At 37.0% G+C, this 241,577-nt stretch overlaps 6 protein-coding genes and 2 long non-coding RNA genes across 20 annotated transcripts; 4 read left to right on the plus strand and 4 right to left on the minus strand.

Annotated features, from left to right (window-relative positions):
* Window positions 1–9,719: 9,719 nt before the first annotated feature.
* chaf1b (chromatin assembly factor 1, subunit B) lies at window positions 9,720–18,946 on the minus strand. The gene is made up of 14 exons (XM_048193804.1): window positions 18,797–18,946; window positions 18,055–18,188; window positions 17,820–17,952; window positions 17,612–17,732; window positions 17,199–17,302; window positions 16,739–16,835; window positions 16,501–16,585; window positions 13,631–13,724; window positions 13,316–13,385; window positions 12,755–12,846; window positions 12,516–12,675; window positions 11,367–11,906; window positions 10,600–10,679; window positions 9,720–10,295 (listed from the first exon to the last, which is right to left on the minus strand). The coding sequence occupies exons 2-14, from the start codon at window positions 18,178–18,180 to the stop codon at window positions 10,156–10,158; spliced, it is 1,842 nt and encodes a 613-aa protein (XP_048049761.1). The 5' UTR covers window positions 18,181–18,188; window positions 18,797–18,946; the 3' UTR covers window positions 9,720–10,155.
* Window positions 18,947–20,347: 1,401 nt separating this feature from the next.
* morc3a (MORC family CW-type zinc finger 3a) lies at window positions 20,348–37,454 on the minus strand. Of its 2 annotated transcripts, XM_048193809.1 has the most exons (20): window positions 37,342–37,454; window positions 35,654–35,726; window positions 35,130–35,262; window positions 34,165–34,388; window positions 33,753–33,909; window positions 33,405–33,552; window positions 31,390–31,521; window positions 31,171–31,290; window positions 30,919–31,016; window positions 30,665–30,685; window positions 30,397–30,495; window positions 30,174–30,302; window positions 24,834–24,908; window positions 24,621–24,663; window positions 24,459–24,527; window positions 24,286–24,364; window positions 24,158–24,212; window positions 22,852–24,049; window positions 21,106–21,350; window positions 20,348–20,981 (listed from the first exon to the last, which is right to left on the minus strand). In XM_048193809.1, exons 1-20 carry the CDS (start codon window positions 37,378–37,380, stop codon window positions 20,843–20,845), a joined length of 3,276 nt encoding a protein of 1,091 aa, XP_048049766.1. In that variant the 5' UTR covers window positions 37,381–37,454; the 3' UTR covers window positions 20,348–20,842. The 2 variants fall into 2 exon arrangements, with proteins under 2 accessions (XP_048049766.1, XP_048049767.1); XM_048193810.1 differs by lacking the exon at window positions 30,665–30,685.
* Window positions 37,455–37,854: 400 nt separating this feature from the next.
* On the plus strand, window positions 37,855–41,209 carry commd6 (COMM domain containing 6). Its single transcript, XM_048193811.1, has 7 exons — window positions 37,855–38,040; window positions 39,662–39,720; window positions 39,886–39,951; window positions 40,043–40,119; window positions 40,289–40,457; window positions 40,548–40,700; window positions 40,798–41,209. Exons 1-7 carry the CDS (start codon window positions 38,016–38,018, stop codon window positions 40,846–40,848), a joined length of 600 nt encoding a protein of 199 aa, XP_048049768.1. The 5' UTR covers window positions 37,855–38,015; the 3' UTR covers window positions 40,849–41,209.
* A 3,563-nt stretch (window positions 41,210–44,772) lies between these two features.
* Window positions 44,773–85,057, plus strand: tbc1d4 (TBC1 domain family, member 4). 4 transcript variants are annotated; one of them, XM_048193805.1, is made up of 21 exons: window positions 44,773–45,285; window positions 53,231–53,836; window positions 54,638–54,727; window positions 57,140–57,244; window positions 58,146–58,278; window positions 58,366–58,457; window positions 58,552–58,662; window positions 60,589–60,708; window positions 61,201–61,251; window positions 64,589–64,794; window positions 66,067–66,219; window positions 73,912–74,063; window positions 74,327–74,536; window positions 75,991–75,993; window positions 76,987–77,148; window positions 77,768–77,926; window positions 78,219–78,463; window positions 79,163–79,322; window positions 79,520–79,689; window positions 81,158–81,334; window positions 82,869–85,057. In XM_048193805.1, the coding sequence occupies exons 1-21, from the start codon at window positions 44,875–44,877 to the stop codon at window positions 83,097–83,099; spliced, it is 3,747 nt and encodes a 1,248-aa protein (XP_048049762.1). In that variant the 5' UTR covers window positions 44,773–44,874; the 3' UTR covers window positions 83,100–85,057. The 4 variants fall into 4 exon arrangements, with proteins under 4 accessions (XP_048049762.1, XP_048049763.1, XP_048049764.1 ...); XM_048193806.1 differs by lacking the exon at window positions 75,991–75,993; XM_048193807.1 differs by lacking the exon at window positions 66,067–66,219.
* Window positions 85,058–100,666: 15,609 nt separating this feature from the next.
* LOC125270341 lies at window positions 100,667–112,744 on the minus strand. 2 transcript variants are annotated; one of them, XR_007185327.1, is made up of 7 exons: window positions 112,507–112,744; window positions 112,068–112,149; window positions 108,163–108,274; window positions 106,697–106,828; window positions 101,662–101,803; window positions 100,997–101,387; window positions 100,667–100,801 (listed from the first exon to the last, which is right to left on the minus strand). It is a non-coding gene; the product is annotated as an uncharacterized LOC125270341 (long non-coding RNA). The 2 variants fall into 2 exon arrangements; XR_007185326.1 differs by lacking the exon at window positions 100,997–101,387 and having other exon boundaries at window positions 100,671–100,801.
* A 1,064-nt stretch (window positions 112,745–113,808) lies between these two features.
* On the plus strand, window positions 113,809–180,411 carry klf12b (Kruppel-like factor 12b). Of its 4 annotated transcripts, none has more exons than XM_048193814.1 (7): window positions 113,809–113,973; window positions 117,114–117,332; window positions 154,352–154,434; window positions 162,056–162,557; window positions 170,206–170,341; window positions 178,421–178,578; window positions 178,745–180,411. In XM_048193814.1, the coding sequence occupies exons 3-7, from the start codon at window positions 154,369–154,371 to the stop codon at window positions 178,924–178,926; spliced, it is 1,044 nt and encodes a 347-aa protein (XP_048049771.1). In that variant the 5' UTR covers window positions 113,809–113,973; window positions 117,114–117,332; window positions 154,352–154,368; the 3' UTR covers window positions 178,927–180,411. The 4 variants fall into 4 exon arrangements, with proteins under 4 accessions (XP_048049771.1, XP_048049772.1, XP_048049770.1 ...); XM_048193813.1 differs by lacking the exons at window positions 113,809–113,973; window positions 117,114–117,332 and adding exons at window positions 129,335–129,500; window positions 140,115–140,288; XM_048193815.1 differs by lacking the exons at window positions 113,809–113,973; window positions 117,114–117,332 and adding an exon at window positions 129,149–129,312.
* An 8,169-nt stretch (window positions 180,412–188,580) lies between these two features.
* klf5b (Kruppel-like factor 5b) lies at window positions 188,581–194,403 on the minus strand. 3 transcript variants are annotated; one of them, XM_048193817.1, is made up of 5 exons: window positions 194,130–194,403; window positions 193,345–193,619; window positions 192,253–193,060; window positions 191,595–191,654; window positions 188,581–190,906 (listed from the first exon to the last, which is right to left on the minus strand). In XM_048193817.1, exons 2-5 carry the CDS (start codon window positions 193,345–193,347, stop codon window positions 190,728–190,730), a joined length of 1,050 nt encoding a protein of 349 aa, XP_048049774.1. In that variant the 5' UTR covers window positions 193,348–193,619; window positions 194,130–194,403; the 3' UTR covers window positions 188,581–190,727. The 3 variants fall into 3 exon arrangements, with proteins under 3 accessions (XP_048049774.1, XP_048049775.1, XP_048049773.1); XM_048193818.1 differs by lacking the exon at window positions 193,345–193,619 and having other exon boundaries at window positions 194,130–194,402; XM_048193816.1 differs by lacking the exon at window positions 194,130–194,403 and having other exon boundaries at window positions 193,345–194,120.
* A 7,714-nt stretch (window positions 194,404–202,117) lies between these two features.
* Window positions 202,118–241,346, plus strand: LOC125270347. 3 transcript variants are annotated; one of them, XR_007185331.1, is made up of 6 exons: window positions 202,118–202,438; window positions 203,636–203,727; window positions 231,198–231,305; window positions 231,713–231,855; window positions 232,089–232,194; window positions 241,230–241,346. It is a non-coding gene; the product is annotated as an uncharacterized LOC125270347 (long non-coding RNA). The 3 variants fall into 3 exon arrangements; XR_007185330.1 differs by lacking the exon at window positions 241,230–241,346 and having other exon boundaries at window positions 232,089–232,388; XR_007185332.1 differs by lacking the exons at window positions 202,118–202,438; window positions 241,230–241,346 and adding an exon at window positions 203,043–203,120 and having other exon boundaries at window positions 232,089–232,388.
* Window positions 241,347–241,577: the final 231 nt, after the last annotated feature.

Below are 241,577 nucleotides of genomic sequence, written 5' to 3' on the forward strand. Positions count from 1 at the left end.
CACAATGCTGGATTGGGCTACCAGACCAGCAAGAAGCTTGAGAAGGAGACAACTGTTGGTGTGATTATTTGGAAATGGAAGAAATACAAAATAACCATCATTTGCCCTCTGTCTGGTGCTCCATGCAAGATCTCACCTCATGAGGAAAGGATGATCATGAGAAAGGTGAGGGATCAGCCCAGAACTTCACAAGAGGAGCTTGTTAATGATTTCAAGGCAGCTGAGACCACAGTCACCAAGAAAACCATTGGTAACACACTACATCGCAATGGATTGAAATCCTGCAGTGCCCGAAAGGTCCCAAGAAGGCACATGGACAGGCCTGTCTGAAAATCTAAATGGCTTGGGAGAAAGTGCTGTGGTCACATGAGACCAAAATTGAGCTCTTTGACATCAACTCGACTCGGAGAGAAATGCTGACAATGACCTCAAGAACACCATCCCTACAGTCAAGCATGGAGGTGGAAACATTATGCTTTGGGGCTGTTTCTCTGCTAAGGGTACAGGATGACTTCACCGCATTGAGGGACCAATGGGTGGGGCCATGTACCGTAAAATTCTGGAAGAGAACCTCCTTCCCTCAGCCAGAACACTGAAGATGGGTCATGGATGGGTCTCCCAGCATGACAATGACCCAAAATATACCACCAAAGCAACAAAGGAGTGGCTCAAAAAGAAGCACATTAAGGTCATGGAGCGGCCTAGCCAGTCTCCAGACCTTAATCCTATAGAAAATCTGTGGAGTGAGCTGAAACTTTGAGTTGCCAAGTGACAGCCAAGAAACCTTAAGGATTTAGAGAGGATCTGTAGAGGAGTAGACCAAAATCCCTCCTGTGATGTGTGCAAACCTGGTGACCAACTACAAGAAATGTCTTCTGGCAAGCTCTGTGCTTGCCAACAAGGTTTTCTCCACCAAGTTTTGCTTGGGGATCAAATACTTATTTTTTTATGGATTTTTTGCTTCATATTCTTCCTATCCGTTAAAATAAACTTACCATAAAATTATAGACACTTCATTTCTTCGTAAGTGTTCAAACTTACAAAATCAGCAGGGATTATTGGGTTATTAATTGAGCAACACACACATCTTCAATGCTGCACAACTATAATTGACACAGACAAAGAATAGGTAAATTTTTCTATTTACAAACAACATAAATGACCAATGAGGTCATTGATCCTTGCCTTACACAAAACTCTATAGCCTTATTCAACTAATTTCCTTGCATGATGTGCTGAAACTTCCTATTTCCCTAAATGTTTGCAAGTGTGTGTTACATTTTGGGAAATGGTATTGTTTAGTGAAGTGAAGTATAAATTGTGGTAATTTGATTTGAGTAAAGGTTTCTTCTCTGATGAGCAATTGAAAATTATTCATATATATATATATATATGTGTGTGTGTATATATAAATATAATGAAAATATACAGTGACTGTGGTAAAACATCTTTGAAAAAAATGAGGAATAAAATTCAGTAAACAAATAAACTTGAAGCCTGATGCCTGGCTTCAATAGCAACTGTCACAGAAAATGAAACAGTGCTTGAAGGTACCGAAAGAAGACAAGGAACAGACATCTAATGTATTCTAATGGTAATTGACTGTCAAGAATCAGAGCAGGATTACTGGTAAAGAAGATTCATAATCCAAACAACAATAGATTTCACAAAGTCACACTATGTCATTACAGGACAGCCTGTAATTTTTACAGGAACATTGCTGGTATATGCTGAAACATCATCAGCTTTAGGTTGTCAAACTAATTTATTGTCTTTCCTCTAATCATAGGCAATATGAAAGGAAAACAATAAAATATTGTTCTACCAGATCCACAATGCAAGGTGCAATAAAAAGTGCCACATAAATCTGCCACAGGTAGAACATTAAAGCCTGTAATGTGCTTTGCCATGTTTATGATACATGTACAGTCCTCTGCTTGCTGATAACGACACAGGATGACTCAACTAACCACATGACATGGTTCAGTCGGCTATTGGCTCTGCCATACATGACATTTCAAACATACTCTTGTGGATGACATGATCTTTCATGATATTCGGTTGCTTATCTAATCCTGCCAAGGTTTAAGAGTACACTCTTAAATTATACTACCTAGTCATCATGAAAGCTTTAACAAGTATATATACTATATATATATATATAGTGCTCAGCGTAAATGAGTACACCCCCTTTGAAAAGTAACATTTTAAACAATATCTCAATGAACACAAAAACGATTTACAAAATAATGAAATGTTGACAAGACTAAGTTTTATTTAACATCTGTTTAACTTATAACATGAAAGTAAGGTTAATAATATAACTTAGAGAACAAAATTTTCAGTTTTACTCAAATTAGGGTGATGCAAAAATGAGTTACACCACTGAAAGTCTCTGGAGCAAAGCTAAATTTTAGACTACAAATGTCTAATTTAACAAGAATTCAACCACAGGTGAGTCTAATTATTCATTACACTGGTGTCCAGCAGACAGTTGACTATAAACGGGTGTTAAAACCCCTTCCCATTTCATGCTGTCAGCAATGGCACCACACGGAAGAGAAATGTCACAAGACATGAGAAAGAAAATAATTTCTTTACACCAGAAAGGTGAAGGCTACAAGAAGATCAGCAAAGCTTCACTCATCAGTCAGAATACTGTAGCAAAAGTGGTTCAAAAATTTAAAAAAGATGGAACTACAACCATCTCACAGAGACGTCCAGGTCGTCCACGGAAGTTAACACCTCGACAGGAGCGTCTTCTGATGAGAAGGGTTGAAGAAAATCGGCATGCAAGTTCACTGCAGTTATCTAGAAAGCCAAACTGGGGTGACTATTTCCTGTGATACAGTACGGCGTACACTGCAGAGGAAATACATGCATGGGTGCAGTCCACGAAAGAAGCCACTCCTAAAGCCCAGGCACAAAAAAAGCCCGCCTAGAGTTTGCCAGTGCCCATGCTGACAAAGATGAAGACTACTGGGACTCTATACTCTATACCAAGATAAATGTGTTTGGAACTGATTGCTTCAAAACTGTATGGCATTGCAAAGGTGAGGAATACAAAGAAAAATGCATGGTGCCTACAGTGAAATATGGTGGTGGCAGTGTTCTTATGTGGGGCATGAGTGCTGCTGGTGTCGGGGAGCTGCATTTCACTGATGGCATCATGAATTCACAGATGCACTGCTCTATACTGAAAGAGAAGATGCTGCCATCACTCCGTGCCCTTGGTCGTCATGCACTTTTCCAACATGACAATGATCCTAAACACACATCTAAGGCCACTGTTGGATTTCTGAAGAAGAACAGAGTGAAAGTGATTCGGTGGCCAAGTATGTCTCCTGATCTGAACCCAATCGAACACCTATGGGGAAGAGACAAGTTGAGCATCACTCTCCATCCAGCATCCAGTCTCTAAAAGAGGTCATTCTTGAAGAATGGAAAAAGATAGATGTTGCAAAATGTCACCAACTCGTTCATTCCATGTCTAGAAGACTTGGTGCTGTCATTAAAAATCATGGAGGCCATTCAAAGTACTAGATGTAGTAGTTTTTGTTGTGGGGTGTACTCATTTTTGCATCACCCTAATTTGAGTAAAACTGAAAAATGTGTAATCTAAGTTATATTATTAACCTTACTTTCATGAGCAAGGACACAGCCATAAATGTTGAAAAATTATTTATTAAAGAAAGTTAGGGATGAATAGGGAGAGGATGAAGAGGAAGGGGAAAGGGATGATAATCAGTTAGGGATGAATAGGGAGTGGATGAAGAAGGGGAAAGGGATAGTAATCGGTTAGGGATGAATAGGGAGAGGATGAAGAGGAAGGGGAAAGGGATGGTAATCGGTTAGGGATGAATAGGGAGAGGATGAAGAGTAATCAGGTTGATCCGGGCGTCTAGTGTTGGTGGCCGGGAGACTCAGAGTGGGGGCATCATCTCAGTTAGATGTAGGCAGAGTGATTAGGACCCCCCCGATACAACCTGGAAGGGAAGAGAACAGGGATGGTAAGGATGGTTGAATGGATGAAAGAGGGAGGGAAAGGGAGGGTTCGAGAGAATGAGACAAACAGTACTGCAGGGGGTGGCCCGATATAAGAAGGTTTTGAGAAGTCAGGTGATTGGTTGAGGCGTGGCCCTGCTCCTGAACCTCAGTTAACCATTTAACTCCATTTCATGTTATAAGTTAAACAGATGTTCTATTAAACTTAGCCTTGTCAACATTTTGGAAATCGTTTTTGTGTTCATTGAGATATTGTTTAAAATGTTACTTTTCAAAGGGGGTGTACTCATTTACGCTGAGCAGTGTATATATATATATATATATATATATATATATATATATATATATATATATATATATATATATATATACAACCCCATTTCCAGAAGAGCTGAGACATTTGGTAAAATCCAATCTAATCATGAATCTGTAGTTTGTTAATTCTCTTAAACCTTTAAAATATTTCCAATGTTTTCACTGACCAACTTAAGTGTATTTTGTAAATGTAAACAAATTTTGATTTTGATGGATGCAACACACTTTACCACTGTGTCACAACACCTTTCCTTTTAATTACACTTTTTAATTGTTTGGGAATTGAGGATACTAATTGTAGCAGTTTATCAAGTGGAATTTTTGCCAAATCTCTGAGGTGTAAAAAGTACTCAAAAATGTTACTCAAGTGAAAGTACAAGTACTGAGTGAAATTTTTACTCAATTAAAAGTAAAAGTATCTGGCCAGAATCATACTTGAGTAAAAGTAAAAAAGTACTACATTAAAATTGTACTTGAGTATTAAAAAAGTAAAAGTAACAGCAAGAATGAAAACTAGAGATTCTTGTTTAAGCTTTCAATCTCTAAAAACATGAAGTGAAAGAGCCACATACAAAGTTTTATCCTCCTTTAGAACTGTTTGTGTTTAATTGTATTTAATTATCAAACTATAAGACTACTACCTAATGCCAGTATGCAACATGCTACTCAAAGTTGCAAAATCTCGGATTTAACTTAAGCAGAAGCTGATTTTCAAAATTGTGAGTGTCAAGCCTAGCTCTTTTGGGGCTAAAAATCAATCCTGCAGTGCCCGAAACACAGGCCAGATATCCATCCAACTCTTTGCTGGCTTCATGTGTTGTCTGTTTAAAAGAAGTGAAAAAAATCTTCATCATCAGATGAACTGTTGGCCACAGGTGCTCTTGATTCTGTGGCTGATTTTTGACTTCCTCCATTTTCTTCCACTGACTGTTATAATTTCCAGGTCAACAAAGGCCCTGTCCCAAATGGCGCACTTCATGTGGACTTTCGGTCTCGTGGACTTCAATTGCACGTGCTCGCCGAGTCTACGACCGTAGACACCCGTAGGCTGTCCCATTCAGCATTTTAAAGGTGCCCTTGATTCAAAAATTGAATTTATCTTGGCATAGTTAAATAACAAGAGTTCAGTACATGGAAATGACATACAGTGAGTCTCAAACTCCATTGTTTCCTCCTTCTTATATAAATCTCATTTGTTTAAAAGACCTCCGAAGAACAGGCGAATCTCAACATAATACCGACTGTTACGTAACAGTCGGGGTGTACGCCCCCAATATTTGCATATGCCAGCCCACGTTTCCAACATTATAAAAGGCATTAGACAAGGGTAGGCATTAACGTCTGGAGCAGCACAGCCGAATCATAAGATTAGGTGAGCAAGCAATAACAACAGCGAAAAATGGCAGATGGAGCAATAATAACTGACATGATTCATGATAACATGATATTTTTAGTGATATTTGTAAATTGTCTTTCTAAATGTTTCGTTAGCATGTTGCTAATGTACTGTTAAATGTGGTTAAAGTTACCATCGTTCCTTACTGTATTCACGGAGACAAGAGCCGTCGCTATTTTCATTTTTAAACACTTGCAGTCTGTATAATTCATAAACACAACTTCATTCTTTATAAATCTCTCCAACAGTGTAGCATTAGCCGTTAGCCACGGAGAACAGCCTCAAACTCATTCAGAATCAAATGTAAACATTCAAATTAACACTGTACTGCGATTAGACATGCTGCATGACAAACACTTTGTAAAGATCCATTTTGAGGATTATATTAGCTGTTTGAACTTTTTTATGTTGTTTAAGGCGAGCTCCGTGGGCGGGGAGCACAAGCAATTAAAGGGCCAGCAGCCCTGAATTGGCTCAAAATATGATTTCTCTGCATGGCAAGCCATCTCGCAAACACAATGGTAAAAACAACAACAACAACAATAGGCAGCATATTCCCCGAACCTGCAGCTCCTGTCAAAAAACAACCAGACCGTTATTTCCGGCCTGATGATCGAGTCTGTCCCAAAAATACCTCTCAATGCGCCCTCGTGGACTCGCGCCAAGGGCCCTATAGATCTGCACTACATGACGTCACCAAAGTGTGGACTCTGAGGAAGTCCGCAAGTCCGGAGTGTGCCATTTGGGACAGGGCCAAAGAGTATAGAACCCAAGAGGCAACACTCTGATACTTTTTAGGCAACAGTCACTAGATGGCACTCCGGTAGCGTGGCCGCCATTATGGGGTGAAAATACTAACTGGAGCATTGAATCCTTCACATCTTACGCACCCAAAATCGGCGAATTTCACAGCCAAATCAGAAGCACAGTAGAACAGTTTTTTAAATTAAGTCACCAGTAAATTGTATGGCTCCTACAGTAAAGGTTGTATTGTCTTATATATGTTTTATTTTACCAGTTGTGGAATACAACCATTCAACCATCTGGGGTAACGTAGTTAGCCTACTTTATTGAGTATTTCCATTTTATGAAACTTTACACATTTATTAATAGTAAATTAATAATTAATACATTTAAGATCATCATGTTTTCAGTGAACAATATATTTCAGACCTAGTGGAGTAATAGTAATAATATCTAGGTCTGAATTGAAATAAGCTATATTGTACGTTTTAATGGATCACTCTACAAACATAATGATCTTATAATACATGATGCATTGCTGTGTCCGTTATTGCATAATTCCCACTTTTGGACACTTTTGCTTCAATGGACATTAGACAACACTGCAAAATCAAGCTGTTATATTCATATATTTATTGTCCAACATTCCCAATTTTTCTGATGCATGTCATAATTTAATTTCATATGTCGGTATTAATTCAGTGTTTATAAGTCTAATACTAATACTAGATCTTTTAAAGAGTTTTAACCCAAACTGACTGAGTAAAAAGTTTTTGTGAAAAAAGTTTTTTTTTTTTTTTTAACAAAGCAGCTGATAATGCCATAGAAACTAGTGGACTGCCAAGTCGCCTTCACCCCAAAATGGCGGAAATGCAAGGCTGCTGCTGGCGCAGGTGTTGCAGTGGAACATTCTGTTGAGTGTCGCTTCTTGTTAGTGTATATTCTTTGAGGTCAAGGTGCTGTGCATTGTGGTAATTGATGTGACATGACGTCACTTCCAAAGGACCAATGAACATGTCTGACCAATTTCATGGAATGTGAAAATGAATCTCATTGAATAAATAACCTTTAAATTAAACTGGTCATCAGCGCAATTCAATTGGTTTGGTAATAGCAAAGGAAAATAGCAAAGGAAAATGAAGTGATCTCCAAAAAATAAGTACTTTTTGACTGTAAATAAAATTGTAATGAGTAAAAAGTACTCTTTTTTTCTCAAAAAATGTAATCAAGTAAAAGTAAAAGTATTGATTTTTAAATGTACTCAAGTAAAGTAAAAATACCCAAAAATAATACTTAAGTACAGTAATCAAGTAAAATTACTCAAGTACTTTACACCTCTGCCTGATACAAGTCGGCTGCTCAACAGTCTTTGGTCATCGTTGTCTGATTCTCCTTTTCATGATGGGCCATACATTTTCAATAAGAGACAGATCTAGACTGCAGGCAGGCAGTCAAGCACATCCTCTAGTCTATGATGTAGAGTGTCTGCAAAACCTGTTTTAGCATGTGCAGAATGAGGCCTGCAATGTCTTGCTTCCCAGGAAAGATGTCATCTTGATGGCAGTGTCTCATTGAGAAATTGTTTTACAATTCTCTCATTATATTTGGCATAAAAGTGGTGAGCCAATACTCATCTTAGCTTGCAAAGACTGAGATGCTCCTTTTATACCCAAACACGATACCCTCACCTATTACCAGTTCACCTGCTTATTGTAGACACTTTTATGTCAAAACACTTTTATTTTGCCTCTGTCCCAACATTTTTGGAGTGTGTTGCATGCATCAAAATCGTAATTTGTTTATATTTATAAAATACACTTAATTTAGTCAGTGGAAACATTGAAAACATTTTCTTTGTACTTTTGTCAGTTACATAAAGATTAAAGAGAAATAACAAATCACAAATTCTTGATTTTATTGCATTTCACAAAATGTCCCAACTTTTCTGGAAATCGGGTTGTATATATATATATACACACTCATCAGCAACAACAATAAAACCACTTTCCTAATATCATATAGGCCCCCTTGTGTGATGGACTCTACAAACTACAAAACCTCTGAACATGTCCTGTGGTGTCTGACATTAACAGCAGATCCTTGGATCCATGGATTCAATTTGTTGGTCCATCACATCAAATCTCATAGACAGTCAACTGAATTGAGATCTGGGGAATTTGGAGGCCAAGGCAACACCTTGAACTCTCTGTCATGTTCCTCAAACCAATCCTGAACAATTTTGCAATGTGGCAGAGTACATTATCATGCTGAAAGAGGCCACTGCCAATTAAAGGTGTACATGGTTTTTTAGTTAGGTGGTGTGTTTCCAAATAACATCCACATGAATGGCAGAGGTGTCAAGTAACGAAGTGCAAATATTTTGTTACCTTACTTAAGTAGAAATTTTGGGTATTTATACTTTACTGGAGTAATTATTTTTCAGCCGACTTTTTACTTCTACTCCTTACATTTTCACGCAATTATCTGTAGTTTCTACTCCTTACATTTTAAAAATAGCCTTGCTACTACTATTTCATTTCGGCTTGTCATCGTTCAAAAAAAAAAAAAAAAAAATGCAGATAAATCACGCCATCCGGATAGAGTGAATTTGATTGTGGTTGGATGAGAAGTATTGTGGCGTGGCCTAAGCTTTTGTCCTTAATGGAATTTTTTTTCCTTACATTACTTTTACTTTTATACTTTAAGCAGTTTTGAAACCAGTACTTTTACTTTAGTAAAAAGCTTGAGTTGATACTTCAACTTCTACAGAAGTCTTTTTAAACCCTAGTATCTATACTTCTACCTGAGCAATGAATGTGAATACTTTTAACACCAGTGCCCACCCCTTGACATATTCAAAGTTAGTAATTTAAGAAACTGACCTGTTCTTTTAACTTAAAGGCATGACTTGGCTAACTCAATATTTAACATCCATGTATGTGTAGTACAAAATTAAAATCTAAGGACCTACTAACTTAATTTGGGAGCTTAACTCAAACAATTGATGCAACTTCTCCATATCAGAGTTCTGCTAAATTATCAGGATTTACAGTGTGAAAGTGTTTGTACTTGTGATACTGAACTCAAGTTCATATACTTCCCTTAACACAGAGCTTGTTACTGTTAAAGATCAAATTTAACTTATATAATAATACCTTAAATATAATACAAACTTTGATGGCATTTGTCATTATAATATGTTATAAAAATGAGTTTTAAAGGCTGAATGTAACAAAATTCTAAATCAAAAACCACATGATCCAGGCAAGTCATTTAGTAAGACTAAAGACAAAATACTCAAGCAAATCTTTACAAAACATGTCAATTTCATCTAAACATTCTGTATTTCAAAGACATTAACTTCCACATTCTTAAGAATTCTTTATGAAGAAACTTCAAACAGATGGTCCAACAGTAAAACATTCCTGTCCAATAAAAAAAAGAAATTTAAGCCAGCAGGGAGAATGTTGTTTTTAAGAATAATTAAATGCATTTTTTTCTCTTCAAGAACATACACGCTTATTCATGGAAAATAGAAAAATCACTGAAAATGAAGTGAAGATGAGTTTCAGAAAGTCCATAACTAACTTCATGTCCATGAGAGATCAAGTGTTTTAAGTTATTGGTTTATGAGTATATTTCATTTCTGAGGATGTGAGTGCTAATAAAGAGGCACAAAGAACCATGTTCAGTGCCTATGGTTCCAGGGGTGTGATGCTGGGTTCTGTGCCCTCTTTGTGCTCACTGCTCTGGGCAGAACCGTTGAGAACATCAGTCTTGGACCTCTTGGATTCAGGAGGTTTGCACGCTGGGTCACTGGGAGGAGATGGTCTCTCTGTAATAAATTATAAACAACAAGGAAGATATAACACAAAACAACATATAATTAATTTGCATACTTCTTACACACACACGCGCGCGCGCGCACACACACACACACACACGATAGCAAAATGAGCAAATAAAGTATTTTATAACATCTTATAATATATAAGAAAGAGATAAGGAACATTTAATTCTCTTCTGAAACAGAGAAAAAACAAACACAATTGAAGCAAAGAATTGAACAATTAAGAAAGCCAAACCTATAAAAAGAATAAAAATGACTTAAAAAGCATGCATCAGATGGCTCTACTAACCATGCTTGGCTTTCTCAGTGGAAGATGGGGTGGCAAAGGGAGTGGGGGATCTGGATACAACTGGAGTCAGTGAAATTCGTCTGAAAGAGAAGAAGATATTTGATCTATTGTGAACATTATCTTTACTGGTAAAGTCATGGATTAGGGTGTATCACTAAATCTATAATCCCAAAAGAATTATACATTAAAAGCAAATACATGTAGATTAATAAGAAACAGAATAACAGTGTTAAAATTGGGAAACCGATGATAGACATTTGTTGTGGCATCACAAACTACCATTCTAAAGTTTGGGGTCAGTAAGATTTTCTTGTTTTTGAAAATATATTTGATTGAAAATACAGTAAGACAATAATGTGGAATATTATTACAACTGAAAATAACAGTTTTGTATTTTAATATATTTTAAAATGTCATTTATTCCTCACAGCAAAGCTGAATTTTCTTTGTACTGAATTTCAGCATCATTACTCCAGTCTTCAGTGTCACATGATCCTTGAGAAGTCATTGTAATAATGCTGATTTGGTGCTCAAGAAACATTTATTATCAATGTTGAAAACAGTTGTGCTGCAATAGTAACAACAGCATTCTTAAAATAGAGAGAGAAAAAAAACCTTTTGTAATATTACAAATGTCTTTACTGACACTTTTGATCAATTTCATGTCAATTTCTTAAAACAAAAACCTTACCAAGCCCTAATTTGAAATGGTAGTATGGTTAAAACGCAATGTTACATTAGATAATACCACAGGTATGCCGCCCTACCTAGGAGTGGGTCCTTTTGGAGTTGTGGTACTTTTGGAGTTCAGGGGTCCAAGGGGAGTGCTGGGGGCTGTATGAGGTGTAAGAGGTCCTCTGCTGGATCCAGGGGTAGAGGGAGCAGATTTAGGTGTGCTGGGGGCTGTACTGGCAGCAGCTGCTGGTGATTTGGGGGTGCTGGGTTTACCCCAGCCCTCCAGGGTGTTGAGTGTGATCCTTCTGGGCTGAGGTTTGGTTTTCAGCCCTTGCGGTGTACGTTTCTCTTCTGAACCAGATACGCTGGGAGTCTTTGAGGATGCAAGGCCAGTAGATCCCTCTTTCTCCTTTTCCTGCGCAGCAGGTGTGTTGGCCTGGCGAGGCACCGGGGAAGCAGTCCTGCCATTGGCTGAAGGTCTCTTGCCTTTCTTCTCATTGGTAGAGGATGGGGCCACCATCTCCAGCGGAGGTCGCTCCTTCAACGCGGTGCCGAGTTCCCCCTCTTCAAATGACACGAAGGAACAGTAGCCATCAGTGGAAGACACTGCCAAGAAGGAGCCATCACGAGACCTGTGGAACAATGTGCATAACAGCAAAAGTGTTAGTCAATTGCTATTTTCAAAAAGATTCAAGACTCCTGATGTCTGCATTTTCTATAACTTGAACAATAGCATCAGTTGGTCAACTGCCATAGATTATCATAATAGACAAAGACCATCTCAGAATAGGAGTGTTTCAGGCTACTTTCTTCTGTATGTTATGCATTTGTAACTCTGACCCATGAGAAATAGCAGGTTTTTGGTGGCATTTATCAATTATTGCAAATGTCCCACTCTTCTCCCTATCTATAAAGCAGCAAAAGGCCAGTACTGGAAATTTAAATGAATAAAACCCATAAAAAATAAAATCAAACTATTAAATATATAAAATTATAAATATATTAAAATATAATAATCTGTAATAAATAGCATGTTATATTATTGACAGGGTTATGAATGTAAAGCATTTCTAAAGTTTCAGAAAGACATGCAACTACATTGGAACACATTTTGTGGACAGAAGAATGTTCCCCCTGCTGTCACCACGTAGAACAAGCACAACTTAAGTCAAGTAAAAGCAACACAAGCCCAAAGCATTAACTAGTCTGTACAACATATAATTTATGTATGTGTGTCTTACCAGCTCAGATCACTCAGTGTGTGGTAGTGAATGTTGGACACATATCCGAATGGCAGCGTCTGTTGTGTGTCATAAAAGAAGATAGAGTCTTCTGATGCAACTGCAAACACCAGCCGATATGGCAAATTAAATGTGTTTGACACCGGCTTGAGTGATCCATCTGTAGGACAGAGAAGAAGAGCACTGTCTTTCCGTTGCATGGAACACAAACAATAGTTTTGGAAGAGCATTGTTAGTACCTTCAGTTCTCTTTGTCCTCAGCTCAAAGTACACTGGGCTGCAGCGCACAGCCAGGGTCGCTTTAGATGGACAGGGCAGATGAGCAATGGGCCTGACACAAACAAAGTTATACAAATTAAGTTGACTGTAAGCATTCGAGCAATTTTTAATTCGAGTATTAAATATTGGTTCTCATTTAAAACCAATTCCATTTATTAAAAAATACTGGAAGCATACTTTTTTTAATGCAGTATTTTAAAGATTTTAGATAAGATTTTAGATTAATCTCTTATGCTCAAGGCTGCATTTATTCAAAAACACAGTAAATCAATATTTTGAAACATAATTACAATTTAATATAACTTTTCTATTTTAATACATTTTAAAATACAATTTATTCACAATAAGCCTGTCAACTTTTTGATCAATTTAAAATACTTCCTGAATACAAACTTGAATTTCTTCTAAATAACAATATAAAAAATTTAAAATAAATAAATCTTACACAAACTTCTAAATGGTAGTGTACATGGGATTAATGCATAGCTTTACAACAGAATATACACATTTAGAACACAAACCTCTTCAAGCTTCGTCTGGAGAACACGTATGTGGTGTTTGTGACATTCTCTCCAGCCTCAACACACCCAGCTAAAAATAAATTAATAATAATAATAATAATAATAATAATAAATAATTGTATTTTTTTTTTTTTTTAAACATATCTACACAAGGAATGTACAAATGGACACCGGGCCAAACATACACTGTATAATGTGTAAAAAAAATACATATTAAATAGCATGTTATGATAACTAGTCTTACATACATTACATACACATACACAGTATACACTTGTAAAACATGTAAAAGTGATTTGGTGCAAAAAAAAATACCTGGTGCAAGGAGGAATGACCCATCTGGTGTGAAGGTGAGACGTCTGAAGAATGATCTCATGCTGTCATCATGGAACATTCTGTAGTTTTTCACCTGCACAAAAGTCATTACAACAATTACATTTTTTTTTAACATTTATTTAGTTAAGTGGAAAATATATAAATATAATAAAAAATTGATAATAGTTATAACATAATATTTATTATGTACTGATCGCTTAGAACTGATGCAAGAACTAAGGCACAGCTCCAGACCAACATTTGACAGCAGTAGTGCCGGTGCCACCAAGTTCTACAGATGGTGGCACCAGCACCCGATTTGGTAGCACTTCAGTGATTATAAAAAGAGTGCTCTTTACTTGCCTTGTGTAATTCAGTGCAATTTAAAGCAAGTTTTTTTTTGTTTGGGTTTTTTTTTTTATACATGAGACTGTTTTTTCCTCACTTCATACTTCAGTACAAAAAAATACTTTGTATAATCTTAGACAAAAATTGATTTTTTTTTGATGATTTGATATTTTATAATATATATTTCATAATGTCTAAATATTAATTCAAAAGCAAAACGTGTGGAAAAAATATTAAAGGGGTAGTTCAGCCAAAAATGCCATTGGGTGAAGGTCTCTTGCCTTTGAAAATGATCCCATTGTCCCATGATTATACTCACCCTCAAGCCATCCTAGGTATATATCACTATCTTTAAGACAAACACAATCTGAGTTATTTTAATATATCCAAGCTTTATAATGGTAGTGAAGGGGGCGTGAGATTTTGAAACCCAAAAAAGTGCATCCATCTATCATAAAAGTAATCCATACGGCTCCAGGGGGTTAATAAAGACCTTCTTAAAAGGGGTGATATAATGCAACTTTCACAAGATGTAAAATAAGTCTCTGACGTCCCCAGAGTGTGTATGTGAAGTTTTAGCTCAAAATACCCCACATATTTTTATAGCATGTTAAAGTTGTCACTTTTTGAGGGTGAACAAAAATGCTTAGTTTTTTGTGTGTCCCTTTAAATGCAAATGAGCTGCTGCTCTCAAAAGGGGGTGGAGTTTTAAGAAGATTACAGAGCCAGAGAATATATGCTGCATGAAGATAGAACAGGTATAGTTTAGTTTAATTACGGTTATAACTTGTCATTTTGTCATCTTGCTTTTATGATATGCTATTGCATTTGTGTTTCAGTCCCGAAAAATTCGGGACAGTCCCGAAATCTAAACTGTTGTCCCGAATCCCGAATCTGGCCCTAATTGTCCCGAAAATTATACTAAAGCAAAATCTTGAGTAGGCCAGTTATTGTCTGATAAACATTAAAAACTGTCTGCGGAGGTTGAGTAGTCCTGCAACCAGTCCCCGCCGGCTGCTCATTGGCTGCAGCATCTTTTTTCTAAGTTCTAAAAATATACCATAGGCGGCTAGGCGCGAATTTAGATATGCATGCCCTTTTTGTTTTAAGCCTTGATGAAGAGAGCACAAGTTGCTGCATCCACGAGGAGGACAGTGATGCACGCCTAAAGGAGTGATTGATTGTTCGCGGCACTGTGTACAAAAAAATATTGTTAATTTCGTTATTTTCGTTTAAGCTTATTAGCGTTAGGCTATACAGAAAGGTCTGATTTACGCACTGTTACTTACAACAGTCATTGTTTTTTTTTCTTTTCACAATGACATTTGAGTTCATGATTTTAATGTTGGTCTTTATAATAGTTGGACTATTGATCTTTGAATAAACATATGTTTGGTTCAGGTTTGAAATTCATTATCTTTTATTATAGGCTACGCAGTCTAATATCATAGAAGCCCGTCTAAAGTTAAAAAAGTGCAATCACATTGAACCGCCCCTTTAAGCGAAGTGATGGGTTTTTGTAAGAAAAATATCCATATTTAAAACTTTATTAAAGGCGCTCTAAGCTATTTGACGCGTTTTTAGGCCCAATTTTTTTTTTTGTCACATACCGCAAACATCTCCTCACTATGCGCTAGCTGCCTGTCCCCTGAACACACTGTAAAAAAACGCGGTCTCTGTAGTCGCCACAAGCTCCGAAAACTGCAATAAAAACAAACTGGTGCAGCCTGGACCACTTAACATAATAAACATGCTCCAGCCAATAACCGACAAGCAGCGTCAATACGCAAGCTACTTACATTTTAAATGCGCGTTCATGACTGTTTCAGGAAGCACGGAGGGGAGGGCCAGGAGGAGTAGGAGGGAGGGTCTAGCTAGCCTCTGTTTTGTTTGACAACACTTCGAACGTCAACAGGAAGTTACTCCGCTCAGAATCGCTTAGAGCGCCTTTAACTATAATAACTAGCTTCCAGCAGATGGCCTATTCAAGTCGACTTACGCCAAGAGTAAATTCTGAAGTGACGTATGACGTAGGATGTACGAGTAGCGTAAGCTTAGATGCCTCTCAAACAAATAGGGATGGGCAACAAACTCAAGCTCCTGTTTTGCTCTAACCTCTACGCTTCTGCATTCGTCGATATGTTGACTTGCGTTCTTAGTTTTTCTAGTTTATAAAGATTTATATATGGATATTTGATGGATGGATGCACTTTTTTGGGCTTCAAGATTTCATGCAGAGTAGCACAGATTCTTTCTGCTTTAGTTTAGTTTGCCATTTTATGTTTCTCATTTGGAACAGAAATGGGAGCTCTTATAAGATGGGCAACGTGGTGGTGGCACCAGTGCAACCTCTTGCAAAGTTTAGTCACACGGGGAGGAAGAGGTCGCAAAACGAGATTTGGTTGCAGTCTGGAGCCTGGAAAGGGCAAGGAAGACCCTGTCCACATCAGCCAAAGACAATCTCTTAACAAATATCAGCTTAATAAAACTAAAGGCTGGCTGTAGATCCCAGTGACACTCACCTCTCCATCTGCAGCAGCGGCTGACGTCATCTTACTCACGCTGTAAGCTTTTCTCCTATTGTGAACACTGTACACACGCATCACCCTAAGACACAGAGATTTTACATGCTTTCACTATGCAAAACTATGAAAAACTGTGAAAGGTTTCACTTCAAAATACAAATCACAAGACTCTTGTCTACGGTAATCTGTAATGGCTTAAAATTCATTTGAAAGCCATTAAAATCAACACACAAACCTGTCACAGCTTAATGTGCTGATGTATTGCCCAAGTGGGTCCCATGCTACTCCTTGCACATAACTCTTGTGATCATTAAAAATGCCCATCTTCTGACCTGCAAACAAAACAGGCAATGGATTCAATACATTTACCATTAGGTATTTAGCAAACACTTATCTAAAGCAACTTACAATAGAAGAACAAAGGCAAAACATCACAGAGGCAACAACATAAGTAATATACAATGTCAAGTCTAATAGACACCTAGATTCAGAAGCAAGCTAGAGCAGAGGAGAAATGCAGAGAAGAAAAATTAGGTTTTTATATATATAAAAATATATAATTATATATTTTTATATTATAACTTCAAAACACTTCATAAGTTCTGCTTACTAAAAACTATTACCATTTTACAATACTGTCATAATTTAAAACACATAGAACTATTAACTATTTAGTCCTGCTTCAAGTTTCATACCCTTGTTGATGTCCCACATGATGGCAGTGTTGTCAACAGAGCCAGAAACCATGAAATTTCCATCGCTGGTCCATGAGATATCATATACATCCTCAATGTGTCCCCTAATAAACACAAATGCCAATGAGCTTTGCCATATGTTTCATCAAAAGCAAATAACTTAAAGTTGCAATGAAATAAGAAGTAGCTGCAGATGTTTTTTTCTGTATTGTGATGTATATCTGAGTGAAATTGTTTATAAAAAAAAAGTAAAAAAAAAAAAAAAAAAAAAAAGAGACATTGTTCACAAGATCATCAATGACATGCATTTAGAAAATAGATAATGTGAATTTTCATTTCATGCTGACTCTAAAGTCAAAGATAGACAGACAGGGACATTTTAAGAAAAAAATAAAAAAAGATTAAAATCAGACCTCAGAGTCTTTACCACACTCCAGCTCTCTTTATTGAGCTGAGCATCTTCATCTTCCTGAAAGGTCGGGGTTTGTTCAGGCTCCTTATTGTCATTCAGTTTCCAAAGCAAGATAGCAGCATCTTGAGAAAGCAGATATTTAATTAAACCATTTACAAATGATTTCAGAACTTATCCAAGTAATGATTATCATTTGACTTTAAACTTACCATCGCCTCCAGAAGCCAAGACCTCAGCGGTGGGTGAGAAACGCACTACGTTCACTGCTTTAGTATGTCGTGCCAAGTTAGACAAAAACTCAACGACCGCCTTCCCATCAGGCCCTTTATCCACACGCCACATCTGAAAGAGAGCAGCTCTCATCTTATGGTCTGTAACATGTCACCAGTGTTAACTTCAGAGACACCTGTGAGGTATTAAATCAAGGTAGAGGCTCTCTCTCACCCGTACGGTGGTGTCCACCCCAGCTGTAGCCAGCCGCTGTGTCCTTCCCTCACCGCTCTGCTGGAAATCCAGACTGTACACTGGCTCCTTATTATGCCAGGCAATCTCACATGTTACCACCTTCATCCTGACTCCTGATGGACGATAAAATAACGAGATAAAGATAGTATGATCACACATGAAGATAAAGACACAAGGAATTTGAGAGAAATAACAGAATGTAAAAGAGGATGGCTCGACAGAGAAAACACATATATTGAAAAGCAAAATAGCAAGTCATTTAACAACTTCATAACAATACTTCCCTCCATTTGTACATTCTAAAAGGCTAAACGTGGCTTAATGTACTAAGACTGATATTAAAAGACCAAATTCAGTAAACATCATACTAATAAAGTATAACGTTACTATGTACAGCGTTTTAGAATGTCCCCGTTACTAAATAACCAGTGGGGTTGAATGCAATGCTACATTTCTATAAAGTAAACAACACTAACACTGTAGACATCTGAACATATTTGAAGCATAAATGTTCATAATTCATTAATATATAAAAACCTTGCGAATCATTAATAAACGTTATAGCAAACCGTGAAAAACTAACATTTGTGTAACAAAGTGCAATTAACTTGCAGTACCAAGCTGTACCAACACAACAGTTATTGGATAATGTCAATTATTAACAAATGAATAATTCACAAGACATATATATATATATTTTAGAAAACATTCATCCAGTTACCTCGACAATTAAAGTTGCAAAAGTCTTAACAATTGTTCAACACAGTTGCTTCGTGTGTTCCTCCCGCTTTCACCCAAACATACGCCTTTCCCGCGCAGCGTTCTGAAAACGAGAACTTCCGGTTTCAAGGGTTGCCAAATCCTGCACCAAAAAAAAAAAAAAAAAAACGACGCTGGGCTGTGACATTTTCCACAATCACATGTAAAGTGTATGAATTTGTATGTATCAGTGGTGTGCAGTGATGTTCTGAAATGAGAAGACAAACAATGACCTCTTTTTTTTTTTTTTTTAAGTTAAATGTAAACTCATGTCCATTACTTTTAACATTGTCACATTTTCCTTGTTAAATGAACATTACTTTACATTACATAAAAAAAGAAACCAAATACACTTCAATTTTATATTTTTACATTAACAATGTAATTAATGTTCTACTTATTAAAACCAAGTCAATCTCAAGTTAGTGTTTTAAGCAATTTTACATTTATTCCAAAATAATAACTAAAGGCAGTAACAATTTAACCCTCTATATCAATGAGGAAAATATTATTTGAGGTTTTTCCTGCTTAAAATTGGACACTATAACAATATCAATAAACATTTTCATTAATTTTTTACTTATTTAAAAAAAAAAAGTTAATTTAAAAGTCTAGTTTTATTAAAACAAACTAAAATAGACTATGTTGCCTGGAGGAAACACCGTACCATTGAGGGTTTAACAGTATTTTATTTGTGTATTGATTTTCAGCTGTTATTTTTAATAGTCAACTTATTTCGGATCATCAGTCATGCTCGGTAAACACTGTCACAGACACGAAGATATATCTTTAATTTCACCAAGCTGATTGCTCACTAAAACCCCCGTAGTCATCATGTTTTCAAGTCTTTTCATGTTTGATTTTGATGTGACAAAGCGGTGATATCTAAGTGGGTGAGCTGTTTACTTACTTTTTTATTAGCCTTCCCATTGACACCATCATTTTGTTCATTCAGACTGACGTGCAGAACGCACACATAAACAAGAGGCGGGATTATCCTAGCACGATGGAGGCATTGCCTCCTCTCACGCGATTTTCCCCCATTTATTCTCTATTACCCCCCACAAAACCCACCGCATGCTTTAGGGGCTCTGTTCATTCTCTGAGCTCAAGGGAGGCACGAGAGACACGGATTCTCAACTGTAACTTCACTTGTACACGTTTTATTGTCACATTTTGTAATATTTGCTTTTTATTTTTGTAATATGGATTATTTTCTCATCCTAATTTTTTTGAGGAGGCAAGGGGAAATGCCCCTGGTATGCATGTATATGTATAGTGTATTTTTATATATATATATATTATAGTGTAGGCTACTAAAACTATATAGTATAAAAACAGCATGTAAAATACTGTTTGATACTGCAACAGTAAAAATAAAAAGCCTTCTGTTGTAATTTTTGTTAACAGTATGTGAAAACCTAAACGTTGGAAAAGAGTTACAAGTAGGCAACAACATTATTTTTTTATAGCAAATAATATCTCAGATGAACAAGAAAGACAGAAAGAACTCTTTTTAATTAAACAAATACAAAATTTATTTTATATTGAACCTTTTTTCCCCAAAACAACACTATTTACAATTTTATACACAGAATTGCTTGTACACAATTTGAGTAGCAATTACTATAGCTTGTGTGCACAATTGTGTACTGTCTATCAGAAATACACACAACCTCATATAAAAGTTACAGAAAAATTAACTTAAAATGCCATAACATTTGTAAGCTTCGTAAGCTTAAGTCTTTGTGGCAAAACGGCCAAACGTTAATTCTAGAAAACTTATTTCTATTCCAATAACCGAAAGAACACAAGGATTTAAAAAGGAATGTAAAAATTGCACAAAGAACTGCAAGTGTTAATTAGTAAGAATTTGTAAATAAATAAAACATTTTAAAATTAAGTTTAATATTTTCAGAGTGCAATAGAATTTGAACCTCGATGAACAAAACATTAACTTAGGCTGAACACTTTGGCAACTGGTTAAAGGTGCTAAGTAAAAGTGGTCTCAAGGGGGGGAAATCTCCTGTATGACCTGATTTAAAATCTCATCTATGACCTCACAGTCATAATTCACTTGGTCAAGGTCCAGTGCAGGAACAAAAGTGACCAATAAACGGGCGACACTGCACCTCAGCTCCCTCAACCTAAGGACAGAACAAAGAGAGCAGATATATATATTTGTGCATTAAAACGTGACTCCTGATGAGCATGTACAGAAATGCAACCTTAACACTGAAAATCTTTAAAATAAGTCAACAAGGCTTTTACTTGGCTGGTGCCACTGAGTTCTCTCCCTCCACTGGTCTTTCATTGCTCTCTCCATCCTTTTTGATCCCATTCACAAGGTTTGCAGCTGTGCTTGCGCTACATGTTTGATCTGAACTGGCGTTACTGTCCCTCAGAGTCTCTTTCGCTACTTTTGCATTATTCCACTCCTCTTTGTATTTCCTCAGCTCTTCTACTTCCTTCTGCAACTGCTCGCAGTGAGTTTTCTCCTGTTCCAAGCTGTTCAGCTTTTAGTCCACAATTGAGTTTGTGGGTTTTGAAGAATGAAAGAAGGGAAAAAAGAAAAACAGTTTAAGCCTGACTGATCAAATAATGGTAGTGGTATGGTCAACCAGCTTCACCAGTATAAATAAATTGCCTTCACAGGCAAGTTTTACCATTTAAAAGGTTAATTCACACACTGACTGTAAGACTTTCGCTCATCTTCGAAACAAATGTATTTTTAATGAAACCTGAGATATGTGTCCCCTCCATCGAAAGTCCATGCAACCAAAACGTTCATGCTTCAGAAAGTTCATAAAGATACTGTAAAGTCGAGCAGTTTATTGTAAGTCTTCTGATGAGGCATGACTGTTTTATATGATGAACAGATTTAATTTAGGCTTTTATTCACATTTAAACACTGATCAACACACATATATACAGCAAATCAAATATGGTAGACAGAAGCTCATATGTGGTTGCTTAATGTGTGAGAACCACTAAGGTTTGTTCTTGTGTGTCATGCAAGTATATGGTTGGGCTTCTGTTGAGCATATTTAATTAACTTTGACTAGTGTTGAAGGTTTTGGTGGAAATCACTTTCAATGGAAGAACAGAAATCTCTCAGATTTCATTAAAAATACCTTCATTTGTGTTTTAAAGATGAACAAAAATCATACAGGTTTGGAACGACATGAGGGTGAGTAAATACGACAAGTTTAATTTATGGGTGAACAGCATTAAAGGGTTAGTTCACCCAAAAATGAAATCCTCCATGATCCTCCATCGAAAGCAATGAAATGACCACAATCAATGCCCATTCAAAGTAGTAAAAACATGGTTAAAATAGTCAATGTGACTGCAGTGGTTCAACCTTAACGTTATGAAGCGACGAGAATACTTTTTGTGCACAAAAACAAAACAAAAATAACGACTTTATTCAACAAATTCGTCTCTCCCCATCTACGCTCTTTCCGTTGCAGCTTCCAGGTTCTACATTTGAAAGGCAGCTCAGTATTGGCCAACACCTGTTCATGCATGTGATGTTGACGCAGGAGCCAGCCGATAATGAGCCGGCGTTTGGACGTAAACACGGAAACACAGCTCTGTGCCAACTGCGTAACAGACTGACAGGGAAGAGGAAAATTTTTTGAATAAAGTCGTTATTTTTGTTTTGTTTTTGCGCACAAAATGTATTCTCGTTGCTTCATAACATTAAGATTGAACCACTGCAGTCATGTTGACTATTTTTTAACAACTACTTTTCTGGATATTGAATGTGATAATTTCATTGCTTTCAATTAAGGATAAAAAACCTCTTGGATTTCATCAAAATATCTTAATTTATGTTCTGAATATGAACAAAGGTCTTACGGGTGTGGAACGACATGAGGGTGAGTAATTAATGACAGGAATTTCATTTTTGGGTGAACTAACCAGTCTGGAAATTCATGCAAGTCTTTTCAGCAGGGACCCATTTCTTTTTACTTACGAGCATTTTGAGAGTCAAAGATATCAGGTGCTCACCTTACTTCTCAGTTCATTGCATTCTGTGTTGCGCTTGTCCAGCTCCCTTAGAAGAAAGTCCACTTGAAGAGCCATTTCATCATCTACATTTTCAAAAACATTTGCTGTTGATGACTGTCCCTCGCCCTCAGCTTTCAGCTGGGCACGACGCACCTCATCCTGTACCTCTTTCTCAGCTTTGATTTGCAACAACATCTCCTCTTTCTTTTTTAGCTCCTCATTTTCCTGTTTAAGCTCTTCGTTTTGCTGGGTGGCCTGTAAGTAGAGAGTCTTATAGTGCTGTTCCTCTGATGGATCTGTCTGGATGCTCTGATGGCTGCAGTCCTTATTTACAGTGAGTTTCAGGAGTTTGATCTCTTTCTCCCGAACCTGCTCTCTGAATTCATCTCTTTCCCGGGCTGTGGCCTCCAGGAGATTTAGCAGGTTATCCTGTTGCTTCTGTGCTTCAAGGGTTGGCATGAGGTCTATTTCTATGTCAGAGAAAAGTGAGGTCTTAGAAGTTGTTGATGTCATAGCTTCCTGGTTTTCTACATCTGACTTTGGATGTTGTTCAAAACTGATTCTATTCTCCTTAATTGTGCCCCCCAGTTCTGCAGGATTTGGTCTGGAAACTTCTGCACTACTACATCTCTCAATCTCCACGGGGCCTTTGGTTATTTCTGTAGTGTTACTCATCTTGCATTCCACATCAGCACTATGTTCCTTCCTTCTAGCATCATTCTCAATCTCCTCCTTCTTGATCTGCTGGTCTTCCTCCTCCTTTACAATCAAACGTTCTGTTTGGGTTGTTATGCTGGTTTGGCCATTTGAAGTTGATGGCTCCACTGTTGCATTTCTACTATCTTCATTTTCTATTTGATCGTGATTACTGCACTCCATATATAATCCTAGTGCATCTTCGCTGGTACTTTCTTCTGTCTTTACCTTAGAGAGGTCAAAGGTCGAAGGTTTGGGTCTTGGCGTGCTGTTGGTCTCAACAATAACAACATCATCATCACCACCACCAATGCTTGTTGCATCTGCATCGTTTTCATCAACTTTATTGTCATTATTGTCTGCGATCCCCAAAGGTGAGGATATGAAATCAGATGTAGCTGTAGACGTTGATGGACTATCTGATGTGTTGCTACAGTAAGCATGAAATGTTCTAGCTGTTTTTGCAGCTTGGCTCTGGGTCAGTTCTAGATTTCTCTTCATCCTTTAGGAGACAGGTTTGAAATCAAATTGTGTGGAAAAAGAGAATTAAGAGAAAATTAACATAAATACAACAATAAAAAAGGAGAAAGGGAGAAAGAGAATGATGTACCTTTTAGGAGTGGAGAGGGAAATGACATTTGAAATCACTGGCATGTTGTTCGAAGCTATAGAAATAATGTTATTAATATAAATAATTAAAATTTTGTATAAAAAAAAATGCACAAAACTGGGCCTCACCAGATTGTGAGAGGGGTACTGAATTGGAAGGGCTCTGCGCTGCCAAAGAGACAGTAGGTGATCCAGGTGAGGAAGGGGCCTGTGGAAACAAAAAGAGAGCGCAAGACTTAAATATGTTCTGATAATTGATAATTGCTTAACTATAAAACTAAAAACAAACAAAAAAAACTTACATTTTGCTGGAGTTGACACACAAAGTCATGTTTCCTTTTCAGACCCTCATTTCTATACCTGGCTTCCATCTAATCCAGAGAAATTACCACTTAAATTACAAAAAAGAAGAAAAGAAATACAAAGAGTACAAAACAAACTCACCAGCCACTGGTTGAAATTACCTGCATTCTTTTCTGTTCCTGCTGTTTTTTGAGGTTTCTTTCACTGTGTCAACATAACAAAAAACATAACTGTCTGACTAAATCACCTCTGGACACCTGGTATATCAGATTCATTTATTTTAAATAAATCACTGGCTTAACTATATCTTGCATAAATCAATATTTATTCATATTTAAATAAAATAAATAGTCATAACAAATCATTTCACTCACTGCAGTTTGTATTCTTTCAGGCAGTTTGAATTTTCATCCTCAGAATCTTCAGCTTCTTCTGGTTCTTCACATCGCCTGAATAAAGAAAGAACAACGTTATAAGCTTAAACATGTTTAGAGATTTGCGAACAAACTCAGAAGCAATTACATTTGTTGATAAATATCACTGATATCTAATATACTCTACAAGTTTCTACAAATGATACATTGCTATAATGCACTGAAATTCTTTTTTATGTTTTCACACATTATATCTGTTCAGGGATGCAAAAAAAGGACAAGTCATAAGTTGGTCTGGTGGAAGCTAGATATTTCGCTTCATAATATTAAGGTTGAACCACTATAGTCACATGGACTATTTTAACGATGTCATTAAAGGGTTAGTTCACCCAAAAATGCGCTAAAAAAACAAAAGGAAGCATCGGAGCACAATGAATCAGTGTATCGAATCTGCTGTTCGGAGCGCCAAAGTCACGTGATTTCAGCCGTTGGCAGTTTGATTCATTGTGCTCCGAAGCTTCATGAAGCAGTGTTTTGAAATCGGCCATCACTTTGTAAGTCGTTATTTTGTTTTTTTGGGCGCACCAAAAATATTCTCATCGCTTTATAATATTAATATTGAACCACTGTACTCACATGAACTGATTTAAATATGTTTTTAGTACCTTTATGGATCTTGAGAGAGGAAATGTCATTGCTCCCTATGGAGGCCTCACGGAGCCATCGGATTTCAACTAAAATATCTTAATTTATGTTCCGAAGATTAACGAAGGTCTTATGGGTGTGGAACGACATGAGGGTAAGTAATAAATGACAGAATTTTCATTTTTGGGTGAACTAACCCTTTAATACCTTTCTGGACCTCAAAAGGTGCAATGACGTTGCTGCCTATGTGTGGTTTAGAAACCCTCGGATTTCAACAAAAATATCTAAATTTGCGTTCCAAAGATGAACGGTCTTATGGGTTTCACAGAAATTCCATTTTTGTGTGAACTAACCCCTTAACGTTAAGATTAGGCATATGATGGTATCAAATTTTCATGTTGCGATAATTGCTGAAGCTTTTATCATGGTACATGGTATTATCACAGTATTGAAATAAGTTGCAATCTTGTCATACTATAACAGGTTTAAAAATTCTTTTTCTTATAACAAAAAGAACTCTGAACATTTAAACACACAAAAATAATTCTAAAGTAAAATGTTTCAGATACACAGTAAGAGATTAATGTGCAAAAGAATTATAAAGAACAACAGGTAACACTTTACAATAAGGTGTCATTATTTAACGTTAGTTAATGCATTAACTAAGATTAAGAATGAGCAATAGCTACATTTGTAACAGAAGGTATTATTTTCGTTAATGTTAGTTAATAAATACAATTGATCATTGTTAGTTTTATCTTAGGTCCATTAAATAATAGTAACAACTTTTGAGTTTAGTAATGTTATTAAACTTTAACTAAGAAATTAACATTAATAATTGCTTTATAAGTATTTTTCATTGTCAGTTTGGTAATAATGAATTAACATGTTAACTAATGAACCCTTATGCCACTAAGAGTTACTAAACAATATCAGAACATTTTCAATCATTATAGGGCATGTTGCAGTCCAGACTAAAATATAAAAATGTTTAAGTTTGAAAGTAAATCAGGGTTTCTGCAGGTTTCATCAAATCTAATTTAATGCTTTTTAATGCCAATTTTTTTATGTCGCTAAATGTCGATAGATGACGTCATAAGGCAATTAGAATATTCATCATGTCATTGTTGCATTCGCATTCTGCCAAGTGTCAGACCTTTGTTTTGTTTGCTTCTCTGTTGCTACCCTTTTTGCTCACATAATATATTTTAATACAGCCAAATTCCAAATAAAATAGTTTCATCTATATATTTTTCTGGTTTTGTTGTCAGACAACATGAAATGATGACTGAAACGTGGCCCATTAAGACTTCATACAGGGCTCGACATGTCATTCACTTGTATGAGTAAAACAGTTGTCCAAAAAAAAGAGTTTTTTTTTTTTTGTGGTGTAAATGTAAATTTAAAATTTCTGAAGCAATATCCTTTCAGAATATTGAATATTGCAGCTTTGACGTATTTAAATCTGCATGTTTGTGATAGATTTGTGACCGCACCCTGTTTGATTCAAGTAAAATGTATGATTCATCTTTCATTTTAAATTCTTAAATTTGATCAATAGATTTAATTGGAATAAGACACTAAGGGCTGTTACCAATCAAATTAAATCATTTACAAATTTACAAAATTACAGCTGTATTAAATATGTTATGGGATTGTAAGAAATGTTGGGGGGAAAATGATTCTTTTAAAAATTTAATTAAACCACCAGTAGGTGGCGTTAAGTAACCATCTTAATAAGTGAGTCATTCATTCAAACGATTCATTCCAATGGCTGATTCATTCAAGAATGAGGCATTTGTTTATGAATGGGTCATGGGTCATTGAATCTTTGACTCAACTGATTCGTTCAAAACGCTGAATCATTTCGTTACTGAATCAGTAACGAAAACAAGGCTGAGCCTGCGTCTCAATGTGCATTCTATCCATCCTAATTAGTATGTGACATTAGTAATATTCAATACTATTTAGGGTGGATAGGTGGATAGTATGCACATTGGGATCCAGGGTGAGTGTTGCTACTCTATGGTTCTGCTGTGATTTTTGTTTGAAACTATTTGCTAAAATAGAACAAAAACAGTCAATGTTCCTTCTAAAATGTAAGTGACTTAATATGAACTATTTGTTAACTGAACTGTTGTATGAAATCAGTGTCATGTTTTTAATCGTGATGGTAGCCTGTTTAGGAAAACAGCATTCTTGGTCGTTTGATTTTGCTTAACTGTATCAAGTTATAAAATTTTTTTGAATTTTTACCGCAGTATGTTTAACTGAGTTTCTTTTTACGTGTGCTCCCATTTCTCCTCAAGATGCTGCACGAGCCTCAACAGCGCAACCTTGTTATCTTGTTATCGTCAGTACATTATACAGCCTGTTATCATCCACTATCGATCGCCACTTACACTAAATGTGATAAAATTAGTCATTCTCGTGTTTTTTTTTTTTTGAATTGATGTTTTAATCAGGTCCTTGTCCAGCTGGGCAAGTAAAATTCTCTTTCACTTGCCCCTTCAAAAAATCCACTTAACCCAGACTATTTGACAAGCATTACTTTCGAGCCCTGAGGCCGTGACATGTTAAACCAGCGCTAAAATCCTGATATATAATCGAGACGTTGTCTGACAAAATTACAATACACATAAGATAAAGACATTTGCTGTGATTTTGGTTATATGTACACATAAAATGATCACTCAGGTTAGAAGCAATAGTATCCATTTTATTTATTTTCTGACAGAGCGTACATCCTCAACTGAATGCGCTGCTCCTCTCAGCCACTCACTGAACAACAGACTAGGGCTGCACGATTAATCGCATGCTATTCTCACGCGCATTTCGTCAGTAAAGCCGGTTCCCTGATTACCGCTAAATCGCCATCACCTGTTTTTAAACGGAGCGCCTTTTAATAGACGGAGCCGTAGTTCACGGACAAGCCACGCAATATCGCGTTCATTATCGCAGGCGATTCATCTGCGATATGAACGCGATATTGCGTGGCTTTTCAGTGACCTACGGCTCTGTCTATTAAATGCCGCTTCATTTGAAAGCAGGTGATGGCGATTTAGCGGTAATCAGGGAACCGGCTTTACTGACGAAATGCGCGGGAGAATAGCATGCGATTAATCGTGCAGCCCTACAACAGACGCAGAGAGAGAGGTGAAAGCAAGCAAGATCTCACGCTTGTGCGGCAGTACCGGTGGGTCTCGGAAGCTAGATTAGGTTAACAAGTATATTCGTCACAATGGCTTTCTTGCAAAAAAAATGGCTTTCTCACAAAAGGGGTCTAAAAATCACTAAGTTGGCAACACTGATGCAGCATTCCACAGGTCCCAGCCCGCCGCTGTCCAGCGTTACAGCAATTTTGCACCGGCCGGAGGCAATTACCAAACTGGTTCCGTGTGTGTATCACACCAATGTACATATTTTGCGACAGCAAATCAAAGTTATTAATTATGAAGGCTATATTCAATATAAACTGTAATATTATTTTTCTTCAAAACTATCTAATTTAATGCCTGTAGGAATAAAATTTAATGCTTTTTAATGCCATTTAAGGCCTTAATTTTTGCAAAATAAATTGAATGACTTTTAATGCTTTTTAATGCCCTGCGGATACCCTGTAAATAGCCAATTATTAGTAAGTATTAGTAAGTATACTAAGTATTTGGTGCTGTGATGAACAACATGGTGAACACAAAAAACTGAATGGCTGTTTGAAGCATTTTAATTACTGTACAGTAGTGCAGCTGCTTTGTTTACGGTGTTTCCGGGGTAACTGCTGCATTTCTGCTGTTCCATCAGCGCCCTCTGTTGTCAGAGAGTGAATGTGCACTTTTATTCAGTGTGTCTCCTTCACTAGTTCCGCCATGTGCTTCTCATGCACATCGGGCTCATTTACATCTGAGTGCGTGTTCTTTTGATGCAGCAGCATTTGTTGTCCATTTTATACGGTTGATGGGTAAAGTATTATTAAAATGTATTATAAAAATGTTTATAATTCATAATAATAATTATTCACAGTATTTTTAAATTCCCACAATAACAATATCATGCATATTCATTATCGTGATATATCGTATTACTGAATATTGGCACGTCTAGTCAGGATCACAAAGAAGGCAGTGCAAAGACTGTGTTTTTCTAAAACTTGGCACTGCAAAACATCTTGTAATCCTCAGAGGAATCTCTATAATTTTGTTGACTGAGTAAACCGGTGTTTTGCGTCTGTCTTGTAATTACTACTACATGACATGTGCAAATCATTGGGCGGGGCTAAAGAGGCAATGATGGAGAAGTATGAACTGATCTTCTTCTGCAGAGGTGGTCTTTCTTCACACTATGACGTGATAAATGTGACAAAATCTGAAATGAGTCATTTTGGAAACTTGGTTTAAAAAAAAAGCTGTTTTTGCACAAAGGGGGAAGTTTTGAGTTCTGAAACATACAGGATATTACTTATAGTACAATGACCTCTGTCAAAAGATCAAAGAAATTTCGATTTCTAAATTCATGATCCCTTTAAAGGTTTGCAGGGGTAATCCTTTTTGGATAATAATAATGGATAATGCAAATAGAAAGGCATGAAAATATGACAAAGTGTAATATGATTCTTCAAAGACATTTTTGTTTGAGTACTGCTGGAGGTTTTATTAAACATATCAAAAGCTAAATAATGAAAAGTCAGATTAAACAAACCTGAACTGGGGGTCTGGATTCAATCGACAGAACCATTTTTCAGGCAGCTTATTCATGTCGATGCCATCTGGAAGTTTCCTCCACTTCAGACAAGTATCACACTGAACCCAGTTCTGATCAGGACGTTTCCTTTACGTTAAACAAAGTTTATACATGGAAACATGGTGAATAAAGTGGCCAAAAGAAACAAAATGTTTTGTAGTGTGTGTCAGTGTATACTAACGGCATATCCTCCATAAGCACTGTGCTGGTGAATCCCCTCTTATGGCGGATTGCTTTCCAGTACTCTTCCAGTTTCACGCCCAAAATGTTCATTGTTCTCCTGCGTATACAATAAACAGCTTAGACTACTATTTCCTGTTGTAAAAAACAAAATTTGCTCCCAAAAACTTGCAAAATTAGTTATTAACTTAAATGAAAAAGAGCTTATTTAGTTGTAAAACAGTCTAGTATGAGAACATAACAAGGGTTCAGACAATTCTTGAAATTACCTGAATTGTTTGTAACCCTGCCTGCCTCATCAAAAACCAAACGCTGAATAGCAAATGAGCTCATAAAATAAGATATTCATAATTAGTCAAAACATTTTAAATGCAAATACTTGTTATGCAGTGAACATTTGCATATATTTAATGTATTTGACCCTATACAGTATGTAGTAGAAATGAGAGACAGTATAAATACTGAACACAATACAATAATTCTAAACTTACATTACAGTCCACCTGTACATTATCACACTCACCTGTACTCTTCTGTGTAGTCAAAGTCCTGCTTGTTGTGTGTTGGCTTAAGGAAGTTGCACTCAATCACTGCAATGACTCCCACTCCTTTTCCATTTGCCTATTGCAAAATCAATACTGAAAATGCATTTGGATACTCAAAGTAGTAAAAAACAAACAAACTACAAAACATTATTTTGTCACTCTAAAGAAGGTGGTGTTGAGGTGAGAAAAAAAAACATTCAAATTTATACAATTAATATTTAAATATTCACCCTGTTTTGGCATCCAACACGCTCGTAGGCTTTGATGAGCCGGTTTTTATGGTACATCATGACTCCATAATGTTCTTTGCTCTTAGTATTGTATCCAAATATGATGGGGATGCTTTCTTTCTGAGAAGAAAAGACTTAAGGAAAGGTCATTATGTATGTATTCATAGCTAATTTAGTCCTGTATTCTATATAAACAACAGCTTTTGATTGTGTGGATACATTTAGAAAGTTGGGTTTGTATTTATCCTTGACAATGTGTGCCAGACTTTTAGAGATCAGCTGGGTTTTCACTTTCTGTCCACGAATGATAATCTGCATTTTGGGCTTCAAGTATAGGATGCTACAGTACGCCTGAAAAAAGATAACAAGCATGCAGACACATATTACTGTTATGTTCAAACCAGTAGCGGCTCCTCACTGTAAATTTAGGTAGGGCAGATTCAGTCTTAGCGCTAGTTTCTGTAAAACATTTTGTACTATTTACATTCTAATCACTGATCACATGCATACCGACACATTTTGGCAGGTCTAGAGTCCTTGTGTTATTCAGCCTGAGGATGGTGACACACCCATAGAATGCTATCTTAGAATTGCTTAATGTAGTATTTATCTCCTCCAAATGTTGTTATACAATTTGTGGAGGAATTCCACTGAGGAAAAGAAAATCATGACTATTATCAGAAAAAACATAAAATGAACACAACAGAACTATATAACAGCTATTCACATGATTACGTTTAAATTAAAGGATTTATACTTTTGTTAAAGCTGCAGTCCGTAACTTTTTTGGTTAAAATTTATCCAAAATCAAGTACACAATCAGCAATTCATTAATTCATTGTTGTTGTAATAATGTTTTCTAATAAGAGCAGTACTGGTGGATTTCCACTGAAAATTCAAGCATGCAGCCATTCATCTTTGCGTCATTACGTCACATCTGTTTACGTAAAGAAGGATTCCCAGCTAGTAGGCTATATGGCATGTGGAGGATGCTGCAGGCGGTGGATCATTTATAGCCTTTTCTCACAGCAGCTGCAATAATTAAACTTATTTTGATGGCGGATTGTAATCCAGAAAGGTCTAAATGACAATGAACATGGAGATTCACCTGTAGTCAAAAGCAAAAGACTTCAGACTGTGGAGTGGCTACAGAAATTGAAATCTACAGGTAACGCTAATACACACTAAATACACATAGTCACGCAATGCTGATGTTGTTAACATTAACAATTTGTATAAGTATATATAAGTATAACAATAATAAAAATTTGCATGGTTTGATGTGATCTGAGCTAAGCGATTGTTAGATTTAATCACCATTAGCAGAGCGATTTATTGTAATGCTTTTTTTCTCAGGTGGTCAGAACAAAAGTGGCAGACATGTTACTTGTTCAGATGACATTTTCCACTGAAAATTCTTATTTTGGTCATACTTCAAGTCTACAATCTGTGATTCCGAAGTACAGTATCCACACCGATGTGCTGACTGACAGCAAACATTAGATTCATCCAAGCTGAGGAGCCGAGCTGATGCACAACCCACATAAAGATGATAATTCTGCAAATAACTGCAATCGCAGGTTTCAAACAGAGATGGCGACAAAGAGGCAAAACTTACAGACTGTAGCTTTAATATGATATGGTCCTCCACACAGGAAGAATAAACATGCTAACTAGTTACTGACCTGATGCAGACTAATAAACACATAGCTGAGGCAGACTGATATTGTCTAAAGTGAGGTTTACATAAAGTAACGTGAAAATGAGCAGGGCAGTCTGAAATCTTCCCCAATGGCTCTAAAATACAGCACGCTGCAGGTCCATTTATCACCACAGATTTACATGGGAAAACTGGAGCGCTGTAGAGCTGAGGAGGACACAGGCACCCGCTGCCCTCTTAGTATCATTATACATGCCTGCCGAAGCCATCCGTTAAATTTTAATATATCCTGGTCACTGTACAACTTAAAATACTCTAGAAAATGCGAAGAGTATTTGTTGTAGAATGCTGAACACGTTTACAATTATTGATTCAGTTTATATACAGGTCTATGTTTTGCATGAATATTTTGGTTGGGCACTGCCCCACCTGCCTTTACAGACGAGCCACAGCTGGTTCAAACTGTAATGTATAATGAAGTGATATCTATCATCATATACACACTGATAACACAGCATGTAGACTGTAATCTGTTAGACCTACTCAACATACAGTAGAAGGGTGAAGTACTCACCCGCAGAGAGAAGTCGCTCTCTGGGCTTGACTGTAACAGGCGACAGGGTTGCTTGTATTTTTCCTTTTCACTCTCATATACTTCAGAAGGAATCTGGATGTCATAGCGGTCTGATTCAAAGTCAAACTCAGATTTGTCAGAGGATGTTCTGTAGCAGAAAAAAACAAAAACATTCTTTGAACCATTTCAACTGTGTTTTCCTGTAGCTCAAGAGTATGGCACTAGCAACACCAAGGTTAAGCTGAATCAGATCTTGAAAAACACTGCTCTAAACTACGTTATTAGCAGATCTTTTCATTATTTCTGATATTTCTTATTTTCTGCCTCACTCTCTCCCAGCATGCTCACTTGCGGAGATTCCAAATGATGATTCGTGTTCCTGTGGACTCTGTGGTATAGTGTGCATTGATGGCACTGAGTTCAGAGAGCAGGTCATCCTCTGTCTGGAACAGTGAAAAGCGCAGGATATCATGGAGACTTGCTGCGTGTTGTGGCTCGGGTCGGAGTGAGAGGAAAGGTCAAGGATAGAGACGTCATATAGATAACAGAAATATATGCTTAAACTCTTACTTAAAAACAACTTTTTCAACAAATAGTGAAACTGATCAAATGCAAATGAACATTAGGCACTGGATTCCTACTATGTTTAATATCATCTCTCTAATACTTTTTTATATCATGCTAAAAATTCTTTTATATCCTTTGTAGTCCATCAATTTAAGCCTCCTCCTGTCTTTGCTTATTTGGAAGGTAAGGATATATGACTGTCCGTTGCGTTTGAATGAGACAATGGGTACAATGACATTCTCTGCATGTATCTCTTGAAGGTACGTCTGGGACAGCAGGCCCACACACATGGACTCTCCGTTCTTGGAAAACACAATGGCATCCTTTCCCAAGCGCATGGAGCCAGACTTAAACCCATTGCCGTAGAGGCCCACAGGAACATGGCCATTTATAGTCTCCTTGTCACTAAAGCCAAAACTTAAGAGGGAGAATAACACAATATATTAAAATGTGTATATTACCATTCAAATGTAGTGATAGTAAGATTTTTTTTTAAAGAAATTAATACTTTTATTCAGCAACAATGCTTTAAATTCATCAAACATGAAACTAAAGATACTTATAATATTACAAAAAAAAAAAAATTAAAATAAATACTGTTCCTTTGAACTTTCTATTCATTAAAGAATCATTCCACAAAATGTTTCTTGAGCACCAAATCAGCATATTTGAATGATTTCTGAAGGATCATGTGACACTGCAGACTAGCATCACAGGAATAAATTACTTTTTAAAATATAATAAAACAGAAAAAAGTTTATTTTTACAATATTATTAATAATATTTTACAATATTATTGTTTTATGGTATTTTTGAACATTAGAGGCTGATTTCAAAATCATTAAAAAAATGTACTGACCTCAAACTGTCAAATAGTTGTGTAAATAATATATATAAAAAAGACATTTATAATGTTACAAAAAAAAGTTCAATTTTATAATAAATGGTGTTCTTCAAACGTTCTGTTCATCAAAGAATCCTGATAAAAGACAGTTTTGCAGTTTCCACACTTCATTAACAACCAGTTTCAACTGTGATAATAAGAAAGGTTTCTTGAGTACCAAATCAGCACATTAGAATGATTTATTAAGTGATACTGTTAGGATCATAAAATCCAAATATGTGCTAGTCAACATTTTGGTTTGTGTTCTCACCCACCTGAGCATTTTGTGCATCTTATCGTAATCCATTCCAGCTCCATTATCCATGAAAGTTAGACAGTCATGACCTCTGATTGCTGTCTTATCAATCCAAAACTGTTTGGCATTCACATCTGGGTCGTAAGCATTGTCTAAAGTAGAAAAGATATATTTAAAATATGATCAAATCATTACAGATAATTATCTTAGTGTCTGAGTAGCTCTCTACTGAGGTAACCCTGAAATCTATTCTTGCAAAGTCTTTTAATTCCTTACTTGACCCAGGCAGGAGTTAAACACAGTAAACGACTTAATTGCTAGCTGTTAATGAGCAATACATGGGATGCAATAAAACAAATTACTCACATAATTTATTACGTACAGTACTAAATAGTGTCATGCACTCGTAATAGAGGCAGGAATATGTTTTAATTGTGAAACTAGGTTACAACTTCATAGTAATCTAACACTTGAGGGCACACACCCATTCTAACTGCAAAATACATATTCACACAATGAATGCTATCAGAAGTGTCCGCTCACCTATCAGCTCTGCAATGGCACTGAAGGGCCAGGTGTGGCTGGTAGAGTTGGTGTGAAGGAACTTTGGATTAAGCTATAAAAGGTTCAAGTAAACAGGTGACACAGGAAACTTTATAAGTAACACACTATAATACACAATTTATAAACGTATGGATTTCTTTATAAAGCTGGATTCTAGGAATGTGGATCAAGTCACAGGAGCTGTATAACAGAAACATATTTTAATACTTATTACTACATACTCTTAAAGTACTTCTTACTTTAATACTACACATAAGATTTGAAAAAAAGGTCTATTTCCTAAGTAAAATTACCATGTTTACTGAACAGAAAGGATAGGTTTCTGTGTTAAGATGTTTCTGTAATATACGACTTACAAATACATTTTTCTTCATATTATCTGTTTGCAAGATTGAATGTAATACACTTTGGCTTGAATTAAGTTATTATACATTTTAACATGGTATTTATTTAATCAAGAGCTTTTGGATGAGCCTTGTTCAAAGTTGTTTTAAAAAACATATAAATAGACAGCAGCACTCGGAAGTAAAAATGAATTTATTTTTTCCATAGATGAGATTTTTACTAATGATTTATAAACCTTTTACGAGAGGCCTACCATGAGATCACTGTTATTGTTAAGTGATGATCTATGGTACAAATCAGCATTTCTACTTTTTATTAGGGCCAACAAGCACTGAAGGCATGAAGGCATCTATTGTTTGTATCCGTTCTTCTTCTTCTTCCAATCTTGTGTAAGTTACATTTCATGCCTTTATTGGATAAGATAGTGTAGACGAGACATGAAGCAACAGTGAGGGGGATTGAGAAGAGATTTTACTCCTACAGCAGAGCAGGAAAAGGACCTTGAGCTAACTCGGGTCGCCATTTGTCGGAGCATTGCCCACAAGGTTATTACTCTGGCACCGCTCCTGTGTCTATGGCGCTTGAGGCAAAGTGATAAAATTTGAGACATAAATAAAGTACAGCGAATAGAGAATTTGGAGCCTCTATCACAAACCCTCTAGTGCCACCAACAGCTCAAAATTTCACTCATATTTATGCTAATAACGTTTGCACTGTAAGATGCTAGAGAATGAAATAACAGTTTGTCTGATAGATAATGTACTGGATTATCAAAATACGAAGTTTTAGTGTATCACATTCCACTTTTGCCCAATTGGAGCCGCTGTTACTCGGCCATTTTTAAGGGGGAGCTACATATCACACTGATACACAGTGATTGACTACCAGCGGACGAAGTTTAAAAACAAGCGCCAAACGTCGCGTCTTTTTAAGGTAGAACGAATAAACAGCAGTATTCAGTTTCGATTAGGCATTTTTCATTGACAGAGAAACGAAACTGAAAGTAAAATCCAATTTTGAAGCCTTTCTGATAGGACGACGAACACATACGTCACAGCAAAACAAATGCATGACCATAACACTAAACGATCGCAGTTTTCCACACACTGTGAAAATATTTGTTGTTTATTGATAGAAGCAAACATATAGAGCATTTAAGATGACATATATTCTGTCAACCTGCCAATAACAATGCTAACAGTGCGCGAAATTACGTTTTTACGTATACACTTTTCAATATATGGTCTATTCACATGGTGTCTGCTACCATGCGTTTATTACACACGTCAGGTTGTAATAATAAATGTATTAAACATTCATACCGCACTGAGCGGAATCCCTCGCTCCGTTTGCACTGCCATCCTTGATATGAACAAACCCGCGACGATACAAAACTTCTAGAGGTGTGACTCCCACATCCGGAAGTGCTTAGTGCTGACCGACGGATTTTCAAAATAACTGCTTTATTTTTTTTATTTTGTATTTATTTGATGTATTGTTATTTGACCTCAATATGTTTAATTTATTCATATAAATAAATAATTAGACCTGTTTTGTTGTCATATGACAAGACCGCAAAGAGAAGACCTTTTTAGACTCCCATAAGGTAAGATTTTTTGGTTTTGTTTTTTTCACTAAAAATAAAACATTCAGGGGAAGTCGGGGAAAATTATAAATTGAATATGTTTCATTAAGATGTGTTAAAATGTATCCTACTACTCCCACACCCTAGCACACTAGATGCACTAGACATTAGGTGAATGCACCTTTAGAGAGACTTTCTTTATTACACTAACAGATAAGTAGCCCGCTTCCCAACAGTCGTGCTATTATTTTGAAATAAAATCTCAATGGAAGCCATCACTTCCGGACTGGAACTCTCCTCTTTACAGAAAAATAATTAATCTATGCTTTGACACAACACCGCCAAGACTCGTCTTTTTTAACATATTGCTGAATGTTAAATAGATAATAAATAGCCCGATAGTTGACGAAGATGTTAGGACTGGAGCTGTCAACTGGTAAGTAGCATGTTTTACTATTTTCTTGCAAATTTAAAGAGCAGCAATTTGTGTTTGTTCACGTTCTGTGCTCTAATTAAACTAAACATGGCAAAATTAAAGGATTAATTCACTTTCAAATTAAAATGTCCTCACCCCCATGTCATCCAAGATGTTCATGTCTTTCTTTGTTCAAAAAGAAAGTCGAAAAGAAATTAAGGTTTTTGATGAAAACATTCCAGGATTTTTCTCCATATAGTGGACTTCAATGGAGCCCAAACAGTTGAAGGTCAAAATTACAGTTTACAGCGATCTCAGACGAGAAATAAGGGTCTTAGCTAAAGAAACCATCGCTCATTTTCTAAAAAATAAAATAAAAATAAAATAAAAATAAAAAATAAAAAATTGTATACATTTTAACAATAAATGCTCATCTTGAACTAACTCTCTTCTTCTTCTTCTCTATTTGAATTCCGGCAGTGTAGACATAGCCTGGTAATACCAGACTCTGCTACTTCACTTTGCTTCGTAGACAGAGTCTGGAATGGCATAATAGAGAAGTGTTTTCTCTCTCGCTAGGGGACGCTTGTCTGAAGTTTAAAATCATTGGTTACCCGTAAGCCAATCAGATACGTTTAGTTATGACGTATGTTATCCGCCTGTACAGCCGCATCGAAGCACAGACATCATGCATCGAACTCAAATCTATGATTGAATTTCCACTGTAAACCTGTTGTAAACACATGATGATGTGAGCGAAATACCGGAGTGAACATGGCTGTAAACGACTTTTGCAGATTATGCGAAGTTAATGCATCCCGAAGTTTGCATCCCGTGTCTCAGACAGCTCTGACGCTGTATCAGACTGAGTACAGAAGCGAAATGAAATTGAGCGGAAGTAGGAAGTCTGACGTAGTCAGGCTAGTGTAGACACTGCTAAGTGTATTACTGCCCTCCTCAGGTCAAAGTTTGAACTAAATTGTCATATACAATATGCTAGTGCAAGTATATAACAATTAGTTCAAACTTTAACCTGTGGAGGGCAGTAATACACTTAGCAGTGTCTACACTGCCGGAATTCAAATAGAGAAGAAGAGAGTTAGTTCAAGATGAGCATTTACTGTTAAAATTTATATAATTAAATATAAAATGTATATAATTATTTTTTTTCAGAAAATAAGTGATGGTTTCTCTAGATAAGACCCTTATTTCTCGTCTGGGATCGTGTAGAATGTTTTGAAGCTGCACTAAAACTGTAATTTTGACCTTCAACCGTTTGGGGTCCATTGAAGTACACTATATGGAGAAAAATCCTGGAATGTTTTCATCAAAAACCTTAATTTCTTTTCGACTGAAGAAAGAAAGACATGAACATCTTGGATGACACGGGGGTGAGTAAATTATCAGGAAATTTTAATTTGAAAGTGAACAAATCCTTTAACCTTATATACATGTATGAATATAATACTTTGTATCAATATATATTTTTGATATAACTTATACTGTATAATACTGGGTGCCTTTTATCTTTTACTTTACACAGAACAAAATGCCACAAGTATAAATACACAGCCATTAATTGATATAACCTAGCATTAATAAATTATATCATTCTGATTACATTTTGCATGTTTTATTGCAGGTGTGGATGGTGTGGTTGAAAAAATTGAAAAACTCCCCACAGACTTGTTTGCAGAAACGGTAAGATTTGTCATTACATTGTGTGGTCATGTACAATGGGAAGAAAAACATTACAAGTTTGAGCTTAAAAATTTGCAACAGTTCATATTGACATATTAACATCAAGTTATTTTCTGGATGTGGTATTGAATGTTAATTCAGACTGCTGATCTTTTAATTTTCCAGCTTCAGGCGATCCTGGTTCACCTTCAGGATCAGAACAAGGCAGTAGATTTGATTGAAACCTGTGATGTAAGCTCATGAAAATTACATCCCTATCAATATATTGTAAATTGAACATGCATGTACTTGCTTTTTATGTCTATGTATTTCTCTAACTCAGAAATTTCAAAGAGCTGGGATAAACCTTGATCAGAAAGCTGTTCAAGATATTATAAAACTGCTATCATACTATTTCAGGTACAGTATTATCTTTCAAAGGACAAAACGTCATTGATGTAAATGCCTGTGAATTAAAACGGGCTTATTTCAAACCCTGTGTGTATACACATTTTTGGAACATGTCGATTTTGCTTGTTTGATTGGTGTCTTTTGCGATTAAATTTATGATAAATATTTATTAAAACAGGTTAGCTGCAAAGAGCAATCTCAGTGCAGATGTCTTGGTCAGTAAACTGACTGAATGCAGCAGTAAATGGTCCAAACCAAACCTACAGTTGGTGCACCAGTTTTGGACTGAGCATGGTGCTCTTCTACATGCACATCAGGAGGTCCTGACAATGGCTAGTATTGGACAGGTGTGTCACATGATTCTTGTTTACCATGTCGCTATTGGTCAGCCGCTATTCTCTCTCAGGTTGTTGATATCAAAGCTTCTTCACTCTTAGCTTATAGATATCCAGTGGAAGCTTGGAATGGCAGTGAGCTCAGATACCTGCCGATCCCTCAACTCTTCGTTCATCTCCGTTTTAATGAAAATTGCAGACACATCAGGGGAGGTATCATATAAATCCTTTGAGATGACAGTACAACAGTTCCAGGTATGGAATTATGTATTTTCCTAATTTCGTTTTAAACCATCTGAAGTGTCTGAACTACTGCAATTCATAATTATCTTTCTATTATTTTGTCCCTCAGAACTTCTACAGGCAGTTCAAGGAAATGGCCTCCGTTTTAGAGACTGTTTAATATTTTTCTGCATGTGATTTTTTTGAGGCAGTGATTCTGAACCATTCTGTCTTTGACTAAATAGTATTTAACAGTTTAATCATTTTGTCAGCACTGAATAAAGACATGTCCTACCGTTACAGTAGCTGCCGTTTAAATTCCTGTTTTATCTTAATAAATAATGTATTGTGTTAGATACCCTATGGATTGTCATAAATTTCCATTTGTCATTAATATTGTGCTTCATAATTGTCTTCAGTGCCTTTAGGAGCATTAATTAATCCTCTTTTCCCCTTTCAAATAACAAATAATGCTTATGAGTTGATGTTCAAGGACATTCATTTCTCCTAATATTTTTCAATAAAAGTATTCACTGAACCAATGTTTTGTTTATAGTTTTTTTTTAATGTATTGCACCTGCTTAACATCACAATCACATTGCATCACAATGCTTAACAGTAGGGATGGTGTTGGATTTGGTTTTTGGCAAAAAAATCGTTAGGATGACCAGATTTTTGTAGTGTCTCTGCACTACCTTTTTAATTTTTTTTTTGACTTTTTCAAAAATCTAATTTTGGCAGCTTCATTGTCTTCTGATCTGCTGTTTTTGTCTTGGCTGAAAGATCACATTTAAATATGTTTGAATGTGACCTTGCAACACAGCAGAGAGAAATAATCCATTGGGCCTGAATACTTTCTGAAGGCCTGAAACCTCTACCTAGACAGAAACTCTTACAGGCAATATGTGATGATGGGCTACAGAGTGTCTCTGACGGGTTATATTTACATGTATCTCATATTCATCTGGGAGTGGTGCTTCTTATTTAGCATCTTGTTTTAAGTTGGGAACTTGGTCAGCACTCAAAGGCAGTAATAGTAGCATGAGAGAACTCTTTAAAAATGTTTTCAATTTTTAATTCACCCAGCTAACCCATTCATGAAACATAAATGAAAACTATGCAATTTAGGTGTTCAGTGTTTCACATGGGTCTTGAGATTGTGATAGAAAAGAAAATGTAATTTAAAATATTTAATTTTAGTGTGTAAAATTAAATCTTTATATTAAATAAAAGGTACACATTTGTCAATCATTAGATTTAAACGTAAGAACTTATGCACACCGCACAGGATACTGTATCCTACACTGAAGTGATTGTTCTCCAGCTTGAGTATTTATTATAAATGATTTATCTGTAATAATTTTTTTTTTGTTTTGTTTTGTTTCATGTACGCTGTAATCTTTGATCAAAATATCTTCCCTTCCCTCTTGCAATGACATCTTTTCCCTTCTCTGATGACGTGTTTACTGGCGCAAGGGCGGGACAACCTACCTGTCACTCGAGATCGCAGCAATAGCAAACCACAACGATCCAATCAATTCCCGATGGACAAAATCAAGTCCCCACCCTACATTTGTTCTTGTTCGAGAAGCCGTTTCACTTGGATATACGTCACAAGGGAAAAAAAGACTTTCACAGCTGTTTTATGCCTATTGGGGTTCCTTTGTAGCAAATGTAAATGGAAAGGCCTGGCTTTTGCCAAGTAAATTGTGTATATCCAACAAGGTTAAGGAAATTCATTATAAAATTCTCCATAAAATCTATCCTGTTAAATGGTCCATTTCTAAATATTCATATGTTGAAGAAACTCACTCATTTTGTGGTTTTGTTGAAGAAACAGCTGCCCATTTATTTTGTGATTATAATATAACCAATACATTTTGGTTCTTATATTTTTAGCCCTACAAATGTGACCCACACCTTCATCCTCAGAGTTTTTTTTATTTTTTATTATGAAAACCCAAAGTGGCTGTCCCTTGAATATGTTGTTAATTTCTTAATCCTGTATGCAAATCTCTTCATTCACAAGCAAAAATGGCTTAAATCTCCTTTATGTTTTCCTCTTTTTGTTACTGAATTTAACTCTTAACTCTTTCATTTCTTAGACTTATAAATAACAAAAAAAGTGCACATTTTTTAATGCATTATGATGATTCATTCAAAGAATTTGTGCTTTTCTTCTTTTTCTGTGTATATAATTCCATACTTTGAGGTACGCAAATCCATTATATTTATGTTTTCTGTTTTTGTCATTATGATTGTTCACTGTAAGACATACAACCATGCTTCATTTCCCAGATCTTGATGTATGTATACGTTCTGCAATAATAATAATATTGACTTTAATGGCCATTACAAAGTAGAAGTATTTTCTAATTAAATAAAATCATAACAGTTCATTATATTTCTCCTTAACTAAGAGCTGATGATGGCAGCATCCAGGCTGTGTACTTATGAATAGCATACTACTAGTATACTATTACTATTTCTACAGTAGGCTATTCTACTATTTCTATAGTGTATAGTATTAAATAAATGGCAGAAATAGTAAGAGAAGTATGGAAAAACATACTATTTCGAATTCAACCGCTATCTTTGAAATGAAGGGTAGACAGTTTACACTGTATAGGTCTACTACATAGTATGCAGTATGTTAGTATTTGATTCCGATATGACCACAGTGGCATATATCATCGAATTCCGTATAGCTTTGAGAGACAGCAGAGGGCGCTATTTAGTGTATCATTTTTGTGCAAAACAGTTTCATGTTTCAAACCTATCAGTAGCCTTCTTATGTGATTTGTATCCAATTCACTATACTGGAAAAATCATTACTTAATACTATTAACAAATAGGTGTTCGTATGAATCTTCATTTATATGGATACGTTTGATTCACATTGAATTTTACAAGTAGGCCTATGTTCACCCTAAACACACCCTGAACCTCACCCTTTATTTACTAGAAATGTGAAGAATGCTTTGTCCACAGTAAAGTCTCTTGACTCAGCTTGTAGTGTGGATTATATTGGTCTATCTTTTGGACATATTCTGGACATTTAATAAAATTAGTAGGCCTATATTATATAGGGCGAGACTAGGGCTGGTTGTAACAAGATGTTGCGACAAGGGCTAATTTAAAAAACCTGATACAATTATGTTTCAGTTAATTGTGTTCTTAATATTAAAAATGTAATATAATCATGTTTGTGTTTGATAAACAAGTGCACACACTAAAACCACACTGACATCATAACCAAAACGTTGAACTGTGCCCTCAGGACAAAGTTTTATATATCAATATTCACAACTGGGGCATGTTGGCCCAATATGTCAGTCCCTGGGGCAACAATGATGTATAATAACTTTTTTGTAGCCTAAAGAGACTGACTTTCAAAAGTATAAAATTTCCAGGGGAGTAATAAGTGTGACAACTAGGTCTAGCTCTAAAGAGTTCAATTATTTAAATATCCGAAGCATGAATAAAGTTCACTTGCTTTCCTCAATCAGGCCATTGCCGTGTGTTTCCTGAAGAAGCAGGGGAGCCAGAGATCCACACTTATACACACACACAAACACACACACAGGCGCGCGCTCGCGTTCAAGAGAACGCCTCTCATATGGCTGCTGCGGCCACTCCTCCTGGAACAACAGCACTCTCTGTTCTCCAACGCCGATAAATGACACAATAGCGACTAAAAAGTGATGTGCAGTGACTTTAAAGGACTCCAGCTGATCTGCAACTTCACACATGAGGCGTTTGTCCGCGGCGTCGTCCACAATCTGAGGCGTCGGGACTCGAGAAATCTGCAGGAATAAGACGCGCTTCCTTCAAGCAGTTGTGTACTATTGATACACTAAAGCAAATCGTTTAACTTCATATATGGATTTTTTTTAGCCGTCAAACCCTTCGAGTGGATGTTTTTTTATTTTTAAACAGTGAACTGACCTTGGAATAAAAGCCTCGGTGCATCTTAAAAGCCAGTATTATTGTAGCTTATAAGCTCCTCAGGACACACGATCCTTGCGCACTTTTGACTAAAGCGTGAGAGATCCATGTAGGCTACCATTAACGCGCCAGGAGATGTTTCCAGCTGCTTTCACATAATACTGACCGATGCATGTATGTAGTTAGGCATTTAGTGGTATAAAGGCATAGAGTTGTTGCACAAAGCAACTAAAGTCTTTGTCCCGGAGCCCTTGGAGAGATGGAGGGACAGGATGGCAAAGGGAATAATAATAATAATGACAGTAATCAAAAGGCAGAGAAGAGGTTTGCGCTCTGTTACATGGGCTGGTCGTCTCTGGACAGGCGAACCACGCTGCCCATGCTGCCGTGGCTGGTGGCGGAGATCCGGAGGAAAAGTGAGAAGAACGAGTCCGGTCCCGCACAGGCCAGAGAAGTTCAGCTGTGTCTCTCTCCCACTCTGATCCGCTGCGTGCCCGCAAACAGCAGCAACCCGTCCGTGTTCATATTCGAGCACAAAGCACAGTTTATATCCAGGTTTATCCACAATAGTCATGACCTGTCTTATTTTGCCTACCTTATCAGAAGTCAACCAGAGAACCCAGAGTCTGAGATGGCATGCCATGTGTTCAAAGCATGTGATCCAAATCAGGTACGTTTGGCCACTTACTAATTCAGTTGTTCAGTGTTTTATCTGTTTAATGTGTTGCTCTAGGGCACAGTGGTTATAGTTTATGAATCAACAATTTCTGGGGTTCGGATTAGAGGAAGACTGGTTATCGGTTCTTTTTGGTGTATGAATAAATGGCATAATTTTTATTTATTTATTCCAGTATTAACACCTTTTCAAGTTAAATGGTTATATATGACCTAATGTCATTAATTATGTTAATTATTTTTACAGAATATTCAATTAATGCTTTCAGGGGATTGGATTAGAGGTAGACTGGTTATCGGTTCTTTTTGGTATATGAATAAATGGCATAATTTTTATTTATTTATTCCAGTATTAACACCTTTTCAAGTTAAATGGTTATGTATGACCTAATGTCATTAATTATGTTAATTGTTTTTACAGAATATTCAATTAATGCTTTCAGGGGATTTGATTAGAGGTAGACTGGTTATCGGTTCTTTTTGATATATGAATAAATGGCATCATTTGACCATAATTTTTATTTTTATTTGACTGATATTACCACCTTTTCAACTTAAATGGTTATATTCTTAAATATTGGGTGTATTGTTAAATGACCTCATTTTGTTAATTATTTTGATAGATATTCAATTGACCCTTTCAGATGATTGGATTAGAGGACTATCGGTTCTTTTCAGTATATGAATAAATGGCATCATTCGACCATAATTTTTATTTATTTATTCCAATATTAACACCTTTTCAACTTAAATTGTTATGTATGACCTAATGTCATTAATTATGTTAATTATTTTTACAGAATATTCAATTAATGCTTTCAGGGGATTTGATTAGAGGTAGACTGGTTATCGGTTCTTTTTGGTATATGAATATATGGCATCATTCGACCATAATTTTATTTATTTATTTTACTGGTATTACCACCTTTTCAACTTAAATAGTTATATTCTTAAATATGGGGTGTATTGTTAAATGACCTCATTTTGTTAATTATCTTTACAGATATTCAATTAACCCTTTTTGGGGATTGGATTAGAGGTAGACTGGTTATCGGTATATGAATAAATGGCATCATTCGGCCATAATTTGGTATATGAATATATGGCATCATTTGACCATAATTTTATTTATTTATTTTACTGGTATTACCACCTTTTCAACTTAAATAGTTATATTCTTAAATATGAGGTCAATTAAATATTGACCTCATTTTGTTAATTATCTTTACAGATATTCAATTAACCCTTTTTGGGGATTGGATTAGAGGTAGACTGGTTATCGGTATATGAATAAATGGCATCATTCGGCCATAATTTTTATTTATTCCAATATTAACACCTTTTCAACTTAAATGGTTATGTATGACCTAATATCATTAATTATATAAATTATTTTTACAGATATTCGATTAACCCTTCCAGGGGATTGGATTGTAGGACTGGTTATCAGTTCTTTTTGGTATATGAATAAATGGCATCATTTGACCATAATTTTTATTTATATTTATTTATTTTACCGATATTACCACCTTTTCAACTTAAATGGTTATATTCTTAAATATTGGGTCTGTTGTTACTATGGTGTATTGCTCACACTAAACAACTTGTCGTTTGTGTATGTATATATATATATATATAAACAACTTTTCTTTGTCCCCCTTTTCATCAGAGATAATGGATCATGCTAAACTTTTACAATGCCAGTGACAATGCACCCTGACGTTTAGTCTGCTGTATGATTGACAGGTCTTTGTCAGTTGGATAAATGCCAGTATGTAGGGCACCGTTGCGCCAGAGGAATTAGATTTACAGGGCATCATGTAAAGACAGGTCAGATCTCTCCTGGCACACGCGGAGGAAGGATTAATCAGATCAGCTTGACAATACACACTTAGAATATTGAAATACCCCCACCCGCTCCTCTGCTCTCTGTCATGATGCCTTGAAACAACAATAATAGCCATGATGCACTGTAGTTACATCTGAGTTGTCTGTTCCATAGTATTGATTAGGGATTAGTTGTAATGTAACCCTAATGTTATTCTGCTGCTGAGCTATATTTGAGAAGCCTGGATAATGCACTTTGTTGTTGTGAGTGAAACATGAATTAGAACATATGTGCAGTGATTTGCTATGCATTTACCTATTTTTAAGTATACTTCCTGGCCAAAAAAAGTCACTGTTTGGATTTAAATTGGCAAAATGGCAAATGCTTAAGAGTCAATGATTAGATCATTATTGCAGTGATTATTATGTTTCTAGCATGTTATATTTTTGGCAACAGTTCTTCTAACCCTAATTGATGGAGTGTATAGCTTTTCATTTATTTGAACAACTGTGTAGGAAGACACAACGTGGCGATATTCCAGTATGACAATGTCCAGATTCACCTGGCTCAAATTGTGAAAGAATGGTTGGGAGGGAGCATGAAGAATCATTTTCACACCTGAATTGGCACCTTTAAGTCCAGACCTTAAATTCATTGAAAGTCTTTGGGATGTGCTGGAGTAGACTTTACAGAGTGCTTGACTCTTGCATTGTCAGTAGTGTATATCTCTTTGTTTCTCTGTGAATTTCAGTTGAAAAGAAATCATTTTCTTTGCACTTGCCACATTATTTATGCTATTTATACTATTGGTGTACATTCTCAAAGGTAAAAGTACTCAGAAGTGAATGTGAGAAAGGGAAAGTTTCTCTTCCTGGTGTTGGTCCACTTGTGAGTGCATGTTGAGCTCCAGAAGCAACATACATACATCACCGTCATGCATTATGCAAGAAAATGGCAACATGTGTTAGATAGTCCATGAGGAATGTGTCTTTGCTCACATCTTAAGATGGCTGCTGGCTCATTTCGAAGTGCTACTGTGTCTCTCCAGTGTTCTGAGACTGACTCGGCTGGCATTTCAGCAAATAAAGATCTCCTAGTCCTAATGCTGCCCGATCAATCCTTTCCAGATGCCTGTGGAGTGACATAGTTCAACTTTTAAGGCTGTGGGGGAACCCACTGGTCCCTTATTTATAACTCCACCTTCAGCGTGGAATAGCCCACCCAGTGTAAGGGCAACAAAGTAAGGTTATGCTTCTTTTTATAATGATATACTGTGTGCACTCAGATGCCTGGGCTCATTACACTGATAGAAGTGAAAGGAAAGCATTATCTGTGATTAAGCGACTGTGTGTTTATGCTGTGGGCAAGAAAAAAACGTCTGGGGTCCTTCTGATGCATTTTGTTCATAGTTTATTCAGTTCAAGATGAGGCTATTTGTTTTGAAGTTTGGAGCAGTCATCAAAGTATGAAGTAAAAGCAATGTTGCACAGGATATAATAACCCACTTAGACCTGCAAGTCAGAGTTTTGGAATATGGTACAGTGTCCCACTTTATCCAGCTGCTCTGAATACCCTGTAGTTGGTCTTCCTGGTACCCATAATTAGAATGACTCACGTCATGCCAATCTGCATCCAGTACAAGAAGTGACCGGTGACATGAGTGTCCTTTTCTAGTGCATTGTGTTTTGGTACTGTAGAGAAAGCAAAGTCATACCTATGGTTGATCAATATTTTAATGTGGATTTTAAGTAAGGAATTTTCAAACTTGAGGGTGCTGGGGGTTCGCTAAAAAATGTTGAAAAATAAAAGGATTTTGTGCAGTATAGTTTTAGGGCTGTCAAGGTTACCTTGTGTACTTGAAATGAAATATTAAAAATATATATTTTTAATGTGCAGTTTCATCATCTTTCAGTGCTCTTTTCTCTGTTTTCACTATAGTTTTATGTGGGTTGACTGGTAATTTCCTGAGACGCCTCCAGTGTGGTTTATTTTATATCTTAGTTTTTAAACGGCATTCTTAAGCATTCCTACACACCCTTTAAACAAAAGGTCATGGCAGCACATTGATCAAATTTTAAACATTCTTCAAATCGTGATTGAAAGCAAAAATAGTGATAACCTTGTGAATTAGGAGGTTATATGCATTATGCACTAATCAGTTGATTTGAATTTCATCAATTTTAATGAAAAGTATAAGAATTTCTCATCACAGCTTCTTTGAATGCTCCGTTTAAACAATTTTTCATCCTACAGCTTTGATGCATAAATCAAAGAGGTGTAAATTCCTCATCTGGTCTCAAACCTCTGTGTCATACATGTTAAAGCTTTAGTCATACACTGTGGCCTCAAAAAGTATTTGAACAATTATCTGCACTTAAAAATGTATTTGCATTTGGTTACAGCAAATGAAACCAAGTTCTATAAACACCAAATTTATAAACACCAAAATGCTTCAAAAATATACTATAAACTTAAACTATAAACTTAAGTTTTATATTGTCATCTATTGCAATAACAAGGATTTTTCTGTTTGTACAGATGGAGAGAAAACTAATAAAATATTATAAACTTTTTTTTTTTTTACAGCTTTTGTAATTCGCACCCTCCTCCTTTCATCCTCACATGTTTCAGTGCAAATAATTTATTAGACTTAAAGGGGGTCTAGCATCATCTTGCAATTGAATAATTCAGACCATTTATGGGTTTAAAACACTGTCACTGATGCCTGGAGAGGTCATTGAATGAAGTTTGCTGCAGGTGAATGGTTTCATTGCTCTTTTTCTTGTATGCTGGGCCTAAAAACAGCACTAGTATGCATTGCCTTTTCAGTATCGGATTTAAAAATCTGCTTTTTGCAGATTATTCAGGCTGGTTAAACTAGGTAGTTAGAGACTTTTTGGAAAACTGTGAGTGTTCCTAGGAAATAAGTCATTTGTCAGTTAAAAACATGCAGCCACACCCTTTGTGCTGTTAACACAGGCAGCCCATTGCAGCAGACGATTGCCTGAATGATTGTTTGCTTTTCCTCCTGATCTCAAGGAGCCTTTTCTCTCAGCTGGACCGTGATTTTCCACAAGTTAGCCTCGGGGTTTTAAAGAAATGTTTGCATTAAACTGAGCTATATTTACTGACGGACGTGTAGTGGACCACAGAGGTCTTAATTGTCTTTATATTTTACTCCTGACTCACTCGTGAAGTGCCTGCAACAATTGCATAAAACCAATTGCAAAGTAAAGAAAATGTACCCATGCAGAACTTGCTGCTAAACTGTTCTGGGTGGTTGCCAGGGCGTTGCTATGCGGTTGCTAAGGCATTCTGAGTGGACTTTAATGTGGTTTATAAGGTTTTCTGGATGGTTACTTTCCCAGCCTCAAGTCTCTATGATATTATGGTTCTATATATAACCCAGGTCCCTCCTTCAATGGTTTTTGCACACCAGGCAAAAATTATAAGTCTGATAGCTTCAAAAAGCAATAGCACACCTCTTCTCAACAAGCCACATATTATATAGAGTTATGAGCTGAAGTTTAATATGGTGGGTTCGGTGTTTGTTGTACCTGATAGCCAATAAAAAAATGATTTATATTATGGGTGTAGTTGTGCCAGTGACTTGGGAAAGCAATAAGTCAAATGTTCTTTGCAGATGTCTGCCTCTAATGTGAAAGTTTTCATGGGTTTCAGCACATTTGTGAAGCATACCAATGTTTATCTTTGCAAGTGATAGACCGGTGTGCACAGCCTGCTGTTGTGTTTGACTTGCTCTCTATTACTGCCTTGAACAAGTAATCCATGTGACCTTGTTATGGCGCCTTGTATTTTTATGCAGCAAGCACTCTGTGGCCATTACAGGGCTTTAGTTCTTGGAAGATTTGTTTATATCGACAGTATTCTTGTTCACACTACTGCTTTGCACTCTGTGCACTGTGCAACATGCTATTGTGTCTCAGAGCTTGGCGTGTCTTGCTTTGATTCAAGGAAACTCAAACCTTTGTTTATACCATGCCTGAAACTTTTTTTTTTTTTTTTTTTAAAGCAGATTCTTGTTAGAACATCATTTTCTCTACTTCTGTTTGTTACCCCTGAACGTAACTTCAGGGATTTACTGTTTATGTTGAGTCAGTTCAGAACTGAATCTCATACCAGGCTTATGGTAGTCATCTAGATCAGGCCAGCCAAGCATGCTTTTCCAGTCTAGTCTGAGTTGGCCTAGTGTCTGTTTAAAGTCTGTGGAGCTTCATTTCGTTTCACCTCTGAGTCTAGCTGGCACCAGGCCCAATTCTGTCACCAGACTCCTTTTTGTATTCTCCCAAACAAGACGTGTCTTGCTGATATAAATCAGTTCTATTTAACGTTGCCATAACCTTGTATACACTTGAGCCTGAGAGACAAGGCAGAACATTTCTAAGTCAAGCACGGCACAAGAGATCACAGGCGTAATATATTTTGAGGTTTATCTGACATTTGCAACCAGTTAATATACCAGTTTTAAACCATGAATGCAGATTTGAGTATCAATGGTATAGGGACTAGGGCTGGGCGATATATATCGCATGCGATTGTCACGCGCATTTCATCAGTAAAACCGGTCAGATCACTGACAAGCTACGCAATATCGCGTTCATTATCGAAGGCGATTCATCTGCGATATGAACGCGATATTGCGTAGCTTGTCAGTGATCTACGGTTCTGTCTATTAAATGCCGCTCCATTTGAAAGCAGGTGATGGCAATTTAACGGTAATCAGGGCTTTACTGACGAAATGCGCGTGACAATCGCATGCGATATATCGCCCAGCCCTAATAGGGACATGAGTCATGAAAGATTCTTTCGATCACAGCTGTGACTAAATGTAATAAAGCTATGGAATGCAATTAATGTCATGTTTTAATTTGTAAAATTAAATATTTTATTTCCCATAATAAATTAAATTAAGCGTTACAAAGGACACTCTTTGCATGATTTCTGACTCTGCATGGGTTGTTTTATGAGTATTATGTAAATGCTGCTGGTGTCGAAACCCATGCTGCTGTAAATCACAGTTTCTTTATTGTCCCATGCCTTTCTGTGAGGAGCCTAATCAAACTGCTAATTCAAATCTCAAGGTTTCCAAAAATGGCGTTTCAGCAAAATTCAGGTGTTTGATTCACAAAACAGGCTTAACGGTGTAGTTCCATTTAACTACACTGTTAAATAGAACAGTGGAATGTTTTTTCTTTTTCTTTTGTGTTCTTTAAAATGTTCTAATCTTTTTTTTTTTCAAGATTGTTTTAAAGACAAAACTTAAATTATTTTCAGGAACTTAAATTCTTTCTTTAAAAACAGCATTAATGGATTAGTCCACTTTATTTGAAAGTGAACTGATCCTTTAATAACACCTTAAAGATAAGATAGCCTCCAACGTTTCATAAAACTTAAATTTTCTTAAGATGTGCTTATTATGTAAAATGTGAAACATCTGAGAATTTATATTTTTCAAGAACTGTACTTACTGAACATTCTTACAAACTTCTTAGAATTTATCTTACATTTTGTGAATCTGCCCAGATTGTTTTGTTTTTTTTAACATTAGATTCTCAGCTGTTTAAAACATGAGTTCCTGGAAAAGAAAATCTTTAATACTTGAAGATAAAATTAGGGATTTCAGAGTATTTTGTGTGGATATGTATAGCGTTTTTGACCATTTTGACCATAACATTTTAACCAATGTTATAATTAAACTTATTCTCTTGCACCTAGTTTCAAGATTCTTACTGATGTTCAGGCATATAAAAACAGAGATCTGTTTTCTTAGCTACAGGTTTCATTCTAAACGATTAATAGTAGTATCAGATACCAGAGAAGAGGTTTCTCTGATAGATTTATATCCATTTGGCTTCTTTAATGTACACTCAGGTTCCTCAGCTGTTTCTTTCTGATATCGTCAGTCTGCCTTGGCTTTTGTATTACTAGCTCCTGAGGGGCTGAACCTATTTAGTTATGCAACCTGCATGTCTCCCTGCAAAAGTTTAATGTAACCACTGAGCCTTTTTATGGAAGTTTTATCCTTGTTTGCCTTTCATTGTGTTGATTTAGTATTTTTATGGTTGATCTAATGTCTTACCCTGTTCCCCAGGTGCCTGAGGTTATTAGCAGCATTAGACAGGTGTCCAAGGCTGCACTTAAGGAAGAAAGCAAGCCCAAGCAAGAGAGTGACGAGTCTTTCTACAACTCCCAGAAGTTCGAAGTACTTTACTGTGGAAAAGTGACTGTCAACCACAAGAAAGCCCCTTCCACTCTAATTGACGACTGCATTGACAAATTTCGCCAACACGAGATTGAACGCAAGCGTCTGCGGCTCCTCAATGGCCAGCGTAGCTCCACCGAGGCCCCCGTAGAGTTCATCATGGGTGATGACCCTTTAAGCTCCTCCCTCTGCGAAGTTGACGAACCTGAGGCAGAACCCAGCTCAATTGAGGAAGAGCTGTCTGAGTTAGGCAATGGGAAACTGACTAGCTCCTCCAGTACAGGCAGCCTGCGAGGGGCCTTTCCTGAGTGCATTTTGGAGGACTCTGGTTTTGGGGAGCAGCAGGAGATTCGTACACGCTGTAATAGCCTGGCAGGCGGCCTGCAGAAAAAACCCAGAGAGGCGGGGAAGGGGTCAACACGTAGGAGACATGCTAGCGCGCCCAATAACGTGCAGCCGTCTGATGCTGACAAGAATCGCACAATGCTGTTCCAGGTATTTCGTGCAGACTTTTAGTCTGTGATTTCATGAACCTTTACAGATGATTCAAAAATGAAAATTAATTTTTTATCATTTGCTCGTTACAGAAAAGACATTAATGAGTCTTTCAACTGTTTTTGTCCATACAATAAAAGTTATTGGACAACCATCTACACTGTGAATAAATGATGTTCGCCATTAGCCATTGGCTGATATATTGTTAGATTTCACTCACCAATGTTTGAAGTCCTATTAACACCAAGGACAATAACTATACATTTTTAATAATTGTCTTGATTCTATGAGAATAGGGAAGTCCACATCACAACTTACTATAGTGATTCCATTTCCATGTGTGTGTGCATAGAGGGTTGTTGGAGTTTAAAATAACTTTGGACCCCACTGATTTTCATTTTATGAACAAAGAAACACTAAAATATTTTCTCTTTTGCTCCATTTTTTTGGGGGGGTCAACTGTCCCTTTAACCTTTAAAACAGGCCTACGCATGCAAATGTCTTTTTAAAAGGCATAGTGCAAAATCTTGCTAATTAACATGCATGACCTCATGCAGTCGCACGTTTCCCTTTAAACAGTTTTTAGGGAAAGGTGTCTCTGTGGTCATTTGGTTAAGAAATCACTTGCGGCCTCTATGACTTTGGTGTTAAGTAGGATTTTTTTGATGCAAATACAGCTCTCAAAAAACACTGTGTGCAGAGTTATCAGTTATCAGACATTTAGCATGATATTTGTGTTTTCATTCTTGGTGCTTCCTTCTCACTAAGCAAAATATACTAACAAACGGCTCTTTTGTGCAGGTTGGACGGTTTGAAGTGAATCTCATCAGCCCTGACACCAAAACTGTGGTTCTGGAGAAGAATTTTAAGGACATCTCGTCCTGTTCACAGGTCTGTGTGTAAAAGGATTAGGTTTGTTTGGTTTTAGAGATAATCTCTTTCTACGTCTCATATTTAATGTCACCATATGCCGTCTCACAGTGCTATTCAAAACAAGTACCAAGCAACTGACATGAGGTTTTGTACCAGATTTTTGTATGTTATTTAGAATATTTATATTTTTCTTTGTCATATATTGATGTCCTCATAAAAAGACCTTTCAAACACTGACATATTTCTTACTGTCGTCTATGTCTTTTCAAAAGATGTAATATAAGTCTTAGGTGTCCCCTGAATGTGTCTGTGAAGTTTCAGCTCAAAATACCCCATAATTTTTTTTTTATTAATTTTTTTAACTGCCTATCATTATAAATGCGCCGATTCGGGGTACGCAGCCCCTTTAAATCTCGTGCTCCACACCCCAAGAGCTCGCGCTTGCCTTAAACACCATAAACAAAGTTTACACAGCTAATATAACCCTCAAAATGGATCTTTACAAAGTGTTTGTCATGCTACATGTCTAATCGCGTAAGTATAGTATTTATTTGGATGTTTACATTTGATTCTGAATGAGTTTGATAGTGTTCCGTGGCTAACGGCTAATGCTACACTGTTGGAGAGATTTATAAAGAATGAAGTTGTTTATGAATTATACAGACTGCAAGTGTTTAAAAAATGAAAATAACGACAGTCTTGTCTCCGTGAATACAGTAAGAAACGATGGTAACTTTAACCACATTTAACAGTACATTAGCAACATGCTAACGAAACATTTAGAAAGACAATTTACAAACATCACTAAAAATATCATGATATCATGGATTATGTCAGTTATTATTGCTCCATCTGCCATTTTTTGCTATTGTCCTTGCTTGCTTACCTAGTCTGATGATTCAGCTGTGCACATCCAGACGTCCTGCCCTTGTGTAATGCCTTTCACAATGTTGGGAACATGGGCTGGCATATGCAAATATTGGGGGCGTACACCCCGACTGTTACGTAACAGTAGGTGTTATGTTGAGATTCACCTGTTCCTCGGAGGTCGTTTAAACAAATGAGATTTATATAAGAAGGAGGAAACAATGGAGTTTGAGACTCACTGTATGTCATTTCCATGTACTGAACTCTTGTTATTTAACTATGCTGAGGTAAATTCAATTTTTGAATCTAGGGCACCTTTAAGTTAAAAGTGCATGTTTTGCATGTCAGAACAGTGATCTGAATATTAAGGCAATAAGTCACTCAAGGTCATGAATTACAGTGATTTTATTCATTATTAAAATATTAGTTCACTTTAACCCCAAGCTTTACTCACCCTCTCACCCATCCTAGGTGTATATGACTTTCTTCTTTCTGATGAACACAATTGGAGTTATATTATTAAATATCCTGACTTAAAATATCTAGCTTCCACCAGACCGCTTTTCATATTCAACTTACGAAGAAACATATACGACGTCGCGGCAGTTACATTTTCTTCATAAGTTGAATACGGAAGGCGGTCTGGTGGAAGCTAGATATTTTACTTGTTAAATATGGATATTTTTCCTTTATAATGGATGGAAGCACTTTCTTGAGCTTCAAACTCAATGGCCCCGTTCACTGCCATTATAAAGCTTGGACGCGTCAGGATATTTATTAATATTTATCCGACTGTGTTCATTAGAAAGAAGAATGACATATACACCTATATACATCAGTATTATTAATATTATTATGGTAAAATCATTGTAATGCACATCCTTAAGTGCTTATTGGTTTCATAAAATGACAGCAACAGAAATATGATAAAAATGATGTGTACCAATAATACCAACAAGGTGGTGCATTCATATAAAATTCAATTGATGTGCAATCACTCTTTCAAACATGGTTCATCCAATCAGATTTCAGAGCTAGAATAATTTGTTTTATGAAGTGAATTTTTACACTGTTCTATTAATTGCTAAGTTCCACCATCAATTCGGTACTCGTGCATGGTTATCTCATCACATCCACACACATCTGCGAATGGTGCGCACATAGAGAGGCGTGTTTCATTTAGCAAATTGATTCCTCTTTTGCATCTCCATGCACTTGAAAGGACACATACACACAAAATGATGTCAAAATACCAGTCTCTGCAAGTATTCTTGTAAACACAGTCGGTGATGTCTTAAGTGAATGGAAAGAGTTGAGAAAGAAATCCGATGTGTATCATTAAGTTTTATAAATTCTGTATCATTAAAAATATTGAATTTCATTTAAAAGTCTAATATTAATACAATTATGCAAAAATAAGCTAATTTAAAATAAGAAATAAATAATTTTCAAAAAGTATTTTCGAGTTCCGTTTTCTGCCAGGTGCATCTAGAATTTTCTGTTTTGGCCCAGAATTTTGTATGTTTGTTTGTCCTTTATGGATGTCATTCTCTGTGCCCGCAGGGTGTTAAACAGACAGATCACTTTGGCTTTATTTGTCGGGATGTGGTGGAGTCTGGCCCAGCCCAATATGTGTGTTACGTGTTCCAGTGCGCTAGCGAGTCTCTGGTGAGTCCTGACCTGCTTGCAGCACCTGTTGTCACCACACTGATTAATTATTCATCCTAAGGTACAATGGAAACAATGACTCTCCCTTGCCTGTCTTGTGGACATTACCTTTAGTACGCTGATTTCCCTGCCAACTGAATGCCACCCAGAGGATGAATAGGATTAGACCTGTGTTTTTGCACATGATGTACAGATAAGGTCTCTTTGTACTGTAATGCAAACATTAAGGATTCTCCTTGTTTTTGGTCTATATGGATCCTTTGCTGTTGATTATCTTAATGTAGACTACTTCCTTGATTTCTAAAAAAAAAAACCAAAAAACAAATGAAATGTTTTGACTGAATGTACAGCACCATAAATAAATGTTTAAAATATAAAACTGTTACCATAATTCTTGAGCTGAACACGTGTTACCAACTTACACATTTATCTGTGCAAAGATATAATATGATCTTTCAACTCATGTCATGGCCATGACAAGCACATGATATGCATTAGAATGAATAACCAGAAGGTAATTTGTGTGGAAATTTTATCTAAGATAAAATTTAAAAACCAATTTTAATCATTTTTTCCCTCTTTCTCTGCATGGATATAGCCAGGGTAACTGGAATGCCATTAAACTATAAACAAATTTCACAAATCAATTTTTATTATTATTATTATTATTATTATTAATGAACAATTAATATGTGTGCGCTTTTATATCAAAAATACATATTTCTGTTTTTAAATCCTCATGTATGATTAGCCTAAAGACTTTAATTGTAAGTCTATTACTGTATAATTTTTTTTTATTTGTGTAGTTAATATATATATTTTTTCAAAGTAATTGACAACATTGATGCCATGTGTAGAACTTAAGTTTGACCAAGAAACTTACTTTTTAATTTTTTCTCAGGTGGATGAAGTAATGCTCACCCTGAAACAAGCCTTTAGCACGGCAGCAGCTATGCAGAGCTCCAAGAACCAAGTCAAACTGTGTGAGGATTGTCCAATGCATGACTTGCACAAGCTCTGTGAAAGAATAGAAGGTAAAACCACCAGCTTCCATCAACTCACTCAATGTACTCGCCTCAGTTTTAGCACAATATTCCAGTGTGTCTCTCTCAATGTCCCAGGCTTGTATCCTCCCAGGGCGAAACTAGCCATTCAGAAGTACCTGTCCCAACTGAGCGACAACGAGCAGGTCAACATATTCGAAAGGGTGCAGGTAGGCACACCAGGAGATATTTTGCAAACAAAGTAACTAAATATCATTTCATTCCAATTCTCTATTAAATATTTAGTTTATATTTTCTCATTAGAAAATGAAGCCAGCATCCGATCATGAAGAAAACGAGCTTGTGATTCTTCACCTCCGACAGTTGTGTGAGACCAAGCAGAAATCTCATGTTCATATTGGAGAGGTCCCACAGGTAGCAAAACTACACAAACAACAAAAATGCACCACTTACTTTGCCCACCCACACTGCCTTGCAGAGTCATGAAACTGTGACCTCCCTGTAATTGGATAAGACAGATTGTAAGAGTCATCAGAATATAGCTATAGATTAGAACCAAGCTCCTGAATGAATGCAGCTACCCTTCTGAACATGTGCAAGACACTGTACATTTTCAGAGTAGATCACCTCTGTGAACATTCCTCTCATCTAACTGCTTTTAAATTCGACATGAAATCAATAAGACAGTTTGATCCCCATTTACTTTTTTAATTCATTCCTGGTCTTATTGTTAACAAATCATTAGTGCACGTTATAACTCGTGTTTTCAGCTGATGCTACTTAGCTAGGATGTCTGGCTATTAGATAATGTATATTAGATCATAATAATCATTAAAAAATAAAATTTTATGTGTGTATATATAAACAAATTATAATTATTTTATTTTATGAATTAAATTGACAGTCAAAGTGACATTAAAGTGAAAGTAAAGATACTTACAATGTTAATGTTTTAATTATGTCAATTTTCTATTTAAACTTTGTATTCATCCAAGAAAGTGTTTTCCACAAAAAATATTAAGCAAACAATATCTGATAATTAAATAGAAAATGGTTGTTTTAAATTGTAAAAAATATTTCATAATAGTATTGTTTTACTGTATTTTTGATTAAATAAATGTAAAAAAAATTTTTCATATATTTTTCATAGATATTTCTGTTTTTTTATATACATATTGCCAACATTTTTTGGACGCCTGCCTTTACGTGCACATGAACTTAAATGACATTCCATTCTTAATCTGTAGGGTTTAATATGGAGTTGGCCCACCCTTTGCGGCTATAACAGCTTCATCTCTTCTGGGAAAGCTTTCCTCAAGGTTTAGGAGTGTGTTTATGGGAATTTTTGACCATTCTTCTAGAAGCACATTTGTGAGGTCAGGCAGTGATGTTGGCAAGAAGGCCTGGCTCGCAGTCTCCGCTCTAATTCATCTCAAAGGTGTTCTATCAGGTTGTTAAGGTGTTCCACAAAGTTGGGAGCATGAAATTGTCCAAAATATCTTGGTATGCTGAAGCATTAAGATTCATTTTCCTAATTAATTTCACTGGAACTAAGGGGCCTAGCCCTGAAAAACAACCCCACACCATAATCCCCCCCTCCATCAAAATTTACACTTGGCACAATGCAGTCAGGCAAGTACCGTTCTCCTGGCAACTGCCAAACCCAGACTCATCCATTTGATTGCCAGACAGAGAAGCATGATTCGTCACTCCAGAGAACACGTCTCCACTGCTCTAGAGTCCAGTGGCGGCGTGCTTTACACCACTGCATCCGACACTTTGCGTTGCACTTGGTGATGTAAGGCTTGGATGCAGCTGCTCGGCCATGGAAACCCATTCCATGAAACTGTTTTTGAGCTAATCTGAAGGCCACACGAAGTTTGGAGGTCTGTAGCTATTGACTGAAAGTTGGCGACTTCTGCGCACAGTGCGCCTTAGCATGCACTGACCCCGCACTGTGAATTTACATGGCCTACCACTTCATGGCTGAGTTGCTGTTGTTCCCAATTTTTTCCACTTTATGATACCACTAACAGTTGACCGTGGAATATTTAGTAGTAATTTCATGAATAATAAGGAAAAGGAAATTTCACGAATGGACTTATTGCACAGGTGGCAACCTATCACGGTACCATGCTTGAATTCACTGAGCTCCTGAGAGTGACCCAGTCTTTCACAAATGTTTGTAGAAGCAGTCTGCATGCCTAGGTTCTTGATTTTATACACTTGTGGCCATGGAAATGATTGGACCACCTGAATTCAATGATTTAGAGGGGCCAATACTATTGGGAATATAGTATATACACATTCATTCTCACTTATTCACTTGTATTCCTGCAGAATGCTTCTAGCAGCACTCTGACCTCTGATAACTCCAGTGCGGGCCGCAATAAACTGGACCTGTTGAAGAACAAAGCCCGGAGTTCTTTGACAAGCTCCCTGGAGAACATCATCTCACGGGTATGTGTGTGTGTGTTGCCCGTCTATCTCTTACTGGTCTATGAATGGGGATTGACCCATTTACCCCACCCTTGTACTATGAATAATACCTTTGTTTACTATAATAACTCAGCCATCTGCTGTATTTACTCACAAAGCAATATTAATGTGTAAGAATAAAGACCAGCTAAGCCTGAGTTCTCCATTAGACGTGCGTGTTCAGTTAAAGGAACTGTTCACTACAAAAGGAAACTTCTGTCATCATTTACTTACGATCATGTTATTTCAAACCTGTATGAATTTCTTTCTTTATTTAACTTAAATTAAGATCTTTTTTGGATGGTCACTATCTGCTTTTGTTAAATGTAAATGAGCAGCATAAAAATTCCTCACAATATCTTCTTTTGTACATGATTGACATGAATTTTTATTTTATTCATTTAAAGTGTGTATAAATGTAAATTCTGACATTTAAACAGGTTGATTCATTTCGTGGCTATCTTTCTTCCCTAGGGAGCCAACCGTATGCGAATGCGTTTGGGCAGCATGGGAAGTTTTGACCGCGTGAGTATCACACAACACGTGAATATCAGGATCTTTCTTTTTAGCCCCAGCTCTTGTTCTCTCCCTGCCAAGAATCACGTCTCTGTTCTGCTCCTGCCAGCAAGCATGTCTTGGTGGTGTCAATTACCACCACATGCTGAAAATAATACCAATGCTGTGTTATGATACACTACATGTTTTTCAGCATCAGCATTGGTAAATTGATTGAAGCTGCCCTGTCAGTTTTATTAGGGGGTCTCGCTTGTTGGGGTTGGCTTGTTTTGACCCTGTCCACCTCTCTGTCTCGGTGGGGTGTGAAATGTGAGGTGTGTGTGAGGGTAAGCTTGGGTCTCTGGACTTCATGGAAAACAAATCAGTCAGCTCTACCTTCCCACAGGGTCCTCACATGGCCTCAGAGGCACTGTCAATGTGAGCACCTTCTCTCATGCCTAAACTCCAACTCTCAGTAACATGCTACAATCCAACAATTCTTTGCTCTTAACTCGCTTCCATGTTCTGGATGTACTGTGAATAAGTTCTAAGAAATACAGTAGCTCCAAAAGAGTTATCCTATAGTGAGTCTAAAACACTGAAAATGTTTGATTTAAATGCACCGTTCACCCAAAAATGAAAATTCTGTTATCGTTTACTCACACTCAGTGTTGTTCGAAATTACATTTTTCTTCTGTGGAACAAAAATTTAATTGATGACAAATAAGTATACTAAAAGAAGTGGTTGCAAAATTAATTGAATGGAATAAAATAATCAACAAAAATAAAATAAATACAGAGTTCTCAAGGTCAGGGAAAACCAGTAAAAAATCAGGAACGTTTATGTATGAATATTAGGGCTGCCCCCGACTAAATATTTTTTTCTAGTCGACTATTAGTCATTCATTTAGTTAACTAATTGCATGTTTATATTAATTTAATTACTTAATTATATACAGAGGAGAATACTAAACCATAATGAGCATTTAGTATAAGCGCAATATAGCCTATTCCGTGCGCAAGCGCACAAATAAAGCTTGCTGCAAAGCACTGGCAAAAGTCAAGTCACCTTTATTTATGTAGCGCTTTTTACAATGCAGATTGTGTCAAAGCAGCTTTACAGTGATAACTGGTATATAATTTGGCTTTTAAAGAATAGTGTCAATGCAGGCAGATCAAAGCACTGTTGAATAAATGTCAAGAATACTGTTGAATATCAAATATCAAGTCAAATGTCAAGTGTCCCCAACTAAGTAAGCCAAAGGCGACAGCGGCAAGGAACCCAAACTCCAACAGGTGACATCAGGTGGCAAACAGGTGGCAAATAGGTGTTAAATGGAGAAAAAAACCTTGGGAGAAACCAGGCTTAGTCGGGGGGCCAGTTCTCCTCTGGCGAACAGTGCTTTATGATGATTATGAATGATTATGATTAATGATTAATGATTATGATTAATGATTATGAATGCGTCAGGGAAAATAGCAAGGAGACATTTTAATTGTTTATTGTTAAACTGTTTTCTGAGATAGCGTTGGCTGCAAAGATGAAGTTAACAATGTTGCCTCGCCATCTCCGCAGTATAGTGAACGCGCCTGTAGAGAGATAAGCAGAGATTATTTATTTTTGATTTGAATAGGTTTATTTAAATGTAGACATTTCAAGCTTTCTATAGATATATTTCTAATGTCTGTGAGGCAAGTAGCCTATACACTGAGTTTTGGTTCATTTTTGTGACGCACTCCAGTTCAGCGAGCCCAAGACAGCAGAAAGCGCATCCTGTTTTGTTTTACAAAGGCACAACATTTTCTTGTTATTGTGAGTTTACACAAATAAAAGTAGTAGTTTACAGTTTCGAACGATGTATTACTCTTTCTTGTATGAACAAAAATGACAGAGTATTTGTAAGTTGTTTCCACTGTTATCTGAAAAAATGCAAGTGATCGCGCCGGCGCCTCCATGTCATGCGGTAAGCGGGCTATACTTTAGCTTCCACACTCTGCACAAAGACTTGGAAATGTGCCTAATAATTGCACACATTTATCTAGGTTAGCTTTAGTGTGAGCGCCATGTAAAATTCCTACTACTTGCATGTTTCAAATGATAAGCCATATTTGAGGTCGATAGATGATAGGCAAATGTTTGGATTTCCTGCCCGACATACTGTAATTAACACAAGGATGATCTGTCCCTCAAGGACTGCGTGACTTTTACAATAGATTTTTTGTTCTGTGACTAACAGACTAATAAAAATTTTGGTCGACTAAGCCTCTAGTTGACTAACCATTAGTCGACTATTTGGGTGTCTGCCCTAAAAATATTATAAAGTTTATGTAGTGAATATCTGTTTATCAAGTTATGCTCTGCTCTAAAATATTCAATTGATTAAATATTGCCCAACTTGCTTTTTAAAGCAAGTTAAGCAAAAAAAAATTTTTAAATCGTTATTCAGAAATCAGAAACTGGAATATTCATGGAGGTTCATTGGTCAAAATGTGTGCAAACCACAGTTTGCTACATTGTTTAACAAAACAACAAACTAAGTGGCATCTGTAAACAATTGATGCTAATACTATTTCTCAGAAATAACTTCTCTTTTTCTATGTCATTTAAATAATTACTTTTAACCAGCTGGACACAAATTTATCAAACCGTGCGCTGTGTGAAGGCTCCCATTCCCCTTGTATTACCATGCCAAGAGAGCTATTATGTTGTTTGGATCATTTGTTTTTCCCAAATTTAGCTGTAGGCAGCTGAAGGAAGTGGACAGGGTTTGTGTGAGTGAAAGGAGAGAGCGTTGTGCAGCCGTTGCTGGTTTCCTGGCCCTGCTGTGTACTGACTCACAGGAGAGCATGGGTTCAGGAACTGCCATAGCACAAGGACAGGAAACAGAGTGAGGAAGAGAACCAGAGAGAGACCCTTCCTATAGACATCACAGTAAACAGCAGCCAGAAACCTCCATTGTGCAGCAGGCTACCTCCAACGGCTCATGTGTGTGTGATGTGGCTCTGTGACACAGACTATTAACATACAATAGATCACAAAGTGTGTGTGCAGTACCGCCAGCCTAGCCACTTCTGACTGGGGAAGCGAACGAGACTGGACGGGGAGAGGGAAAATGCTGGGTGAGTCAAGAATTAATAGTTTGATGTAGCTGGTGTCAGGTTAGTTGTTTTGCTTTGCTTTGTCTGAAACTTGAAGGTTATATACCCATATCTCAGTAAATTGTTTGTTTCTGTCTGGGATGGATTATTGTTGAATTTGAGGTTTGACTCATTGGTAAGCTGAGTTGTCTGGCATATGTTGAATGCAATGTCATCGTCTTGTTGAGCCCAATTCGCTGACCCGGTTCCTTATCTGCTCACCCTGCAGGGCGACTCTCCTGGTGACTCCCCACCTGGGACTCCACCCAGTTACCTTGAGGACGACCCAGATGCCCCACAGTTCCGTCGCCGGGCTCACACCTTCAGCCACCCGCCCATCAAGAAAAGGATCTCCTTCACTGAGGTTTCCTCCCAGGCCTGTAAGGCTCCACTGCGCCGGCAGCAGTCTTTGGCCCCAGAGCTGCTGCAGAGCAGGTAATGCATCACTTCCTGTTTGCTGTTTGATAAAGTCATTTATCTTTCCATCTGTTTTTCAACAGTCATATGATGTCCAGACAGTCACAGCAATGTGCTGATGTGCTGAAAACAGCTTGTTGTGTTTATTTACAGAAATCATAAATATGCTTCAATATATGTAAACTTGTAAAGTGACTGATTTTAGCATGAATGCTTACATGGGCGAGTGCATGTGGCATGTGTAATTTTGGATTTGGCACTAATTCAAATAATTTAGAAAATTACTAAAACTAGATAATGTTATGCTTATGTGATTTTTGTTGAATCTTGTGATCTACAGTATATTTGTTATTTCAATGAATCTGCATTTTATTGATGGGATTCTGTCAATTGTTTGAAAATTTTAATTAAATGAATTATATTATATGGCAGATAATTCAACCAGTATCAGCATTTACTGAGAATTTCCCCCAAATGAGGACATTATATTATTGTTTCTGAATATTATTTGGGAATTTAGTATATAGGTTAGGGGGCTTCAATTGGTACTTCACATTCATTTTACTTGAATGCATTAATTTTTAAAAAATAATTAGTTGTGATATATTAACACATTAAATCGGCAGCTCTAGTTTTATAGTATAAGGAAAGAAATTATTTTAAGAATTTTTGTCTTTTTTTAATCACTTTAAATACAGATGCACTGATATTAAAATGCTGGTTGATATAAATTTTTAATGTAAATGCCAATAACTGATACATAGCTGATATTGAAGCTGTTTTTTAATGTAAAAGTAAAATCAAAACATATTAATTTTGAGGTCTATTTATTATTATATAGTTGTTTTTTTTACAGGTGGTATATGACAGCAAAGGTAATCCAAATGTACATACTGGTGGAAACGGCCGTGCAAAGTTAAATATCCAATATTAGCCAATATATATCCAGTAATGACTAAAAAATAAAAATCACTAATATAACAAATGTTGTACCAATATATTGTCACCTAATAGATTTAATATAGGTAAAATTATAATATGCTTCTGACAGCTTATATATTTTTGTCAGAGTTTTTACTTTTTCAGCATTTAAAAAAATAACAGTAAAAAAAAAAAAAAAATCTCCAGTTCTCAGACAAAACCTAAAATTGTTATGCTCTTTCATCTGAAGAAATCTTTCATCTGCTCAGAAGCACTCATGTGTTCTAGATTGAGGTTCCATGGCAGTGTTTAGACCTCTCTAAAGTAATGTGTATTTGTTGTGGGCCTTTTATGTTTCGGCTCCCTCAGCACCATTGGTATCTCAAGAGTGCGCAGCGTCTCTGAGAGTGACTCCTACTTCAGTCTCTCATCCTCCTTCCACACCCCCACTTTCCTGAAAACCTTTTACCAGGGCTCCCTTGGCTCACTGGCCTCCCTGTCGGACAGCGGGAGTCTTAAGAGGTGAGAGGGGGCGTCGGTCTCGGACTGTTCAGTGTGTCCGTTTCCCCCGGGGGTGCCTGAGGTTCGAGCTGATGGTGCCCTTCTTCTCTGCGCCTGTCTGTTTCTTAACCCAAAGGCTTCAGTCACTGTGTCGTCAGTTAAGAAGAACCACTTCTTTAACTTGCTCTCTCTTCCTGTCAACAATGTTGGACCTTGTCTTTGTCCACTGGACAAGAGGGATGCTAAACCTCAATTGCATGTTGGCGTCTTTACTAACTAATGGTAAACAAATGCATTTATCATCTATATTGCATCCATCAACTGTCACAGAACTTTCTTCTAATCTATACTCTATTGTGCTTAAATATTGATAATTTATAATTTGTGATATATTATGTTGGATGATAATTCAGAATTCATTTTTAAGGGAAAAAGCATTGCCAGGTTGGTTTGAACAGTTGTGATGATCTTTAATGGTGTTTTGATTTCTCTTTGTTCCTGACGGATTTTTTCCCTCGTTTTTTGTAAATAGTTTAGAAGTAGTTCAGAATAGATACATCAGCTATTCAATTATGCAAAGCAGGCATAAAATCATACTCTTGCTGGTTAGCCTGATTTTAGAGTGGTTTTAGAGCGCTTGTCAACCTGCTTATCCAGATTGGGAGACCATCTTAACCCTTTGATGCGCAAGCTATGAAAACCCCTTCTAATGCGCAACATGGGTCAAAAATGACCCGTATTCATTTCCTATGTAATTTCAATCATGGTTGAGTGTTTCTTTGCTGAATCTTTGAAAGAAATGTATTTTATCATTCATTTATTTCAGGTATTCCTTAAATATCTTGTTTTGGATTGTCAAAAATCATTATGTTCATTTTTTCTTTCTTGCTTTATAAACAAACACAGTTTTTGTATGTCTACATCAATTTTACACGCATGGGTCAAAAATGACCCGTATTCATTTCCTATGTTATTTCAATCATGACTGAGTGTTTCTTCACTGAATCTTTGAAAGAAATGTAATTTGTCATTTATTTATTCCAGGTATTCCTTAAATATCTTGTTTTTGATTTTCACAAATCATAACTTTTGTATTTCTACATCAATTTTACACACATGGGTCAAAAATGACCCATATTAGAAACCTTTGCAAATTTTCACAAGTAGGAACATATTTACTGCAGACAACTGTTCATCCGCCACACATTTCACATCTCAACATGGCTGCTTTTGTATATTTGATGGATGAAAGTCATATTATATTTCATATAATAGGCTATATATTATATTTCATAATTTGTATTTTTTTGTCATAAACCAATGCTAATGGTCACCTTTTACATCTATCAGTGTTCCTGAAAAGTAACAGTTTTGAACAAGGTTTCTGTCCAACAGTGAAAATATATAATAAGTGTATTTGAATTTGAATATTTGAATATTCTTGTGCTTTTGATTTTCTTTATCTAGAGTGTTAGCGGCTGGTCCTCAACAGAACTGAGGTGGATGATGACATCACTGTAAAAAAAAGTTGAAAGTATACTTTGCGCACAGTCGAACACAATTTAAATGTGTATGTGCAGGTTGCACATACAGTTACAGAAATCTGGTGGAAATTATAAAAAGTTACAAAAATCTGTATGCTGACCCTCACGTACGCATAAAACGCGAAGTATACTTTGGCCTTTAGAAAGATAATGACACAAAAAAAATTTCATTCAAAAAGAAAGGAAATATTTAAATAAGGATTTGTTTGAGTAATACCTGGAATAATGAATGATGAAATTAATTTATTGTAATATATGAGATATAGAAAATAATAACTCATTCAGGTCACTTTAGACTCATGTTGTATATGTCCAAAACTGTTACTTTTCAGGAACACTGACAGATTTAAAGGGTGACCAATTGCATTGATTTATGACACAAAATAAAAAATTATGAAATATATAGCCTAATATATTAAATATAATAAGACTTGCATCCATGAAATATACAAAAGTAGCCTTGTTAAGATGTGAAATGTGTGGCAGATGAACAGTTGTCTGCAGTAAATATGTCCTACTTGCAAAAATGTGCAAATATTAAAGATTTCTATATGGGTCATTTTTGACCCATGTGTGTAAAATTGATGTAGAAACTGTGTTTGTTTATAAAGAAAGAAAGAAAAAATAAACAATTATTTGTAGAAAATCAAAAACAAGATATTTAATGAATACCTGGAATAAATAAATGACAAAATACATTTCTTTCAAAGATTCAGTGAAGAAACACTCAGTCATGATTGAAGTTACATAGGAAATGAATATGGGTCATTTTTGACCCATGTGTGTAAAATTGATGTAGACATACAAAAACTGTGTTTGTTTATAAAGTAAAAAAGAAAAAATGAACATCATGATTTTCGACAATCAAAAACAAGATATTTAAGGAATACCTGGAATAAATGAATGATAAAATAAAAAATAGACATTTCTTTTATAGATTTAGCAAAGAAACACTCAACCATGATTGAAATTACATAGGAAATGAATACGGGTCATTTTTGAACCATGTTGCACATTAGAAGGGTAGTGATAGAAAAATGATTTTTATTCAAAAAGTAAGAAAAAAAAATTAAAATGAGGATTTGTGATGATCAAAAAGAAGTTAATTGAGGAATACCTGGAATACTGAATGATGAAATTAATTTCTTGCAAAGATATAGAAAATAAAAACGTACTTGTTATGCATCAAAGGGTTAAACCAGCTAAGACCAGTTTTATGATGGTGTTTTTAGAATTAGAGCGTTTGAAGAGATCTTTAATTGAAACTTACTGCAAAATGGCTCTTTAGATGTCTGAAATCAGAAACCCGAAAACATTATTACATAAACACATACTCACATTTACATGTTAACAAAACTGATTTGATATTGTTAAAGGATGATGCATCATGCAGTTCAAACAGTTAAAATCCTGCAAAAAAGCGATGTCAAGTGACGTGTGTGTCTCGTTTCATACGTGGAGGCTTTTTACATAACCTAAAAGGCACAGCAACAACAAAAAAAGATTTTAAGGATCAGAGAGGCAAATGGCCACATAAAATAAAAATGGGCCGTTTTAGCACAAAAAAACTTGGCTAACCCTCAGAAAAAGGGAAATGTATTATACAACCCCTTTAACTGGTTTTAGAACATAAAATAAATAGGATAGTTCACCCAAATCATTAGTGGCTTTCACACTGGAGGAACGTTTTCATAGTTCCTCTAACTATTGGCGGAAGTACCCACTTTTTGGTGTGTTTGCACCACAGGAACTGGGAACAATTTTAGTTATAGGAACGCCTTTTGTGGGGACTAAATTAGGGCAGGAGTGTCCAGTCCTGCTCCTAGAAGGCCACTGTCTTGCAGATTTTAGCTCCAACCCCAATTAAACACAACAGAACCAGCTAATCAAGGTCTTACTAGGCATACTAGAAACTTTCAGGCAGGCGTGTTGTGTCTGTTGGCTAGTTCCTGTAACTACCTGGTGCTAAAAAGTCCCTGTTTATTCATTTTCATGTAGTTCCAAACCTGTATGACTGACTTTCTTCTGCAGAACACAAAAGAAAATATTTTAAACAATGTTGGTAACCAAACAGTTTTGTTTACTCTTGACTTCCATTGTATGGACAAAAAAACCCATTGATGCATTTCTCAAAATATCGTCTTTTATGTTCCACAGAAGAAAGTAAGTCGTAGGTTTGGAACGAGGGTTAGTAAATGTTTCATCGTTTAACAAAGCTCCTGTCATTCACGCTAGTAAGTAGAGTTTATAGAAGCAGTTGTTAAGGGGCGAGTGTATTAGAATAGAGATCATACAGTGAAATCATGCGTAGAATATAGACCCTCTCCCAAGGGTTTCTTTTCAGGACAATAATATTTGACCAGGTTTTTGTGCTAGTGGCTTGAACTATGAGCTCTCCTTCATCTGAACAACAGCCACCTTGGAATTACTGACAAATGATGTTCCTCTGTGTATTCGCCCTTCGTTTGTTTAAAATAGCGGGCTCTAATGATCCAATGCTTTGAGTGCTCTGAAAGGAGGAGATTTAAAATGTCACATCCTTGGCCCTGCTCCATTTTCTACAAATCGGAGAGAGGGTCCTTCTCTCTTTATGTTGAATGTCTCTAGCTGTCTTTTCTAATTGGACGTCTAGCAGACCTGTCTGTTGAGCAGCAGTCAGGGTTGGTCCATTTCTCTAGCCAGAGTTTAATGCATAACATTCAAACCCGTTTTTAACGCTTTCACTAACTCCGCTTGAAGTGTCCTTGCTGTTGCTTGTGTATTGTTGTGGTAACTAAGCAAAGAGACAGGTACAGGAAAAATAGACAGAGACTTGTGGGATAAAACAGATTTGATTATTTGAACATCTTGTTCCTACATCTGATAATAACAATCTATTTCAGCTTCTTAGATTTGGAACGGCTTGAAAGATGTTTAAATGGAATAATGGAAAAAATAAGCTTTAGGTTTCTCTCAGCTTTTAAAGTTATTATAAACCCCAACTTTTATTTTTTGCATGTTTGTCAAACTTTAATGTTTCAGATCATCAAACAAATTTAAATATTAATCACAGATAACACAAGTAAAGCATGGAACCATGAATTCTGCTGTCTACCAAAAAATCCTGAAGGACAATGTCCGGCCGTCTGTTCATGACCTCAAGCTGAAGTGAACTTGGGTTCTGCAGCAGGACAAGGATCCAAAACACCAGCAAGTCCACCTCTGAAGACTTTGGAGTGGCCTAGTCAAAGTCCTGACCTCAATCCTATTGAGATGCTGTGGCATGACCTTTAAAAGGCGGCTCATGCTCTCAAACCCTCCAATGTGGCTGAATTACAACAATTCTGCAAAGATGAGTGGGCCAAAATTCCTCCACAGTGCTGTAACAGACTCATTGCAAGTTATTGCACACGCTTGATTGCAGTTGTTGCTGCTTAGGGTGGCCCAACCAGTTATTAGGTTAAGCAAGCACTTTTTCACACAGGGCCATGTAGGTTTGGATTTTGTTTTCCCTTCATAATAAAAACCTCCTTTTAAAAACTGCATGTTGTGTTTACTTGTGTTATCTTTGATTAATATTTAAATTAGTTTGATGAACTGAAACATTAAAGCGTGACAAACTTGCAAAAAAATAAAAAAATCAGGAAGGGGGTAAACAGTTTAATAATAAATATATATATATATATATAATCAGTGGTGTGCGGTGGTGTTTTAAAATGAGGTGGCAAAGTCCTTGATTTTTTTTTTTTTTTTTTTTATATATATATCAAATGTAAATTTATCTCCCTGTTACACAATTTTCTTGGTTAAATAAACATTACATATAAAGAGAGACCAAATACAATTCTAATTTGTGTTTTTACACTATGTAACTATTTACTAAAACCAAGTTAGTAAATAGTTCATCAAGTTAGTGTTTTTAATCATGTTTACATTTATTCCTAAATAATTGGCTAACTAAAGGCAGTAACAATTTAAACTATATATAAAAGTTTATATATACAGTACAGTCCAAAAGTTTGGAACCACTAAGATTTTTAATGTTTTTAAAAGAAGTTTCGTCTGCTCACCAAGGCTACATTTATTTAATTAAAAATACATTAAAAAACAGTAATATTGTAAAATATTATTACAATTTAAAATAACTGTGTACTATTTAAATATATTTGACAAAGTAATTTATTCCTGTGATGCAAAGCTGAATTTTCAGCATCGTTACTCCAGTCTTCAGTGTCACATGATCCTTCAGAAATCATTCTAATATGCTGATTTGCTGCTCAATAAACATTTATGATTATTTTCAATGCTGAAAACAGTTGTGTACTTTTTTTTTCAGGATTCCTTGATGAATAGAAAGTTCAAAAGAACAGCATTTATCTGAAATACAAAGCTTCTGTAGCATTATACACTACCGTTCAAAAGTTTGGGGTCAGTAAGAATTTTTATTTTTATTTTTTGGAAAAGAAATTAAAGAAATAAATACTTTTATTCAGCAAGGATGCATTAAATCAATCAAAAGTGGCAGTAAAGACATTTATAATGTTACAAAAGATTAGATTTCAGATTAACACTGTTCTTTTGAACTTTCTATTCATCAAATAATCCTGAAAAAAAATATTGTACACAAATATTTTGTACAATTGTACACATTAAATGTTTCTTGAGCAGCAGATCAGCATATTAGAATGATTTCTGAAGGATCATGTGACACTGAAGACTGGAGTAATGATGCTGAAAATTCAGCTTTGCCATCACAGGAATAAATTACTTTGTCAAATATATTTAAATAGTACACAGTTATTTTAAATTGTAATAATATTTGACAATATTACTGTTTTTTACTGTATTTTTAATTAAATAAATGTAGCCTTGGTGAGCAGACGAAACTTATTTTAAAAACATTAAAAATCTTAGTGGTTCCAAACTTTTGGACTGTACTGTATATATATATATATATATATATATATATATATATATATATATATATATATATATATATATATATATATATATATATATATATATATATATATATATATATATATATATATATATATATATATATATATATATAATTTAATTTGCGAACTAATGTTCAGCTTTTCTTTTTAAAAGTCAATTTATTTTCAGCAGTCATCAAGCTTGTACACACTGGTCACTGGTCACGGATACGAAGATGTACCTTTAATACTACTCTGATTTCTCACTAAAACCCTGCAGTCATCATGTTTTCTGCCATTTCAAGTTTGGTTTTAACATGACATAATGCAGTAAGGGGGTGAGTTGTTTACTTACTATTTAATTAGTCTTCCCATTAACACCATTGGTATCTTCATTCAGGCCGATTCGCAGAGAACGCTCATGAAACAAGAGGTGGGATTTATCGCACAAACCAATCATATCCGATCATAGCGCGATCTTCCGTGACTTTCCCCCATTCATTCTCAATTGCCCCCCATAAAACCCACTGCATGCTTTAGGGGTTCTGCTTTATTTCTATGAGCTGAAGGGAGGCATGAGAGATGTGGACTCCCGCTGTAACTTTACCTGCGGGTGTCACTGTTGGACAGTGTTTCTTTTGAAAAATTAGTGACTTTCACACTTTTTTTTTTTTTTATGTCAAATTTTGTAATATTTGTTTATTTTTGTAATATCGGTTATTTTCTCATCCAGTTTTTTTGAGGAGTCACTGCCCCCCTTGCCTCCTCGGAGGAAACGCCCCTGATATATATATAAGAAGAACATCAAGTCTTTTATGCTCACCAAAGATGCATTACAATATTTGATTACAGTAAAATGCATTAAAAACAGTAATATTGTAAGTTTTTTTTTTTTTTATTTGTTTTTGTACATAAGTTGAGTTGCGTTGCACAAGTATTTTTTTAATGTGTTGCAAAGTTTTTGTGCATTATTCAGTTAATTTTCATTCTGTTCACTTCCTTATAATTTTCTCGTTCCTCAAAAACAAGTAATCTGTGTTTTATGTAGCTTATGCATGAAACCAATTAACATCTATTATGACTCTTTAAATGCTCTGCTTCTTATTGCTTATGAGCTTTTGCTTAAATGTATTGATGGATATATATTGTGTATTACCTTATAACTGGTTTGACCACCTGTACGTTCAAAAAATGTTGCTCTGTCTTTTCATTTGAATAAGCGTGTGTTGTGTTGTTTTGTTTGTCTGTAGTGGTAATGGGGAGGGCAGGAAGAGGTCTCTGTCAGGTTGTAGCACCGATTCTTTGACCTTGGTGCCTCCACGCAGAGTTTCTTGGCGCCAGAAGATTTTCCTGAGGGTGGCGTCACCCATGAACAAACCCTCCACTTCTATGCAAAACGTGGGTAGGTACACATGCTTGAGCGTACGCACAGACAAGCAGACAGGTGCAACATTACACCCTGTTCTTCCAGCAGTCTATTTATAGTCAACATTGCAGCATAAATCATTGTTCGTCAAGCTTTAGAACTTCATAATTCTCCCTTAGATTCAAGAAAAAGAAACACCCTAAATGCACAGTACTCCGTTTCTTAAATCACTTTATTATCTTTCCATGCCATTTGAGGATGGGTCTTAGACATTTTGGTCAGCATCTGCTGTTTTCCAGAGCACATGGATGGCCGGGAGCTGCTGCCACTTTCTCCTCGGGCTTTGAACCAAGATCAAGACCCTCAGGCCAGCCCCCTGTCCCCAGAGCAGGGCTTTGGTGGAGAGAAGGGCCGGCGCAGCCCAGCTGACTACAGGGCCCTGTGGAAGAAAGCCATCCACCAACAGATTTTGCTCATCCGCATGGAGAAAGAAAACCAGCGCCTGGAGGGTTAGTGTTTCTCCTTGTATCTCTCTCTCTCTCTCTTTATAACCTTTCTCTTATTTGGATTCTATCATAATCGTGCAGACCCACTTCACTGGGTGCTGTTCGTTCAACCAAAAAACAAAAAACAAAAAAAAACAAATCTGTCATAATTTTCTCACCCTCAAGTTTTTCCAAACCCATTTGAGTTTTCCTTTCATGGAACACAAAAGGAAAAAGATAGTTTATGTATCTTTTTCCTAAATAATGACTGGAGCAGTCACCAGGGGCTTCCAAATTCAAAAAAGTGCAAAAAGTACCCTGAAAACCCATAAACTTGGGTGTTATATTCCAATTCTTCTGAAGTCACATGATAGGTTTGTGTGAAAAACACACACTATACACTCTATACTTAAGCTGTGTGGAAAAGTGGAGCTTAGAGCAGCATCGTTATTGTTAACTGAACTGTTAAAATATTGTCTTTGTTAATTGAAATAAAGCTGAAATAAAATAAAATATAAATATTAGATGAAAAGCACTAGAAAGGTTGCCTTGACAACTTACTGAAGTACTAAAGTGAAATGACTAACTAAAACTCAAACTAAAATTATACAAATAAAAGCTAATTCAAAACAAATACTTTAATAGTACATAAATAATATTAAAACAACAGTGGCTTAGACTGTCTAAATAGATTTTAAGATTGACTGGCTTAAAACATCTCTCTTTGTGTTGCTCAACAGAAAGTTAGTCATACAGGTTTGGAACAACATAAGGGTGGGTAAATAATGACCAGAATTTCATTTTTAGGTGAACTATCCCTTTAAATATTTCCAGTAGCTGAAACAGTAGAGCATTGCACTAACAAGGTTAAGGTCATGGGTTTGATTCCCAGGGAATGCATGATCTGATAAAATGCACCTAACATACGAACAAGTCAGTTGCAATGTAGGTCACTTTGGATGAAAGTGTCTGCCAATTGCACAAATATGTAAACCTACAGCAGTAGTCCAGCGTTCATGCTACATTGTGGAGTCACGGGAGAGGGAGTGTTTCCTCCCGTCACTCTGATTAGACTGTTGTTTTTGCCCTTGCCTTATTTTAAGAGGGGCAAGTGCCACTGCGTCTATTTTACATTCTGGAGCAAAGTTAATTATAGAAGGGAATGTCGATGACGTTCACATTCTGCAAGAGTGTGCTCTCAGTTCTGTGACCTCTGGGCTGCATATGTAACCCTAGTCTTTTAGAAATAGTTTAATAATATCAGTATTTCAATCAGTTTCAAACACATTATGAAAGGTTAATGTTGTGTATTAGTTCAACTTTGCTTTGGAAGAGCCAAGCAAAAAGCATGTGAAATATTGCCCTCTGTTGGCCAAACAGAATCACACATGAGACTCAAGTCGCTTCCTCTACCCTTTTACCTTTTCTGTCTGTTTTTGTGTGCTCTTGGATGGGCCGAACTTAACATGTCTGAGTAGAAGGTAAGAAAATACAGCCGCGACATTGACGTCTTGCTTGAACAGGCTGAACTTCAGGCAGTTTCAGTTGGCATGATATCATTGTTTCACTTCAATTTTGTGTACAAACCAGCATATGGCAGTTAGCTACATGTTCTCCAGTACCGATAAACAATAACAATTGGTTTTTAGGATATAATTTTCTCCTGTCAAATGAAATAGTTGCAGAATTGCATCAATCCAGAGTCTAAAAGGGCATATTCTCTTATTCATCTGCACAGATGTTCATGTATTTTTTTAATCTTGGATAGTACAAATGTGTTGATGCTTTAAGGTTACTGTAAAAGGCCATGCCATGTCTTGATATGCTTTGAATTTTGTCTAAAGTTTCTATGGAAATGCAGACTACGTAATATTCCTCGATCTATCAGCAGCATGCTACAGTATATGCACGCTTGCCTGTGAGGCACTTGTATTTTTATTTTTACAAACTGAAACTTAATAAATTAATGTCTGCATGACTTTCAGTGGCTCTCAATTGGATTTGCTTGTGTTGGACATCAAGTGGCAAACCAACGCAATACCAAAATTGCAAATAAATGTTATTTAAATAATGTGATGAATGGCATTTTTTTTTTAAATATGAATTATTTTAAGAACATATATTATTGTAATATGCTCTTAAAATAATATCAATAAAATCATATACTGATACAATAAATTAATTCATTTTTTTTAAATAATAATTACTATTAAAAATTGCATTTAGCATATTTCCCCCCTTCTGTCCACATTTTTGAGTCACAACCCACCACTTGAGAACCAGTTACCTAGAATATACTTCTGCCTCTCTGTTAACAGCAGGTGATGCACATGATGCCTCTTCATTTTGACACTCTGAATGTCATTTTGTTCTCTCTCTTTGCATCTAAAAGCACTATATTAATTACTAGTTGTTCTAATGTTAGTCTGAATAAATAAATGCTAAACCTGACTAGAAGTTTTCTCATCCTGCAGCCAGCCGTGATGAATTGCACATTCGTAAAATGAAGCTGGACTACCAGGAAGTGTGTCAGTGCTCCAAAGAGGTGCAGGCTGTGTGGGACAGGAAGTTGAGCAGCCCCTGCCGCACTAAAGTACAGTGGGGCAAAGAGGAGATTCACAGTGCCGTCTGCCAGGGTAAAAACGGATTACTTCAGTCATTAAAACCCCAAGATTTTGGTCTCTGGTGTACTACTCTACATCATCTTTTGTTGTTATACAACTTGTAACATAGTTATAGAAATACTTAGACTATCGTTCAGAAGTTTGGGGTGAGTAAGATGTTGCTATTTTTTTTATTCAGCAAGGCCACATTAATTTGATAAAGGGACAGTAAAAATGTTTACATTGTACAAAATATTTCAAATAAAGGGTGTTCTTTTAAACTTTCTATTCACCAAAGATTCTTGAAAAATGAGTCAATGGTTTTCAACATTAATAATAAGAAATGTTTTCATGAGCACCAAATCAGCATATTAGAATGATTTCTGAAGGATCATGTGACACTTCAGCTTTACCATCACAGAAATAAATTACATTTTACACAAAATATATAATAAAATAAATTATGTTATTACTATATTTTTGATCAAATAAATGCAGCCTGGGTGAGCACAAGAGACTTCTTTCAAAAATATTAGGAAAAATCTTAAGGACCCCAAACGTTTAAACGGAAGTATAGAAATTTGAAATTGTTTTGCTCTTCTAAATTCTAAATAATGCTGAGATTTTTTTTTTTTGTATGTGTGCCCTGTAGGTGTCCCCAAAAGTCGGCGAGGTGAGGTGTGGCTCCTCCTTTCCCAGCAGTATCGTCTGCGTCACCGTCTGCCGCAGCGGCAGCAGCCCCCTGAAACTCCTTATCAGGATCTCCTCAAGCAGCTCACAGCACAGCAACACGCCATCCTGGTCGACCTTGGTCTGTATCTAATCAAGTACTTATAGTTTGTTCATAGGTGAATACGCATACTGATAAGCTACATACAAAGAATACAAAATTATAATTTGCATTCCAAAGTTGTATATCATTTGTTTATTAATTGTCAAATCACCAATAAAATTTGACATAAAATACTATCAGAACTTATAAAATCTCAGATCAGACTATAAAACTCTATATTGTCATATTGTTGCAGCTAATTCACATGGACATCACAATAGTGTTATATTTTTGACCCAGCACATTACTGAAGTGATCTTCCCCTTTCCAGGCAGGACATTCCCAACGCACCAGTATTTCAGTGCTCAGCTGGGAGCTGGGCAACTGTCTCTGTACAATCTCCTGAAGGCCTACTCCCTGCTGGACACGGAGGTGGGCTACTGCCAGGGCATCAGTTTTGTGGCCGGTTTGCTACTGTTGCATATGAGCGAGGAACAGGCTTTCGACACCCTTAAGTTCCTCATGTACGATCTGGGCATTCGCCGGCAGTACCGTCCCGACATGATCTCCCTGCAGGTGCGCTGTGTGTGAGAGAGTGTCAGTTTTCACTAGTTTGTGTTTTTCTTTCAGAACTGGAATGTTTGCTTTTCTGAGTATGCCTATTGCTAAATGTAGCAGGACTGGTTTTTGTGTGAGATAACGGAAAGAGTACAGAACAATGTGTCCTAATTTGCGGAACTGAATGTTTTCTATTTGCATCAAGAACTAGATTTTTATTGGACAATTGAATTTATAAAGTAAATGAATAACAAATATGGCCATTTTTGGTTATTTTTGAAGTATCATCAGTCCTTGAAACATTTTTGCACAATGCTACATCCACACCACTTGGTGTCAGTATAACATTCAAAGCCATTGTTGTATTGGCCAATGAAACCTAAATTAAAAGTTAGTTAGCACACCTTAAAAATTTTTTTTAATCTAGTGCATTACTTTTAGTGAATGTAAATTCCAAATCCTAATTTTGTTACACAACCAGAACAGAGAGTATATTTACTACACTTGACTTAAATGTACATTTGCTCAAGCGGTATGCAAACAGCCGTCTCCACCTCTTGTACACTATTTCCTCCTCAGCTGTTCGTGGTTATTCATCATCAGATGTGCCAATGTTTAATCCCGTGAGAGAGAGCCTGTCTCAGCCAGTCTCATTTGAGCCTGTTTAAAGTTCACTCCTGTAAATGCGAGGACATTTTCTTCTTTCTCTCTCCGTAGATCCAGATGTACCAGCTGTCCCGACTGCTGCACGACTATCACCGTAACCTGTACACTCACCTGGAGGAGCACGAGATCTGCCCCAGCCTGTACGCCGCGCCCTGGTTCCTCACTCTCTTCGCCTCTCAGTTCCCGCTTGGCTTTGTTGCCCGTATATTTGGTATATTTTACTTCCTAAGTAACACTACCATATTCAGACCTAAACTAATGTAGCGTATGTGATGGGGTTAGGGGGAACCAGAGGGTTGTGGTGAAATGATCTTGTGTGTTCAAATTCATGTATTTCACACATAAGTCAAGTATTGTAGCCAATGCATAGCCTTTGACTCTTGTACATGTATGTGTGTTCTGTGGCAGACCTCCTGTTTGTCCAAGGCACTGAGGTGATTTTTAAGGTGGCCCTGTGTTTGCTGAGCAGTCACGAGGGAGAGATACTGGAGTGTGACGGCTTTGAAAGTATCGTGGACTACCTTAAATCCACCATCCCCACCCTCACTTACAGCCAAATGGAAGAAACGATCACAAAGGTACATTTAAAATGGAATAAACTTTATCCCAGCATACAGTCAAACCAAAATGTATTCAGACACCTTGAACATTTCATTCATTAATGCAGTTTATTCACTATAGTTTAAAAATGGTAATAAAATATGACAAGATCTCAGAGTTAAAGTTTGTCAGAAAAAAATAATCTTAATTATGTCAGATAACACTTAAGCAAAACATGGTCAGGTCAAAGTGTCTGAGTAATTTTTGGTTCTGGTTTTTTATCAATTTTACTGGCAGTCCACTGTACGAAGAATTTTTGGGTATAATGTCACTGTTTATTTTATTTACTTTATTTTGATATCCTCACTTACACAAATGAACTATAGTGTCTTAAACCCACTAGTAAAAATGTCAAAAATATTTAAAAAAAATTCTGAATAATTTTTGGTTTGACAGTATATGGGGACTTTTCATCAAAAAATAAATAAATAAAAAATTACACTTAGGATATTAACTTTTTTTTTTTTTTTTCAATTATAAGATTTTAATATAAAATTAATATGGATGTATAAGGGAAAGTGTATGTTTTAGATCATGAGAGCATTTATTTTTAATCTCTTTTGGCTTCACTTGTTTGAATCGTCCACAGTATGACCACATTCTTTTTTTTTTTCATTATTATTCAAATATTTCATACAATCTTATCAATATAAGTATGTAAGTAATATCAGTCACAGTGCTATTTTAGTATTATTTATATATTATTATAGTATTTATTAATGGGTATGGGTTGAATTAGACTATTTTTATATTTTCAGTTTTCATTTTAATTTTAGATTACATTTTAGCATTTTTGTCTTGGGTGTGCTTTTGCCTTTATTTTTTCAATATTTCTATATCGCTTTAATTAAATTTTATTTCAGTTTAAGTTTTTCAACTTCAACCTATTTATTCCAGTTATTTGCCAAGGCAAAATTTTACATTTTCGTTTAAGTTTCAGTTGTTCATCTAATATTTAATTTGTCTTTTTTCAGCTTTGTATCAATTTACTGAAAATGATTTTCAAAAAACAAGTTTTAGTTAACAATAACAACTCTCATCAGACATGATTTTAACATGTCTTCCTTGACTTATTTGATCAAACTCAAAATACCCTTTTTTATGCCAACTGAATACTAACCATATGGCATAAAGTGATCAAGTGACAACAGTGTAGCATACTAATGTTTGAATCCTTTTTTGATGCATACTAAATACAGTTTCACATGCTATTGTAGGCAGCACACATTGTTTCCTGTGCAGTATGCAGTACACTGGTGTCTCTTTCCACACATTGGCCTAACAGCCCATTTAGACTCGAATGCATTTAACCACTAGGTGGTGTAACTTGCTTTTCAAAAATCAAAATCCTGTATTGTTAATGAAATTGATATTTAATCTGATAATTTGAAAGAACCTGTGGCATATTCTCTGACAATAACTGTCAGTATGAAATGTGGTTTGCAGGCGATTGAGATGGACATCTCCAAGCAGCTGCACGCATATGAAGTGGAGTACCACGTCCTGCAGGATGAGCTATCAGACGCTCCTCCACCATCAGAGGAGTCTGATAGGCTAGATAAACTGGAGAAAGCCAATGCCCAGCTCAAGAAACAGAACATGGACTTGCTAGAGAAACTGCAGGTATGTAGATGTATAATATTATCACAAAATAGCACAAGTAGAGAAGTGTTTTCTGCCTTCGTTGCCAGTGTGTGGCAGCACAGTACAAAAGACAAACAGCCTGAAACCCAAGATCTTTACAGATACACCTCTTCATTTGCTACCAAAGAATATTAAAATGGCATTTTGATTTTCACATTTCACATTTAAAATTAAAAGTAATGGGAATTCAGCTGATAGTTGCTTGTTGATTTGTCATCCACTAGTGTGAATGAACATGGGAGAATGAATTATCCTTGAAACTCCATTAGTCTAAACATGTAACGTCACAACACGCTCATCCAAGTTGTCCTTAAAAACAACCTGTTGCTAAAAACAAGCTGTTCCTAGAAACATGACACAGGGGAGAGTGAAAAGATATTTGGCACACTTACCAAATTTTCCAGACTAATGTAATAGTGCATTAGAGTAATAGCTTACCCTGAAGCATCTGACAAAATTTACCCCATAGGGTTTTATCTGTAAGATCATTATTTTTTTTTAAAGAACTTAATACTTTTATTCAACAAGGATGCATTACATTGATCAAAAGTGACAGTAAAGACTTTTACATTAACCGATTTTCCACCGCTGGTGCCGACCGGTCCTGTGAACGGTAAGGAACGGTTCCAGTTATATTTCCACTTGAGATTTGTTAGACACGGCACGATTACAAACCGTTCTCAGCCTGGAAATCTCAGCACGGTTAGCTAACCATGATGGTAGAATGCATGTAGTGACGTCGCCACACAGGATTGATCGCTTGTCTTGAAGCTAACGCAAGTTAATATTAAGATTAAAAGAAATATCTGATCATCCTTCATAATGCGGTAGCTATTTACATCTCATATCGTCTGTAAACTCTTGCGTTACCAAGGTAAGGACTAATGGATTTGTTATTGCATTCCAACGAGCTCTGTTTTTAGCCCTGTACAGTGAGAAATTAAACCATACCCCTACCGGCTGGGCTGGATCTGCATGGAATGGTTAAGCAATAAGACCAGTTTGGCCCAATGGTGGAAAAATGGCTATTGTCCCACAAAAAAACAATATTTTTTAAATAAATGGATTTTTTTTTTTTTTTTTTTTTTAACTTTTCTATTCATCAGCGTATTCTGGGAAAAAAAAAAAAAAAACTTATATTTTTCCACAAAAGTATCAAGCAGCACAACTGTTTTCAACATTGATGATTCTAAGAAATGTTTCTTAAGCACTAAATCAGCATATTAAAGATCATGTGACACTGAAGACTGGATTAAAGGTTGCTGAAAATTTGGCTTTTTCATCACAGGAATAAAACGCATTTTAAAATATACTAAAATAGAAAACAGTTATTTTAAATTGTAGTACTATTTCCAAATATTACTGTTTTACTGTATTTTTCATCAAATAAATGCAGCCTTGGTGAGCATAAGAGACTTTTTTCAAAAACATTAAAAAATGTACTGACCCCAAATTTTTGAATGATAGTACATATAGTCACATGACAAACATTGCTTGGCTTTCTTATTAACAGGCGGCTCGTTTGAAGATTCAGACATTGGAGAGCAGCGTGGAGAGCTTCCTGTCACGAGAGAGCAAGATGAAGCACCTGATCCGTTCTCTGGAACAGGAGAAAGCTTCCTACCAGAAGACTATCGAGCGTATGCGTAGCAGTTTACCATCAGATGCCATGGCTGATGTGGAGATGACACAGCTCAAGTCTAGCACCAATGGGAAAGCCAAAGCTGCCTGTAAAAAGCCTTGAATCACCATCCTACTGACTGATGCATCATATAGGTACATCAGTAGTGTTAGTCTGCTTATTCCTCTATGTCCCCATCGTGCTTCACCTTTGATGGCCTGATTTAATCATTATGTTTGAGAAATGGGAACATTTCACACCTTGCGACCGCACTAAAAGAACTTGAAAACAATACAGAAGTGTTTCCTTTCCAAAGAGCAGCATGACTAGTCCATGTACGTGGCGTGTTGCATTAATTTCCACGTGAGACTTTATGCTCACTGTGAAGGTTTTTTTGACCTGGCACTCCAAACCTGGAGTTTGGAGGAAACCAAATATTTACCAGGTTGACCTTTTGCTTAAAGTGCTTCACCTAAAGTGCAGGCAGGAAGTGAAACCATCTGCTGCTGGGTTTCCTCTGCAACTTACAAACAGTCCTGCTGTCCAGAATCCCCAGTTTGAGCTCATGGGCTTCAAGTGAGTCACTGTCTGAAGACATGAAGAGTTACTTGTCTTTAAACAATCATCTTTGATATTGCACAGTATTCTGTGTGTGCAGTGAAGAAGTATGCCTGAAAAACGTTGTGTTGGATACTATGCCATAAAGATAGGTGCATGTAATCATTCAGACACTGTGGATAATAAATCCAAAAATCCTTTGGGGATTTTACCATAGTTTGGGTTTCTTTTAAGTTGATCACTTGTAGTTTTGTGTCGCACTGTACTTGACATCTGCACAAATATTTTTGGAGTGTTGTATAAGAGCTGAAGCATTGTATTTCATTCATTTTTTGTCATAATTTTTTTTTGTATTACAGGTTTTACTTGATGTTAGTTCATTTGGGCCTAATACAACAAAAATGATAACTGATACATTGGGTTAAACCACCTGCTGGTGGCTAAATAAGACTCTCTCTCTCTCTCATACACACACACACACACACACACACACACACACACACACACACACACACACACACACACACACACACACACACACACACACAGTAAGAAGAATCACACTGTATTGGTAACTCATCTAACCATGTGAATGTAAACTTAATGCAGGATTATCTACTTGAACACTCATTCTTGTTTGTCTGTCTTCAAGTTGTCTACTTTTGTTTTGACTAAACCAATCTCAATTCACCTTGTTCTGACACTTCAGTGAATGAATCACAGTTGTAGTGAGATGGTAAAACACTTAGGGCAGTGTTGGTAAACTTAATCAAGAGCTTCTTTCTGCCATTTTGCATTTGAATATATGTCAAAATTGACATATTAAGAAGTGTTACTGCTGGGCTGGTGGTGGTTACCAGTGGCGTGTAAAATACGTCTGATCTTTATTCTAGGTAGTGGTTTCTGATTGTTTTTGGATTGTTTTCTTTGTCTTGTTAGAAATACATTTCTGTGACATTGCAAATGGAAAATACTTGCATATCTTTGGAGAAAGTGAAAGCATATGTGCATGTTTAATCAAGGGCTGCAAATACATCACGTGTTCAGAGAAGGTACATTCTAGCAATACACCTGCACCAAAGTTTAACAATGTGAAGGACAGGGGAGAAAGGAATCATTGTAAAAATGCACAAGGGCAAGGACACATTGTCCTACCTTTTCAATATTTCTTAGTGATATCATGAAAAATGATATCTTCATACAAAAAAGACATAAAGCAAACGGTCTGGTGGTGCGTTTGATATATCATAGTCAAACTTTTTCATACTTTATATCCAATGTGCCAAAACTTGTTCATCATTATCATCACTTTTCCATTATCACATGCCATTGTTACATCTCAGCACTTTCTTAAAGATGCTGAGTTCTGTTGGACTACATTTATTTCAGATTCACTTTGGTTTGCAATGAATCTTTGGTCATCATTGAAAATGTGTGCTGACTATATTTTGTGATTGTTTCTTGTGATTTTGGCTGAATTGTCAGTCCTCCATACTCTATTAAAATCAACTTTTTATACCTCATTTTCCATTTTTATTATTATTATTATTATCAGTTGCTCTTGCTTCATCATTATTATTGTTGTTCAAACTTGCTGAATGATTATCTATCATTCTTCTGGATAATAAAACATGAAAAATGTATAAACCTGCATTGAAAGCAGGACACTAGACCCTCCCTCTCTTGACTTAGGCCAGTAAGCACAAATTCACATTTTAATGGTAAAAATATGTTTAATATGGTATCGCTCAATTCAATAGCCTATAAACGTTTTCAGAATTTGAATAATGGTGCACGACGATCATATACTGCAGTATTTAGTGTTTTACATAAAGGTTTATCATCAATATCATGGGATGCACAATAACATCTGTCAGCATCTTGAAATGTCGGTCATAGCACTCAAATATAAATATATTCAGGGCTGGTAGGATATTATGATCATGCTGTGTAAGTTTACATAATCTAAGAACTGAGGAAAATAAGGTAAAGTGACATTTGAATATTAATTGGATCTGATTTAGGGGCCGATTACATCACCGTTTTCAACTAAAAACGGAAAACTTTTTATGGCCGTTCATTTACACGACAACGGCGATTTGGTGGCCTGAAAATGCAAACTTTTGAAAACGGATTTCAAAACGGTCTCCGTGTAAACAACAAAAAAGCGAATCTCTGAAAACGATGACGTCCTGCACATGCGCATTACAGCGCATTACTGCGCTGCTAACGCTCAATTAAAGTGAAAGTACACCTTTGATGGACAAAATAAATATGATTTCACACAAAAAATGCTCAAAATGCACAGAATAAGCATATCTAGTGTGTTTTAACAAGTACTGAAGCATGTCAGGAAAGAAAATTAATATTAAAATATATTTAGGCCTATAGAAGATTTACTAATTTAAACTAGTTTTTAATTATTCAGTTTGGGTTAAAGTATGGTGTATTATAAAAAACTAAACTAAACTAGCCAGAAAATATGATATATAAACATTATTTTAGTTATTACATAGGCTCTTGCATACCCAAATTAAACCCGAGTTTGCTGTGTTGTAAACATGTGCACGCGTCAGATGATGTAAAACACAAAGCTTACCTCATTTGTGTGCAGCAATGGATGTCACGAGGCTTTTGTTTATTTATTTGTATTTATTTTACATTTATCTGTGAGTGTTGTACACCTTGCATGTTAACAAGACGTAACAAGTTTAACAATGACCAACTTATAAATTTTTTTTATAGCTGTCTTTGTAAATAAATGCTCACTTTATATGCAGATTGGAGCCGCTGCTGTGACGCTGTACAAACGCTTCCAGTGTGAATACTCGCGCGTCTCTGCAGCTGCAGTTCACGCTCACGCGCCGCTGACGCTTGCGGTGTGAACCCGGCCTAATGGCTTGCCAGCAGAATGCAGCGTTTTTAGGCGTTTTCACGGATTCGTATGAATGGGAATCGTTTTGACAATGGTGTCGTCTGTACGCAGAAAACTCAAAGGTAAAACTTCTCCGTTTTAACCATGTCGTTGTCGTGTAAACGTACCCTCATTCTCTTAAAACTATGTTTATGTCCAAATTTAAATTAGATTTTGAATCCCAGACTTTTGGACCCCACTGTGTGTGTTTAACATTTGTATGAATATGGAGTTCTATGCCAGCACATCTTCCATTACAGTTTGAGGCTCAGATTATGTCTATGGCAAGAGTGCTAGAATCCATTTAACACCCAAAAATGATGACATATGATACTTGAGCCAGTCTGCATGATTTTCTTCACTGTCCAGTAAACAGAGCCTCTTACAAACAGTGCTAGAATATGAAATTGAGCCCTTCTCTTTACCTGAGGCTGTTAAACAGCAGGTCTGAGACTACATTCATGGAGAGCTGGCTGTGCTTTATCTCCTTTGTCTCAAGGCCAGTAGTGGTTTGTGATACCACTATTTTGTGATGTAAATTTCATGCTTTTTTAATGTTGCCATTGCAAACATGTAATACAAGACAGCCTGAAGATGTTTACGGTTTAGTGAAGTCAAGAGGACTGCACAATTCATTGATTACTCTCCGAGGTGCTGTTCGAAAGTCAGTGGTAAAAGGTTGCCGTTATGTGCACCGTTGTTATTAATATATATTCGGAAATAAAATAAGAAAGTCCTGTCTGTTTACAATGATGCAACATTGGTTAAAAAAAAAAAAAAAACTCTCAGTGGCCGTTCCAGGTACTGCATGACAGTGCAGCCCTCGATTTCCTCTTAAAGGTGCCCTCGAATGAAAAAATTGAATTTATCTTGGCATAGTTGAATAACAAGAGTTCAGTACACGGAAAAGACATACATTGAGTTTCAAACCCCATTGCTTCCTCTTTCTTATGTAAATCTCATTTGTTTAAAAGACTTCCGGAAAACACGCGGATCTCAACATAACACCGACTGTTACGTAACAGTCGGGGTGTACGCCCCCAATATTTGCATATATGCCAGCCCATGTTCAAGCATTAGACAAGGAAAGGCAGTATTAACGTCTGGATCTGTGCACAGACAAGGTAAGCAAGCAAGAACAACAGCGAAAAATGGCAGATGGAGCAATAATAACTGACATGATCCATAATAACATGATATTTTTAGTGATATTTGTAAACTGTCTTTCTAAATGTTTCGTTAGCATGCTGCTAATGTACTGTTAAATGTGGTTAAAGTTACCATTGTTTATTACTGTATTCACGGAGACAAGAGAGCCGTCGCTATTTTCATTTTTAAACACTTGCAGTCTGTATAATTCATAAACACAACTTCATTCTTTATAAATCTCTCCAACAGTGTGTAATGTTAGCTTTAGCCACGGAGCACAGCCTCAAACTCATAGAGAATCAAATGTGAACATCAAAATAAATACTTTACTCACATGATTCGATGTATGCATGCAGCATACATGACGAACATCTTGTAAAGATCCATTTGAGGGTTATATTAGCTGTGTGAACTTTGTAAATGCGCTGTAATATAGTCGAGAGCTTGTGAGGCAGGGGGCACGCGATTTAAAGGGGCGGCGCACTGAAAAAATCAGTGTATAGTTAATGATGCCTCAAAATAGGCAGTTAAAAAAATTATTTAAAAAAATCTATGGGGTATTTTGAGCTTAAACTTCACAGACACATTCAGGAGACACCTTAGACTTATATTACATCTTGTGAAAAAGCATTCTTGGGCACCTTTAAAGGAATGGAGTTTCATTTACATTATAGGCCTACATCCATATTAAAAAAAAAATAAATAAAAAAAAGTTATGCGTTATGTACAGTAAAAATGGTTTCAGGATTAAATCTTTGGCTTTAGGTTCATAATTTTATTACATTAAATAATTTAAAAACAAGTCACATTATTTTAAATACTTATTTCTCCTTTAAAATTGAAGTGTTTTGTGTTATTTTTATTCCTGATTTAATTGTAATTTAATTGTAAAAAAAATTACATTAAATTGTGATTTTAAACTTTTTTAATGTATTTCCATGTAAATCTTCCTTAATGTATTTCCAGTTTAACTGCATCTGATACTTTGAACGGACGGGTATTTATTATGATAATAATTTATTAGAAGTTTATTTACAAAGGGACAGCAAAAACATAATCTTAGCTAAACTGAAATAAAAAGAAACATGAATATAAAAAGCTACACAATCACTGTTTTTAGACGTGCATACAATTACTTTATTAGACATACATTTTTTAAACCGGATTGCACAGCAAATGTTAAAGATTAGCCTAGATTTGAGGAAAAAAATTTCAAGAGTTTTGGTTAAAGATTTTCTGAATAAATGAGACTGACCTGTGAAAGTTCCTCTGTGTACTGAAAGTCTGGGCTGATTGTATTCGGCCTGATAAATATCTGTGCTTATGCAAAAGAGCGTCAGTTCTTTCACAACCATATTACTCAGAAGAATTGCAATTTTTGGCACAGAAAGTGGTGATATGTAGTCTTACAAGATAGATGGGAAGTTAAGCCCAATTTTCCTGCAGGGAGTAGACAATGAGTCATTGGACCAGATGTAGGACCAGCTGAGAGATGGAGACAGCACATTACCCACCCTTCGTTTCGATAAACCTCCTTTTGATGGCAAGAGGATGCAAAAAATACCACACTTGGAGCATTGTCACACCGCTTATCTCTTTCTCTCTGAACAAAAGGCAGCATTCCGTACATGTTCCCTGGTGAGGGTGTTTCCTGCAGAGGGGAAATGCCTGGACGGACCGTGGAAGTCAGTTGGGGATTGGCGCACAGAACATTTCCTCTGCACAACCTTATCAGTGCTTTTTGTTTAATACCATGTCCATCCTCCCTCTCATAGAGATGCACAATAAAGGGGATTATGTCAAAGGGTGACGGAGTGCTGCAAAATAGCCATCAAACCGCTTTCTTTGGGGCATGCTTTCCTTCCTTATTTCCAGATTGAGCAAAAGATATTTTGAAAAATGTTTCAACTGTTTTTTTTTTTTTTTCATATAATGAAAATCAGTGGGATCCAATATAACACCGAACCCCAATGAGAAAAAAACCTGAGAGACCATTTTCAAAATATCTTCTTTTGTGTTCCACAGAACAAAATCAGTCATATGGAATGAATGGGTGTGTATACATACGTATACATACAGAAAACACATGCAAATTTTGAATGGTGTTAGCTGAGAAGAATGCATACAACAACTACCAACATCTAACTTCCATTGCAGTCAAACCTTGACCAACTGGGTCCAAAATGTCAACCTCTCCATAAGCATAAAAATACTGAAAAATACAATGCTTTACACTTTTAAGACAAATGAATAAAATAAAGCAAACTTGACATTATATTAAGTACCTTCCTTAGTGTCTCCCCTCAACCTAAAAAAAAAAAGCCTCTTTCTGCAGTTTAATTCTTGGCCAGTGATCAGAGCAGTATGGGGTCATAGTGGTGAGGATACGGTGGAGTTGACAAGCAGAGTTTGGAGGTTAGACTTAATAGGGGAAGTCAGTATCCTTCAGCCATATAAGGTAAATCTTATTGCATAGTTTGTGATGAAGCAGACAGGGAAGCAAGAACAGTAGAAAATGGAGGAAAAATGGCTTTGAAAATAACTATGGCAACACTTTATTTTGATGGTCCCCTTTAGATATTCTGATGACTATAAGTAAAGTTGCACCTACATGTAAACTAAACATTCATCTGCTATATGCTAACACTTCATTTTGATGGTCCCTAACAGACATTCTACTGACTGTAACTTTGCAAGTACATGTCAACGTAACCCTAACCCCTTATTCTACTAACCCTAACCTTACCCCTAACAGTGTACGAATACTCAGCTAATACCCTAATGAGTTAGTAGACATGAAGACTTATAGTCAACAGAATGTATGAAGGAGGCCATCAAAATAACGTCTTAAATGATTATTTTGTGTTCTTTTCATCAGGTGGGAAATTCAGATGATGAGATATTCTTGTAAACTTACATTGTATACTAATATACTAATACTAATAGTAATTGAGCAGCATCACTCAATTCCAGCCCAAATAAGTATTTTGATCAATCTGGTTTACAAGCTAACTGCAGTTAAGATAACAAAGGCAAGTCATCATTATTGCTCGTAGTGTTAGGGGTTTGACAATATGATACCTCAGATGATGCAAATCATCATAAACGGATAAGTGTGCATTTAGGCTGCTTTAAGTAATTAATTAGACTTGTGATTTTTGCCTACTGGATGATTAAAATGCTTGGAAACCCATATACTAACATAAAATAGAGAATTTCGGTGGCTCCACTAGTAAGCAACTCCACAGCAACATGTGCAAACCACCCCGAAAACCCTGGAAACATGATAAAAAAAAAAACAAACACCCAGAACACAATAGCAACTGCATAGCAACATGCTAAAAACAAAACATGCTGTGTCCCAAATTACATTCTATACTGTAATAAAACTATGTCCTCAATAGTGTATGAATTTTATAAGGTTATTTTGTCATTTAACATCAAAGTCTGATAGGAAAGCTGCGACAGTTGAGTGCACAAAGTGTCTTGCATTCCACACTTAGTTAAGTACATCATCCGGGTATTTAAAGTGCACTTTTTCTTTTTGGAATTTTCAGCATGAACACACTACTCTACTATTCACTATTTATACAACAAAACAGCACAGAATAGTGCAAAAGTATATGAATTGGGATGTACCAATAGAACACCCTATAATCAATCACACAGCAACATGCTAATAGCCATCCAGAACCCCATAGCAAGTGCATAACAAACTAAAAACCACTGAGAATAACCTAGCAGCCATGTAGCAATGGCATACCTCTGGCAGACACCCAAAACCTCTGTGACTTTTGAACAAGCACCACTGATTTTCTTGAAAATATAAAAATATACATTTATAAAAAATATTATATTTTTTTTGTTTTGTTCAAACTCACTGCTTTAACTTTCTTTTTGGCAATATCCTGCTTTTGTAAATCAGATTTCTTTTTCAAAAGCCTGTATATTGCTTATTGGGGTTATTTATTAGTTTGTCTTATTTGTAGCTGTACACTGTATAGGAATGATTCCAGCATTCTACATTTTGTTTCTGTTTTTTTAAAATATGAGCTACATTTAATACTAGATACAACAGTTTGAAGACTGTTATGAAGATCTCATTTTTTATTGGCGCATCCTCGTTTCCTTTCCTCATGTCTTAGCTCCACCCCCTTAGGATGCGAGGAAAGAATTAGATCGGTTTCCAGGTCATGGGTTGGAGGACGGAGGAGCGAGGAAATGAGGAAGCGTCAATTTGAGTACTGAGAAGCATCCCTTGTCTCACAATTGCTTAATGAGTATATGAACAGCAATCTCAAGTAGATTATTCTACTAGTCTATGTAAAAAAAAGAAAAAGAAAAGAAAAAAACCTCTTCACCTTAAAGTTGGCATGAAATGAAAATATACACTATTTTGTAAATTCATGTTTGATGCAAAAACTTGTGAAAATGATATCCAGGCAGTAGATAAAGTTGATGAAAAATTATTTATTCATTACAATTAAATTTGGCCTCACACGCAAACTTTAATCGATAATGAAAATACTTAATAAAACCAAAAGGTAAAATAACCATCATAAAGTATTAATCAATAGTTAATAATAAAATTTAGAGTATTGTAAAATCCAGAGTATTGTATCTAATAGATGAAGATCAAAAAGAGCAATAATTAAGACGTTTGCAGATAAGAGAGAATAAGTAGAAGCCAAGGAGAGCAAAGGAGGGAAAAAGCTGAATTATCAATGACTTGGTCAGCTTTATACCATGAGCATATAGGGAAATTTACATCCCACTCAAATTGATGTTTTTGTTCTAAAAGAAAAGGTTAATTTCACCCATTACATCATCTACTGGTCCAGTGTCAAAAATAGTTGTTTTATCCCCTTTGGGGAATTTTGCAAATCTTACACTATTAAATGTCAGCAAATATTAATTCTGAAAAAACACCACTTTTGCCGTACTTGGCAGGCGTCCAATGTATAACCACAAACGTGTCAGCATGACCTGGCTGTCACACTTGAAGAACAATTGAACCTAGCAATCATACTCTTAAATATAAAATAACCATAAGGTTACAATAACAAGTAAATACTTGAAAATATGATAAGAATTAATCTATAAAGTATGAGTACATAAATATATGAAAGCAAAAGTAAAACTTGATAAATCATAAGCCATAAATGATTAAAAATAAATATTAATAAAAGTGCATGAATATGAATATTGACCATTTCGGATCCATCAATGTTATAGACCTTATTTTCCAGAGAAACATGCGCGCCGCCATCTTTAGAATATTGTCTTTGAACTTCCGTTTTTGCGGTAGCCCTGTATATTTCTATGGCATCGCTGTTGAAGAATAATTGGTGAAGTGGATTTACGTGTTGTAGAGTTAATGAAAGTTATCATGAGCATTGTTATGTTTAAAGCAGATGTCTTAACAAATGTCAGTAGACCGGGAAGATTTTAAAATGAGCAGTTCATTCATAAATACAAAAGATAGCTGTGGAAATACAAGCCGGAAGTCAAAAGACAACGAGCGCAGCGCTGAAAAGGGGCGGGGCTACAGATTGGACCATGTCATGGACCACAATTATTTGTTATCGTTTGCAGCAGGTTCTGTCGCCAAAGATAACTCCAAGAAACGTAAACGTGGGTGAATTTGGTGAACAAGTCTATGACAGTGTAATTAAATACACTATGTGTTATACATAAATAGTAAGTCAGCCTTTTTGCAAAAGCTGTAGGTAGTTAGTATGATTGTTTTGAACACGTAAAACTGTGCTGCATTACCCCACCATTTAATTCGACAAATAAAGTATTCATAGTAAATTAGCATTAGCATTAATCATGTTAATTGCGGCTAATTCATTAGAATGAAATAAAATCATGTAACGGTTATAAAAATTTATTTTATTACCTCATTCATGAACATGATTTGTGATTTGTCCCGTTGGATTGATTTCCAAGACGACAACTCCCATCATTCCCCACTTCTTCACAGCATCATCAAGCTACGCCTTTGTTATTGTTTTGAATATGCGACCTCTAGCCACGAAAATTACATACTGCGCTTTTAAGTGCATTCAAACATTTAATGCACACTGATAAGAGAGGTGGCTCTGGATTCAGCGGTCGTGCTGTGTTTGGGAATTGTACACAGAGGCCAGGTGACAGAGGTGTGCAGACAGCTGCAGGGGGCCGACGCTACTGAGACGCAGGTGTAGGCCTACTGCATCTGGCCTTGAGAGTGGGGTAAAGTCTGCTTGTATCCCAGAGGGACTCCTCCCCCCTTCCTCGTTCAATCTACACCAACTCCAAAGTCATCATATACTCTCCTAATACACAGACACTGCATGTTATTGAAACATCATGCAGATACTGTAGTCACTGTATTTGTCCATTTATTGAGGGATACATTTTATATATCTGTCAAGAATCTGTAAGCTCATTAGATTATCAGTAAGACATTTCACAGTCACAGCACATTTTAAAATCAGAAGACAGATGCTCAAACACAAAGAGAAACCCTCCTTGATATGTATCACAGCAGACAATGTGTTTTTTTAATGCAATCAGTGTTTATCCTAGTGTACCTGTCAAGGCTCCTTTCCTGCCTGGAGGCCATTTGCAAGCCACACTTCCACTTTCATCCCCCAGCTGCTGGGCGAGCATGCAGCTAATCCCAAAAGACCGGCTGCAACGTCCCCGGGAAAATCACTGGGCTTACCTGATCCAGCACTGAATTAATCTCCTTCCCCTTTGGGAGGGGAACAAAGCACAGTTTGGTCCAGGAGGGATGGTGAGAGCGAGGAGGGAGGTTCCATGCACATCCTCGGTATAGCACAACGCTCACACCCCCTCCCAGCTGGTGCTGCTTGTGCCATCATGTATCACATCTCCAAAAAATTGCTGCTTTTAGCCATTTTGCTCATTTCTGTTTTTTCTTTCTTTTTTTGTAGAGGAAACTCACTCTTTATGGGCCACATGACGAGCAATTTTAGTTTACTGTGGTAAAATAACATAAATTGTGAAGTCAGTGTTGTGAATTGAGTAAAAATCAAAATATTAATTACCTGATTCCTGCAACCTTTTTTTCTTCTCACGGTGCTGCTGTCGTGGGATCGTCTCTCCTTGACAGTACAGAAGCAGCTGATACATTCAGAAGAAATTAATGCTTTTATTCAGCAAGGATGCATTTAATTTAAAGTCTTTACTGTCACCTTTTATCGTCAAAGAATCCTAAAAAAAAAAAATGTGTCACAGTTCCACAATAATAATAACAACTGTTTGTTTCAACATTAATGATAATGCGAAATGTTTCTTGAGCACCAAATCAGCATATAAGAATGATATCAACAATCATGTGATACTGAAAACTGGAATAATGGCTGCTGAAAATTCAGCATTGTCGGCAGCGCTGCACAGGACTTGCTCGAGAAAGATTTGTCACTTTGTTTTTAAACTACGAAATCAACATTGTCACCAAAGAAGTGCGTTTTTGGTTGTGAGGGAAAGATAACCTTGCTTCCCAAAGAATCTAGCATTAAAAATGCTAGTTCACCCAAAAATGAAAATTCGGTCATTTATTACTTACCCTCATGCCGTTCCACACCCGTAAGACCTTCGTTAATCTTCAGAACACAAATTAAGATATTTTTGTTGAAATTCGATGGCTCAGTGAGGCCTTCATAGCCAACAATGACATTTCCTCCATAGGGAGCAATGGACACTTCCTCTCTCAAGATCCATAAAGGTAACGTTACTAAAAACATATTTAAATAGGTTCATGTGAGTACAGTGGTTCAATATTAATATTATAAAGCGACGAGAATATTTTTGGAGTGCCAAAAAAACTAAATAACGACTTATTTAGTGATGGCCGATTTCAAAACACTGCTTAAGGAAGCATCGGAGCACAGATGAATCAGTGTGTCGAATCTGCTGTTCGGAGCGCCAAAGTCATGTGATTTCAGCCGTTGGCAGTTTGACACGCAATCTGAATCATGATTCGACACACTGATTCATTTATGCTCTGATGCTTCATGAAGCAGTGTTTTGAAATCGGCCATCACTATATAAGTCGTTATTTTGTTTTTTTGGCGCTCCAAAAATATTCTCGATTTAAATATGAACTGATTTGACTTGAGAGAGGAAGTGTCCATTGCTCCCTATGGAGACCTCACGGAGCTATCGGATTTCAACTAAAATATCTTAATTTGAGTTCTGAAGATTAACGAAGGTCTTACGGGTGTGGAACGGCATGAGGGTAAGTAATAAATTACAGAATTTTCATTTTTGGGTGAACTAACCCTTTAAGTGGAGCTGAGAGATTTGTGCTCACGCATATTACATTAATGCGCTCTCGATATTTGTCATTAAAATAACCATAGAAACCGCCTTAAATGAACTATCAAAATAAGGATAAAGTCGTGCCTGATAGTTGCAATCAATTTTTTACTGGTTTAAATTAATGGAGAATATCTTGTGTTTTTCCGTTGCTGCTCGAGCCCTCAGGATCGGCGCTTATAGTTTTATAAACAAGGCCCAGATCTACGCTGGATTTACAGATCGTATGAAACCGAAAGATAGAGCAGTCACAGCGACAGTGATCCTGGTCATAAGTCAGAACCGCAGAGTAAAACTGCATCAAATGTCTGTTTTGTTGGCAATAGGCACCTAAGTGAATTCATAAATTCATTATTCATAATTCTCTATATGCTATATTCACAGAATCTTGCAAATTACAGTAATTTATTGAATATTTCAGAAAATTTAACTCCACTGAACACATTTTACCATATTTAAATGTATTCCTTGCATTTCCCCCCACAATCAGTGCAGAAAATGTGTCTGTCTGGGTCTGATTAGGGAAAAATATAGGTCTTATTTCAGTCATAAATCTCACTGTTTATTAGGGACAGAAACATATGATACATGTTGGCTTGGCAACATGTATGTTTTTACACTGACATCAACAATAACCTTTATGACTTCACCCTAATGAAAATCGATTTTCTAGATGAGGTAAGTTCTCATGACAAATGTGACCTGATCCCAAAAGACAGACGTGGAATATTCTATGTACTCCCTTTTTAATCATATTAACCTTTCACCAAACTAGATCAGGACCCATTGTTTACATAGACAGAAAACAACAGAGAAAGAGGCCTGTTTTCATTGAAAAGAAAAAAAAAAAACTTGCTTTGACAACCTTTGAGGGAGGAGGTCAACTCTGGGGACTTTCTGGACTATCGGTGAGGGGCGTTGTGGGTGTGAAATTATACTGACATCATACATACATCCTCAACGGTGCTGCAGTGGGCAGAGAGAGAGAAAGAACTGGCCGAAAGCACGCTCTTTTGACGTCTGTGATGACCTCAGTGAAAACAGTGTGATGAGTGGAGACACTCTCCACCAGCAAAGCAAACATTCGACTGGGGGCTGCTCTTGTGTGCCTTTGGATGGGCGAACGGCTGCCAAATATTTGTTGTTCTGCCCTGTCCCTTTCTACATGTGTCCAGCCACTGCTGATAGACTGTTGCTCATCTCCCACGTCGCATGTCTGGATTGAACTTTGCCTTGGGAGGAGCAGCGTTAAAAGCCTGTTCTGAAGTCCTTTGAGTTTCCCATCTGTTTGAAAGCAAGGTGCAACTTTTGTGCAGACTCGTACAAGCTCTGCTGAGCAGGCAACATTGTAAAAGAGTGCAACTATGGGCGCACCCTCAATTAATTTCACAACCCGCCTCTCATTGCGCTGACACCACACCCATCTATCTAATAACAAACCACCTCCACCCTCAGACCACAACTCACTAGCTCTCATCATGCTCATACAAACACCTCATATCTCACACTTTTTGGGGCCTCTGAGGTCAATGAAGTTGCTGTGTAGAGAAGCTGAACTTTCCAGATGAGGTTTTTAGAGAAAGCATTGAGGCGTAATGGTCAGCTCACTTAGGTTTCACGTATCTGGCTAAGAGCCCATGTGCTTTGCTCTATCTTTCCTCTCTGTTTTTATCTTTATCTTGCTCTCTCACTACCTCCACCCCTGACCAGTTACTTCCTGTTTCTGAAGGAGGGACCAGTGCCATCAAGCACTATTTATGCAGACAAGAGAGAGGCGAATTATGGGACATTAAGTGGTGCTACTCTTGATCACATCATTTAGCAGATAGCTATCCGATGATGAAAAGAACAAATGTAAATGTTTTTCAAGTAGGGTTGTGTACTAATATTCCTGTGTGTAAAATTATTATAATATAAACTCATCAAACTCATGAACATTCAGTTACAAACTCCCAAAGAGTAGAAAAGCTCTGAATTTGGTCTATAATTTGACAGATTCTCTGAGTTCAAGAGTAAACAGTAATGCTTCATGAGTCTTTTTAAATGATTTATTACAAGGACCAGTTCAAAAGAGTTTGTTTGTGAATTGGACAACACTGGTTGCACTGTAAACAAAGATGTATGTCCAAAAACAAAGTATACAAAAATCAATAACCTGAAATAGTGCAACCGAAGCACAAATATGCGTAGCAATCACCAGCCTGAGCACTGTCCCCAAGAGAATCTAAGCACTGCCCATTACAGTTTCTCCTCAGAAAACCTCAGACTAGCTCATGTTTCTCCAGTCTTAACATTTTCTATTCCTAACATCTATTTTGCCTTAAAAAAAAAGTAGAGTAACTAATATATGGAGTTTCGCCAACAGAGTTTCCTACCTCTTGCTTCCAGTCTCCAGTCCCCAGCCTGACTAATAATTGAAAGCCTGCATGGTTTCCCTGCGCACTGGGGCTGGGCCGGGCTTTGATTCAGGCAGTGTGGGCACTGCTGCTTCATCGCTCACTGGAGAGAACCTGAAACTGCTCTCTCCCACTCCACCTAGAGAGAACTCCTTTAGCCTCTTCACAGCACTAGTGGAGGAGGGCTGATTTCCCATTGTGCTTCATTAACCTTTACTGGATCTCATCAGCACAGATTCATCGAGATACATTTGAAGCATGCGCTCCAATGCCATCATCGCTTGAGGGAGTAGATGGATCTCTAGATATTGTGGTGACTAAACGCAGAAACATAAACTATTGATTAATAACCACAGATTAGACAGGCATATGCTTCCAAAGAAGGCCGCTGTGCCTCAGGTACGGGTACTGGGGCATTTTACTTTTCTCACTACGGTTTGTTTTACTGTTTGATACTAAAATAACACATCGAATGTGATGGTCAGAAACCATCCATAAGTCATATCAATGTGTGAGTGACACAGAATCACCCCAAGTTATCTGTGGACACAAATCTGAATTATTAAGAAAGGGTGGCAAAGATGATAAGAGTATTGATCCAGCATCTTTAGGAGTGCAGACTGACATTCCATTATTCTTGAGAGTGGAAACACAACAAAACATAAAAACATAACTATGTAGGGAGTTGAAATACAAGCCCAGCCCTAAAACCCATCTTATCTTCTGTCAGGCTAAGTGGGCAGATGCAATTCAAGCATTCAAATGTTGTATAAGGATGCAGTCTAATGTGAAGCACATGTACGGCAGTGTGTGTCCGCGGACTTGTGTATAGAAAAGAGAGCGAGTGTGTGTTGGCTTTTTTAATGAGCACATACCCCTGCCCACTGCAACACAAACGATGAGAGGCTGTCAGCCCTAGTGGACTGGGGATGTGGAAATTGAATGGAGTCTTTCAGTTCTGTTGCTCATCTCCCCTGGGGTGAGAGACTTGTTACCATGGTTATGTTGGATTCCTGCAGCTAATGGGTGGGAGTAGCGTAGCTCTGGCAACCTGGCTCCTGTCTAGGGTGGAATAGACACGCTGAGAGCTGGGGGGTGTGGTGGCAGGACTCTAGGACATGGGAGGTCACACACTGACAGGATTGCACAAAGACACACACGAGCACTGTTAGCAGAAAAAGGAAAGACACAATAAAATGTGAAAGATTATGCTTGCAACTTCCTGTCCACATGTGCCTCGATTGGAAGAGAAACATCTATTACAAATGTAACATATAATATTGAAATCCTTCAAGAAAATAAATGGCAATCATGCATTTCTCATTGTTTCCCTCCTACATCTGACGTACAATATCAGAAAATAGTGTATGTATTATAATTTCTGATACTTAGCATTACTAGTTTAGAAAAAAAAAACGAATCGTAAGTATGAAGCCTACAACATGTTTTATGCACGTACATCAATGCAAACATTTCTAGCTAAGCAAGATGCTGCAAGGGCTGCTATAGCAAGAATTGGTGTAAAAGTTCTACCGAGAATTAGGGTAAAATAAAATTTTTGCCACTACTTGCCACTGTTAAAGTCTTAAAAAATTAAATAAGTTATTTATTTATTCGAATAATAAAGGCACATCATGGACTTTGTTTACAAGTATTCTGAGTTTTAAAAATTAAAAAATAAATAAATAAATAATTAAGATGAGGATGGGGACAATAAAGTGGCCAAAGCGAGATACTATACATAGAAATGCAATGTACATAAACTGAATGTGCGGTGCATTGCCGCCATATTGGAAATAGTCATTTCTGCTGGGGAAACGCATGCATTGTTCACCCTGTTGGTGGAAAAAATGGGCATCAGAGACTTTTGACTCTGACATAGCAACCACTCATAACACCTTGGCAACACCCTAGATTTTATTTTCACTAAAAAAAGCTAAATGTGCGAAATGGTAGAGATTATGTTTTTCCAAGTCAGTTAAAAAGAAAGGTTCCAAAAAGGACCTTTTGGATTCCCAAAGGAACCTTTCAGTGAAAAGTTCTTAAAAGAACCATTTTTTGTAGTTTGAAGTGTGAAGAACATTTTTATTCATAAAAAGAACTTTTCCAAGTCAAGTCACCCTTATTTATATAGCGCTTTATACAAAACAGATTGTTTCAAAGAAGCTTCACAGTAATAAACAATCAATGATGCAAACTCCATCAAATATGAGACAAATTCTGCTGTAATTCAGCTTAGGTCAGTGCAGTATTGATCCATTTTAGTTCAATAACTGCGTAAATTTCATCAATTATGAAAGAAGTTCAATTCAGCTATAAGCAGTTCTAGAAGACAATAGTGTGGTTATTCAATGCTGATTCAATTCAGTTCAATAAGTGTCAATTATGAAGCCGATTCAGCTATAAACCAGCTCTGAGGAAGAAACGAGTGTCGTTATCCAGCTCAATTCAGTAACTGTTATCTCCAATAAACTCACCTAAAAGCAGGGGAAGAAAAAAAAAGAATAATATACAGTAATAGCAGTGGTGTAATAATTCTCCACTTTTACGAGAGCGTTGCAATAATGATATCTGTTGCTGAACTCAGACAGCAGACATACACCTTCCCTCTGGCTATGAACATTAGCATAGGCTATAGAAGCACCTGAGGAAAATGATGACAGGAAGCTTACTTTTCTTGTTTCCTCTTAAAATCAGTGGCTCCTCTGACAATCAGTCACACAATAACAACATCTTGTGGCAACAAAGAACAAATTAGCATTTTGAAATCAAAGTGGGTCATTGATAGGCATCACTGCTTCCCAAAATTCCCAACGCTGAGTGTTCCAAATCTGCGCCTCAGTACCCTCCTCTCGAGCGATGCAGATGTCTTGGCTCGAGTTACACTTGAAAGACTGAGTCATGGCTGATGCCTGGCCCCCCAATGGACTCAAAGGAACTTGGCTCGGAGATTTATGAAACCCATCCCATTCCCTGCATGGAGCCGGCAGAGCTTAGAATATATGAGAGACTTTTGTTTTCCCAACTCTGATGAACTTCTAGCTCCTGGTAAATTAAGGTATTCTGAAACAAAAGATTGCTTTCAGACTTTTGCCGGCTACCATGAAATTCCTTCCTCTAAAATGAAGCAAAGAGACTAATGAAAACTGAAAGAGTTAGGAGTGAGGAAACCTCAGAGAAGGTTCAGGTAAGAAAGAACTTGTATGTTTTATTGATGTGGAGCATACGGTGATATTGATATTGGAATATGTTAGTGGTGTAATTAGCCAGCAAAAACACGAAGCTCTCAGAGCAAGCAGTTACTGTGGAATGTGGGTGGGGATTAAGATCTACTCACCAATCAGGGGGCTTATAATATTATTCCACGTCTTGCCCTCTCAAATGTTGCCAGAAGAGTTATGTAATCCAATAAAGACTTCAGACTGTATTATGGCAGTCAAATAACTGAGACTGCCAGCTGTTCTCGTAACTTTTGAAACCTGAAGAGATGACAGTATGAGAGATGTGTTAGATATCACTTGCATGTGTGGTGTCTAAATACGGCCACACCCTTATTATAACTGTTAGGTTATAAAAACATACACATAATCACATTTTAATGACACATTAAGTTTAGCAGTAGTCATAAAACAAGATACATGTAGTGATATTTTGTCACAGGTCACACCCTACTGTTAACGTGTGTTTTTTTATACCTTTTTTTTTTTTTTGCCTAGTAAATGCAACATTATGCACGTATATACATTGACTGTGGACAGTTCTTTTCCTGAAATTTCTCCATGTAAATTTAAACCAGGTCAGTGTGTGTTTTCTTGCTGATTCTCTCTCCTTTGTCCTCCAGAGCTCAGCAGTTCCATTGCTCACCCAGACTGCCTTGAGACATGGCCACCACATGCTCTAACTGTCCAACTATTTTACTAACCGCAGTGAGACAGCTTTCATTTCGGTGGCTGCAGGGTCTGAAGGATACCCCAGGTCGACTACACCCAAACACTGAGGCAAACTGTTTGGACCACAGCCCTGAGGTCATATTAGTGGCTCAGGGGACAACTTCGTTATTCATATTACACTCCGTAGAGTTTTCTTGCCTGAGTTAAGGCAACACGCTGACCTCACTCCACTTTAATCCAGGGAATAGTGTGATTCATAATCTGTTCCAGCACAGCAATGTTAAGGAACAATCAAGGATTAACACCAAAAGCATCAAATGTAGCCTATGCATAACATACACAGCAAATAAATAAGAAGACAGAGATATTTACCAGTTCAGTGTTGTTATTGGTAACTAAAGCTATTTTCAATTAACACTTTCATTAATTGAAACAAAGCTGGAATAAAATAAAATATAAATATTAGATGAAAAAAGATAATGTTGCATTGGCAACAAATTGAAATATCAAACAAGTTGAAGTACTAAAATGACTAAAACTCAAACTGATATATATAAATATAAATAAAATATTTCAATGCTAAATAAAAATACCCTAAAAACTAATTAAAATGACAAAAACACATAACTAAAATTTAAATGTAAAATATATATATATAAAAAAAAAATCTGGAGAAATAAAAGCTAATTAATATTAATAAATACTATAACAGCAGGCTACATACATAATACTAAAATTACACTGCACCAGTTGACTGAAAAACTGCAAATTACATGGTTCAAATCCAGCTGTACAAATAATAATCTGACCATTGCTGTAACACATGAAATTCAATTCAATTCAATTCAATTCAATTCAAAGAAGCTTTATGTGTTTGATTCACTAAAAAGAACCAAGTCATTAAAATTAATAGGCTCATATGAGTCATTCATTTGGAAGTCGTACTAGCGGTCTCACTGCATATATTTGATTCACTAAAAAGAAACTCTTAGGAGTCATTTGTTTTGTATTGTCACTATCACTATCACTATTGACACTATCGGATGAGAACTGAACTGAGCTGGACGTCGACATCACTGTTTTTCTGCAGAACTGCTTTATAAATGAAATGAACTACAGTTTAAGAATTGATGATCTTTACAAGGGAACTGAAACAACACTGTACTAACTTCATCTGAACAATGACACTATTTTCTTTTAGGGCTGCTGTACAGCTGAAATGAACCATTTGCATAATTGAATCATTTTCCTGTTATCACTGTAAAGCTGCTTTGAAACAATCTATATTGTATAAAGAGCTATATAAATAAAGGTGACTTGACTTGACACTGGTCACACTGTCGGTTTCGCACTATAGATTCAATAGCGGTGTCACAGCTCTTTGAAAAAGTATCGTAGGAAACTCATTCTTCCTAATGCATTCTCAGTGGCAACATAACTCACTTCATGTGACTCGTTACTGTAAAAAAGAAAAACAAAACATATAATTATTCCATTGTCATTAAACCAAAAGTTTCATGGCCACTAAGATATACGTTTGGCCGAATTCTCAATTTACTCGTCATTAGGTGTGGTAAAAAGGAAGCCTAATTTTGGAGCCTGGGAACAATAACTTGTGTGATGTCAGTCTTGGACACAGAGGCCATGTCTCAACCCTTTACAGTGACTCTGGGTCTATTAATCCTTTGCGGGAGCGCCAAATTATAGAACAAATGAAAGTAGCCGGCTCTCACCGCAGGGACAGGGATCGCCTATTTTGCTGACTCGTTAGTTGCATTTGACATGCCTGTTTGTGCAAGAGGGAGAGCAGGAGAATATTTATTGGCTTCCAGAAGTGTGAGAGAGCCGGGTACGAGCGGCTCAAGGGTCTTGTTATCGTCCTCTTTGCCTGCGTGTACTTTTTGGGGTTTAATGAACACTCGGGCGGTCCTCGCGCTCCAATCAGACAGGAGTCTCTGCCACTTTCCGCCGCGCTTCGCCAGGCTCGCCTCAGCACCGCTCGCCTCTCCTGTCCTCCAAATCAAATGAGAGGGACATGATGGCGGTGCTGAAAGGCTCAGCCGCTGAATAATTGATGCCTTGACAAGTGTGGAGTCAATTTATCCAGTGGCACACTTTGAGCGAAATTGTGTGCATGATCAGCAGCACCAGGGGGGAATAAGTGTTCTCCTAATTTTATTTATTTAATTTTTTAAAGACATTTCAGGAATGCAGCAGCATCCACACCAGACAGCACAAAGGTTTGTCGGAAGACCATCGTTTAGTCGTCTCTACTCACGCTGTTAGAATAAAAGCAGCTTCACAGTAATAGGGGTCCAATTAACTGCAAGGAAAAGTTTTAGCAAGCCATCTAGTAGTATTCAAATATAAACTGTTACAGAATATCCACTACAATTTTAATGTAAAATTTCAGTGACTACACACTTCTCTCTTTAGTTACATTATAAATCTGACCTCAAAGTGTGACTTTCTAAATCTGTTTCGAGTCATTTTAGAATTTATTTTTCGCAAAGATCTGCTAGACGTAACCAGGAGACCTTTGAGGTTTAAGTATGATGTACACAAAGCAGTGAAGAGGACGGCACAGTCAAAACAACCTCATGGATTTCTTTTTGGATATTGCGCTAATTAAAAATAACAGAAATGCTCCTGAGAATAAAGGATTCAGGCTCAGTTTGTGCAGTCTGTCTTATTGCAAACATATTCAGTGTTATGAAAAAGTAACACTAGACCAGTGTTGAGCAAGCTACATTTATCCAAAAAGGCAGCAGACTAAACTACCAATTATACTCAGCTAAGCTAAGCTAAAAGCTATTGTTTAAAGAAAGCAAAAGAGGTTCGCTAGAGTACGTTTAAGCTAGCTACTTCAAATTTTTAAAGACAATATTAAAAATAGTCTGGTGTGTTTATTATAAATATTAGAATATTGAATTACAAAATGTTGTGATACTTCAACACTCTTTAAACACAAACTACAATGATGACATGAACTTTGGACAATAAATCTTGTGGCTTATGTAAGTTTGTGACAGTGGTGTGTTAATGAAACACATTCGGACAGAAAATAAGCAGATATTTATATGAATATTGGGAAGAAGGATACATTATGAAATAGGACACTGGCTGAACGTCAAAATGGAAGTGTGTTTATGTGAAAGTTTTGGCAGGAGGAAACCAAAGCTTGGGCCAGAATGAGAATAAAACACCAATTTATGTTACTTCTGGGAGTATCCCAAGTCAAAAAATTTACTGTGGAGTCACTGAATTTCAAATTGGGGGTTCGTATTTGTAAATCTAAACATGGCGCATTTAATTAATTCCATGCAACTTTTTTGGCGACTCTGAAATGGACAGTGGTGTCCATTATATTATAAGTGTTTTTGTTTTTTTTTTTTTCAAAAATAGTTCCAAGACTCAAGATATAATAGCTAAATACAGTTTCATGTTAAAAATATCATAGCAACCATTATTTATTATAATATAAAACATATTTACCATATTAAAACTATTGGTTGTGTCATGATATTTAACCCCTCCAAGTTAATTCACACCGTAGACACACACCCGGAGCAGCGGGCAGCCATATTTGCTGCAGTGCCCGGGGAGCAATTAGGGGTTAGGTGCCTCGAACCTGCAACCTTCGGGTTACCAGTCTGACTCTTTAACCATTAGGCCACAACTGCGTATATTGCTCTCATATGTTAATGATAATAAAGAATGGATAAACTCTTTCACTTAACAGCTCAAAACCAAATCTGAAAATGATCTTTTATCAATGAATGCATGCATACATTTAATCTAAACTAACTACTGTTTGCTGTGTGTACATAGTGTGCTTGAAAAGTTTATGATCCATTCTCCACCTCCTCTTCAGCGTTCTGAATGAGTGCTATAAGGAAATGTTGAAAGTGGAAGGTAAAGCCTGGCCAAAGAAAATGATTCATTGAAACACGGTATTCACTTTCAATCTATCCAGTGTCTAACAATGTGAAGGCTGCAATGGAAGTGAGTTTGAATGTGAAGTGTTGCTATTTCTCCTCAGGCGGTGGACTATGGCAGATGCCACGCACCTTCGCCCACTCTCCACCCACACTGGAGCAGCCGTGTACTCGGGGCAGATTCTATGTGCAAGCTGCACTCTGACAGATAAAGAAAATCACATTGACGCAGAGAGGGAGAAATGATGAGCTTCTCTTAGTGACTTAGCTCTGAATATTAGCGCTGGGTTAAATGAGTCTGAAAACCCTATTCACAGAGCATGGAACGAACAGTTGTGATAGTTCCAGTCATATCTATCACAGATTTGGTGTTTTTTTGGTTTAGCTGATGTACGTTTTCATAGCTATTTTGTGTCACAGCGGATTGTTCGTTAAGCTGACAGCCATTTATAGAGCGTTGCCGTGAAGGGTTATTGAAACATGACGTGGGTGAGGGTGTGAGTCTACAGTCTTGCATATACAGCCGTAAATCTGGTGCACTTACCATGGCTCCATGCCGTTCCACTTGAGCTGTTTCTTTCAGCATTTCACTGCCATTTCAGTGGATGGAAAGGGACTTATTAACTTATATGTGATGAGACTATGGGTGTGCGCTTCATAACACTTCACCAACGCCCTGTTCAAGACAAATGCCATTAACATTCCATGGTTAAATGTTACAGTCCATCTAAAACAATTCAAAGCCAAACTGCCATTCCACTGGTCAAACAAAGACCCACACTGAGTCAGTTTTACTACTTTTTTTTTTATTGGGGGGGGGGGGTTACTTAAAGGGATAGTTTACACAAAAATGAAAATTATCCCATAATTTACTCACCCTCAAGCCATCCTAGGTGTATACGACTTTCTTCTTTCAGCCAAACACAATCAGAGTTATATTGAAAATATCCTGGCACTTCCAAGCTTTATAATGAGAATGCCCAAAAAAGAGCATCCATCCATCATAAAAGTAATCCATAAGGCTCCAGGTGGTTAATAAAGGCCTTCTGAAGTGAAGTGATACGTTTTCGTAAGAAACATATCCATAATTATAACTTTATAAACTATCACTAGCTTCCGTTAATGTCTGCGCGTTCACAAGACGCTTCTTGCGGTTCAAACAAATAAGGCTGGGCAACAAACTAAGGCTCTTCCGAAATGTATTTTTATAAATTCTAATTTTAGACATCTAACTAAGACTTTTGTTTTGCTCTGTCCTCTGCACTTCCGTGTTCATCAATGCGTCGGGTTAGAGGTCACTCTTCGAGCGGAACTAGACTTGAGTATGTTGTTACTGGAAGCCAGTTATTATAGTTTATCAAGTTATAAATATGGATAGCTTCACTTCAGAAGACCTTTATTAACCCTCTGGAGCCGTACGGATTACTTTTATGATGGATAGATGCGCTTTTTTTGGGCTTCAAAAAAATGGTACCATTCATTCCCATTATAAAGCTTGGAAGAGCCAGGATATTTTTAAGTATAATTCCGATTGTGTTTCACTGAAAGTTTAAAGTCATATACACTTAGGATGGCTTGAGGGTGAGTAAATTATGGGATAATTCTAATTTTTGGGTGAACTATCACTTTAAGAGTTGTCCCCCTATATAAAACTAAAGTAAGAGAAAGCATTTTAACATTTAAAAAAACAGACACTTCAGATAAATAATATTTCAATTGTTTCTCCTTAACAACAACTTTCACCTAAGTTTTCTTTCTCTGAGGAAAAAAATACAACCCAGGCTAATTGGGAAAAACATAATTTCTGCTTTTAAATCCTGCAAAAATAGTCTCCAAACACCATTGTAAATAGATTTTTCTTTTCCTTTAATTTGTATGCAACCCAAAATATTCCTTTAACCGAGAACTCTAAAAAGTTATAAAAGAGCAACCTCTGAACAATAAAAGCTTCCTATGGGCAGCTCTGGACCATCTAGATAGTGTCTATATACTGTATATGGATTGTCATACCTCTCTACTGTCCATTTCCTACTCATGCCTCTCAGCATTAGGCCGTCAGCCAGGTCTCTGAGCCTCAAAGGCAGACAGGTACACTCCTCACCTGCCCATCCGCAGCACTCACCTACAGCCGAACATTAGATAAAGAGACACTCTGCATTATTAATCAGGGAGTGTAGGGAGGGATAGGGTAAGGGGAAGAGAGAGAGAGAGAGAGAGAGAGTGAGATAACAAAGTGAGCAGGGCCAGCCGCACTTCTGCCTGAAATGTGACACTACGCCCAGCAGACATGCAGTGCGGAGCCAAAAACACCCGCAGACTTTTCCTTCTCCTTTGTTTTCTAATTCTGTCTGCAACAAAAAAGAGAAAAGGGGAGCAACAATCCCAGCCATTCCACCCAGCCAAAACCACAGGGAGATCAATACAAAACATCTGGGGATGGAGTGGACAGGGCAGCTTTTGTTTGCTGGGACCAAATCCAGTGAAATACAGTCCTGCCGGATCTGCCCAACTATGGTTTGGGTTGCCAGGGAGTGAAAAGAAAAGGTGTTCGTTTTACTCACGGTTAAAAGCCGAGAGGAAGAAGAGGGAGAAACAAGGATTCTCTTACCAAATCCAAATCTCACAAAGGCAATGGATTGGCATTTTAGTCAGTTTAAGAGATGTTGTTTAAATGGTGTTCGAATACATTGGAATAAGTTCTGCTGTATCACATTTAAATTATCAGAGACAGAGTGTAAAGGGCAAGCAAACAGGGTGGGGAAATATTGCTGAGGTACAGAATGATATTCAGGAGAAAGTCTGAATAACAGACTTGATATTGAATATCAAACTTGCTTAATGGTTAACAGACATTTTTGCACAAGTTCAATAAGGAATGAAATCAATAACACCAATAAGGCTCAAGGAGGTCTGCACACCCAGGGCAGTGTGAGAGAGTTTCTGACCAGATGATGAAACAATCACTTGCACTTTTGATTTTGCGTTCACATTGCCTCACATCAGTTGTGGTAAACTGATATTCAAGCATGTTTGCTTGATGAGAACCAGTGAGGTTCATTCTTGTGTGTTACGCAGCACGTTTGAGCTTCCACTAGAGGTTTATTCTTGCATATCAAGCAGGTTCGGGTTGAGCTTTTGTTTATGTTCGCTAATCAATGTTTATATGTGAATAAAAGCCTAAATTCAATCCGTTCATCATATAAAGCAATCGAGTCTCTTCAGACAAATTTGGATTAAACCACTCAAGTCATATGGATTTGTTTTACGATCTCTTTATGAACTTTTGAAGCTTCAAAGTGGTAGTCGTGTAGCTGTCTATGGAGGGACAGAAAGCTCTCAGATTTCATCAAAAAGATCTTCATTTGTGTTCCGAAGATGAACGAAACTCTTACGGGTTTGGAACAACATGAGGGTGAGTAATTAATGACAGAATTTTCATTTTTGGTGAACTAAAGTCAAAAAAAAAAAAAAAATTAAGTGATCAAAAACAACATTTAAAATCTGCAAGTAGTCCACTTAAACCCCACCCCTTTCTTACAATCAACCATAAGCTCATCAGATTTGCTATTCAATCAACAACCAATGTATAGAACAGGTCCCTGCACTACATTTTTTTTTCTTTTTCAAATATGAATTTCATCGTACATCACAATACGGAAGAAAAGATCAGTCTCTACTTTCATTAAATCACAAATTTAACAAAAAACATACAAAAACATAATATTTCTAGCAAATATACATTGCTGTAATAAAATATTAGCATTATTTTTTTTGTTGGGGCAAGCGCAATTGTTGGCAGGGCAAGTAAACTACTGACCCTTGCCAGCATAAAAAAATCCTTATTGTTGAGCCGGCCCCTAACCAATCAAAACTGTCTGAAAGATGTGTCTTTTTACAAGATATTAAAGCTCTTAAAGTTGGGTGTGATGAAAAATATGTTCAGGGTTGATACCGACCCCTGTTGAGCCCTGTTTTTTTTCTTACTCCACCTGGTTGCCTGCAGTCCTATAGCTCACTGATCTCCCAGTGGACCGTCAAGGCCCCAGGCACAATCATTACACTTCCAAGATGCATCAGTATCCCTTTGCCAAGGTGCCCCCCCATGATGGCATTTACAACAGAGGACATTAGGCGTTCCACTTCAAGGACAATAGAAAGCATTGAGGATGTTTTAGCTTGCATTAATGCATGTTGCAATACAGTACCCTCCCAGTCATGCTAACATTAGCATGTAAATGGATCCATTAATTGCTCTAAAAATATTACTTAGGGAGCTAGGTGGCATTTTAAATGAAGGAGCCCTTTATATCAAAGTTTGGGCATGCTTTTAAAATGGCTTTAACATTGGAAAAGATCAGATGTTACATGAAAAGCGATGCACAACGCTAGACTAGGAAAGTAGCTCTTCAGAAGAACTTTCCATGTGAATGAATAAATCACAATGAAATAACACATTAGGAAAGAGCAGCATTACTAGACACAATGGGCCGTGCTTGAGTGTGCAGTATGACTCAAACTCTTGACCGTGCTCATGTCTATTTCTGCGTTTCCAATGTATGCTAATCTAACACACACTATGCATCACATTCTCAGAAAGTTCATTAATACAAACCCATTAGGTTCAATGGCAAGACAATCGTTCTCAATATCCCTCTGAAAGTGCTGGACTGCACAGAGCATCGGGCACAAGACATAGGCTACATGTGGAAGACTGGATCTCAAAAGGTAATGAACCCTTTGACTGCCCCAGTGCTATTTGCAGGGAAACTAATTGGTAGAGAGCAGCAGGGCATTCATTTGAGCACGCTGCTGGGTAAATGTAGTGCAATCGGCTGTGAAGGGTAAATCAATGCCCTACAACGACGAACCCATGCAAGTTCTAACAAGGATCCTATTGATTATGAGAGCCACACCTTCAGTGTTTGCAACAAATGGCCTACCTAGTGGGCTCCAAGTATGAGAGAAACACAGAGAGATCGGCTCTGACTCAGTGAGCTAGGGTGCTCATACAGGTGACGTGAGATCAAATATAGCTCATAACATTTCCTGATCCTGCCTCCCTCCTTTTGTGGCAGCAGTAAATCAAGTCAAGTCAAGTCACCTTTATTTATATAGCGCTTTTTACAATGTAGATTGTGTCAAAGCGGCTTTACATTGATAACTGGTACATTATTTTGACTGCACAGCAGCTCTTAAAGAATAGCGTCAATGCAGGCAGATCAAAGCACTGTTGAATGTCAAATGTCAAGTGTCCCCAACTAAGCAAGCCAAAGGCAACAGTGGCAAGGAACCCAAACTCCAAAAGGTGACATCAGGTGGCAAACAAGTGGCAAATAGGTGTTAAAATTGAGAAAAAAAAACCTTGGGAGAAACCAGGCTTAATCGGGGGGCCAGTTCTCCTCTGGCGAACAGTGCTTTGTTACGACTCAGGATGCTATCATAAGTCCGATAGGATCGCAACATTCAAAGTATTTATTTATATATATAGTAATGAAGCCATTCAAAATGAGGGGCAAAAAAGCATCATTTTAAAAAATGTCATGCATAATATGAACCCCAGTCCCCTTTCAAAAATCAATGTGCAAGTCTTCTGGTGTCATCCAGTTATTTTAGCTGTACAACAACAATATGCTGCTTGATATTGCAAACTGGTATTTTTTTTTGCGTATTTAATTATTATCATAATCATAAACGCTAGTTTGTATAGAGCAAATTGTTTTATAGTTTGCACTTTGTTATTTACCTATAAGAGGCAAAAAAAAAAAAAAAAAGGCTAATGAAACACAAGACTCCCACAGCCACAGATGAGCTTACTTCCACGTTGAAAGAAATAATAAAATAAAAAGTTAAATTACAAACAAACAAAAAATATAATAACAAAATAGCATTAAATAATGCATAACTTGATTGCTCACCAAGTAGCCTAATGACGCTATGTAGCTCTGCCCATTGGAAGATGGTGGACTAGACTGGATGGAGAAGGTGGTGGACGAAGCTCTTCAGAGAGAAAAATAAATAAGTCATATTCAACCACCATTTAAGCTACATAAAGTAGGCAGCAGTTTAGGGTTACTACACTAATGTTAAAGGGTTAGTTCACCCAAAAATGAAAATAATGTAATTTATTACTCACCCTCATGGCTCAGTGAGGCCTCCATAGCTATATGTTTTTAGTACATTATTGGATCTTGACAGAGGAAATGTCATTGTTGGCTATGAAGGCCTCACTGAGCCATCGGATTTCAACAAAAATATCTTAATTTGCGTTCCGAAGATTAATGAAGGTCTTACGGATGTGGAACGGCATGAGGATGAGTAATAAATGATATAATTTTAATTTTTGGGTGAACTAACCCTTTAATAGGACATGTGTCTTGTGCGGTCCTGGTACCGTCTTGAGAAATAAGTCGTGCATCCTTATTTTCTATTGACTGTTTACAAAAAGAACTAACGATATTTGATTCAAGAATGAATAACTGAGTCGTTTCCTTTTAATGAATCTCCCTGAATCAGATCGCGAATCATTCGAAAAGGTCACAACGCACGCGGTTGTTTGGAGCGATTCTCAGCAAAGTCCCTTTAAGACCATAGACAGTAAAAGAAATGGACACAGCGACCCCATTGGAACTCAATTGAGACAAGTGAAGCCCATTTTTAGCGATTTTTAGCACTTCCGTTTCTGACGCGCAGACTCAAACTAAGCTTGATGACGTCCGCAACCTGTCTGACAGATGTAAATCTTCTAGTAGCTGTGCGTGAAAACTGCCATCGTTAATCTTGCAGAGACGGCGAGCTTGAGCGGGGAGTTCTTTGGCGTGAGTAAGCAGGAGTAAGTATTCTGATTAATTATTTTGTATAGTATTTTAAAATGTAACGCCAGTACGCCATCTCTCTTGACATCTCCCCGATTGCCTGCGAGCTTCTCCTCCTGTCTGTACGGTAATTTCTCTACTGTGCGACAGAGAGTCGAGTGGTTATGACGCAATCGTTAGCCTATTTTTACAAAAACTGTATCTACGGGGCCATAATGTAACATAGAAGGTAATGGAGCCCTTTATACATTGTCGTGTATCTTTAGAAATAAATAATGGACAAATGGAGTCTTTAAACGCCTCAGATGTAAAGTTATTCACTGTCAAAGTGACGCCAAAATGAATGGGAGTCAATGGGGATGCTAACGCAAGTGAAGTTCTGCTACAAGATGGCGGCACCCGGCCGACTTCAACTTCCGGTCGACTTCCTTGGGCACTGTTTAAGACAAGTCATTTCACTCGGCGGCCATCTTTGAAACGGCTCTCGGACATCCTGGGCATCATACAATCTCCTAATCTGTCCTAACCTTATGATACAATTTCATATTTGAAATCACCAATGAAATCTAACAACAACCGGCTCAAAAATTTAGTTTCTAAACGCTCGAATCATGACAAAAAACTATTTTTCAGGCTGGATCAAGCTAATGCGCACGCGCAGACCTAAATGCGCGTCTCTTCGGAGGCGCGCGTCTGACTGTTTCTATAGAAACCGGTGATTCTAACGGCCGCTGAAGTGACGCGATGACTAGAAGGCGGGACTTATTCCGCCATATTGCGCGTTACACTTTCTCCCATTCAAAACAATACGAGTGAAATGTCTTGTGTTATTCTATAGTCTTTGTTCTCAGTCAATAAAACAATAACAGCAAAAAGTAACGTCACAACACAAGAAGTACTGGATGATGTGGATATTTACAATCAGCTGAGACCAAACTATCGTTTGTCATCGACGAACAAAGTCTTTACTACTTTAAACTCCCGCGGCCTCTGTCTACGACTTTTGAAGGTAGAGACACGAAATCACATACCGATGACGATGTTTTGGGGCATTTACCTTGAAGTAGGCTACCGTAAATATTATCGTACATGAATTTAGTGGCATGGTGTATAATATCTCTTCATCCGATGGTAGCCAAAATAATAATGTAAGGGTACATAGTGTGGAGTAATAAATATTTTTTTTTAAAAATGTTTTTAAAAGAAGTCTCATTTATTTGATCAAAAATACAGTAAAACAGTAATATTGGGTAATATTATAAAACAAGTTTTCTATTTGAATATAATTTAAAATGTCTAAAAGGTATATACTAATATATCTAATATTGATACTCAAGAAATATTTCTTATTAATATCAATGTTAAAAACATTGTTTTGCTGCTTTATATTTTTGTACCATACACTACCATTCAAAAGTTTGGATAAGTAAAAACAAAAGAAAGAAAAGAAATTAACACTTTATTCAGCTAGAGCACATTAAATTGATCAAAAGTGACAGTAAAGACATTTATAAAGTTACAAAAGATTTATATTTCAAATAAATGTTGTTTTTTAACTACATATTCATCAAACAGTCCTGCAAAAAAAGTATCACACGTTCTACAAAAATATTCTGCAGCAAAAACTGTAATGAAAAGAACCTATATGATTTCTGAAAGATCACGTGACTCTAAAGATAAAAGAAAATTCAGCTTCGCAATAATAGGAATAAATTACATTTAAAAATAGAAAAAAATGTAAATTATAATAATATTTTGCAATATTACTGTTGTAATATTTTACTGTATTTTTGATCAAATAAATGCAGCCTTGGTGAGCATAAAATAGGAAACATAAAAAAAACTTATTTAAAATCTTTATTTATGGTTATCCCTATTCTGAACATGAATCCCATATCTTGCTTTTTGTATATCTCTGCAGCATTGTCATTATAGATTTGATTTGTTAGTTCATTAGTACTGAAGTTTCACTGTTGACACTTTTTTTAATTAATTTTTTTGTGGGTGAGTGTCGAGTGTTGCAGGACCAGTCCTGCCCTGGAGGAGTCTTACTAGGGTTTATTTTAAGTGCAATGTATTCTTTGCCATGAAAAAAACCCAAAAACTGAACAAAAGTTGCCCTCCTTTAGCAACAGAGTAAAAATGATTGGTCGAGTTTGAGAATGTATGAATGAGTGCTCGCTCAGCTTCCGCCATCTGCCTCTCAGTTTGTGCTCCACCCGGGGTGTCCCCATGGGAGATGTGTGGTGGGCAAGTTATTCAATTAGAGGTGCATTATTGGGTCGGCCACATCAGTGCTGAGTTGATGATGTGGTGATTACCCTGGTCTGCATTCCTCTGCTCCACCGCAGTGTAGTAGACTGGAAGAGAGAATGGATGAGATAGAGGGAGAGTCGGTGAAGGAAGAGGGGGAGGGAGAGAGACATGGATGGAGTGAAATGGAGGTCTATCAGAAATGCCTGACTGGTTTCAAATGAACCTCCTAACCACCTCGGTCCCTGGCCACATTCAGCCGCTCAGATTGACGGAGTTGGCCAGCAGCAGTCTGCTACCACTTTATCAGACTGTAATATTCCTGCCTTTTCCTATCCAAAATGTATTAGTTTAAGAGGTACTTCGAATCATTGTTGCCAAAGATTTCTTGACAGTTCTGAGTGTGATATGTCACCCCTGAAATTTTTTTTTTTCTCCCCCCTTTGACATTTGTTTCTTTGCACTGTCATTTTGTATCGGCAGTGTCACATCTGAGTAACCCAGGGTTTTTTTTAGTTTTGTTTTGTTTTTTGTTTTGCTCAGAGGGGTTCCTCTTTAAGGGCTCTGGAGACTTAATCGAGCTCTCAGTTAGGTTTCTTTCAAACATCACCTTTATCAGATGTTTCTGAGAAACTAAAATAGACAAATGTTAAATAAATGAATACAATTAATGTGAATATCTCAGCTCAGATAATTTTGTCTTTAAAGGCTTTGATTACAAATGTTTAAGTTGTTTTGAAATCTCTATGACACATATGAGCTGTTTGTGACATTGTTGAGATCTTTTTCTCTAGACAAGGTATGTGACAGTTGCTTTGTCTCAGGAGAAGCAGGAGATGTAAGCAGACGACTTTCCTATTTAATCTCATTCCTCAGAAAAACAATTGAGATATTAAATAGGTCTTATTTGTAATTTTTTCTTTCTTATGTGTTTGCAGGCTAGAAATGAATAGTGTCATTTGTGTTAAGAATAGTTCAGAGGAACATTATGACCAATACAAACTCATAACCACTGGTTTTATTGCTCGGAGTCTGCTCTTTCGTGGCTCAGATGATCTCTGTTTTACTTATTTTAAGTATAACTTCATCTCAGATGGGTTTATTTTTGTTTTTTCCCCCCTAAAAATGTAATTGCTTACATACAGAATGCATATAAAGCTGTAAAATGAATATGTATTGCATAGCTCAGATAGTTTGGACTTTGATAGCAAGTTAATTTTGAAATCTCAGACATTTGATTGTAGACTTGATTGTAGATTTTTGCTATTTTCTCAATGTTTTTTTTCAGAGAAACAAAATATTAAGTAGATCTTATTTGTGATTTTTTTTTTTTTTTTATTATTTCTTACGGTCTTGCAGTGACGAGCTAGAAATTAATAGTGTCACATTTGTGTTAAGAATAATTCTTTCTGAACCAATCAGAGCTCTGAACAAAGTGTTTCTTTCTGCACTCAAGATCTCAACTATATTTATTTAATGTATTTATTTATTAGTTTTGTGTGTAACTTCATCTCAGATGTTTTTCCCAAAATTCCTTTGGATAAACTAAAATAGTCAGTAGTCAATAGACAATTATTTACATGCATGAGTATAAATCTATAACATTGTGAATATCATAGCTCAGATAATTTGGTCTTTGAAGGTTTAATTCATTTTGTTAATTAAGTTCATTTTAAAATATCAGATTTTTTTTACTTAAGTTCAGCCATTTTCTCCTCATTTATTCTCATTGCACACCTAAATCATTTAGACATTAAAGACACCCAATTTTTCATTTTTCTTTCTTATGGGTTTGCAGTGTCAGACTTGAGGTTAAAAGTGTCACATTTGTGTTAGGTGTGATTCAGGAGAACACTAGAACGTCAGGCACTGACCACTGGTCTTTTCTGTTCTTAGGATGAGGATACACTCAGAGTGCCACATGCCCAGGTGACAGCGAGGACATGAGGCTGGACTCTCTCTCTCTCTCTGTGCGTATAAGCGTGTCGAGAAGCTTCAGAGGGTTACGGTGAGCTACTGCCAGGAAAGGCTGGCTCTGGTTCCCACAGCCAGTCCCCAGATGCCCAGAGCGAAGAGGGCAGGGTGCCTCATCTGCTGTGCAGAGAATACAAATAGGTCAGTCAGTGTTGTAGAGGAGGGGCGGCCCTGGTCAGGAAGCCCTGCCAGATGAATTCCTCCATCAGACTTGATGGTGAGAGCCATCTGCTGCAAATGTGGGGGAAGTCAAGCACGAGGTTGGGCGATGTCTCCTGTTAGCCTCTCACACAGGAAAGGGAGGGATCCGGATGGGTGGTAGTGAGAAGTAAAAGTAAAGGAGTTTGTGAGCAAGGTGCACACTTCAGTCAAATAGCTAGAGCTCCACCCAGCACTATAACCGTTAGAAAGTCTCTCCATCGTGCTGAGATCTCATGCAAATGTGAACTAAATAATAGGCAATTTAGAGTAAATGTTCCCAGGTCTTTCAGAATACTGTAAATAATTGAGGTACACACAAGCACAACCATGCTGAAAGATAATTAAACTTAGAAGTGGGCGAAACGGGGTAGAATGATGCCATTGCTTGCAAGTGATCCAGTGTTTTTAGGCTTGTGAAGAAAAGTCATATGTAACTTGATGAAACCTTTTGCCTGTGCTTTCTCTTTCATTTTCTTAGTATGAATCTAATGCATTTTTATATGAGCTATGAATTACCATATTTGACAACAGATAATACAATGGAAATGTGAGTGCTCATAGTCTAACATGAGGTCTGCTGACTTAAGATCAGTGGACAATGCAAAAATTTGGGTTTCCTTTGAGATGTCATGCTTATTGTAGCAGCATCATGACTTGTGATTGATGGTGCCATGATTATTCCAGTTATATTCCATCAGAATATAAAACCATCAGAAAGTTAAAGACCCCTTGTGGTGAAAATCAAGTTTTTAATTATGTTTATATCTATGTGCTGTTTGCTTTAAGACAAACCATGTGCAAATTAATCAGTTAACTCCATTGCTGAATATTTTCTTCTTAAAATGTAGTGTACCAAAGACAGTCTCAAAAACACAGTTTGGAACCGCCCCTAATTCCTACCATCACAAATATGTAACCGAACCCGTCAAGGTGCATGGCAGAGCTTTTCCTATCATTATTTCTAAAGATGCTGATTTTTGGAAGGCACAAATTATTAGCTGTTTGATAACATTGTCAAGCCAAATGCTAATCATATCAATTACCATTATGTGCCATCTTTTATTCAAATTCTGAATGGATTATATATAGCCTAGAAAGCAACTAAAGACTGCTACCTTTACAATTACTAAAAAGCTGTCTCTCATCTCAGTTTGCAATCTCACAAAGTTCCATTATAATCAATAAAGTTGTCTACACTGCACAATTAATCTCTTATTAACCTTGTGTCTACACTTTGTAAAAAACTCCAACATTGAGTTGATTTTGGCTAAATTAAACACCTCTGATTTTGCATTGATAGTAAATAGAAACATTTGATATTCTCCAGAGCACAAACACAAATACGCACTGGAGCATTTACCAATTCTGTTCATCAATATGATAATATTACAGTATCAACTGAGGGTGAGCACATCATGTGAGCACAGAGTGTAGTAGAGAAGCAAACAAATGTAAAGGGCTGACACTAGGCAGAATGCAAATGCAACGTAATGACGTCATGAATACACTAATCAGAGTATGACGTTATCTAGCGACATTTAGCGACTTTTTGAACAGGCTTAAAGGTGCCCAAGAACGTTCTTTCACAAGATGTAATATAAGTCTAAGGTGTCTCCTGAATGTGTCTGTGAAGTTTCAGCTCAAAATACCCCCTAGATTTTTTTTAATTCATTTTTTTAACTGCCTATTTTGGGGCATCATTAACAATGTACTGATTTACACTCGGCGCCTCCCCCTTAAATCACGTGCTCCCTGCCACACCAGCTGTCGACTATATTACAGCGCATTTACAAAGTTCACACAGCTAATATAACCCTCAAATGGATCTTTACAAGATGTTCGTCATGCATGCTGCATGCATGCTTCGAATTATGTGAGTAAAGTATTTATTTGGATGTTAAAGTTTTATTCTGAGTGAATTTGAGGCTGTCCTCCGTGGCTAACGGCTAATGCTACACTGTTGGAGAGATTTATAAAGAATGGAGTTGTGTTTATGCATTATACAGACTGCAAGTGTTTAAAAAATGAAAATAGCGACGGCTCTTGTCTCCGTGAATACAGTAAGAAACGATGGTAACTTTAACCTCATTTAACAGTACATTAGCAACATGCTACCGAAACTTTTAGAAAGACAATTTACAAATATCAGTAAAAATATCATGCTATCATGGATTATGTCAGTTATTATTGCTCCATCTGCCATTTTTCGCTGTTGTTCTTGCTTACCTAGTCTGATGATTCGGCTGTGTGCAGCTCCAGACGTTAACTGGCTGCCCTTGTCTAATGCCTTTTATAATGTTGGGAACATCATGGGCTGGCATTATGCAAATATTGGGGCGTACACCCCGACTGTTACGTAACAGTGTTATATTATATTATATTATATCGGTGTTATATTGAGATTCACCTGTTCTTCGGAGGTCGTTTAAACAAATGAGATTTATATAAGAAGGAGGAAACAATGGGGTTTGAGACTCACTGTATGTCTTTTCCATGTACTGAACTCTTGTTATTTAACTATGCCAAGGTAAATTCAATTTTTGAATCAAGGGCACCTTTAAGCTACTTTCCATTGGAAATAGTTGGTAGCATTGAAAATAGTTGCCTAAACAGTAGGACCGTTGCTTAAGTTTGCATTGATTTATCACCACAACCAAACATTTTCAATCGGTGCCGAGACCACCTACGACAAACGAACCAAACTAATTGAGAAAACACGCCAGGTTCCGAGACAAATGCTCCAAACGAGGCAGGTGTGAAAACAATCTAATTTTGAATCACTTTTGGGTCAGTGATGTAAAAGAGTATCCACTAAAATCGTTACAAAATATAGTTTAAAACACATATGCAAAGTTCTTAGAAATGTGCTCATTGTATTCATGTTGGTTTTATATGGTTTTGAAAAATGGGACTGCATGACCATAAGATTGACCTTAACATTTTTTTAAAATTTAGTAAGTGAAGTGGTTTTGTTAGAATGTTTTTTTTCTAAGAAATAATAATAAAACTACTAAAAGCTACTAAATAAGGTTTTCTTTTCAAGAATGAATAAATTCTGATACATTTTTCTGGATACATTTTTGACTTTATGCATGGCAAATATATACAGTACAGTATATTGCTCATCATAGAAGAGGTGTGTTCAAGTGTGTATGAATGAACTGCGTTTTTTATTATATTTTTTGTACAAAAAAGTGTCACACCATTGATCCAAAATTACCTTGTATAAGAGCTTAACTAAACACTTTTGCCAAGAAAGGTCTTACTATAACAATGTCCTCATAAACTAACTGTTCTTGTGTGAGTGGGAAGCCTTACGTCCAGATTTGGACCTCTTGTATGGAAATTCCTGATATGACAAATTGTGTTTAATCAGCATGTAAAAATAGAAATGTTTTGGTTGTGATGTAATCTAATTGTAATATTCTTTACAGCAATTCACCCCGGTCTTGGCTGCATGCACCTCTTTGAGTGCTTGATTTACATTGGCAATAAATCAAAACCCACTCCTGATTAAGTTCAGAAAAATCCAACTAAAAATAAGCAGCTTTGAGTGACTTGCCCTGGTCAGTATCATAAAGTCAAAACAGCCTTCACCAATATGAGACATTCCAGAGTTTTACAGTGATATCGGTTTTCCTGTTTTACACCCATGCCGAGTTAAAGACACAAAAAGCTGATGAAAATACAGGAAATAGACCCAGTCAGAGTTGAGGGCTTTGCGGCTTGTGGAATTGTAACTCCTGCCAAAATGTAAATATACATGATCTGGATTATAAGGTTTGGCTCATACAGTATGCAAGAAATTTCATAAAAATCTGAATGTGCGCAGAAAGCTGTAATCATGCATGCAGAGTAGTCAGTCTCTTCTAATTGTAAATACATAGTGTTAGAGTAAACAGCACTCATGGCTATTGATTTGAGGTGTTCACTGAAAGATAAAGCTCATTGTCTGCATTTCTGGTTAAAGTTAGATGTTTTCATACCCGACCAATCGACGGTTTCCTTACACTAATGCAGAATGCTTGTAATTACCCCAAACTCTTCTGACAAACGCATTTCTTGTAATTTCTCTTCCAATTTCCCACTTGCAACATAAATTAATCATATTACAATTGAACGAGCTGTCTGCTTAATATGCTCATTTTTTCCCCTCCATTTCACCGTTGCTTTGCAACACATCCGTCTCTATGATTATTTCAACTGGTGCCAGCAAATGACTGTGACCTCTTTAATTTGGCCTGTGATGAGGGCCCCTCCAATTCTCCACAGTCCCCTTTTAAAGCACAAAAAAGTAGAGAGTGAAAGCAATGTTGTTGCCATGGCTACCTGCTGGCAGCCTCCTCCGTGTACCGAAAGCCCCCACAATGAACAGCACTGGCTGTTCCCAACCCTGAGCCTGGGTGGGAGGGGTGGAGCTGCTTGGAAACAAGGGGAGGTCTCTCTTCTACTAAACCAAGGCTGCTGGCTGGGGAAAGAGCAACAAAAGGTTCAACACAAACCCAATGCTCTCCCTTGTGTCCGTGTGACTGGGTGATGGGCACGCTCTGTATACAGTATTTGGCCATTCGAAAGATGCTAGGGGCTGTTATCGGTCCTCATGACAGGTTGATTAGCGCTGCATTTACATTCAACTCTGCTGATACTCCCTAAACGAATCCTTATGAAAACTGCCCATAGTTCTTGCATAGCAACTATTGTTGAACTGTGGTATTTGTGTTAAGACCATAGCAACAGCAGGTAAAACCATGGAGGAGTCCTTATTGCAATGCTTAGGCCCAAAGTAACTATGGTTTCTGCAGTTAGTGTTACTACATAGATACTTCCTAAAGTAAAACCATCGCAAATGTTTTATAAGAGAAAGAGGAGTATGTTTTATACAACCATATTTGATGAACTCAGTTTCAAAATGTAGTAACTGTCGTGCTGTCTACTGCCTACATAGGCAGCTGTCTTCTAACGCAACATCCTAAAGCCCAGGGTATTCTTCGTTTTTTTTATGCGTACGCTAGTGTACGCACACAGTCGAACGCACACAGTCGAACACACGGCCTTGGAATGTATACTTCATTTGACACGTACGCATACACAGGCATTCGATGCATGCTCAGTTTTGAGCAATCTTGCCACAAGTTACAACCCACGTAAACATCTTTGTATTCTTTCATGCTAGAGTTGTACAAATGAGGGTCCTTTCTAACCTCTTCGTACAATCTCTCGTCTATAGAGTCCTCCATTATATAGCTTGCATGCGTTCTGGTCTGTTCTGTTTATGCAGTTTTTCTTTGACTACCTTGTGAATCGACGCTCCCAGGGCACGGTTGCATGTGAGACCTGCACGTACAAGTATTCACGGTTACAAAAATCTGGCAGTGCGTGTAGAGTACACGCATACTCTTTTGATGGTGAAATTAGCATCACGCACACTGTACGCTGACCCTCACGTACATGTAAAAAGTGAACTCTACTTTGGGCTTAACTGTCATGTGACTAATTTGGAATGCTGTACATAGGCAGAAACTCAGCATATCATACAGCATCAATAACGCTCCACACAGGAAACACACCTCTCATTTGTTTTGATTAATTGATTAACGTTAGCATGCTGCTAAGCTAATAGTGTGATTCTCTAAAAAGAATACATAACGCATATATTGGGTAAAATAATCAATAATTTACAGCACTTAAGGTGTGGTCACATTTATCGTTGTTCAGAGAATTTTCTTGAGCATAATCCATTTCAAAAGGAATTCATTGGGAATTACACGTGAGCCAAATAAGGTTTCCCCTGGCAGATTTCACAACGAGTTCAAATTGTTTCTCTGCATTGACCTGCTTGGTTTGAAAGTGACTTCTGTCATTATGAACATTATGTCCATACAATAGACATGACCACACCTTTAGTCCCCCGCAGTAAATTCTGGAAATAACTTTTTACAAAGGGAATACGTGATCCTGTCTTAGAATATGACTAAAACAAGGTATCTTAAGAGGCATAATTATGTTGACTATCTTTTTTTTGCATTGAAAGCATTACTGTGATGCCTTGAAACGCTGCTACTAGGTTTTGGAACAGAGTGTTCATCTCAAATCTTGCTAGCTAAATTAACCACTGTAGCTTGTGAAATTCCCAAAAAGATGAGGAAAATGACTGAATGAATGTATATAATTTTTTAATGAGGTAAGGTAGTCGTATCTACGCCCATCGCAATACTCGGGTGACTTTGGTAGCAGTTTGCTGGGGGTTAAATGTCAGCCCCGCCTTTGCTAAGTCAGACCCTGTGAGGGAAAACGATCCAGGTAATGGATCTGAGCGGAGATCACATAATACCCAGCCTGCACTCTGAGAACACATCGCTCTCGCTTGATACTTTCACAGCTGTCCTTTACAAAGGTCCATTTCTCGAGTAGTTTTGTGTGTTTGTATGTCCGTGTACATCACCAATGAACTGTTTTAGTGTGTTTGTGCCTGTGCTGGCAGTTGCCCACAGTGTGCACACTTCTTCCTTCTGCAGATGCAGTTGCTATTGGACACAGAGGAGGTAGTGGTGGAGTTCAGGCAGCCGCCCCCGCTCCTGCCCCTGCCCCTGCCTCTGCATCTGCCCCGCGGTGATGCGCTGACCTTGGCCACAGCACATAGATGCAGACCCGATTCAGACCCTGCAGCCACACCAGCCAGAGCCCTCTCTTTACAGCCAGGGTCTGTGCAGGTGGACACACACAAACACAAACACACACAGTGCCTCCTGAAGAGCCCTGGCCCCCGAGCATACACAAGTCATGTGCTTCTGAACTCCACACTGAAGAACATTTACTGGAATAATACACTTGTTAGCCAGAAAAAGACTGCTTGGTTCAGCACAGGCTTCACGCAAAGATTATTTCATGTGCCTTTATACTAGTTAAAGAAATAAAACCATTGACCCCAAGAAGTCCCTGATCCTGTTTCTACAGTCTTTCTATGGTTTATGGTCCTTTCTTGGCTTACTGTCGTCAAATTGGTGGAAATTTCACGGTAAACCTTCCATAACCTTTAAAAGAACTGAATTTCTAGATTTCTGAAGAAAATGTTCTTGATGCTGTGGTATTGTGAATGGTTGCCAGGCCATTGCTAGGTGGTTGCTAAGGTGTCATGAATGGTTGCTAGGGTGTTCTGCGAGTTTGCTAACTGGAACAAGTCAAAAAAGCTACAGATCTCTATGATTTTCTGGTCCCCAGATATGGCTCAGCTCCCTCTTTCAGTGTAAGTACGTGGGATTTTTCACTTGGATTATCCTCTGACAGGCTAAAATCGTGAATCCGATCACTTTGAAAAGTAAATTTGAAGTATCATTTAAGTTCATGTTATTCACCGTAGTTTAGAAAAACTCCATGACCCCAATAATAAAAGTTAATATCTACAGTAGCTAATATTTCAAAAATCATTTCAAATGTATGTATGCATATGAATTTGTGTTATAGAGTCTAAAAAGTGTAGGATTTAAACATTTGAGACTAATCTTGAGTTGAATTAGCGTGCCAGTGAAGAAACATGAGCTTTCTGCTCAGAAGCATGCTGTTCATCACACTTAGGAGATCAGAGCCCATACAAGTGAAGTGACCAGACAGCATGAAGGAACACCCTGTTATAAAAGTTGTGTCTTTCTCAGATCTTCTGGCTTGATTTGAGTTGTGGATCTCTGAGCATGACCTCATCCAAAAAAGTTCCCACATTGTTTTTGTTCCCATATTGATTCATTCAATTGTGTTAAACAGAAACTATTATTCTGAATGAACTACAGCTTATGTCTCATGATAGACCTTGCATTAAAAATATAAATTTGCCAGTTACTTCTTACATGATTCATTTAGATTAATTTATTTTCATGAATAGACCCGTGTTACCATACAGTGAATAACATGGTACTGTAAAATTAGCATTTTTTTTTTCATATACCATCTATTTACATGGCACTACAGGATACTTCAAAGAGTACTATAGTGTAACCATGATACAAAAAGCATGATGATACCATGCTACTGGATTTAGAGTCTAAAACTTTAAAACTGGAAAGAGTTTTGTCGTACATCATCAGAGTTTGATTTTATGAAAATTCAAAGAATATAATTGCCTTTAAAGAATGTAATTTTCAAATTAGCTGCTAAATTTACTGTAGGTTCTGAACCTACCTCTGTGTAATCTAATTGCTAATCAAGTTGTATTTCACCATTCACTTTGACTGTCTTTGCGATTGATTTCATTTTAAATTGAACAATAAATAGACTCTTAGTCAGTACCCAAAAACAAAAATCTATGATTGTAGTGACAGTTCTCATTTACAACTGTAAACGGATGTGCACATAATGTCAGGATATTTATATTCCAGTCAAATTTGACACTGAAATGGTGTGAAGTAATTTCTTTTCTTGTTCTGTGCAGAATGTACAGGGCAGCCTCACAGACAGTGGCAAGTTACCCAGCAGGAGATGCATTTATTGCGCAGTGACTGGGTCTCTCATGCAGCCGGGAAATCTGTGTGGCTAATGCGCCATCAACACATTTCCCAGCTTCTTCACTCTGCCGTAGATCGCTAAGTACTTTGTTTATCGATGGCCCACCATTCCCTCATCCTAAGCTAGTTCTTTTCACTAGGACATTTTGAAGTCACCTCATTGAGTATTTCTGCAGCACAGTTATCTAAACATTAAAGGTGCCATCGAACATTTTTTTACAAGATGTAATATAAGTCTAAGGTGTCCCCTGAATGTGTCTGTGAAGTTTCAGCTCAAAATACCCCATAGATTTTTTTTAATTCATTTTTTTAACTGCCTATTTTGGGGCATAATTAGAAATGCGCCGATTCAGGCTGCGGCCCCTTTAATTGCTCTCGCTCTCCGCCCCCTCCCGAGCTCTCGACTCTATCATTGCATAAACAAAGTTTACACAGCTAATATAACCCTCAAAATGGATCTTTACAAAGTGTTCGTCATGCATGCTGCATGCATACATTGGATTATGTGAGTATTGTATTTATTTGGATATTTACGTTTGATTCTGAATGAGTTTGATGGTGCTTCGTGGTTAACGGCTTAATGCTACACTGTTGGAGAGATTTATAAAGAATGAAGTTGTTTATGAATTATACACACTGCAAGTGTTTAATAATGAAAATAATGACGGCTCTTGTCTCCGTGAATACAGTAAGAAACAATGGTAACTTTAACCACATTTAACAGTACATTAGCAACATGCTAATGAAACATTTAGAAAGACAATTTACAAATATCACAAAAAATATCATGTAATCATGGATCATGTCAGTTATTATCACTCCATCTGCCATTTTTCGCTGTTGTTCTTGCTTGCTTACCTAGTCTGATGATTCAGCTGTGCACAGATCCAGACGTTAATACCGCCTGCCCTTGTGTAATGCCTTGAACATGGGCTGGCATATGCAAATATTGGGGGCGTACATATTAATGATAATGGTGTTATGTTGAGATTCGCCTGTTCTTCAGAGGTCTTTTAAACAAATGAGATTTATATAAGAAGGAGGAAACAATGGAGTTTGAGACTCACTATGTCATTTCCATGTACTGAACTCTTGTTATTTAACTATGCCAAGATAAATTAAATTTTTCATTCTAGGGCACCTTTAATAGGTTGTTAACTAAAATATGAAAAAATCTCCCATGCCATTTCAAACCTGTTCTTTATTGTGTAAAACACAAAAGGAGACAGTTATGGTCACCATTCACTTTCACTGTATAGAAAAAAGCAGCTTGGATAGTCTTAGCTTGCATTGCCTTTTGTGTTACATCCAAGAGAGAAAGTCATACAGGTTTGAAGCATAAGAGAGAATAACTTGACATACTATCCCTTTAAAATGGACCATGTAGACATGGCTTTCTTTAATGGTGAAATAGATTAGGATTGTTGGAGGGATGACAGTCACATCTTTACTTTGAACAATGCTGGTGGAACCGAAATCTTTGTTAGCATGTAATTTATGGTTGATGTGTAAATGTGTATATATTGGCCTACATGGGCTTGGTTAATCTTATCGCCTTACAACAACTGTTTGCCTGCTGTGTAGTTAAGCGTGGTAAACACGGACATTGGAGCCCACCTAATCGCCATGGGTCCTCTCTGTGCCACAGCTGTAATCAAGGGTGTTCACTCTTTCTCTATCTATCCTTCTGTCTCTCTCTCCTCTTTGCAGGGGAGCTAAGATGGGGCCATGTTCCCTGGCAGAGTTCCATACACGGCTCACCCTCCCACTGGAACGCCTGATTCCAGTTCAGCCTTTTACAAGACATGCCAGGACCCTTTGTGTGCCAGGCTGGGCTGGGTGTGCGGGCAGAGCGGGACCGCTTCCTCGAGATGTCATTATTGCTGGGGAAATTGCCACTCTTGTCAGAGGCTGCAGCTGGGTGGCATAGCATTTCATAAAGAAGCATCAGGGCTAATCAGCATTAAAAGAACCAGCAGAGTAGTATTTCAATGCCCATTTTGTCAAGACACAAGGATACAAGTCTTTGTTTTTTCTCGTGTAATTCACAGGGATGATCTTGTATTGATATATCTTATGATTATCTTGCAGTTCTTTTGATGGTATAGGTTGTCCTTTACGGGAATCAATATTACATAATTCTTTTTAGATCTGAGAAATTTCATCTGCATGTCTCAAGTGCAAAAATATCTGACGTGTTACACCTCGGTATTTAAAATTAATCTAGTTAGGTAATGGACTTAAGGATGCCACTACACAGCTTTTAATTGTCAAAGTCCCAATTTCAGGTTCTCATCACATACTGTATTATGCATTTCAAACTACATTGAAACATAAATAAGCCATTAAGAGATTTTTTTCTGAAAGGGATTAGGTAAAAGCTAACATGGACAGAGTATTCTTCAAAGCACTATCAGCCCCATCAGCTTGTGTGTGCATGGAACACAAAGTCTATCAGAGATGCAAATTAGCTCTTTTTCCTATACATTAATTAGGATTCCCAGAAGAGCGAATCTGCATCTTGAAAACCATAGCTGCCTCTTCACCAGACCATCACCGTGCCTTTGCAACATTTCCTTATGCATGCTTTCATGAACAGGAATAAATGACTTCTGTTGAATTTTAGTACAGAGATGCGTTCATAATCTAACGGAGAGCGATGTCTGGTGACTAATAGAAATGGAGCCAATTAAGAGCTGCGTGTGGATATTTTTATATTTACATTCTCAGCAGACGGTTTCTTACTAAAACATCTCATGGAATGTATTGCTTTATACATTAAATGCTTACAGAGTAGCGTACCCAAAGTAACGTAAAATTGTTAATAAAATTATTTGATATGTTTTCAAATATTGTGATAAATGTGATAAAATTGCCAAAAAGAAAATTGCAAGTGAATATGTTAAATATGTAAGACGGTAATACGGCAAGACAGTTTAATAATAACAATAATAATAATTTTAATAATAATAACATCAAAGACAATGTCAATACTACTACTACTACTACAACTAATTAAATCATATTTATTTATTAGATTATTATTATTTACTCTTATTTTTTAGAATTATTAATTTAATGACCAAATAAAAAAAAATTCTAAAATTCAAAAAATTCTAAAATTCTAAAAATTCTAAAAAAAAAAAAAGTTAAAATTCTAAATTTATATAAAGTAGGGCACTTTTTGTGAGGAAATATACCCACTCTATTTCTCTCTCTTCCTCTCTCTCTCTCTCTCTTCCCCTTTAAACGGGGAGGTACTTTAGTGTTTCTCCGCTGCCTGGGCTCAGAGACATGTCGGAAACCTCCCACGAGGGGCCCCGTGTAATTCGATGCATGCTGTTAAAGCTTAGAGTATATTGTCTTCTCTTGCTTATGAAGCCTCCACCCACCGGCCCACCCTACATTTAGCGGATCATGTGACCGTGGTAAGTCATTTGCAAGTACAACAGTTCTCTGTGAGCTCCCATTCATTTCCTGAGAACTGCCCTGAGCAGCTGAGAGGAGCAGAGAGGGGAGGGAGTCACACACAGTGAGAGAGAGAGAGAGAGAGACAGACAGACAGAGAGGACTGTATAAGGAAGACAGTTTCTGTCGCTCTGCAGCTCCTGGTCAGGTCTGTGTAAATTTTATTCTCTCTTGCCGTTTCTCACTGTTCTTTTTTCTTTTTATCTTTGAATACTTCTGTCTTGTTTGTTTGTCTCTGCTCCGTGCATCTTGTTCAGCTGTCACTGTAGTGTTACGCCAAATGACAAGTCTGATGCTGTCCAGCTTTCTATAATAATCGTATAATGCAGGTGGCCAAAGACATGATAAAAAAAAAGCATGATGTCATTTTTTTTTTTGTGTGTGTGTGTTTTCCACTCAGTTTGAAATACGTAATAAGTGCTTTGCACAGTGCTGTAAAAGTGGTTTGAAGTGTCTCAGTAGAGTTTTATTATTTCTCTGATTCATTAGGAGTGTGTAGAATTTTATATAGGTGTTTTGGAGAAGGTTTAGTTTGTTTTTGTTTTTTTTTGAAAAGTGGTTTTCTGTGTTAAATATTGACACACTGTCAGAGTAGCGTGTGTGAGGAAAGCGAGCTGGAGGTTTCTGAGCGGCCACTGTTCCGCTCTCAAAAAAGTTTGATCCCCCCCCGTTCGGCATGCATGCATGAGCGTAAGTGAGTGCGAGTGTGTATGAGTGCGTTTGCCGATGGCACGTGTATCTCCGAAGCGATGACAGGCTTCCCGGTGAGTGGAGTTACCGTGGTGACAAACTGGGGTAGGAATCAAAGACTCGAGTGGTGGAGGAAGGACAGCGAGGGGGCGGGAGGCAAGCGTTTGTATGTGTGTGCCGGGGTGTTGCATGGGTGGTGTCGTGGATGTCATCTGCTCCTCAAGGAACAGTCATTGGTATTGATGGCTTGCTGTCAGTGACGGACTCCTGGTCTGTGGGCTGGCCCGTGGCTGTTCTTTTCAATTACGCCAGACCTGGCCGCAACTGACAGCGAAGGCATTTGTTCGTGGAGAGAGTGGTGTGGAGGTCGATGTGCATTTGTGTGTGTAATTGTGGGTGGAGGTTGGATTCCTTATGTGTGTGTGTGTGTGTGTGTGTGTGTGTGTGTGTGTGTGCGTGCGTGTGTGTGAATGTGCGTGTACTTTGTTACTGTGTCCTGATCTGTGTGACTCTTCACAGTGCTAATGTTGGTCACTCAGCCTTAAACTATGAGGCAGCCACTGCTGCTCAAGGCTATTCTGCCAGAGAGATGAGATTATTTAATGCTTTTATTGTTAAGACCCTTGCTACACTGAGTGTATGTGTGTGTGTATTGCCCAAAACACTAGTAAACGATACTATTGCTGCTGATACTATAGGTCATGTTGACCACAAATGGTATTTAGTGGTATTCAGTAACCAGCCATTATTGTTGTTATTGCTCTTTTTTTGGTTAAAGGTTTGAATAATGCCTTAAATTGTGTGGCTTGCTCAGGAGAGTTGTGCTAAGTGATCCAATTTACGGTTTTCACCTGGCAGACCATAAAACAGGTGGGGGAAAAAGCCCTTAGATTTACATTGAATGATGGATCTTTAAAGCAGTGTCTTTGAGGTGGCCTCTTATGTCTTGGGTCAGTAAGTAACCACCTAGCAACCATACAGAACCACACACCTTAACAGCAACTGCATAGCAACATGCTACAAACCACTCAGAACACCCTTAGCAACCGCTGCCAAAGCCCTGGCAACCACCCAGAACACCCTAGCGTTGTGGCGGTGGGTTTTGCACAGACAGGCAGCACTTACATTGTCTTTAGAAAATCAAATGGATCTTTTTTTTTATTTTAGCATGTTTAGGTTGGTGTTCAAATTTACATTTATTTTGGTGCTGCAGCTGTTCACATTTTTTAAAAATGTATTCAATTACATTTTTTTAGATCTAAATCCATATTTCAGGATATATATTAGTGCTGTCAAATCGATTAATCACATCTAACAAGTTTGTGTGTGTGTGTGTGTGTGTGTGTGTGTATATATATATATATATATATATATATGTGTGTACACACATATGTGTACACATATATACACACACACACACACACACAAACTTGTTAGATGTGATTAATCGATTTGGCCACAATCAACAACATGATCGACTCTATGCGAAGGAGATGTGTTGCACTGCGTGAGGCAAATGGTGGTCACACCAGATACTGACTGGTTTTCGGACCCCCCCGGACAATAAAACTGCACATTTTAGAGTGGCCTTTTATTGTGGCCAGCCTAAGGCACACCTGTGCAATACTGTGCAATACTGTGCAATACTCATACTGTCTAATCAGCATCTTGATATGCCACACCTGTGAGGTGGATGGATTATGTTGGCAAAGGAGAAGTGCTCACTAACACAGATTTAGATAGATTTGTGAACAATATTTGATAGGGCTGTAACGATATGCGATATGAAACCGAAATCGCGATACGCAGGTCCACGAACCTGTATCGCGATGTGAGAAGGCAGAATCGCGACACACCCCTTCCAACTCCCAGAGTTATCCTTCCTGTCCAGATCCAATGCTACCACATTTTTAAATTACTATAAGTATTAGGGGTGTAACGATTTATCGTAGATGGTGTGTCTTAATCAGCTCTCTAGTTCAGTAAGTGTTTCGGGCACACATTGAATCTTGCAAGGTTTAAACGTTTCTCATGTCAGTCTCTTGCATGGTCGCGTGAGAAAAGTCGTGGCTTTCTTTCACCGCAGTGCACAGCAACAGCTGTGCTCACAGAAAAGCAAAAGACGCTTGCGATGCTTTGCTTTAAGAAGTTCTGTGGGCCCGTTCACATATTGCGTCTTTTCCGCGTGCAAGTCAGTTATTATTTTCAAATGTAGCTGCGCGGCAGGCGCGCTCATAATTGGATCAACGCGGTCGCGACGCGCATGCAATTCCCAACTTCTCAGAATGCCGCAAGCGCACCGCAGGTCGTGTGACAAGAATCAACCGATCAGCTATGGCCTTTCCGTAACAAAACATCAAAAGCTCAGCCGAACAGCTGATCATAGCTGTACATGGTGGTTTTTATATCTTATCTCCATCAATATATCTCGTAGTAAAACTAATGCAAGGGCTAGAAATCATTTATCCTTTGCAGAAACATCCTGATCCTCTTGGAGAGCTCAGTTCATGGTTGCATAGCAACGACCGACGCCACAGGAGCGCAAGCGCTTTGGAAAGAAGGAGAAGCGGTGCAGCCGCGCCTTCCACGCGCTTTTAGACGCGATATAGTTCATGTTAAATTTAACATTTTTTTTCAGTGACAGACAGTCCTATTCAACTGTTAATTTGAATACAGAAGGTTTTTATTAAAATTTTATATTTATTTATTTTATTGAAATGTGATCTTGTATGTACAACAAGGAAAATTATTTGTTGTTAACTAATTATTAGTTTTTTTAATAAATCTTGTTTGAATTTCAGTTTCATTTTGTTCAAAATATCGTGATACGTATCGTATCGTGAACTCCGTATCGAGATACGTATCGTATCGTGACCTGAGCGTATCGTTACACCCCTAATATTTGAGAGAAATAGGCCTTTTGTGTACATAGAAAAAGTCTTGGTTCTTTGAGTTCAACTCATGAAAAATGGGGGCAAAAACAAAAGTGTTGCGTTTATAATTTTGTTCAGTGTGTGTGTGTGTGTGTGTGTGTGTGTGTGTGTGTGTATATATATATATATATATATATATATATATATATATATATATATATATATATATATATATATATATATATAAATCATGTTGGACACTCTCTGATAAAAATCCAACCTTTAATTTGATTCATTGACTTTGTGAAGTATAATTGTTTGACACTATGGCCCCTATCAAAAGAGTATTGGAGGATTTTATCGGTGGCTCCGAGATAGCAATCAGCCAGATAGAGAGCTCAATAATGGGACCCAATAATCACAGGACAGCGTATCTGCTTATCACCTTTACTTTACGTTGTGCTGGAGGATTCCATTAAAACGGTCTCTCCAGCCACGCAAGTGGGCCCTGCTGGCCATGTGGATCGGGAATTAAAGGTTAGCGCCCTTCTGTTCGAAGGAGCTTCTCACAGGTGGGCTGGGGATAGTGAATTATTGATGGAACTTGCCTAAGACTGGACACCTTGCCGAAGGGATTATATGGGAAATCCTCAAAAGACACCCCCAGAGCTCCAGCCCAGAAAGTGGTCTGGGATTGAATCCCAAACCGGCCCCATCTGTACCAGGCTCAGCCCAGGGGACTCAGGAATGCCCCTGTGGTCTAAATAGCTGTCGGCTCCAGCTGATCAAATGTTCAGCTTTGCCCCCAATCCCGCTTTAGTGACAAACAGCTAAAGAGCACAGCACATTCAGAGCGCGGACATGTTGAGTTAATGTTGGGTCTGTCACCGGGCCTGTCCAGTGACACAGAGAGTGTGTAGTTTAATGATACCCTTCACTGCACTAATGGATCCAGGTGTGTGTTCTATGTAGCCAGACTAAACTGAATGATTCTGTGGTGCATACTGTGAAATAGTATGAAAAATAATTTGTCATTCCTTATTGGATCATGACATACAATATGTCTTTGCGTTGACGCTGGCTTCATGCATGTCAGTGAGTAAACTGAAGCATGTGACAGACAGAGTGTGTCCTTCAATAGAGTAATGACTCATGATTGTTTTCCAACTCAGAAAGTAATGTCATGATTGTTTGGTAATAAAAGAGGGACATGGATGCCACTACTCGGTATATTCACTCACTTTCTATTTGACGTGCACTATAAGAAAAGGAATGATCTGAGAATATCACGAGTACTAATTTCCAGATTATTTATTTATAATTAATTAATAGATCAATTTTATTTATTTATTTATTTATTTCAGAAACAGTTTGTCCATTTTTCATTTTAAATATGTAACGATCATGTATTTATTTATTTATTTATTTATTTCATGAACCATTTTCCATTTGACATACGTGCTAAGAAGAGGGATGATCTGAAATTATCGTATTTATTTATTTATTTAATGAACAATTTTCAGGCCATTTTCCATCTGATACGTTTCTGAAAAAGGGGACGACCTAAGAAAGATCGATTTCGTTTTTTATTTATTTAACAATTTTAGGCCATTTTCCATTTGATATGTGTTTCTAAGTAAGGGACCTATCTGAGATTTTCATAATAATTCTTCATCATCTGTGTTTAGTGCTAGGGCTGCATGTTTTTAAGGGGAAAGTATTAACAGGATTAAAATTACGTCCGTTATAGGTTCTGAATTTTGGTTTCGATTACTTTTCGATGGATTATCCAGCCCTATTCAGTGCCCGTAGAAAAACTAACCAAGATAAGATTAGGTGAAAGAAGGGCTTGTGGGTAACTACCGTGTGTCTTATGATCTCTCTCTTCCTCCTCATTTCAACATTTTGCTAAGCTGACAAAATGTTCTAGTGTGTGTCCTCTGGTGTGTTCAACCCTTGACCCTCGTGTCCAGCCCTGGTTTGTTTACTGAAGCTGTGTGTGGTGAGGGGGGAGGGATTATTGTTGAACACTCTGACACAGAAAGCAAGATGTGGAATTCTACATCTACTTCAAGTACACAAATGATTCACGACATGTATCACTATTCAGTATCAGTAATTCTGGATATACCCTACACTCTTTATTTGTCATGTATAGTATGCAGAATGGTCTTTATGGCATGAATATCTGTAGTGATGTACTTACATATGCCTTTTTTAGTTATTAGACATGGTATGGCTCTGCCTGACAGTAAGAGAAATCAAAGACGACCAAACCTGCGCTGTACACTATCTATGTGCTGTTCTCTGCCTGTCGTCATGACAACACCAATAGCGCACCTATCTGCCGTCCCTTAACCTGAGATGACTTTTGGGAACTTAATGGAAAAAAATAAAATCAATATAATCCTTCAAAGCATAACAATACATACAGGATTTGTTCTGATTTGATTTTTTTTTTTTTTTTATTTTTTATTGCTTAGTCAGGGGACTCAGAAACCATCAGTAGGACATTCGGAGATATGCATGAACTTTGTTAGCAGTTGTAGGTCCAGCGATCTGGGGGTTGAGAAATAATGCAAACAACATATGGAATCAATTACGATCCAAAGGCAAAACACAGCATGCATGGCTCAGCTTTGAGAGACTCGAACGTAAGTCAATGTCATACAGTATAACTTCCCTCCAGGCGACTAGCTCAGACCCGTACCTGGCACTTAATGTTGGATATTAGCAGAAAACGTAGAAAAGTAAACTGAAAAGCAGACGCTGCATGTGAAGCATGAATAGAAACCCAGCTGCTTATTCTATTAAGTGAGGCTATGGGTGCCAGAATGGGTATTTTATTTTATTTTACACTAACAAAAGGTACAATCTAAAATTATCCTGAGTATTTATTTAGTTTTTTATTCATTAATTTATTTATTTCAAGAACAATTTCTGGCCATTTTTAATTTGATATACCGGTATGCTCTAAAAAACTTAACATATACACATACATATTTATTTATTTATTTATTGTCTCTATCTATCCATCCATCCATCCATCCATGTTCAGACTCATACCTGGCACCTAAATCTGAATATTAGCAGAAAACGTGGAAAAGTAAACTGAAAAGCAGACACTGCATGTGAAGCATGAACATAAACCCAGCTGCTTATTCTATTAAATGAGGCTATGGGTGCCTGAATGGGTCAAATTTCAGGATAAAAATACCCTCATGAGGACTTCCTGTTTTATTTAATGTTCAAGTAGGTTGAACTCTGAATTTTTGCTCTGTAGTTGTTATTTTACTCAATGTGGCAAGAGTGCCGGTTATAGATTTGCAGAGAAAAACAGAACGTGCGAGATGACTGTGTGCTGTGCTTCGTGTGTGTTGTGATAGTGTGTGTTCTTGTTTGGCACAAATGCCATTGCTCAATCAGAGAGCGTGTGTAGGAGGTTCTACAAGAGGATGTGAGCTGTGTAAATATGCACGTTCTGAAATTGTGAATCTGGGTTTACATGCTTTTTGGAAGGGAGATAATTGTGTAGGTCTGTCCTGTTCGCATTTAACCTACCAAAATTCTGTCAGAGTTTAGTTAGCAAACTAGCAAGTAAGTTGGCGTTTGTGTTTTTGCATTGATACCTGGTTTTGTTTATCTCAAATGTATTTATGTGTGTAGGGGGAGGGGGCCGGTGTGCAAGGCTTTGAAAGGTTGCAGAGAGGCGTCTTAAAGAACCTCTCCACCATTAAGGCTGGAGGATGAAACCAGCCCCCCTAAGATATGAGGAGTGGGTTATTGTACTGATGATAATACACTCCACCACCTCCACCCACAGACCTCCAACCCTCCTCCCATCTACCTCCGCAAACACACTTAACAGTCTCAATACATTGTATAACCTGCACTGCTATACATAGTACGACTGCTCTTATTTCCACATGATGTACGGTGAACAGTAGAATGACATGCTATGAATGAAAGGCCTGTAGCTGCTCTCCTTATATAGCATTGATGGCAGTTGTGTAACTGCAAGTGGCATTCAAGTACGCGTTTCAATTGCTATTATTTACAGAAAACCACCAGTCCTCCTGATATGAAATCATGTGGTATAACTAGACCTAATTTTCTAAAGAGAATGTGAGTGCTGCTAACCTATGCTAAGCTAATGACTATGATGCTAAGGTGTTGTCAGGGCATTATTCAGTCGAAAAGAAATTATGGTTTTTGAGGAAAACATTCCAGGATTTCTCTCCATATAGTGGACGTCAACGGCTACCAACAGGTTGTAGGTCCAAATTGCAGTTTCAGAGGGTTCTACACAATCCCAGACAAGGAGTAAGGGTCTTATCCAGCGAAACAATTTCATTTTCACACACAAAAAAACTTCTAAATTGTCATTGTTTTACTGTTTTTTTGGTAAAGGGTGTTTGACTTAGTCTTTGCACGTTCGCTATGTAAACACAATGCTCTGTACTTCTGCCTACTTCACGCATGACCTTTCCAACATGATCACGTAATGCGTGGCGCATCGCAGAGCTAGTGCAAGATGAGCGATTGTGGTTAAAAAGTATATAATTTGACAGACGGCAGATGACAGATCGTTTCGCCTTTTTCCTTGGCTGGGATCGTGTAGAGCCCATGCACAGCCGTTTTTATCATTGATAATAATAAGAAATGTTTCTTGAACACCAAATCAGCATATAAGAATGATTTCTGAAGGATCATGTGACACTGAAGTTTGGAGTTCAGTTATTTTTCATTGTAATAATATTTCACAATATTTCTGTGTTTTTGATCAAATAAGTACAGCCTTGGTGAGCATAAGAGACTTATTTTAAAAACATTAAAACATTTTTACCGACCCCAACCTTTTGAACAATAGTGTATATAATTTGTGTGTACATTTTATAAGCATATGCATTAAACATTTGAGTTTAGGTCAGTAAGTAAGTCACACTTTACTGCTGCAAGTATAAAGGTGAATGTTTGCCCTAAGCATCTGACAATGCACAGCTTGAGTGTGAAACGGTTTTGTTGTTTGCTCATCTGTGTGTGATGTTTTCTTTGGATGGAACTTCTACCTTTCCAGCAAACAGAGCTACCCCGCAGTCCACAGCTGGTACGAACACAAATGGCCCTTAAAAGTTAGCTTTGGACACCTTTAAATGGATATACTTGAATGCTGCGGACAGCTGTGAGCGCCTTCTTAGCAGGCGTAGGATTTGAGAGGAGGGGCATTCTTCTTAACCATCAATCACATCACAAGCAATTGTGGTTGTGTGACAAACGGGATGTGCGTTTCTAATGCGGAGAGTTTTTTTTTTTCTTTTTTTTTCACAGCAGTGACATTTCTGACGGTCAAGACTGTCAATGTATTGGTCACATGTCAGTGACAAGACTGATTACACTGGGCTGGGTTCATTAAAAGTGGATTAATGACATGTGAATCAATGTGACATTACCACTACATGACTACTCGTTAGTCATAATGACTTGTCACAAAAAAACAAAGAGGTTCGATTTTTTCACTTCTGTGGTTACAGTACAGCATGCTGTAACACAGGCGGTACCAAATGTCCTCATTTTCTGTGGACAAACCCTGTTTTTTTTAATAGCCTGTCCTGGTTGTAGCTGTCCTCAGAAATTTCATTTATTTATTATTTAATTATATGTGTTTTTACTGAGATATTGCCCATTATAACATACAGTGTGTAATTTCTTTATTTTATTTTATTTTAAAATAACAGGATATTATAGAGTAGAACAGAATTAAAACTGCTATGCATTACATAGCAATTCAGTATAGTAAAGGCCTGTACACACCGGGACAAATATCGCATGCGATTATCGCCGACGTTTAACACCTCGTGACTAAACAAAGGGCGCCAATGAGTGTCCACACCGACGCGAAAAACGGCAGGTGTAAATACGTAATTTTTAAAAAAAATGCCTCAGGTTCATTTTTTTGGTTTGATGCGCCGCGTTAAAAACTGGCCGACCAATGAGATTGCCGCTTTTGTTCACGTGCCTGGAGCTGCTGAGTTGGTGGCGCCCAAGCACAAAACGGTCTTGCCGAGCACATATTGATACCAAGACGACGAAGAGAAAGTAAGTAGACGAGGAGACCCCTACAAACTATGGGTGCTCTGCCAGTTCTTGGCCACACCAATAGATGTGTACAATTTAACGATTTTTTTACTCTTAAACATTCAAGAAATATAGTTAACAAATTTCATAAATGTTTATTTGCACTACCGTTCACTTGCACTACTGTCATTGTGACTTATTTGCACTACCGTTTCTGACTACCATCTCATCATGTCATGTATATGCCATCTATGCCATTTTTATGCATTTTTATCTTTAATTTTATTAATATCATAAATATGTTTATTTGCACTACCGTTCAGCACAAGCGCCATATACTGTCAGGGAGTGAATTTGCACGTTCACTTGGTGCATCGCCAGTGAAAATCGAAAATCGTCTCAAAAAACGCTGGTGATAAGCGCGCGCTATATTTGTCCCGGTGTGTACAGGCCTTTACTTCCTGTAATAATGCATTATTTGTAAAGGTGCCGCAGCAGAACAGTCTTTACAAGCGTTATAAGTGTGCGTTGATGTCTAAATGTAGTTTTTTTTTTTAGTATTAATAATTTTAGTATTATTTATATCCTATTTCAGTATTTATCAATAATTTGAATTAGCTTTTTATTTTTTTATTTTCAGTGTGTTTAATTTTAGTTGAAGTTTTTTTTATGTTTCTATTTAGCTTTAATTTTTTATTTCAGTTTTAGTAATTTTAGTACTTCAATTTAAATTTATTTCAGTTAGTTGCCAAAGCAACATTTCTATTTTTCTATTTATAAAAAAGATGTATGATGCTTGGCAACCATTCTACTAAACATTGCTGAAGAACTACATTGCTTGCCAGAAGGATTATTATTTGTTATTAAAAAGTTTTTACATTTTTGTTGCTGTGTTTATTTTATGAAACATTGCTGGCTATAACTGTTTTATAAAAGCAATAAAAAAGCCCTTTAAAGCTGTGTTTTTTTTTTTTTTTTTTTTTTTTTTGTTGTAATATTTGCATTTTGTTTTATTTTAGCTTTATTTCAGTTACTAAAAATTATTTTTAACAGTTTTTTTTAGTCAACAATACTAAAGTAGAAATGTCCCCGGTTTTCATGTCAGAAATCTGGTCACTTTACAGTTCACCCAACTGCAGACTTCTGACGTGACGCACTCTGAGAAGGAGAGAAAGAGAGCGAGAGCTGTGAGGCATTGCTGGTCAGAGGCAGTTCATTAGCTTTCTATTCTGAATTGGAAATGAGGTTGGATTTCTAGTTCCTGTGCAAACTGAGGGCTTGGAGGGAGAAAATATGGGGTAGGAGCAGCATATCAGCACATACACATTCCTTATTGATCCAGCACAGATCATCAGCGTTTAAGTCCACTTCTCTCAGCTAAATCCCTCTGCGGTGACCACGCCGCCCATTCCATACCTCTAGGAGCAATTGAGGTTTTTGTGTCAGGTCTATTTTAAAGCACGGACCACTGAGACCACTGCACTTTAACTAAAGGGGGAAGGGAAGAGGTGTGCTAGCAGTGGCTGGGGTCACCCCTCTCTTGTGCAGCCTACCATTTCTGATTATAAGTAGGGTGTATGTAACAGCAGATTTCTTTGTATTTAATGCCAGGGCTGGGCCATATAGCAAAAAAAAAAAAAGTTTATATTCTCATTATTTAAAATGTTTAATATATTATAAGGAAATCTTGTTAAAAATAATCATATGCATTTTTGTCACATCACACATTTTATTAAAATGTAATAATTTTTTTTTCTTAAAATTATTTTATTTTAAAACTCAGTTTCCAGCAAATATATTGTAAATATTCAGTATATTGCCCAGCTCTATTTCTACTCTACATTGCTTTTTAAACAGTATGATACTGCGGTGAGATGGAGGTGTAAAGAGTACCTGAAAACCATACTTGAGTAAAAGTACAGATACCTTACTGCGAAAATTACTCCATTACAAGTTACACGTCACCAATTCCAATTCAACTTGAGAAAAAGTCTTAGAGTATCTGATTTAACAGTACTTAAGTATTTTACTCGCTGAATGTCGGCTAAAAGATGCACTAGTCCTCGATACCTGAGAGACGTGCCAGTGAAAAAAGAAACAGTTGATTTGTAAGATGAGAAATCATGTTTATTTTCTAAAATCAAACTAAAACTGAACACCTCATTATTGCAATAATTCAGTCTCAGTTAAACTCAAGTGCTCAAAAAGGCCATAAATAATATCCATCAAAAAGATCTTGTCAATATATCTAATAAATAAAATAATGTTAAGTAAAATTAAAAAGTCAAAGTCTACTTGCACTGTATGTGCTGGTTTCAGCCTCATCACTGGCTGCAAACATGACCTCATCTCAAAAACCAAACATCAGCGATTCACAATTACCAGCGAATGCACTCACATTCACGTAAAGTAGCCTTGTTGACAAGTTATTGTGAGTAAAGGCAAAACGCACAAGACATAGTACCTTCAATGACCTTAGATGCCGATATCGCTTCCTTATAGCAGAAATAAACTGCTGCAGAAAAAGTTGGGTGGCATGCAAAATGTAATGTGTAATTGCATTACTCTTCACAAATGTATTGGAGTAAAAAGTACATTTACTTGCTCAAAAATGTAGTCAAGTTGTGAGTAAACGTTGCCAATATCTTTGATACTCAGTACAAGTACAAAATACTTAAGTACAGTAACTAATTACATTTACTCAAATACTTTACACCTCTGTGGATACAGTAGTGACAACAGTATACATTATGTGTGAGTACTAGGGTGATATGTTGGAAAGTACTTCAGAGGTCATAGACCTATTTGTCTGAGGAACCAAAGCTCAGGAAGCCAGACAGGTTTACGAGAAGCTGCAAAACCACGCGAGTGAAAAAAGAAAAAAAAAACAACAACAAAAAAAACAATGGCTTTGCTTTAGCTGTAAAGACGCCCCTTTGCTGAGTTGAAAGCCCATCACTCTGCATCCTGATACTTCAAACAAAATAGCTAAGCCGTGACTAAATGTGTCATGGATGTGTTTAGCCCTTTAATTCTGTTTTCATAAACTTTGACTCAGATTTTTCAGCTGAAAATGCTGATCAGGACCAGCTGATATTGTTAAGGATGCAGATATTGTTCTGTGGTAATTGTGGTAATACATAAAAAAAAACTGTTATTTTTAAAACAATATTATTATTATTTTTTCTTAGCATTACATCCTACTGTATGGGTTCCACTAAATGTTTTTGTGGTTTTAAAAAAGCATGAGTGAAAAGTGGACTCTGACTCCTCTTTTCTCCTTTACTCCCTTTTACACAATTCATGACCTCTCACCCCCATAGCACTGACCAATCAGTAAAATAAACCTGGCTGATACTTTATCTCGTAATATTATGTAATATGGAAAAGGATTTGAGAATAATAGTTTTATGCATATGTTTAAAATCATAGCGGGAGTTTTAATACCAGATTTCTTCTCTTTTCTAAGTTTTTAAAAGAACTGAATGGCTTAATTAGGCATGATTTTTCTTGCTCCATCTTTGGTATACAGCAGAACCAAAGTTTGTCTGTGTGCAGCTTTTTATATGTGAGTAGTGTGGACTAAGGCAGTATCTCATGAACTAAGCTGTCTTATCCTCATTGAATCACTGACACAGGATCTCCCTGTGCAGAAATAGCCGGAGCCCAAGGGCATATTGCTGGACTATGGGTGCTTCCGTCAGCCTGTGTTTTGGAAAGTTGGCCTAGTGTTTACAAGAGCCTCAGCGTTCTATTAAAGGTCTCGCACTTCCTATCAGGTGTGTGAGGCCTAGTGATGGGGGTAGTAGGATAAAATTGATGTACAGTACAGAGTCTTTTTACAGCTGCCGTCTTGGATGGGTCCCAGCATTTGACTCTTCTGATGGTGTTTAGGGCTTGCATGTTTGGATTATGCTCTATGCATCTTGATTGCATTGACGTGACTCTAAAAGCAGCATTTGAGAGTAGTGCATTCCCTTGTGACCTCATTTTTTGTGTGTTTCGAGTTTATCTGGTCATGTCTTTCAGCACTCCTTCTGTTCGTCTCTGAGTCAGAGTACATTTGTCACACTCAGAAAATAAAAAGAGCTACAAGACAGCAAATCTGCTTGGTTGGGGGCCCGAGTGAATGACAGGCATTGTTGTGTGGCTGTTTTTAGCCAGAGGAAAATGGCAAAGTGGGCTCCCTGAGGTGAAGCGCTACCGTCTGGATGCGCAGGGAGGAGAACACACGCTCAGATTACTCAGCTGGTACTGAAGCAGCACATCTCTCTAGAGCTCAAATAAAAAAAAAGGTCCCAATAGTGGCCAAAGTCTTAGGGCAGACTTGTCTGCCAAGGAAAATGCGCCTTATGAAATGGAAAGTCTGAAGTCATTCACAGTATGCCAGAAAAGATTAAGCAAAGAAATATAGTTGACTCCGAAGTTGGTGGAGCGTTGGGGTTAGAATCTACACTATCCACCAGTAAGAGATGTGGATGTGGGCGTGATTGTACAGTATATGTTATGAGGTTTCCTGAAATTCATTCGCTGTTCAGTTTGTGTAAGGGAAGAAGTCCAGTAGTAAATTCCTCTTTAAATGCCATACATACTCTGACAGTACCTGAGATGACCTTAATGTTGCACCAGTGAAAAGTTTTGTGAAGTGTCAGATGGTAGTGCCATGTTACTCTATGTGTGTATATACAGTATCTCACAAAAGTGAGTACACCCCTCACATTTCAGCAACCATTTTAGTATATCTTCTTAAGGGACAATACTATAGAAATGAAACTTGGATATATTTTAGAGTAGTCAATGTGCTGATTGAATAGCAGTATAGATTTACTGTCCTCCACACCCTAAGTGATAAAAGCTGTATGGCGTTTAACTATGCAAAGCCACATGTCCTATTCATCATGTTCATGTTTTTGTCTGCTTGACAGGACCATACAAATTTGTGTATCTTGTATTAGAGCAGTCAAAATTTGGTGCTTTGAGTACAATTCTCTCATACTGACCACTAGATGTTCAACATGGCACCTCATGGCAAAGAACTCTCTGAGGATTTGAGAATTAGAATTGTTGCTGTCCACAAAGATTGCCTAGGCCAGTGGTTTCCAAACCTGTCCTGGAGGACCCCCAGCCCTGCACATTTTGTATGTCTCCCTCATCTATCACACCTGATTCAACCCATGAGCTCATTAGTAGAAACTGCAAGACCTGAAATGGGTATGTCAGAAATAGGGAGACATACAAAATGTGCAGGGCTGGGGGTCCTCCAGGACAGGTTTGGGAAGCACTGGCTTAGGCTATAGGAAGATCGGTAACACCTTAAAACTGAGTTACAGTACAGTGGCCAGGGTCATACAGCGGTTTTCCAAAGCCTCGCAAGGCCTGTTCTGAGTAGTTGATCAAAGTAGTTGAATCCTCATGCTGTGCGTCAGGTGCAGAAGCTGGCTTCAAAAAACAGATGCATGAGTGCTGCCAGCATTGCTTTAGAGGTTGCAGAAGCGGAAGGTCAGCTTGTCAATGCTCAGACCATACACCGCATATTGCAACAAGTCGGTTTGCATGGCCATTGTCCCAGAAGGAAGCCTCTTCTGAAGCTGGCTCACAAGAAAGCCCGCAAACAGTTTGCTGAAGACAACCTGTCCGAGAGCATGAATTACTGGAACCATGTCCTGTGGTCTGATGAGACTAAGATAAACTAGTTTGGCTCAGATGGTGTCCAGCATGTGTGGCCACGCCCTGGTGAGGAGTACCAAGAAAACTGTGTCTTGCCTACAGTCAAGCATGGTAGCATCATAGTCTGGGGCTGCATGAGTGCTGCTGGTACTAGGGAGCTGCACTTAAACATGGATTCCAACATGTACTGTGACATTCTGAAGCAGAACATGAGAAACTGGCCCGAACGACAGTTTTCCAACATGATAACGACCCCAAACACACCGCCAAGATGACAACTGCCTTGCTGAGGAAGCTGAAGGTGAAGGTGATGGAGTGGCCAAGTATGTCTCCAGACCTGAACCCTATTGAGCACCTGAGGGGCCATGTGTCTAACATCCAGCAGATCTGTGATGTCATTATGGAGGAGTGGAAGAGGATCCCAGCAACAACCTGTGCAGCTCTGGTGAATTCCATGCCCAGGAGGATTAAGGCAGTGCTAGATAACAATGGTGCTCACACAAAATATTGACACTTTGGACACAGTTTTGACATGTTCACTTAGGGTGTACTCACTTTTGGTGTCAGTTATTTAGACAATAATGGCTGTACATCTGTAGTACATCTGTACTACTATACAAGCAGCACATTGACTACCCTAAAGTATATCCAAGTTTAATTTCTATAGTATTGTCCCTTGAGAACATCTAATGAAATGGTTATATATATATTTCCAAAACCTTTTTTTAGCAGTTTATGACAGCAGGTACTGGTCAATACATCAAAAAAATATCATTACCATGATACCCCCACCCACCCCCAAAGGTTAAGTTCCTGTGTCCAGAATGACAGTAAATGGAAAGGCGGTATTTAGCCTGCATGTTTTCTGCTGGTAATGACAGAGTGCTGACTTGTCATATTTGCTGTTTATAGAAGCTCAAAAGTGGGAAGTGAGCTTGAGCTCTTGTCTTGCAGACATTGTCTGGCAGTGGCGAGAGGAAGCCTGATTCTCATTGCATCATATGGACTGTTTGAATTTTTGACTTTAGTGGTTTCAGGATTTTTCAGAAGAAGATTAGCAGGATCTTTATTTCATTAAATGCATAAATGTAGATGTAAAAGTAAAAGTAAAAAAGTTTGGGCAGCAACTATCTCTTTATAGACAGTATTTTTACAATCTTTTGGTAACACTAGTGGTTCAGAAATTGCACACTTCACCTTTAATATTTTGTTTTTGTAAATCAAAAGGCAAGGTAATCTATTTACAAGAGCTCAGTGGGGAGCAGCTCTCAATAGCTCTTCTCCTCAGTATGGAGTCTGATGTTACGTAAAATGCTGTTCTTTTACTCTGGTTTAGCCTGAGAGGCTCTCTTGGCATGTTTGAGTTCAGTGTTCTTGTCTGGCTCTTGGCTGGGCTCCAGTGTTTAAATCTCTACCTCCCTCCTCAACCACCACCACCTCCTTCTCTTCCTCTCATCCCCATCCTCATTTCCCCCTTCGGCCCGTGGCAGCAGGACCAGCCTCTGTGCCACAGATGCCTGCAGTTGCTCTGGGCTCTCGACATGGGAACAAAGCATTGGCAGGACCAAGGGAACCCGTCTGTTAGTGTGCTACTCCTCCAGTACAGATATGAATTCAGATATGAAACGCCTCCAAGCAGTAGCATGATCATCCTGCTCCTCTTTCTTTTCTGCTCATGTTCCAAATTTTGTCTTGTTATTCTGAAATTTCTTGGTGTTTTGGAGTATTTTATTCTAGGATATATTGCTACTATATCGGTTAATGGCAGATATTGGAGATTGATGTTTAATACATATCAACCTACTGTATATTAATTATTTTATTGTGTGTTGTTAAAGTATTAAAAAGCGTTTTTGGTCATTGAAATCGAGCTGAAATAAAATATAAAAATTAGATGAAAAAAAAATAGAACTATTACTATATATATATATATATATATATATATATATATATATATATAATGATTATAAGGACTGCCTGATGTTCTGGGGTCAGCATGAAAGACAGTGTTTAGTGAAGGATTGTTGGGTCAGTGCTGCTTCTTCATGAAGGTTTATAATATTCATGTGTTTTTAAGTCTTGTGTATTTAAACGTTTAAGTGATTTTAAACTATACAACCACAAAAAGAAGTAAAAAAACATACAGAGAGCAGCAGCTTTCGTTTCTGCACTGAGAGCCGCAAGACCAGCCGAACATGGTGAGTGCGTTACAAATGGTGGGATAACATTGTGCTTGGTAGGTTTTTCATCTTCAAACCAAACTTAGGTCTTCAGCAGACAAAGTTTAAATCCCATCTGGCTAGCGCACTTTCCATAATGGTTAAGTGTTAGGTCAGTAGGCGGAGAGTAGGCGGTCTTTAGTGGCTGTTCGAACACATTCGACCACATGAGCATTTTCCACTACGAAAGCAATCTGGTCGAAAGCGTTTTCGCTACCTTTTTCACTACCTCTGAAAGTGGTCTAAAGTGGACAAGCTCAAAACGTTTTACACCCCGTTTACTCCTGTATTTAGCATCGTCCACTTGTGATCGACCACAATGCATCTTCATACTAGGTGGAACAGGACCTTTGAGAAAGAAAACACTTGTTTAATGGTATCCATGCATTAGATCTTAAAGTGACAGGATCCTAATATACCTGCTGTTCTCTGTGTTCTTACAAAGAGAAGACAAAGAGAAAATCACTCACTGGGTCAAAACAATGAAAACAATATATTAGCAGGCCAGTGAAAATTTTGGCAGACAAAGTAAAAGTTTTAATCACTGGCCCAATCAGTAAAAAATATATCCTTTGATTTGGGCCCTGCTTTGTCGCATCTGTTGTAACTTAAAATTAATCTTTAAAAACACTACTAATTTAATAAGAGTTAAATGTAATCTTTAGCAAATCTTAAAATGAATACCCATTTTTTCATACTTTATATTATAATGTAATGATGCCTGAATTCACTTGAAACTATTAATTTCATTTGCTTTGTGTTTTTCTTTTTTAGACAAAATAGTATAGAATTAAAATATCTGCCATAACAAAAAAAAAAAAAAAAAGATTATCGAAATATTGGTAGCGGACAAAATTTTAATGTCAGTGCTTCACTATTTTATACCCGTTGACAGATTTAGATTAGTCTAGAAATACCTCCAAACCACTCAAATAGAGGTTCTCCCTATGCACTGTAACGCCCCTCACATCAATGCCACACCAGACTTGGCGAGGCAGAAAGTTACACAATAAGGTATGCAACCGGCTCCAGGGGGCAAGTTGAAAGCTCTTTAAATCGTTGTGTAGCAAGGTCAGCGTGGGGTCCAGGAAGGTCAGGCTTTTCCACCCAGGCCTGTCACCTCATATTGATCCGCTCGTCATTCGTCGGGGTTTGCTCGCCGTTTCCGCCCCCCTGCACCGTGCCTCCGTCGGCACCCACATCCACTCCCGGGGAGTTCTGGAGCTATGACTGGGCATGGGAGTGCCAGCCATTCCCCTCCCCTGGCTCCCCCATCCTCAGCCGGAATCAAATCCCAGGCGGGCCCCCTCCCTGTTGCCCCGTTTCCAGTTGAATTGCCCTCATTCTTCTCAGGGAGCCTCTCGGGGGACGGCTCCAGCCGTGCATGGCAATGAGATGCCTGAGCACTCAGCTACTGCACCTCCCATGCTCATAACGCTCACACCTGGGATCACCATTTCATTTCAGCGTCCCGGTGAAATGGAAAGGTGATCTTAATCTCTCTTTCTCTTGCTCGATTGCTTTCTTTCCATTTCTCCAGGTCTTTAAAGGGATAGTTCACCCAAAAATAAAAATTTGGTTACACTTTACAATAAGGTCTTATTAGTTACTTATAGTTAATACATACATTTTTTTTTTCTCCATACAATAACAGTCAACGGGGTCCACGGTTGTTTTGGATCCCATTGACTTTTATTGTATGGATAAAAACAATCTGAATCATTCTTCAAACTATTTTCTTTTGTGTTGCGCAGAAGAAAGAAATGCATATAGGTCTCCTGCTCTGTATGCTTGATCAAATTGAATGCATGTCAAGGCAAACAAACAAACACACTCCCATGGGTCTTTTTTGGTATTAAATCTAAACCTTACATGCACAAGATGATTAATTATCCATAAGCAATTTCATTACATACAAGTCTTAATGTGAAATTCCTCTGTTAGGGTTTGCAGGGGTAATACACTGACAGTATACTAGGTTAGATAAATCGCACGATCTGACGAAGAGCATTTATGCTGTTTGGAGAAGGCGGAGGAAGATGGATCTAGAATTAGTCATCATTACTCTTGCCTCTTGTATCACATTGCCGCTGTTAAATACAGTTGGCGATACACCATCCTCCGTCACAACCTCTTGATTAAGTGTTAATCAATTGGAGCTAAGATAGACAAATTGTGCCTAAATGTTAACCTCATGGTGCTGTACTCAATTATGCTAATAATCTGTTCATTTGATGGTTAATGAAACAACTGAGACCTTGCTCTTGGTATTGATTTCCCATTTGGAGCTCTCTTAAGGGACAAGGTTAGTTAGGCAAGAGGTTGGCTCATTTATCTGATCTAATGATCAATGTCTCAGAGTGATATGCTTACACAATACACAAGAGTGTGTTGACAGCTCCTTGGACACACACAAAAAAAATAACTGGCTGTTGAACAGCGAGTGCCCTGGTCAACTGCGAAACCTCGCATGTCAATCCAGAAGGACAATAACCCTCTGAGCTCCAACTTGAGTTGCCATGGCAACATTATCTCAGCCCACCACTACCTGGAGCCATTGGACATCCTGATCACAATATCAATCCAGTGCACACAGATTAACTTGGAAGCATGCTCAGTCAATGACAAGAGGGTAGGGTTACAATTCACAAAGACATTACATTTTGCTTTTAACTCCATATGACTATGATTTTTTTTTTTCTTTTAAGAATAGCTAGAGAGCTGGTTAAAAACAGTTTAACTGTTCAACTGCTAATGGCTAACATGCATGCTAGTGCTGATCTCTGAAATGAAATTTCTGATGAAAATCTTATTTGTTGAGGGTTTTTTATTTTTATAACACTGCAAGATATTAACAAATTATAAAAACTGTTTTTAGAAACCATCCAACCATATTGTGTTTAGAATTACCCTGCTTGAGACTTTATACACTGAATTGCACTTTATAGTATAAATCATACACTGCTGTTTAAAACTTTCTGTAATAATTTAAAATGTTTTATAGGAAGTCACTTATAATCACCAAGGCCGCATTTATTTGATCAAAATTGTGGTAAAAATTGTAACGTTGTGCAATATTATTACAATTTAAAATAACTTTAATTCTGTGTATTGTAAACAATCATTTATCCCTGTAATGGCAAAGCTGAATATTCAGCAGCCATTCCTCCAGTCTTCAGTGTCAGAAATCATTGTAATATGCTGATATGATAATAATAAGAAATGTTTCTTGAGCACTAATGTTGAAATCAGTTGTGCTGTGTAATATTTTAATGGAAACAGCGATGCATGTTTTTTCAGGAATTTAATAAAATGTTCAAAAGAGCATTTATTTGAAATAGAAATCTTTTGTAACCTTACAGATGTCTTTGCTCTCACTTTTGATCAATTTAATGCCTCCTTGCTGAATAAAAGTATCAATCCCCCCCCCCCCCCCCCCCCCAAAAAAAATAATTTTTTACTGACCCCAAACTTTTGAACGGTGGTGCATGTATAAATGCTTTTTTATTTAATTTTATTTTTTGTCCCCAAATGTTTGAAAATTTGGTTATCGTTTGGTCTGTTACAGTTTGTGTCATTTTGCATGTTTTTTTGTCAACAAAACTTGTTCTAATTACCATTTTAATGACTAAAATTACTGAAGACTAAAATGATTGAATATGACATGGCAAAATATCAGCAAAATGTTTGTCAAAACACAATAACTGTGTGAAAATGTACACTGGCCATAAGCATAACAATGTAGATTTATCCAGTGGACTGTGGTGTTGTCTCATCTTCACTAGAATGGGTTCAGCCCAAGTGCTGAGTCGAGATCTGGGCCTCATTTCCTGCTGCCCATGCCAGGAGTGAAGTGTAATAGAGATGTTTAAAGCGTATCTGCTTTGCTTGCATTCCATCATGTGCTGCTGCTAAAATAATAAGTGCACGGGTTACTTCAGGACACCTCCCTCTGAGCCACAATCGCACTGTTGTGATTGGCTCTTTCGTGAGGTTCCCCTTTGCTAAGACTCGTAGTGACTCTCAAAGCCACACTGACCGTGTTTACAATACTAGTGACAGATGCTCCTACAAGCTGCACGCATCTCTAAGTAAGTCGTTTTGACAGGAGGAGATTTATATTCACTCCTTTCTATCCTCAAGACAAGTCACCTGTCTGTTTGTTTGTGTGCGAATTCATCCCCTCCAAGAGGCGAAACCCAAACAAACATGAGGACACATGAATATTGCATTTCCCAAGATGCCCATGTGTCTATTACTGTGCCTTTATGGTGTTAAACATGGTAAATTGAGTAGACGGGGGAGAGAAACTGTCTCGGTGGGAGTTCTGGAGCGTCTCATCTCCCCATCATGCAGTGCTCTAAGAGCTATATTAACTTGTAATCAGATTCCACCAGTTCATTAAGGCTGTCTCCTTGTGCATCCCTTGGATGTTGAGGGAGGTGGCAACTTTTTCATTTGGGAGAGAGTCTGGTGGAGCAATGCCCACTGTAAAGCACAGAGCTGTAACAAGCCTGTAGTCTTTGTTCTGATACTCAGACGCCTGAGGGGAGTTTGCACAAAGACGTGGATTCTGTTAGAAAGTCTTGTCGTTTGTGTGGATATGCAAGAAGAGAAATGTCAGGAGACTCTGATAGCAGAGACAGCCTTGAATGTGTGAATGTATGTAGATATTTGTGTGTGTTGTACGAGTAAGCGCACATGTTTGCTAGAACAGTTCTACCCTATAGACATGCAGCAGGTTGCCTAGGGCAGTGGTTCTCAACAACTTCCTGGAGGCCCCCCAACACATTTTCCATGTCTCCTTTGTCTGACACAGCCATTTCTGGTCTTGGAGTCTCTGCTAATGAGCTGATGACCTGATTCAGGTGTGCTTGATCAAGGAGACATGCAAAATGTGCAGTGTTGGGGGCCTCCAGGAATGTGGTTGGGAACCACTGGCCTGGGTGATGCCGAATGTTTTTCCTATCTACAAATTCCCTTTACACCTTGCTTTAAAGGGTTAGTTCCCCCAAAAATGAAATTCACCCTCATGTCATTCCAAACCCGTAAGACCTTCATTCATCTTTGGAACACAAATTAAGATATTTTAACATGCCATTTCCTGTTGCCAGCTGGTGGCGCTTTAATGACGGCTCCTGCGTCAGCATCACACGAATGCTGCTCAGGTATACAATATCAGCCAATACTGAGTTGCCGTTCTGACGTAGAACCTGAAAGCCTGCACTGTATGTACAATGTAAACAGCATAGGAGAATGACAGGGTAGAGCAGAAACTGTTGAATAAAGTCGTTATTTTTGTTTTGTATATGTGCACAAAAAGCTTACTCGTCTCTTCATAGCATTAAGATTGATCCACTGGAGTCATGTTGACTAATTTAACGATGTCTTGTGAGTAATTAATCACAGAAATTTCATTTTTGGGTGAACTAACCCTTCAAAGGTGGACTGAGATGGTTTTTGCCCATATTAAGGACATACATCCTATTATTCATTGAAGTATTTTAGGAATTGCCATATTGATGCCAACAAAGTTGTCTGTAATGTTTTTTTCTCCTCTGTAACAAGACTATATTTATTACTTTTATTACTATTTATAACTCTTATTATATAGTTATTAGTTATACTTATAGAATGAAAAAGTCTAATATATTATATATGTATTATAAAGGCTACTGTATGTGCTGTTAAACTGAGGTGCATATGCTTTTTAGTTGTTTTGTTTTTTCTCTTTCTTATAAATATATAAAACACATTTTCACATTCAGCTACTTAAGTAAAATGTAATAAGCAAATAAGTTGTTCAAGCATTGTGTTCATAATGTTAAATAAGGACAACATAAACTGTGGTCTTGTGATTTGCTCAGCAGTATCTGATTATTTATGAATTAGACTTATTTTGTCTTTTCAAACAGAGTTATACCAAAGTCCCTTTAAGACAAGTAACTTCACTCGGCGGCCATCTTTGAATCGCCTCTCGGGCATCCAAGTGCAGCTCTTCTCTATCTCTTTGAATGGGGAAACATCAAATTCTCCAAAACTGTTTGCCAAGCTTTCGATTAAATTTCATATTTGAAATCACCAGTGAAATCTGACAACAACTGTCTCATAAATTTTGTTTCTAAACGCTCAAATCATGACTAAAAATGCTATTTTTCAGGCTGGATCAAGCTAATGCGCATGCACAGTCCTAAATGCGCGTCTTTTGTGTCTCATTTCGGAGGCGTGCGTCTGACTGTTTCTATCGGAACCAGAGCTTCTAACGGACACAGCAGATGTGATGGCTTTACCAATCACCGATTGGCTCTTATTTAGAGGGCGGGACTTATTCCGCCATATTGCACGTTGCACTTTCTCCCATTCAAAACAATACGAGTGACGCGTCTTGTGATATTCTATAGTCTTTGGTTATACCATCCACTTCAGCGGCCGTTAGAATCACCGGTTTCTATAGAAACAGTCAGACGCGCACCTCCGAAGAGACGTGCATTTAGGTCTGCGCATGTGCATTAGCTTGATCCAGCCTGAAAAATAGTTTTTTTTTTGTCATGATTCGAGCGTTTAGAAACTAAATTTATGAGCTGGTTGTTGTTAGATTTCATTGGTGATTTCAAATATGAAATTTAATCGTAAGGTTGGCGAACAGTTTTGGAGAATTTGATGTTTCCCCATTCAAAGAGATTGCATGATGCCCAGGATGCCCGAGAGGCATTTCAAAGATGGCCGCCGAGTGAAATGACTTGTCTTAAAGGGACTTTGGTTATACTCAGTTAGAGCTAGGCTAAGCTATAAACATATACTAAGCTAATAGCTTGACGTCTAACTAAAACAAGCTTCAAATAATTTGGATAAGCTTCAAAGTAGCTTCAACAATACAATATGATATGTGACATTGTTTAACTAAATAAACAAAAAACACATGAAAAATGTTAATTGATTTTTATTTTATTTTTTTATTTATTTTTTGATCAGGCAGCGAATAGAGTACCCATAAAACATATTGTCTCAGCTGATGAAGTGGGGATAGGATTCTGCTGGGAGATTTCGGATAAACAATGTTTAACAAAAAGTAAATTAAGGGAAAATATGTTTTTCCTATCTAAGTTACTTAATTATTGCTGTTTATTCACAAAAAAGCTTACTTGATACTGTATTTATCCTGGATTCTCTTACAGTAGCTTTGACAGGATTCAGTATTATGGCTTTCTTACTATGCCACATTCTGTGTCGCTCACTCTTCACAGCTCTTTAGGTGTAAGATACCAGCCAAAATACAGGCCTCATATGTTTGTTTACCCTCAGATATACTGTAAACCTGCTTACTAACTGCATACCGTCATGACATCATTGCCTGTTGCATTGTAGCCTGCGCTATTGTTCGGAGCATGCTAGGTCTGACTCAATCTCTGAAAAGGTGAGAGGAGTCACACGCAGCTTTCTCATGCCTTTCTCTTTTTCTCTCTCTCGGCTCGCAGACGCCATCAATAACAGGATGTTAATGCTAGACGGAATGCCTGCAGTCCGAGTCAAAGCAGAACCTCTGGAATCTGAGAGAGGGGTAAGAGAACAGTTGTTTTTCATACAATTTTTGTCTTAACCTCTTATCCACACTCTTGTACAACCCTCCACTTCTTTCACCCCTCACACGCCCACCCTCTCGCTGTGATACCCCTAATTACTCCCAGGCGTGTGTGTGTGGAGCAGCCCTGATGTGGAGAGCCACAGCTGGAACAGGAATGCTCCCAGGGCTTGCAGACAGGGCCACTGCAGTCAGGGCAGCCATTTTGGCAGGGCACAAGCACAGATGCTGTAGAGAGTCATTTTCTCTTTTTTCTCATTATTTCTTCATATGCTGCTTACCTAAGTACACATCTATTAGAGTACTGTTCATCTATATACTTTATCAGGGGTTTTCAAACAGGGGACCGCAAGAGGGCAAGAGCATTTCAGTGAGAACGTTTTTTTTTTTTTTTTTTTTAGGGCTGTCAAAGTTCATCAAATATGTTTAACATATTGTTTTTAATTCAAAGTAGAAATTTTACAGTTTTTTTTTTCTTTTTTCTTTTTTACAGTTAATTAGTTTTATTTAATTGCTTAACACATTATTAGTTTTCAGTTAATTTTTAGTTCTGTTTGGAATTTATTATTAATTATGATTATTTTATTCTATTGACAGCCATAGTTTCTAACTGAAAGAAATAAAAACAAATCTGTAGTTATATTTTAAACATTCTGTATATAAATTTGTGGTCAGTAAAATTTAATAATCTTATTCAGCAAGGATGCATTTTGTTACAAAAAATGTATTGCAAATAAATGTTGTTTTTTAAACGGTCTATTCATCAAAGAATCCTGAAAAAAAAAAAAAAAAAAAACTGTATTCAACATTGATAATAAAAAAGTCCCTTTAAGACAAGTCATTTCACTCAGCAGCCATCTTTGAAACGTTCTTGGGCATGCAAATGCAGCTCCTATCTCTTTGAATGGGGAAACATAAAATTCTCCAAGCTTTTGATTAAATTTCATATTTGAATCGGACAACTGTCTCGAATCATGACAAAAAAACTGCATTTTTCAGGCTAGATCAAGCTAATGCGCATGCACAGTCCTAAGTGCATGTTTCTTTATAAAGCGCTGTTTCTATAGGCAGCTGAGGTGATGCGATTAATTTACCAATCGGCGATCGCCTCTTATTCAGAAGGCGGGACTTATTCCGCCATATTGCACGTTGCACTTTCTCCCATTCTTAAAAATATGAGATCACCAACTTTCTACATATAAAGTCTTTGATAATAATAAGAAATGTTTCTTGAGCACCACATCAGCATATTAGAACGATATCTGAAGGAAATCAGAGTAATTAATTACATTTTAAAATATATTCAAATAGAAAGCAGTTATTTGAAATTGTAATAATATTTTCACTGTTTTTACTGTTTTTGATCAAATAAATGTATTCTTGGCGTTTATTTGTTTCAAAATAGCTGAGTTTATGCTTTAGGAAAGGGGAACCTCACAATGGGATTGTCATATTGTGGTTCTTGGAAGTTTTAAAAGCCCTGAACTATAATCTGTAACATTATCATTAAGCTTTTGACTCCGCTATGCAAAGCTTAGTGTGTAAACTTGATTCTGTTCCATAAAAGTACATGAACATATTGATCAAACTCATAAGTAATAGAGTAATTCAGTCAATGACAGTGATGCACTGTTCAGTGAAATCCACATGAATTGCTCAGTTAACGATAAGCACAAAAGCAGATAATGGATAGATGCACCAGTTTCTTGGAATAGTTGTGAATAGTTGTGTCTGAGAGCCAACAACATACCCTCATTATGTTCTGTTTCACAAGCCAGCATAGCAACACCTTGCTTCCTTCCTGCAAAAGGCTAGTAGACGTATTTATCCATATGCGTCAAAATGCTGCCAAGCGCCAGGAAGTGTGCAACCTACACAATGACTCTTTGAAGTGCATCTCATTGCTCAAACATGGTCTTCGTTCCGGTGGCCACTTGCCAAGACCTTGCTGAGAACGGTTTGCCCCAGTTAATGCCTTCACCTGCTAGACTGAGATCACACGTAGGATCCCCAAATAAAGTGAAAGTCATCAGTAAAGAGCCAAGGTGGAAAGTACGGAGGAGCAAGTGGTTGAGGTTTGAAAACATTTCTACAGAAACTGACGTTTCTGACAAGACCAGGAATCTGCATGCAGAACAACTTTGTATCACATCAAAGACTTTGATTTACATTTTATTCCATATGAAAGGAGGTCATGTGTGCTACAGTACATTCACTATAGTTTACACTTTCAGTCTGCTATGGTTTACAGCTTCATCTGGTTTTCTTTCCTATTCACATTTTATCTCGAAAAGCTGTATTGTGGATCAGCCACTGATACCATATAAATAATCATGAGCACCTCGTTCTTGATTATTTGCTGTTTTTATCTTTATGTGCTTCAAATGTGCCTTTGAGCAGAATAAAACCACTGAAACAAAATTCAGAGCTCTTCAAGGCCAGATTGACTACAGTGTAAAGATTGGAGATAAGGTCTATTTGAGGAGGAGGTTTGTCTCAGAGGGGCCGCAAAGGCCTGAGGCTACAGCAGCCGTAGGCACTGCTCTGCACAATGTCCTATATACACACACAAACAGGAAAAAAACAACAAAAAAACATATGCAGTATAAAGCCTCTTAAGCATACCCTGAAGGGTACATCACAGAATTCAATAGAACTAGAGAGAGAGTTTACCACAGACAAACACTGTTCTGAGTGATATTTTTCAGCAGAAAAAAAAGGAGGTAACATTGCTGCTCAAGGAACTGACTAGAAACGTTTTGTCTCTTTTGCTAGGAACACAAAAGATCTCTTAGGTATTAGAGTGGGTCTGTTAAGCATGATGCTGATTGGTCATTAGAGGCACCTCCCTTTCCTTTCATACAACCCTCATTAGCAGGTTGCTGATTGCATGCTATGCTAATAGAAATTCACTCACTGGGTTTGATTACTACCCTGCCTGTGCAGCTGTGCAGAATTTTTCAAGACTAAAATACTAAAATTTACTAAATCTGACCGTGTTCAGCATTTATTACAGTGATGAGATGAGATGATGTACAAATAACATGCATTTATATATATATATATATATATATATATATATATAAATGTTTTATTTGATTTGCGATCAGGTTAATGGATGTTACATGACAGGATGTGTTTGATCCAAATCAGCAGGTTATCCTTTAATTTGATATATATATATCACCTAAATGTTTAAAAAAAAAAATCAAGAAATATAATGGCTTAGCAGGTGGGGAGGATTGTGACATTGTACTTTCCAATTTTACTTCTATTTTAGGCTACGTTCAGACCAAATTCGATTTTTGTGCATGTCCGGTTGAAATCCGATCAGATTTAGCAAATGTGAATGAAAAATAATCACATGAAATGTGATTTTTACAAATCTGTTTCGAGCTACATTAATATGTGGTTTGAAATCCTATTTGAGTCGTATTTCTGGAAATCTGTTTCAGTCTGACTGCTCTGATCGGATTTTGCGGTTGTTGTTATTTTTAGCGTACCAATGCAACATCATTGCCATAGAAACCAATGCAGACATTCTGGAAAATGAAAGAGCGGCATTCGACACACCAATCTGATCTGAACAACTGCGATACACAATGTGGTCAATAATTTTAGGCCATGTTCACACTGTCTGTCCAAATACGATTATTTGTGTATCTGATCTGAATCTGACCTAAAAATTTTTACGTAAACACTGTGTGTCGCAACTGTTCAGTTTCGATTTGTCCCATGCTGCTCATTTTCCGGAATATCTGCATTGGTTTCTATGGCAATGATGTTGCGTTGGTAGGCATACGCCAAAAACAACATGTCAACAACTGCAACATGGAGGGGTTTTGCAATACAGATGTTGTCTTATTTACAACATGACAATGTGCAGCCACACACTTTGCACCAACACAACCTTGTTTCTGCAGTGACTTTCAGCATGTTTTGAATAGGATTTCAAACCACCTACTGTATGAATGTAGCTTTAAATGGATTTGTAAAAGTCACTTTTCATGTGATTTTTGGTCATTCACACTTGCTAAATCTGATTTGGACTGACAGTCTGATTGTAGCCTTAGATCAGATTCCAACTGGATACACAAATAATCAGATTTGGACTGATAGTATGAACATAGCCTTTGACCCATGAGAATGCTTTTTAGCCGATGTTTTCATGTGTTTGTTTAATGTCTTGCCAATTTTGGTTGCTGTTTTAGAATATTTTTACAGATGTTAAAGAAGCACTTTTTCAAATGAAAAACGTAAACCTGTTTGGTCTGCAAGAGAAAACTGACTTGGAGATATTTGCAGACCTTATAATCCTATAATAGCCCCACCAGTCAATTGAGTAGAGCTGTGAAAAAGTTTCATTGTGCTTTTTCTTTAGCCCCAAAACTCCTGAAAGAGGCTAAATCACCATTGAACCATTGTTGTCAGCACTGTCACACTTTGCAGAAAGGGTTTTTTTTTGTTCTGAAAATAATGCTCTTTTCCCTGCTCAGTCATATCAGCATTGTAACGCTGACCTTGAGGTCATGTGTCCTGACCTTTGACGATGCCCTCTGTACCCTGAATGACTTAACCTAGGTTTTTACGGGTCATGTCAGCATATTTAATTGCCTGATTTGTTTGTTTTTGAATTCAAATGCAGTTTTATTGTACCACATACTGCTGATTCATGGGTCGGTAACGCTCAGAGTGACTCCACGTGTCCAGAGTAAAAATAGTATGAGCTCTAGGGGGGAAACTGTAATTTGCTACAGGCCCACTCAGTCTGCATAAAGAACAGTGAGTCTATAAACAAAGTCAAGCCGTGATTCTGCAGCAGACCGTTTATCACATCTGCAGTCGCAATTCGAGAACTTTTCCCCTCTGTTTAATGAGCTGCTCTGTCATGATTAGCCGCCTGCTCAGGAGCGATCATTTCACTGCACGCGCTTACTGCAGAGAGGAGCGCTTTGTCTGCTAGCACTTTATTTAGGCGGTGTTTTTGAGCAGACAGATGTGTGGAGTTGACATATCCAGTCTCCACGGTGATGTTCTGTTGAGAAAGCAAAAAAACAAAAAAGGGAAGATATGTTTTGTCCATGTTCCGGACTAGAACAAAAAAATATTGATGACAATTGGGAAAAAACTTTGTGTGCGTCCATATGTATTCTGTTGTAGGGGTGTAACGATACACTCATGTCAAGATTCGATACATATCACGATACTGAACTCACGATACAATATTGTTGCAATACTCAAAAGTCATTTGGTAAAAGGTTAACAAAAATATACTGTTGATTAAAATACTAAATACATTGGGGGTGGAAATTAATAGGCTTGGACTTGGTACTGGTAACCCAGTTCACAGGACAAAGGTGACACCAGAATAAAAATATTCATGATTCTGAAGCTGAAAATACAGAATTATTTTAGACAAATATTCTTGCACTCTGTCACTGACTAGATATATTTAAAATAACATAGGCCACTTTTTACTGGTATCATAAGACATTTGGCACTGACAGGACCCACACATACTCCCCCATCACATTATTATAAATTCTATTCAACATTATATGTAATACTTTCATGTAGTACTGACATTAAAACTCTGTAAACTTGAATTTTTTTCTCTCACAGTAATTTTTATTTTGGGTGAACTATACATGATACATATTGTTGCATTTTTATATTGCGATATATTGTGACACAATATATATCGTTACACCCATAGTTGTAACTAGTGTTTCCTGCATGCAGAAACTAACATGATGCGAGGCATGATGTTTGATTCACAAACAAATGACTCCTTTTAACAAAATTAAGAAATCAAAAGTTGGTCAAGAAGATTTAGAATCAAAATCATTCAGTCATTGAATCGTTTTGAGTCGTTATGGAGTTTGCAACTGATTAACTCACTGAACCGCAAATCATTTTTCTGTCTGATTTTAAATGTCCTGGGAATTGTTGTAATAAATTATATTATGAAAAGCTTTTCGTATTTTTGATCAACTGTATATTTTAACTCTTTCCCTGCCATTGATAGAATTTTCCATTGTTAGAGTACAGAATCACCAGATCCAAAAACAAGCAAAGAAGAAGCAGAAACAAGCGATAGAAGCATTGCTTTCATGTAAGCTAAAGCAGTCATCAAACATTAAACAGCATATAAATCAAATCTTACCGAACTTTACCGAATTAAATGTCAACCCAGGACGAGGTATAGGACTGTGCAAGCTTTGAGGGTGTTGATGGATGCAAACTACTCGATCTTTGTTTTGATCATCGTTTTGAATCCGAAACGGACGTAGTATTTGACAAAAATGCTATTTTCGCAGCTTTTTGCTCAAATTGTTGCTTTTTTAAGTGTTGATAAAAAGAATGCATGAAGTGAAAAAAAAGAAGAAAAAAAAAGAACAGAGCATCTGCATATAAATAACAAAAAATGTAACAAAAAAATTCTGGGGGAAATGATAAATAATAAAAAGCAGGCACTGGCTAGCAACTTAAAACAAACAAACAAACAAAAACGCTGGTGGGGAAAGAGTTAAAGGTGCCCTAGATTCAAAATTTGAATTTACCTTGGCATAGTTGAATAACAAGAGTTCAGTACATGGAAAAGACATACATTGAGTTTCAAACTCCATTGCTTTCTCTTATGTAAATCTCATTCGTTTAAAAGACTTCCGGAAAACACGCGGATCTCAACATAACACCAACTGTTACGTAACAGTCTGGGTGTACGCCCCAATATTTGCATACACCAGCCCATGTTCCCAACATTATGAAAGGCATTAGACAAGGGCAGCCAGTAACGTCTGGATCTGCACAGGTGAATCAACAGACTAGGTAAGCAAGCAAGAACAATAGCGAAAAATGGCAGATGGAGCAATAATAACTGATCCATGATAGCATGATATTTTTAGTGATATTTGTAAATTGTCTTTCTAAATGTTTCATTAGCATGTTGCTAATGTACTGTTAAATGAGGTTAAAGTTACCATCGTTTCTTACTGTATTCACGGAGACAAGAGTCGTCGCTATTTTCATTTTTAAACACTTGCCGTCTGTATAATTCATAAACACAACTTCATTCTTTATAAATCTCTCCAACAGTGTAGCATTAGCCGTTAGCCACGGAGCACAGCCTCAAACTCATAGAGAATCAAATATAAACATCAAAATAAATACTTTACTCACATAATTTGAAGCATGCATACAGCATGCATGACGAACATCTTGTAAAGATCCATTTGAGGGTTATATTAGCTGTGTGAACTTTGTAAATGTAAAATCAGTGCATAGTTAATGATGCCCCAAAATAGGCAGTTAAAAAAATTAATTTAAAAAAATCTATGGGGTATTTTGAGCTGAAACTTCACAGACACATTCAGGGGACACCTTAGACTTATATTACATCTTGTGAAAAAGCATTCTTGGGCACCTGTAATATTTATCTAAATATTTATCTAAAATTTAAAATATAAAAAATGAACTAACATTTTTTTTTTTTTAAAACACTGAATTACTGTCATTATGCACATTTAAAAAAACTCATCAATGTCTCATTTCTGTCAGAAAGAGATTTACATGGCTTTTATATATATCTTCCTTACAGTCACCCAAAGTGCACGGCTATCCTGATATGGAGGGGGTGCCACTCCTGCTCAGCAAAGTGAAGGCAGAACCTCCAGAAGACCTGCTCTCATCCGAGCAGTTCCAGACCCAGACGGAACCCGTGGACCTGTCCATCAACAAAACACGGACGTCATCTCCTTCATCTAACACCTCACCTGTTACCTCAGCCTTCTCTCCATCCTCCTCTTCATCATCATCGTCCTCACCTTCCGTCATCGCCTCCGTCTCCTCGGGAATGCCCTCCGTTTTGACACCCGGGTCGTTGGTGGGCTCTTCTCATGGAATTAGAGGCCAGCAGTTTTTGCACATCATCCACCCCGTCCCCCCTTCGAGCCCCAGTAAACTGCCCAGTCAGGTGCACCGTATCCCTGTGGTGGTGCAGTCACTACCCCTCATGTACACCACAGCCGTACGCTCTCCTTCCACTCTCAACTCCACCATCATGTTACCTCTCCTGGACGAGGCCAAGTGCCAGGGCAAAGGTGAGGCCTTAATTTTGGAATGTTCAATAATTCACGTTGATTCATTTTTCATACAGTTATATAGTAAGTTGATTCCTTGATTGAAAAACAACTTAACAGAATTACGTAACTGATCAGCACTGCGCCCCTGGGTGAAGCACTTAACATCAGCCTGCCCCAAGGAGAATGCTGAAATCTAATGAAATTGTGATCACAGGGGAAAAGACATCAGCTGGAATGGTGAAAAATGAATTTGGATTTGTTTTTAAAAGACTAGCTTCAGACAGTCTTTCAGCAGTCTTTTCTCTCTGTCCTTTCTTCACAGAAAAGCACCATACTCATAATGACATGCAGATATGGGGTTGATTGTCCTCAGCTGCCTGTGTACTTCCTGCTGTTAGGGAGTATGTGCTGTGTGTCAGGCCTTGCATTCTGTCTGCTTCTGAAGTGGAGGGCATATAAAGTAAAAGCCTAATTCCAAATCACGTAAGCAGGGTGGGAAATTAATTCCTACCACCAGTCAAATGCTAGTACTGTTTGAGCAGTGGCGGGTAATTTTGATTTATGTACCAGCCAATACGGCGTCGACTAGTAAGCCGTCTCAGATTGCCATTTGACAAAAAATACTGTTGCTTTTTAAAGAAAAAAGCATGTTTGTTGAAGTAATATTTGATTTAGTTTTGTAAGTCTTTTGAAAAGATGCAAGGTGCATGTTGTCACTAAATACAGTATTCAGATATTCGTAGCACTTCACTGCTTTTTTTCCAAACACACCCAAGCATGTGAGATATTGTCACACTTGCTTTGTTTCATCTCGAATTGTGGTACACAACGTAAATGCAAAGTCTTTCACAAATGGACCGAAATGAGATCCAAGGAACAATGAAAACACAAAGAGAACTAATTTCTTTTTCACTTTGTTGGTTTTTTTGAACATGCAAGGTATGAATTTTGTTCTTTTCAAGAGGACTCAAATGTAAAAACACAATTGAGATTACAGTTACAGTATAGAGATTTGCTTTTTACATTTGTTCAAGTTCACATATGGGTGTTTCTTCAACTTTAGACACTTTTATGTCCCAGTTTTTTTTTTATATGTCTAGCCCACAGTTGTGGTGTAATTTTTACCACAAACAACAATTTTGCCCATAATAATGTTTTATATAAGTTTGTGTACTTGTTTACCAAGGAGACAACAATGTTCAGCAAGGAGCTTGGGAAGAAACATGAGATGTGATGTGTAGAAAAAAAGCAAGAACAAAAATGGTTAATACCATAATTTCATTATAGTCATTTCAGTTAAATTGTGTGTATTTAGGATATATAATGTGTTAACTGTGAAAATAGCAATAGCAAGACTCTTTTTATTCCAAAAAATGCTCAAAATGTCCACCACAGAACCCTTTTAAATACATAGTTTGAGATGTGGTGGAAATGTTCATGACTTTCAGAAAAAAATATATACAAATTGTCTTGGAATGCATGTTTGTCCACTGTTGGACATTGTAGACAAAAAGTGTTCTTTTCTAAATGTCCACAGGGCCAATTGTGCTCATAGTTGAAGAAACATCCATATATATATATATATATATATATATATATATATATATATATATATATATATAGTGAGTTGTATGTTTCAATTGACATTTTTTTAAATAAATGCTGTTAAAAAAGAGTGGTTGATAAAACAGCCACATAAATTTCCCACCCTACAACTACAACTAAGGCTCACAGTTATGGAGTATCTTAAGACACTATTGCTTTTCTATCAAACAGAATAGTTATTTCTGGGATGAATGTGGTTTCTTCAAATGCAGGATCTGCAGTCCCTGGTCATGCAGACAGGTCTCGGCCCCTCGCCACATGCCCTAATCAGAAGCACACATCTTGTGTTCCCAAACTCTCGAGACCTCACCGGAGTGATGTTTAGGGTTGGTTTCCTGTAGGGCGAGTTTTAATACACTGGCACTAAGCCATAATGTTCTGGGTGTTGCTGTCAAATGGTGTTTGGCCCGAGCAGAGGGCACAAGGGAGCTGTTTGTTGCTCAACCTCTTGTTTATCTGGGAAGGGTGTCTGTCCCAAATGGTTGGGCAGGGCTGGGCATCCTGCTAGAAGAAGGATTTAAATACTGGGTGTCTCGCTCAGCTTGAGATGAGGAAAGAGAGGAAAAACAAGGTTTGCATAATGGGGTGGGGCGGATATTGAAGATGGGTGGCACCGCAAGCAGCCAGGCACATAGCAACATGGACTCCACCCAGAGAGCTCTGAAGCAGCACAGAGGAAATGGGGTCAGACCTGGGCGGGGTCAACAGGGTAGCAGACGTTGATGTGCTTACATGATAGTGAGACTGACGGTTACATTTTACCACTATATTGAGACACCGGTGTGCACTGATCAGCAGTGTTTAAATACCTACAAATAAATGTCTGCAAATGAATGTTTTCGTCATGACAGCTGGAAACACAATGGACAGCGCACACTTTTACATGCTCACGCATACTCGTGTACAGGTTGCCAGGGGAGGTGGGGGGGGGGTGTGCCCTTCTCCACAGCTCTGTCTCTGGCTGAGTTACCATGGAAACAGGCTATGGCTGGTAACAACAGGAGAAAGAAATCATGGGGTTTGCTTCACCACCTTTTGTGAACTCTTGCTTTTGTCATTGCCTTTATATGGACATTTTTAAGAAATATCCAGGCAAGCTATGTACTGTAGGTAGAATGAATGGATTATGGTGGAAACAGTCAGCAGAGGCAATACAGAGACAGGCCATTTTATTTGTTATTGCTGTCTATTATCTTTCTATACTATATAGTATATTCAAAATTATCCTCATGATTTTCCTCATGATTTAATCTCATATCTTTTAGGTATATAGGTATATAGCACATTCAAAAGTGCTGCACAATTCAAAAATAAGAAAAAAGACAAATAATACATTTTCAATAATATAATAGAAATAAGAAGTTATAAATATTTAGTGCATTAAAAACAAAGTCCATTTAAGACTAGTCATTTCACTCGGCGGCCATCTTTGAAACGCCTCTCGGGCATGCAAGTGCAGCTCCTATCTCTTTGAATAGGGAAATATCATATTATCTAAAGCTTTCAATTAAATTTCATATTTGAAATCATAAATTAAATCTGACAACACTGTGTCATAAATTTTGTTTCTAAATGCTCGAATCATGATAAAAAATGGTATTTTTCAGGCTGGATCAAGTTAATGCGCATGCGCAGTCCTAAAGTGCGCGTCTCTTGTGTCTCATTTCGTAGGCGTCTGACTGTTACTATAGTAACCGGAGCTTCTAACACCCGCTGCAGTGGCACGATGACTTTACCAATCGGCGATTGGCTCTTATTTAGAAGGCGGGACTTATTCCGCCTTATTGCGCGTTGCACTTTCTCCCATTCAAAACAATATGAGTGACGCGTCTTGTGTTATTCTATAGTCTTTGATTAAAAATAATCAGGGGTATCAACAGTATACAAATATGATTCTGGATCTGAACATTGATTTTGTATCATAATAATGTAATATAGTATCTTGAATGGTTTTGCATTACTCCATATAGAGAGGTCACAATCTGTAGTCATCTGCTATAACTGATTTGTGTCTAGCCTGAGTAGACAGAATAGAGAAGGAGAGGCTCTAGGCTCTTGTAATGTGTCCAATTAATCTTTCTTTGAAATCCTCCATCGGTTTTGCTGAGCGTTTGTGGCTAAAGTGGATGTTTAAGCCACCCTTGCAAAAGGCACAGAAACAGCTTATGGCTAACAGTAAAAAGCAATAGGTGTAAAGTTAGACCAGTGCACAAGTGATGTTTAACTTAATGGTTCTTGACTGGTAAGTTGCATGTCAAAAATGGAGTGCTGGAGTCTCTTATGCTCTCCAAGGCTGAATTTATTTGCTCAAAAATACAGCAAAAGTATTGCAATTTAAAATAACTGCTAATATATTTTAAAATGTAATGCATTCCTGTGATGGCAAAGCTGAATTTTCAGCATCATTACTCGAGTCTTCAGTGTCACATGATCCTTCAGAAATCATTCTAATATGCTGATTTAGTGCTCAAGAAACATTATTTCTTATTATATCAATGTTGAATAGAACAGAAATTTCAAAAGAACAGCACTTTAAAATATATTTTTTGTAACAATGTAAAAGTTTCTACTGTCACTTTTGATCAATTTAATGCATTCTTTCTGAATAAAATAATTAATTTCTTAAAAAACATCTTACTGACTTACTTAACATGAATTATATCAGAATGAAGTGTAGTTTCCTAAGGTGCATTGTCTGTAGTGGCAGCCCAAAAAAACGTCCCTCACAAAAATTTTAAGTTTTACACTGAAATGCACCTGAGACCAAATAACTGACATCTTAAGTGTTCCCATCATTCATACAGAAATTCATAAATTGGCAGCATAACTATGTCCAACACCCTATAACAAAGGGCGAGTGGCAGCATAGTGCTGTTGTCTTTAGATGCTCTCCGGGTGTCTGATCGCCTGTGCTGGTGACATGCCCACAGGACACACCGCCCTAGGCTGATTGGGAGACAGCACGGACACCTCTGATCCAGGATCAGGTCTGACAGACTGCTGAGAGAGCAGCGAATTAGATGCGTAGCCCTGCAGCCTGGGCTAACCCACATAATATTAACAAAGCTTGGAGTCAGGGAGAATGCTGCTCTCATTCTGTGGGGAATGAGATACAGTAATCAGAGACGGGTGTTCTGTGACTGCCAGTCTAAAACACTGACATATACAGGTGTGTTTGAATTAAAAACCTGTATTTGATGACAAACTCACAAACAAGCACACACCTCAAATGTATCATATGCTATTAAAATACATGTTGTCTTAGTATTACATTATGTTATAACCAGGACATAATAAAGCAACAAGATTTTTCCATTTCCATTCATGCATTTGGCAGATGCTTCTATTCAAGGTTGATTTTTTTTTTTTTTTATCAGTTCATATATTCCATAACTAATTAAACTATTAATATTCATCTAATTTTCCCAATTTCTTCCATGTTAAAGGATTAGTTAACTTTCAAATGAAAATTACCCCAAGCTTTACTCACCCTCAAGCCATCCTAGGTGTATATGACTTTCTTCTTTCTGATGAACACAATCTGAGAAATATTAATAAATATCCTGATGCATCCGAGCTTTATAATGGCAGTGAGCGGGATCAACGAGTATGAGCTGAAGAAAGTGTCTCCATCCACATCCATCATAAACTTATTCCACATGGCTCCAGGGGGTTAAAGGGATAGTTCACCCAAAAATGAAAATTTGATGTTTATCTGCTTACCCCCAGCGCATCCAAGATGTAGGTGTCTTTGTTTCTTCAGTAGAACACAAATGATGATTTTTAACTCCAACCGCTGCCGTCTGTCAGTGGTATAATGCAAGTCAGCGGGAACTTGGACTATAAGAGTAAATAAAACACGACAGACAAATCCAAATTAAACCCTGCGGCTCGTGACGACACATTGATGTCCTAAGACACGAAACGATCGGTTTGTGTGAGAAACCGAACAGTATTTATATAATTTTTTTACCTCTAATACACCACTATGTCCAACTGCATTCATCACTCGATTCGTTTGGTCTGATCGCGCTCTGACAACGGCAGTGATGTCTCGCGCATAAACTTCAATGAGAGCGAGACATCACTGTTGTCAGAGCGCGATCAGACCAAACGAGTCGAGTGATGAATGCCGTTGGACATAGTGGTGTATTAGAGGTAAAAAATTATATAAATACTGTTCGGTTTCTCGCACAAACCGATCGTTTCTTGTCTTAGGACATCAATGTGTCGTCACGAGCTGCAGGGTTTAATTTGGACTTGTCTAAGCAAGTTTTATTTACTCTTATTGTAGAAGTTCCCATCCACTAGCATTATTTGACTGACAGACTGCAACGGTTGGAGTTAAAAATCATCATTTGTGTTCTACTGAAGAAACAAAGACACCTACATCTTGGATGCTCTGGGGGTAAGCAGATAAACATCAAATTTTCATTTTTGGGTGAACTATCCCTTTAATAAAACCTTCTGAAGCAAAACTATGCATTTGTGTAAAAAAAAAAAAAAAAAAAAAAAATCCATATTTAAAACGTTATGAAGTAAAATACCTAGCTTCCACCAGACTGCCTTCCGTATTCAACTTACGAAGAAAGTGTAAAACTCTTGCAGTTCAAAAAGCTTATGCTATGCTATGCTATGTCCTACGCCTTCCCTATTCAACTTACGAAAAAAGCTTAACTGACGCGACGCCAGTTCCGTTTGATTCGTAAATTGAATACATAAGGCGGTCTGGTGAAAGCTAGATATTTTACTTCATAACTTGTTAAATATGGATTTACACAAACGCATTGCTTCGCTTCAGAAGGCCTTTATTAACCCCCCGGAGCCGTGTGGAGTACGTTTATGATGGATGGATGTGGATGGAAGCACTTTCTTCAGCTCATACTCATTGATCCCACTCACTGCCATTATGAAGCTTGGATGCGTCTGGATATTTATTAATATATCTCCGATTGTGTTCATCAGAAAGAAGAAAGTCATATACACCTAGGATGGCTTGTGGGTGAGTAAAACTTGGGGTCATTTTCATTTGAAAGTGAACTAATGCTTTAATCTGGCTTTTTGTGTAGGACCGTTTATGGTGAAATCTAATTGGTCCAAAATGCCTCTCAGCAAAACTGTATATTAAATGTTAAAAATGTTCTGATTGGCTGGGATTCTGTCACTTCACACCAGTGGTGTTATTGTTAACTAAAATTAAAACTATTAGGAATCCTTTACAATAATTGAAATAAAGCTTAAATATAATAAAATTTTAATATTAGATGAAAAACATTCAAAGCTTAAAAATTAGAAATGTTGCCTTGGCAAACATGAAATAAATAACTGTATAATAAAAGTACTAAATTACTTAAAAACTGAAAAAAAATAAATAAAATAAAAATAAAGCTAAAATAAAATATGAAAATAACATAAAGCACAAAACAAAATTACTACAATTAAAAAGAAAACTGAAAAATATTAAAATTAGCTAAAAATATAAGCTAATTCAAAATATTAATAAATGCTATAATATTAAATAATAGCAAATAGTAAGTACTATAATACAAAATTAAATCTGCTTTACACAGAATTCACTTTCAATGAGTACAGAAAATTACCGTGTTGCTGGAAATGCTGTTGTATTGTGGCTGGTTACCAGTATGTTTCAATATACATTTTTAAGTGAGATGAATTGAATTGTCTTTCTTTAACTTTTGGCCTTGTGGAACTTTAGTAAATAAACCACAGGGTCATTTCAGCCATCTCAAAATGATGTACTGTGTTTAACAGTATAGTATAAATATAAATAATGATGGCACAATAATGTTTCCAAGACAGCTAATGTGACCCTAATACAATAAACAGTAAGAAAAAAAAGTTGAAATCTGTTCGTTTTAATAAAAATCAACCCCTGGGACATTAAGGTGCCAAGAAACACCCTGAAATGCTGTGCTAATTTCTGCTCAGCGTCATGTGGCATATTGTGAGCTTCTGAATGGGCCTGAAAATGGCCTCGGGCAGAACGCATATTACAGTCATGTAACTAACCTCCTCCTCTGTTGTTCTCCCCTTGCGGCAGCACAAACAGACCCCAATGGCCTGTCGCCAAGACAAATCAAAAGTGACAGTGATGATGACGACCTGCCAAACGTGACCTTGGACAGTGTTAATGAAACAGGATCCACAGCGCTGTCTATAGCACGAGCAGTGCAGGAGTGAGTATTCTCTAAAGACACACTCTCACATTCACACCAGCATACCTTGGAAATCAAGCTCCAACATATGCAGACTGACAATCTTCAGCTAGAAAATTGTATATCGACGTACTGCTAACAATGTATTTGAAGATTCTGCTTTGTAGTTTGACTTTAAAGCAGTGGTTCTCAACCTTTTCGAGTCCAAGGCCCCCACTTAGTCTAAGACAATATTCGAAGACTCTTACATCTATGTTGAAATAAAAATACCTGTTGTAATAAAAATCAATAAACTTAAAAATATGTCAGTTTAATGTGGTACATCTGTATTTTTTTAGCATTTTGACAAGGATTATGTAAATAAAAGTAAATATAAATAATTAAAAAATTTATTGGGGCCTCCTGGTTAAAAACCACTGCTTTCACCCAAAAATGATTGAGTTTCTCAACCTGTATGACTCCTTTTTTTTCCCCTACATATTTTGAAAAATGTCTTTGTATTTTTTTTTCAGTGTGGTCCAATAAATGTTGTTTTGGACCTCATTGACTTTAATTGTATGGAGAAACAGTTGAAACACTCTTTAAAATATCTTCTTGTGTTCTTCAGAGAAAAAAAAATCATGCCGGTTTGGAACGACAAGAGCGTGAATAAATGATTACAGAATGGTCATTTTTGGGTGAACTATCCCTTTAATGTATTAAAGAGTTGGAAACGAACACCTCCTATCAAAAGACTTGTGCAAACTGTGAAACGTTTCCTTACAAGCCATTCTTTGAAATACCAGCTCTTTGGTAACATTAGCTGTCATCTCCCATTCTTGGCGGCACAACTCCATGTGTCTTTACTCAGATGAAGTAGTCATCCCATTAAAGACAGTGACATGATCAAAACCAGAAGAGTCTCAAGCCTGCAGGCTGTAAAAAACTGTCTAGGACTTCTCCCAAAGAGTTTTCCATGAGCCAGCCCCCCTACCAGCACCCTGTTGTCTGCCTGTTATTTAGGCAAATGGTTTGGAAAGTATTTCTGGATTCCTCCGTATGTCAGAGCTCCTGCACTGACACCGTGTAAATGTTTCCCTTTGCTCCGAATGTGTTGCAAACGCACGGTACTAGGACTTTGCCCCCCAGTGCAGCAGAATGCCAAAACACAGTTTAACCAGGTTTACAGGAATGGTGTTATTGGGAGAGCTGCTGCTTTTGGCTGTTTGCGGAGAGAGGGAGAGAGAAAGAGGTCATGTGTGCAGCTGTGTTCGTTCTAGCATGTGAAATAAGATAACATTGTGGGCAGCGTCGCCACAAGAATAACACTGATAGCATGGCGGACTCAATGGACGAGAACAAATAAGCATTTATCACATCAAAGAAGTGTTTGATGAAGAATATTGTCTTTTAATTGGGTCAGTGTTTTTGTGCAGTAATCGAACCAGAAAATTAGAAATGCTAGGCCATAAAATGCAGTGTACACTGAGACCAGAGCGTCTAACGGTAGGAGTGATGTCTTGTCTTGTGGGGTGAATTTGTAGACACATAGGTTGGCTGGCACCGCGAGGCCCACAGAACTAAAATAACCCCTTGGGCTCATGGACCTGTCAGAGGCCAGTCACAGCCGACCCAAAATGACTCAGTCTCCACTATAAGACTGTCCTCACCACCAGACGAGCCAATTTAGGAGAGAGAGATCTGCTAGCTCTGCACTTAATTTAAATATCCATGCAGCTAAAGAAGCCGTGTATTACAACGAGGCACTCTGAGCAAGAGGCCAGATGCGTTATGTGCTGATATCTGGATTTAACTTGCTGATATCGGTTTCAGATGACAAGCTTCTACCCAACTTTTACATTTCTGAGAGCATGTTGAGTGACAAATGCATCTATGTGGGTAGCTGTATTTTGTGTGTTCAAAAAAGCCTCTGCAAAATCTATGAATGCCTATAGGAAAGGGGCTGTAATATTGTTAAAGTGGCCCTGGCAGGTTCATTTGGGTCCCTCGAGTCCATTCGGTCAGACAGTTTGAGAGTGTGGCTAAACTTACACACACACACACACACACACACAAACACTACTACACACTTTCAGTTCTCTCAGGACAGAAATACACTTGCATGTTCCTGCATTCATGTGGCGTAATCAAACTTCGGTACTAAGGATGGAGGATCATTTTTGTTATTATTTAATGCTGTGGTCTTGTATTAAATGTATCGACTAATATTGGACTTATTTCTACCAATTTTAAGACATTTAAATTACTTTTGCCATCAACTATTGCTGGCTTAAAATTATATAAATATATATATATATATATATATATATATATATATATATATATATATATATATATATATATATATATATATATATATATATATATATATATATATATATATATATATATATATATATATATAGTGTGTATGATCAGTGCGTCGAGCGCTCATACATGATTTGTCTGCGCATCAATATAACAGGCTCACACGTGCTTCTGTACGTCACCGCAATCGTCTTTACTTTGATTGCAATCCTCATCCATCAAAACTTTCATAGCAAGAAGCTGGTTTGCTTTATCCAGCTGAGAAACATAGTTTTCATATCATCTGGCCATACGTGGGAAGTTTCGACGTTCCGTTCAGACAGAAACAGCGTGATGCGGGAGGGCTCACGCTCTTCAGATACAATGACAGAATATGACAGAGTTCTTGTTTTAAAGCAAAACAGACACTGGAATGAATAATTATCTCTGCCATCTCTGATATTATCAGCATGGACTTTAAGATCATCTAACTGCGTGACGTAAATTCTGCAATTTTACATGCTTCTGTAATCTTTTCGTGTTAAATGCATCAAATTATTATAAAACGATAAGGATTTTGAATTAATCCAATGCACTAATATATATACAACATCACAAATAATTTACTATAGCAGTTTGCAGCACACTTTCAGAGTTCCTCTGAAACTCTGAAGCTCCACCTGTATAGATCTGCTATGAGTAATTTTATATATGCCATTTGTGCAGCAGCAGTATGTCTTGCATTCACACAGCAGTGTATTGGCAGTAGCAAGTTCTGTGTACTATTCTGCCAAGACCAAATACATTAACATTGTCATATCCATTACTATGTTAAAATCCTCTGAGAATTCTCATGTAGATATATAAATCTACCAGAATCTAACCCCTCTCTCTCTCTCTGGTTCTTCTCTGTCATTGCTCTCTGAAGCCTGCTTTCTCTTTGTGGGATTGCTGGACGAGATGCAGGTCTTGTTGTGACAAATGTTTAGGGGAGCATATCAGAGAACACCCTGAGCCCCGAGCAGAAAGCTTATTTCGCTTGTCACTCTGAGGGGAGAGCAGAGACAAAAGGAGTAAGAGCTCAATTCAGTCTGATTTAAAACATTTCAGGACAATTACAGAACAATTCATACACCCCACCCCCAAACACACAGACAAAAGCACAAAGCCAGGATGACAGGGTTATGCAGGGTTCACACAAGAGCTGTTTTAAAGGTTTAGGCATCATCTGGGTGGCAAAGCTCTGCACTGTTCTACAGTAGGTGACGGTGCTAGCATGTGTTACTTTTTGATGGGGAGTGATAACAGACATGGTTGGATCAGTGGCTGGACATGTCGAAAGGCTTTAAGTAAAATTGTATATAAAAGTGAAGAAAAAAGTGGGGTATGAAATAATAGTAGCTTGGTCCTCATCATGCTGGGGGATGTGAGGGTTAGGCTGGCAAAATGTGGGTCCATACAACCAGGGGATCATCCTAGTACCAGCCTGGTGTTGTCGCACCATACCTGAATCTAGAGGACACCTGGTGCCTGCAGGGAGGACAGCAGATGTCAGTGCTCTTTGCCAGAGTTTTATTACATTATATATTTAAATTAAAGATGTATCGATAATGGATTTTTTTTAGGGCTGTCAAACGATTAATCTCAATCGCATACAAAATAAAAGTTTGAGTTTGCCTAATATATGTGGGTGTACTGTGTATGTAATTAATATGTATATGTAAATACAAACACATTCATGTATATATTTGATAAATATTTACAAGTATATGTATTTATTTATACTTTTATATTATTTATATTATATATAAATAGAAATATTTTGTACATAAATAACATATTTCTCTTAAATATATACATTAATTTGTGTGTATTTATATATACATATTAATTACACACAGCACTCACACATATATTATAGAAACTCAAACTTTTATTTTGTATGCGATTAATCACGATTAATCGTTTGACAGCCCTAATTTTTTTCAACCAAAAATCCCAATAATAGCCAGTAAAAATAAATCGATCAATAAATAAAATTATATACATATATAAGATTTGGGCTCAGTAACTTTTTTTTGTTTGTTTGTTTGTTTTTTTGAAAGAAAGAAATTAATACTTTTATTCAGCAAGAGTCAAGGACACATTAAAATTGATCAAAAATGTATAATATTACAAAAGTTTTCTATTTCAAATACCGGCAAATGCCGAATGGGCTGCTGAAAATTCAGTTTTGCCTTCACAGGAATAAGGAACATTTTAAATTGTATTAAAATCGAAAGTTATATATATATAACTTGAATGGTAGTGTGTGTGCTTATATTCATTTAAATATTTAGTTTCCCTCAAGTGTTTGTAAGCTGTAATTATATAGCATTTCAAAGTATTTTTTTCTAGATGTATAGCTTTGGCTGATTGAATCAAATGATACATTGGTCAACGTCTACTTGATGATTTGAGAAGGACTATAAAGGGAAGAAGCGTCTGTACCTGTCAGGTGAATATGTATTTTCAAGTCATTTTTCACGAGTCAGACTACTGTATCACTATTTATGTCAGTGGCGTCCCCTCTGAAATATATCAGACTGTAAACATCCTGTGAGAGTTCGCCGCTGAAGTCTTTCCACTGTAAATCCTGTCACTCCCTTCATGGTCCCTCACTCCCTCCAAGCTCTCCTTCCAACATCAACCCCCCTCCATTTTTATCTTGCCACCAACTTTCATTCTCACAGAAACTCTCTCTGTGACTCTCTTTCGCTCTCTTGTAATTTCTCTGAAAGAGAGAGAGAGAGAAAAAAAACAACCTGTTTGGCTCATTGCCTCTTTCTCGGCTTCCCTTTGTCTCCTCTTCTCAATTTCACTTCTCCCCTCCTGGGTCTCTTTCTCTCTCTCTCTTACACACTCTGCGTGCGTTTGCTCGAGGCAGCGAGAGAGAGTTCAGCCTCATTTCTCACACATTGGCTCATTTCCGCTAGGCCTTCGCTTGGCAGCGCACCAACACCAACAGGTGACCCAGGAGCAGGGGAGAAACAGGAAGTGGGCTGCGTGTGGTGGAGACAGTTCACTGGAGGGGTTGTCTGGCTCCGCCTCCTTGGCCCTTACTGCCAGGCCCAGCCCATGCCAATCAGCAAAGCAGGGGACATAGAGCTCTTATTACCTTAGAAGGGAAGGCGAGCGAGGACAATGTAATGTAATTAGGCACTCCTCTCTGTCTCTACCTATGGGAGGAATGGAATAAAATGACTTGTACGCTCTCTCGCTTTCAAACACAGCATGTCCTCACACTTACGTGGCTCTCTGCTCTTCTCCAACAGTTCAGTGAGCTCATTGGTTGATATCATGTACAAATCCTCTCAATGAGAGCCAGCTTTACAGTCTGAAATCAGGCCCACCGTCTGGAATGGCAATCATTCATTTTCCCACAGCGATCACAACAGACAGTGTGTTAATACTGTAGTTTTATTCATCTGATCCTATAATATTGTGATATTGATTTGGAATAAGTATGTAAAGACATTTTCTTGGATTTTACTAACAGCGAACTAACAAGCAACAAATGTCACATCCCTGTAAGAATTATGGCTTGATTTGTAAGAAAGAAATGTCATGTTTTTTGGCTTTGGATCAGTTATTGTACCATCAAAATGCAGCAGGCATACAGCGCCATCTAGTGATGCATTTTGAGTAGAACATTGGCAATGAGTCAAATAACTTGTTTTGAAAAGTTCAGTTAATGATCAGTAAAATATTGCTTAGTGCATACATTTTTTTTAAACAGTTTACACATATATAATACTGTATAATATATATATATATATATATATATATATATATATATATATATATATATATACTATATATATATATATATATATATATATATATATATATATATATATATGTACAGTACAGTCCAAAAGTTTGGAACCACTAAGATTTTTTATGTTTTTAAAAGAAGTTTCGTCTGCTCACCAAGGCTACATTTATTTAATTAAAAATACAGTAAAAAACTGTAATATTGCTTCTGTAGCACACTACCGTTCAAAAGTTTGGGGTCAGTAAGAATTTTTATTTTTTTGAAAAGAAATTAAAGAAATGAATACTTTTATTCAGCAAGGATGCATTAAATCAATCAAAAGTGGCAGTAAAGACATTTATAATGTTACAAAAGATTAGATTTCAGATAAACACTGTTCTTTTGAACTTTCTATTCATCAAATAATCCTGAAAAAAAATATTGTACACAAATATTTTGTACAATTGTACACATTAAATGTTTCTTGAGCAGCAGATCAGCATATTAGAATGATTTCTGAAGGATCATGTGACACTGAAGACTGGAGTAATGATGCTGAAAATTCAGCTTTGCCATCACAGGAATAAATTACTTTGTGAAATATATTCAAATAGAAAACAGTTATTTTAAATTGTAATAATATTTCACAATATTACTGTTTTTTACTGTATTTTGAATTAAATAAATGTAGCCTTGGTGAGCAGACGAAACTTCTTTTAAAAACATTAAAAATCTTGTGGTTCCAAACTTTTGGACTGTACTGTATATATATATATATATATATATATATAATATGTATGGCATGGTTGTTGGCTGGTCTGAGTATTTCAGAAACTGCTAATCCACTGGGATATTCACACACAACCATCTCTAGGGTTTACAGAGATTGGAAAAATGTTGCCTGGTTTGATGAGTCTCGATTTATGCAGCGACACTCAGATGGTAGGGTCAGAATTTGGAGTGAACAGCATGAAAGCATGCATCCATCCTGCCTTGTATCAACGGTTCAGGCTGTTGGAGGTGGTGTAATGGTGTGGGGGGTATTTTCTTGGCACACTTTGGGTCCCTTAGTACCAGTTGAGCATCGTTTAAACGCCACAGCCTACATGACTATTGTTGCAGCCAACAAATCTGCAGCAGCTGCGTGATGCAAAATCTCTGAGCAATGTTTTCAGCACCTTTTTGAATCTATGCCTGAGGAATTATGGTAGTTTTGATGGCAAAAGGGGATCTAACTTGGTACTGGCAAGAAATAAAAATAATAAAGTGGCCGGTGAGTGTGCGTGTGTGTTCTGCTGTTCTTCTGAACTTTCTATCTATTAAAATAATCCTGGGAAAAATGTATTGCGGTTTCCACAAAAATATTAAGCAGCTTTCAACTGCTTTCAACATTTATAATGATAAGAAATGTTTCTTGTGCAGCAAATCATCATATTAGAATGATTTCTGAAGAATAACATGACACTGAAGAGTAATGGCTTTGCCATCAAAAGAATAAATTACATTTTAAAATATATGTTTTTTTGTATTTTCCATCAAATAAAGGCAGCATTAGCAAGCATAAGAGACTTCTTTCAAAAACATTATTAGCAACCCTAGCTTGTGAGGAACACTCAATAGAAAAACATTTCTTGCCTTTGTTTACTTCTTATTGCATTATATTAAGATGGCAAACTAACATTCACAAATCAGATAAAATATGATTTCCTTTGTTTTGAGATTCACCTCTCTGGGAGCACTGAAAATTATTGCTTGATGTGTTATACAATATTGCACTGTCATAATAGAGATAAAGTAAAACTGACACATGGAAATACGTGGTCCATATCTTAAGTAGCCTACTACAGCTTTACAATGTTTTTCTATCATGTTACCACATGGTGGCAGCAGTTGGCGTGTATACATGCTGCTGTGTCAAATATCTTGTTTAGGATGCTGAATAAGTTACTTTGAAATTTCCTGCAATATTGTAATGCTTTATATAGTGATTAAAATGTCTCTCTCTTTCTCTGTCTCAGTTCCATGTCACCATTCAGTATTGAGAGCATTCGACGGCCACAGCCACCTGATTCTCCAGACTCCAAGAAAAGACGTATCCACAGGTGCGACTTTGCAGGCTGTAATAAAGTTTATACCAAGAGCTCCCATTTAAAGGCACACCGGAGGACACACACAGGTAAGTGAGCACACAAATGCAGTCTATACACATAGTTTCACTATCAATTCATTTGATTTTGGTGGATTCTAGTTAATCATTCTTGACTGTTACAATTTCCTTAATATATTTCCATATTTGCATCGGTATTTCTTTCTGCTTAAGTGTGATCCATTATCTCCACCAGGTGAGAAGCCATACAAGTGCACCTGGGACGGCTGCACATGGAAGTTCGCCCGCTCGGACGAGTTGACACGGCATTACCGTAAACACACAGGAGTCAAACCCTTTAAGTGTGGGGACTGCGACCGAAGCTTTTCCCGCTCAGACCATCTGGCCCTGCATCGTCGCAGACACATGCTGGTCTGAACACACTCACTCACACACACACACACACACACACACGGGAGAGCTGGATCTCCCCCAATAGTGTTCAGCTGGGCTGGATACAAAAACGGCCATCCCTGCCCCTGAGAAAGAAAGAGAGAGAGAGGATAAAAGAGCAAGTGAAGGAGGAGTACAATGCTTTCCCCACATTTGCAGAGCTAAACAGGGTCCATTCAGGGAGGGAGGAGGCTCATCTACAGGCCTGAAACATTTGGAGTCCAGGATGTTTATTGTCTCATGTGTGTTCAAAGGAATATTTCACTCGGAAAAAACGTTTGTTTTCTGATTTTTCCATTCTGAATCATCATTGTGTTCTGTTTAAACATCGCTGCTTCTCAGTCAACATCTACAATGTGAAGAAAAGCAGAGTGGAATGGCTTTACGTGTTGTTCTGGAAGATGCAAAGGGGAGCTTGACCGGGAATTGTATGCTTGCACAGTTTTTTTACATTTACCTTTTTGTGGAACATCAAGAGCCAGACGCATCTGTGAAGGATCATGCAGTTCTTCTGATGATGGAGACTTTGGGCCAGTGATTCCGGACGTTTCAGAGGGTTGCCATTTACAGGTTAACATACCAGCGAATGAGATTACACAAAAAACAACCTATATTTTGGGTCAATATATCTTCTGGTCTCCCCAACTGTTGATTTTAAATTGAAATTGATTCAATTTGATAAACAGACAAAACATATGTGGGCTTCTGCAGTCTACCATCCAAATTTGTCTCAATTACATTACACCGACTCACTAATTAGAGTAAATCTGTAAATCTGGATAATGAGGGTCTACTCAGACAGGTAACTTGTGGTAGAAGAGCAATATACTCATTCTGAGCACCAGATGGGTGAGCTGGAATGGCTCTCACCCTTATACAGTACGTACTTATCTATCTATCTATCTATCTATCTACTTACTGTACATATCTATCTATCTGTCCATCTGTCTGTCTATCTATCTATCAAGTACGTACTTACATCAGGTGGTTTTGAAACACGGACAAAACTTGGATTTCTGCCAGTGCCGCTTTGTTTTCTATAATTCAGATACCTCTTCTATTTATAGTGGATTTCTAGCTGCCACATTTTGGAGGTGAAGTCACTCACAACTTTGTACAATATGCAGAGGAATCCTCTTGTTGAATATCCTCTGTTTTCTTTTCCTTTTGTGAGATTGCTTTTGGACTATGAAGCTTAGATGTAATTCATGGTCAGTACTTACTGAAGTCCTGTAAGTATTGTGTTAATGCTTCAGTTAAAGTCTTTGAAAAGTGCATCCATTTGCTAATTATTTTGAAAACACTTAATTTAGTTAATGCATTAGGTGACATTGAACTAACAATTTATGTACACTACTGTTCAAAAGTTTGGTGTCTATAAGAATTTTTGAAAGAAGTATTTTTTTCATCAAAAATACAGTAAAACAAAAATAATGTAAATTAATATTACAAATTAAAATGGTTGTTTTCTATTTTAATATATCATGCATTAATGTATTCCTTTGATGGCAAAGCTGAATTTTAAGCAGTCTTCAGTGTCACATGATCCTTCAGAAATCATTCTGATATGCTGATTTGATGCTCAAGAAACATTTATTATTATTATTATCATCAGTGTTGAAAACAGTCATGCTGCTTAAAGGGATAGTTCACCCAAAAATGAAAATTTGATGTTTATCTGCTTACCCCCAGTACATCCAAGATGTAGGTGAATTTGTTTGTTCAGTCGAACGCAAATTATGATTTTTAACTGCAACCGCTGCCGTCTGTCAGTCAAATAATAGCAGTGGATAGGAACTTCAACTATAACAGTAAATAAAACTTGCTTAGACAAGTCCAAATTAAACCCTGCGGCTCGTGACGACACATTAATGTCCTAAGACACGAAACGATCGGTTTGTGTGAGAAACCGAACAGTATTTATATCATTTTTTACCTCTAATACACCACTATGTCCAACTCCGTTCAGCTTCCTGCTAGTGAGGTCAAAAAACGCGTTCTGGTGACGGAAGTGATGTCTCGCCCATATACTTCAATGAGCGCGAGACATCACTTCCGTTGTCAGAGCGCGATCTGACCTCACTCACCGGAAGCTGAACGGAGTTGGACATAGTGGTGTATTAGAGGTAAAAAATGATATAAATACTGTTCGGTTTCTCAAACAAACCGATCGTTTCGTGTCTTAGGACATTAATGTGTCGTCACGAGCCGCAGGGTTTAATTTGGACTTGTCTAAGCAAGTTTTATTTACTGTTATAGTTGAAGTTCCTATCCACTGCTATTATTTGACTGACAGACGGCAGCGGTTGCAGTTAAAAATCATAATTTGCGTTCGACTGAAGAAAAAAAGTCACCTACATCTTGGATGCCCTGGGGGTAAGCAGATAAACATCAAATTTTCATTTTTGGGTGAACTATCCCTTTAATATTTTTTATGGAAACCCTAATACTTTTTTAATGATTATTTGATGAATAGAAAGTTTAAAGGAACAGCGTTTATTTAAAATAGAAATCTTTTGTAACAGTGATACTGTTTTTACTGTCACTTTTGGTCAATTTAATACATCCTTGCTGAATAAAGGTATTAAAATAAAAATCTTACTGACTCCAAACTTTTGAATGGAAATGTGCAGTACAACAGTATTTCAAGCATTTATAAATCAAGGTAAATGGTAAATCATAAATATACAATTGTTCTATCCATAATGCATTATTATTAGCATACAGTTCGTGTTTGTCCTTTATAGAGTACTGTTAGTACTTGAAATGATTAGTGTATGTAAAAATGCACCCAGATCAATAAGTGCTATTGAAGTATTGTTCATGGTTAGTTTATAATTTCTAATGTATTAACTCATTTTAAAACTGAGCCTTATTATGAAATGTTACAGTTGTTTTTCCACCCACACATATCTTCGCGTCATCCTCGCGTCACACCATTGGAACAATCCCCAAAGCGACCAGTAGAGGGCAGCCTGTGAGCTACCTTTCAAAAGCGATCTCTGAAAGGCTCTCTGTTTCTTCTTTTTCTTCTTTTTAAATATTCTTTATGCATTCTAATGTTGGAGATGTTGGAAAGTGATTGAAATATTTACTGAGCCATATCTGTTGATATTAGAATTGTTCTGTTTAGTTAAGAAATGTCTCCTATCTATCTATCTATCTATCTATCTATCTATCTATCTATCTATCTATCTATCTATCTATCTATCGAGGTATTTCTTAACTTATATATAGACACACTACACTAACCAAGATACCGAAAAGAAGCAATATGCCACACTTGTGTGAATACAAGTTTTTTTTTTTTTTTTTTTTTTGTCTTTTTACATATACTGTATCCAGATAAATCCACTGTACGTTCCATGATCATGTTCATGTTAAGGTATACGTTTTCACTGTCTAAGTTCTGTTTCTGAAAGGACATCTTCTGTCCCTGTGATCCATATGCACTTTCAAGTGGCTACAGAAAGCCATGTGATCGCTTCTCAGATGATTAGATATGACTAGAATTTACATTCAGAAGGTCCACCTGACTGCATGCACAGACAGATCAGGTGATCAAACACACTGACTAAATCTACAATCAATCACACAGTTGCTGGGGCATGTCAGGACTTTTCGTCACCAACAAAAGGAAACTAAACTCAAATGCTGTGAAAGGAAACATGTCAATAGAAATATTCTTTACTTAGTAGCCGTTTGTTCGTTAGAGATGACCAATCAATTTCGAGCATTTTTTGTTTGTTCGTTCGTTCGTTCATTCTGAAGTATTATGATCCACCATGTTTTTTGTTCCTTACTTTGTATTTGTGTACACACGTGTGTATTCTGTTGTATATGGGCTTGAACATAACATGAGCACCTTGTTTTTATGAAGTATGGAAGTAATTATTTTAAGATAGATGTGACATTAATCACCAATGTATCTTATCATCATATTCTGTATTTTGAAGCGTGTCTGTAATGTGGGGCACTTCATCTGCATATGACTATTTTCTGTACAAAAAAATACTTTTAAAGATGTTGTAATATATGTGAAAGTGAAAAGATATTGCTCCGTTTTACAGGCTGTAAATACCTATCAAAATAGGGCTTTTTTAAAACACAAGGGATTATCTTTATACGTAATATGCAGATTTTTCAGAGACGTTCATTTAGCTAATATAAGGAAAAGTGTTCAGCTGTTCTGTGTGTGGGAGGACAATGAAGGCTTGTCATCTTAAAGAGATAGTTCAGCCAAAACTGAAAAATCTGTCAACATTTACCCACATTCATGTCGATCGAAATCTGTATGACTTCCTTCTGAACACAAAAGATTATTATTTTTTTTTATTTTTTTTTTTTCCTTAACTGACTGTATAGATATAGATATTGTGTTCTACAGAAGAAAGGAAATCATACAGGTTTGAGATGATGTGAGCGAGTAAATGATTTTTCATGAATTTTCATATTTGGCTGAATTATCTTTGCAAACGCACATGTAGGACCGGTTCAAGCCCCACTCTGAGCAGGCTGAGCAAAACCGGTTGCAGTTGCATGTAATTTTTATAAACAGTCAAAATTAAATGTTCATTACAGTATTCAGGCAAAGCTGCCTCATTTTTAGAAACTATTTTAATGTTTTTATACTGACTCTAAAAATGTGAATAAAGTAAAAACCCAATGAAAAGAGTGTTTCCAGCACAGTATTCAAGAGTCACGAGCAACAAATTTACAAATAAAGTGATTGATATTCTACCGGTAAGATTTCAGAAAAAAATCAAGGGTTGTTTTACTCAATTCTGCATTACTTTCCCTCCCCTTTGACATTCTTATGTTTTTTTGTGGCATAATTTTGCAAAGGCAAACAGGGTCAAAGTTATGCAATAATGACGAGTGCCTAGTATTATTAAGATTCCCTCATACAGGAAGTTAATCACCCAGACGTGACACAAAGATCTGTTCTTCTAAAATGCACTGAGCCTTATGAACCATTTTGAAGCTGTAAATATCCCAGTTGGTGTTTGTTGAACATTCTTTATGTGTCTCCTATGGAAGCTGCATAAGATTTATATGGAAGGACACATCTGCTTAATTATAACAGGACTCCGGTTTACCTCTGACTTCATAAAGTCGTGTGAACTTCTCATGCGCCCCCAGTTATGGAAATCGAGTAGTCGCAGGAAATATTCTGAATGTTAAGACACTGGTGGTACGGCGTAATAATTCCTCCGTGAACAGCATTTCCCCCCTTGAGTCTCTGTAAAATATTGCCTTTGTTTATGTATTTACTTTACTTTCTTTGGAATCAAGTATTTACTCAATGGCCTTCGTTTCTTGTTTTGCTGATATTCTGTAATTATCTATCTTGTATTTATGTATAGTGTGTGTATTGTAAATATATTCAGAGCTTTTTTTGGTTTTATTGTAAAGTTGTGATATTTTTCCCTGCTAAACTTCAAAGGGATTCCCTTCCCATTGGATCCTGTTGGAGGATGTCACATCCTGATCGTTTCAGAGGTTAAAAGTGTTTCAGCTTTATTTTGCTTCTCCAGAAGTTGTCTAAATATTCTGTGCTTTTTGCTATTCTCTGTATTTTCTTTCTTTTTTTTTCTCCAGAAGATTGAGCTGTGAATTGAAATTGAGGTTACACATTATACTTGTTTGATAATCTAATTGGCGGCATGGAAGTTAATAAACTTGCATTTTGTATGGAACACGTTGGCATAAAGTCGTGTATTTACATTTACTTTACATTGACATTTCAAAACTGTTCATAGAATAAAGATGTTCAGTCCTAAATCCTGAAAAATTTTGTCCCATTGTTTTTCGTGAGAATTTTTAATGGATTTGTATAGCATTAATATAACATTATGAAAGTTGCTAACAAATACTAAATCTACCACAATTAAAAAACAAAAAAACATGCTAATGGCAATTTATTGTTATGGCTTGGACAACAAATTGACATCATGACTGAACAGCTCTATAGAACAGAAAATGAACACTACCAATTTCTTTCATTTGAAAGCCACATTTCTAGCATTTGTTAAACCACATTTTTCCGTCTTAAAAATATACCTAAAATACGACATATGCTCTCAATGACAAAGGTGAACCAGTTAGTTCATGCATTCATGAACTCAAGGCTAGATTATTGTAATGCTCTACTGGGTGGTTGCCCAACACGCTTAACGTGCAGCGTTCCACTATACAGTCCAAGGTACACATACCTTTCAAAAGAGACCAGAACCATGCATATGCTCCAAATGGTTCAAGAACAGTATGCAATTTACTTTGGATATGCCTTTTTTAGGCAAATTTTACAGGAATGCTAAGGGGTTAATAAACAAACTCCAGCTGGTCCAAAACTCAGCACAGTTCTTATAGAACCAGGAAGTATGACCATATTAGCCCAGTTCTGTCAACACTGCACTGAACTTAAACATTGTATACATTTAAAAATTTTGCTAATTACTTACAAAGCACTAAATGGTTTAGCTCCCCAGAACCTGAGTGAGCTCTTAACGCATTATAGTCCTTCACATCTATTGCGATCAACTGGATGCAGGTGGTTGATCCTTTTCCTATTTAGCACCCAAACTCTGGAATAGTCTTCCTAGCATTGTTCAGGAAGAACACTCTGTTAGTTTAAATCTAGACTAAAAACACATCTCTTCAACCTGGCATACACATACATTTCTATTTTCAAATCAGTTAAATGATTGTTAGAAACCGGGAACACTTCCCATAACATCCAATGTACTTGTTACATCATAAGAAGAATGCCATCTATGCTATTATTACAGGTTACAAAATGGCCCTCACTGCAGAACAAGAAATCCAGGGGGCGAGGTCCAACTCCTCTCACTTTACATATCTCCTAAATCTACCCGTCTCCACCCCCTGATCCCTAAATCCCCCAACTCCTCCCACTTTATGTCTCGTGTTCTGCAGTGAGGAGCTAATGGATCCAGGCAGTATCCAGATCAGATGGTGAACCTGCACCTAGACAAGACCATATCTCAGCGCTGAAATGTCCATAGAGATTGTGTCAACGAGACAATCCCCTGTGAAGGCCTCGTCGACACGACAGCCATCGGCACAGATCATCAGCAAAACCCATCTCCATACCAGCGTGATGACCCGATCTTTAACCAGATGGAACCGGATTAAATATTTTGAATGCTTCAAAATTGGCTCCGATCCCAATCTGACTTCTGACTTGTGATGAAGCCTGAATCATAATCATAGTGTTCGTTTGTTGGCCAGAGTAGAACTGGCCCCCCGACTGAGCCTGGTTTCTACCAGGGTTTTTTCTCCATTCTGTCAACTGATGGAGTTTGGGTTCTTTGCCACTGTCATCTTTTGGCTTGCTTAGTTGGGGACACTTGCTATTTCAACAATATTATATAGATGAAATGCACTAAATTAATAACTGATTATTTTATAATGGAACTAAATCAACTGACTCAAGCTAGACTTTTCTTCTAGAGCCGAAAAAAAAAAAATGTTGTTGCATAATTTTCCTATTATCACTGTAAAGCTGCTTTGAAACAAAATGTATTGTAAAAAGCGCTATATAAATAAAGGTGACTTGACTATTTAAAACAAGTGTTGTTCTTTTGAACTTTCTATTAAAGAATCCTGAAAAAAAAAATGTATCATGGTTTCCACCAAAATATTTAGCTGTCCAACTGTTTTCAACATTATAAGAAATGTTTCTTCAGCACCAAATCAGCATATAAGAATGATTTCTTAAAGGTGCCCTCGAATGAAAAATTGAATTTATCTTGGCATAGTTAAATAACTAGAGTTCAGTACATGAAAAAGACATACAGTGAGTCTCAAACTCCATTGTTTCCTCCTTCTTATATAAATCTCATTTGTTTAAAAGACCTCCGGAAAACAGGCGAATCTCAACATAACACAGACTGTTACGTAACAGTCGGGGTGTACGCCCCAATATTTGCATATGCCAGCCCACGTTTCCAACATTATAAAAGGCATTAGACAAGGGCAGCCAGTATTAACGTCTGGATGTGCACAACCAAATCATCAGACTAGGTAAGCAAGCAAGAACAATAGCGAAAAATGGCAGATGGAGCAATAATAACTGACATGATCCATGATAACATGATATTTTTAGTGATATTTGTAAACTGTCTTTCTAAATGTTTCGTTAGCATGTTGCTAATGTACTGTTAAATGTGGTTAAAGTTACCATCGTTTCTTACTGTATTCACGGAGACAAGAGAGCCGTCGCTATTTTCATTTTTAAACACTTGCAGTCTGTATAATGCATAAACAACTTCATTCTTTATAAATCTCTCCAACAGAGTAGCATTAGCCGTTAGCCACGGAGCACTATCAAACTCATTCAAAATCAGAAGTAAACAATATAACAGTATACAATACTCACATAATCCGACGCATGCATGCCGCATGCATGATGAACACTTTGTAAAGATCCATTTTGAGGGTTATATTAGCTGTGTAAACTTTGTTAAGGCACTGTTTAAGGCAAGCGCGAGCTCTGTGGGCGGAGAGCACGGGATTTAAAGGGGCCGCAGCATAAAATCGGTGCGTTTATGATGATGCCCCAAAATACATTTGAAGGGTATTGTATTTATCTGAGATCAGGGCCTTTATAAGACTATAAACACAATTCTGTGTAAATAATGCTTCGAGTCAGATGAACAATGTATGGAATTACTACATTTTTGTGTCGCATGAAACATTTCCATTGATATTGCTTTCATACCAGTGAGATTTTCCCTTAAGGGTATGAGCAACATCACAGTGTCCTATAAGTGCTTTCAGTAAATGGCATTCACTAAAGAGGATCACAGCTTAGCTACTGTTTGATCCATACTCTCATCTGCAAAGATCATCTAAATGTCAGGTCAAATAGAGAATTAAACTATTGTTCCTTTCCATGAAAGAAAAGAAATGAGTTCCCTATTGACACAAGGCTTTTCAAAGAAACATGAAGGCATTGGCTTTACGATAACAATCTTCCTCAGAGACAAAGCAGTTGGGATGATTCCAGTCGTGTTTAAGAAGTATTATATAACATAAAGATTTTTAAAGTTATTAGCAGCAATCATTAATGATAATAAAAAAACATCACTCTGTTTGGCCAGTGAGTTTTCACACTGAGGTGCAATGTGAATGAGCAGACTTAGCATACAGCTAGCATGCTAATCTCTGCTAAAATGTTTAAAGAAGCCACACAGAAAAAAACTCACACTATAAGCTGGACAATACTGACCTCAAAAGTACAAATTGTCTTAAATTTTGTTTGGAAGTTAAATTTTTATTTGATAAAGACTACATGCTTCCGTCTTATGACTTAGCAATCTTCTGAAGTTACAATACATTAACATGTAGTCCATTCAGTTGACCTTTTTTGATGTATTTGTTCCGGTGTGGGCCTGACTGTTATTTATTTCTGGATGATAGCATCAGTATCTATCACCAAAGCGGGGAACAATTTGTGAATTACTCATGTTCAGAATCGGTTGCTTATGTAAGAACTGATTCAGAAAATAACATACACCCTAATGATGAAAAGAATGCTTTGTGAAAACGTCAGGTTATTTCCATGACTGAGACCTTTCTGCTGTTATTCAAGTGATTTGTATACAGTCAAGATAATTATAGTATCAATTTAATTGGGTGTTACCACTCAACACTATCAACTTTTTTTACTCAGCGACTTAAAATCTGACAGCCAGTATTAGCAACTGTGACCACACCTCCATTTACTCACCTAATCACATGTGAGCCAGGATGACGGGACACTCCAGTTTAGCCTGATAGACTAAGACTTTAAAGATCTGCCTCTATATTAAGTCTAATAACAGTAATGATATACATACTTAACATTAACTGTACTTACTGCAAATTAGAGCGATTAGAGGGAGTGTTTAACATTTTAATCTTAAACAGTCTGAACCTTTAATTACAGCAATTAAGAGTTTTTCTCTTTCGGTTTTGGTCACAAAATGAAGAACTTCTAGTTACAAATCTTGAACAGAGCAATTCCACTCTCTTTAACACATATAAACAATGTGGATCCTCGTATTACATTACCTCAGATAAAAACAAACTCCATAAGTCCTCGGCCTATTTTACTTCCATCTCAATAACAACGTCAGCTTGTCATCTGTAATGAATCCCTTCTGTTATGCATTTACAATCTCTGAAAAATAAGGCAGAAAACATTTTTATCACTGTAATGGAAAATAAGAGGTTTTATGAGGCCACACATACAGATGTAACACACCAAAAGCCAAACTAACTAATGTAAACAATCATCTGCCACATTGTTCCACATAATGCAGCACTATTAGTTAGATTTTTAAAACCACTTCCCAGTAACCCGGTGCACATTTCATGTGATTGTTGAGTTACATTTTATAAAATAGAAATGAAAAAAAGAAAAAAAAAATCTGTGCAAAATAAATACACGTCATATGTACATTTAAAGCTATCTTTTATCCCAAACAAATGCATAGTAAGGAAAAATAAACAACTATGGAAGTAATCGATATCCAACCTGTCCTCTTGTCAGGAAAAATACAGCATTTGTACCACTTATTGCATTTCAGTAAAACACAGGAATTAACATAAAGGAGTTCAATCAATCTTCAGATTGTGCTCTTTCAAACATTTTGCCGACGTAAAGCGAATCCTCTTCGACACATATCATAGTTTGGACTGAATCCAACTCTTTGGTGTTCTGAAGCTACATTTAATTTTCTAATTACCCGGCAAATTTCTGAAGCGCTGTTTCTTATCAAGTGCTGCTTCTAAGAGACCTTAATTCATTGCGACTCAGCGTTCGTGGCTCACATTCTCATGACTGTTCTGCGGTTTGGTTCTACAACCAAGAATACAGCTCTATCTCGATATTATTTCACTTGTGATACGAGTAGTCACTTACAGGAATATTATGGGTTCAATACAAGTTAAGCTCGGGTGACGGAACTCGTGGTACCACAATACTCAATTTCAATGGGGCCAATTTGTAAATGTTAAAATTCTCAGTGTTTCAAATGTATAGCCACAAGACATAAAGAATGTTTTAACATGATTTTAGTATGATTTTAGTGTGATTTTAGGTAAATTTGTTACCGTGTCAACGCAACTTCATAAACCCTAAATTATGAGAACAATTTTACAGCTCAAATAATTCACAAGTTTTAACAGAAGAATTAATGTAAGTGTTTTATAAAATTATAAGCTTCGGATTTCAAATTGGCCCCATTCACTTCTACTATAAGTGCTTACCCGTAAACTTGTTTTTTTTTTTATATATTTTTTAAGAAAACAAGGAACAAGTTGTAACTATGTTTGTGTTAATCAACATTATGCCACAAATGATGTTGATTAAGCTTAACTTATTATTAAACCTAGAATATTCCTTTATAGTGGAGTAAAACTGCCCACAACATCTTGCACATTGTATATTTTACATGGCACCTCAATTCTACAAGGTAAAAAAGGCACATTAAAAGTAGTTATGTCATAAATGATGACCTCAAAGTATGCAGACAAACGAAGAAACAAACAAACATGTCAAAAGAATGTCCCATCTGGCAAATGAGCCAAGTTCTCATCAATTAGCTGGTTTTGTGACCACAGGAGCCGTACCGACGGCAGGGTTTGGTCCTGTTGTACCTGATGAACTGCCAAAACCCAAGATTAACCAACACACCCAAATCCTAATTAGTATCATCAACAGAGGTCCTGATAGCCCTCCCGTGGCACCGTCAGAACAACGAGAGCAGGCGGCTCTAGTTCTGGTGTCTTTTCATGTGGAGGGCCAGGTGGTCCGATCGGGAGAAGCAACGGCTACATACGGCGCACTGGAAAGGTTTGGCCCCCGTGTGCTTCCTGAAGTGGCGCGTTAGCTCGTCAGAACGGGCGAAGCGCCAGTCGCACCCCTCCCATGAGCACTTGTATGGCTTTTCGCCTGCAATAAAACACAGGCCAATACAGTTTGAGGGGAGAACACCATCACAATTTCGTAGGATAAAATGGTGTACTGGTCTTTCTATTGAGTCGTCCTAATGGGCTGCACACAATAACATACAGCGTGACTAGTATTATATGATTCACAAACAAATTACACTTTTAATCTGGTTCTTTTTAGTGAACCACATACATAGAGCATAGCCACTGTAGTCCCATTTATGAACAAATGACTTTTATGAGCCTGTCCTTTTAATGAATCATTCAAAAAGACTTACACGGAATCGTCTGAACCAGTCACATGGATCATTCACTGAATTAACTGAATCATCATCAAATTATTGTTACTTTCAGTGATGGAAATGTTTACATGAGAAAAAAACACAATTATAGTTTTATAAAATATTATAATGTTTTACCGAATAAATTGGTAAAGGTCAGTTTTTGGTTGTATTGTCTATTATATCTGTTAACTAAATAGCAACTAATGTTGTTTTTAACTAAAACAAACATTTTTGTCATGTATCAAGTTTGGACATTATAACTGTAAAATGCCTAAATGACTCAAAAGAGAGAGCTTGTGAATCAGAATCATAACTTTATTGAACTATTGTATGACAGTAATATCACACTGACAATTGTATGAACAGCTCTGTTGTCTCTGTGATATTGCTTATTTAAAGTCTTACCTGTGTGAGTACGTAAATGGGCCTTCAAATGTGAGGACTTGGTGTAGACCTTCTTACATCCTGACAAATAATACATTAAAAGTTAGTATATATCATAACCTTTACCATTAAAGCTTATATCCATTATACATTGGAACATTAAAGGGATAGTTCATCTAAAACCAGTATGACGTTCTTTCTTCTGTGGAACACAGAAGAAGATATTTTGAAAAATGACTCAATGTTTTTCATCCATAACAAAAGTCAAAGAATTTCTTCAAAATATCTTCTTTTGTGTTCCACAGAAAAATTAAAGTCATTCAGGTTTGGAATGAGATGAGGGTGAGTAAACAATGACAATATTTGCATTTTTGGGTGAACTAACGCTTTAACATTCTGGCCAGCTCTGACTTGTCCAGCAGCCTCGTATACAATGTCAAAAGGTTTCACCATTGTGTCCTAAGCCTCTTAGTCAGTCCAACCTAGAGACCGGTAATTGCCAGATGTTTAGTCATGTCAGTCCACATCTATTCAACAAATCACCCGAATAGCCATTTAAGCCTGCTCTGCATCATATACAGTACGTGGAAAAAGCTGTGGCTTCCTTCTGAGGCCTTCAAATAAAGTGTATACTATATATTCACATACTCAAGTGTCTAGATGCTAAATTCAATCTCACCGGGTACATCGCAGTGATGTATCCTCCTTTTGTCTAGATCGGGATTGTTCCTGCGGTTGTATTGGGCAGGTACTGCTTGTGTTTGGACAGAAAGTGCTGGTCCGGGGGTAAGACACGCCATTTTAGATGCCATGCTGGCAGCATACGACGGAGGTGGCGATAAGTTCTGTATGAGTTCTTTCCTCCTGTCTGGGCTGCCCGGTTCTGAGTTTGGAGGGGAAGGTGGTAGATAGGCCGCCCTCTTCTGAGGATGCTGACCAAACTGGGCAGGTAGAGAATATCCACTGCTGCCCATATTACAAAGAGGTCTTTCTGCAACATGACTGGATGGTGGGTGAATGCCATTATACGTTGACATCGGAGGGCATGAGGCATTGTGGGAATCTGTGCAAGAGTGGCCTCCAGGCACATTGGGCTCAAGCTCCGAATTCAACAGCTGAAACATCGGAACTTCTGGGAATTCGAGGGACGGCGTCTCGTGCTTGATATAAACATTGTTACCCGTTTCCGCAGCTGGGCTGTAGAGGTTCGTGTACTCTGTGTGCGTCATGGCGGGCGCAGCGGAGCCGTGGCAGCTGGAATAGTTGAAAGACGAATGCACCGGTTCCGTCTTTATCTGTGTCGTTGCGGAGCGAACGGGTCTGCACATGCCGGTTCGCAGATAGGTGACGTCAGGTAAGAAAACATTCATGTTTATGCTGTATGGCGCGCCTTGGTCCATCGTCAGGGAATTGTCTTGACAAAACTTCTTATGGTCTGACAACACGTGAAACTGAGGCGGCAGGTATCCATCCATGTCTTGTTTGATCTGTGGGATAAAAAAAAAAAACATTCATTCATTCGCCATAAATTGCACAAAAACATAAAAATTCATGAAAAGAAACAAGTTTGTTCAACTATTTCCAACAATAATCCTTGAAACTGTAATATTAATCAAGGTTTAGCTACTTAGCATGGACCTGTTAGCCGGTAGATACTGTAACTGTAATCTAATGGTATTCTACCAAAACAATAATTTAAAATTGCAAACATTTCATTAAATTATACTTTTACCAATATCCAATTCTTTTTGAAGATTTTAAAAGCACAAACCATGTGTCGTCTTTCACATCACAGTTCAGGAAAGTCACTCAGTGAAGGTTTTGGGACTGTGTGCGTTCTTATGGTCCCATCAGCATTGACATGTCACTCTACAGTCATTAGTCACATGGTATTTACGACTCAGCTGATTGGCTCAAAACACTGCATATTTCCAGCCAAGCAGCTGCCATTGACACGGGAAAGCTAATGTACAGCTTTCTCCACTTATTATATATACCTCTTTGGCATGAATCCTTTAAGATTTCTAGCAAACAATGTCGAAATTCCTGAGAATTACAAGACAAGTTCAGAGGAATGCATTTCTATTATGTTCACCTGTACAGCAGATCCACACTCTCAAAGTCAAAGATCAACTCAAACTTAGTAACATTCCTGTCATTTTTAGGGCAACAAGTCAGCTCGTGTGCATGTCTAAATACACTAGTCTTGTTGCTACCTTACACCGAAGAAGGAACCCCCTTGCAAGCTCTCTCTCTCTATCTGCCATCCATAAACTAGGAAATACTCCATCTGAATTTAGAGCCTACAGCTGCTCTGCTGTTATGGAGTTTTCAGATTAAGGTCAGTGCAGAGTTCAGCACAATTCATCCAGCATGCTTTATATATATGCTATAACGCACTGGAGAACACCATTAGAAAACATTACTATATAAAATGTAAGCTGTGCAGCGATCAGTTACGCTTTAGAGCAAAAGCATAAATAACACTGGCATTTCGGAAAGCATGGCACCCAGCGCTGTTTACCAATGTAACATGCGATTACAGATTCACTCTACCAGAATGTGATGCTTTGATGGACTGTCATTAAATCCACTGTAATCGTCCTCTCTCAATTCCTCGCTCAGTTCTTAGAGGTGTTTTATTCTAGCCGTGGATCCTGCTCAACAAAGCGTTGCCCATAACCGCATGTCCTCCGCTGAAATAAACTGGAGATCACGTCATTCAATATGCGCAAATGAAAACGACACGACAGACAGCCAGAGATGTCAAGCGCTTTACGCGTTTGACAAGACAAATTACGTAACTGCCTCGTTTCAATGCTTCAAAACGGGGCGGGGCTTTGTCATCATACATTTAGTAATTCACCCAAACAGGTTTTCAGGATCTGTAATAGTCTAGTAAAAAAAAAAAAAGAACACTGTAAAAAATAAAAACGTATAATAATAATTATTATTATTTTTATTATTAATAAAACTGGTCGCCGTAGTTGCCAGAACTTTACAAATACAGACGTTTTAGAGACTAATTTTACATGCCATTAAATCATAACTTTAATATTCCAACCTATTTGAGCTTTTAAAAAATGTTAAAATACATAATAACACAGGTGGAACTTAAAGTTCATCAAAATTGGCCTCTTCACCAACTGTGACCCATAAAGAAATAGCACCGTTTCACACATAAAACACCTTTAAAACACACATGACGCTTAAATAATTTAACTAAACACTCCAAATATAAGAATTTTAAAATCAAAATCCAAACAAATGTAATGATCTGCACAGGGAATTCTTTCCCTGAAAGGTGGGATTAAGGAAAACAAACTGTTAAATGTACTATCTCTGTGTGTCAATTATTAGGTTATTCATACTTAAAAACACCTGACATTTTTTTATATTTTCCAGCAGAAGTGCATCGAATACAAATGTATGGTACATATACTGTAGCCTAGTAAGGTACAGTTTCTAACCAAATTTACTGTTTTAATTTTTTACATTATTTTTTACATTAAAATATTGTAGTTTTTATAGTAGACCTATATAAATATAGTGAAATTATACATCTGAAAATATTTACCAAAATGTTCAATTAATGGCCTTATCATCTTAATATTAGAAATTGTGACACTGTTTCCCAAACAACACTTGATGGTAATCAGACCAGATAAACCACAGAACTAAAACTATTCTTTTTTCCTGTGAGTACAGTATGGAATTTCAGGGACTTTGTTAATTCACATTTATGCCCGTCTCACCCTCTCTCTCTCTGTCTCTCTCTTTCTCTCTCTCCCTTGGGCCATATGTGCTGGTATGCAAATCTGCTTGACTGCACTGCAGCTGCCTGTGTGGATTGCGTGTTCTATGCCAACATGCTAGGAGAAGTGTTGAAGTAGGCAAAGTTGCTGCCAGGGAAAAATATCAGGAATGTTTTGATTAAAATAGCACACGATCACAAACGATCAGGCAAAATGCCTTCAAAAAGCTAATTTGTGGACAAATTTGATGTCACTTAAGGAAAATCTAGTTGAAATGATTCATAAAAACTGATATGCTGTAAAAAATGTCAAAATCAAAATTTACAGTTACAAGAGGCCAAACAGGCATGTTTGCCTGGCTGAATGATTGTAGCAGGATCCTAGTTGCTATCCATCAAAATGTCGCTGATTAGTGAAAATGTGCCTGAATTTCTGTTTCATTTTATTATGAAAGATAATCAATGTTACAACAAATAAAACAGTATGTGTTAGCATAACAAATGAATTGTGATGTCGAAATAAAGGCCGTTCCCATCATTCATATGTGAACCTGTATTGTCCTGCTTCACAGAAGCATTTGAAAACCAAACACAGGTACATAAGGAATACAAAGACACACGTTAGACAGGTTTAAAGGTTATTCTGAGGCCGGACAAACCACTAAAAGTGGAACAATGTGATAGACCTCTAATGTTACTTTTTTGTGAAGTTAGACTTTCCTGGTTTTCTGAAAAATTTTGACTCACATTTGTTGCATCATTTAGAGAATATTTCATGGTAAAATACTTTGACATGGATAGTTCACCCAAAAATGTAATTCAAAACCTGACTTTCTTTCATCTGTGGAACATATAAGATATTTTATTTATTCATTTTTATTTTTTACAATGAAAGTCAATGGAATCCAGAGTTCTTTTGGACCTCATTGATTTTCATTGTATGGGCAAAAAAGTTCCTATTAATGATTCAACTGTGGTAGGCATATGCTGCATTGTAGACAGCAGACGTTCCTATAAAATACTGCTTATGATATTGAGGAGTATTTACAAATATGCATTAAACTGATTTTTCATACATCTCATTGATGTAGTCATGGAGTATTTGCAAAATTGTTTGTGACACATATACACACATTTTGTTTTGCCATTCCTATGCCTCATTGCCAAATGTTAAATCAAGATCCACTGATTCTAGTTATGTATTGAATGTGCATCAAAGGCAACTATTTTCTGTAGCTCATTAGAGAATTTAAGGATCATAGCAGCCAGGGAGCATCTGTTGATGTTGGCACATGGACATCTGCATATGAATGCAAGTAATCCATGTTGCATTTCATTTAAAACTCAGAATATGCAGACAATTGGATGCCAGACTTTAGAAAATGCAAAGCATGTATCTGGAGTGAGCTTCTACTGTACATGAATTAATAACTCACATGACTAAAAATTGTTTACCACAAATAGGAATGATATGCGAATCTGAGCTTGTGATTTCTTATTGTTTTTCATGTGCAGGTTAAAATCATAGAAAAACCCCCCAAAAACATTAGCCGTGTATAATGCAAATGAATTCTAACACATTCATAACATATATACAGTGTGAGGTCTTTTGTGTTTTGAAAGCATTTGCATTAAGTGGTCAAATTCTCTCAAGCTCTACAATAAATACTGTCACAAGAACTGATATTTGATCTCGAAATTCAAATTTAATATATTTATAGGTTTTCCCAAAAGGATTGTATTGTTCAGCGATTGCATTCATATTTTGTGATATTTTTAAAAAGTAAAGTCAAGTGTAAAGTAGGTTTAGAGGGTGTGGTGTGTCAGGAAGCCCACATTGTCATTGGGATTACAGGTGGCTTACTGAAAGAGCTATTTAAGATAATATTTAATGCCTAATGGCACTGAATAGAACTTAATCCATGTGAGTATATGTGTTTATATTGCATGTGAACTAGCACACAGACAGAAAGAAAGGTAGAGAGCGATGTGTGAATTACCTTTGGTTTTATCCATGCACGTGGGTGACTTTAGGATTTCTCAGAACGGGAAATGTAGATTAAACAAGATTAAACAGGTACTACTGTAGTTTGTTTTGTACTTGTGTTACATTTTAAATATGAACAAATGGACAACTGGGTTTCAAAGCAATCTAGATATGGTAGAGAAAAGACTGTGGAAAAATATGTTTATTTTTTTCACTAAAAATAAGAAGTGGAATAGCAAAAAAAAAAAAAAAAAAAAAAAATCAAAGCTGTTTTTAAGAAGGTTATTTCCATGTTGGCTTAGCAGAAGTATCAAAGAGCCTTTTGCAGTCATCAGAGGTTCAGCATGTACTCTGAGTGCAATTTAGGGCAAAATCTGGTTATGTGAGTAATGAGTAAACAAGTGAGAGTCAATCTTAGGCTTTTGAAAAGGAGATTTGTATGATTATGTCTAAACTCTGCCAACCTGACTTGTTTGATCTTTCTCTGGAGCAGGTTTACATGTTAGAATCACTTCTCAATTTGGTTGAACTTCATTTGTGAAAAGGTGAAACAAAACTAAAAACCATCACATTAGCTGTTAGCATCATCATCATTTGCTTGGTTATAGGTTACAATAGGTTCACCAAACTCATCAATAATGGAGTCTCATTTTGGCTAAACTATACAGTATGTGTTGTAAACAATTATATTATGGAGTGATAATTATAAATAAATATTATAGACTGTTTAGACTCTTTTTGCTAAAAAAGAGAACAAGAATTAATCTATTTAAGCCTGCATCTGTCAGATTAAGAATTGGAAGCAAGTAGGTAGGCCCTTTTTAAAACTGAAAGGAAAAGCACATTGAAATATTGGACTAAGTTCAGCCTAATTTCTGTATTTTTGTGTTGCTGCCATAATTTTGTGGATCTTTGATCTTTCAACTTGACCAAACAGCTCTAAAACATTCATTATGAAGCTGTTTAAGCCAAATTATGATACTTTGAAAGTAATAAGAAAAGCAATCATGGGAAAATTCTTTTTGGGTTTCCCACAACAATAAAATCTTTTCGTGGAGTACTGGAAACAGACACATGGTTAAAGAGTTAGTTCACCCAAAAATGAAAATAATGTCATTTATTACTCACCCTCATGTCGTTCTACACCCGTACGACCTTCATTCATCTTTGGAATATTTTTGATTAAATCCGATGTCTGCATTCACAGCAGTGACACTTCCTCTCTCAAGATCCATAAAGGTACTAAAAACATATTTAAAACAGTTCATGCGAGTTCAGTAGTTCTACCTTAGTATTATAAAGCGACGAGAATACTTTTTGCACGCCAAAAAACAAAAAACAAAAAAACTTTTCAACAATATGGGCCGATTTCAAAACACTGCTTCGGAGCTTTGCGAATCGAATCAGTGACTCGGATCTCCTATCAAACGGTTAAACTGCTGAAATCACGTGAATTTGGTGCTCTGAGTTACTGATTCGATTCACAAAGCTCCGAAGCAGTGTTTTGAAATCGGCCCATCACTATATTGTTGAAAAGTTTTTTTTTTTTTTTTGGCGTACAAAAAGTATTCTCGTCGCTTTCTTAATACTAAGGTAGAACCACTGAACTCAATGAACTGTTTTAAATATGTTTTTAGTACCTTTATGAATCTTAAGTGTTACAATGGCATTGCTGTCTATTGACCTCACTGAGCCATCGGATTGAATCAAAATATCTTAATTTGTGTTCCGAAGATGAATGAAGGCCTTACCGGTGTAGAACGACATGAGGGTGAGTAATAAATGACATTATTTTCATTTTTGGGTGAACTAACCCTTTAAACAAGTTCAATTGTTTTGAATTAGACTGTTGAGAATTATATGAAGTTCTATAGTGACTTTTCTAAAAACTCTTACATATCAGGGTATCTTATAGGTTTTATCCTCTTTAGGCCTACTATAAAAACATTCTTTTTTAGTAAGAACATACAATTGTTAATGTATGCATTACACACACACACACAATGAGCTTAAACTTTATTAATTATAACTTTATTAATTATACAGTGACAACAAATTATTTTGGTCAGTGAGAGACTGAGAGATAGCTTGTATCAAATTGAAGTTCAAGTTTTACATGCTTATATTAAACTTCATAGACATCATAAAACCCATATTGCTTAGACTTACTGTCAAGGGGATCAAGGTTTGGCTAGTTAGCCCCTGCTGGTGGATACCACAACTACATGCAAGCCAAGAACTGAATGAGCAAAAATACAAGTCAAGTCACCTTTATTTATATAGCACTTTTTACAGTGCAGATTGTTTCAAAGCAGCTTTACAGTGATAGCTTGAAACATAATTTTGCAGCTCTAGAAGAAAATAGTGTCAGTTGTCCTTCTTAAATAAGTTCAGTATTGATTCATTTTGGTTTTAGAAATCATTAGTTCATCAATTTATGGAAATGGTATGGAAATCAATTTAGTTCATTTATCTGTACAGCAGCTCTGGAGAAAACAGTGGTGTCAGCGTCCAGCTCAGTTCAGTTTGCATACAATGGTGTCAATGCAGGGCAGATCAATAATATGGTTGAATATTAAGTGTCCCCAACTAAGCAAGCCAGAGGCGACAGTGGCAAGGAGCCCAAAATCCATCAGGTGACAGAATAGAGAAAAAAAATAAAACCTTGGGATAAACCAGGCTCAGTCGAGGGGCCAGTTCTCCACTGGCCAACAAACGAACAGTGCATGATTTATGATTCAGCATAACAGGTCAGAAGCCAGATTGGGATCGGAACATTCAAAATATTTATTCCATTTCCATCTGGTTGAAGATTGGATTAATCACACTGGTATATGGCTGTCGTGTCGATGAGGCCTTCACAGGGGATAGTCTAGTAGACACGGTCTCTGCTGACACTTCAGGGATGTGTTGTGCTTGTGTTTAGGCGCAGGTCCTCCATCTGATCTGGATACGGCCCGGCTGACTACGGTAAAACTCGGGATAAACAGAGAGACTAGTATTAGCGTACATGCCATTCTTCTTGATGTAACAAGTACATCAGGTGTTATTGGAAGTGTTCCCGGTTCCGGCTGACCTACTTATGCAGCCTAACAATCATTTAACTGATTTGAAAATAGAAATTGATAATGTGTTATGTGTATGCCAGGTTAAAGAGAAAGCAAAACAAACAATGTAGCCTACATGAGTTGAATGGGAATGCTAATGCTAATACGTTTTCTCTAATTTTATTAAAGGAATATTACAAAACACTACAAGATTGAAGATAGGCCTATAGGAATTGGGTTTTTTGGGGATTAGAGAAAGAGAACAAATAATGATGCACATGGAGTATTTTTCAAGTATCTATTCAAACCAAGACATGCATTTCATACAATATATTGGCAACATACTGTACATTGTACTGCATAAGGGAATTCATAGTCACTGAAATCACTAAAGGCGGGTGTACACTGTGTGATTTTGGCCATGATTTGGCCGTCTGAGACAAATTTTGAGAATCCTAAAAGATTCCTATAATCCTAGGCTAAAATCTGTAGCCTTTGATTGCTAGTTTGATCGTTGCGATCAAATTTTACCTCCGATGAAATTCTGGCAGAGATTTGAAAAAGATTTGGCTCACAGTCCTGCTGTGTAACTTCTCCTACGATGACTGTCAAATTGTCTCTGTTTTTTAAGCCAAGCCATAGTCAAAATTAACATTAGAGATTTTTTTGTTAGCCACCACTTCAGTCCAGCATGTATGCAGCTCACAGTCACCAAACGTGTATGGGTTGATGATGTAAAACTCCGAACAAGTTTTCTTGTGTGCGTCCATTTTTAACGCGCCTTGACTGTCGTACAGTCTGACATGATGAATGACAGCTGAGATCCCACAATGTGAAATGAGGATCATGTTCCTATAGTCTGACAAGCAACAATCTTAAAGGACTATTATAAATTGCACAGTGTGCACCCAACTTTAGGCCTGGTTTCACAGACAGGGCTTAGCCTAAGCCTGGATTAGGCCTTAGTTCAATTAGGGCATATAAGTAGCTTTTATAAATGTTCACTAGAAAAAAACATCACTGGTGTGCATCTTGAGACAAAACAGTGGCACTGACATATTTTAAGATAAGTCAGTGCAAGTTACTTTGAGGTAAAACAGCTCAAACATGCATTTTAGTCTAGGACTAGCTTAAGCCTTGTCTGAAAAAAGTTTCTCATACTAAAGGCCTGGAGGAGATGGCAGCCTTTGCATATTATTGTGGGCCAAGCCAATAGGCTTGTTCGAGATGCATCGGCGCTGTGCAGACCGATCGGCGAATGACATCAAAGTACCGCGAGAGCAGTTGGAGACCAGACGACTCCTTATGCTTTTGAATCGCTCTCGCGGTACTTTGATGTCATACACCGATCGGTCTGCGCAGCGCCGATGCATCTCGAACAAGCCTAATGACATCAAAGAACGAATAGAGAGCAGACGGCTCTCGCGGTATTTTGATGTCATACACTGATCGGTCTGCAGCGCTGCTTCAAGTCATAACAGGCTTGTTCAGATGCATCGGTGCTCCGCAAACTAATCGGCGTATGACATCAAAGTACCGCGAGAGCGATTCAAAAGCATAAGGAGCCGTAGCTCTCCAAACACTCTCGCGGTACTCTGATGTCATATGCCGATCAGTCTGCGCAGCGCCGATGCATCTCGAACAAGCCTAATCATACAACGGTCATGACGTCATTGACTGCGCAAAAATGTCTGTGAAATATAAAATAATTATATTTTTCGTAGTAAACACCAAATATAACACAATTTAAAATAAATATGTAAAAAAATTGTCGACGATTATTTTCAAGCTGCTTTCACACATTACAGTTTATTCAGCGAACTGTTTTTACTCCATTGATTTTTCTTTAACAGAACAGTCTTTTGCCTCGGGATCCCGTCTCGTTACGATAATCTTTAAGGCTAGGATTAGGGAGATTATTACAGACATATTTTTTTATTTCCCTTCATACAGGAAGTGGTTAACAGGTTGTAAATTTCCTGTTCATTTTAAATAGGTCCGACGGACTCCTAAATTGATTAAGAAGAATCAGCATCCAAAGAGACTCTTCAGCTTTAATGAGAAAACTTCAAGCAGGGTGAGTTACCGTACTGTAAGGTTAATTGAAAAGTGCTCTCTGTGTTTACAATGTTGGCTTTGTCACTTCTGGAATTAATATTGTACAGAATCTTGACTAATATAGCCTAGATTTACATAACACATTCAGTTATGACTTTTGTCTGTCATTGTTTTTCTTGGTGACATGAAATCGTGAACATTTTATCTAGGCCACGGGTCTTGTCAGAGTGGGTCAAACTTATTGTAGTGTCAGCCTGCTGCCTCTAGATGGCATTGTTTAGTCATCAGACAGAGTCACCTGAGACCTATCTCATGAATAAAAAAAAAACACTTTCTGTTTTTAAAGGGATCATATTCTATTCAATTCTATTCTGTTTCGTTTTATAATTATTAATAATAACAACAACAAAAACAATAATAATATATAGTTGCTATATGAGCCATTGTAGTAGGCTATTAAAATAGTAGCCTACTAAAATATATAGTGTTAATAAGTAATTCATTTCCTTGATACAGTACGCAATAATGAATCCAATTGTGAGCTTTCTAATGCATTTGAACTGCTTCTTTGAGCATAATGTTAGCTGTTGTAATAATTTAGTGATTTAAATACATTTATAGGGCTGCAATGTGCTGTCAGAATGCTATCAAATTTAATTTGCAAATGAGGGAACCAGATCTCTCCAGAGTAGCCCATTAAGGTATGAAAAACTTTTGATCCAATTATGTTTTCCCCCGTGCGTCACGATCATCCGTGATTGTGTTAGGCTACTACAGATGACAATACACACACCACCGGTTTGTCTTTGTCTCTGCATTTTATCTGTCACAGTTTCATTTCCTTCTGATCTTTACGATCATTTCCACAACATTATTTTTGCTTGTTTGTAAGAGAGAACACAAGTCTAATGTTGCTCTCTGGGGAAAAGTTCAATATCATTTGTTAATTAAATGGATTAATTTAATTACAGTAGCTCCAAAAACATTCATCAATATAATTGTTCCTCTAGCTCCAATTTAATTAATGTTTAAGTGAAAACAAGTCTGTTTCAAATGTACATAATACTTCCCTACATGCCCCCCACCCCTCATCTATTCATTTTCTCTCACTGATCCTCATCGCACAAAAGCCTGTCGGAGTTTGTTTGATTTTCAATGATACAGCGTCGCTGAAACCAAACATTTATTACAGCAATTTAATTTAACCTCTCAACAGGCTTTTACAAGACGACCAGAGGGATGGTATCAGTGAAAGGCACTCAGTGTTCAGTTATTAATCTCCCGCCGCCGTTGGCCCTTTCATAAAAGGTAAGTATTATCCAAACTCCAAACATACCACTGCCATTCAAGCTGTCTCAAATTTCATCGCAATGTGGACCAGATAGAGTTCAATTCGTCCATGCAGGCCAAAATAATAAAAGATAATTTCGGCTAATCTGCCAAAGGAATGTGGAGTGTTTGATGTGGACAGTGGTGGATCTTCAGTTGGAATAATTGCATATTGACTTGGTTGGCTCCGGTACGTTCTCAGGTGTTCTCCTTGCTAGACAACCCATCCCTTGTTTAAGAAAGAGAGAGAGAAAGGATTCATCTGATAGCAGAAACTGCTTTTTTGTTGAATGCTGGAATGAACAAAATGATATGGGAACTCAAGTGTATCCAGATTCAAAGGAACAAGATGGTTAAAAAGTTCTCTAGTCTGGTAGTGATATTCTGGTCTCAGAGATTTTATTAGCAAGGTACCTATAAGATATATAAACTGTTTTTACGAGGTTCGTGCCTGGAATTTTATGAAATGCGCAAATGGACTATTAATTCCCCTTTTTGTTCCCCAGTACAAACTGATTAAAAAACATAAAGTAAAAAAGTTTTTGTTTACACTGTTCTGTCATGAACACACAATAACACAGTACAATGTGTCTAATTAATCTGACAGGGGATATTTTACATTGTACAAAGCAAGTATGAAACATAAACTTGAGGTTAAACATAAGAAAAACACTCTGTCATGTTGTTTTTGTTCAGTTAAATTCGTCTAAATCTTTACTGAATTCAATTCTGCACATTGATACCCACCTGAGGAAGTTTCATAATTTGACAGTCGAAACACTGAGCCAAATTTGTGCGCTTATCACTAACACATTGTTTCAAAACAATGTATTTATGTCTTTGAGCGGTTTGTATATTTGAAGCAATTAAGGAACGCCACAGCAATGCTCTGCTCAAACATACAAAGCTTATCTACGCCAACATAACGAGTTTCACGCTGCTACGTGGGTAAATATTTGTAAGCCTCATGGAGGACGTTTTGTAACCAAAAAAGCGTCAAATCAAGAGAACATCTGTCCAATTGCTGCATCAAACGAATACGATTATAATGCTGTAATATTCACTGAAGGCTCAGATCATTATGCCTCTATTCAGCTGTGAGATTGGAGGGGAGCAGGAAAAAATACTCTACAGAACAGATGTTATGTGTTGAAATAGCTTACACAGGCCCCAAAAAGTATTTAGACAAATAAGCCACACTTAAATTGCAAAATCATTTTTTTATTCAGCCAAATGGCATCTGCAAACAAATGATTTTCTCTGGACTAACTTTCTCAGACATTTTTACAATTACTTTTAACCAGCTGTCAGATCCCTAGCAGAAGAACCACAGGTGCCCAGATATTTATTTTGTCTTAATTTTGAACAGCATGGCCTGGTTTCTCAGACAGTGCTTAGATTAAGCCAGGAGTATGCCTTTGTTAAATTAGTACATTTAAGTAGCTATTATAAACGTGCCTTAAAAAAAAAAAAAAAAAAAACTTTACTGATGTGCATCTTGAGACAAAACAAAGGCACTAACATATTTTAAGACATGTCAGTGCAAGTTGCTTTCAGGTAAAACAGCTCAAACATGTAATTAAAGGGATAATTCACCCAAAAATGAAAATTCTGTCATCATTTACTCACCCTTAAAAGGATAGTTCACCTAAAAATCACCCTCAAGCAATCCTAGAGGTATATATGACTATCTTCTTTCAGATGAACACAATCGTAGATATATTTAAAAATATCCTTACCCTCTAAGGTTTGTGAATGGCTGCCTAAATTTTTAAGCCAAAAAAAAAAGCCCCCATCCATTAAAAAAATGAATCCATACGACTCCAGTGGGTTAATAAAGGCCTTCTGAAGTCAATCGATGTGTTTGTGTTAGACAAATATCCTTATTTAAAACTTTCTAAAGTAAAATAACAAGCTTCCGGCACAAAAGCCATATGCATTCGACGTACGTACAAAAAGTGTTAAAGGGTTAGTTCACCCAAAAATGAAAATAATGTAATTTATTACTCACCCTCATGCCGTTCCACACCCGTAAGACCTTCGTTAATCTTCGTAATGCAAATTAAGATATTTTTGTTGAAATCCGATGGCTCAGTGAGGCCTCCATAGCCAGCAATGACACTAAAGGTACTAAAAACATATTTAAATCAGTTCATGTGAGTACAGTGTTTCAGTACTAATATTATAAAGCGATGAGAATATTTTTGGTGCACCAAAAAAACAAAATAACGACTTATATAGTGATGGCCGAATTCAAAACACTGCTTCAGGAAGATTCGGAGCGTTATAAATCTTTAGTGTTGAATCAGCGGTTCAGAGCGCCAAAGTCACGTTATTTCAGCAGTTTTGTCAGTTTGACACGCGATCCGAATCATGATTCGAACTAACCCTTTAACTTTCGTGATAAAGTACACAATGTCATGACGTTCTACACTACGCCATGATACGTGTTACATCGCAGAAGTTAATGCTTTTTATATGTATGTCGAATGCATATGGCTATTTTAAATAAGGATGTTTGTCTTACACAAACGCATCGATTCACTTCAGAAGGCCTTTATTAACCCCCTGGAGTCGTATGGATTAATTTTTTTTTATTGATGGGGGCATTTTTTTTGTCTTCAAAATTTGGGCAGCCATTCACAACCATTATATAACCTTGGAGGACTAAGGATATTTTTTAAATATATCTCCGATTGTGTTCCTCTGAAAGAAGATAGTCATATACACCTAGGATGGCTTGGGGGTGAGTAAATCATAGGATAATTTTCATTTTTTGGATGAACTATCCCTTTAAGTAGTTCCAAACCTGTATGAATTTCTTTGTTCTGCTGAACACAAAGGAAGATATTTGGGAGAATGCCAGTAACCAAAACAGATCTCTCTTTTTTTGTGAAATTTTTCCTGAAAAAGTGTCTTATCTTTCTTAAACAGATGGTTTGACATTGTAATTCTAATGCAGTTATATTCCTTTTTAAGTGTGTACTTTTAATTGTCCAAGTATGTTTTTGGGGCTACTGTACTAAGGCTGTATTAAATACTATATGAATAAAAAAAAATGAGCTGAAGTATATGAGAAAATACAAGAGTAACTGGTACCTCTTCAGCCGTCGCATTCCCAGCCATTAGCCGATCTGTCCACACCTCTGCCTGTTTAGTCATTGGCCAGATTCCTTCAGAGCAGACCACTAATCACATGACAAAGCTGTCTCTATTAGCCTCTGTCTACCCCTCCCTTCCCTTCACTCGTCTCTGTTCGACTTCAAGTACACGCTCAGATTTGCCCATTATTATTCTCTTTATTGTTGTGCTAATGAATTATTTGACCAACAGTATTATTTACTGTCATGTGAAATGCGCTGGTTAAGCCCTGAAACTGATGTGGAATACTATGATAAAGCTAAGCCTCTTCTGGCTTAAGTCAATAAAATCTGAACAAAGGGGCACCTTCACCATTAAAGTCATCAGTGTTTGGTGAAAAACAGAACTGCCAATCAATGCACTGTTCCAAAGGCATCTGGTTAAACATGTTGTGCATTCCTAGTGAAAAAGGGGGAAATTAATTAGGTTTTTCTGAGAAGCATTGATACAAAGACCTCTTTAAATAGACTTTCCAGTGTACTCTGGGAAATTGTTCTGAATTGTGTGCAATCAGATATATATGACACACTTCTTGGATTCACTGTATGTATGTATTTAGACACTTAAAGGTGCCCTAGAACTTTTTTTTAAAAGATGTAATATAAGTCTAAGGTGTCCCCTGAATGTGTCTGTGAAGTTTCAGCTCAAAATACCCCATACATTTTTTTTAATTCATTTTTTTAACTGCCTATTTTGGAGCATAATTAGAAATGAGCCGATTCAGGGTGTGTGGCCCTTTAAATCTGGTGCTTCACGCCCCAAGAGCTCGCGCTTGCCTTAAACAACATAAAAAAAGTTCACACAGCTAATATAACCCTCAAAATGGATCTTTACAAAGTGTTCGACATGCAGTATGTCTAATCGCGTAAGTACAGTGTTTATTTTTATGTTTACATTGATTCTGAATGAGTTTGAGGCTATGCTCCGTGGCTAACGGCTAATGCTACACTGTTGGAGAGATTTATAAAGAATGAAGTTGTGTTTATGCATTATACAGACTGCAAGTGTTTAAAAAATGAAAATAGCGACGACTCTTGTCTCCGTGAATACAGTAAAAACGATGGTAACTTTAACCACATTTAACGGTACATTAGCAACATGCTAACGAAACATTTAGAAAGACAATTTACAAATATCACTAAAAATATCATGTTATCATGAATCATGTCAGTTATTATTGCTCCATCTGCCATTTTTTGCTATTGTCCTTGCTTGCTTACCTAGTCTGTTGATTCAGCTCTGCGCAGATCCAGACGTTACTGGCTGCCCTTGTCTAATGCCTTTCATAATGTTGGGAACATGGGCTGGCATATGCAAATATTGGGGGCGTACACCCCGACTGTTACGTAACAGTCGGTGTTATGTTGAGATTCGCCTGTTCTTCAGAGGTCTTTTAAACAAATGAGATTTACATAAGAAGGAGGAAACAGTGGAGTTTGAGACTCACTGTATGTAATTTCCATGTACTGAACTCTTGTTATTCAACTATGCCGAGGTAAATTCAATTTTTGAATCTAGGGCACCTTTAAGCCACACTTAAAATGTATAAATGTCACTGTATTAGGTGACAAAATATCAAACCAAGTTGCATTTGAAAACTAACGATTAAAGACTTTTTCTCACAACTACACTTTTCTGAACCATTTTGCAATTATTTCTGATGTATTTTTCTATTCAGAAAAGTAGGACATTCATGTGTGTGTATTTTATATATTTAATACATTTTCATAAATAAATAAAACATAAGCTGGCATAGACAAAAAGATATTAATGTTGCCTATATAAGTTATATAAATATTTCCCCCATCATTTTAGGCATTTTATATGCTATCTAAACACACAGGCTAGTATTCCACTTAAATAATGTGAGCAGTAATCTATCAAATAGCCATCCAATGAGAAATGATCACAGTAGGTCATACATTAAGTGGCATTATTTTAATTATTATTCCACCACATAAGAACAAAAGGTCCGGAGTACAAAACTCACCATGTTTCTTGATCGCTATCCGTTTGTTGAGTTTTACCTGGGGGCATCTTACCTTTCCCTTCATAATTAAGAACACTTTAGTATCAAGCAGTACAGAGGTTTCTTCAAAGGTATTAATTAGGACTTTATTTATGCAGATCCCTGAAAAAATTTGCATAAAATCTATTCCACAGATGGGTTTATGGGTGTAGTAATGAATGTGCAATGCTGCTATAACATCTGGTTCATCATAACAATGCTTGTCCTTTGAAAAAAATAAATAAAAATGAAGACATTCATCAGAATAGGAAAGAAAATTACTAAACAAGTTTTAAAAAATAGCAGCAGGACGATCATATTAAATATATATTAAATAATTTTTTTTTTTTTTTTACATGCTTGCTTTTTTTAAACCTCTGGATGATATAGTATCTATATATGATCATCTTCAATATCCTTTTTTTTTCTGATAACAATTTACTTTAAAGCTCATTTTGACATTTTATTTATTAAAAAGATTAATTATTTAATGTTAAGGCAAGACACTACAGATGAATAGGGGAAATTTAGATAAAGAAAATAGATATGACCATACTTTCCCCAGTTGAGTAATCAGTACATTTAAGACAATGGTTTTGTATTACAAGTTTTCTGAAATGCTTATTAAAGTATGCTGTTTAAATATGCGTTAACACTTTTTTCTTGTTAATAACCAAATATGGAACTGAGGCACTATTTAATTAGATATGCATTTCCAAAACAGAAATCTGAACATCGGATAAAGCAAGGTTTAAAACTCTTGTTTCAATCTGTTGATATATTAGAGTTTTTACAGAGGGGATTTTGGCTTTTTATCACTCCATAAATCAGAAAATACTGTCAACAGCCAGGAAGAAAAATCACCATATGTTTTTTGGAATAAAATGCTAGGTAATTCAGTTGAATGATATATAAACAAACCACTCTGTGGAGATTTCTGGCTCAATCCATAAGAAAAAAACTAATTTCCCCTGCCTTAAAGGGTTAGTTCACCCAAAAAGTAAAATTCTGTCATTAATTACTCACTCTCATGTCGTTCTACACCCGTAAGACCTTTGTTCATCTTCAGAACACAAATTAAGATATTTTTGATGAAATCCAATGGCTTAGTGAGGCCTCCATTGCCAGCAAGATAATTAACACTTTCAGATGCCCAGAAAGCTACTAAAGACATATTTAAAACAGTTCATGTGACTACAGTGGTTCAACCTTAATATAAAGCAACGAGAATACTTTTTGTGTGCAAAAAAACAAAATAACGACTTTATTCAACAATATCTAGTAATGGGTTATTTCAAAACACTGCTTCATGAAGCTTCAAAGCTTTACGAATCTTTTGTTTCGAATCAGTGGTTTGGAGCGCCAAAGTCATGTGATTTCAGTAAACAAGGCTTCGTTTGGTTATAAGTGTTTCGAAATTTCAATGGTTCACGTGACTTTGGCAGTTTGATACGCGCTCCAAAACACTGCTTCATGAAGCTTCGAAGCTTTACGAATCTTTTGTTTCCAATCAGTGGTTGGGAGCGCGTATCAAACTGCCAAAGTCACGTGAACCAATGAAATTTCGAAACACTTATAACCAAACAAAGCCTCGTTTACTGAAATCTCCGAACCACTGATTCGAAACAAAAGATTTGTAAAGCTTCGAAGCTTCAATGAAGCAGTGTTTTGAAATCACCCATCACTAGATATTGTTGAACAAAGTCGTTATTTTGGGGGGGTTTTTGGCGCACAAAAGTATTCTTGTTGCTTTATAATATTAAGGTTGAACCACTGTAGTCACATGAACTGTTTTAAATATGTTTTAGTAGCTTTCTGGGCATCTGAAAGTGGTAATTATCTTGCTGGCAATAGAGGCCTCACATTGGATTTCATCAAAAATATCTTATTTTGTGTTCCGAGGATGAACAAAGGTCTTACAGCCGTGGAACGACATGAGTTATTAATAACATAATTTTCATTTTTGGGTGAATAACCCTTTAAGTTGTAAAAAATTAACATTAAGGTATGAACGATAGTATATTTATAAATAAAGCTAGAATGTTCATTTGACCTTTTTGTTAAATGTTGCTATTTTTCTTTCTTTCTTCTTACTTTTTTGCAACTCTCAAAGAAATCCACAATGCAAGCAAACTCCCTTTTTTTGGCCGTTGTGCCACTTGGCATGCAGACCCAAAATGAGGATAGTTTCTGGGCATTCAGCAAGATTTCAAACGGGGGGGCGCTGTGCTCTCATCCTCCACTGGCTACAAGGTCACTGGAGTATTGATAAATCACACAGCTGTGATTCCCTCCTGACAGCTCAAACTAACATCAACCTGGATGGGAGAGAACAAAAGACCATCAAGCGGCCCTTTTCTTGACACTTTTATTCAATCACGGCCAGATTGCTTACGACAGCAGCAGCAGCTGTTTTGTCTTCATCTTTCCCCATTTGATAAAGTGTGTCAAGTCATATTTTTGTAAGTATTTCACGTCACCCCTGCTGCGTGAAAGCGGCTCCCGTTTGGCATATGTATTCCACATGAGGGGATCATCAAATGGGTCAGGGTTTAATGACATCCCTCCCAAGGTCATCAGCCATCTAAAAGGGAAGCTGCCACAAAGCTACAAGCTGAGGGTCAAAGATAAGAGCACGCTGGGAGATATTGCAGATAAAAACAGAAAATTAAACAATGAGGGAACGCGGGAACACTTTGATTGTGTTGTGTTGTTCGGTGCGATTGTTATTTTGGGTGCACCAATTCACAGAGTGTCGATGTTAACCTTGTCCTCTCAGGATAGAGGTTACTGATAGGACTAACACATTGTTTGTTTTAGAGCTCCCAGGAATGGGATTTCCATTCCCCCTCTTTGGGTCCAGTTATAGATTGCATTTGCAGCAGTTGTTTTGTAAGGGTGATGTGTGATCACAATTACAGATGATTGAATGCTCTCTGATGGGGTGAGTGAGAGGTGAAAGGCGGTCTGAATGACAGAGGGTCAAAGTCTTGTGAGATTAGAGCATGTGAGAATGTCATTTCAGAGAGACTCCGCAGTCCTGTTGGGCAAAGTGTTTAAATGGGACATTTCTTACCAGTGGGTGGTGCTGAAAGCTATATTGTTTTGGAGAAAGCTCACATTTATTCAGGGACTTGTGTTAGAAGACACAAATGAAAATGGTCTGATTTTTTCTTTCAATGTTTAGTTAATGTTTCCAAAGACAAACACTTGCTCATGTTATCTATGGCTTCCCAAACTGGAAGCAGCCTTTGAAAATATGAAGTGGTTCATAGTATTTGTTGTTGGTGTTTTTTTTTTGTTGTTGTTGTTTGCCCACACTTAAAAAACAAATAGCACTTTTCAAGCCCACAACAACTTGAAACGATATCTTTGAACACTAGCGTTTAATTAAGTTTAAATGGTCAAACATGCAATCTGGAAAGCATACACCATTTATCAGGTGGGGACAACTTACTCTTGAGTTGGACAGAATCCCAGTTTTATACTCGACGTAGAATCGCTCAACTTGCCACAAAAACAGATGCACTGTCCATATGCTCACCTCCAGAGAAGGAGAATTCAAGCAGCCGATCTCCTTCAGGTTAAGAGATGAATGGCAATCAGTCATTAATCCCCTGATATCCCCTCTGTTTAGATTCTTAGATTGCTCGCCAATACTTTTATTCTTTTATTCAGCTCTTTAGCATTTCAAAGTCTTTACTGTTTAGAGTAAGTCTGTTCTGTTTTTTTTTTTTTTTTTTTTTTTTAATATAACTTAACTATAGACACCTATTATTTTATTATTTTATTTTTTATATAACACTAATTATACATTTTAAAAAAGAATTGTATATATTTTTTATTTGGGTCATTACGATAAGGTTTTTAAAAGTGTAAAAAATCATAATGGAGATATAATTAATTTTGAAGTTTCATTAAGTGTTAATGAGATTATGTGTTTTTATAACCATTTAACACTGCTTTTTTACAAGATGGACAAAATTTGTCACCAAAAAAGTCATTTGGTTTACCAAAATTCTGGTTTTACTGAACGACACTTTTGGTTATACCGAATGATGGTATTTTCAAACAATGCTAACAGGCTGATATCTAGCAAAATCAAACATTTTATATTTAGTACAAGTTTTCCATGTTTTACAGTGGTTGTACCGAATGACCTGATGTTTCAGGACATGCGTATGAGCAAGTGAAAACATGAATTTTAGTTAAGAGAGAGTTAGTTACTTTGCTTCACAACCATGTGATCCTTTGCAGGTGTCTGAATGATGTCACATCCTGTCACATGATATTGACCACATGACTTAATCCAAAATGGTCCCTTTATATTGGTTACTCCGAATGACATCAATGAAATTCATTTTTCCGGACATTCTTTCTCATAATAAAGCAACGACTTCTACGTGTAATTTTAATACCATTTTGCACTATGTTGATATATGATGTTATAAAATCATGCCAGAATTAAAAAAATATATACATTGATTACATTTTAAGATATTTTAATCACAAATGAATTGGCTTTATTGGACTTTGGACGGTTAAACCGAATGACCTTTTGACACTTCAAAATCTTTAAAATACCTTTATATGTAACAACAACTAGAGATCTCGTTGTACTACCTTACATATTTTGTATGTCATATCTTTGTTTTTTATTATTATTAAGGCCTTTAGACAAAAAATGACCCGTCACAAAATTATTATTTATTTATTTTTAAAGTCATAGTTAACACAACATTTATAACTGCAGTAATACATTTGCAAGGAACTGTCACAAAATGACATTCCATATATTATTTTTTATTAATTTATGTATTTGCTGCAGTTAAAGTAGTTTTTTCTTTCAGGACAGACTGACTATGAGATCTGAGTTTGCAAACTAGAGATATGCTTCTGTATATGCTTTTTGAGAAAAATAAATTGGGATTAAACTTCCAGAACCAAGGAAGCATATATGCTTTGAAGACAAAAGTATATAAATATGGTTTCCCCCTCTTAAAACAAGTATTCTGAGTACATGTTGTTGTGTTTTAAGCTTCTCTGGGAATGACAATTAAGGTTAACCACAAACCAGTGGATTAATATTGTAAAGCCATAAAGTCTATGTATCCCTCCAACTGAGGTGTTATCAATTCACATGAGGCTTAATTAAAGAATATTTATCCAGTTTAAATCATCATATTCTGAGCACTTTTAAGACTTCAGACTAAGGCCAGTGTTGCTAACTGTAAACTGTATGTTGCTACAGAAATTACACAGAGAATTCTGTTTATTAGTCCTCAAGTATTATTTTATTATGCCAAGCATAATATCATAAAGAAGTGAAATATAACAGTGCTCCTGTATAATTACAGTTCTATTTATGTCATTTAACAACCGTGACATGCTGTGCTATTCACATTTAGGCCGTCAAGGACAATGCTTGGAAATTGTAAGAATATTCATTAAGGGGCACAAATTCACCAGCTCAATGACATCTTGCATTTCACAGACGATTGTGAGACGTTTCGGATATATGACTCTTTTTTTTTTCTATTAACAAGTCTGTGCCCAGCATTATCAATTCATAATGGTTTTCTTTACAGCATTCTGCAGCTATACCTTATCAAAGAATAGCAGCCCTTCTGAGCTGGGGACTCATTTTATGTTGAGAAAGGCCTCCTGAGAGCTCTAATATTTCTGTGTGCAATTGACTGCCTACAACATTACGAAACGGTTACAATGACACCATGCAGCTGCGAAAGGAAGTTTGTAGCATATGGAATTATCTTTTTCTACGAATGGCTTTTCAAGTGTCATCTGATCTTTTTGTAACTAATAACTAAAGTTGATCTTATTTATTTATTTATGTTGGGAGGCTTTTATGCCTCACATATTGATTTAGACTGAACAGGAAATGAATAAGAGAAAAGGGGAGTGGGATCGGGTCATAAAAAACAGACATGAACCTGCGTTCTCAGGTTCACTGCGGTGCTCATTTCTGGAGCTAACTGCTCCTCCACTGCTCTTATTTGTGTCATACTTTTATTGAATACATGATTTAAGCAATCAAGATCATTAATAGAACAATGTTTTATTAGCTATTTTGCTATAGTGACCAATGACAGGAAAAGATATAGATATAGCTCTCTCTATATATAAAGCTTTATGATATTGACAACTTAAAATGGGTGTAATTGGAGTCAGACATTCTAGTCAATTCAGCAGAATTCCAGATAATTCCAAAGGGTTCACTAACTTTTCCTCACAGTTAATGTAAATAAAGTGTCTTGCTACACTTCAGAGTTTCACAAAAAGTAAACTTGAGTAAATGCAGTTTTGCGTTAAACACAAGATAAATGATTTTGACAGCTTCCGTGATCTTTTTGTACTCGGTGTGTCAGTTATTCTGATATGACCTGGCAGACATTGAACAGTAACTCATTGCTTTTATCTGGTGTACAGTAAATACACTTCAAAAGCAAAGCAACAGATTTCTAATGAGCTCGAAATGTAGTTGTCCAGTGATACCAGCTTTGGAGCAAAATATTCGCGCGGCAGATGACTCGGACCAACTTTGAGGAACGTTAAAACAAAAAGCCATAAAATGATCACCAACGCTGCCTGGAATGACAAGTATTATCAACAAAAATTAATCAGCCGCATCTTTTCATGAACTCAATTAATAATGTGCAACAACAGGGTCTTTTTTTCTCGGGATGAAAATTAATTAGCAGTGGGAAGGTCACTCCGAGACGCTGACATCACTCATCAGAATGGTGTGGCAGTTCTAATTATTTGTCTTCCAGGCTTGGGTGATCAAAAATTATTGCAATACCTGAGCAACATTTAGAAAAAGCCGTGTTTTAAACCCGTTTAATTAGACGTAGCTATTTGATTAATGCCATGTAAGCATTCCTGTTCAGCCTCTTATCAGGGTTCTGACAAGTTTGGTGGTCACTGTTCTGTGAAAGACGTTTCATTGACGCTAACCGACTGTTTAGTATCTAATTCACTCATTTCACAACAATTAAAAAGCTATTTACTAGGAGAGTACTTGTTGATATCGATAAAGATGTTTGGAAGTTTGACAAACCACCCAGTGTCACAGAGGAACTGTGCCACTGAACACAGGAAGTGACCACAAATGCTGAATATCAGAGTTTATTCAGCCAGATTTGCCCCTCCAGTAGATTTTTTTTCTTATAGTGTAGTGATTCCCAAACATTTTTGTTAGCCTAACCCCTTTGGCCTAATATATTCACTTGAAGAACCTCCTGAGATTTTAAGGTAATATTTTAAATGAACATTATGTCATTAATGACTCACCCTCATGTCGTTCCAAACCCGTAAGACCTCGTTCATCTTTGGAACACAGTTTAAGATATTTTAGATTTAGTCCGAGAGCTTTCTGTCCTTCCATTGAAAGTGTTTGTTCGGTATACTGTCCATGTCCAGAAAGGTAATAAAAACATCATCAAAGTAGTCCATGTGACATCAGTGGGTTAGTTAGAAGTTTTTGAAGCATCGAAAATACATTTTGGTCCAAAAATAACAAAAACTACGACTTTATTCAGCATTGTATTCTCTTCCGGAATCCTTTCCATTGAATTGATTCCATTGAATCCTTTCATCTGTCGGCGTTGGTAATGCACTTTTACGTCGTTGTTTTTGGCGATTAGGACATCCGCGACATACACACTTACGCACCATTTTAAAAAAATATAGCAATACCAAAATACAAACAATGTAGAATAGCTTGAATACAGCGTGCGTCTCCCTCAGACTGTAAAGGAAGCTCGGGCGCACCGGATAACACGTCAGCAGCGTCACTGCGGAGTCGTGAACCTGGATTGACAACAGACCCGGAACAGAATACAATGCTGAATAAAGTCGTAGTTTTTGTTATTTTTGGACCAAAATGTATTTTCGATGCTTCAAAAACTTCTAACTAACCCACTGATGTCACATGGACTACTTTGATGATGTTTTTATTACCTTTCTGGACATGGACAGTATACCGAACAAACACTTTCAATGGAAGGACAGAAAGCTCTCGGACTAAATCTAAAATATCTTAAACTGTGTTCCGAAGATGAACGGAGGTCTTACGGGTTTGGAACGACATGAGGGTGAGTCATTAATGACTTAAAATGACATTTTTGGGTGAACTAACCCTTTAATACATTAACATGTTCTTTGTCGTGCAGGTAAACATCAAGTGCATTATTTTCATGTTTATGTCTTTCTTTCTTCAGTCGAAAAGAAATTAAGGTTTTGAGGAAAACATTCTAGGATTTTTCTCCATATAGTGGACTTCACTGGGGTACAACGGGTTGAAGGTCCAATGGTTCAAGGTCCAAGGTTTCTATGCAGCTTAAAACTCTCTACACGATCCCAGCCGAGGAATAAGGATCTTATCTAGCGAAACGATTGGTCATTATCCCCCCCACAAAAAAGAAACACACAAATGCTCGTCTTGCACTAGCTCTGCAATGCGCCACACATTACGTAATCATGTTGGATAGGTCAAGCTGTGATGTCTGACATCGTTGTTTTACCTTTTTTTTTAAAAAAGGCCGTTTGACTTAGTCTTTGCACGTTCACTTTGTAAACACTTGTTTGGCACTTCAGCCTACGTCACTCGTGACCTTTCCAACGTGATTACGTAATGCGTGGTGCATCACAGAGCAGTGCAAGACTAGCATTTTTGGTTAAAAAGTATATAATTTTTATTCTTTTTTAGAAAATGACCGATCATTTAGCTAGACAAGATCCTTATTCATCGGCTGGGATTGTGCAGAGCCCTTTGAAGCTGCAATGAAACTGCAATTTGGACCTTCAACCCATTGGTAAAGTAACTGTTGAAGTCCACTATATAGAGAAAAATCCTGGAATGTTTTCCTCAAAAAGCTTAATTTCTTTTTGACTGAAGAAAGAAAGACATAAACATCTTGGAAGTCATGGGGGTGAGTAAATGATCAGGAAATTTTAATTCTGAACTGAACTAATCCTTTAATACATATAATGATTAACAAATATTTTTATTTCGTCATTTGCAAGATTCAAATTTCTTTTTTTAATAAATTATTTAAATTATTTTAATGCAGGACGACCTGTTGAATCCTGTATGCTAGAGTCTAAATGAACTGTATGTCTGTGAACTCCCAGCAGTCCCAAGTCCAACTCCACTGTCGGCTCAAGTATCCCTTACCATAACCACATCAATTCATATTACCTGCAAATTAGCGAAGTTCTACTTTCAGGCGCGCAGTACATTTGATCCAAATAGACTTTAAATGCCATTTCTGTTCCTATTAACCTACGGAGCGGCGTGGCAGATATTTCCATGAGGGTGTGTGGATGAAAAACAGGGGGCTAATGGCTTAGTTGTGACAGCGCTTCTCATGATGATTTATGATTCTGTGTTTAACTTGATTACTCCACTGCTGACTCTGAATACTATTTCAATTAGTACACTGAAGGTCACATCGCCAAATCCCTCCATAATCTATTCCTATTAACACTAATGCAGGGAGTATCCATATCTGTTCACCCTTGTTGATTCAAATCATCCCTGTTCCTAACAGGAGGCTTGTTTACCAGTTTACTGGTTTAGACATATCCGAGATGGTAATTTTCAATCTTTAGGATATCATTAGCGCTTTCACTTTTGACACACTACTGGAATGGACATCTCAATAGAGCCCCTTGATATTTTAATACTTTTCGTTACTCTTATGGAGTTTCTTTCTTCTTTTTTTTTAAGAGTCTGAATGACTTGCCCTTTGCATTCCTTTTTACTTCTGTAATCTGACATTTTTTTTTCAGTGTATAACAGCACATTCAAAAAGAGTGTAAAATGTAGGAGAAAACATTGTAGGAGTGTATGAACATTTTTGTTTTGTTTCTATACAGTAAAAAATCTGACCGTTTCATATCTTGTTTTCTTAAAGGGATAGTTCACCCAAAAATTATATTAATAATAATCATTTTGGAGATTTTGTGTGTGCTGATATTTCTTATTGATTTTGTCATTTTGATTCAAAGGTGCTGGATCGCTGTTCCAGATTATTGCGGTCATTTTTTTTGTGTGTCTTTTTTGTGGCTTGACAACATGGATGTACAGAAAAGAAGTTTCTAAACTTCATTCAAAATTTCTGCCTTTTTACAACACCGAAAGAAATTGCAGCATTTGGCTGTGGTACGGTGAATAAATGGTAACAAGGATATTCGTTTTGGGCTGCACTGTTCCTTGAGGGATGAAATTTGTGAAGTTCTAAAGAGTGTTGTTCCCAGGCAGTTTGTTTGAGACAAAGTTCCCCTCTGCAGTTTAGCGATCCCTTAGTCGCCCATCATGTGGAAAAGCCACTTTTTAGAAAGTAAGATGAAAGTGCTGACATTGACATGGGATGACAGAGCCCCATCAAAGGGATAGGTGAACCACTTTGGCAAAGTGACATCAATTTTCAAGATGATTTACTCTAACCATAACGCTCTTCTGGAGAAGGGGCAAAATTTCCAAAGTCTGATTTACCCCCACTGACAGTTGCACAACTCCCGCAACAATGTTTCCAAGGCTACTAGCGAATGACGAGTGGTCATGTCTGTAGAACCGTCCCCATTGCTTTGATTTATGGGCGGGGGATCCAATAAAAATGGCAATCAAATCAGCCCAGCCACTTTACAGGTAGTAGGCTGTCTGATTAAGTTGTCGAAGGCATGGCTAGGGTTCAGAATGATTATTCCGAGGAACCGAAAAAGGGGTCCATTCCCACTGCCAACAAGGACACCATTCATCTCCCGCTGTGTTCTTACCCCTCTGTGATACATATCCAAAATAACTGCACATCTACTGCTCACGTCCCCTTACTGAAGGTTATTTGTTGTCTGAAGGACTCCTCTTGTCAAGATATGATGAATACCATGTACACAGACAGGGGAGCATCAAAACCCGGATTAGCCGGAAAACTCACTGATCTGTGAATAACCTAAAAAAGAGGAGCCGAAGATTAGCGACGATGCTTTTAAGAATGATCCATCAAACTCAACTACCAGAGGAGTGCGAATGAATCATCCGCCTTGATTTTTGAACCCACTCTCCGCTACTCCAGCGCCGGCGTGTAGCGCCGAGAATCTGTGGGAGAATGTTATTAAATAAGCGCTATTAATTTCCACACAGATCATTTCTTATCTGGCCTTCAGAATGAATTATTCACACAATGATGTCACAGATTGCTGAATTAATCTTGAGCCTTTTATATTCAACCGTGTTGACCAGAAAGCCTAAAGCGATGTCAATGATTTAGCCTCTCGTGAAAAAGAATGGTTAATGGAGAAAGGAAAATCCCTTAAGAGCGCGTGTGACTTATTTTCTCTCAATCGCAATACAATAGAAGTAATGGCTACGTGTTAACCTTCGGGAAAACGAAGGACAGTAGTATGAATAAAAGGCCATTTCCCAAACCATGTGGGCTATTTTTTTTCCCTCAGAAGTATGCTAACGCTACACGTCCGTATGGTTTCCTGTCTTAATGCCCCTGCGGTATTCAACGATCACATGGCTGAATTAACACCATTGTCTCAAGATTTGCATTAGGGAAACGTGTAGGTCGGTGCGCTGTTAGGGCAGGCCTGCTTTCTTCTTGGTCCAGTGGGATGCAGGCAACAGGTAAAATAATCAATCTGAAATGTTTTGCTCCTCTTAAGAAATGACAGCATAGTTTCAGCCTGTTTACCGCCTGTTTTAGGAAATCCATTGCAGGAAGTGCATTGGATCAAAGTCCGGGCAGCTGGTTTAGCTGTTAGTGTGTGTGATAAGTCAAATGAAATCACCCTCATTGTTACATTGGAGTGACTTGTCTCAGTGTCTGACAGGAAAAAAGCAGGAAGAGGAAAATGGAGCTGATAGTTGGAGTTGCCTGAGTAATAAAAAAGGCCATGGGCAGCCCTCCAACTTTGAAACAGAACAATCGAGCAGAGAAGCTTTTGTGATAGCAACACAATCACCCCCAAGAAATAATAGTCCTGTATGCAGAACAAGCACAGGCAAATCTTTCTAGACATAAATCTAACCAGGGACCACAAACATGGCAATTATAACCGTGCTTGGCTGTGATGTCTTTTTTTTTTTTATTATTCCTTGGCAGTAATGTTTTTGTTTCTATACAAGAAAAAAACTGACAATTTCATATCGTGAATTCTTAAAGGGATAGTTCAACTAAAAATGAAAATGCTAATCATTGTTTGTTTTTTGTTTTTTTTTAAGTAAATGGGGCCCAATGTTGTTTTGTTGATATATTCTTCCATCGAAATCTTCAGCAAAATATCTTCTTTTGTTTTCTGCAGATAAAAGAAAGTCATATAGGTTTGGTTGAGTTCTTGTTTCAACAAGTTTTTGCCAGTTTAAACATTTATCTTGTTTAAATCATTAACGATGATAGATAGATAGATGGATAGATAGATAATTTCTTTTTCACATTAAAATTGCAATGTCTTAGCATTTTAGCCAAATATAACTCTACGCTTTACATTTACTGCCAAGTCCTTGCTATTCTTGAAGTAGAAAGGGGAATTCTTTGGGAACTCAGTCAGAACTAAGTCTGTCTAAATAACATGAATGACACAGGAAATAACTATTCATTGATTTCTGGTTCCAGAAAGATCAATTTTATTCTTCCTTTGTTTTCCAAGTACAATGCTCCAATGCTTCTTGCAGCTGGATATATCCTGTACACCAAAGAAGAAAAGAGGCTATTAATCAAATGGTGTTGGTGCAAGCACATTGTGTTGTCCTGCACAATAGAGACAACCTAAAGTGCTCTTGTTACGCTGCCAGTCGCACATATTTTGTAGCTAAAGAAACATAGATCACTGGACATGTGGATGGGTGCCTGGCTGAAACAAATGCACACTGATTGAAATATTTTAAGATATGACATGTTTCCCCCTAAGCCATCTTTTTGTGGCACCGCACACTTACATATTTCCATTTTTATTACTTATTTCAGAGATTTAGCTGAACTAAATCCAATAATTTACTTAAAGGGCATAAAAATGTTCACTATGTATATTGCAACAGTACTTTTGACATTATATATAGTCTTCGGATCCATACTTAAGTGAAGTTGCTTACAATAATTTATAGAATATACTATGAGCTCTGCGTTCCTTTTTATTTCTCCTGTATATTTATTCTACGTTTCATTCCCATCACTTATTTTTCACTGCCAAACTAGCATCACAGGGACTATGGATGTCCTTTCTCCCGTCCGGCGCAGTGACAGCGAGCGAAAGTGATACCTCAGGCTTTATCTTGCATCTGCCTGTTTAAGATTCATAGAAAAGGCTATCTGCCCTAATCAATATCTTCTTGAAATTTAAGTTGCATAATGCATCGCCTTCACTGGCATGATTTAAAACATCAGCACAAAGTATTCTTAATTTTATTGCCCGCTGTAAATTAAAATTAATGATGCTGACATCCACAATTAACAATGAAAAATGCAGATTCCTATAATTACTTTAGCCATAATATTGTTTTTCAACAAAGACTCAAGGTGCCGCAGCCCAGCTCCTCAACATTCAGTAGAACACAAAGAGACAGCTTCATTACATTTTATTTGCCATAGGAAACAAAAAGAAAAAAGCTTTTTATTTGCTATAAAAAAAAGGAAAGCTAACAAAAATCCTCGGCTCATTTGGGATTCTTTCGCCATGCATAATTAAGCAAATTTGATTGGAATTAAGCATGACTTCTTTGGTTGAGTTTTAATGAATGCAAATCAGGCATCTACATCCCTAAGATTAATTTCAGCCAATTAAAAAACAAAGCTTATTGGAAAGTGTAAAAGTGTTCAAAGCTGGGTAGCAAAGCATTTTCCTCTGCTCGTCTCATCCTCATAACTTACACTCAGGAGATTTTTCCCCTCTCAACTTTGATCATTAGCGTAGAGTTGCAAGCAAGCCCTCTGAATTCAAATAGTGTTGAAAAGCACAATACTCTAACCGCAAAGTCACTCTGGCACAACTCTTAACAACTTCGTTCTGTCACACACTCTGATACATTCATTAGTCGCCTGTAGGATTGCAGTATATGGCCAAGGATAAGTACTTCTTTATTGAGAGATGACTACACAATGAAGGAATTCAAGGCCATATAAAGTAAATAAAGGGATAATATAAAGTTAGATGACCATTACTGCAAATTAAACACATTTAGGATTGTTGAGGTATATATATATATATATATATATATATATATATGTATATGTATATATATATATATATATGTATATATATATATATATATATATATATATATGTGTGTGTGTATATATATATGTATATATATATATAAAATTTTCAATCATTACAACTCTCAGAATGAATTGAAACAGCATTAATTAATATACATAGAATGTACAAAGGTTTGGTCTTGGCGGACTGTACTTCTAAAATGCACATGAAAACATCGAAGTCAATTTAGGCTACTGCAAGGAAACATAGGGAGAACCCCCCGAGCAGATCTAGGGAGGTGGTGCTGGGGAAGGTGGAGGGCAAGCGAAATCCCATGGTGCGCTGCAATGAACTGATCTGATTCAAAGTAAGGAATAAATGGGTTACGTAGATAGAACAAAACGCAAAGATTGGACAACCAATATATATATATATAAATAACTGTTAGTTCCTGTCCTTGATTCTAATTTGGTCAATAGCTGTGTTTTATTCACAATAAAACACGGCTATGACCGCTTCACTCAACGGTTCTGTGTATCACTACACAACACCCTTAGGAAACACTCTTAGCAACGTAAACTGTATCCATTTTTGTTCAATTTTTGATATTGTTCATTGAAGTTTACTGTATTATGTAGAACAGTGTTGTGAGAAAGAGATCGAGTGAGCGAGTTTATTACCTGCATTCAGATTTAGCATTTTCCTTCAGGTCAGTCCTATGCTATAATAAAAAATCTGTTTAAATGTCCGATATATTATCTTGTCCTTTTAACAGTTAATGGATTTTCCTGTGACTGGCAGCTTTAGTCAAAGCATTTATCAGTTGCGTCTTGTTCCGTGTTCACAACAATTCAGTCTTTTCAAAAGTCTTCGCTACTGACTGACACACTCATAAAGACAGTCTTTGCTGCCATCTAATGGCATTATAATGTAACTTCTGTTGCTGTTCACAGTCAGGGACTATTTTTTCCGACGGAAGGAAGGCTTTACTTCATGAAAGTTGCATTGTTACATATTCTTGGCTTTAATATTTGTATTGTGTGGTAACCGTTTTATAAAAGCAATAAGGTACTCGAGGCTAGGGCTGTATCGTGAATAAGTAACGGCTGAAGGGGTTGCAGGCACTCTGCTTTGCGTCGTGCCTAACAACGCCCTTCAGCAGTGACTTATTCACGATACAGCACAGCCTCTCGTACCTTATTGCTTACATATAGACATACATTTATTAAAGTGAAACAAGCTGAACAAATTTCTGAAAATCCTACATAAAAAATATTTTGTACGTCAATTGTCAAATTTAATTAAATGTGACAGTTTGCATACAAATGGTTTTATGAATGATTTGCTCAGAAATTCTGTCTTTGTCTCAAGAATAAGGCCCAATATCGGTTGCTTAATTTTTCAAACAGAACTAACTTGCATAACTCACAAACAATGCATAACTGAGACACTGCAGGGAATAAGTGGGTGATATTGGCCATTCTTTGAGGAAGATATATATTTGAAGTGTATTGTAGGTTTTGAAGTTTGTTTCCTTCTCTAACAACTCTTCATTTGGACCCTTCTCATCTCTCTGTATTTATATTGCTTTAACTTCAGAAACGCACTTAACTCTTGGCAGTGTATCTCCTATAACCATTTTCTGCTCAAGCGTTTGTTTCACTGCCTGGTTACTGCCAAAGCAGTTTCACGTTCCTGTTTTCTCCCCTGGGTGACTCTTTTGAAGCACTTAATCTTTTACAATTTTTACACACCTGCTAATGTTTCCCTATTTCCCATGTAACCACTTAATAATCAAGGAAGCGAAGAGGATCTTTCACTCAGTGCAGGAGAACGCTCCTTCCAGCTCCCCGCAAGAAAACTCTGGTAAAACCTGATTATTTGGCGCAGGCAGACGTAAACACTAATGATTTAAGGCAAGCAGGCACCTTCACCACTCGGGGCTGCGAAATGCTAATCCCCATCTTCCCCCCTCCCAGCATGGCATTCGACGAGAGTGTGTACATCGATTTGATCTCTCACATCAAAAGACAAACACTGATGCAAGTCAGCAGTTCCTCTGTCAATGTCATTCCTTGATGTGATTCTTTCCACGCACATCTTTATGGAGCCGAAGGATCGAGCTTTAAGCAATCACAACTATTGGCATTTTTTAAAAGGAGATTCATGGGCATGGAGAAGGGGGGGGGGATGGCGGTGTTCCGTCGAACCTGCCAGACTGGATGGAGATGCTCTGAGCTGGGATAGTGCTAATCCCATTGTCTTTACCTGTTATATGTTTCATTAATGTTGTCTTTCAGAATCAGCCTCCAGCAGTGCGGGGGAATAAGTTTGAATATATGCACAAAAAACAAAGAATTCAATGGCAAGGTTCAAAGCCGCCTGCGAAAGGCCTTTATGTGTGCCTTAATCATGCTAAAACACAAGCTGGTATGCTGGGTGCGTCGCTCTCCCCTTGCTTTGCTGGGTGACAGAAAGAATTAATATTTGGCCTCTGATGCTTTTTTTTTTTGAAGGAATAAAGAAAGTAAAGAGAAGCATTATCTATTCAAGTAGCGCAGGGAATAACGTACGCCAGGCTCCCTCTGTTCGAGCTGCTGCGTCTCATTTTGTCTAGAGAAGATCAGAGAGCTGAGGACTCGCCGCTGCTGAGTGCAGAGTGGGAAATGAGACTGAACTTAGAGTTTCGAATCCTCTGGGAGAGTTTTGTAGGGGTAACCAGACTTTTGAGCGTATTTGCATCACACAATTGGAAAGTGATACGCAAGCATGAAAATAATGAAACAATGGAGCTGGTATTTATTTCAGATTAGATTTGAAGTCTTATCAAAAACAAAACAAACCAAGTCCACTTTAGACATTCTACTAACAAGAAGTAACTTTGCAATTACATCTCAACTAACTCTCATTAGAGTATTAAGGTTAGGTGTTAAGGTTAAGGTTAGGGTTAATAGAATAAGTTGACATGTAGTTGCAAAGTTACTTATAGTCAATAGAATGTCTGTTGGGGGGACCATCAAAATAAAGTGTTAGCAGATATTAGGCAGAGAGTCTAGTACTCTCATGACTGGTAGCTGACATGTAGTTGCAAAGTTACTCATAGTTAGGAGAATGTCTAAAGTGGACTGTCGAAATAGTATTACCAAATTTAAAGCTAATACAGCGTTAATATTTTTTTATGTATGCTAATAGCACAAAACACACTAAATGCCTTATGAAGGGATTATACAACAGTGTTGGGAAGTAAGTGAATAAAAATAGTGATGCTGCTAATGTAACTCCCATCTTGTTTTGATGTTTTCAAAGTCCTGTAGCTTTTCCAGTCACAAGCGATTGTTTTTAGATGGCATGTTTAATCTGAGGATCCTCTCTATTTTTCCTTATGTAGCACTGAAGTCAGATTGATTCTTGTGAATCAGTACATCCTACATTAATTTCTCTCACATATAGTGTTAGAAAGTCTAATTCTAGTGAATTGGTTCACCCTAAATGATTCTCTCATTTAGTGTTGGAAAGTCTGATTCATTCAAGCTCATATAAATGTTTAAAATGAACAGATTAAGAAAGATTCACTGTTTTGAGTGTAGTTTTTATTTTTTTTAATTTATTTTTTATTATTATTTACAAACCCGATTCCAAAAAAGTTGGGACACTGTACAAATTGTGAATAAAAAAGGAATGCAATAATTTACAAATCTCATAAACTTACATTTTATTCACAATAGAATATAGATAACATATCAAATGTTGAAAGTGAGACATTTTGAAATGTCATGCCAAATATTGGCTCATTTTGGATTTCATGAGAGCTACACATTCCAAAAAAGTTGGAACAGGTAGCAATAAGAGGCCGGAAAAGTTAAATGTACATATAAGGAACAGCTGGAGGACCAATTTGCAACTTATTAGGTCAATTGGCAACATGATTGGGTATAAAAAGAGCCTCTCAGAGTGGCAGTGTCTCTCAGAAGTCAAGATGGGCAGAGGATCACCAATTCCCTCAATGCTGTGGCGAAAAATAGTGGAGCAATATCAGAAAGGAGTTTCTCAGAGAAAAATTGCTAAGAGTTTGAAGTTATCATCATCTACAGTGCATAATATCCAAAGATATTAAGATTCCAGAGAATCTGGAACAATCTCTGTGCGTAAGGGTGATCTTCGGGCCCTTAGATGGCACTGCATCACATACAGGAATGCTACTGCAATGGAAATCACAACATGGGCTCAGGAATACTTCCAGAAAACATTGTCGGTGAACACAATCCACCGTGCCATTCGCCGCTGCTGGCTAAAACTCTATAGGTCAAAAAAGAAGCCATATCTAAACATGATCCAGAAGAGCAGGCGTTTTCTCTGGGCCAAGGCTCATTTAAAATGGACTGTGGCAAAGTGGAAAACTGTTCTGTGGTCAGACGAATCAAAATTTGAAGTTCTTTTTGGAAAACTGGGACGCCATGTCATCTGGACTAAAGAGGACAAGGACAAACCAAGTTGTTATCAGCGCTCAGTTCAGAAGCCTGCATCTCTGACGGTATGGGGTTGCATGAGTGCGTGTGGCATGGGCAGCTTACACATCTGGAAAGGCACCATCAATGCTGAAAGGTATATCCAAGTTCTAGAACAACATATGCTCTCATCCAGATGTCGTCTCTTTCAGGGAAGACCTTGCATTTTCCAACATGACAATGCCAGACCACATACTGCATCAATTACAACATCATGGCTGCGTAGAAGAAGGATCCAAGTACTGAAATGGCCAACCTGCAGTCCAGATCTTTCACCCATAGAAAACATTTGGCGCATCATAAAGAGGAAGATGCGACAAAGAAGACCTAAGACAGTTGAGAAACTAGAAGCCTGTATTAGACAAGAATGGGACAACATTCCTATTCCTAAACTTGAGCAACTTGTCTCCTCAGTCCCCAGACGTTTGCAGACTGTTATAAAAAGAAGAGGGGATGCCACACAGTGGTAAACATGGCCTTGTCCCAATTTTTTTGAGATGTGTTGATGCCATGAAATTTAAAATCAACTTATTTTTCCCTTAAAATGATATATTTTAGACATTTGATATGTCATCTATGTTGTATTCTAAATAAAATATTGAAATTTGAAACTTCCACATCATTGCATTCTTCTTTTATTCACAATTTGTACAGTGTCCCAACTTTTTTGGAATCGGGTTTGTAGATTACAGTGTTTCGTAGTATTTAGTTTATATATAACACACACATTTTATATCTATAATATATATGTGTGTGTAAGAATAAAAGGAATATTAAAATAATGCATTCACATCTTTAGGCTTAATATTGTCTAAAATAATTCTAATTAACACTACTTTGTTTTGTCAATTTAATTTGTGCACTAAATGCAAAATACCTGATTCAGTTAATAAATTTGCTCCAACAGATTTTAATTGTTCAGCAAATTTTGGTAACGCTTTAGTATGGGGAACAATTCTCACTTTTAGCTAGTAAGCTTATTAGCTTGCATATTGGCAGTTTATTACAACTTATAAAGCACATATTAATGCCTTATTCTGTATGACCATATTCTACATCCCTAAATCCTTCCTCATTCCTAAACATAAATGCTACAACTTACTAACTATTAATAAGCAGGAAAAGAGTTTTTTGAGGCAAAAGTCGTAGTTAATAGTGAAAATGTGTTCCTCATACCAAAGTGTTACCCAAATTTTCAATTAGTAACACAAAAAATTGATATATCATGTTGGTAGCCATATGCATAGAAGAAGCTTAATATAAACTTAATATAAAGATAAGCTCTTAACAACATAAAACAACAAATAACTAACAATAATGACCAGACGGCGAAACAATAATGCCACAATTTATTCCTGCTGCAATGCATGCCGGGAACTAAATATATTTCAGCAATATTTTTTTTTTTATTTGAAACTTTTTCAGAAAACTTTTGACTAGTTGGAGCAGCATTTCGGGGAATTCTGTTGGTTTAATGTGTTTCAAGTAATTCACGTCTTAATATTTGTGACTCAAAAGGTTCCATAAACTGGAAAAGATTTTTTTTAACAGTCTGTAAGTATATATTAATATAAGAAAAAGAGTCACTTGACTGTAGTTTCAGTTTCAAAGTAGCTTCCCTAACGTTGTTAGAGACAGAAGCACTAAAATGGAGGCTAATTTGTTCACTTTATGTAGTTTTTTTTTTTTATTTCTATATCCATAGTGAACACACTTTTTCCTTAATGCCTCAGGCTTGGTATCCTATCAGACAAAGCGTCATTACTAGGTCTTATGTTTCACTTTATGCACCAGAGACTACACATTCAAGTCCACTAGAGCAAACCCCAGCCTTTGAAAGCGTTTGAACCATGTCGATATGAAACCACGGCGCTCATACATTTGTAACACTACAGTCGCAGATCTTCTATTGGTGCAAAACGTTCTTTCTACATCGCTGGAGAAAGTATGTGTCCCTTTTATTTCTGTGCATAATGACATAACAGATGTTTATTATTCAGAGGGAGAAATCAGTGAAAGGCTATTGAGTCCGTTTGTTTAAGGCCTCAGTAAAAGTGGAATAATTTGCAAAGTCTTTGAGAATCAACACAATCAGCAGTGGCTTTAATAGCATTTTAATTAATCTTCCTCAAATTGCGTGCGAGCGTTTAAAAAGAGCCTGCTTGCCGCTGGATCTTCTGGGTGTTATATTGTGTGCATGAGAGATGCAGCTATGTGATGGGAAACCCAGGGGACAAGCAAGAGGACAATGCTGGCTCTCTGGAGGATTTGATGCTGCTGAACTGAATGTGAATGCATAAAAGAAAACTCGACAGCAGTGGGGTACGTATAAGGCACAACATGGCTTGTGTGTCTTTTGTACACAGGGAGAGAAAAAAAATCAGCACACAATATGTCCACATTCTTGGTTTAATTTTAAATAGGTTACGTATTTGTTATGCTTGAGTGATTTCCTTACTAGATACATGCTAGTTAGAAATGTTATTCAGGTTTTTATATGCACCACAAAGAGAAAAGTTACCGGAATGTTTTTATGAGATAGAAAAAAGAAAAAGAAAGTGCTTTCTTGTCTGCACTAAACAAAAGCAGATACATGCAACGTGAGCGTCCACCATACGCTCTGCGTCGGCCCAGGCTACACCCCTCCATTTGCTGCTTGCCTGCTTTTCCTGTTTGGTCTGCTCTCTTTGGTTTTGTCCCTTATCTTTCCATCAGTCATTCCTCCTGCTTGATACAGCGCTTGGCCCTGCCTCGTGTTGTTTGGCACCCTTTCTTTTCTACCCCCTCTCTCTGTGAAAGACACTTTGTCCTCCTGTGCTAAAGTTTAGAAGCGAGGGAGAAATGTCTTGGCACACTTTATGGGTTTGCTGCCGTTACACCTGGATGTGTCCAAGACTTTGCCTTCAGGGAGATCTTCTCCTGCACAGCTGGACAAATGAAGTCGTCTTTTGTTTATTCTGTACCAAACAATAGAAGAGTTGATTTTGATATTTTGATAAAATATTTATTTATAATGTGGAATTGTTATTCAGAAGAGTTGATCGAATGTCAGTTTTCAATATTTTGATGAAATATTGTGAACAAATCGTACTATATATTTATAAATATTATTTATTTATAATGTGGAATTGCTTACTATAAATGCATGTTAGAACTGTTATTCAGAAGAGTTTTTAATACTATTTTGATAAAATATTCTTAAAAAATCTTACTATATATTTATAAATATTATTTATATATAATGTGGAATTGCTTTCTAGTCAGAACTGGTATTCAGTTTTCAATACTATTTTGATAAAAATCTTACTGTTTATTTATAAATAATTTATGATGAAAATTACCTTAAATATTAAGAAAACATTATAATACAGGTACATTATATTATACTGTAAGTATGCCACATAAATGGTTAAAAAGAGGTTTTTAAATTTGTATTTTATTGATTTTACACTTTACATTGTGTCTTTCACTCTTGTGCACTGTACTATACTGTTTTTGATGAACATTTACTTAGTATTTTTATAACTTTTAGTATTTTAATAGCTTTTTAATGATCCTCTGTTTTTCCCTTTAAGGAGGTTACTGCAGGAAGTCAAAAGTATATCTGAGTTTTCCATCTTCAATCCCTGTAGAGGTCACTGTTGCTTGGCACAGCTGAAAAACAACTGAAGCTCAAAAGGAAGGTAATTATATCCAACATTATGTGATATTCACACATACACAAAATAATGTCGATTGCTCAAATAACTTGATCCCAGCATAGTATAAACAACTAAGCAATGTTGTTTCAGAATTACCTGCATGAACACCTTGAACATCATCTGAACATGCATCAGGAGATATTTTTATATTTATAAGATCAGTTTATTTGTGCAAGGGCTCTATGATGGTAATTGAATTCCTTATATGTGTGTTTCGGGAAATGATTACAGGCTGTAATTAAGGGTGGAGCTTTGTTATGGAGCTCTAAAACGAGAGATATTAATTTGCTCTCTACTCCACATTTGTTTGTGCCATTTAATTCTGAAATCCACACGCACTCGGTGCGGGAAACATGTCTGAATCAACTCTAAATCATATTTATCGCTAGGAACACACATCCAGATGGCAGACTCTTAACTGAGCTTGGATTAATGGGAGGACGGGCAAGAACTGCATCAAACTCCTCTTAAGGACCTTTGAAGAACAACACTGCTAATCGCTCATAAGGACGCTGTAGAACATGTTTGCTGGGTAAAAATAAACAGTTTGTTTGGAAACACATTGCTAGCTTCAGCTGGCATTTCTGATAGATATCCGAAGACCAATATGTATGTGCATGTGTTTACGGTGAAATGCAGATGGCCTGGCCCACATAAGCCCTTAGTTAGGATTCTGTTTAAGTGTTAAAATCAATTCCAAGCAAATAACGTGGAAACCTTTGTGTAAGCACTTTCTAAACTCTTAATTCTCCCTTGTTAAATTAGCCTCGGTGTTGGAATGATGGGACAGCAGATGAAGAAGAAACCTGAGTGTGCTGAAGATTTTAGGTTGAAAATGAAACCAACCACTTTGTATTCTCAGTTTTACCAGGTAATATCTTAAATATCCAAAACAACAACATTTATGAAATAAACTATGTACTGTATATATGCCTATCATTTTATGTAAGCTATTAATATAGATCTGATTTGTTTAGAGTACTTTGAATGTTGTGCAAAGTTTGACTAGCTACAGTATGTAGTCATTGTGAATTCATGAATTTATTGGGTTCTCCAACTGGGAGAAGCAGATTTTATCTAAGAGAGATGTATCATTATGCACTGATAATTCCACATAGAAAACGTGGCCGGCGGTGTTTGCTTTGCCTTCGCGAGGGTTTCTGTATGCTACCCCAGTTGATTTCCACATCTAAAAGGACAGGGCATCTCATTCCTTGTCACTGTGTCCCAAATTCCTAAAGGTACAATTAGCATTTTGTCTGACAAAATGTTGAAAGGTTCATAGATTGATATTTGCAAAAATGCAGCAAGATGCTTTTTTTTTTTTCCAGAATGCAAATTTTGACATTTATTAACTTTTATTCTGGATCTGTTTATGGATTGTAAAAAGTCTGCATACATTTAACGAGAATCAAGCGAAATTACAATGTTTACACAGTTGCTGTCCGACGCACAAAGTGCGTAATTTATCGCGGAGGCAATGAATTTTTTACTGTCCTTGATTTATGTCTTCTATGGCATTTCTAATGAGAGGGAGCGGCGTTTCATTGAAGAACAGTGCAGGAAACTACATTTATTGCAGACCTTTTTTTCTCAGGGGTGCTTTTCCCCTGTGAAATAATGTCAGCACTTTCCCACCTTCAAAGTCCTTTTGTTTTTCTCAATCTATTAACAATTCTAATTGTACAGCACTTGTTAAGTAAGCATGGTAAATAAGGCAGGAAACGCATTATTTCCCTTTAGTGCAGATTAAAGGTAGTACTGTGCTCTGTTGAAACACATTAGTGAACACTAAAGACACAAAACAGAAAAGCACATTTCTGAATTGCTTAGCAGTGCAGTGAGCTTCCTGACGTTTAAGTGTCTTTTCTGTGAGAAACAACTATCCACATATCTGTTAATGAACATATCCGTGCTCTGGAATCTTCAAAAGGGATACAATCATTTTAAATTTGATTAAAGTGATACATATTAGCCTGGCTGTTTTCTTTGGGCATTTCAGCTAATTAAATGGCTTTGTATGGCATCGACTGCTTTTCTTAGACACAACACCCCAGTTCAACTTTGCTGGTCTGGATAGCCATATCTTAATTGGGGATCATTTCGCAAATGTGGTTCAATTTCCTTTACAAGACAGTTACTGTTAACTGCTATTTTTAAAGCCAATAACAACGTCAAAGCATGGAATGATTAAAGCAATTAAAGTTTCCCTTTGTTTTCGGAATACAGTGAGATAGACGGCCGTGTTTGTATAACATTTATTAAACATTTACTAAATGGAATTGAATCTGTCATCGCAGAAGTTTTTCGAGACAATTACTTTTTTGTGTGGTGAGCACGCTTTCGTTCAGGGAATGTTTTGCAGCTTATATCCCTGATTAGCCTTGCGATTTTAATCAAACTTTACCCTTAAATCTACACACAGTGAGAAGAACTTGTGTGTAATTTCAGCACCAGACTTTACCCAATTAGCATACTACATTTTCTCCATTAGATAAACTGCCTTTTGAGATCTGACTGGTTTAATCTGTTTAATGTGCGTGTAAACTATAATCTCTCAATTCTGCAGATTCCCTTAAGGACATTATTCACATACTGTTCGTTTTTGAAATGCATGATCTAGCACTGCTCTTAAAATCAGAATTAAATGCTGATTAGAAGCCGAGTTTTTCCTTCTTGGTCAGAGGGAGGGAGTAGAGTTACGTAAAAGTAATCAGCCGCAGACTAGTTTCGCTGCGAGTTTAAAGGGGTGGTTGATTATGATTTCACTTTTTTAACTTTAGTTAGTGTGTAATGTTGCTGTTAGAGCACAAACAACATCTGCAAAGTTAGGATGCTCAAAGTTCAAAGCAAAGGGAGATATTTTCTTTTAAAGAATTCTCTGTTTAAGAACTACAACAAACAGCTGGTAGGGACTACAACGAGCTTCTTCCCCATGTTAGTGACATCACTAACCCTAAAATTTACATAAACCCTGCCCCAGAGAACACGTAACAAAGGGGTGAGGCCATGTTATTACATGCAATACAGTACATAAGACAAATGCAATAGCATATCATAAAAGCAAGTTGACAACATAAGTTATAACCATAATTAATAATTAATAAATAATCTTAAAGGTGCCATCGAACGTTTTTTTTACAAGATGTAATATAAGTCTAAGGTGTCCCCTGAATGTGTCTGTGAAGTTTCAGCTCAAAATACCCCATAGATTTTTTTTAATTCATTTTTTTAACTGCCTATTTTGGGGCATCATTAAATATGAGCCGATTTATGCTGTGCGGCCCCTTTAAATGCTGACGCTCCCCGCCCATGGAGCTCACGCTTGCCTTAAACAGTGCCTAAACAAAGTTTACACAGCTAATATAACCCTCAAATGGATCTTTACAAAGTGTTCGTCATGCATGCGGCATGCATGCGTCGGATTATGTGAGTATTGTATACTGTTATATTGTTTACAATGTTGGGAACATGGGCTGGCATATGCAAATATTGGGGGCGTACACCCCGACGGTTACGTAACAGTCGGTGTTATGTTGAGATTCGCCTGTTCTTCGGAGGTGTTTTAAACAAATGAGATTTATATAAGAAGGAGGAAACAATGGAGTTTGAGACTCAATGTATGTCATTTCCATGTACTGAACTCTTGTTATTTAACTATGCCAAGATAAATTCAGTTTTTCATTCGAGGGCATCTTTAATACAGCATATATTCTCTGGCTCTGTAGGATCTCACAACAGTTCCCACACAAGCGATTTATAGATTATCATGACAGAATATGATAATCAATGACTTTAAGATAGTTAACTCCACATCAGCTACATAAATTAATCAACTTATCATTCAGAAACGTCCTGTTGCATTCAAAATGTTGTCACTTCTTCTCGAGCCTCTCCATAATTGTCCGACTCCGGTTTGAACACGAAAGGATGAACAGTTTATGACATTTTAAGTTTCTGACAGTTTAAGTGAGTCTACGTGAGGTAATCGGCACTGCTAGTGCTAACAGGAGCTCTTGAAACTCCGCCTTCTTCTTGAGAGCAGCAGCTCATTTGCATTTAAAGGGACACACACAAAAACTGAGCGTTTTTGCTCACCCTCAAAAAGTGACAAATTTAACATGCTATAAAAAATGATCTGTGGGGAATTTTGAGCTAAAACTTCACATACACACTCTGGGGACATCAGAGACTTATTTTACATCTTGTTAAAAGTGGCATTATATCACCCCTTTAAAAGTGTTTTATAACCAGTCGTGCTGCTCGCACCGGTGTCACATACGAATGTTACTAATCAGTGCATGCACAGAGAACATTGCAGAAAAAAAATTCAGGGAAATGTCAGCTCTAATCATTTTCTTAGACCTCTGTGCCACATTCTGGGAAGGCTTAGCATTCTAACCAATCAAAACAAATGAAAATGATCAGAACACTGGCTCATACCCATCAGTATTTGTAACGAGCATAAAATGACACCAAGGGTTTTGGATGCACAATATGTTTCTTTATAGGATGCAAATGTATTGAGTAATTCAACAGACGGCTGAACGTTGGGTTCGATATGTACCGCGGATTCTGACTAGAATGAGTCTTTGTGCGGGTTCCTTTTGAAGTCACTTCATTGATTACCTCAACCCTCTAGGAAATGGCTCATGCATCTCATGTACATTATAACAAATGTTCTCTTTGCATTACAATTGAATTGTGATTGTTATGTTCAATCAATGGGAAAGGTCAAAGGATCGCCACTGCCAGCAATTTAATGGAGAAGTCGATGGAGATTCATTTTAATCACTGTGGCTGTTGCCGAATGAGCACAACAGGCCCTGTGAATGGCACGGTAATTACTACTGTTTATACAGGTTTACCTTCCAATTTAGATATCCACAAATCTCTCGCCTGATATAAAAGTCTGTGCGGCTTTAAACAGGGTACAGGGCACCGCAGAGTAATTGTGCAGCTATCAAGCGGCTTCTTTTGAAAAAATGAAATTAGCTCTCTTTTAAAGACTGATATCACCAGAGGGGCAGTATTTTACATACGGTTGGACGTTTTGCCAGCTCAGCTCACAAGACACTCAGCTGGCATCTTTCCAAGTGAATCCTGAGATCTGCAGATATATTTGCAGACAGGATGCGCACACACACAAAGAGAGAGAGTTGTAAGGTAGGATGGCATCATCATAACAACCGCACAAATGGATCTGAGCATCAGAACAGCTTGACATCTGATAATTATTTCATGGCAGCATATCTCTATAATGCACATAATGAACCGCTGTGTTCCAAGTTTATGCTTGGAAGCTATCTACAGTATATATATATTTTTGTCTCTTCTGCTCACCGATGCTGCATTTATTTGATCCAAAATACAGCAAAAACAATAATATAGTGAAATATTTTTACAATTTAAAATAACTTTTCTATTTGATTGTATTTTAAAATGTAATTTATTTCTGTGATGGCAAAGCTGAATTTTCAGCAGCCATTACTGTCACATGATCTTTCAGAAATCATTCTAATATGCTGATTTGCTGCTCAAGAAACATTTATTATTATTATTAATATTGAAAACAGTTTTACATTACACTTTTTTTTCAGGATTCTCTGATGAATAGAAAGTTCAAAAGAACAGCGTTTATTTGAAATATAAAGCTTTTGTAACATTATAAATGTCTTTAGTTACTGACCCCAAACTTATGAATGATAGTATAATGTTACAAAAGCTTTCTATTTCAGATAAATGCTGTTTGTTTTTAACTTTCTTTTAATAGAATCCTGAAAAAACATTGATAATGTCATTAATACGTGTCCATTTGTTTTTATTGTTTGTTCAAATGAAGTTATTTGAAGCTTTGATAGTTAAATTCCACCAAACAAAGAGTGCAAGTGACTTGCTAAATGTTACATTTGGGTTAGATTAATAAAAAATATTTCTGTTAAGAGGGTTTTTATCCATCTTTTACTAATAAATGAGTTATTTGTAATTAAATACATTAACTGTGTTAAAGAATCTTAAAAAGAATTCAATTCAATGAATCACCTGTGTTAACTATTCACTTTTAGAGTGCTATTTTATTGTGAGTATTCATATATGAACTTTTTATAGAAACTTTATTCAGATGCAGCTATACGGACTTTTATCATTTCAGATTCCATGCATCCCGTAAACAATAAAATCTGCATTCCGTTATGAGGTTCCATCACAATTTGTATTGACATGCAACATTCCAATCAGGGACTAAAAATATTTGCTTTAATTATGTCTCTGAAGGTCATACCTGATTTGCGCAGGAACTGTTTTATGGAAATGAGCCGGCTAGAAGATCTGTAGTTTTATTAGAGCACATTTGGTCTCTGTTTACTCTCTGATCTCATCTATAATGTGAACACAACAAAGAGAGCCATAGTTTCGCTTTGTGAAGCATTCCGACGGCACTGAACTCAGAAAATTCCAGTCTGGGGAGAAACTCCATTCTCATTAAGCAAAGAAAGTGTGCTATCATTCTCACAACATCTAATTTAATGACAGTCCCAAACTGCCTGTCATAAAGTTTTTGTTCAGACGTCTACTAAATGAGGGGGCTCTAATTGGGCGTCTCTGTGTATTAACCCTGTTTCTTTGTGTACCTGCAAAATATGTAATTTCTTTAAAGGAACAAATGGAAAGGAAGGATGCTGTCTTTCCCTAGAGCAGCTTTTCTATTTCAGAAAGACCAGTCTGTAAGGTTGAAGTACCTCTTCATCAACATTAATATATATATACAGTGTGTATGTACAGTGTGTAATGTATATAATACACACACATACAGTGTTGGGGTAACACATTACGAGTAACTGGAGTTACGCAATCAGATTTCTTTTTTTAAGTAACTAGTGAAGAGTAACGCATTACTCTTACATTTACAACAAAATATTACTTTTTTAAATAAGTAATTACTTTTTCAATTAGTAATTACTTTTTCAAATAAGTAATGCAAGTTACTTTGTTTTCCCATTTTTTGACTGACAGCTCTCCTGTCCCTGTGTTGAGAGAAATTAGGAGTAAGTGCAGAGGCGTTGTGTTTAAACATGATTATTGTAGTTAAATGTGAGCATTTACTCATCTCAGTTGCAGTATTCCTCAAAATGAATGAAAACAATGAAATGCAATCTCAGAATATTACACAAACCTGTAATAATAAAATATATTAAATTAAACAAATATACTTCATTTAATCTCACTTTAATCTAACCAATGTATTAGATAAACATTACATTTATGATCAGCCTGAAGCTTATTCATTTCACTTTTGGTGTGAAAGGGCCTTAACATTTGCCAAAAATAGAACTTTTTTTGTTGTTATTAAAAAACAAATAAGCAAGCCCAGTCCAGGTGAGAAAAAGTAATGCAAAAGTAATGTAACGCATTACTTTTCATAAAAAGTAACTAGGTAACGCAATTAGTTACTTTTTTGGGAGTAAGGCAATATTGTAATGCATTACTTTTAAAACTAACATTCCCCAAACACTGTGGATTACAAAATTGCGTTACTCTTTAAAAAAGTAACTAATTACATCACTTAAATACTTTTTATGGAAAGTAATGTGTTACATTACTTTTGTATTACTTTTCACCTGGGCTGGGCTTGGTGGTTTGTTTTTTTAATAACAATGAAAAAGTTATATTTTTGGCAAATGTTAAGGCCCTTTCACACCAAAAGTGAAATGAATAAGCCTCAGGTGGAAGGAAATACATGTTTACGCCTGTACAGTAGAGGGCGCAGCTCAAACAAACCTTTCAGCTGCTGCCATTCTGGACTGCAGAAGAATACAGGAGAAGGAAGTTCAACACTCTTATTTCTAAATATAATGTTAAGTAATTTTTGCTTATTAGTATGGTTGAATTAGATCATCGAAGGTCAGCAGCAAAGACATTGGTTAATAAAGTGAGATTAAAGGCAGGGTAGGTAAGAAATTTTGTTCCAAATTTGTTTAAACTTTCTATATATATACATGCATAATTAAAATGTAAGAACTCTGATAAAAAGAGTATAAAAATCGAGTGACTCTAGACCGTTTAATCTGTATTAAACACAGCTCATTATTTCCATCCGGGACGAAACATAGGATTGGCTTAGGCGGCTGTCACTCTCTCGCAACCATGGCAACCACCCTTTTGCCACACATGACCTGCCCACTTGCGCGCACACGTTTGATTTGGGGAATCCAAGAGGCATGGATCCTAGGAATACCAAAACAATGGCAGAGAAACAGCAAGCTAAATTCACAGTACCGGCCTATGCAGTTAGTGAAGGCAAACCAGGCAAAAAAAGGAAGACAGTAACAGTACAAGAAAAGGCAATGAACAAAAAGTCTTTGGATAAACAAAGAAATAAAACGCGAGTTAATATCGGCGTGGCTTTCCAGCGATGGCGAGAACTGAGGGAACTCAAGGGGCTGAAAAGTGACTCCTTGATGGCTTTATTTCTGCTGGACAGGTAAATCTTTCTTTTTGTATTTTGATCATACATATTTTTTTGTTTATTTTTTCATGAAGCATGTGTCATTAGCACACGTAGCTGCGTAATATAGCTAACATAACATTACTTAGCGAGCCGTAGTAGAGACGATAAATAATGATAGCTATAGTGTTGAATTGTGCATAATTTTACCCTCTGTCTAAGTCTTTTACCATGTTCACCTGTAAGTTTACCTGCACGTTTTTTTCGCCTTTGTTTTGTTTTTATATTCTCTACCTATGTTTACTGATGTCTTTATCTTGTATCTGTGTGTGTCGTACACACTTTGTTGTATGTGTGTGTTATTATTTTGTGTCTGCAATGCAGTTGTGAGTTGATATTTGAGTGTATGTTACTCTGTTGATCTGTAGAACAACGTATATGTTATGAATCTTACACGAAATTCATCTTCATCACAGTGTAAATGATGGTAATGGAAAAACGTGTATCATGCAACCTGTTTTTAGCTTTGCCTTATAGATAACTAGCTCGTTAGCGATTCAAAAAATATATATTTTAAACTTTACCAATATCAATATGCTAGCTTGATAGTGAGTACTAAAATACATCTTGTTTATCTTCATAATTATAAAGTTATTTTTATTACATGTGATTCTGACATGATGTCACTACATGCACTGTGCTCCTTCCTCTCCGCTCGTCTCAGGTAAATAATGCGTCTTCCAGCTCAGTGGTCGGAGTCACACGTTCATGCGTTTTGGGGGCGTGGCTTTGGAAGGAGCCCAGAAGGGAGGGGGTGGAGTGAATGGAAATAATGAGCTGTCTTTAAAACAGTCGTGAGAGGTCTACAGACACTCGATTTTTATACTTTCTTTTTCAGAGTACTTACATTTTAATTATGTATTGATATATAAATAAAGTTTAAACAAATTTTGAAAAAAAGTTTTTTATACATTTTTTTGCCTACCCTGCCTTTAAATACATAAAGTATATTTGTGTAATTTAATATAGTTAATTATTACAGGTTTGCATAAAATTCTGAGATTGCATTTTACTGTTTTTATACTTAATGTTTTCGTGCGAGTGAGATGAGTAAATGCATGTTCACATTTAGTCTAGAACTACAGTAACCATCATGTTTACACAGCGCACACAACACCTCTGTACTTTATTTCTCTCAACACGGGGACATGAGAGCTGTCAGTCAATAAATGTGAAAAGTAACTTGCGTTACTTGTTTGAAAAAGTAACTTAGATATTTTGTTGTAAATTGAAAAAGTAATGCGTTACTTTACTAGTTACTTGAAAAAGTAATCTGATTACATAACTCAAGTTACTTGTAATGTGTTACCCCCAACACCGGATTACTAAAAGTAACTTTCCCCAACACTGTGTGTGTGTGTGTATATATATATATATTTAAACATGTCAATTCTGTTTTACAGGTTTATCAATGCAGAATCTTTCCGATTCCATCTCTCTCACTGTCCCAGAGGATTTGTGACGTTGAGGGTTGACACTTTTAGCTGATGGTAGAACTGACGGTGGCTAGTCTGTCATCTGCCCTCTGCCATGGTGGGTGTGTGTGTGTGGCAGGGGGCGTCTCCGGATGGATGGGGTCAATGGCATGCGACCTTGAGGAGACAAATATTCAAAATCAATAAGTATTTGTCTCACTCTGCACTCTGTTTGTCTGAGCAGCATTTTAAGCTGCATCCTCCCCCGAAAACAGAACAATGTGAGTAATGAACGTGAGTCAGAAGACAGACGTACCACACTTGCAGATGTACCCA

This window comes from Megalobrama amblycephala, linkage group LG6 (assembly GCF_018812025.1).
Source record: "Megalobrama amblycephala isolate DHTTF-2021 linkage group LG6, ASM1881202v1, whole genome shotgun sequence".
In the NCBI taxonomy this organism is placed as follows: Eukaryota; Metazoa; Chordata; class Actinopteri; order Cypriniformes; family Xenocyprididae; genus Megalobrama; species Megalobrama amblycephala.

Bases quoted from the DNA above. Each gene is read 5' to 3' on its own strand.
- chaf1b (XM_048193804.1), bottom strand. From the start codon at position 18,180: ATGAAGGTGGTAACATGTGAGATTGCCTGGCATAATAAGGAGCCAGTG. The intron at 11,907-12,515 runs GTAAGACACACA...ATTGTTCCACAG, and splicing joins ACACTGAGTGATCTGAGCTG to GTCTCGTGATGGCTCCTTCT. The intron at 10,680-11,366 runs GTAGGGCGGCAT...CTTCTCTTTCAG, and splicing joins CCAAAAGGACCCACTCCTAG to ACGAATTTCACTGACTCCAG.
- morc3a (XM_048193809.1), bottom strand. From the start codon at position 37,380: ATGGCAGTGCAAACGGAGCGAGGGATTCCGCTCAGTGCG. The intron at 33,910-34,164 runs ATATCCTTACCT...CTTTCCTCTCAC, and splicing joins CAAACGCAACGGACAGTCAT to TCCGACCCGAGCCACAACAC. The intron at 31,291-31,389 runs GTATCCACACAA...TTTTCTTCTCAG, and splicing joins ACAAACCCAACTTTCTAAAT to AAAGAAAGCATCCCCATCAT.
- commd6 (XM_048193811.1), top strand. From the start codon at position 38,016: ATGTTAGGACTGGAGCTGTCAACTG. The intron at 40,458-40,547 runs GTGTGTCACATG...CTTCACTCTTAG, and splicing joins CAATGGCTAGTATTGGACAG to CTTATAGATATCCAGTGGAA. The intron at 40,701-40,797 runs GTATGGAATTAT...TTTGTCCCTCAG, and splicing joins TGACAGTACAACAGTTCCAG to AACTTCTACAGGCAGTTCAA.
- tbc1d4 (XM_048193805.1), top strand. From the start codon at position 44,875: ATGGAGGGACAGGATGGCAAAGGGAATAATAATAATAATGACAGTAAT. The intron at 57,245-58,145 runs GTGAGTCCTGAC...ATTTTTTCTCAG, and splicing joins AGTGCGCTAGCGAGTCTCTG to GTGGATGAAGTAATGCTCAC. The intron at 78,464-79,162 runs GTGCGCTGTGTG...CTCTCTCCGTAG, and splicing joins CCGACATGATCTCCCTGCAG to ATCCAGATGTACCAGCTGTC.
- klf12b (XM_048193814.1), top strand. From the start codon at position 154,369: ATGTTAATGCTAGACGGAATGCCTGCAGTCCGAGTCAAAGCAGAACCT. The intron at 154,435-162,055 runs GTAAGAGAACAG...TCTTCCTTACAG, and splicing joins CTCTGGAATCTGAGAGAGGG to TCACCCAAAGTGCACGGCTA. The intron at 162,558-170,205 runs GTGAGGCCTTAA...CCCTTGCGGCAG, and splicing joins GGCCAAGTGCCAGGGCAAAG to CACAAACAGACCCCAATGGC.
- klf5b (XM_048193817.1), bottom strand. The intron at 191,655-192,252 runs GTGAGATTGAAT...ATTATTTGTCAG, and splicing joins ACATCACTGCGATGTACCCG to GATGTAAGAAGGTCTACACC. The intron at 190,907-191,594 runs GTAAGACTTTAA...GTTTTATTGCAG, and splicing joins CCATTTACGTACTCACACAG to GCGAAAAGCCATACAAGTGC.